Here is a 206571-nt window from a genome sequence, read left to right on the forward strand (position 1 = left end):
TACAGAGGGTTTTGGGTTACATGGTGGTGAAATACATGATGGTTTTAAAGCAAAAGACATTAAAGAACATTTCTGGATATATTAGAGATGGTGCAGTTACACGTGTTGATCTTTATGATATATTTTGTCAAAGAGATAAGTTTTCAGTAGTTTGCGGAAGTTGGTCAATTCATAGACCATTTTCAGGTTGCGTGGCAGCGCATTCCAGAGCTGTGTGCTTGTATAAGAAAAGGTTGATGCATGCATTGATTTGTATTTCAAGCCTTTGCACTTGGGAGGATGAAGATTAAGGAATGTGCGAGAAGATTTTTTTTTGCGTTTCTGGGTGGTAGTTCTATTAGGTCTGACATATATGCTGGGGCATCACCATGGATGATTTTATGGACTAGGGTACAAAGTTTGAATGTGATGTGTTCTTTGAGTGGGAACCAGTGCAGTTTTTCAAGTAGGGATTTTGCGCTTTCGTATTTTGGTTTGCCGAATATTAGTCTGGCTGCCGTGTTCTGGGCTGTCTGGAGTTTTTTAAGTATTTGCTCTTTGCAGCCGGCGTAAAGTGAGTTACAATAGTCCAGATGACTAAGTACCAATGATTGTACCAGGTTGCGGAAGACACTCCGTGGAAAAAAATGGTCTGATTCTTTTTAGTTTCCACATTGAATGAAACATCTTTTTAGTTATGTTTTTTGCGTGATTCTCAAGTGTTAGGTGTCGGTCGATGGTGACTCCAAGAATTTTTAGGGTATCCGAAACTGGTAGACTTAGTTTAGGTGTGTTGATGGTGGTGAATTCATTCTTGTTGTATTGCGAGGTGAGTACTAGGCATTGGGTTTTTTCTGCGTTGATTTTCATTTGAAATGCGTCTGCCCAGGAGTTCATAATATGTAGGCTTTGGTTGATTTCATTGGAGATTTCTCTTAGATCTTGTTTGAATGGGATATAAATCGTTACATCATCAGCGTATATATATGGGTTTAGATTCTGATTCGATAGTAGTTTAGCCAAGGGTGTCATCATTAGGTTGAATACGGTTGGTGAGAGGGGGGATCCCTGTGGAACTCCGCATTCAGGTGTCCATGTAGCTGATGTAGTCGAATTTGATGTCACTTGATATGAGCGATTGGTTAGGAACCCCTTAAACCAATTTAGAACGTTGCCTCCGAGTCCGAAGTATTTGAGGATGTGTAATAAGATTCCATGGTCGACCATGTCAAATGCGCTTGACATGTCGAATTGTAACAGTAGTATGTTGTTGCCATTTGCTATCAATTGTTTGAATTTGGTCAGGAGCGTAACTAGTACGGTTTCAGTACTGTGATTATTATAATCATTAGTGCCATCGAACTACACATACAGTGCATTTTTCATAAATTTAAACACACATTTAAAGACATGTACAGATTTTTATCATAAATCTCTGTCAAAACTTCTATAAAACTAGAGATGTTCCTCTAATTAAATTCTGCATCATCCCACACACATGCCCAAGCAATGCCCACTCAAAAAAAAAAACAACAAATCCAAAGCTCAGAGTATTGGGGCAAGCTGCGGACAGCACGGTTCCATGCAGGAAGCCCAGGACCGCTTCTGGAGCCACAGCACTGGCCACCAACAATCACTGGAAGACCGGACCCTCACCCAGACCCCGGGTAAACATAAAAATAAGAAAAAAATAAATAAATATAAACCACCAGGTTACATTTTGGTAACAGAGTGTCCCCTCATACTTCAAGTGAGTGTCTTCCTATCCAGGTTCATACCATTACCTCTTGCCCTTGAGCTTTGTTATATATGGAAAATATTTTGTTCCTATACTTGATCGAAGTGAACAAGAAAATGACAAACTTCCATCAAATATAAAATGCACATAATATGACATGAATAAATATGCTTTTATGAGTTTGGGATGAAAAGGTCAAATTGGAAGGGGAATTGAAGGGGATTTTTTCAAATGTAAAATACTTCCAGTTTACTATTCTAACTTTTGGTGGAAAAACTTTCAGGCATCTTTGACTATCAGTGAGAAACTGGAAGAAAAGATCCTAAAGTGTTCTGATCTTTATAAGAATAACCTTATGGCCTACGCAAAGGAGAACAGTTCAGCATTATCCACTTGACAACCCCAACTGACTCTGTACCATGTATCTTGTTCCCATCATATATCTGCTCTTGGTCCCTCAGCTATATGGAAAGCCGTATTGTAGAAAGTATTTAGCATCATTATCTATGATAGTTGAATGTTCTAATGCATGCTTATTAGGTGTATTATTAGTATTATGCTAACATTGTATTATATCTCTGGTATTTTAATTTCAGTGCTGTTAAATGTGTATATTTTTGATAGATGTATAGAGCTGTCTGGTTTTGTACATCAGTCAGCTTTGTATATATAACTTATTCCCTTATCTATGATCTAGTAGGGCAATTAGCTAGCTTGTGCCTTCTTGATCTTTTCACAGACCATAGACAGGCTTGCTTAGCCCAAGTAACGGGCCATAAACTTTAACAAGTGGCTGTTTGTTTGCTTCAAACAGGCTCTAAAACATAACACAGGGACATTTTCAGTGAAGGACAAGTATGAGTGATAAGTATTCAAGGGCAAATGATGAATATTTGAGAAAAATACCAAAGAAACAGGATTATGTGAAGGTGAACTTAGAGGTCAGAGTTGAAGAATACCAGATAAGTAAGAGAGAAAATATAAGGCATTAAGTGATTGGACAAAATTAAGCTTCAGTATTCTGCCTAAGGACATCTTGCACTAGGTCAGAATCTAATAGCTTCCAAAGGAAAAGAGAGAGAGAGAGAGAGAGATTGTATTTTCCTTATACTGAAATTTGGACTGATATAAATAAGAATTCAATTTTCTGTAATACTGGAATAAAAGAATTTTTTATTGTAACTATTTATTTACTCTAATAAATTTTAGTATTATTATAAAAAAGAAAAACTTAACTCTAAAGTGTTTTTCCTTTGCCAGAAGGGCTTGCTTTATTTTCAGTCTCTTCTGTTCAGCTCCCCCCTTAGAAGCAAGAAAGGAGTGCCCTATACATACTGTTTCGCGGTAGTTCTATTATTAGGTTTCAATTTACTGATTTCAAGTTTACCTCATTTATTGTATTTAGTTTATTCTTGGTTATTTTGCTATTGTTATGCTGTTTTATATTAAAACTATACCTGTCTGCCTCAGGATCCAAGATGGCTGCGCCCTGCTAGGACACCTTAGACCTCGCTCCCGTGATGATGCCTAAACATAGAGGGAAAACAGCGGGCAGAGCTTCCCCGCATCTATCCCCGTTACCTGGTCCTTTGGATCGCTTCATGAGGCCACGGGCACTTATACAAGAAGGTGGAATGCCTCCGATTGGGAACGCCGGCGAATGGGAGATATTGGCTTCCCCCGGACTAAAAACAACTTTAAGCCCTGCTGCACGCACTCCACCTCCTCAACCGCTTGGCGCCAGTTCCTTCCTCTCTGACCCGACGGGGTCTCCCTCTGAAGGAGTAGGGGACCCGGAAGAACTTTGGGGAGAAGCGTCTCTACCATTGGGGGAAGGAATGGAGGGCAGTTTGCCCATATTGCCGCCACGGACTGAAGAGAGAGAAACTGAGGGCCGAAGTGCAACAGATCTACAGTCTTCAGTAAGGTTTGAACTTCCTAAAGAGTTATTGGCCAAGCCAAAGAATGTGACTTTAGATGCCTTGTGGGATTTAATGTCCAATCTGGGACAATGTTTTCTTAAGCAGACGGAAGAGTTTTTACCAAGAATAAAGAATATTGAAATTGATTTGAAAAAAAAAAGGAGGAAGAGTTTAAAGTTTTAAATGAAAAAATGGAAAAAAATTGATCAAAGGGTTATGAAGTTGGAAACGTTACAAACTATGGTGGTAAAAGATGTAACTAATCTCAGGCGGAAAACGGAGGTTTTTGATAATTATACTAAAAATCACAACCTGAGATTCATTAACTTTCCTAGGATTCAAAATGTTCTTCCTCTTGAGATGTTGAAACGGTATCTCCGTGAAAATTTGAATGTTCAGGAAAAGGATTTTCCTCCCTTTTCCCAAGTTTATTATGATCCAGAAAAGAACTTGAATCAAGAGACTGAAAAACTTATTGATGTTTCTCTTCTGCTTGAGACTTCTGACTCCGAACTGGCGACAGCCGCTACTTTGGTAGCGACTGTCGCCTTACTACCTGATAAGAATTGGATTTTCCGTCTTTTTTTTTTTTTTGTAACAAGGAGAACCCCTTTTTGGGATTCAAAATACTGTTATTTCCTGATGTCTTCAAGGAGACACGTCGACGGAGGAAACAATTTTTACTCCTTAAGCCAGAAATTTTGCACTTGGAGGGGTGCCTTTTTTTTTAAGGTACCCCTGCAAGTGCATAGTAAGGCTGGGGGGGGGGGGGGGGAAAGAAATACGTATTTACTGAACCTGAACATTTGTCAGCACTATTAGCCTCAGTTAGAATGGAGAAGCTTTAAAGAATAATGTATAATTTCTTAGCAGAGAAGGATTTACCTTATAACTTTTTCCTTTAGTATAATTCTCCCCTTAGATTACCTGAAATCTTGGATCTCCAATTATGGACTTGAGTGTCTTATAATTTTGAAAGCGTATAGACTTACTTGCTTTTTCTAGTGTATTTTCCTTATGTAATAATTCCTAGTTATACGACACTTTCCTAAGCAAGATGTTTCTTGTAAATATTGTTTAAATGAATAAATAATAAATTTAAAAAAAACAAACAAAACAAAACTATACCTGTCTGGGTGAATCTCTTCATAAAGGCAGTTAATAAATCCCAATAAATAAATAAATAAATTGCCCACCTGTTCTTCACATGCTAAGGAGGAATAATGTCCTCACTTCAGTTTCTAGAGCAATGACCTTTATGGAAAATTCTTTCTATTTACACTTGGACTTTTTCCTGGCCTGAACTTGTAGCTAATGAATATCACAAAGCCCACAAATCTTTTTCGTTTTACCTTGTATGCCACAAACAGTGATTAGTTTTTTCAGTTCACAAACCTTATTCAAACCCTCAGCTCGGCAGCTTCTGATTCATTTTTTTCCAGAAGTTTCCTTTCCTCAATGGCAAGCTTGCTGAATTTGCTGGAGCTACATATATAGTGATATCATAATGCATAGGCGAGGAGAGTTGGAGAAGTGTAATTAGTTTTGTTGTATTAGGTGGTCATGTTAACTTTCATGGCAACTAACAGCTGGATAGTACATCCAGTGTTGAATGTAGTGAAGCTGCTGACTTTTTTCAAAAGGTCATTTTCATGTCCAGGGTGCAGCAGTAGTACTAATTTCTTTCTTTCTTTATTGGGATTTATTTACTGCTTTTATGAAGAGATTTACCCAAGGTGGTGTACAGTAGATATAGTTTAACATAACAATAGTAAAATAACCAAGAATAAACATAAATACAATAAATGAGGTAAACTTGAAAACAGTATTTTAAACCTAATCATAGAACTACCATGAAACAGTATAAAAATGTACACATTTAACAGCAATGGAATTCAAATACCAGAGATATAGTACAATGTTAGCATAATACTAATGATACACCTAATAAGCATGTATTAGAACATTCAGCTAACAGATATGATGCTAATGATTTTCTACAATACAGTTTATCATATAGCTGAGGGACCAAGAGCAGATATATGATGGGAATAAGATGCGTGGTATGAGTCTGTTGGGATAATTTGGTTAGTTAAAGTCAAGGCAAGTCCATTGTATAGCAAGAGATAAGGAACTGATCTAAGTTACAATGTGTGTAGTAAGCTAGTCTACGTGCAGAATAAGTGTATACTCAGTCACTCTACATATTAAAGGCTTGGGAGAAGAGCTAGGCTTTCACCTGCTTCCTGAAGTAGAGGTACATGCATACATGTACCTATAGCACTAGTATTGAAACTGGTTTGTCAGACCTTCCCTAGCTAGCTGGGTTTTCAGAATGGACCTCATGAATATGCTTGATACACTTGCACATGTGGTCTCCTATTGGGCATGTTAATTTGAGATTCCCTGAAAACTTGATTGGCTAGGTTAGGGGAGCCCAAGGTTCAGAATGAGTACAACCGACCTATAGAATGTGAACCGCTAATGTCCTGTGTTTTAGTGCTCTGAAAATGGTTGGTTTCTGCCTCCACTTTGAAACTTATGGCATGCATAAGCATGACTCATTGTCCAAGCTGTAGTAATGAAGCAGATGCTCTACAGTATGTGAATTATTCAGCCTTGTTAATGCCATAGCTGGCAAGTTACCCAGTTCAAGAAGGGGACTTTTCAGCCAGTTCTGGTTTTGAACTTACATCTTAATGCAATGTGGTATGTGTGGTCCCTGATTCCTCCCATTTAAATGAGTGCTGTGGGTCTCATAACGCATCAGGATGGTATTGTCAGAAATCAAGGACTGGCCTAAAATCTTGCTCCTGGAACTGGGTAATTTGGCAGCTCTGCAAAATATCTTGAGTATCACATGGCCTTCACATGAGCTGCTCTACAGATCAGTCTTTCACAAGGAAAGCATTGTGCTCCACCATAATAGGGTAAGCACTCTCTCTAAGACATACAATATCTGATTTATCTTTTTATGCACCAACTGTTTTTTTTAATCTGTTTATTAAGCAGCCTTGAAACCACAACAACAAACAGTAACAACAAACACAATGGTAAAATACAGTATACAAGGAACTCAAGTAACCCCTCTCCCCATGGTGGGCTCTGATCCAGAGGGGGAGGAGGCATTATATTCTAAGCTATGTATTTCTTTATTGCTTAAACCAGGTAATATAGGAAATGCCAGTCATACGTATGCTCGTACCAACATTCATCCCATCCCTCCCATCCATAAACCCTCCCTAGTGATCCAACCCATTCATGCATCACATAAAGTTGTACAGTGAAGCAGGTGAGATGTACATTTAACTTTCTACAATGGCATATTGCAGTCATAATGTTGTAGAAAATCTTTTCAATGCTTAACATAGCAAAGCAATCGTAAATTATTAGTCCCTTGAAGAGTCCAAAGCAGTGGCGTAGCCAGAAGTCAATTTTTGGGTGGGCCAACAGGTTGGATGGGTGGGCACTAGACAGTGGTGTGCTGGTAAATGTTTAACTTCAGGAACCTAACTTCTAGTGTGGGGAATATTTCAAAATAGCTGTAATCAGTCTCCCAAACACATCATTACTCACACCAACTTCTCAATCTTTATCACCACCAATGGACATGTAAACATAAACTTTTTACTATTCGGGGATCTTCAGATATTTCAAAAATTTCCACCATACGGGACTTTGCCACAAATTGTAAATGGTGTCATTTGCATCCTCATGGATCAACCCGTCAATTTTTTACTTTATCTTTTTATTACATTTTGCTCTTTATATCTTAAAAATTGTGTGTCTTCAATTATTTGTTCAAACTTATTACTTAAATTTAACTTATCTTATAGCAAATAGCAGCAACGATTTCCTCCAGCTCAAACCTCTGCCGACATGGCCAGGTTTCGTTACACTTCGTCAGGGAAGAGGCTTGCTGTAACAAAAAACATTTTCAGTAACCATGTCCATCAATGTTGTTGTATTAATATCATAAATTTTAAAGATCATATACCATTTCTATATTCGTTTCACTGTCTCAAGAAAAATGGCTGCGGCGTTCTCCACAGCCCTTTCAATTTAAATAGGACTCAGCTGATCATAAAACGCCAATTCTGATAGGGCCACCTGTATCCAGCGGCAACCAATCAGATCAGCGACCACCAATCTAGTTCTGATATAAAGAGCAAAATGTAATAAAAGATAAAGTAAAAAATTGACGGGTTGATCCATGAGGATGCAAATGACACCATTTACAATTTGTGGCAAAGTCCCGTATGGTGGAAATTTTTGAAATATCTGAAGATCCCCGAATAGTAAAAAGTTTATGTTTACATGTCCATTGGTGGTGATAAAGATTGAGAAGTTGAGGTAAATGTTTAACAACAGGCTCTCTCCCCGGTCCACCTCTGCGGGCCCCCCCCCCCCCCCCCCCCGTCCACCTGTGCACCTCCCCTCAAAATTGCAGAGCTGACTATAGCCGGGGAGAGAGCCTGGGGGGTGGGGGAGGCAATGCATTACTCTCTCCAGGAAAAAAAACATTATATGATCCCAGGTTCCAATCTAATTCATGTTTAATGTGGGATAAAATGCCATAAATAAGTAAATAAATATAAACTTTTAATGTTGAGCACCTGATTCTCAAAGTGGACATGTTCCAATCATTATAATGAAAATAAAATGATTTTTTTCTACCTTTGCTGTCTGGTGACTTTGTTTTTCTGATCATACTGGCCCAGTATCTGATTCTGCTGCTATCTGTCCTCTTTACTCCGTTTCCAGGGCTTCCTTTCCATTTATTTCTTTACTTTCCGCCTTTCTTCTTCATTTCTTGCTCTGGGTCCTCCGCAGACTTGACTGTCTAGTGGATCCAGTTTCTGCCTATTTTCTTCATCCATGAGCAATTTTCTCCTCTCTTCCTTTTCCCTCATCTCATCTCCTTCCTCACTCTTCCCACCCCTCCATCCATGTCCAGCATTTCTTCTCTCTCCCTTCCCTCTCCTCCATCCATATCCAGCAGCCTCCTCTCTCCTGCCCTTCCCTCTATCCATCCATGTCCAGCAACCCTCCATCCACCCACGTCCAGCAACCTTCCTCTCTCCTCTTCCCTCCCCTCCATCCACCCATGTCCAGCAACTCTCCTCTCCCCTCCATCCATCCATACCCAGCAATTCTCTTCTCTCCCCTGCCCCTATCCATCCATCCCCAGCAATTCTGTTCTTGCCCCTGTCCCCTCCATCCATCCATTCCCAACAATTCTCCTCTCCCCTGCCCCCCACCTCCATCCATCCATCCATCCATCATCCCCAGCAATTCTCCTCTCTCCCCTGACCCCCCACCTCCATCCATCCATCCCCAGTGACTCTCCTCTCTCCCCTCCCCTCCCGCTCCCATCCATGTCCAGCGATTCTCCTTCACCCCCATGCATCCTTCCCTCCCACTCCATTCCACCTGCCCTCCCTCTCTCTGACGGCAGCGCTTCCCAGACGCTGCCTACCGCCGCCACGATTGCACGATCTACCTCCTGCCTCTGTCTCACTCTCAACAGCAGCGGTAGCGATTCAAACACACTACCTCCTGCTTCTAACCCGGAAGCGTCTCCTCTGCAGAGTTAGAAGCAGGAGGCAGCGTGTTTGAATCGCGATGCTACCGCTGCTGTTGAGAGTGAGACAGAGGGAGGAGGTAGATTGTGCAATCGTGGCGGCGGTAGGCAGCGTCTGGGAAGCGCTGCCGCCAGAGAGGAGGAGGCAGATGCAGGATCAGCGCTGCCTGCTCCCTCCGCTCCACTGCTGGGTGGGCCTGAACCCAAACTGGGTGGGCTGTTCAAAAGCTGGAAAGCCATCATCTATTAACAGGAGGATATCACTCAGAACCCTACAGCCTGCCTCTTTTCAAAGGCCAAGACATGAATGTCCCAAACCTGGTGCAAATTCAGGATTCCCTGTCAAGGCAAAGAATGGAGAAATTTTGGGGGACAACCCCCAGAACCTCTGCCAATACACTGTCACACCTGGTCTCCCTTCCACCTGTGACATGGGTGGTTCCTGCTTAGCTTGCTTCCCTGGAGCATAGCCGGAGGGGTAAAAGGCTCTGTATTGCACTCTCTCTGGGACAGCAAAGGAAACCGGTGGAGTTTTGCAGTTAACAAAACCAGAAGGCAGCGATAAACTCTCCAAGCAAATTGTTCTTTAATCAATTTATTTTCAGTAAAACATTTGACACAATCCTGCTTCACATCAGCAGTGTTTTTAACCCCATCTCATTCCTTCTCTTCAGGTTTTAAGATAACAGTCTGTACTCAAGGTAACAGTCCGTGCTCAATATCGCTACACATAGAGCTTTCAGGCACCACAGTAATCCTAGCTTTCAAACCCTGGGTTGCCTGCCCTCTGGTTCACTTATTACAGTCCACTCCCCTAGTAATGCTTCTTGCAGTGTGCCTTAGGGAGTTTGTTAGTAAGGCTTTTCCACAGCTTCCTCCCAAACTTTATTATGCTTTTTTCCCCCTTCTTACAACGGCCTGGCCACAACCTGACCAGTGGCGTAGCCAGGTGGGGGGCAGGAGGAGCGGTCACTCCCCTAAACAGATTTTTAAACAAAATGGCGCCTATGCAATTTTGAACCAGTGGGGCCGGCACTTTTTTTTTTAAATTTGCAGTTTCTCCTCTCCCTTCCCTTCCCACTCCACCGTTCCACAATACGCTTCCCTCTCCAGAGTCTCCAAGCCCAACACCACTCTCAGTCGCTGCAGCAGCAACAAACTGCTTGATTGGGCCCGGCGACGGATCCTTTTGCTTTCGTCACGAGTCCCACCCTCGCGCAAACAGGAAGTGTCTGGGCTGGAGAGGCGAGTTGAGACGCGGTAGAGGGAAGGAATCTGACGCCGGCTCTGGGAGTGCTGTCGCTACAGGAGCTGTTGAACGATGCAGGTTTGACAGTCCCGGGGGGGGGGGGGGACGATGACACAGAAAGCGGCACTGGATTCGGGGGGAGGATGGAAGGAGAGAGGGGAAACAGCGGTGTTGGACTCGGGGAGGGGGAGAGAGGGGAATCGGAAAGCAGTGCTGGACTCAGGGAGGGGGGGGGGTTGAAGGCAACGAACTTAGATAAAGGAGGAGACGCTACCCACTTACTGAAAGTCTTATTATTGCAGTCCATCAAATTGTCAACAGATAACAGATGCCATTAGTATGTCATTCAGTGCATGACTGAATATGAATATCTGTCCAAAATAAAAATCAAAAAGGTTTTGAATTTGATATTCACCATAAGAGTTAGTAAGAATTCACCATCCCTCAGTCAAAATAAATTTTAGAGGACCTATAAAAACCAGTAGTTGATCCTAGTCTGTCTTAACAAGAGTTACAGGATTATTTCTAAACACTGGGAGCTTCATCTATGCACTATTAGACAGATAAAGAGAAATTCTTTAATAGGATCACTTGGCAGCTCTTTACACAGCTATTTGATAGTGGGAACATAAAACCCACGTTCAGTGCCAAACAGATGTAGAGAAGGAAAGGAAGAAGACAAGAGGAGAAGAAATGGAAAGGCCAACCTGGAAAAGAATTTGTAAGGCTGACTCATGGAACATGGAAAAAAAAGACTCGGACCAGCCAAATTCCCAGACAACAAAGGTAGAAAAAAAATATTTGTATTTAATACTTTGTAGGGACTGAGATGCTGCTTTGTAAAATGTACATTTTTTTCTACTTTTATTTTGCAAAAATGTACATTTTTAAAAATGTTTTATTTTGCATTTCTGTCTCTTTTTTTTTTTTTTACCAATTTTGCACTGTTGAGTCTGGCTTCCTTGGGCAGATTGGGGAGAGGGTCTCTATTTCAATTTTTATTGTTTTGTTTTGGTGGTTCCGTATTCTGTATTAGATTGGTAGCAAGGAATGTTGTCACAATTTGTGTTTCTGCCAGGTGCTTGTGACCTGGGTTGGCCACTGTTGGAAAAGGAATACTGGGCTAGATGGACTGTTGGTCTGACCCAGTATAGCTACTCTTATGTTATATAGATGAGGGTCTGCAATGTTCTGCATGTGTGACTGAGGTGAAGGATTCTGCTAGCATGTAGTGTCTGTGTAGGAATGTGTAACAGTGCAGTTTGTTCCAGTAGGTATATTGGTGCTCCAGAGCCTAGTGTAATATATATAGCACTGTCTTTTCATAGGTGGGTTCAGTCTGTTATGGTGTGGTAAGTTTGGTGTTCTAGGGCAGTGTTTTCCAAGTTGGTCCTGGAGTACCCCCTTGCCAGTCAGGTTTTCAGGATATCCACAATAAATACAGTGGGGGAAATAAGTATTTGATCCCTTGCTGATTTTGTAAGTTTGCCCACTGACAAAGACATGAGCAGCCCATAATTGAAGGGTAGGTTATTGGTAACAGTGAGAGATAGCACATCACAAATTAAATCCGGAAAATCACATTGTGGAAAGTATATGAATTTATTTGCATTCTGCAGAGGGAAATAAGTATTTGATCCCCCACCAACCAGTAAGAGATCTGGCCCCTACAGACCAGGTAGATGCTCCAAATCAACTCGTTACCTGCATGACAGACAGCTGTCGGCAATGGTCACCTGTATGAAAGACACCTGTCCACAGACTCAGTGAATCAGTCAGACTCTAACCTCTACAAAATGGCCAAGAGCAAGGAGCTGTCTAAGGATGTCAGGGACAAGATCATACACCTGCACAAGGCTGGAATGGGCTACAAAACCATCAGTAAGACGCTGGGCGAGAAGGAGACAACTGTTGGTGCCATAGTAAGAAAATGGAAGAAGTACAAAATGACTGTCAATCGACAAAGATCTGGGGCTCCACGCAAAATCTCACCTCGTGGGGTATCCTTGATCATGAGGAAGGTTAGAAATCAGCCTACAACTACAAGGGGGGAACTTGTCAATGATCTCAAGGCAGCTGGGACCACTGTCACCACGAAAACCATTGGTAACACATTACGACATAACGGATTGCAATCCTGCAGTGCCCGCAAGGTCCCCCTGCTCCGGAAGGCACATGTGACGGCCCGTCTGAAGTTTGCCAGTGAACACCTGGATGATGCCGAGAGTGATTGGGAGAAGGTGCTGTGGTCAGATGAGACAAAAATTGAGCTCTTTGGCATGAACTCAACTCGCCGTGTTTGGAGGAAGAGAAATGCTGCCTATGACCCAAAGAACACCGTCCCCACTGTCAAGCATGGAGGTGGAAATGTTATGTTTTGGGGGTGTTTCTCTGCTAAGGGCACAGGACTACTTCACCGCATCAATGGGAGAATGGATGGGGCCATGTACCGTACAATTCTGAGTGACAACCTCCTTCCCTCCGCCAGGGCCTTAAAAATGGGTCGTGGCTGGGTCTTCCAGCACGACAATGACCCAAAACATACAGCCAAGGCAACAAAGGAGTGGCTCAGGAAGAAGCACATTAGGGTCATGGAGTGGCCTAGCCAGTCACCAGACCTTAATCCCATTGAAAACTTATGGAGGGAGCTGAAGATGCGAGTTGCCAAGCGACAGCCCAGAACTCTTAATGATTTAGAGATGATCTGCAAAGAGGAGTGGACCAAAATTCCTCCTGACATGTGTGCAAACCTCATCATCAACTACAGAAGACGTCTGACCGCTGTGCTTGCCAACAAGGGTTTTGCCACCAAGTATTAGGTCTTGTTTGCCAGAGGGATCAAATACTTATTTCCCTCTGCAGAATGCAAATAAATTCATATACTTTCCACAATGTGATTTTCCGGATTTAATTTGTGATGTGCTATCTCTCACTGTTACCAATAACCTACCCTTCAATTATGGGCTGCTCATGTCTTTGTCAGTGGGCAAACTTACAAAATCAGCAAGGGATCAAATACTTATTTCCCCCACTGCCACAATAAATATGCATGACATTGATTTGTATATACTGCCTCCATTAAACGCAAATCTTTTTCATGCAGATTCATTGTGGATAGCCTGAAAACCTGAATGGCAAGGGGGTACTCCAGGACCACCTAGGGAAACACTTCTCTAGGTCCCACTGTAATATTTATATCACCGTCTTTCATAAGTGGGTTAGGGCTGTTATGATGTGGTAAGTTTTCAGTATAGGTTTTGGGTGTCTTTTTGCAGAGGTTTGTGTTATTTCACAATGGGACCTGTTTACTAAGGTGCGTTAGTGTTTTTAGAGCGCCTACACTTAGTGCACTCGCTAGCCATGTAGGTGCCTATAGGGATATTGTATTCACAAAATATAACCCAGCTCTCCATCTACTTCAATATAATTCAACCACACTTATATAAGAGGATATAATTCCACTTATTTAGGATCCTTCAGACTTCCTATCACCATCATACAGGCTAATAACGTGAGCCAGGCACTTTCATGATGGGTAGGTATTCCTCACTCGATCCATTTCAATTTTTAATAATTTTCTCTTATATTTTTCTTATATTTCATAAAATCAGTTCAAAATTAAATCAAATTGAATCAGAAAGAGCACTTAACTCAATGCTGAATATTCACTTCGTATTTCTTCTTCTTTCATTTCAAAACGCTTTACATTAAATATTCATCACGGAGATCTATACCGACATGAATTCACGTTTCGCAACTAGTGCTGTATCAAGGTAAATCTCCTCAAACAGGTCTGGAAACAGTTCACTGCTTTCTCCATCTTGTTCTCCGAGATGAATATTTAATGTAAAGCGTTTTGAAATGAAAGAAGAAGAAATACGAAGTGAATATTCAGCATTGAGTTAAGTGTTCTTTCTGATTCAATTTGATTTAATTTTGAACTGATTTTATTAAATATAAGAAAAATATAAGAGAAAATTATTAAAAATTGAAATTGATATCATATTTAATGTTTCCTTGAAAGTACATAATGAGTAAAGTGTTGTTATATTTAATGTTTCTTGAAAGTACATAATGACATAATGATATCATAGTTAATGCCCTCTTGGAAGTACATAATGGACTCTCAGGCAGTGGCGTTCCTAGGGGGGCTGACACCCGGGGCGGATTGCCGATGCGCCCCGCCCCCTGGGTGCAGCACCCCCCCCCCCCGGAACAGCGCGACGCCCCCCCCCCCCGGTGAAAAAACCCTGATCCCCCGGCAAAAGACCCCCCCTGGGTGCACGCCGCTGGGGGGGGGTGCTGCGCGCCTGCCGGCTCTTCGTTTTCATGCTCCCTCTGGCCCGGAACAGGAAGTAACCTGTTCCGGGGCAGAGGGAGCATGAAAACGAAGAGCCAACAGGTGCGCGGCACCCACCCAGCGGCGTGCACCCGGGGCGGACCGCCACCACCGCCCCCCCCCCCCCTTGGTATTCCACTGCTCTCAGGGCAAGAATTGATAGCATTATCATATAAGTGATTTAAGTAATTTGTACTAAATGGAATGACAACATGCTTAGGGCTAAGGATGATGTTTCACATGAATCTCTGGAAACCTGGCCAGTTCCTGGGGATGCATTAAGAAACTTTTACATCCTTAACTACACGTCAGCCTTATTCAATTGAATGAGATCATATTTATTGGTCACTAAAAAAGCTGGGAGTTAAAGGTGGACAAACAGAGGTTTCAGCCAGGAGCAGATGTGTTGCCTAGGCTCCTTGTGCCCGCTGAGACTCTCTCTGTTTGGCTGCATCGGAACCTCCCAGCCACTGACAGGAGATGTTGTCAACTCAAGCAGTAATGTACGATTTATGATTTACTTACTTGAATAAAGTTTATATAATAACCTTTGACCGCCTCTATATTCTATGTTTGACATACTCAAAAGAACCAAAAGCAGAACACAGAGTCAGCATGGATGCAGCCAAGGGAAGTCTTGTCTCACCAATTTGCTTCATTTCTTTGAAAGTGTGACTAAACATGTGGATAAAGGTGAGTCGGTTGATATAGAGGGGCATTTTCGAAGGGGACATCCAAGTTGCGATTTGGACGTCCTTGCAAAATGGCCTTTGCTACGCCTCTGACACGCCCTCTTGAACTTTGGCTGTCCTTGCGACGGAGTGCAGTAGGAGACATCCTAAATCGGGTTTCGATTATACCGATTTGGACGTCACTGGGAGAAGGACGTCCATCTCCCGAGTTATGTCGAAAGATGGACATCCTTCTCTTTCGAAAATGAGCCCAATAGTGTATCTAGAGTTTCAGAAAGCTTCTGATAAAGTTACATAACATAGTAACTTAGTAGATGACGGCAGAAAAAGACCTGCACAAGAAAGACTCTCCGTTCTTCATGTGTGACTGCAAGGCTAAGTGTCTGAATAGGGATCTGTTTGTTAGGTTCTGAGATCTTGATAACATATTGTGTTTCAGATTTGGAAAGACTGTTCTCCTAATTCCTGGTCTGTATACTAATTTGGCTTGTGTCATTTTGGGTATATTGAAGGTGTAACAGTTACTTACGTCAGACGAGGGCAGGCCAGGGAGGAAAGGAGGGAAATCCGGAGAGGCGATCAGCTGTTGTTGTTGGTGCAGCGCCTTCACATGGAGGTGAGAGGGGCTGTGAGGGCCCAGTGGCAGACAGAGGGGGGCGGGTGGAGGGGGGAGCAGTGGCAGCGAAGACCTCAGGGGGGAGGTGGGGGCGGGGAAGCTGTAATTTCAAGGAAGGAAGGGAGGGGGGCTGGGGCTGTGTAAAGTTCTGATTTCAATGCAGGGGGGAGGGGGGAGGGGGGAGCGGCGGTGGCGACCGGGCGGGGGGGGGGGGGCAAGGACGTCCATAAAGGATGCTCCTGACGAGCACTTGGTCGTCTTTGCCCCCTCCTGATTTTTTTAAACATTTTATAAGTTTTCCAAGCCAGCGCAGCCCTAATGAGAGGTACAGACCTCTCGTTAGATTCCCCAGCGTTTTCCAGCATTAGGGCAAGCGGAAAAGCTTAGTGCATCTCATTTCAATAGGGTTTCTACATAATTTGCTCATCTGCATTCTGTTTGTGTTAGCTGCTACCGTCGTCGGAAAAAAGTATTTAGTGCATGCCAGGGTTTACTTCTTGCTCGTTAATGGCTCATTATTGGCTCGTAAAGTGTAGTGCATCTGGCCCTTAATCTATAGTCCTTTATAAAAAAAAAAAACAGCACAAGGCGGTCAGGAAAAATGGTACCTTTTCCTGGCCCCCAGAAGGAATCTTTACTCTCCCATTGTTTCCTAGCTTGTTGAGAGCCTTGCAGACTTGTAACAGAAGTAAACATTCGACACAGCCTTTATTACTGTTTGAACTTTGGCATCAAATGAGAAAGAATCCTAGAGAGTTTACTGAATGGAGAGAGAGATCATTTATCCAGGGATATTTTTTTTAATCATAAGCAGTCTGTATCCATGTGTAAAGTATTGTGATTGTTATAGTTTTTATAATTGAGAATAAGAGAGAGAACTTTATTCTGTCCTCACCGTTTATTTTTTGTGCAGCTGATTAAAAAAAAAAGCCCTTTCTATTTCCTGCTTCTTGGCAGAGGTTGTCTGGATTTTAAGCAGACACTGCGTTCCTTTCCTATGTGTAGGCGTAGACTTTTTTTCCTTCAGATTGTTTAACTTGCCCTGTTTTATGTTCAGGGACTGTAACTTCACTTCTATTTCAGAGCACTCAACTTTTACCGTTATAAAACAATCAGAATCCTAAACTCTATTGCTAAGACTTTTTCTTTGAAATAGATATTATTTATGTCCTGCAGTGAACTTCCTTTGGGATAGCGCCCTTGTCCTAATTATGATTTTTTTCTCACACAATTCTCATGGGATTTCATTATATTTTAATTTTCAATTGCACTAATATTTTTTTCTTTTACAGCATGGGGCTTATCCTTTTCAAGAGGCACTTTAGTTGTCTTATACATTGTTATGTACTTATGTTCATAAGATTATTTGTACTGTGTTTCTGTATATCCTTGCATTTTATTGTGTTATTGGCAGCAGAGAAGAGTAAATATTTTAATGCCCTCTTGTATTGGATTTGCCTTGCTTACATTTACTGTATGTCCCTAATGTTATTGTTAACTGCAAGAGTCATTCTAAAGTGCATATTGCAGTATCTTAGGGAAATTCTTTTGCTTAGGGCTGCCTTTGGAATATATCTGACTCATTACCTCCTTTCTTACTTGTTATCCAATGGAAATGTAAAAATGGGAACTTAAATTTTGGAGATACATTAGGTGCTTTTTCCAATCCGAGTGCTTTCATGTATCAGGGCCCGATTCATGACAGCAGAGGAAGGTTGTGATTTATATTTAAGATACCATACAATCTCCAATTTCTAAATTTGCTTAGCAACATATTGAAGAGGATTACATATTATTTCTTGCCTGATCTATGTGAATCCTGTAAAGGTCAGCCAAGGATGCACCTTTTGTCTGCCTCATTACAATTTCTACTTTTTTTAAAGCTGAATTTTATTAAATTGGGCTCAAAGCTTGTCATTCACTTTTTAGACTATTAGCAGGTCTTATAGAAGAAAAACTTTTACATTAACTGTGAGATTTACTGTAAGGCTCCTGCCTGTGTTTTCCTGTTATGTCTATATGTTACATACTTTTACACTCTTGGATTTTTGCTGCAGTTCTAAAGTTTTTGTTTTGCTAATGTGATTTGTGCAAGGAAACATTTGTCTTCTGAAGTACTTAATGTGTTTAGTTCATTACTCTCATGATAAAGATATATATATCTGTGTTACTGTACCTCAGGTAACTGAGATTCCACAGAAATTGCCCCCCCCCCCCCCCAGGAAAAGTGAATCCAGATGAATGTTTAAAGAAGTTGTTAAGATTTTTTATGTACCTTCAATGAAAATGTTTTGTGCTGTTCCAGAACCTTTCTAGAAGATTGCCTAGTTTGCCCTAATTTGTTTAAATTGCCTTCTCTTTCATCACATAGGAGATACAGTGTTAACTTTCTTATTTGGGACCATTATTTGAGTGCAAACTTTCTCAATTTGTTTTATATTAACTGAATTTGAAAGCAGAGTATTTTGTTTTCTTTCCTGTTTCAGCAACAAGAGGGATGCTTCTAAATACACTCTCTATCTATCTATCTATCTGTCTATCTAAGATGCTCCTAGTAAACACTTGGCATATTAAGCTTTTGTCAGGTTCTCAGGTTCAGAGCCCGTGGGGCCGGGCTCTGGAGCAAACGTGAGCCCTTGGGCTGCTGCCGAGGAGCGACAGCAGCAGGCAAAACCCACCAACCAACACTGGGCAAGCACATCGGCAGGGACTGCAGGCACTGCCCAGCGAACCGGAACACATGGACTGGAATCCCCCGGACTGGAGGACACAGGACTGGAACACACACCGGACCGGAACACACTGGACTGGAGCACACCAGACTGGAACACACCGGACCGGAACACACTGGACTGGAGCACACTGGACTGGTCCGTACAGCTTCACCTGCACTTAGCTACTAAGCCCCCCAGAAGTTGAGCTCCTGGGTTCGAGTAGCCGGCAGGACTTACTGGATACCGGATGACACAGGGACCAGGACTGGAAACAGAAGTACTCTTAAACCTAAACTGATCTACGTGCTCCCAAGTCCTAAACCAGCAGGAGTGTTCCTAACAGTAAACTGACAAAAGGACTTCCTAAGCCCTATACTAAACAGGAGCTCCTAATCCCTGCTCAAGAAATGGACTTCCTAAGCCCTAAACTAACAGAGCAGGGAACTAAACACAAAGCTAACACAGGTGCTACTAAGCACCAAGCTACAAGCAGAGCTTTACACTAATAAGCTAAACACAGAACTAACCAGCTACCTAAGCACTGCTCTAGCAAGCTAGATACAACTAACAAGGTGCTTCCTAAGCACTACTCTGGCAAGCAACCAGAAGAGCTCCTAGCACTAAAAGGGAAGACAGGGGAGCCACAAGGAAAAAGCAGTGAAGCTAACACATAAGCCAAAAGTGCTTCTAAAGCACCAAACACCAACAGCAAAGACTGCAATGCTCCCAATAGCACAAACACCAGAAGTACTTCTAACAGCAAACTCTGCAGTGTTCCTAACAACACCAAACCCTGAAGTACTTCTATCAGCAACAGAGCTTCCAAAGCCCTACACACAGCAATGCTTCCAAAACCAAGAGGGAAAAGCAAGAAAGCTAAACACACAGTCACCAGTGCACACTGCACTCACACTAACCTGGACCTTTAGTAAAAGCAAGCAGGGAAACTAGACACAAAGTCAGAAGTGCACACTGCACCACCCTACCTAAAGCAAACACCACTGTTGCAAAAAGCTCTGAAGGAAACAAGACCACTTCCTTATCAAGGCCCACCCTGATGATGTCACACTCCCTAGCCCCAGGCAACAGCACACTGACCCAGAGAGGCCCAACCCACACCAATGCAAAACCGTGAAGCACTTGAAGCCAGTACCCCCAAAGAGAGGTAGAGGTAACTCAGTCCACCCACACAGGTGCAGTATAGTGAAACAATTAGAGCCATGCTGCTGGAAGCTGCCAGCACAGAGAGACAGAGCCAGCTCAGAAAGGTCAGACAAAAGAAACAGAAGCCAGCTAAGAAGCTGACCCCCAGGAAAGAGGTAAGTTTGAGAGGGGTTCTGACCCCAATCATAACAGCTTTTCTCCCACATCATGTGTCCTTTTTGACCCTTGTTTTGTATAAATGGGGAAACTGTGCTCCTAACTGATTACTTGGTGCCTTAACAACTTGAGCATTCGGCACACACTCAGACATACACACTTTTGATACCCAACACTACACAAGAAGCCATTTTTGATAAATTTTGGACAAGTATAGAACTTTCTTATCCTTACTCTGCATTGTTCACCCTAGGCTGATGTTATTTTTATTTCTAATTTATTTTTCCATAACTGAAATGTGCCTATCTAATGATTTTAAGCAAAGGCTTAAACCCGGTTACCCAAAGAAGAGAAAACTACCATGATAAAGATTTAAATTTATGTTTTGAATTGTAGGGAGTTAAACTGTGAAGCAGTTGGATGAAATCTCCAAGTAATTCTTGGGTAATTATGTGTGAAAGGGCCTCCTGCCTGGTGCCCACCTCTGGGAGATTCAGCCTACCTCCCTGACAGTGCCAGTAAGGGGTACAGTATGGGTGGGGGAGAGAACTTAGAAAAGAATCTAAGGGTAAAGGGTGGGAACTAGATAGGAAACTTATATTTTTCTTTGAGTAGGTAGTTTCATAGCCCTTGGCAAAAAAAAAAAAAACCACTGAATGAAGTTAGGGTACACTCACCACAGGTTTTCTCTTTTTGAGTTTTAAAAGTCAGGTTAGGTACTCTGGAGCTCCTGAACTGTACCCCAATGCCCAAGGACATTGAACTGCAAGACAGCTGCACCGCTAGCAAAGACTCAATATAGCAGTAGTAATATTTTGTGTGCAAAAGTTTATGCCAGAGGAGAAAAATATCAGATGAGTACACCGATTGTCTATGTATACCTTAGGACACTTACCTGGCTACATTTGAGTTATGTGAAGGTGAAAGAGATTTTTTTTTATATATGTACACTTATATGAGGCTGTTTTTTTTTTTTGTTAAACCCGGCTTGTTGCTGAGTTCCCGAGTCCCGTTGCAGAAGCAAGGAGGGAACCGAGTAACAACCCATTCAGTACTAACCTTCCAGATATGTTATCTTGGTTACAGAAGTTAAATTTGAGAGTGGTAATGTTAATTGTTGCTAAATTGGGCAGCTTATGCATTTTGTAAGTATTGAGCACCTTGTACCATTCTGCCACAGTACCATCACACATTAACAAATGGTACTCCACAAATGAAACATACTCGAATGCTTTAATTTTTTTTATTTATTGTTAATATTATTATTTAATAAAATACATACTTATTTTTCTTGTCAAAACCCCTTTGTTTGTGCATTTTTCTTTGGAAACCCCATAGACTGTGAATTTTCCGCTGAATTAGCTAAAGTGTAATTCCGCTCTCCTTCAGCAGGGGGGGTTGTTACATTAGATACAGAACTTTAGTCATGACTATGAATCCTGGAGGAATGGGATCCCTCCTTCCTTTGGAGAAAGATTGCTTCACTAAAAATAACGATCTGTTTTTAAGGTGGCACTCTGAGGAGCCAGGGCATCCTCAAACAATGCTTACTAATGTAGACAAGGCAAACTATGACAGTACCAGAACGCATAAGAGATGGTTCAACCAACAAGGCGTTCCTGGGGGGGGGGCGGACACCCGGGGCGGCGCCCCGCCCCCCCCGGGTGCACGCCGCTGGGGGGGGGGGGGGGGGTGCCGCAGCGCGTGCCTGCTCAGAGTTCCCTGACTTCGGGCGTTCGCTGCAGCTTCCTCTCTGACCCGGAACAGGAAGTAACCTGTTCCAGGTCAGAGCAGAGGGAGCTGGAGCGAACGCGCGAAATCAGCGATCTCAGAGCAGGCGCGCGCCGCGGCACCCCCCAGCGGCGTGCACCCGGGGCGGACCGCCCCCACCCCTTGGTACGCCACAAGTTCCAACAGAACCCAAGCAGAGAGGGAAAGATTTAGCTTTACTTTCTCGATAACGCTGCAGCACGGCTAAAGACTAACCAGCCTAACAGTAACAAAGACGGAGGGATTTTGGAATTTAGGGTACGCCTTTTCACTAGGCACATTACACCACCAAAAAAAAAAAAAGGCCGGAAAAGCAACTACTTTCCCGCCAACTGGACGTGTTTTAAAGTGTTTTAAAGACGGCTGAGGGGAGATATGATAGAGGTCTATAAAATAATGAGTGGAGTGAAAGGGTAGACATGAAGTGTCTGTTTACTGTTTCCAAAAATACTAGGACTAGGGGGCATTCAATGAAGCTACAAAGTAGTAAATTTAAAATGAATCAGCTTCCTAAAGGAAAAGTCCATAGACCATTATTAAAATGGACTTGGGGAAAATCCACTGCTTATTTCTGGGATAAGCAGCATAACATGTTTTGTACTTTTTTGGGATCTTCCCTTGTATTTGTGACCTGGATTGGCCACTGTTGGAAACAGGATGCTGGGCTTGATTGACCTTTGGTCTGTCCCAGTATGGCAATACTTATGTACTTATGTACTTATGTAGCAGGCGATTGTCAGAGTACTTGCTGGTTACAGATTTTTGGGCTACAAATTTAGCGTGTTTTCTGGTTTTGGGAGTGGAGTGAGTGGGTGGGTATTCAAACGAACGAGGATGTTTTTTTTTCCGGTTCCAGCCGCATTCCAAGCCTCATTCTGGGGCTCCAATAGCTTTTGTGACAGTGGCTTTCTTGGAGCGGCTCCATCCAATAGGAGAGAGCTATTCTCCCATATAGGCAAGCCCAGCAAAGTAGGAACCAGAATGTTTGACAGTCAGGTTTCTGTTTCGTAAAAGCGCGCGTTGGTTGTTGGTGGTGTGACTGGTTTGTCCTCTTGCAGCTGAGAGTGTGGGGCAGACGCTGTTCTGTGTGGACTACTGCTCTTTCACGGCGCGTGCAGACAGGGACTGCAGCGGTGCGACCCTCCCAACCGCTGTTTCCACTCACAGCCCCAATCTCCCGGGTGGGCAGCTCGCGCCGAGGATGGAGTCCGGCGCTGCGGTTCGGCGCTTCCGCACGGGGTCAGAGTGGGCATCGTCGGGGGCGAGGACTGAGCGGCGCGAGGAAGAGAAGGCAGAAAAACGTAGGTTGCCGCGCGGAGCGACCGGTTCCCCTGTGCCTCGCGTGCTGCTGCGGGAGGCGTTGGCTCTGCCGCTGTTGCTTCTCTTCTTGCTGGGGCTGCACGCGCTGGTGCATCTCTCCCTCCGTCAGTTGCTGTTTCCTGGAGCCCTGTCCGCCAGCACCTTCAACGCTGTCGCTGCCAGGTGGGTAAAGGCTCCTATGCTCCGGGCGCTTGTCGGCTTTTGCGTTTGTATTAGTTTAAGGAAAGTTTGCACCGTCTCCTTATTTAGGCCACGCAGCAAGTCCGCCGAGTGATAAAGCTTAGCTGCAAGTTTTTGCAGCGCTCTGTTACTGGTGTTGCTGTTCCCTTCTTACCTGCTACGATCCCACGGACATGTCACTTTTCCCAGTCAAGCGCCGATGACCGAAATGAACAACCGGCTCTCCTCCAGGTGTTCAGGAGTGAAGCACCCAACGTTGTGTTGACGCCTGGATAAAGGGTTTTGAAGGCTTCGTTTATGGGGGTCGATATCTTATTAGCCTAGGTCAATTTTCTTTATTATTATTATTATTTATTGCACTTGTATCCCACATTTTCCCACCTATTCGCAGGCTCAATGTGGCATCACCATTTCAGGGTACAAAAGATATAATTGGTGTTACAAAGCTATCAAGGCTAACAAGACGATCTAATCAAGCAGATATGGAAAGACAGTCAAAATAAGGGAGGACGTGGCGATGTATTGTAGTTAATTTATACTGCCTGAAAGCTACCGAAGCGGTGTACATTCAGGTACTGTAGGTATTTCTGTTTCTTGAGGGCTCACAATCGAAAATATCTGAAGCAAAGGAGTGTTAGGTGACTTGCCCAAGATCTCAAGGAGTCGCAGTGCGATTTGAACCATGCTTCCCTGATTCTCAGCCAGCTACTGTAACTGTTAGGCTAATTGGCCCCTCCTCTCCCCAGGCTGCCACGGCTTGAGCCTCTCCTTTTGCTGGTAGCTATTGGGTCCTGTTTACACACACTGCTGTTGCTAGGTTTCTTGTTTTGTGCTGCAGGGATTGGGGTCCCCATAGCACTAACTTTGATGCCCCTGCAGCACTTGATCATTTTTGGTGAAGCCTGTCTGCTCTACTGCTGTTGCTGTTTGCTTCCGCTCTCAGCGTTATGGTTTATGATGGGCTTATTTGCACTTGTTAAAACAAATACCTGTATATAGATACATAACTGGACGTAGCCTTCTTGATAGGTGCTATTACATGTATGCATACCAGGCTGGTTTATGATTATTATTTTGATGTTTGGGCTAGACACAGTGGAGAGGAGAACCGTTTTATTTAATGGGAGCAAACCATTGTGTGATATCTTCATGCATACTAGGGTTAAATATCATCTGTTTATGGATAATGTTCAGGTTTTAGTTCCATTAGCAAGGAATGGAGGATTACCATTCTGCAGTTCCGGTAGAGGCCAGCCCCATTTAAGCAGGTTGACACTACTGTGTCGCCTAACCTTTAAATTATGTGTGCATTGTGCTTGTAAAGGTCAGAGCTTTTCTACAGTTTAAAATGTAAGCTAACCTACTGTCCAGTCAAATTAGAATATAAAGCTTAGGATGTGAAGTGTGTAGTTGAAATTTCTGTTGTCACCACTATTTATATTGCTTGTCAGTATCCTGCTCTTTATGACATCAGTTGAAAAGTTTCATATTAGAAAGCTAATTGCAAAGTAATGATTCAAACTTTTATTTTAACAGTAAGTGAACTGGAAGTTGTAAATTGACCCTTAGTAGGTAACAGCATCACTGTTACATAATGATGGATTCCAGAATAATTCTCGTGGCAGGTGCACATCCCTGCACTGCAGGAAAGCCTTTCATTTCAGTGCAGATGTGTGTATAGTTGCTCTGAGATTTGTGAAATATTGTTTTGTTCTGTCATGGAAATGAGCACATACCTGAAGATAAGAGAACTTGCAAGACTAAATAAAGCAAAAGAAAAGCTATGTTAGTGTATTTAACACAAGTAGAGACTCCTTATTCTGTCAAACATCTGAAATAGCATAGCAGTAGACTTACTTTCAACTTGATACAAGGGCCAAAGTTATGCCATAAAAGACCCAATGATCAGCACCTTAACAGACCTCAGTCTTATCTTATCAGTGCATTCATTCTGCAGCTCCTCATTACCTCTCCACTCATATCTCCCTACACTCCGCGGTAACTTATTCATGGGCAAATCTCTCTTACCTTTATCTATCTGTATCCTTGTTCTCCACTGCCAACTCCAGACTCCATTCATTTTATCTTGCTGCACCATACCCCTAGAATAGACTTCCTGAGTCAGTACTTCAAGCTCCATCTCTGGCCATCTTCAAATCTATGCTAAAAGCCCACCTTTTTGAGGCTGCTTTTAACTCCTAACACTTATTGACGTGTTCAGTTCCTATGTCTGTCTCATTCTCACCTTGAGTAATTCCCTTATCCCCTATTTGACCTGTTTGTCCTGATTAGATTGTAAGCTGTCCCTGCTTAAGTGTATTTCACTGTTTAGTAGCACTATAGAAGTAAGTAGTAGTGAGACGCATGCAGATGCTGAGCAAGTAAGATGTGTGGAGAGTGAGCTCTGTTCCTGCGCTTCTATTTCCTTTATCATAGTCACCAAACCTGTCTAATTCGGCATTAATTATTTCTTGCTCCCTATGAATGCATGGCTTCCTCCAAACAGGAAAAACATGACTCTCGCTCAACAAATCAAGGAGTTTGAAAAATGAACCATTGTTGCTGTGCAAATCTAGACCAGGTCTGAAAGAAGATCCTTCTCTAAGTTCTCTTATGCAAGGACTTACACAAATACAAAGATCTCATTTAAAGATGACGCTGACCCCCTCATGGAGCTAAAATCAGAAATTATTTCCATTAAATGACTTACATAGCACTCTTCCAGGCTCGATGTACTGAAAATCGACTCGGAACGCGTGATCACCAATTGCAAGCCCTACCTAAAGTGATGAAACGGTTCCAAAATCTGGAAAGAGATCTTGAAGGTCTGAATAACTGATCTTGAAGGTCTGAATAACTGTTCACTTTGGAACAGCATTAAAATATTGGGCCTGCCTGAAAGATGTGAAGGGTCTGATGTTATACAATTTCTTCAGAACCGGCTCACCAAAACACTTCAGCTCTCCTTTGTGACCCCGATGGAATTTGAGCGAGCCCATTGATCACCATCTTTTCTTCTTCCAGGAGCCACAAGGCCTCGCCTGATCACGGCATGACTTTTTAGATAGCATCATGCAATTCAAATTATACAACATGCTAAGGCTAAAGCTCATTTAAAATTTGAAGGACACACAATTCTAAGAGTAGCGGATCTTCACAAGAACACCATTTCCAGAAGAAAACAGTTCTTGGCAATGTGCTCACAGTTAAAAGAAATTGGAGCTCGCTATGGCCTTTTCTTCCCTGCAACTATGAAAGTAACCATACATAACCAAACCAAATCCTTTGAGGATCCAGCCATGCTTAAGGAGTTTTCTAGAACAACAAGGATTTTCTTTCTTGGATGATTCTACTGCACCACCATGAAAAGGGTCTTAGATACTCAATCAGCGCTGTCTGACATATTGCAAGTATTGTCATATCACAGTTTAGTACATATGTGTTTATATGTATCTGTTATCAAGTCTTTTATCATGAGGTTCTTTATTAATGTGGGAATTCGCTCTCTTTAGACTCAGCTTGGTCTCGTGATGGCACTTTCAAAAATTGCTTGTTCGTTTGATTTTCATGTGGTTTAGAAATGGGGAAGTTTTTCTGGTTATTTGATACATTTAAGGTAAAGATTTCTTCATGCATATTGATTATAACTAATACTTTCTCACCAATTCAGTTCAGGGCTTTTCAGAATATTAGTTTTTCAGATGTCTAACTCTCTGAAAATCATTTCCCTTAACAGCAAAGGTATAAATAATCCTATTAAAAGACAGAAATGTTGGGCATATGTCTCTAGGGTTTTCCCCCGATATAATCTTGCAAGAAACACATCTCAGCTCTACACATTTGCATTTATTAAAACATCCCCAATATATTGAAGGTTCAACCTGTCCGGCCTTGGGAAAGAAAAATGGAACTGCTATATTCTTTAGATTGGCATTGTCACTATCTATACTCCCCTGCCCATGATGCAGAAGGAAGATAGTCATAGATAGAAACCAAATTGGGCTTGTCCACTATTGTAATGTGTTGTGTGTGTATATATGCTCCAAATTGTGACAACCCATCTTTTTTTACAGAATTAGCAGAAACCCTAACTCATTTTCTCATGTCTTCCTTCATAATTGAGGGAGATTTCAACGTAGTCTTAGATCCTATTATTGATAGACAATATACTTGTATGGCTCTGACTTCTAAAAGTAGATTGGCCCTGCATGGTATCATTCAATCCTTAGGCTTGTATGACATCTGGAGGCTTTTGAATCCTTGTAAAAAGGACTTTGCCTTCTATTCTATGCCACACAAATCTCGCTCCAGGATAGATTATTTTCTGGTATCTCAGAATATTGTGTCAGTTACTGTTGACTTGGATATACTTCCAATTACCATTTCAGATCATACTCCTATTAGTCTGAGTTTTTCTCCATCTGGATTGGAGATTTAATCTTAAATTAATTGTAGAACCAAGTTTTCAAGACACAGTGGTTAATGTGATTTCAGATTACTGTTTATTTAATAAACCATCTGACACATCGTTGGTGATATGGTGGGACTCCATGAAATCCAACATCCGAGGAATCAAGAGATTTACTTTTCAATGGTATAAAACTAATAGATCTAACAACTAGATTAGAATCTGAAATTAAGAAACTAGAATTACATTATGCATCTAGTCATAAGTATATAATATTTCAATCACTGTTACTTTGAGATTGGAGTATAATACTATATTCAGCAAATTGGCTTCATATGAGGCTGTCTCTGTGGGTGCCCTATATTATTCTGAAAACAAGAAGATTGGAAAACTATTGGCCTCATATTTTAAAAAGTGAAATTCAGAAATGTAAACCATTAAAAACTCCTCTACTCATACTACTAATCAAACTGATGAGATTCTGTAAAATTTTCAGGACTTTTATTCTTCATTATACGAATCTGAACTTTAATACTGCAACTTACTCCCTCTCAAGTCAGTCAGTTGGAAAGTCCCATTTCACTGTCTGAAATACAAAACCTCCTGTGCACTTTTCTTTAAATTAGTCACCTTATTTTCTAACTCCTTGCTCTCTTACCTATGTGTTAACCATCTCTCTGACCTCATGTGCAAGTTTTTTTTTTTTTTAATTGATCACCTTACTTTCTAACTCCTCTTACTCTTATCCTTGCTTATACCCTACACTGTCAGTTAAAATATTCTATTACATATTGTATTGACATTGTAAATAGTATACTGTACCATACTTTCTATTTGAATATTTTTATATTTCAACATTTTTATTGATGACAACCAAAAGCCAAATAAGACACATTCCACAGAGTAAATAGATACAGGCGGAAATATGAAAAGGATATTCTGTGAATTCAGTTTGCTACAATCTGTCATCAAACTTTTAACGTTTTAACCCCCCCCCCTCTTAATATTGTTTTAACATTTTATTAATGGGATTCAAACAGGCAAACTTCTATGTAACCCAATGAGACCATCTATTTTCCAACTATAAACATTCAAATCTGACCCCACCCCTCATTATTTATATCTGACCAACCACAATTTTGCGTGACAATCCTACAATGACAATTTACCCCAAACTCCATACTCGTCCTTACTAGATTATATCCTACACCAGCTCTGTGTATGGCCTGCATTTCTATTGTTTGAATATTTTTAATGCTGTAATTGTCTATTGCTTGTTTGATTTATTCTTATGTGTACACTGACTTGAGTGAATTCCTTCAAAAAGGCAGTAAATAAATCCAAACAAACAGTTACCAAACATCTACCATTAAATAAGGCTCCTGGGCCAGACGGTTATTCTGAAGAGTACTATAAAACCTTTTCAGCCCAATTATTCCCTTTGTTACTACAGATCTATACTGATATTGTAGAAACCAATACTACTAATGGCACCTTTTACAGAAACAATTTTATTATTACTGAAACCTAGATGAGATTCTACATTACTCATGCATTATAGGCCAATCCCATTAATAAATCTTGACAGCAAAATTTATGCTAAAATTCTAGCTAATAGATTATCCTCCATAATATCCTCCATCATTCATCCCATTCAATGTGACTCCATGACCAATAGAGCCACAAGTGATAATGTGTGTTTATTTTGCAGTATTGTCCCTCTGACCTACAAATATACGGATAAATATATTGCAATATCTCTGGATGCGGATAATGTTTGATAGAGTGGAATGGAGATATCTGTTCACTACTCTACAACATTTTGGATTTGGACATATCATACATATGATTTAATTATACCAGTGTCCTAAGGAATGTGTTTTAGTGAACAACAAACTGTTGGGCTATTTCTCTGTTTCCAGAGGTACAAGATAAGGATGTCCACTGTCTTTATTTAATTTAGCCATAGAAACTCTAGCAATAGCTTTGTCACAGTGCTAATATTGTATGATTGCAATGTTAAATTATCCTTGTATGCTGAAGATATATATATATATATATATATATATATATATATATATATATCAATCTCCGTACTCATTTTCTCACTAATCTCCCAGTTCTCCACAATCTCTGATTACAAGATCAATTGAGATAAAACTGAATGTCTTCCTCTTCATGACACTTGTAATCTTCAAGATTTGTCCCAATTTCAATTCAGGACTCAGTTGTCATATATCAAATATTTGGGTATTTATTTATGCAGAAACCTTCAAGACACTATACTGAAAAACACAGAATTATTACAAAATGTAAAGTCTGCTTTAGCCAAATGGTCTCCTTTTCACCTTAGCTGGTGCGGAAGATTTGGAATCTATTAAAATGCTACTGGCCCCTAGAATTAACTATTTACTCAGTATGTTTCCTATCCCTGTCCCTCATTTCTTTTTTAAAGCTATTGATAACTTACTCTGTAGGTTTCTTTAGAATTATAAACTACCTTGGATATCAGGTAAGACACTTAAATTGCCAAAATCCCAAGGAGGAGTTAACGTTGCCTTGTACCATAATTCTTACATCCTTTCTAAAGGGTATCACTGGTACTCCTGAAAACAATCTTTCACCACTCCCACATGGCTCAGGGTTAAAACTTGTTTGAATACATATTTACCATTACCAGTATTAGCCAATACCCCCCTCCTGACTTTAACATACACGCCTCATCAACTCCTGTCGTACTTGCATCTAAAAGAGCAGCTATAGCCTTTCCAATTATTTACCTAAAAAGGATTCTACTTTAGAAGATGAAGTTATCTGGTATAATATAATTACAATCCTATGAAAACCAATAAATTGGATCATATGGAAAAACAGTAATGGTATATTAGTCAACTCATATGTAATGGGAAAGTTGACTTTTGCCCAATTTCAAGAGACATATAAACTAACTCAGTTTTTATACTGGTAACAGCTGCAACATGCTATACAGCATGAATCATCTAAACCTGTTAGTTCTGTTTTTACACGAAGCATAGTTAGCTTGATACTAAATCAATGGCGATTTCTCAAAGGCCACTGTTTGTTTTTATTTATTTATTTTTTACAAAATCTTTCAGGAATCTCATGCTTATTCTTGCCTCCGCACTCAAGTGCGGGAAAAGGATGTGAATGACTCCTTATCAGATTCTCAATGAACTACTTTTTGGATGTATGGTCCAAGGGCCTCTTTATCTGCATACTTAATGTATTTTCTATATCATAGAATACTGTGGATTCCTAGAAAATGTAAAATGCCTGATCTCAGCAACTCAGATCTATGTTGGTTGTGTCATTGGGGTACTGCATCCTATCTTTGAGTGTCCTAATCTACAAATTATGTTTGGACCCAAATTCAGGACATTCTTCAATTCCAAGCACCACTTTGTCTGAAAACTGGAAATCTATATCCATTTCCTCTAACATATCTGAAGATGCCAAATCTCCACTGGATTTTCTCCTCACTGTGGCTCACAAATTGATTATCACTCATTGGAAGGATAAATCGGTACTCAGTGTGTACGTGTGGTGGAACTGGACCTTATTGCTCAAGAACTATGAACAACCTATAGTTTTTCATTCCTTAAGTGTACCATCTTGTCTACATAAATGGAAATTTATTAGATGATTACTTAGCATATAAGCCTGTTATGCTTTAAATGTGCTTAAACTGTCAGAACTTCCTTGTTACATTGTTTTTTGATGCTGCTTTTATATTATTCTATAAAAATCTATCGTATCTATCTACAAGACTTCAGCTAAACTGCTTTGATTGTACCAACATAAAGGCAGTATATCAAATCCATGACCCTTTAACCTTACGTGGTTCTCTTAATCAACAGACCAAAGCGAATAACCAGTGATCGTTGCCCCACCTCACAATCTCCCTACAAAATTTAGATGGGGGCATCAAGGAAATAAAAAAAAAAAAATCAAAAATCCTTAGGAAAATCTGATATTTCTATAAGTATTTTCTAAGTAAGGACCACATTCACCCCCTATTTGACACTGCACAAAGAGTAACAGATGTGTAGACAATTTCCACAGAGCAATAAGTGAATCATTAAGTACTAAACCGAAAATCAGTTTGAACAAAACAAATGTAGAATAGGTTGGTTTGATAAAGAATGTAAAATTTAAGAAAATCCTCCAATCTGAAACACACAAAGATCTCAGAAGATTTATACAGCACCAACCTAAAATTTTAGGAATCACAAGAGAACTCTAAAATGGGGAAAAATATGAATACATAAAGAATTTGGAGCCATAAATGTGGAAAAAGTTTTAACTTCACAGCAAAATCAGATTTAGCAATCCAAAATGCTATAACTTTTTGGATTGAGCACTTTTTAGCACCGTGTAAAGATATCAATCCCGAAGATGTCACATTAAAAGAAAAAAAAGTGACTTACTACTGCACATCATGAGCCCTACAAGTGAGTATGAGAAAGACACATGATTCCAGAAAAGACAAAAAAATCCAGCATAATTTCAAGTGCTTCTTAAATAAGAAATTGAGCACATTTTAGAATGTTCATGTTTTGGCCTCAAATTAAATGCATCTGGGAGTTTTGAATTGACTAAAAAGACACTACAAGAAAAAGGTTTAAGAGCCCTATACACAACAAAAGTCCAATCTTCAAGTAATGCTACAGTTTAAAATATATTTGATAGCATTCAACCAATCCTCTTATATGGGAGTGAGGTTTGGGGTCTCATTTAATTCACTGTAGAGAATGGCACAGAACCTCAGTAGAAAGTCTGTACCTTCCAGTTTTGCAGAGAGGTAATTTGTATCCACATAAATGCCCTCAATGGATGTAGAGCAGATTTGGGATGCTTTCTTAATGACAACTACTGCTAATCATTTCTATAGTGCTACTAGATGTAAGCAGCGCTGTACACATTATATGCAGGTACTTTCTCTGTCCCTAGAGGGCTCACAATGTAAGTTTGCGACCTAGGGCAATGGAGGGCTAAGTGACTTGCTCAGAGTTATAAGGCGCTGCAGTTGGAATCAAACCCAGTTTCCCAGGATCAAAGTCCACTGCACTAACCACTAGGCTACTCCTCCACTCCCCTGGCAAACTTCCTTCACTACCAGTGCTCTCTGAAGTAGTCTGACCAATCAAAAATGGGCAATGCAAACACTGCAGTATGTCTAGAACAGGCTTGTCTAACTCGACCCGCCAACCTCATTTTATTGGCCTTCTAAATCTCTGGGTAAAGTCCTCAAATAGGATCCTCTTCCCTTCCACGACTGGTTTCACCACGGGGTTTTGCTGTGCCACACCGGAAGTTGAGGCTGTTCCTGTGGTATCAAGTCTCAGGAGCTTCTGTAGGCCACTCACGGCAGGGGAAGTAAGTCTCCATCAGGTGAGGGGAATGAAACAAGTTGAAGGTGATGTCTGGCAGAGTGCTGAGTTATGTTTGTCTGAGAGATTTTTTTTCCTCCCATTTTTGAATGTTGCAAAAAAAAAAAAAAAAAATTATACTGGCTCTGCTCACTGGAACCGATAGGAGCCACATGAGATTAGGAGTGGGATATGGAGGGGAGTTAGTGGGGGTACTGTGGGAAGGGATTATAATGGCACGAGATGAGATGTTATAGGAAACAATACAATCATCTTCACAGTATGTATTGTTTTCCTATTTTTGGGAGGAAGAGAGAGGGGTATTCTTATTTGTGTTGGTGCACTTTGAAGATAACTGCATTGGGTTTAATTGAATGAGAAATGCTGTTATTTCACATGTTTGATGATTTTATGTTAATCCTCAAAAAAAATGTTTAAAGTTTAAATCTTCCAGAAACAGAAATTTTCAAAAATCACCAAAACATATTTGCTTACATTTTTGGTGCCCAGTGCTTGAAGATCTGCCGTGTGATTTTAAGCTCAGTAGCATTAAACAGCAGTTATGAAGTCGCCCTTAAGCTGCACTCAAAAGAAAAATTGAGTGTATGACTGTCTTCTGACACTTTCTTGCAGAGCCACCCAGTCTACATAACTGTGATTTTTAAGCTCCGTATCGTTAAACTAATTATGAAGGCAAATAATGAGACAGTGTGTGAGATTAAAGTTTGTTTTGGATAGATTCAGAACCAATTATTTATGATGTTGCAATTGGAATATGTCATTTTTTTTTGAAAATTATCTCTATATTTGTGCAGTATAGAGGGACGTGTCACTTTCTTGTTTTTCTGATGTATGCAGAGTGTGGCTTCTTGGGGGTTCAGGAAGATGCTGGACTAGGGAGCTAGGCTTGTCTGGGAGCCGAGTGTTAACATACTTGTACGTATATATTTCCTGAATACTGTTGCATTATTTAGATTTTTTTTTTTTTGCACTTATTCACGGAGTGTATTCAGTGGAGGCGGGGCGGGGAGGGGGTATTAACGACAAAGAGAATGGGTGAAGACAGGGTAGCATGGGAGAGAGAGTATGAGTATGCTCACATATGTACTTGTGTTTTGGCCCTCCGAATGTTGCAAAATATTAAACGTGGCCCCTGATTTTTTTTAACCCCCCCCCCCCCCCCCCTGGATAAGCCTAGTCTAGAACATTTGTTAGGAAGTACAGATTGGAAGACAGAACAAACTGGACTGCTATAGACTTCAGTCAGATATGCAAAGCATAGAACATAAGCATTGCCATACTGGGACAGGTCAAAGGTCTATCAAGCCCAGTATCCTGTTTCCAACAGTGGCCAATCCAGGTCACAAGTACCTGGCAAGATCCCAGAACACTAAAACAGATTTTATGCTGCTTATTCTAGAAATATATAACAAAATATTCAAATACACAAGAATGCAAGTGTGTTTTTCAATATCTAAAGTGGAGTGGTCTCATAATTATCACACGAAACAAAGAAGTATTTCTTCACCCAATAACTGGGTGTATCGTCCGTGTGTATATTCTAATCATTGACTCTACCTCCACCTACCTTAACTCTTCACTTATTGAAATTTTAAAGGTGTATAACCAAAATTAGTGTAGCACTTAGCTTGAGCGAGTGGGTGCTCTCTAAACCCCGACAGGTCCCCGTTTCGTAACAACTTTGTCAAGGGGGAGTCACCAATTCTAAGTGCAAAAGAAAAAAAACAGTAACTATTTTTCTCCGAGGACAAGCAGGCTGCTTGTTCTCACTGATGGGTGACGTCCACGGCAGCCCCTCCAATCGGAAACTTCACTAGCAAAGTCCTTTGCTAGCCCTCGCGCGCCCGCGCGCACCGCGCATGCGCGGCCGTCTTCCCGCCCGAAACCGGCTCGAGCCGGCCAGTCTTCTTTTGTCCGCACTCGGTACGGTCGTGTTTTCGCCGTGTCGAGCCCCGGAAAGTCGACCTCGCGCGTCCAATTGTTTGAACGTGTTTTTTTCCTTCGGGAAAGTTTTGTCATAGTCGGGAAGTGCTCCGGAAACCCCCCGCCGGGTTTCGTGTAAATCCTCCCCGTACTTCCAGCTTTTTTGCCCCGGTAAGTTTTCTTTCGTCGTCGGGGTAGGCCTTTTTTCGGCCTCGGTCGAGATTTTTTCTCCCTCTAAATTTGGTGCTTCGAATTTCGCCATTTCGGCTTTTGATTTCGCCGGCGTGATTTTTCCGCCCATGACATCGAAGCCTTCCAGCGGCTTCAAGAAGTGCACCCAGTGCGCCCGGGTTATCTCGCTCACTGATCGACACTCGTCGTGTCTTCAGTGTCTGGGGGCCGAGCACCGCCCTCAGAACTGCAGTCTGTGTTCCCTGCTTCAAAGGCGGACTCAGGTAGCGAGACTAGCCCAGTGGAACGTGTTGTTCTCGGGCTCTTCGTCGGCATCGGCACCGGGATCTTCGAGTGCATCGACGTCGTCAGCGTCCAGACCATCTTCCTCGGCCGCCCCTGCATCGAGTGCATCGAGGCATCGGGCCTCTGCATCGGCGCCGAGACATCGGATAGCTGCATCGACGTCGGTGGTACCAGGACCTCGTCTGCTGATGTCGTCGGACGGTGGTGCATCGGGTGGAGTGCAGGTGAGGGCTGTCCATTCCCCTGCTGGTGGCGGTGAGCCCTCGGGTGGGTCTCCGCCTACCCTGAGGGCTCCTGCGGTACAGCCCCCCCGAGATCGACCTTCTTCAGTCTCGGCCCCGAGGAAGCGACGGGTGGATTCGACGTCCTCCTCGTCGGTGCCGGGGAGCTCCGGTGACATGCTTCGGAAGAAATCGAAGAAGCATCGACACCGGTCTCCTCCCCGTGTCGGCACCGAGAGCTCTGGGTCGCCGAGGGATTCGGCACCCAGCAGGCATCGGCACCGAGAGGACCGCTCACCCTCTGTTCAGGAGGTGTCGATGCGCTCCGCTCTGGACAGCCCGGAACAGCCTCCACGCCCGGAACAGGTACTGACGTCGACGCCTGCATCGACCCCTCAGCCTTTCTCTGCAGCCGCTCTAAACGAGAGCCTCCGGGCCGTTCTCCCAGAGATTCTGGGAGAGCTGTTGCGCCCTACCCCTCCGGTACCGGCGGTGCTTGCGCCACCGGTACCGTCGAGCGTGGCGCCGGCTGGCCCATCGCCCAGGTTGAGGTCCCCGACGTCGGTACCGCGTGCGGTACCGACCGCGGCCACCTCCCAGGAAGGCTCCCCGACTACGTCGGCGGAGGGAGCTTCGCCGATGCGGGCGAGGGAGTCTACCTCTCGACGCCCCCATCGTGGACAGGGTTCCACGGAGTCGAGCAGGGCGAGGTTGCAGACACAGGTCCGTGAACTTGTGTCTGACACCGAGGGTGAGGCCTCGTGGGAGGAAGAGGAAGATCCCAGATATTTCTCTGACGAGGAGTCTGGGGGTCTTCCGTCTGATCCCACTCCCTCTCCTGAGAGACAGCTTTCTCCTCCCGAGAGTCTGTCTTTTGCCTCCTTTGTCCGGGAGATGTCTACGGCCATCCCCTTCCCGGTGGTTGTGGAGGACGAGCCCAGGGCTGAAATGTTTGAGCTCCTGGACTATCCTTCTCCACCTAAGGAAGCGTCCACTGTTCCCTTGCACCATGTCCTGAAGAAGACATTGCTTGCGAACTGGACCAAACCATTAACTAATCCCCACATTCCCAAGAAGATCGAGTCCCAGTACCGGATCCATGGGGACCCAGAGCTGATGCGCACTCAGTTGCCTCATGACTCTGGAGTTGTGGATTTGGCCCTAAAGAAGGCTAAGAGTTCTAGGGAACATGCTTCGGCGCCCCCGGGCAAGGACGCTAGAACCTTAGACTCCTTTGGGAGGAAGGCCTACCATTCCTCTATGCTCGTGTCCAAGATCCAGTCTTACCAGCTCTACACGAGCATACACATGCGGAATAATGTGCGGCAGTTGGCGGGCTTGGTTGATGCTCTTCCCCCTGAGCAAGCCAAGCCTTTTCAGGAGGTGGTCAGGCAGCTGAAGGCGTGCAGAAAATTCCTGGCCAGAGGAGTTTATGACACTTTTGATGTTGCGTCCAGGGCCGCTGCTCAAGGTGTGGTGATGCGCAGGCTCTCATGGCTGCGTGCCGCCGACCTGGAGAATAGAGTCCAGCAGCGGATTACGGACTTGCCTTGCCGTGCGGATAACATTTTTGGCGAAAAAGTCGAGCAGGTGGTAGAGTCTCTCCACCAGCGGGACACCGCATTCGACAAGTTCGCCCGCCGGCAGCCTTCAGCTTCTACCTCTACAGGTAGACGATTTTTCGGGGGAAGGAAGACTGTTCCCTATACTTCTGGCAAGCGTAGGTACAATCCTCCTTCCCGACAGCCTGCGGCCCAGGCTAAGCCCCAGCGCGCTCGCTCTCGTCAGCAGCGTGCGAATCAGCAAGGCCCCGCGGCTCCCCAGCAAAAGCAAGGGGCGAGCTTTTGACTGGCTCCAGCAGAGCATAGCCGACACCCAAGTGTCAGTGCCGGGCGACCTGCCTGTCGGAGGGAGGTTGAAAGCTTTTCACCAAAGGTGGCCTCTCATAACCTCCGATCAGTGGGTTCTCCAAATAGTCCGGCAAGGATACTCCCTCAATTTGGCCTCTCAACCTCCAAATTGTCCACCGGGAGCTCAGTCCTACAGCTTCCAGCACAAGCAGGTACTTGCAGAGGAACTCTCCGCCCTTCTCAGCGCCAATGCGGTCGAGCCCGTGCCATCCGGGCAAGAAGGGCTGGGGTTCTATTCCAGGTACTTCCTTGTGGAAAAGAAAACAGGGGGGATGCGTCCCATCCTAGACCTAAGGGCCCTGAACAAATATCTCGTAAAAGAAAAGTTCAGGATGCTTTCCCTGGGCACCCTTCTCCCCATGATTCAGCAAAACGATTGGCTATGCTCTCTGGACTTGAAGGATGCCTACACACACATCCCGATACTGCCAGCTCACAGACAGTATCTGCGATTTCAGCTGGGCGCACGCCACTTCCAGTACTGTGTGCTACCCTTTGGGCTCGCCTCTGCGCCCAGGGTGTTCACAAAGTGCCTAGCTGTGGTAGCAGCGGCGCTTCGCAGGCTGGGGGTGCACGTGTTCCCATATCTCGACGATTGGCTGGTGAAGAACACATCCGAGGCAGGAGCCCTGCAGTCCATGCAGATGACTATTCGCCTCCTGGAGCTACTGGGGTTTGTGATAAATTACCCAAAGTCCCATCTTCTCCCAGTGCAGAAACTCGAATTCATCGGAGCCCTGCTGGATTCTCGGACGGCTCGCGCCTATCTCCCAGAGGCGAGGGCCAACAACTTGTTGTCCCTCGTCTCGCGGGTACGAGCGTCCCAGCAGATCACAGCTCGGCAGATGTTGAGATTGCTGGGCCACATGGCCTCCACAGTTCATGTGACTCCCATGGCCCGCCTTCACATGAGATCTGCTCAATGGACCCTAGCCTCCCAGTGGTATCAGGCCGCCGGGGGTCTAGAGGACGTGATCCACCTGTCCACGAGTTTTCTCGAATCCCTGTATTGGTGGACGATTTGCTCCAATTTGACTCTGGGACGTCCCTTCCAAATTCCTCAGCCTCAAAAAGTGCTGACCACGGATGCGTCTCTCCTGGGATGGGGAGCTCATGTCGATGGGCTTCACACCCAAGGAAGGTGGTCCCTCCAAGAAAGCGATCTACAGATCAATCTTCTGGAGTTGCGAGCGATCTGGAACGCTCTGAAGGCTTTCAGAGATCGGCTGTCCCACCAAATTATCCAAATTCAGACAGACAATCAGGTTGCCATGTACTATGTCAACAAGCAGGGGGGCACCGGATCTCGCCCCCTGTGTCAGGAAGCCGTCAGCATGTGGCTCTGGGCTCGCCGTCAAGGCATGGTGCTCCAAGCCACATATCTGGCAGGCGTAAACAACAGTCTGGCCGACAGGTTGAGCAGGATTATGCAACCTCACGAGTGGTCGCTCAATTCCCGTGTGGTGCGACAGATCTTCCAGGCGTGGGGCACCCCCCTGGTGGATCTCTTCGCATCTCAAGTGAACCACAAGGTCCCTCAGTTCTGTTCCAGGCTTCAGGCCCACGGCAGACTGGCGTCGGATGCCTTCCTCCTGGATTGGGGGGAAGGTCTGCTGTATGCTTATCCTCCCATTCCTCTGGTGGGGAAGACTTTGTTGAAACTCAAGCAAGACCGAGGCACCATGATTCTGATTGCTCCCTTTTGGCCGCGTCAGATCTGGTTCCCTCTTCTTCTGGAGTTATCCTCCGAAGAACCGTGGAGATTGGAGTGTTTTCCGACCCTCATCACGCAGGACGAAGGGGCTCTTCTGCATCCCAACCTCCAGCCCCTGGCTCTCACGGCCTGGATGTTGAGGGCGTAGACTTTGCCTCTTTGGGTCTGCCAGAGGGTGTCTCCCGCATCTTGCTTGCTTCCAGGAAAGACTCCACTAAGAGAAGTTACTTCTTTCATTGGAGGAGGTTTGCCGTCTGGTGTGACAGCAAGGCCCTAGATCCTCGCTCTTGTCCTACACAGACCCTGCTTGAATACCTTCTCCACTTGTCTGAGTCTGGTCTGAAGACCAACTCCGTAAGGGTTCACCTTAGTGCAATCAGTGCATACCATTACCAAGTGGAAGGTAAGCCGATCTCAGGACAGCCTTTAGTTGTTCGCTTCATGAGAGGTTTGCTTTTGTCAAAGCCCCCTGTCAAGCCTCCTACAGTGTCATGGGATCTCAATGTCGTTCTCACCCAGCTGATGAAACCTCCTTTCGAGCCACTGAATTCCTGCCATCCGAAGTACTTGACCTGGAAGGTCATTTTCTTGGTGGCAGTTACCTCGGCTCGTAGAGTCAGTGAGCTTCAGGCCCTGGTAGCCCAGGCCCCTTACACCAAATTTCATCACAACAGAGTAGTCCTCCGCACTCACCCTAAGTTTCTGCCAAAGGTTGTGTCGGAGTTCCATCTGAACCAGTCAATTGTCTTGCCAACATTCTTTCCCCGTCCTCATTCCTGCCCTGCTGAACGTCAGCTGCACACATTGGACTGCAAGAGAGCATTGGCCTTCTATCTGGAGCGGACACAGCCCCACAGACAGTCCGCCCAATTGTTTGTTTCTTTTGATCCCAACAAGAGGGGAGTGGCTGTAGGGAAACGCACCATATCCAATTGGCTAGCAGATTGCATTTCCTTCACTTACGCCCAGGCTGGGCTGGCTCTTGAGGGTCATGTCACGGCTCATAATGTTAGAGCCATGGCAGCGTCGGTAGCCCACTTGAAGTCAGCCACCATGGAGGAAATTTGCAAAGCTGCGACGTGGTCATCTGTCCACACATTCACATCTCATTACTGCCTGCAGCAGGATACCCGACGCGACAGTCGGTTCGGGCAGTCAGTTCTTCAGAACCTGTTTGGGCTTTAGGATCCAACTCCACCCCCCGAGGGCCCTGTTTGTTCTGTTCCAGGCTACACTCTCAGTTAGTTGGTAAATTTTTTAGGTCAATCTCAGTTATGTCCTCGCCGTTGCGAGGCCCAATTGACCAATGTTGTTGTTTTGAGTGAGCCTGGGGGCTAGGGATACCCCATCAGTGAGAACAAGCAGCCTGCTTGTCCTCGGAGAAAGCGAATGCTACATACCTGTAGAAGGTATTCTCCGAGGACAGCAGGCTGATTGTTCTCACAAACCCGCCCGCCTCCCCTTTGGAGTTGTGTCTTCCCTTGAAGTGTATTGTCTTGCTACATACTGGACTGGCCGGCTCGAGCCGGTTTCGGGCGGGAAGACGGCCGCGCATGCGCGGTGCGCGCGGGCGCGCGAGGGCTAGCAAAGGACTTTGCTAGTGAAGTTTCCGATTGGAGGGGCTGCCGTGGACGTCACCCATCAGTGAGAACAATCAGCCTGCTGTCCTCGGAGAATACCTTCTACAGGTATGTAGCATTCGCTATATACTAACAGTACTTGCATTCATTTATTTAATTAACTAAAACGCTGTTGGCTTACCCGATGTTCGCCTCAATGCATGTGCAATGTCTCTCTGTCTGACTCAAAATGGCGACGGCGTCCTTTTATTAATGAATAGCCGCGCCAGCTGGTAAAATGACGTCATCCAACAAAGCTTCAAAAGAAAAGTCTACAGCAGAGACTTCTATCTATACTAAAAACTAGTACCAAAACTATAAAAGGCTTAAATATACACCCAATAGATTTTAGGGACACACCAAATTATGTTTTATACTTATATGCTACCTACATACATAGAGACCAGAATTATTGTTGCAACACCGAGAGATGTAGACAAAAAATGAAAAATAATTGCATTAAAAACGTTATTCTTTCTAGAGGAAGTTATTGCTTTAAAAGCAGTTATTGCTTTAAAAGAGGGAGATTATGTCATGAAAAAAATAAAAATTATGTCATGAAAAAATAAAAATTATATCATGAAAAAAATAGAATCTGACATCAGGCAAAGATGTATTGTTACATCAGAAAAAAACAACTCCACTGTGTGTAAGTATTCAGTCCCCTAGGTTCGATAGTGTCTAATGTGAAAATCCAAAAGGTCTCACGTTGTAAAATCTTCCTGTTTAGATCGCCTCCTCTGTCAGAGGGGATCACTTGTTCAATCACCATGCAATTTAAATCTTCAATGGTGTGTTTTTTGGTTGCCCAATGTTGAACCATGGGTGCTCCAAAATTTTGAGCTTGGATCCGTGAGCGGTGTTCAATGAGTCTGTCATGTACAGACCTAGTTGATTTACCAATGTAGAATTTACCACAAGGACATTTGATGTAATAAATAATGCCCACTGAACGACATGTGGTTCTCTGTTTTAATGTGTATATCTTATCGTTGCAAACAAAATCTAAGCCTTCGATGGTCGTTGGGCATGTTTTGCAACGAGGTTTCATGCACTTAGTGTCCTGGATTGGCTATGTTTTCAAACGGAGCAGTAGGCGGAACCGCAGGACTTAAAAGTTCTTTGAGATTTTTAGAGCGCGAAAATGCAGTCCTAATATTGACATTTGCAAATACTGGATGAGCTTTGATGATGTCCCAATGGCGTCGAATGATAGCTGCCGTCGCTTCACCACCAGGGGTATATCTTGTAACGAAAGTCATGATTTGTTCTTCATGTTGTATATGTGGTGTTGGTTGAAGTAACCACTCTCTGTTGTTATGCTTGGCCCTCGTGTATGCTCTCTTGATGATTTTATGTGGATAGTTTCTCTGTAATAGTTTAGCACCAAAATTCTCTGAATGTGCTTTATAATCAGCATCTGTGGTGCAAATACGTTTAAAATGAAGAAACTGAGAAAACGGAAGGCTTTGTCTTAAAGACTTAGGATGGCAGCTTCCATATTCTAAGAAAGTATTACGGTCAGTATTTTTCACGAAGACTTTCGTAGTAAATTGTCTGTCAAATAAACCTATCTCTACATCCAAAAAATGAATCTTGGATTCTGACCAGGTTAAGGTGAATTGAATTCTGGGATGTCGTTGATTCAACCAACTTTGAAAAGACAGTAATTGCTCTACAGTACCCTGCCAAATGACGAATATATCGTCAATGTATCTTCTCCATGTCCCTAACTCATCTTTATAAGGAAAAATGGACAACCATTTATCTTTGAACTGTGCCATAAATAGGTTGGCTAGCGTGGGAGCGAATGTCGCTCCCATAGCTACTCCAGATTTTTGTTTATATAAAACATCTTGGAAGCAAAAAAAGTTGTTGTATAATGCTATTTCTGCAAGTTTACATATAAAGTCAGTGGGGACCTGATGAGGACTGGGACGATTTTTCAAGGTCTCCCCAATGACTTCCAACAGTTCGTTTTGTGGTATCATCGTGTATAAAGATTTTATGTCAAAGGTTGCCATTATAATGGGGGTGTCAGGTAACTTGATGTTCTGTAGAATGTTCAAAAAATGTGTCGTATCTTTAATATATGTAGGAGTTTTTTTCACAAAGTCTTGCAAAAACGTGTCTACATATTCAGATAGTGGTTCAAGTAGAGAACCTCGGGAAGACATAATAGGTCTCCCCGGGGGATTATTCATGTCTTTATGGACTTTCGGCAATGTGTATAATACCGGAACAATGGGGAATCTTCTATTCAAGTGTTGGAACTCTTTTTTGGTCAAATAGCAGACACTACTTCTTATGTCAAATTAGATCATGATCCCACGAAACATCTTCAAGAGTATATAAGGGAGATCACTACGAGGGCAGAAGAAGCAGGGTATTTGACCAAAAAAGAGTTCCAACACTTGAATAGAAGATTCCCCATTGCCTTGGACGTTGGAGGCCAGACGGAACATGAGATGGTGGCTCTGCCCCCAGTCTCTGGCTTGGGGAATGTCCTTTCCCATTCTGTAGTGAGAGGTAGTGACAACGGATGCCAGCCTGTCGGACTGGGGGACCCATTTCAGGGGCCATTTAGCTCAGGGTACGTGGTCACTACAGGAGTCCCGCTGGACCATCAATTTTCTGGAGCTTCGGGCGATGCGGCTAGGTCTGAAGTCGTTTCTCCCGTTCCTGAAAGGGACGGTGGTCCGAGTCTTCTCCGACAATGCGACAACTGTAGCTTATATCAACAGACGGGGGGACCCGCAGCAGCTGTCTGGCCAGGGAATCCGGCCTCTTGATGGTCTGGGTGGAGCGGCACCTGTCTTACCTCTCAGCCGCCCACATTGCTGGGGTTCTCCACGTAGAAGCCGACTTTTTTATTCGGCATGTTTTGGATCCCGGCGAGTGGGAGCTGTCTGCCGCAGCGTTCCAACTAGTGATGCGGCGTTGGGGGCCTTCCTTGCATGGACCTGATGGCCACGAAGGACAATGCCAAGGTTCCACAGTTCTTCAGTCGTTGCAGGGAGCAGGATTCGTTAGGTCTGGATGCCCTACTTCAACTGTGGCCAGTAGAGGGAGTCCTGTATGTCTCTCCTTGGCCAATGTTGTGCCGTCTGCTGAGAAGAGTAGCGACTCATCATGGCAGAGTGATTTTGGTGTCTCCGGACTGGCCCAAGCATCCTTGGTATGCTGACCTCATCAGTCATCTGGACGGCCAGCTGCTGCAGCTTCTGCAGGAGAGGGGTCTTCTCCGGCAGGGACTGGTAGCCATTGAAGACCCCTCCCACTTTGGTCTTACGGCCTGGCCCTTGAGAGGAAGAAGGGCTATTCGGATTTGGTTATTATCCTGCTTCAGGCTCGCAAGCGGTCTACTTCGGCCTATGCCCGCGTCTGGCGTATATTTGAAGATTGGTGCGCGGAAAGGGGTTTGGATCCCTGTAGCGCTTCGGTGGGCAGCATCCTTGATTTTCTGCAGCAGGGGCTGCACAAGGGCTTAGTGCTGGGGTCCTTGAAGGTCCAGGTGGCAGCCTTGGCCTGCTTCTGAGGGTGCTTTCGCAGTTCTTCACTGGCTTTCCTGGATGTGGTCCGTTTTCTGAAAGGAGTGGGTCATCTTCGACTGACCTTCCGGGCTCCCTGCCCTGACAGGGATCTCAGTTTGGTGCTTGGAGCGCTTCAGCGTCCTCCCTTTGAGCCTCTTCGTCAGGCTTCCCTGAAGGATCTTACTCTGAAGGCGGTATTTTTGGTGGCTATCGCTTCGGCCCGTTGCGTTTCTGAGCTCCCAGGCGCTCTCTTGCAGGGACTCCTTTCTCTGTTTTTCAGAGGGGAGGTCTCTCTATGAACAGTGCCGTCTTTTCTGCCCAAGGTGGTCTCAGAATTTCATCTTAATCAGTCGGTAGAGCTGCCTTCCTTTCGTCGGCAGGACGTGGGCAGCAGTATGCATCCTTGTGGCTTCTGGATGTTCGAAGAGTTCTTATCTGGTATTTGGAGGCAACTAACGAGTTTCGTTGCTCGGATAGATTGTTTTGTTCGGTAAACAGAAGTTGGGCCTAATGGCCTCCAAAGCGTCCATTGCCCGCTGGTTGAAGGAGGCGGTGTCGTCCGCCTACCTCCTGGTAGGGACGGTTTCGCCTTTGGGTTTGAAGGTCCACTCGACTAGGCATGTGGCGACGTCGTGCGCAGAGGCATCTTTGTCTTCTCCGGTATACATTTGTAGGGTGGCGACGTGGTCGTCATTGCATTCTTTCAGCAAGCATTATAGGGTGGATGTTGCGCAGTCAGATGCGTCCTTTGGGGCGGCGGTCTTAAGAGCAGCAGGGCAGATATCCCACCCTTGCAGCTTTTGAACATCCCACTTGTCCTGCAATAATGGAATAGAACGTAATAGAAGGAGAAATTAGGTCTTACCTGATAATTTTCTTTCCATTAGTTCATACTATTCCAGGAGCCCTTCCGCTGTTTTCGTCCTATTTTGCTTCTGACTACCCTGTTCACTGTTCTGGATCCTGTCGTTGGTTTTTGGGTTTTTTTGCCTTGTTTGTTGGTTGCTTGCTGTTCATGCATTTAGGTTGGTTTTCTGCTGGCTTATGTACAATACTGAAGAACTGGGTGGCTAGGTAGTAGTGCTCAGTTCTGGATTTTCTATCTCCACCTGCTGGTCAATGGACATAACTACCACTTGTCCTGGAATAGTGTGAAGAACTAATGGAAAGAAAATGATCAGGTAAGACCTAATTTCTCTTTCTATGCTATTAAATATCTGTTTTGCTGATTTACCATTCTTACATTAATATGAACTGACCATTGCAATTAGACCACTTAGTTAAAGGCAGGAAATCTTTAGGATATGTTTGTTTAAAATGTGGAAGGAGTTATCTGTAGATGGTGTACCTTTTGAGTAATCCTAAAATCATATATTACAACTTTTTAAGTTGGATTATTGTAGGAGAGTTAAACAGATCTTTTACTTGTGGTACTTGCAGGTTGATTGATGCAAGGGCCATAACATATTTTTGGGTTCTGTGCTGGTGGATCATAGGAGCCCAGATATGGATGAGTTAGTAAGCCAATTTAAAGTGAAATTATGAAAAGCATTAGAAGCCCTGCAATCCCAGAAAAGTATTCAAAGGTCATTGATAATAGTGCCCTGTGGCCTGTGATGGGATTGGAGATTTTCAAACATGCCACAAGGCAAACAGTATGCACATGGTGCCTGTGAGGGAGTGTATAGGAAGCTACTGATTCTCCTTAACACCCCCTCAAGAGCCACCTTAAATCCTGCTGTACAGAGCAGAAATGGTGTGGCTTGGGCAATGCAGGGGGGTGCGAATCAGGTAGCCAGATACAGTGGCATAGCCAGAAGGCAATTTTTGGGTGGGCACTAGAGGAACACCTGCAACCTGATTTACCTATCCCCTGCCCCCACACCTAACCCACTCCCAATTACTTCAATGAGGGTAGCAGTGCTGGCTTCAGTGGCTGCAGACCACGAGAACTAGGGAAAGTACAAGAGGGTACACTCTTCATCTTTCATTGAGCCACGGTCCTCCAACACACGTATGCTTGCCCCAAATATTCTGCATCCACAGAACCCCCTGGCCCTCCCCTAACAGTGGGAGCAGAGCTAGGACATTTCCTTATAAAACTCACCATACAAATGTTTGTTTCTAGTGTTATCTCAATAGCAAGGCATATTGTACAGTACAAAATGTTTTTCAAACAAAAAGTCACTCAGAACCTAGAGCAAATTTGTCATGCCAGCACTAACATCCAAAACTCTACCTATGTCAAGAAAATGGAACAAGCTAAACTACTACAGAATACTACATAGAAAATTCATGCTAACAATACACACACAGAATAAATGACCACAAATTAAATCGAAATCCCAGGAGGCCAGACCTTGTATGGACAGTACCAGAGAAATAGAAAGAGATGCATTTTCTCCTATACTGTGCAAAATATTATGATAGCACATGCTACAGATGGTGTTAAGGGTTACAACTAGGGCAACTGCCATTGGTCTCCCGGCCAGAGAGAATCACAGGCCAGCTGGAAGCTGAAGAAGGTGTAGCCTAGTAGTAAGCTTTGGGGTCTCCTCCCAAATTTTTTCCTTGGCCATATCTAACGCCAGCGCTGGCAGGATGTACATCTTCCATATTCTAATCACAAAATGGAAAACTAAAATTATTTTTTCTACCTTTTGTTGTCTGGTTATTTTATTTTTCAAATCATGTTGGTCCCAGGCTCTGGTTTCTGCTTCCCTCTGTTGGTTTTTTTTTTTTTTTTAATGAATTTTAATTATTACAAAGATACAATAATCTTTGAAAGAAAACACCAAGTTCCAAGAAAATTACACTCTGGAACCCCCCCCCCCCCCCAGTAAACATTTCATTACTTGACTAGTTAGTCCACAATTGGGAGGAACTTTGAGTCCAAAGGAAGTTGGAATAAAGGAAATAATACCATGAAAAGATATAGGTAGTCTTTCCCCTTACACTCTTGAACAGCTAAACATTTGGTTCTCCCATGCTACCCTGAGAATTCAGAAAGCTGCGCAATTGAAGAGGTTCAAAAAACACATTTCTTATCTTTAAAGAAAAGAATACATTTACATGGAAACTGTAACTGGAAACGTGCATTCAGTAATACAGCCTCTTTGTCTCATTTCTAAGAATTTCTTTCACTTTTGTTGAGTCCATTTGGAAATATCAGGAAAAATTAACACTTTCCCACCTAAAAAATCAGGTAGGGCTTTTGTCTTGTAGAAATACGAAAGACCAAAAGTGTAGCTCTAGTTTTGACTTCTTTTTTAGACTCTTCCAAAAAAGTAGAAATATTTAATATATCCATAGATGTTTCCTGTTGCACTTGATCCTCCTGTCTCACTCAATTGTCCTGTAAATTCAGTATTGTAGTCAGATAATATAACTTCTGAACAGGTGGAAGAGAGTGGTCTGGATATTTAAAATTCTCTTTTAGAAAATGAAACATTTCTCTTAATGATATAAGTTTTGAGTATGGAAAATTAAGTATTCGGAGATTTAAATTCCTCGTTATGTTCTGTAAATTTTCAATTTTACGATGAATAAGTAATCTGCCCCCTGCAAACTGAGCTTGGTTCTCTTGTATTTTAACCATGTCCGTTTCCAGTTTAGATTCTTTAGTAGAAAAGATTTCAATGGTTTTCTTGACTTCTCTTACTTGCACAGAGTTATTTAAAGACACAGATACAAAAGAGGAACAGACCTTGTGCAGGGTTTCAAGGGCAGTCCAAATTAATTGCAGCAATATTTCTTGTCTTTTCAGTGGCTGTATCGCTGAGGCACATAGGGAAATCTCTTCTTCAGTATAGCTAGCTGAAGTAACTTGTACCGTAGCCTCCCCTGACGCCATGTTCAAAGACTGCTGGATCTCTTCCACTTCAGGCTGAGGGATCGTAACCTCAGTAGTATTCCCTTTAGCCACTTCCCCGATCAAAGCACGCCTCCCCTTCGAGGCTACATTTACATGTAGTCTCGACACAATTGCCTCTGGCTGTGGTAGTGGAGGGATAGCTGGTCCCGCTGGGCTGAGCAATAAATCGCCCTCTAAACCGGGACTCTTCCTAGCCCCGGAAGCAGAAGTGCCCGAATTTGGAGTTGATACCAAAAAGGCTGAGAGAGATGCTTGGCGAGATGAGGGGACTTCTAGCTTCGGGAGAGGAGGTCCCTTAAGCTTCCCCTTCCTCTTCGGCATGCTCGTTTCAAAGCAGGTAAAATTTCAGAGGAAATCTTTTAACTTTTAGTGGAAGAGCATTCTTTTAGCCTTCCTGTATTGCCGCCATCTTGGATCCTCTTAAGCCATATATTCCCTCTCTTTTCTTAACTCACCAAGGTCTCCACGTCCACTATCCATCTTCTTCCATCTCTGTGGCTTTATCTACCTGCGTGTTCAATATCTCTCTTTCTATGTGTCCGGATATTACCCTGACCAGCTTCTGCTTGATTGCCTGCCCACCCACCTTCTCTCCCGCTGAGGTCTGGCATCTCTTTTCCTTCTCTCCCCCCCTTGTGCTGTTCCAGGGGCGCTGTCCTTTTCTTCCCACATACAGCAGCTCTCTGCCTTCTCTCCAGTCCCTTCTCCTCCTTTTCCTCCCACATAAAGCAGCTCTCTCCCATATCCAGCAGCTCTCTCCAGTCCCCTCCTCTTCCTCCCACATCCAACTGCTCTCTCCCTTCCTTAGTCTCCTCTTCCTCCCAGACGTCCAGTAGCTCTCCCTTCAATCCAGCCCCCTCCTTCTTACTCCTCCTCCTCCTCCTCCTCCCACATCCAACAGCTCTCTCCCTTCCCTTCAGCCCCCTTCTCCTCTTCCTCCCATGTCCAGCAGCTCTCTCCCTTCAATCCAGCCCTCTCCTCCTCTTCCACATCCTGCAGCCATCTCCTTCCCTCCAGTCCCTTCCTTCTCCTCCTCTTCCTCCCACGTCCAGCAGCTCTCCCTTCCCTTCCTTGCCCTCCAGCCCCCTTCTCTTTCTCCCATGTCCAGCAGCTCTGTCCCTTCAATCTAGCCCTATCCTCCTTTTCTTCCCACATCCAGCAGTTCTTACCCTTCCCTCTAGCCCCTTCTTTCTCCTCCTCTTCCTCCCACATCGAGCAGCTCTCTCTCCTTTTCTTCCAACCCCTTGCTGCCTTTTCTCATGCAGATCCGGCTGTGCGGAGCAGCTGCCACGGTACCTGCTGTAGCTTTCGTGTTTGACTGTCGCAGCAAGTCAGCTTTCATGTTTGACTGTCGCAGCAAGTCACATAGGCACTTTAGGGCCTTACCTCTGCTATGTTTGGCCCTCTCTGATGCAACTCCCTGTTTACACGAGCGCTAGGTGCGGCAGAGAGAAGGCCCTAGAGTGCCTGTGTGAATTGCTGACAGCAACGGCCCGAAAAAGACAAGCTGCAGGTGTCAGAGGGAGCAGGAAGCGGCAACGATCCTGGACGGCTGGACCTGTGTGAGAGGGAAGGCAGCAAGGGATGTTAGATTTGGGATAGTTGGGGTGGGCTTCAGGCAAAAGTGGGTTGGGCTAAGCCCCTGACCAGGTAGCATAGTCAGGCCAGGGAGGCCCAGTGAAGACAAGCAGTCCCCCAGCATATGTTTTCATCACATGAGTAAGCAGCAGAAGCATAATTCAGGTGGCCCAAGTTTTACCTTGTAACCTAATCCTTTACCTTGGAAATTCTAATCCTTGAAGCCAGGCCACAACCAAGTCTGGTTTTGGTTAACCTCGAAGACAGACTAGTGCACACTGAGGCTGTGGGTCCCTGTCAGGGACAAAGCTGCAGGATGATTATAATTGAATTCCAAGAACTTTCATTCTTGGTTTATTCATATGTGTGAAGGGAAGCACTTCAGCCTTTTGGGTATAAAGTAAACGAAGTGTTTTTTGCTTTTATTTTTTGTCTTGGAGAAGCTCCATGTCCACATCATCATCCTCACTTATGTTGTGTCAAATGTAGGTGTGGGAAAAATAAACTTTTGTTGTAAACAGGTATGTGACAGCAATAAAGTTGGCTTAAAAAAAATGGAGAAAGCCATAGCTTAGCCTTGGAATTAAGTAGCATGGCATCTTGCTTCGTTTTGGGACTCTACTAGGTACTTGTGACCTGGTTACCACTGTTGGAAATAGGATATGGGGCTAGATTAACTCTTGGTCTGATCCAGTAACATAGTAGATGACGGCAGAAAAAGACCTGCACGGTCCATCCAGTCTGCCTAACAAGATAAACTCACATGAGCTACTTTTTGTGTATACCTTACCTTGATTTGTACCTGTCCTTTTCAGGGCACAGACCGTATAAGTCTGCCCAGCACTATCCCTGCCTCCAAACCACCAGTCCTGCCTCCCACCACTGGCTCTGGCACAGACCGTATAAGTCTGCCCAGCACCATCTCCCGCCACCGGCTTTGCCACCCAATCTCGTCTAAGCTCTTTAGGATCCATTCCTTCTGAGCAGGATTCCTTTATGTTTATCCCACGCATGTTTGAATTCCGTTACCGTTTGTTTCCACCACCTCCCGCGGGAGGGCATTCCAAGCATCCACTACTCTCTCCGTGAAAAAATACTTCCTGACATTTTTCTTGAGTCTGCCCCCCTTCAATCTCATTTCATGTCCTCTCGTTCTACTGCCTTCGCATCTCCGGAAAAGGTTAGTTTGCAGATTAATACCTTTCAAATATTTGAACGTCTGTATCATATCACCCCTGTTTCTCCTTTCCTCCAGAGTTTACATGTTCACGTCCGCAAGTCTCTCCTCATACGTCTTGTAACGCAAATCCCATACCATTCTCGTAGCTTTTCTTTGCATCGCTTCAATTCTTTTTACATCCTTAACAAGATACGGCCTCCAGAACTGAACACAATACTCCAGGTGGGGCCTCACCAACGACTTATACAGGGGCATCAACACCCCCTTTCTTCTGCTGGTCACACCTCTCTCTATACAGCCTAACAACCTTCTAGTTAGGGCCACCGCCTTGTCACACTGTTTCGTCGCCTTCAAATCCTCAGATACTATCACCCCAAGATCCCTCTCCCTATCCGTACCTATCAGACTCTCCCCGCCTAACACATGTCTCCCGTGGATTTCTACTCCCTAAGTACATCACTTTGCATTTCTTCGCATTGAATTTTAATTGCCAAACCTTAGACCATTCTTCTAGCTTCCGTAGGTCCTTTTTCATGTTTTCCACTCCCTCCGGGGTGTCCACTCTGTTACAGATCTTAGTATCATCTGCAAATAGGCAAACTTTACCTTCTAACTCTTCGGCAATGTCACTCACAAATATATTGAACAGAATCTGCCCCAGCACCGATCCTTGAGGCACTCCACTACTCACCTTTCGCTTCGAGCGAATTCCATTCATCACCACCCTCTGGCGTCTGTCCGTCAACCAGTTCACCACTTCGGGTCCCATCTTCAGCCCATCCAGTTTATTTAAGAGCCTCCTGTGGGGAACTGTGTCAAAAGCTTTGCTGAAATCTAAGTAGATTACGTCCATAGCTCGTCCCTGATTCAGTTCTCCTGTCACCCAATCAAAGAATTCAATGAGATTCGTTTGGCACGATTTCCCTTTGGTAAAACCATGTTGTCTCGGATCTTGCAACTTATTGGCTTCCAGGAAATTCACTATCCTTTCCTTCAGCATCGCTTCCATTACTTTTCTAATAACCGAAGTGAGGCTTACTGGCCTGTAGTTTCCAGCTTCTTCCCTATCACCACTTTTGTAAAGAGGGACCACCTCAGCCGTTCTCCAATCCCTCGGAACCTCTCCCGTCTGCAAGGATATATTAAACAAATCTTATGTTCATATGTTCACATGAGATGGAGTGATATTGGATCTGATGCATATAAATGGAGAGAATGTGTTTGATGTCATAGTGCCTTGGTCTTCATCTTACATAGTAACATAGTAGATGGCGGCAGAAAAAGACCTGCACGGTCCATCCAGTCTGCCCAACAAGATAAACTCATATGTGCTACTTTTTGTAGCACATACCTTGATTTGTATCTGTCATTTTCAGGGCACAGACCATATAAGTCTGCCCAGCACTATCCCTGCCTCCCAACCACCGGCTCTGGTACAGACCATATAAGTCTGCCCAGCAGTGTCCAGTCCTCAAGGGCTGGAAACAAGTCAGGTTTTCAGGATATTCTTAATTTCTCCGAGGACAAGCAGGCTGCTTGTTCTCACGACTGGGTGACGTCCGCGGCAGCCCCCACCAACCGGAAAGAAGCTTCGCGGGACGGTCGGCACGCAGGGCACGCCCACCGCGCATGCGCGGCCGTCTTCCCGCCCGTGCGCGACCGCTCCCGCCAGTTCCTTTTTTTCCGCGACTGGAGAGAGTTGTGCTTTTGCCACTCTCTCTGTTTTCAGCCGCCGGATTTTTCGACCGCGTTTACGCGGATCGTTGCTTCGCTCCGGATTACCGTCCGGTTTTTCCCTTTTCTTGTTTGTTAAAAAAAAAAAAAAAAAAAAAAACAAATCTGCGCGTGTGGAGCACGCGCTCCCCTTTTCCCTCGCTTCTAGCGGGGACGCCACGTTGCGGCCTAGTGGTCGCTCGGTCGTTTATTTTTTCGTGGTGTGATTTTAGCCACCATTGACGACTTTGACTTCGCCGACGCGATTTTTCCGTCGATGTCCTCGAAGGTCCCGAGTGGATTTAAAAAATGTGGTCGCTGCGGCCGGCCGATCTCGCAGACCGACACCCACGCTTGGTGCCTCCAGTGCCTCGGGCCGGAGCACAATCTCAAGTCGTGTGCTTTGTGTCTCGGTCTCCGGAAACGGACTCAGGTTGCGAGGCAAGTTCTGCGGGACCGTCTTTTTGGAACTTGCGCCGGCCCCTCGACGTCGACCTCGACGGCATCGGTATCGAAGGCCGGTTCTTCGGTACCGGTATCGATGCCCGAGACATCGGCACCGATGGCAGCGACCCCAGGAGAACAGGTCCCGTCGGCCCGCCGGTGAGAGCGGGGTTGAGAGGCCACGCGGGCAGTCGGCCCCGGTCACTCCCTCAGCTCGTGAGCCACGGGACCGAACCCTGTCTGACCCGGTACCTCGAGACCGAGGGGATCGACCTCCTCCTCCTCCATGCCCTCCGGCGCCGGTGACGTGCATCGAAAAAAGGACAAGAAGCGTCGTCACCGGGCGCCCTCGGTGCATCCCGATGAGGAGTCGACGCCGAAGCGTCATCGTCGAGAGGAGAGGTCCCCGTCGGTTGTGGAGGTACCGACGCGTCGGGGTTCCGGCACCTCGGTGCCGTCTCCTGGCTCCCAGCAGCTTCCGGCACCGACACCCTTACCGGCCCCACCGCCTTTCCCGGCAGCGGGCCTGGACGAGTGCCTCAGAGCCATCCTTCCGGGGATCCTGGAAGGGCTGATGCGCCAGGCTGTGCCGGCGCCGGGGGTGCTTGCGCCCTCGGCGCCGATGACTGTGGCGCCGGCGAGCTCTAGCCCGGCGCCGGGGCTGTCGACACCGCCGCCGCTTGCGGTGCCGGTCTCGACTGCCACGCAGGTGGAGTCCCCGTCGACGTCGATGGAGGGAGCTCCGTCCCCGCCGGCGCGGGAGTCCACCGCTCGACGACACCGAGACCTCGGGGCCTCGTCGTCGAGCCGGGCCTGGTACAGGACTCAGCTACATGAGCTAATGTCCGATACCGAGGATGAGGACTCGTGGGGGGAAGAGGAGGACCCGAGATATTTCTCCTCAGAGGAGTCTACGGGCCTTCCCTCGGACCCCACGCCTTCCCCGGAGAGGAAGCTCTCACCTCCTGAGAGTCTCTCCTTTGCCTCCTTTGTGCGGGATATGTCTATCAGCATTCCCTTCCCCGTGGTCTCTGTGGAAGAGCCGAGGGCCGAGATGCTCGAGGTCCTCGACTATCCATCACCACCTAGAGAGTCCTCCACGGTGCCGCTGCACAATGTCCTGAAGGAGACGCTGCTCCGGAACTGGGTGCGACCATTAACTAACCCCACCATTCCCAAGAAAGCAGAGTCCCAGTACAGGATCCACTCTGACCCAGAGCTCATGCGGCCCCAATTGCCCCATGACTCAGCGGTCGTGGATTCTGCTCTCAAGAGGGCACGGAGTTCGAGGGATACCGCCTCGGCGCCCCCGGGGCGGGAGTCTCGCACTCTGGACTCGTTTGGGAGGAAGGCCTACCAATCCTCCATGCTCGTGACCCGCATCCAGTCATACCTGCTCTATATGAGCATTCACATGCGGACCTATGTGCAACAACTGGCGGACCTGGTCGAGAAGCTCCCGCCGGAGCAGTCCAGGCCTTATCAGGAGGTGGTCAGGCAGCTGAAGGCGTGCAGAAAGTTCCTGTCCAGGGGTATTTTTGACACCTGTGACGTGGCATCTCGTGCTGCGGCCCAAGGTATAGTGATGCGCAGGCTCTCATGGCTGCGTGCCTCTGACCTGGACAACCGCACCCAGCAGAGACTGGCTGACGTCCCTTGCCGGGGGGATAACATTTTTGGTGAGAAGGTCGAGCAGATGGTGGACCAACTGCATCAGCGGGAAACCGCTCTCGACAAGCTCTCCCACCGGGCGCCTTCAGCATCCACCTCAGCAGGTGGACGTTTTTCCCGGGCCCGGCAGGCTGCACCCTATTCTTTTGCAAAGCGTAGGTACAACCAGCCGGCCCGAAGGCCTCGTCAGGCACAGGGACAGCCCCAGCGCGCTCGTTCCCGTCAACAGCGTGCGCCTAAGCAGCCCCCTGCGCCTCCACAGCAAAAGCCAGGGACGGGCTTTTGACTGGATCCACGGGAACATAGCCGCCCTCAAAGTGTCCGTACCGGACGATCTGCCGGTCGGGGGGAGGTTAAAATTTTTTCACCAAAGGTGGCCTCTCATAACCTCCGACCAGTGGGTTCTCCAAATAGTGCGGTGCGGATACGCCCTGAATTTGGCCTCCCTGCCTCCAAATTGTCCTCCGGGAGCTCAATCCTTCAGCTCCCATCACAAGCAAGTACTTGCAGAGGAACTCTCCGCCCTTCTCAGCGCCAATGCGGTCGAGCCCGTACCACCCGGGCAGGAAGGGCAGGGATTCTATTCCAGGTACTTCCTTGTGGAAAAGAAAACAGGGGGGATGCGTCCCATCCTAGACCTGAGAGGCCTGAACAAATTCCTGGTCAAAGAAAAGTTCAGGATGCTTTCCTTGGGCACCCTTCTGCCAATGATTCAGAAAAACGATTGGCTATGTTCCCTGGATTTAAAGGATGCATATACTCACATCCCGATACTGCCAGCTCACAGACAGTATCTCAGATTCCGCCTGGGCGCACGGCACTTTCAGTATTGTGTGCTGCCCTTTGGGCTCGCCTCCGCCCCACGAGTGTTTACGAAGTGCCTCGTGGTGGTGGCGGCGTACCTACGCAGGCTGGGAGTGCACGTGTTCCCATATCTCGACGATTGGCTGGTCAAGAACACCTCGGAGGCAGGAGCCCTCCGGTCCATGCAGTGCACTATTCAACTTCTGGAGCTGCTGGGGTTTGTGATAAATTACCCAAAGTCCCATCTCCAGCCATCCCAGTCTCTGGAATTCATAGGAGCGCTGCTGAATACCCAGACGGCTCAGGCCTACCTTCCCGAAGCGCGGGCCGCCAATCTCCTGGCCCTGGCTTCGCAGACCAGAGCGTCTCAGCAGGTCACAGCTCGGCAGATGTTGAGACTTCTGGGTCATATGGCCTCCACAGTTCATGTGACTCCCATGGCTCGTCTTCACATGAGATCTGCTCAATGGACCCTAGCTTCCCAGTGGTTCCAAGCCACCGGGAATCTAGAAGATGTCATCCGCCTCTCCACCAGTTGCCGCACTTCACTGCTCTGGTGGACCATCCGGACCCATTTGACCCTGGGACGTCCATTCCAAATTCCGCAGCCTTCGAAAGTGCTGACGACGGATGCATCTCGCCTGGGGTGGGGAGCTCACGTCGATGGGCTTCACACCCAGGGCCTGTGGTCCCTCCAGGAAAAGGATCTACAGATCAACCTCCTGGAGCTCCGAGCGATCTGGAACGCACTGAAGGCTTTCAGAGATCGGCTGTCCTACCAAATTATCCAAATTCGGACAGACAATCAGGTTGCAATGTATTACGTCAACAAGCAGGGGGGCACCGGATCTCGCCCCCTGTGTCAGGAAGCCGTTGGGATGTGGCGTTGGGCGTGCCGGTTCGGCATGCTCCTCCAAGCCACATACCTGGCAGGCGTAAACAACAGTCTGGCCGACAGACTGAGCAGAGTCATGCAACCGCACGAGTGGTCGCTCCATGCCAGAGTGGTACGCAAGATCTTCCGAGAGTGGGGCACCCCCTCGGTGGATCTTTTCGCCTCTCAGACCAACCACAAGCTGCCTCTGTTCTGTTCCAGACTTCAGACACACGGCAGGCTAGCGTCAGATGCCTTTCTCCTTCATTGGGGGACCGGCCTCATGTATGCTTATCCTCCCATACCTTTGGTGGGGAAGACCTTACTGAAGCTCAAGCAAGACCGCGGCACCATGATTCTGATAGCGCCCTTTTGGCCCCGTCAGATCTGGTTCCCTCTTCTTCTGGAGTTGTCCTCAGAAGAACCGTGGAGATTGGAGTGTTTTCCGACTCTCATTTCGCAGAACGACGGAGCGTTGCTGCACCCCAACCTTCAATCCCTGGCTCTCAGGGCCTGGATGTTGAGGGCGTAGACTTCGCTGCGTTGGGTCTGTCTGAGGGTGTCTCCCGGGTCTTGCTTGCCTCTAGGAAGGATTCCACTAAAAAGAGTTACTTTTTCAAGTGGAGGAGGTTTGTCGTTTGGTGTGAGAGCAAGGCCCTAGAACCTCGCTCTTGCCCTGCACAGAACCTGCTTGAATACCTTCTGCACTTATCAGAGTCTGGCCTCAAGACCAACTCAGTAAGGAATCACCTTAGTGCGATTAGTGCTTACCATTATCATGTGGAAGGTAAAGCCATCTCTGGAGAGCCTTTAGTCGTTCGATTCATGAGAGGCTTGCTTTTGTCAAAGCCCCCTATCAAGCCTCCTACTGTGTCATGTGATCTCAACGTCGTCCTCACCCAGCTGATGAAACCTCCTTTTGAGCCACTGAATACCTGCCATCTGAAGTACTTGACCTGGAAGGTCATTTTCTTGGTGGCAGTTACTTCAGCTCGTAGGGTCAGTGAGCTTCAAGCCCTAGTAGCTCATGCTCCATATACCAAATTTCATCACAACAGAGTAGTGCTCCGCACCCACCCAAAGTTCCTGCCGAAGGTGGTGTCGGAGTTCCATCTTAACCAGTCAATTGTCTTGCCAACATTCTTCCCCAGGCCGCATACCCGCCCTGCTGAACGTCAGTTGCACACATTGGATTTCAAGAGAGCATTGGCCTTCTATCTGGAGCGGACACAGCTCAACAGACAGTCCGCCCAATTGTTTATTTCTTTCGACCCTAACAGGCTAGGGGTCGCTGTCGGGAAACGCACCATCTCCAATTGGCTAGCAGATTGCATTTCCTTCACTTACGCCCAGGCTGGGCTGACTCTTGAGGGTCATGTCACGGCTCATAGTGTCAGAGCCATGGCAGCGTCGGTGGCCCACTTGAAGTCAGCCACTATTGAAGAGATTTGCAAGGCTGCGACGTGGTCATCTGTCCACACATTCACATCTCATTACTGCCTCCAGCAGGATACCCGACGCGACAGTCGGTTCGGGCAGTCGGTGCTGCAGAATCTGTTTGGGGTGTAAATCCAACTCCACCCTCCAGGACCCGAATTTATTCTGGTCAGGCTGCACTCTCAGTTAGTTGTTCTTCGTAGGTCAATTTCTGTTGTACCCTCGCCGTTGCGAGGTTCAATTGACCTGGGTTATTGTTTTGAGTGAGCCTGAGAGCTAGGGATACCCCAGTCGTGAGAACAAGCAGCCTGCTTGTCCTCGGAGAAAGGGTATGATACATACCTGTAGCAGTTGTTCTCCGAGGACAGCAGGCTGATTGTTCTCACCTACCCTCCCTCCTCCCCTTTGGAGTTGTGTGTTTCATCTTTTTGCTAGTCATTCAACTGGCGGGAGCGGTCGCACACGGGCGGGAAGACGGCCGCGCATGCGCGGTGGGCGTGCCCTGCGTGCCGACCGTCCCGCGAAGCTTCTTTCCGGTTGGTGGGGGCTGCCGCGGACGTCACCCAGTCGTGAGAACAATCAGCCTGCTGTCCTCGGAGAACAACTGCTACAGGTATGTATCATACCCTGAATATGCATATGAGAGATTTGCAGGCCTACCGACTCCATTGTATGCATCTTCATTAAGGAGATCAATTTTCAGGATACATTGTTAGCCCTTCATGACGGGAAGTGAAGTCTAAGATCATAATGGGAAATCATGCTATTTCTTAGCATCTCCAAAGGATTAGTCCATATTTGTGGGTTGTGCCCATCTACCAGCAGGTGGAGATAGAGAGCAAATTTAAAATTTGCCATATAAGGCTGTTTCCTACTAGGTTCCATTCAATAACTCCAGCAGGCAGTAGAACCTTACTGTGCAGCTCTATCTTGGGTTCCTGTGGTGGGCTCCTGTTTCTTTTCTGAGGTTTCAGTTGAGCTTCTGGGGCAAAGGCTTTATATATTGGCCTTTTGGGTATAAACCTGGTGGTTCAAGGTCCCTCCCACCATTACCTCTCCCCTTTCCCTTTGTTGGGCTCCTTGCCTTTTCTTGGGGCTTCATTTGAGATTTAGGGGCAAAGGCTTTCTCTTAGCCTTTGTGGGTGTAAACTTGGTGCTGTGCCAGGTTCCTTCCCTGCCTCCACCTCTCCCCTCTGTGGCTTCTCCTGCCTCTTAAGGAAAAAAAAATCTTGCCCTGAAAGTTTCCCTCACTTTATTTGTGGAAACTTCTTTTTATTACCAGAACTCTGTATTGGCAATACAAGTATTCTTTCTGTCAGCCTCTTTACAAAGCAGTTTAGTATAGAGCCAAGCTTAGTGCTATTGGCTCCATGTTTCTGTGAGAAGTTTTACATCTTGATTCCCCACCCCCCCACCCCGAGGCTAGTGCACTGTTCCTAATTCTCCTGGGCTCCATGGTAACCATAGAAGAGTGAGACCTTCAGTGCTGTCATGGTGGGATTTTCTCCAGGCATCCGCCGAGAGGGGGGGACAGGGGGGGACAAAATTCCCCGGGCCTGGCACCACAGTCCCACCGACCCTCCGTCGTTGACCGTCTGCCCCCTGCATTGAAATCACAGTCTCACCTCCGTGAAAGCAGCGCTGCAGGCAGCAGAACGCCTCTCTTCGGCCCTCTTTCCCTCCCTGTGTCCTGCCGTCATCTGATGTAACTTCCGCGAGGGCGGGACACAAGGAGGGAAGGAGGGCCGAAGGGAGGCATTCTGCCTGCAGCGCTGCTTTCACGGAGGTGAGACTGCGATTTCAATGCAGGGGGCCTGGCCTGGTGGCGGACAGAGGGGGGAGCAGCAGCGGCCTCGGGGGGGGGGGGGGGGGAGCGGCGACCTCGGGGCAGGGTGGCAGGGGTGTGGCCCCGGGCCCAGCCCAGTCTCTCGGCGGCCCTGTCTCCAGGTGCAGTGTTAGTGCTTTGAGAGGCAGAATAATTCTGGAAGGTAGCTAGCTTCCAACCTGAAGGTCACAGGTTCAAGACTGGTTTGTTCATAATATTAGAAGCTGTGGAACCTGGCTGTGTTTCAAATGGGGTATATTTTAATTCACTCTCCCATGTTGCTTGATTCACTTGTCAGGAGAAAAGATTTTCTCATACGCTGATGATATATTTCTGTTCATTTCTTGTGCAATTGAAATTAGATCATTTTATTATGCAGGTATTGGAGATTATAGAACAAGGGATTGCAGACTGAACCTCAACAAATGAAATTTTTGTGGTTTGGTTTGAAGAAGGATATCATTCCAGAATCTATTTGACTATGACTGTATTTGTTTTAAGATTGATAATGTCTCTAGAGTATTGGGTGACAAACTCATTAACTTTTGAACCACAGATAAATTTAGCTGTTCAGAAATCTCTCTTCAAGCTGAAACAATTATGGTTAGTTCATTCATACTTTCATCAAGAGCATTTTAAAATGCTGGTTCAATCAGTGATTTTGCCGTCGTTGGATTATTGTAATTCATTGATAGCCCAGTATAGATCATGTGACCCCTTTGCTGTTGGAGCTACATTTGCTGTCAGTTGAATTGTGTCAGATTTAAATTATGCTGTTTGATATTTAAGACGTGTGTTCCTGATAATTTTCCTTTACTGATCAGTTTGCCGGGTGGTCAGTCTGGAACATGTAGCTATGAGTGTTTTGATTTTTACCTTTTCTATCTGTTAAGGGTATTAGATATGAGGGTCCAGGGTCCATCAGGGGTCATATTCTGTGATTGAGCGCTGGAATTTATTATCTTTGTATGTTTGCCAAAGTTCATCATATAATAGTTTTAGGAAGAGATTGAAAACATGGATTTTTTAAATTGTTTTTTTTTTTTTATGATTAGAACGTGTTGTGTATTATGAATAGTGCTGTGCATGTTATATTCTGTGGCTACCAGCCTTCGGTTATTTCTTTGCTACCTCCATCTTTTTTCATAGAAATGGCAGGTGTCGATGCAGTGTGGAAAAACCTTCTTACATTTCAGTTGACCAGACCACACCCTGAGGCAGCAATTTGTGAAACATGCCACATCTAGGTGGAGGCGTCCGTGCACTGCACTTTAAGTAACATTGTATGGAAGATATGCAATGGATTTAAGCTGTGAAGTATTTTAAGATATGCTACAAAAGAGTATGAACATGGAGATAAATATTTTCCAAGAATAAAGTTTCAAGTTGGTTGGAATACAAAATAAGTTGGAGTCAAGTGATGTCATAAATTAATTGAAGTGACTAACAGCTGGGTGGATGATTGTTTAAATATAGAGATACCTTTGCTGATTTCTCAGACCAATCAAGGAGATCCAACTTTTTCCTGGCATTGATTCAGTAAAGCTTTGCATATAACTTCATGTGGTGCAGGGGAATGGGGAGGGAAAATCTCAGGTCTGTGATCCAACCCACTAAAGGAAAAAGTATAAAGAGAAAAAAACAATGGTAAGAATGAGCAGTAGAGACCAGGAGGGTAACAAGAAGCTGCAGTTAATAGGTGAATCCTTGCTCCACTGTACACCCAGATCACCATTTTTATAGTAGAAGTAATTTTTAATGGTGGGCTTACATACTTGGCATTGGTATGTATTGCTACCTGATTTATAATTTTTCATTGTATTATGTGAGGTTTTGTTATATTTTCTGAATTCTATATTTTATTGTTCTAAGCTGTTTGGATGAAATATAAAATTAACAAAAAAGAATTGTAATCAGCCCTGTACAGACATCAGAGACCAGTCTCCACTCCATGCAAATTAGTGCTTAGTCCAATCAAGAGGCATACTGATGAGGATGCTGGTTCTTTAAATCAAAATGTTGAATGTTGGTATGGCTGTGGGAAGGCATCCAAGATTAATTGGGTTTAGGATGCTCTAGGCTGGGTAAGCAAACTTCTCATCCCTGCCACCCTTTCTCCCCCCCCCCCCCCCATACTGGCCTGAATATAAAATGAGCGGTGTGGGTGTTTTTCTTAGGGTTTTTAGGACATGAGGGGGAAGAGAACAGGGCAGGCAACTTGGCGGTACTGGAGACTGGCGCTGGACAAAGCTTCACCTGGCAGGGGTTAGGGACCCCCACCAGCAAAACCAGGGACTCGGAGGAAATTTGGGAGAGCCCAGGCCCCCGTGGCCCCATGTAACTAGGCCAGCACATATATTGGTCTAAATATAAAGGAACTGTCATATTTGAGGTGACTTTTTTTAATTGGGAAAATATGAATGATGCATTTGTAACGAGCAACTGTTGCCCTTTTACAGAAAAATGACTAAGTGGGCATGGTGAGATGATATGGCAGTGCTGGCGTAGTGTAGGTAGGAAGGGTCCAGGTTAAGAATCTGCATGTTGTACCTCCTTGAAAGCAGAATGCTGCTCTCTAATGGAAGCCACAGTACATAACAGTGTACACCAAAGAAGAGGAGGCGTAAGGTGACATACCAGCATTATCCTCTGTAACATTCACCCCTCCTTGTTTCCTCCCCAGTAGAGCCTAACTGGAAGGAGGAAGTATTAGTGGCAGCAGTAGCCCATGCACCTGAAGAAGTGACAGGGGAGATTATATTATCCTGCCGTCAACCAGAGTTTTAGAGATGGTAATGTTGAAGCTGGTTGGGTTGGGTATGATGTAGGAATATGGGTAGAGTGCTTGGGGCCCTCCTGGTGACAGCAGGGCATAGGAGGAGCATGGTAGGGCCTGTTCTGGGTGGAGGAAGACTATACTAGGGTATGTCCAAGGAATGAGGATGGGAAGGCAGGGAGTGCTGGGGTTGGACCTGAAGGTGAGACAAAGAGTAGAAATGTGGGGTTCATTGAAGAGGGATGCCTTGTTTTCTCATGAGGAAGAGATGTGGAAAAGGAGAAAAATGCTAGTGGAGAGGGCAAGTGGAAATATGACCCCTTAGGTTGCTGTTTGTGGGTGTGGGAAAGAGTATGTGCACATCTCCTGCTAATATACAGAAGTTTTAGGGTGACCAAAAGGTATCCAGGTAAGCTGCTTGGGGTTTCCTGTTCAGTTTTTGAGTGAACATTTCTATTCCAGTCATGGTCCCCTTTTGTTTGCAGAGAGCCATTTCTTTGAAACAAAAATGTATTTAATTTTAAACATGAAGAAAATTACTATTTTTATTTTCAAATTGGAGAAGCAACTAGCTAAGCTCCCCTTTTTCCAACTAAAAAATAACTTGTATAATCAATATTAAAAAGAAAAAACAACCCCCCCTTCTTCCACTTTCTTCCTCAGACTTTTGCACACTCACTCTCCACACATATACCCTATATGCAGGTGACTTAAGGCCACTGCCATTTTGAAATATGAACCTGTTATGGTAAGTAGTGGGGGTGGGGGGAGGTGTCTGGATGGTGTTGAATGTGGCCTAGTGGTTAGAGCACCAGTCTTGAAATCCAGAGGTGGCCAGTTCAAATCCCACTGCTACTCCTTGTGATCTTGGGCAAGTCACTTAACCCTCTATTGCTTCAGGTACAAACTTAAATTGTGAGCCCTCTTGGGACAGAGAAATATCCAGTGTACCTGAATGTAACTCACCTTGAGCTACTAATGAAAAAGGTATGAGCAAAATCCAAATAAATAAAACCTCAGGTCAGGGAAGGCTTGTTGCTGTGATTGGGGACAGTTGTAGGCCAGAGCTACCATGCACTTTATTTTGCTTTTCGGGGGGGGGGGGGTTAAATAAAAATTTATGTTTAAAAAATATTCAGTGCACACGCCTGGAATTTAGTATTTTGGCTCTGTCTATATTCCATGTGTAACAGGTGCAGTTTTGCTAGCGTTAAGTGTTTTTAGCTTTTCACCTGTTCTGCTTTTCCAGTATGAAATGTGTTTGTGTTGGGGCCCAGTATAATATATTGCCTTTTCATAAGCAGCGCTGCTGCTGTTACAATCCTGGGATGATGCAGAAAGCTACTGCAGGCAGAAGTGCACGGTTAATGAGTGGTCTGTGCACTTGTTATGGGCTGCATGATGCAGAAAGGGGTTCAGCACTCATGCAATAGGCATCAGCACGCAGCACATTAAAATGTATGGTAAAGAAGCTATTAGCTAATCTGCAGCAATGCAGAGAAGCTTCAAACTTGTGTGCTGATCTCCACAGCATGAGAAATCTACTGCCAGGTTTGAGGTGGCGTAGAAAAAGGGGGTAGGGGGAGCCTCCTGCCAGAACCTTGTCATTAATTAGCTTTCTGCATCAGCCCCAACCTTTTCCTGGTAATATAGCGTGCCCCCCCCCCCCCCCACACACAACCAAAAAACACTGAAAGTCTAGTCTAGTGACCCCCTGCTTCTTCCCAACCCTGATCAGGTTAACCCAGTGGCATCGCGAGGGCAGCTAACACCCGGGGCGGGTCGCCGCTGCGCACCCCCCCCCCAGGTGCAGCGCGACGCACCCTCCCCCCTCCGTAGCACAACCCCCACCTGGAAGGCGGTGAGGGGCGTGAGGGAGGGCCAATCCGCCGAGTGCACGCTGCTGGGGGGTGTTGGCGCCTCGCTGGCTCCTTGCTCTCTCTGCCCCGGAACAGGAAGTAACCTGTTCCGGGGCAGAGAGAGCAAGGAACCAGCGAGGCTCCGACACCCCCCAGCGGCGTGCACCCGGGGCGGTCTGCCCCACTGCCCCCGCCTTCCTACGCCACTGGGTTAACCCCTTCCCTTTTCCACGCTGCATGACTTTAGTAATAATCCCAGTGGGCCACCTCCTGTCCTTGAGGCATACCTTGAGGCAGCAGTAATGCACACTTGCTCCTGCATACAACATCTTGAAAAATGGTGGCAGAGTGTGATCTGTCTGCAAACTAAAGGAAGGATATCATTTTGTAATAGTTGCTGCAGATGCTTTGAGAAAAGAAAGAAGCGGTGAAATGGCTGCTCCTTTTTATTGAGAGCTTGCAAATAAAATATCTGGTCCAGATAGCAGTTGATGTTTATGAAATAAATTCAGTTGTCATACATATAGCTGTGATCAGTATTGGTACTGCAAAACACACCTTCAGCTCTGAAATCCAAATATTTACTCCAATAGTAATGTCGATAAAAATAGAATAAAATAAAACATAGAAAAGAAAATAAGATGATACCTTTTTTATTGGACTAACTTAATACATTTTTTCATTAGCTTTCAAAGGTAGCCCTTCTTCGTCAGATCAGTTTCTGATCTGACGAAGAAGGGGCTACCTTTGAAAGCTAATCTGTGGTTTTCAGATCATGTCTTTTGAGCGCCACAAACTGGCCTGAGTCTCTTTAACTTCAGTCAGTATAGAGAATATCTTTCCACAGGTTTGGACTAAAAACTAGATTAATTTGGATGTTTTGGTTACCGTATAAAATCTGACCTAATTTTTGTTGGTGAGGAAGAGAAAAGGGTGGGAGGGAGGGCTAGGTTTGAAAACACTTTGGTTAGTACAAGTGATATCAATACAAAAAAAAACCAAACTTAAAATCCACAATTGTATTTTTCAGGGTGTACCTTGAACATGTTACTGGCATTGGCCCTAGGCTTGTTGGGAGTCCAGCAAATGAAGTCCTCACCGTCAACTATCTCCTTGAGCAGATCGAGCAGATTAAGGCAGCCAGCAGCAAGGTGCATAGGCTGTCTGTGGATGTGCAGAGACCCACTGGCACCTTTAGCCTGGACTTTTTGGGTGGTTTCGCCAGCTACTATGATAATATAACCAACATTGCAGTTAAGCTGGAACCCAGAGGTGGGGCCCAGCATGCTGTGTTAGCCAACTGCCATTTTGACTCTGTGGCAAACACTCCAGGTACACACCTGATTCTCCTATTATCTATTCTATTCTCAACATTTATATCAACAAGGAATCTAAGTGGGTTACAATAAGGTATAAAATACAAGGATCACTTAATATAATTATGAAACTGTATGTTAAAGTGCACACCAAAAAAATTCAAAGCGTTACAAAAAGATAAATGCTCTGGAATAGTACAAATCTGGGAATAAAATTCCAAATTTTACTGGACTTATACACAGGTGATCTATCTAAGACTCTTCTATATCAGACCTTCTTAATAGTTGGAATCCCTAGTTACAGTATGGAATGAAACCGAGAACTTGTCTGAAAAACCAGAAAAGTTATTGATTAGGTATGCAAACAAGGATAAATTTTAAACAGTAAACATGCAACCTTGAATTCTACCCGTGCATGAATCAGTTGATGTTGCATGACCAAATTTACAACATTCAAATATCAATTTAGCCGTGGTATTCTGCAAAAGCTGTAAGCTATCAAAACATTTGAAATGTAAATCCTCATTGCAGTAATCTAGGAAAAATAGTAGATGCCATCCTAGATCTAAGGGTCTATGTACATTGGAGAAACAAGTCAGATGCTATATGGTGTCTATATAAATTAAAGAGCTTTACGAAAAATGCTAGTACCATCCAGGATGTCACCTCTGTGGGGCAGCACTTTACAAAACCAGAACACTGCACCAGTGATTTTATGGTAAGAATATTGAAAGGGAACTTTAAAACAATACAGGAACGTAAGACCTTTGAAGTCAGAATGATTAAATATTTTGACACCCACCAGACAGGACTTAACAAAGATCTGGGTTTTCTAGCCCATTATAAAACATAAAATTGTACTGCTTTGTCACCCTCTTATCTCCATTCACATCTCCCTGTCCCTCATCCACCCGGCTTTCCCTGGCTCTCACCTAACCCACCTTCATCCTGTTAGACTGTCACTGAAATGCTTTGATGTTTCACTTATATATACTGTCATACCAACATTTGCTTATTTCCAATCTGACGAAAAAGGGCTACCTTTGAAAGCTAATCAAAAAATGTATTAAGTTATTTTATTTTGTTTTATTTCTATTGATTACTACCCCAAGGAATCCTAATCCACCCTGTTAAAATGTCCAGGGGTACAAAATACAACCCGTTCTGTATGCCCTAGAGGGAAGAAATATACCCTATGAAGCACTATGATTTTTTTTTTATCTGTGGATGAATAAGAAGTCATCAACAATCTTAGGAATCAGTCTAGCTCTCCTGTCTTCTATAGTCCTTCCTGCAATAGAAGATGTCTTCTTAGAAGATGTGCTGGTAGCAGGATATACAGGATCCCCCATGCAAATTTTGCTAGTTGTGGCCAGCATGTTTGCTTGTTTTTCCAAAAAATCAAAATATCATTGCATCATTCAAACATAAATAACAGTCCAGTTCACTAACAGGCTGCAATGACATAGAAGATAGTTTGTCCCCATCCCCATTCCCATGGTTACTGCGGGTTCCCGTGTATTTCTCTAGTCTGAACACCACTTACAGGCTAGATAAAGAACAGAAGTTACTGTCACTACCCCATCCATTCAGGAAATTGCAGGAGAAAGGAAATCTTATGATAGAAAAAGTCTCAGTAAACACAAAAACCCTTCTTTCACCTCCAGATATGTTTTCACCAAAGGGTGAGGTTTTTTTCCTTTCTTCCATCTCAGAAGTAAGGACCATGGAGGCAATTGCCCTTTTGTTTTTTAATTCTTTGTTTGGCAAGTCATTGGGATGCAAATCAAGGGAGGAGGGGTCTTTGGGTGAGTGCTGCAGTCTGGCTTGTATTTTTTCTTGTTTGAATATGTTGATTCCTTAGCCTTTTGTGCTTTACTTATCAATAGAAATCAAACAAAATAAAACATGGAAAAGAAAATAAGATGATACCTTTTTTATTGGACATAACTTAATACATTTCTTGATTAGCTTTCGAAGGTTGCCCTTCTTCGTCAGATCGGAAATAAGCAAATGTGCTATTTCCGATCTGACGAAGGGCAACCTTCGAAAGCTAATCAAGAAATGTATTAAGTTATGTCCAATAAAAAAGGTATCATCTTATTTTCTTTTCCATGTTTTATTTTGTTTGATTTCTATTGATAACCTTAAGAGTGGACTAACACGGCTACCACACTCCTGTGCTTTACTTATGTAAGCCTGATCTGTGTAATGGAGGTGCGAGGTTGAAACATTTGCCCTGCTTACTCCTGTCCAGGAACTCTACATACTTTAACTAACTGCAGTGGGTGTGTTTTGCTTCTCCCATCTTTTGTCCTGTAAGTAGGAAACATTTTCTATCAAAGGGTGGTTTTGTTTTTTTTTTTTAAATGAGCAGAACCCATGATTACTGGTTATGGTGTATGATTTCAGATAAGTGGAATAATTACATGCTTCTGGGTGGAGGCCCTTAGACCTTCACCAGAACATAAAGTTCTGAATCTGTTTCTGCCAGAGTCCTTGGCAACACTTCTCCCTGAAAGAGCATTCCAAACAGTCATTTTCTGAAAAACAGGTTTCCCTTGATAGTAATCATATATTTAAATCTGTAGTTTTTCATCTGCATTCCAAGGTGAAGTAATATACATAATAACATAGTAGATGACGGCAGAAAAAGACCTGCACGGTCCATCCAGTCTGCCCAACAAGATAACTCATATCGTGGAACATACTTAAAAACTGTAAAACAATTGCATCATAAAAGTGATCTGCAAGTTGTCTGTAAATGTTTTGATGCATGCAATGATCTAGAACAGATTTGCTCCTCCTAAGGGAGGAATATTCTTGTTCCTAAATTTTTATTAGATATCCCAAGTCAAGAAACTTGCATAGCAGAATTCATGGCCTATTATAAATAGCAACAACAAACAGTACTCCTGTTCTATATAAACTAGCCGTTGAGCCCGTAAAAACAGGCTAGTATAGGATATGGGGGGGGGGGGGGGTTGAAAGGCCCCTTCTCCTCGCCACTGCAAGGCCCCCCCGCCGCCGAGCTCGCCGCTGCCCCTCCGAGGTCACCGCTCCGCCCCCCCCCCCGGAGTCGCCGCCACCCGTCCACCTGGGCCGGGCCCTCGCTTCGCTATTGAAACAGCGTGGGAACGCAGCACACAGCTCAGATGAGCTGCCGTCCTTCTCTGCCTGTGTCGAGGGCGGGACACAGGCAGGGAAGGAAGGCTGACGGCAGCTCAGCTGAGCTGTGTGCTGTGTTGACACTGTTTGTATAGCAGAGCGAGGGCCCGGGTGGGTGGTGGCGGCGGCAACTCTGGTGGGGGGAGTGGTGGCGGCGACCTTGGGGGGGGGGGAAGCGGTAGCAATGGCGGTTTCGTCCCTCCCCTTGCGCAGTAGAGACCCTCTCTGTCCCGCCCCATCATCATGTATTGACGCAGGGGCGGGACAGAGAGGGTCTTTACTGCGCATTTGCGAGTGAGTTCGGTTACTCGTCGTTTATATGTTTGATTACAAAATCTTTATTAGTGAAAACAGGTCAGTGCATTAAAAGAATTACTAAATAATATCCCTGCAACTCACTCACACTGCCATCCACACCAAACTTATACCCTGATCACATATGTAAATCCCACAAAGAACATTAAACTGGCAGCTCCTTGTGACTCTGGGCAAGTCACTTAACCCTCCACTGCCCCAGGTACAAATAAGTACCTGTATATAATATGTAAGCTGCATTGAGCCTGCCATGAGTGGAAAGCGCAGGGTACAAATGTAATAACAACAAAAAAAAAAAAACCTAAACTGCAGTTTCTTCAGTCTCTGTGTATCATCGGAGCACAGTCTCAATAGAGATCAGTCAATGAGCCCTAAAAAAAACAAAGGCACACACTAAACCCAGTTCTTAATAATTGTAGCAATGTTGAACATTGCTGATCTTTGTATCCAACAAATTATCAAGTGAAGAAAGAAAAAAAAACTCCATTGTAATATAAAGCCACTGTTAACCCTGTGATAAAAAAAAACCACAGCGAAGCACTGGGAATTGCAAAGTCACACAAATCTTCTGTGATCCTCCTGCACATGATCAAACCTTTTAAATTAAAGGCAGCCAAAGAATGCTTCAGGTAAGTGGGAGGATCCAGGGATAAGTAAATTAAACCCACATAGTTGGTATACTCCAAAGTTCCCCTATAAATAGGCCAGAAAAAGATGATTATAAAAGTGTTTTGTCAAGCAGTATTGGTTGTGTGACTCAGACTGGTGCTGATGATTCAGAGATCTTATTGATCTGAAAACCTTGATTCTTCATTGACTTTTGGGATATGTTAGGTGGATCGCTTTATCATGTAACCAAGTAATGGTGACTACAAAGAAAGTAGTGCTTTTAGGTTCTGGTAGGATGTCCAATTCTCAATATCCTTAAGTTGTCTTGTTTTATTTCTAATGTGCTTTAGGTGTGTGGGCACAGATGTGAGCTATATAAACAGAAGATCAAAATTTGTATTTTTTTCCACTCTCTCTCCCTCCTTTTCAGGTGCCAGTGATGACGCTGTGAGCTGTGCAGTAATGTTGGAAGTTTTGAATGCATTATCCAGATCATCTGAAACCCTTCAGCATGCCATCATATTTCTATTTAATGGTGCTGAAGAAAATATTTTGCAGGTGGGAGGAAGCTTTGTAGCACTGGCATGGCATCTAAGCTGAAGGCATATATGGAAGTTTTGATTGTAAAGTCTGTACAGATTCACAGATTTAAGTCCAAGCAGGGTTGTTATCTCTCAGTTGGGTGAATAAACCCATATTTGGTTCTAATTGTTTATTTTTTGGAGGACAAGTTGGAGAGCAAGTCCTCACAGCATGGTGGTGTCACTGACATAGCTTAATAAGAACTGGAACCTTTTGAGCTACCTCATTGCACATGTGCATCATTTGCTGCATGAAGATGAATACTTTAGGTAGTTCATTGTAGCACTTGGAGCTCACATCGAGACTTATTTTTCACTTTAATTTTAATAATTATTTTGTACGTTTTTCTGTTTAAGGCCTGTTGCTTGCATTGCTAATTCCCAGTAGAGCCTTCGTGAGGTTATCAGTCTTTTTTTTTTTTTTTTTTTTTAATTTTCCTTTTATTTTTTTGCACACAGACTGCTGTAGGCCTTGATTAAGGATCTTGGGCACATGGCTGAGTTCTTTTAAAGGTTGAGTTGCTTGATTTTGCTATGGCTATTTTTTAGGACCATACAGTCCCAGAGAAAAAAAAAGCCCCAAGCAGCTTTTAAGGCATTCACCCAGTGCAGTGGGATTGTATCCATTATAGGTACTCATAACTGAGGCCTGCAGTGCCTAGGGCCTGTGGTTCCTTTTACTGTAAATTGTTCCCAGTTTTCCAAGAGTGGTCTTTGTGGCCATGAGAAGCAGCACAAATGTCTTTTATTTATGATATTTCAGAATTGCAATCGAGCAACAGAAAACTTGCACGGAAAAGCTATATGTGTAGAAAAATAAAGAACAATTACAGTCCCAAAATAAGATACACATGCCTAAAGTCCCATGACTTTAAGGATCCAAAAGGAGAATTGGGTAGAAACCTAAACAAAAATAATTTTTATAGGAAAACTACTAGAAGTCTCATATGCCGTTATAATTACTCAATGAATAGTTAAGCTGCTACTACTACTATTTAGCATTTTTATAGTGCTACAGAGCGAACGCAGCGCTGCACAAACATAGAAGAAAGACAGTCCCTGCTCAAAGAGCTTACAATCTAGTAGACAAAAAATAAAGCAAAGAAATCAATTTAATATGTAGAGGAAAGAGGAGGGTAGGTGGAGGCGAGTGGAACTCTGCTGGAGGATGTGGTAGCAGCTGTTAGCCTATCTGGGTTTAAAAAAGGTTCTACCACAATAATTTGTTCTCCGAATCCTCCCCAAAAATTCCTCCCTAAAGTGGTATCGTACTTCCACCTCAATCAATTCATTGTACTTCTACCTTTTTCCCTACGCCACTCTCTCATCCTGGAGAAGCAGCACTGCATACCTTAGACTGCAAGCGTGTTCTTTTGTATTTTTGGAGCATACTAAACCTCATAGGAAATCTTCCCAACTTTTTTTATTTTTATTTTCAACCCTATCAGATTGGGAATTCCCATCACCAAACATACTGTATCTCCAAGCACAGTAGGCATATATTTTCGCATCCCTCCCTCCTCGCCTGAAGTTGTCAGCTTTCATATTATACTGCTGGTCTTGCGCTCGAGCATTAGGCAGGAAGACACCCGCGCATGCACAGAAGGGTCACTGCCTAAAGATTTTAAATTGACAGTACACTATGGCAGTGTCCGTCCTGGGCTCCATGGATGATGTCATCCACATGTGAGAATATTTCTGCTGTCCTCAGAGACCACCTGTTTACAGGTAATAAACTTTGCTTTTCAGAAGGTTTTTAACAAAGTCCTTCATGAGAGACTCCTGAGAACATTTTTAGCCATGTGAGAAGAGGTAATGCTCTGTTGTGGATTGGGAACTGGTTAATAGAAGAGAAGAGGGTAAGGTTAAATGGCCATTTCTCTCAATTGAGGAAGAAGGAGTTCCCCAGGGATCTGTACTGGGACCAGTGTTTTCTTAACTTTTTTTTTTTATAAATGATCTGAAGACGGGAATGATGAATTTCCAGATGAGACAAAACTATTCAAAGTTGTTAAAAAATTGCAAGAAGACCTTAGGAAATTGGAAGAGTGGGCATGCAAAAGGCAGATGAAATGTATGTTTCAACAATTTTTATTAGTAAATTAACAAATCCAATACACTTGACTGTGAACATCATAACTAATACATCACAAGTAGTGGAGCACTTCTTTGACCCCAGTCTACAATGTTTTCTCTTTTTCTCCCTCCCTCCCCACCCGTCCGCTCCTTTATGTTCATCGTTTTCATTTTTTTATGAATGACATCACCAAGGACACAAATGAGTCATATATCAGCAATAACAATCAAACAAATGCAATTAACTTCAATTGAGATCTTCTGATACAGTCCAGCAGTAATCCTTTAACATATATCTCTACCCCTTCCCCCTGATATTACGGTGCCAACATTGTTATTATAAACTGTACCAATTTGGCATCTGCATTAGGCAGATGAAATTTAATGTGGACAAATGCAAAGTGGTGCACGTTGGGAAGGATAATCCAAATCATACTTGATTCTAGATGCCATTTTAGGAATCGCTACCCAAGAAAAACAGCTAGGTGTCATTGTGGCCAAAAAATGCAAACAAGGGCTAGGAATTATTAGGAATAGAAAATAAGACAAATATTATTATGTCTCTGTATTTCTCCAGGTGTGACCTCACCTTGAGTATTGTGCGCAATTCAGGTCATCATATCTCGAAAATATAGTGGAATTAGAAAAGGTACAAAGAAAGGCAACCAAAATGATTAAGGGGATGGAACTCCTCTCATATGAGGAAGAGTCTTAACCTCCTAAGCCTTTCAGCTTGGAAAAGATGGCCCAAGGGGTTATGATACAAGTCTATAAAATCCTGAGTGCAGTAGAAAAGGTAATGTGAATCAATTTGTTTTCTGTCTCAAAAAGTACAAAGACTAGGGCAGTGATTCCCAAGTCCGGTCCTGGAGTACCCCTTGCCAGTCAGGTTTTCAGGATATCCACAATGAATATGCATAAAAGATTTGCATATAATGGAGGCAGTGTATGCAAATCAAGTTCATGCATATTCATTGTGGATATCCTGAAAAACCTGACTGGCAAGGGGTACTCCAGGACTGGACTTAGGAAACAGTGAACTAGGGGACACTCAATAAAGTCATATGATATATTTTTTTTAATGAATAGGAGAAAATATTTTTTCACTCCACGAATAGTTAAGCTCAGAGGATGTGGTAACAGCACAGTATATCTGGGTTTTAAAAACGTTTGGGCAAGTTGTGGAGGAAAGACCATAATCTGCTATTAAGATAGACATGGGGTAAGCCACTACTTATCCCTGGGATTGGTTGCATTGAATTTTGCTACTATTTGGGATTCTACCAGGTTCTTGTGACCTCGATTGGCCACTGTTGGAATCAGGTTACTGGGTTAAATGGACCATCGGTTTTACCCAGTATGGCTATTATGCTCTTATATTATTTTTAAAAATGCACTATTATGGTTTTAAAAACTTCTGAAATTAAAAACCCAAGAAGCCAAACTTTGCATACAATGTGACACCAGAGAAAGAGAAAATGTGGCCTCCTGTATTTTGCAAAATATAAAGTTAGGTGTAAATTTAAAAAATTGATGTATTACAGTCACATTACAAATTTAACAAATTACAAAAAATGAGAAATAAGGCTATACCTTTTTATTGGACTATTGTGATATATTTTTCAGTTAGCTTTCAGAGTCCAAACCACCTTCCTCAGATAAGAATGCTGCTGTTCTAGTATGCTCTTCTGATCTGAGGAAGGTGGTTTGGGACTCAAGTTAATTTTAAAAAATGGGTATCGCCCCATTTTCCATTTTTTGTTTTTGAGTGGAATAACATGACTATTGCATTACTTGTACAAATTTAAAAATAATTTTTTTTCCAACTTTTCCTTGGCCATTTAATTTTCTAATCACGTTGGTCTCAATCTCAGCTTTCTGGTTTCCTCAGTCTTCTTTTAACTCTCATGCCAGGGTTTAGTATCCATTTGTCATTTTTCTCTCTCCTTTTGTCATCTTCTTCACATCCTTCACTACATCATCTCCAGCATTTTATCTTTTCCTCTTGGCTTTCTTCCATTTATTTTTCTCTCTCTTCACTGATTTTTTTTTTTTTTACCTTATACAGTTTTCAGTTTTTGTCTTTACTGCATCTATCTACAGCTTTCCATCTCTATTCCTTCACCCTGGCCTTCCCATTCCCCTTGTGTGGTTTTTTTTTTTTTTTGCGGCTGTTGCTGGTCTCTAGAAGCAGCATCAGCTGTGGAAGTGGTTGGGGGTGGGAAGGATCAACTTCCCCAAGCCTCTAAGGAGTCCAGTTCTGTGAGGATTTGCTTCCTGCTGGTCCCTGGAGAAAACAAGTTTGCTTATCTATAGAAGCATTCTCTGCGGACAGCAGGATACAATTTCTCACATACCCCCCCAACTCCCCAAGGAGTTCTGAGCTAGTTAAATAGACTGAGGTGGTCCCATGCAAAGGTGGCAGGTGGGAAATGAGAGGCGTGTGCAGTGAGGCTGCTCAGAAGCTTGTAGTTCTTATGCTGGAGTTGATTTCTTGCATGGGCTGTTAGTGGCATCATTCATGCTGATAAGGACTTGCATCCTGCTGTCCAAGGAGAACACCTGCTCAGGTTGTAACTTGTGGGCCCTTTTACTAAGGGGAATAGGCACCTACACGTGTCCAGTGTGTGTCAATTTGGAACTACCGCCCAGCTACCGCAAGCCCTGGGTGGTAATTCCATTTTTTACACGCGTCCGATAATATTTTTTATTTTCTACCGTGAGGCACTAACTGGCGGTAATCGACAGTGTACACGTGCTGACGATTACCGCCCGGTTAACGGGTGAGACCTTACCACTGTCAGTGGGTGGCGGTAAGGTCTCGGGCCCAAAATGGACACAAGCCAATTTTATTTTTGCCGCATGTCCATTTTGCCCCAAAAAAGGTCTTTTTTTTGTTGTTGTTGTTGCAGGCACGCTGTAAAATGGAACTGCGTGTGTCCAATACACACGTCTACAACAGCGCAGGCCATTTTTCAGCACACCTTAGTAAAAGGACCCCTTGGTTTTTCTTGCCTTACAACTGCATGCTTAAGTTGAATTATAATAGCCCAAAAGGCAATTTCTAAATATATCATAAAGTAGAACACTTGCCAATTCCCTACATGTATTGGTAAATTTCTGCCCCGAGAGCTTATGGTCTAAATGGATACCTGAGGCAGTGGGAGAAAAAGTGAATTATCCAAAGTCAGTGTGTTAGTAGTTGAAGCAAGATTTGTGCTTAAGATAATGTGCAACTCAGGAGATCTAATCTATCTCTTTCTAATGTCTTTGTGTGAGCAAGTGCACTGTCATGGTTTGGATTGATAGAGAAAATGGGGGGTGGGGAGGGGTTTGTTTTTAAAGCTAAAGGTTTAATCCTCTTGCTTTGGTCCTAGTAACATTGTGTTCCTAGTGCAGTTTGTAGCAGGGTCTTCCCTCCCACCCCCTTTATATTACTGTTCTCAGTCTCAGCCAAGGAACCATTCTTAGCTTATGGTGGCTCATCCTGTGCTTAGAGTTTAGCCCAATGGTGAAGAAGGTTTTCTGGAATTGCTAGACTGGCAGGTACCAAAGTCAGTGGGACATAACCTTTTTAGCTGGAAGTTGTACTTCTGACTACTTACCATGTTTGTTGAATCCTCTTCAATAAGTGTATGCAATGAAAGACATTTGATGTTTTTGTAGTCATAACTGAAGGATGAAAAAACCCCCCATAAAACTGTTAGTCAACTCTAGAAATTTGGGATTGTAGAAAAATTCAAGGCAACTTGTTCTCACCTATCCATGTTTTGATCTTTCTGATGCTTTATACCGTGCTCATCAGCCATTCTTTACCCTATCCCATCCCACTTTAGTCTGGTTTGACTTCCCATACCCCAGAATACAATCAGCCTCTTACTCCTTATCCTGGATGCAGTAGTACTGTGCTGAAATTTAAATCTACCTAAGAACAAAGAGCTGCCCCCTCAACTACTTTTAAAGCAGTCTTTGTGCTGGGTGGTAGAATATGACTTGCTTTTAGGCAAGTGTATGGTTCTGTAAATTGTGCTGAAAGTCCTTTTGTTCCCCCCCCCCCCAGAATACTGTGATTCCCCTTCCCTTTCTTTTTCTGTTTCCCTTTGCCCCCCCTTTTTTTTAAGTTTTTGTCTGTTTATACCTTTGCCTTTCCTATGGATATTGTATTTCTTTTCACACTTTGGGCTCTTTTGTTAAAGACTACTGTGAACCGCTGTGATGGCATGTGTCCTACTGCGATATATCAAATAAAGGAAAACTTGAGAATGTGTGACTGGAATAGAGGCAAGCTGAACGTTTTAAGATGGGGGTGCTGCTCTCAAATTGTAGATGTTCTCTGATTCACCCACCTTTTGATTATAATTTTCAAACAGATTTCCCAAATAGTGGTGGGCTTTGGGTCTGAAAGCAGTTTACAGGTGTTGACTTGTGCTACCATGAACTTTTTTTGTTCCCATTCAAGGCTAGCCATGGCTTCATCACACAGCACCCATGGGCCAAGCTGGTTCGAGCTTTTATTAACTTGGAGGCAGCAGGCGTAGGAGGGAAGGAGCTTGTGTTTCAGACGGGTATGATTATGTATTCCCCTTTAATATGCGGCAGTGTACCTGGGATTTCTTTGTTTATAAAATATGGAATTTTCCTCTTTAATCTCATGTGGCTGTTCCAATCTGGAATGCAGGCTCTGTAGAGTATGATTCATGATTACCATTTTTAAAAATTATTCTTGTCACCTTTTTTACTTATTGGGAGATTTGTATTGAGCTTATTTTTGGTATCTGGTTTACTTGCAACTTGTTCAGCTGTACCATTATTATTTATTTTTATTTTCTTAAATTTTTGTTAGGGATATGGTGGTGGTTAATGTTTTTACTAGTTTTATGTTTCATTTGGTTTTTTAAATCTAGATTTGAAAAGGATAAGAGGCACATAATAAAGGCAGATTTGTAATTTTTCTGTATATTCCAGCTAGTGCATGCTTACTGCAGCATAAAATGGCTTACCGGGGGACATGCTCAGGCATCCTGTGGTAATTTCCTGATATATGTGTGCAAACCGAGTGCTAAATATTTATTTCATCACAGAGGGGATGTGTCTGGGTGGATGTTTCTGCACTAATTGGCACACCTACATTACTGATTAGCATAGGTGGTAAGTTCTCATACTCTATAATGGTAACACAGCCATTAATGCAAGAAAGGGAAAATTGGTCATTTTACTTCTGTGGAAAAAAATGGCCTTAACACTCAGGAAAAACCCACATAAGGGTGCACTAAAGCCATTTAGTTAAAGGAACCCTTATTTATATCTGTATATAAAACTTTTTATATGATTTTTAGCTTAGATGTCCTAATTAGTAAATTTTTATTTTTAGTAGAGATTTTATTTTATTTGATATGAAATACTATCTGTTATCCTGTAACTTAAGATAATTTAACTGCTCTTTATGGCATGGCCAAAAGCTGTAATTATACATAAGCTGATTTAATAATTTGATTTTGTTTTAGATTGATGATCCCTGTTTTATGTGCTTATCTCATGCTTTCCTCAGTTCAGATGCAGTCCTGGTTACCACCACCTCCACTTCCACTGAAGCTGTTGAAGCAAGTGTATGACTTGCTTACATTTTTACGTGTGTGGTGCCCCCCCCCCCACCACATCCAGCTTCCAATGAACCCTTTTAACAGTCTTCTTGTAGCCTGGCTGTGCTGTGGAGGACTAAGCACCTCTAAAAGAGATGTGGATTAACTCTGAACACACACTAATGGGGTTATAAGGCAGATGAGGAAGGGTATGGGTCTTGAATACACACACAACATATTGTATGAATTGTGTGTGTGTGTTTTTTTTTTCTGTCTGTCCTTGCCTGGAGAATTTTGAGTGCAGTATGATCCCTGCCACAGAGGCCATGAGGGCCAGTTCAGGCCTCTGTAGCAGGAGCCTGAGCCAGGAGTTGAGCTCCAGCTGCTGTTTAAAGTTCAGTTTCTGTGCTCATGTCCTTGGCAATAAGTAAAGCAGAGATGCAGAAAAATGAAGTTTCTGCTGGGACTCGTCCAAATATTGCATTTACTAAAAAACATTTTCGCTGAGGACAAGCAGTATGTGGAATTCTCGCACATGTGAGGTTCGCTGATGGAGCCTTGTGCAGGAACGTTCCAGCTCTCCTTCCTGCCTACCGCTGTCACATGGGACTATGTTACGATTGGCTTTGCAGAAAGTAAATGACTGTGCTTTTGGTCATGGTCACCTCAGTGATTTGTTTTTCTTTTAAAATTTTGTATTAACATAGTAGATGACGGCAGAAAAAGACCTGCACGGTCCATCCAGTCTGCCCAACAAGATAAACTCATATGTGCTACTTTTGTGTATACCTTACCTTGATTTGTATCTGCCATTTTCAAGGCACAGACCGTAGAAGTCTGCTCAGCACTAGCCCCGCCTCCCCCCACCGGCTCTGCCACCCAATCTCGGCTAAGCTTCTGAGGATCCATTCCTTCTGAACAGGATTCCTTTATGTTTATCCCATGCATGTTTGAATTCCGTTACCGTTTTCATCTCCACCACCTCCCGCAGGAGGGCATTCCAAGTATCCACCACTTTCTCCGTGAAAAAATACTCAAGGCAGTATACAGTAAGAATAAAACAAACATAAGCAAAAGACAATTACAGCAACAAAAATATTCAAACAATAGGTTCTGTTGCTGTTGTGCCTTTCCTGGTAACGTCTTTAGTTAAGTCATTTAAAAAAAATCCTTTATTTATAGAACAGTAAGCAACAATATAGCAAATCCATAACAATTGTGCAATATATTATTCTTTACAGCTTACTGAGCTTTAAATGTTTTTACTCCCCCCCCCCTCCCCACCTCTACCCCCAAGCAATCAGTATAGTAGTTGGATAGGTCAGGTTTAGCAGGCCTTGCCAAATAAGATAACTAATAAGGCTCATCCAGTCAGGATAGCTTCTCTCCATGTAGTATAGATGTCCCATATCTTGTGATATGATATAGTTCTGCTAGGATCAGGGAATGTTGTTGCTTCCTAGTATTGAATTCTCTAACCCTCACAGTTTGGATGGTGACAGATTAAGATTGGGTTGTCAGGACTTGCCTGACAGTTTCTCAGCTTTTAGCTTCCAGAAGGGGTTCTACTAGGAGATCATATAGTTGGAGGAGGTTTGCTATCTGGTGTAACCAGTAAGATCCTTAGTGTTTTTATTTTTGTGTCCCACACAAAAACTACTTGAATACCTTCTACATCTCTTGGAGTCTGGTCTCAAGACCAAATCTATTACAGTGCACCTTAGTACAATTGGAGCTTATGTGAAGGTAGACTCATCTCCTCACAGCTCTGTTCTTTGGTTTATGCAGGGCTTGTGTGGAATGTGGTAAAGAAATAGTTAATTTGAGCCTAAAGAAATTAAAGGAATAACTCTCATTTGATGGTAGAGAAGGCTGAGACTGACTTTCTCTTATGTGACCCAGAAATACCTTAAACTATTTCTCATGGGGGTTTGAAACACCCCTGGTGCCACACATTTTTAAAAATTAAGCCTGGTTAATTAACAATGTTTCTTTTAGTCGTCTAAGTTCTAATTGACTTGTTTATAGTAAAGAAAATACAATGTTTTATAGTCTTGAAACAGTCCATCTGTACCTCACCTTTGCCTTCGTATTTTATTCTTAGGTATTCTTGCTAACCTATTGAACCCTGTGTTTAAGACTGATTATTAGCAGACCTTCTTAAGTAATTTGTTTTACTCTAAGGGCCAGATGCATCAACCAAACGTAAAAAAAATCTAAAACGTTAAAGTCCTTAACAAATTTGAAAAAAACGAAGAATGCACCATAAAAGTCGCACATGTTCGGAACGGTATTGAAAAGTACAGTGTATCAAAGATTCGTTAAACTGGTGGATTCCTCATCGGTAATCGGCCCCTAAAGCATGCGCAGAGCAGCCAAGCGTTATGCTGGCTGCTCTGCGCATGCCACAAACGTCAAAAAAACAACACAAACACGTGGCTCCCAAAATCAAAACAAAAATCGAAAAAGGATCGAGAGGGGGCAAAGGCGCTCGTCAGGAGCGTCCTGTATGGATGGCCTTGCCCCCCCCCGCCCGAGGTCCTCGCTGCTCCCCGCTTCCCCCTGCACGCAAACTCAAAATTTTAGCAGCCCCTGCCCCCCTCCCTTCCTCTCTTCCTTCCTCTGTATTCTCCCACAACTCTGCCTCTCGCCATCCTCGTGCCCCGCCCCCACCGCCCCCCCTCTGCATTACCGGGCCCGCGCAGCGCCTCTCACCTCTGTATGAAGGCGCTGCACGGGCAAGAAGACCATCTGATCGCTGCAGTCTTCAGGACGTCTCTCTCCTTTCTTGACCTGGGCCTGCCCCTGTCTGACGTAGGTTTTTATGTCAGATGGGGGCGGGCCCAGGTCAGGGAAGGAGCGAGACATCCTGAAGACTGCAGCGATCAGATGGTCTTCTTGCCCGTGCAGCGCCTTCATACAGAGGTGAGAGGCACTGCGCGGGCCCGGTAATGCGGAGGGGGGCCCGGTGGAGGGGGGGAGTGGTGGCGACGACCTCAGGGGGGGCAGCGGGGCACGGGGGCGGAGGATGGCTGGAGGCAGAGCTGTGGGAGAATACAGAGGAAGGAAGAGAGAAAGGGAGGGGGGCCAGGACTGCTAAAATGTTTGAGTTTTTGTGCAGGGGGTAGCGGGGAGCAGCGGGGGGGGCAAGGCAGTCCATACAGGATGCTCCTGTCGAGCGCCTTTGCCCCCTCCCGATCCTTTTTCGATTTTTGTTTTGCTTTTCTATTTCTTAATGCAGGGGGAAGCCTATGAAGTACTGCATCCACCTTGTCGTTCTTTATTGGTAGCGTTTTTATTTAAAAATGCCAGCTTGGATTTTTATGCTGCAGGGGGAAGCGGGGAGTAGCGGCGTGTCTGTGACAGCTCAGGCCTTAACGACAGCTCTGACCTCACGTTAAATATATCGCGGTAAATGATTTGGTGTAATCCTCGGTATGGTTAGTGCATCCCGAATCGTCCACATTACAATGGTAGTTACTCGTTTGTATTCCATTTTCGTTAGCTGCTAGCTTCGTCAGAAAAAGGCCTTTAATGCATGCTACGGTTAAAATTTTCTTCGTTAAAGGGTCGTTAAAGTTTAGTGCATCTGGCCCCAAGTTGCCTATATAAACTGTATGTTCATTCTGAAAGTCGAGACGTTCATGAAGGACAACTGACTCTAATTTGCCAGTGGTCGTTCTTTTGAATTTCTTCATTGCTAGCAATACCATTTGTTCTGAGATAAAGGAACTTAACGATCATCCTGCTGTGAAGTGTTAAATTCAGTCAGGATCAGCACTTGCTTCTGTTAAAGCATCCCATGAAGCTAGCCACAGTGTTGCCACAGTGTTATGGCACCTCATTTAGGTCTTACCCAGCTGATGAAAGCTCCTTTTGAGCCACTTGACATTTGTCAGCTGAAGTTTCTGACCAGGAACATCTAACTATCTCAGCAGTGGCATAGCCACAGGTGGACCTGGGTGGGCCACAGCCCACCCACTTAGGGCTCAGGCCCACCCAACAGTAGCACATGTTTAGCGGTAGCTTGTGGGGATCCCATGCTCCACCAGCTGAAGACTTCCCCCTGATCTCCACGATACTGGCACCTGTGCATGCTCAGTTTTCAGCACATGCCTGCTGTAGACTGCCAAGGTGGAAAGAAGGTTTTCCCACTAGATGGGATATTTTTTTGGTGGTAGTGTGGGAGGAGGGAGAACACTTGTTGCGCATCCACTTCTTGCCTAGGCCCATCCAAAACCTGTTGTCTGGCTACGCCCCTGTCTCACAGAGGTAGTGATCTTCAGGCTCTAGTAACCAATCACCTTACACACAGTTTTCAACAAGAGGGATTCAGGGTAGTGGTGGAATTCCATCTTAACTCATGCCCCCAAGGATGAAAGCACACTACACAAGAGAACTTTGGCCTTCTACCTGGAGCAGACTAAAGGTCATAGAAAGTCCATCCACCTTTTTTGTAACCATAACATGATGGAGGTTGATGTTGGCAAACGCACGCTTTTTAATTGACTGGCAGACTGCATTTTCTTGTGACATTGTTTGACTAGACAGTTCTCTGGAATCTCTGTGGGGATTAAAATACAACCCCATCCTCCAGCACCATTTCTTTGTTACAGGCTGTGTTACCAGGGAAAAAAGATAACATTCTTAAAATTTCTGGCTTCCAAAAATAGTTTAGGTAACTGCCTGTTGCAGCACTAATCATTGTATCTTTTTTTTTCTCATTTTAAGGCAGCCTGTAGCTACAGTCACTTGTGAGGATTCATATTCTGCTTGTCCTCAGAAAACTATTACTTACCCTGTAGCAGATTTTCTCAGAGGACAGCAGAATGTAAATCCTCACAAACCTCAGAAGCTTTTTCTTCAGTGCTGGGGAAAGTTCCTGTGCAGGACTCTGTTGGATGTCATTACCGGTGTGTGAGGATTTATGTCTTGCTGTCCTCAGAGAAGACCTGCTAACGATTAACTTTCCTCTACATAACCCATTCTTCTTGCTACTCATCACCTTGAGCTACAGCAATGAATGCCTGTAACAATGGTGTTGCATGCCAACATCTTGCATTTTCTTTTAAACAAATGGCCTCAGTGGTTCTCGGACTATTTTCCGTTTTGCTGGGGTTAAGGAATAACAGAATTTGACTGTTTCCAGGTATGGGTCTGGCTCATGGGGTGGCTGCCTCTTGCTTTAAAGTTTGCCGCTGTTTGTCTTGAGGTTGCTTGAGGAAATGGGTGTGAATGTGTGGAATCTGAGCTGCCATGTAGGCCATAAGCTGCTGTGTTCCTCTTTTCTCAAAATTCCTGACCTTTCTGTTCTTATATTGCCAAATGTATCCCAATGCCTGATATCACCTTATTAATACTTAATATGGAAACTTGACTGTCCCACTTACAATTTCACAAATCATTAACCAACCACAGTATGAACCATCAGTGGTGACTCTTTTCACATAGACTAACCTATGATTTGCCTAATCTCATCAGTTCATGATACATCTGTGGCTGTTGGTGCATTGTTTTGGAGCTTTTATTCTTAACTGAATCTTCTAACATTTAAATCTCCATGTATACGATATTTCCTCATATGTCAGAAGAACTTAGCTTATATCTTGCGGACCGAACACCAAGATGGGTCGTGTTTTGACCACTGCATCAGGGGATGGTCCTGCAGCTACATTTAAACCTATTTCTATTCCAGCTTGTTCCAATGAGCTGGAATAGAAATAAGTTTAATGCAGTTGCTGGACCATCCCCTGATGCAGTGTTCGAAACACAGCCCATGTTGGTGTTTGGTCTGCAAGATATAAGCTAAGTGCTTTATTTTATTGGATTATAAAATAGCAATATTTGATATTTCCTTATGTTGGAATTTTAATTTATATTGGATACATGGAGATTAAAATGTTAGAAGATTCAATTAAGAAAAAAAATTTAAAAAAATACAGAAACGGCCACAGATTTGTCATGAACTGATGACTAGAGTAGGTGAATCATAGGTTTTCAGCCTATATGAAAAGAGTTGCCACTGATGCTTCATACTGTGGTTGGTTAATGGTTTGTGAAATTGTAAATGGGACAGTCAAGTTTTCATATTAAGTATTAATACGGTGATATCAGACAGGTTATATTTGGCAGCTTATTATATACTCCCACTGTTGGAAAAATATTATCCACAACTAAGTTAATATTAATTTGTCCTGTTCTTACATGGTAGGTCCTGAGAACCCCTGGCTAGTGCAAGCCTACGTTTCGGCTGCTGTTCATCCCTTTGCCTCTGTGACTGCCCAGGAGGTTTTCCAAAGTGGCATTATTCCTTCAGAGACAGACTTCCGGATCTACAGAGACTTTGGCAACATTCCAGGTGAAACCTAAATTAGCAACATGATCCTTGTGGGGCATTGTAGAAGTGAGAGGGGTCATAGTTAATGTGTTCTAAGAACAGCATTGATAAAGAGCATGCAGTGATTGCAACAGGATGGAGGTTATAGGAGCCTAAACACTGTTAAGATCTTGTGCCTTATGTTTATGCTATCACTTTTCATAACACAAATGTGCCTCACTCCTTATTTAGAAATTGAAAAGATTTAAAATGTTAGGTAAAAGATTTTGAAAATAAATGGATTGATTTCAAGTGCACCAAATTGACCTAGTTGACCAAGAAATGTTATAAAATCATCCCCGTATTGCTAACGTATTTATTAGGATTTATTTACTACCTTTTTGAAAGAACTCACTCAAAGCAGTGTACAGTAAGTAAGATATTAGTACAAAGGCTCCCAATGAGTGTGTGTGTGTGAGGGGTGAGTTTTAGGTTTTTCTCTAAAATTTGCACCTCCTGAGAGAAGACAGTGAGAGAAACCACCACTTCTCCACCAAAGTTGTCTGTCACTCCCATCATCTGCTGTGCTATCCCTTCCATTCCTCCAATATGAGGAGTCACCTAAGCAGCACATCTTACCTGCTGCTGCCACCTCTTCTGCCAGCTTCTCTTTGAAGTTGGAACTGCACAGGGCCGAGTTTCATATGACTACGGGGCCACATGATTCTGATTTCAGAAGGAAGTGAAGAGGCAGTAGCAAGTAAGAAATGTTTGCTGCCCAGTCCCTCTTGCTGGCTGAAGGTTGTCCTGGAAAAGGGAAGGAGGAGATTGTGCAAAGATTGGGAAGGTGGTAATATTAGAATGGGCGGGTTGGGCAGCATAGGCACCCCAATATTTAATAAAGTATGAAATTTGGAGCACAGAGCTGTAGAACACCAAGGGAAGGTTCCCACTGCCTCCTACAGCCTGTTGTCTGACTGATGTGCTACCAGGGGATGAGGAAACTTCTGTAGCCTAGGATAGAGGCACTTCCTGCCTATAGTTTCTAGTGGGGAGGGGAAGAGCAGCAGACAGACACCGAGAAAAGGAAAGAGGACTGAATGACATAACTTCATTAGAATGGCAATACATGTAAAATTGTTAAAGTAATGCATTTAACAGTTAAGGTTAAAAAAGACAGAAAAATACTGAAGAGGAATAGAGGGGTTAGGAAGGGGGTGAAGAGAATTGAAAGGGATTACTGGATAGGAGAGAGTCTAGTGCTCTGAAAGGCGAGAAGTGGTAGAAAAGACCTGTAAGGGGAAGAGAGGCTGGGTGAGGGAAACAGGCTTAGAGTGAAGCTGTGGGAGAATAGAGGGGCAGGGAAGGGGTGAAGGGAATCAAAAGGGGTTACTGGCTGGAAAAGAGAGTGCTGCTGGAAAGGGCTGGAAGCAGCAGAAAGCTGTTCTAAAGGAAAGAGAGGCTGAGTGATAGGGACAGAGACTGAAAGTGAACCTGTGAAATAGAGGACCTCGAGGAGAGAACATGTGCTATGATTGTGAGGGGGAGGTATCTGGGAGGGAGGAAGAAAAGCGGGCAGAGAGGGGAAACAAGCTGCAGAGTTAAGGGAAGTTAGAGATTAGTATCTGTGTGGAATTGGAAAAGAGGTGTTGAGAGGAGAGGTCATGATGGAGAGAAGAGACATAGGTGAGGACAGAGTTGAGACTTAGAAGGAAGTGAGATGATGATAAGGTAGAGAGGTTATGGATAGACACATACATGGAGGAAAGAGAAGTGAAAGAAATGAGAGGAAGACTGGAAATTTATTTGTTTCTAAAAACAAGGAACATGAAAGCAGAGAGGAAACATAAGAAACGACCAAAAATAAGCAGAGACAGAGGATAGAAAGCTATAGACGAGGAGTGGGCAACCACAGTCCTTGAGGGCTACAACCTAGTTGGGTTTTCAAGATTGCCACAATAAATATGCATGAGATCTATGTGCATACAGTGGAAGCAGTACATAAAATTCAATCTTGAAAACCTAATTAGTTTATAGCCCTTGAGGACCATGGTTACCCACCCATGCTGTAGACACAAAGGTTGGGAAATTGATTTAAGGTTGCTTAAAAATTTGGTGCTAGCTGGGCTCATTCAAGGGTGGAGAGTAGCTGGTAATGCCCTTTTCCTAATAAATAAGCTATTCTAGTGAGGATAAACAAGCTATTTTACCGGAGGGTCATGAGGGAGCTGCAGGGAATTGTAGCTTATGTGATGACGTGGTCTGGAAAATCTCTCTAAAAATTGCTTCTATTTGGCAGCTCTGTAACGTAAAGGATATAAAGAGGGGCATAATCGAACGCGAACGCCCATCTCTGAGGATGGGTACACGAAGGGGCGGGACAGACCATATTTTCGAAAAAGATGGGCGTCCATCTTTTGTTTTGATAATACGGTTTGTGCCGGGCAAATGCATCGCATTTGGGCAGATTTGAGCTGGGTGGTTTCGGTTTTCAGTGATAATGGAAACCGAAGGCGCCCAGCTCAAAAACGAACAAATCCAAGGTATTTGGTCATGGGAGGGGCCAGGATTCGTAGTGCACTGGTCCCCCTGACATGCCAGGGCACCCTAGGGGGCACTTGTAAAAAGTAAAGAAAAAAAATATTAAAATACCTCCCAGGTGCATAGCTCCCTTTCCTTGGGTGCTGAGCCCCCCAAATCCCCCCCAAAACCCACTGCCCACAACTCTACACCATTACCATTGCACTTATGGCTGAATGGGGGCACCTAGATGTGGGCACAGTGGGTTTTGGGGGCGGTTTGGAGCGCTCCCATTTAGCAGCACAAGTGTAACAGGTAGGGGGGGATGGGCCTGGGTCCACCTGCCTGAAGTCCACTGCACCAGTGCCGTAGTGAGGGCGGCTGACACCCGGGGCGGGTCGCCGCTACGCACCTCCCCTCCGGCGCGCACCCTCCCCCCCCCCCCCCCCGGGAGCGCATTGTTACTTACTTTAGAAGCGAGGGGCGGCCGGGAGGGCCGATCCGCCCCGAGTCCACGTCGCTGGGAGCTGTGTTGGCTCCATTGGTTCCTTGCTCTCTCTGCCCCGGAACAGGAAGTAACCTGTTCCGGGGCAGAGGGAGCAAGGAACCAACGGAGACGACACCCCCCCCCCCCCAGCGGCGTGCACCCAGGGCGGACCGCCCCACCGCCCTCCCCTTCCTACGCCACTGCACTGCACCCACTAACAACTGCTCCAGGGACCTGCATACTGCTGTGATGGAGCTGGGTATGACATTTGAGGCTGGCATACAGGCTGGGAAAAAAAGTTTTTATGATTCATAATTTTTATTAATTTTATACATACTTTACAGAAATTATCATACTGCAAAAGTGTAATACAGCCATTACATACTCAAAAGAAAAGATAATAATACATCAAATTATCTAAATAAAATCAAATATTGGCTTCCTTAGACCTCAAAAATGGGGGGGCAGGAAATAGTGAAGATATACCAAATCATAACATTAAAATTAAAATTTTATGGTTCCGTCAGTCCCATTATAATTCTAACTCTATCGTTGTTTAGTGTCTAGAAAAGTCTGAAGCTGTTCAGGCATATAATATGTATATTTAACTTGATTCAACCTGATGACACATTTACATGGGTAAGCCAGGAGGAAAGAGCCTCCCAATTCCAATACCTTTGACCTCATAGATAGAAACTTTTTACGTTTTTCTTGTGTGGATTTAGTCACGTCCGGATAAAGCCAAATCTTTTGACCTGCAAATTCTCGATTAGTAGATTTAAAGTAAAGACGCATAACTGCGTTTAAATCCTGTTGAAATACAAAGGAAATTATCAATGTCCCCCTTTCTGGTGATTCCTCAATTGTTTGCTCCAAAATGGCTGTGACATTTTGTAAATCAATAGAATTTCCTGTCCCAACTTTTTTCATCGTACTTGGTATATAGTAAATTTTATCCAGAGGAGGAAATACTTCTTGGGGAAAGTTTAAATTTTCTTTTAGATATCTCTGGAACAAATCTTTTGGAGATTCTCCCAATATTTTAGGAAAGTTCAACATTCGAAGATTCAGTCTCCTATTGAAATTCTCTACCTGCTCCAGTTTTCTTCTAATTTCCATATTGTCTTTTACCACTGCCATTTTAAAATCTTCTGTTTGCTTCGTCTCTCTCTCTAAGGCCTCAATCTTTGAAGTAAAATCTTGTTTTGCCAAATCTAGGGAACCTTTCACTTCCTGGATATTGAAATTTAAAGTCTTTACCTCATCAGAAGATTGTCTCAAAGTTTGTTCAATTTCCAATAGTTTCAGCCAGATCTTGCCCAGGCTCACCTCCGTCTCCTCTGCAGCTGCAGTTCTCATTACAGAGCTAGGCTCCCCTCTGGGCTCCCCGGGATAGCCCTTTCCGGGCTCCAAGAGAAACCCCGACTCGCTCAGAGCAGTTGCAGGGCATGGAGGCGTCGTAGAAGGCGGGGAGAGAGAAACTTCTATTTCCTGCGGGGAGGTCGCTTCACCGTCCCCACCCGCTAAGGACTCCGCTCCGCTTCTTCAGGACAATGCAGGGAAGAAGCGTTCCAAACCTCCGCTTGCCGGTGTGGACGTCGCGGGGTGAAGGGGAATCCCCCGAGTCGTCCCTTTACGCTTGGTATGCGGCATTAGAGAGAAAACAGGTATATTATTATATATTCCACAAGCAAGCAAAGGCAGGAGCTCGCTTTCAACACGTCTGCTCACGGTGCCATCTTGACACGCCCCCTCGGAAAAAAAGTTTTTAAAATTCTTTTTTTCTTTTGATGGGAAGGGGGTTAGTGACCACTGGGGGAGTCAGGGGAGGTCATCCGTCATTCCCTCCGGTGGTCATCTGGGCAGTTGGGGCACTTTTTGGGGACTTGTTCGTGACAAAAAAGGGTCCAAAAAAGTGACCCAAATTCTCGCTTCTGGTGCCCTTTTTTTCCATTATCGGCCGAGCGCACCCATTTCTCCTCGGCTGATAAACACGCCCCAGTCCCGCCTCCGATACGCCCTCGTCAACTTTGTTCGTTCCCGCGACAGAGTGCAGTTGGAGGCGCCCAAAATCGGCTTTCGATTATACCGATTTGGTCGCCCACGAGAGAAAGGTGCCCATCTCCCGATTTAGGTCGAAATATGGGCTTCTTTCTCTTTCGAAAATAAGCTGGATAGTCAAGTCTCAAGTTGAAAGAGGAATGAACATACAATAATTTCTATACTGATAAAACCACCAGGTTCTTAGCGGTTTACAGTAAGTTTAAAAAACAAAACGAAGGCAATATCTTAGGAAGAATAATACAAGCCCGAATAACTGACATTGAACTAATTCTAAACAAATCTCTTAAGGTGGGTTTTCACATCTGTGTATATCCCTTTTTCACAAAAATAAAATGATCGTCCCATCATTACATCTCCTGGGAGACAGTGGAAGTGGACTAAGCGAGCTCATTTATGCTATATTGGCCGAAAGGAATAACACGGCTAAGACTAGGTGTTCCTTATAGAATGTATGCTGAGTTGAGCACCCCCAATCATTGTGAAAAGTTGGCTCTAATGCTGGGCAATATTGAGTGTGTCATAACATGAAAAAGGTTGGGTATTTGCTGCTTCAGTACATCGAGCCCTTAAGCAAATTTGGGCACCCAGATCATTTGACTGTATGAAATAGACTAATACCAGATGCATGCATACAGGATGGCCCATTCAGTCTGCTCAGGTTCTTCCTTTTGGAATTTCAGACATCAGTTGATCTTTCTTTCAATTCCTTGTAACAAAGGATCTTCTGTGCTTATACTTTGCCTGCTTCAGATTTGATATCTTGCTGTATTTAGATAAAAGCAGTTTTTGTATTATCTGCACAGTGGCAAGGCATCTTGTCAAGGTTGTAGTGAACATACTATTAATAAAAGTTAAGAAAACAGATTTTTGACAGAATGTTTAAGCAAGCTAAAAAAACCAACAATTTAGGCATGCTTGAAAGGCACAGCTAATGTAATTTTAGTTGATGCAGTGACTAGGGCTTACTAGGTATTGGGTTTGTGGTTTTTGACCTGTGGGCATTGAGAAATAGTGAGAGAGATGCTGTGTTTGCTTGTAAGTTTAGGCTAGTGTCTCTGATTGATTGTCACTGCCTTTCACATAGTTAGCATTTCTTTTGGTTACTCCTTGGCATGAGAATAGACCTCTTGTTTTTGTCTACAGCACTGTCATGCATATGTACTGTATTTTGTTATGTTTCAACATTTTTATTGATGACAACACAAATATTTCCAACAATACAGAAGAACAGCAAGTCAAATGTCAAAATGAACAAAGTAATCACAACATGATAGTCTGTCATCAAACATTTAACAGTTTTATCCCCACTACCCCTACCCAAACCCCACCCCTACTCTCTGTTAAACCTGTTTTATTGAAGAAATCCTTTTACAAACACAATGCAATACATTTTTTTCCCAAAAGTTACTTTTTTAAAAAGACAAATCCAACTTCTATTTACTCCCCCACCCTACTACCCCCACCTGTACTGTGTTTTGTTGTTGTTGTTGTTTTGTCTTGTTAAAGAAAAAAATGATACAAAAAGCAGTAGCTGTACAGGGTGAGCTTGGGTGCCTGTGAATCCTGATAGACCCAGTGTACCCTGAGGTTTTTGTGAGGAATGGGGCTGTAGTGGTCGGTAGACATAAAGCTTTCTTGTTAAACTCTCCTGTTTGTGTGTTTTCAGGGCTAGCCTCTCTGAAGCTAGGATAAGCTAGGATGTTTTACTCTCCCTATAACACCAGTTGTGACAGTCTTTGGGAAAAGGTGACTGAAGTCTCAGATATAAAATGTTAATGGCTAGTTTTTCATGTCATGGCTCTGTAAAGCAGCATGAAAGTTAAATGTTTGAACTTCTGTATATTTCACATACAAAGATGGGGTTTGGACTATTGTATTACAAATTGTTTGCTCTAACAGAAATCATTAACCTTTTTTTTGTTGGTTTTTTTTTGTTTTGTTTGTTTCTGGAAACTTTAGTCACCTTTTCCCAGAGATGGTCACATTTGTGTTTTTGCAGCCCTTTTACTACCTTCTCAGAAGTCTCTGCTTTCTCTCGCCTCCTTCCTACCCTCTCCTCTTGATATCTGGGACAATGTGCATGATAGACATGCTGAGTGACGTTTCTGCTGGACTTTTACTGTTAATAGTAAAGCAAAATTTAGAAATATTGCAGCAAATAGAATGTGGGCAGCAGCAATGAGCCGCCTGTGTGGGTCAGAAAGCTGCGATGTTGAGGGAAGCCACAGAAAATAGTGTATTCAGTGGATGAAGCCTAGGTAGGGGAAGGAAGAAAGCATTTTTAAAGCTGAAATTGTATTTTTTTTCCTGTTGTATGAAATTATGCAGCCAGAAGGGCTGGTGTGTGGGCTGCTTAGACAGAGAATGACAAACCTATAGCAGACTGATCATAGTGCTACATTAGTATTTGCACACCCTCAGTTACAGTAGCACTGCACCCTTTGGATATCACTGTTTAGCACTCCCCTTCCCTAATGCAGATCAGCTCTTCGGCAGTGAATGCTGCACAGGGCACAGCCAGTCTAGAATATTGATGAGTAAAGCATGGATGCACTGCGGCCCTTGAAGTTCTGCTGGTTGGTGTATTGCTTACCTCAGCATGTTTTAGATAATTTGGCTGGGCTTGTGTGCCGTTGAATCTCTGGAGTATTTCAGTGGAAGTTGCAAAGTCGTCTTAAGAGGAAAAAAAACCCCCCAAATCATATATTAACTCTTTTGTGCCCAGAATTAGGATTAACAGACAAGAAAAAGCATTAGAATTCATGGCAGGGATAACAAATTTGAATTGGTCTTTTCAGTATACCTTTCACATTATCTGCCCTCTCCATATTATTTGACTAATATATTTGAGTTGTTTGTTGGAATGTGTGAAAACATCCAGATGGAGTTCGACTAGAGACGTCCCTATTGATGGACTTTGTCTCAGCTGCTGGGAGAGAACATAGGGTAATGTGGACACGTTAAGTGTAGAAAAAACAAAAGAACGGAAGAACTCAAAAGAACCAGACTCAAAAAATATGAAAAGCCAAATTTATTGCACTAAATTTGGCTTTTCATATTTTTTGAGTCTGGTTCTTTTGAGTTCTTCCGTTCTTTTGTTTTTTCTGTTGTTTTTTACGGGAGAATTGGACTCTCTTTGTTGTTTCTCGACACGTTAAGTGTACCTGGATTACAAGATAGTCACCTATTGAATACACATGATTCATTATTGCTGTTTGGACATATGATTGGGCAGTATAAGTTGAACACGCTGTTGCGTTAAGATTACAAGATCATTTTTCAAGTGGACATACAGCGTTGGACATTATTGCAGCTGGTTTTGGGAACTTGTTAATGGAAAAGTCTTAGGTTGGACTTTATCGGTTGTGCATGAATGAATGAAATGTGTTAATGTTAAATACAACAGATGCATAGTAGATACCATTGAATGTATACGTGTGTTGTTAATACTTGAGCAAATATTAGTCAAATAATATGGAGAGTTGATATTGTGTGACTAAATAATGTATGTTTAACCCATTTATTAGCATTAAGAATTTCACATTATCTGTGAGACACCTTCTTCTTCAGTAAATAAGTTCAAGAAAAGATTAAGTACTTGCTAGAATTGCCTTTCTGAAATTTTTGTAAATGGGCAGTATGTTTTCTGTATGCTAAATATTAAAATCCCAGGAAGAGCAACACATTAGGAGGCTTGACCACTTTCCTAGATTTATTTATTTGTCATTTATACCCCACATTTTCTTGTACAATTTCTAGTTCAATGTGGCTAACAAGCTAAAAAGAAGTCATTACACCATAATCATGTTTGTTGAAAATCTTTTTTTATATTTAAAATGATAGCTGATGTTTTGCTGTGTTCATTATTCTCATTAACAGGAATAGACCTGGCTTTTATTGAAAATGGCTACATATATCACACCAAATATGATACACCAGATAGAATCCTGACCGATTCAATTCAGAGAGCAGGTTTGTATTGTGATATAACCAGAGACTTGCTGATGTTAGCATGCATGAATGCTCAGATTCCCCTTTCGAGCACTACCTTTACTGGAGTAACACACAACAGGGTGGGGATAGAAAAATGAGAGGAGGAGGACAGCAGGCAAAGAAATAATGCAGAATAGCAATAAGTATTTTGTACAAGAGACTCCAAGTGTTCTTCAAAAGGAATTGCAAGGCTACAAAGCCATTCTTAACCCCTTGCACAAAGCAGTTTTATGTCTTTTTGAAAAGATTATATCATTTTAACTCTAAGCAAAAGCTCATGAAGGTTTAAAGTTTCTCAAAGATGCTTGTATTCTTGATTATTGTATATATGCTCAGGAGAAGAGGTTTTTAATAAGCTTTGTAGTGGCTTATTTTCCACACTGTCCTTTCACCCCTTCTCCCCCCCCCCCCTCAATCTGTGGAGGTCACCAGTAGGCATCTCTAATTGTGGCATCTGGTCGAGGGTTTAGTATATATAATGCCTGTTCTGCTGGGACTGTAGTTGCCCTGCCAGTCGTTACCATTATTACAGTAATCTAAATTGATTGTGATACAGAATTGGGAGCCAATAAAAGACTCAAGGTAACGGTTCAGATCTCTTAATACCTCGGATTATAGAAACAGGGTACTGGACTTCATTGATCTACTAAGGCAGTTCTTATGTTCTTGTAATCAGCCTTACCATCTTATTCTGGGCTGTTTGTATTGCATTAGTTTGATGGCAGTTGATCCACATAAGTTTCAAGTTATTAGGAGTTTTCTATCCCGCCTATAAGACGAGCCATCTAGGTGGCTTACAATCTAAAAATAGGCAAGAAAAGCAACAGAATATAAATAGACAAAGCAGGACAGAGATATGATAAGGGGATGAACTACAATATAGATAGGATAGTGGGGGAGAGGGAAGGGGAACACAAAAAGTAATGTCTCTGTGCAAACTTGCTACTGAGGCAATAATCATATAATGTCTTGCAAGACAGTGTGAAAATCTGGAGCATGAAGAAAAGCTAGGACCAGCCCAGAAATCATTTTGATATTCACATAAATATTTGTAGGTTTCAAGAAAGTTCTGCAGCTGGTGGTATACCACCTGTGCAATCACTTTGTAATCAAATGGAAAATTCAACCTAGAGCGATAGTTACCCACATACCTATAGGACTGAGTGAGTATTTCTTCAAAAGCAGGTCTGACAAGCTTCATGAAACTAACAGAACAAGGGTCAAGTGCACAGATAGGAGGCAATACTGTATAGGCTGCCAAAATGTAGGTGCCAAAATAAGCATGAAATGGTGGGTACTAAGTGTTATTCTATAATGGTATCTGGGTGCCAGTATATAGGCGTGAGCACTTATTCCTGGCCTATGGCAGGTGTAAATGTGGACATCTAAATGTTGCATTTTGATGCATAAAATTGAGGCATATTTTCAAAGCACCTAGCCTTCCAAAGTTCCATAGGTTTCTATGGAACTTTGGAAGGCTAAGGGCTTTGAAAATGTGCAGGATAGTATTTTATAAGTTGCATGTATAAATGTGGGACCCGCCCATTCCCCACCCACATGTTTGGACAAGTTGCTGGTGGAAAAGTCGCAATACTTTTACTTCCAAGGTGCAGAATCTACCTAAGTACATAAGTATTGCTATACTGGGAAAGACCAAAGGGCCATCAAGCCCAGCATCCTGTTTCCAACAGTGGCCAATCCTGGTCACAAATACCTGGCAAGATCCCAAAAAAGTACAAAACCTTTTATACTGCTTATCCCAGAAATACTGGATTTTCCCCAAGTACATTTAATAACTATCTATGGACTTTTCCTTTAGGAAGCCGTCCAAACCTTTTTTACAGTCCACTAAGCTAACCGCCTTTACCACATTCTCTGGCAACAAATTCCAGAGTTTAATTACACGTTTAGTGAAGAAAAAGTTTCTCCAATTCGTTTTAAATTTACTACATTGTAGCTTCATCGCATGCCCCCTAGTCCTAGTATTTTTGGAAAGCATAAACAGACACTTCACATCTGGCCTAGGTTTGCAGGGAAGTCAGGCTGCTCCTTGAAGGCTGTGATTGTGAGCAGAGCCTAATACTGCCTCTTTCCGCTGCAGAAGACACATGAGGTTCACCCCAGGGTATGCTGACCTGGAGGTGGATGAGGACTTCCCTGTCTAGAGGCCCTTTTGTAGGAAAGAACTTCCATAGCTGAGAAGGTTTCTTCAGCTTCCCACATTTCTGCATCTACCTAGGAGGAGCCTACGGTTGGGGGTCCTATTATTGAAGATTTCTGCAAACTTAGGACCATTCGTTTCTTCGTTCCCTCTCCAAGATGGCATTTGCGGAGTGGGAGTTGCCTGATGAAGTTCTGAAAGGCACTAAACTTATGAGCGGGCTTTATCTCCTTTCACAGGAGGATCTTGACAGCTTTATCTGTCTCTGTAAAGTGGTGCTGGTGGACACCAAAATAAAATGCTACTATCCCGGTGGAGGACGACTGAGCCCTTAGGGATGGTCATGATTACAAGGTGGAGTTTCTCAAGCAAGCCTTTTAATGCTTCAGCTCTTGGCATCCAAGGTTCTGTTTATGGTGGTTATTTTCATTTTATTTTATTTTTGTTCATTTATTTTCAGTTTTTTAACTTTCAACAGTTTTTATTGATGACAGAACATGAGTAACATATCGTTCAATAAAATACACACATTGTCCAATGTCATGACATGTAGAGTTATGTCAACAAAATACTGTCTGTCAACCATATTTCCAATAAACTTGCCCTTCAACCCTTTTATTTTCAGTTTATAATCCTCCTTTTATCCAAGGCAGAGTACAAGGAGTACAAAGTAACATACATAATAAAACACGTTCATTACAACATCAAACCACAAACGGACATTAAAAAGAAGTCATTCAATAGTCCCACAGGCTATACTCTCATGATCCAAAATCTGCCTGTAACAGCAAGTGCTATCTCAATAGTATTTTAAAAAACATTCTTCTGCCTCCTAAGTGTCACTGGTAGCTTATTCCATTCTGTCAGACAGCAATGGAATAAATCCTCTTCCATTTATATTGCAATCGAGTTAGCTGAAAAGAAGCCACCTCCAACGTATATGAATCCTTAGAGCGAAGAGCTCGCCAAGGTATGTAACAATGGAGATGTTCAGTCAGGTATTGAGATGAATCCTGATAACAGACTTTGATGCACGAGCACTAATAGTTTAAATCTGATCAGTTCTGTTAATGGTAACCAATGTAGTTTCTTTAGAAAGGGAGTCACGTGATCATATTTGGACAGGCAATACAACAGCTAGACTGTGAAATTCTGTACCACTTGTAAGGAATGGATATATGTAACTGGCAATCCAACATTTACAATAATTGAGACCAGACAATATCAAGCTTTGCAACACTTTCTGGAAATGTGGTTGTGAGATCAGTGGATGTAACTTGGTAATCACAGCTTAAAAAATGAACTTTTTATAGAAGATTGTACATGCTGCTTAAGACATTTCAGAATCAAAAATTACCCCTAGATTTTCAGTCTGAGAAACAGTAATAGTATAAGACAATACAATTTCAGTAGGAAATTGAGTAACAGGATCTGATGTAACAGATCAATTTTTGATTACATTCAGTGTCAATCGGTTCTGTCATTCATCGTGCAAAGGTCTTTCTGTGGTGGATGCAGCAATTGCACACCACTGGAGGTGGCCAGGTTGGAGTCAGAGGCAGTCTTTTCTGGCGGATGCTCTTTACAACCTTGTGCATAGTCATTCTCAATTGGTGACAGTTGTGGTGGTGGCACATAGATGGCTGTTGCTGCATTATTGGTCAGCAGATGCAACCTTCAAGTCCCACTAGAGTAAGTTGGCCCTTTGAGGTCACTTGTTTGAGGATTTGGAAAATTATTGAGGACCTAGGCGAAGTGCGCCCACAACACCTTACCGAAGACAGGACCAAGTTTGGATTTTGGGGGCTGGGTTTTCAGATCTGTTCTGCCGATACCAAGACCAATCCTTAGAACAGGAAAGCTGCTTCTGCATTAGGAGGTTAGAAGGCATTGCATTTCCAAGGGGCACAGAGGGCAAGGGATGGACCATTCTACTTTGCAACCACTTCCAGTAGTCCCCATTGAAGATCTATCCTCTGGGGAGGTTCAGGTGGGAGGTCATCTTGTCTTGTTCATCACCTCAGAGCAGTGGGTTCTGGAGATAGTCTATCTGAGCTATGCTTTGGAATTTGCAGATCCACTTTACAACACCTTTTATGTTCTTTTTAAGGTTCTCAAGGCACAATCAGTTGACTCTGTTATAGCTGCTCTACTTAGCACTGGAGCCAGTTCCAAGTCAGGACATAGGCGGGGCTGTTCCGCTTATTTTGTCGTGCCCAAGAAGAGAGGTTCCATCTGGCTTATTCTGTATCTGAAGAAAGTCAATGTCTTGCTTTGGGTTTCCCACTTTTGCATGGAAACATTGCAATCTGGTTCTCATTGCAGTCTGACTAGGGGAGTTTCTCACATCTCTGGACCTCTTGGAGGCCTGCTTACACATTTGCCATCAGAGTTGAACACAAAACTAAGTTTTGGGTTTTTTTTGTTCTAGGTCATTCCTTCCAATTTCGGGCACAGCAGTTTGGGTTGACAGTGCCTCTGAGAACCTTTTCCAAGACCATGGTAGTTGTGGCAACCCATCTGCATAAGTAGGGTGTTTATGTCTATTTGTACTTGGATGATTGGTGGATATGAGTTGATTCTGTAGTGGTCCTGAGGTTAGCGACCTCTCAGGTGGTCTGCCTCCTCGAGCATCTGGACTGGATAGTGAACTATGCCAAGAGTCAGCTACTACCCTTTCAAAGGTTAGAGTACCTTGGAGTTTTTTTCAACGCCAAGGGTGGTATGGTGTTTTTAATCCAGAACTGCATGCTCAAGTTTCAGGCACAGCAGATGCCCCGGGTTTGAGACGATCTGCATACCCTGGATTTTATAGTGGTTGCACTTGAATTGGTTTCCTGGAAAAGAGCCCACATAAGACGCTTTATGTGAGGTGTTGTCGTACTGGTCTCCCAAGTCCCAACAATTTGAGGTTCAGTTCCTGGCCACCAGGAGTTTGAAGCTATGTCAAGGGGGGTTCCTCTAGACCCCCAGACTGATTGGTGCTTACCATGGACATGAGCCTGGTGGGCTGGGGTGCACATTGTCTGGATCACATGATACAGGGGCATTGGCCTTCACAGGACCATTTGACCAGGGCCATTTGCTTGGCACTTCATCATTTCTAGATACCCCTACAAGGAAAGACGATCATTGTGCTATCAGACAATGTGACGGTAGTGGTGTACCTCGACGATCAGGGTGGAGCTAGGAGTGCAGTGGTGGATCTGGAGATAAATTGAATTTGTTCCTGGGTAAAATGCCATCTGGCAGTGATTTTGGCAGATCATATCACAGGAGTACACAATGTTGAAGTAGATTTTCTCAACAGGCAGTCTCTGGCTCCAGGGGAGTGGGAGTTGAGTGAGTTCCTATGTCATTAGATCACTGAGGTATTCCTCACTTCGACCTCATGGTGTCAGAACATGTAATGTGTTTCTTCAGCCACAGTAAAGAGCAGGGTTCAGTGGGGATTGATTCTGCCTTCCAATATTGGCTGTAGGTGGAGCCTCTATGTATTTCATCTGCTGTCTTATAGGGTGGATCCTTTAGAAGGTGGTGAAGCATCTGGTGATGGTAGTGTCAGATTTTCTCCATCAGTAATGGTATCTTAACCTTGTTCATCTATTGGCGGGTTTTCAGATTTCTATTTCAAGGGGACCCAGACTCCTGCTGTAGGATTACCCGAATCTCTTTTCTCTTATGGCTTGGCCCTTGAGGGACAGTGCCTGAAGCACAAAGGCTGCCATCCCTATGTTGTAGTGACCTTTATGTGGACTTGTTCTTTCATGTCTGTCATATATCTGTTTGTGACAGTACTTTGAGGTTTGTGTGGAGCAGAAGTTCTCTCCCGGACATGCAGACCTGCCATCAATCCTGATCTTCTTTTTACAACAGGGTCTTGACCAGAGCCTAGTTATTAATTTTCTAATTCTAAGGCTCAGGTGGCAGCTTTTGTTTGAGATAGGATAGATTATTTTCTCTGGCTACGCAGATGGATATGAGCAGTTAAGCAAATTCAGCCACCATTGCAAAAGGTGGTGCCCCCTTGAACCTCAAGAATGGAAGTTGAGAACTAAAGGTCGATAAATCTGATCTCTGTGGTAAACAAGTTTAATGGAAATGCTTCTGGATCAGAGAATAGTGAGGTTTCTGGAAGCCAGTGGAGTGCAGGATCTGAGGCAGCATGGCTTTTCTTATAAGCAGGTCTTGTCAGACAAATTTGATTTGACTGGATGACCAGGGGATTGGATCAAGGGAGAACGCCAGATGTGGTATACTTAGAATTTAGTAAAGGTTTTTTTTTTTTTTTAATTTTAGAAGATTTAATTGAATAATGTGAGCAAACAATAAACAAGATGTATGTTTGAAAAAGCATGGTACAGTGCTAATAACACAAAGCAAGTAACATCTCAAGAAATCAAGTTATAAGCACAAAGTCAAACAGAGCTCTCAATGAAAATCACCAAAGTGGAACGCTTCCATTTTTACAAATTTGCCAAGTATGAAATACCCAAAAAGAAGACCTTCTACCACCCCAACCCAGTAAAAAAAAAAAAAAAAAAAAAAGAGGGGGGGGGGGGGGGGGGGGAGATAGAGGATGGGAAGGAAAGAAATGACAGAGCCACCCCGTATCAACTCTGTTTGTGCAGCGCTGCGTATGCCTTGTAGCGCTATAGAAATGCTAAATAGTAGTAGTAGTAGTAGAAAAGGATCCCAAATAGCTTCCCATTTAGCCAAACTTCGACCTCTTACTGCCCCTAGTCTTTCCATTTCACAAATGTACCATCATTTATTCAACCATTTGACCAGGGTTGGGACAATAGGCAACTTCCATTGAGCAGCCAAAGTCACTCTGGCCGCAGACATAGCATGTCTAGCCAGCAACGCCTGGGAGTGAGTAAGACCAGGAAATTTCTTAGGAAACAAAAAGTATTCAGGAGACCATTTCAGTAGCCTCGCGAATCAAAGCTGAAGTCTATGCTGAATAGCCTTCCAGTAAGCCCTGATCTTAAAACAGGACCACCAGATGTGTCCCATGGTTCCCCTCTGCCCACACCCACGCCAACACAAAGGAGAAACAGTGGAGAACATGTGGTGAAGCCTCATAGGAGTCAGGTACCATCGATACAGTACCTTAACTGCATTCTCTTTATATGGAACTGAGGTAGATACCTTCATTAAGGCATTTTCCAAAAACATCCAGTCACCCTCGTCCAAAACTACTACTACTACTACTATTTAGCATTTCTATAGCGCTACAAGGCGTACGCAGCGCTGCACAAACATAAAAGAAAGTCCCTGCTCAAAGAGCTTACAATCTAATAGACAAAAAATAAATAAAGTAAGCAAATCAAATCAATTAATGTGAACGGGAAGGAAGAGAGGAGGGTAGGTGGAGGCGAGTGGTTACAAGTGGTTACGAGTCAAAAGCAATGTTAAAGAGGTGGGCTTTCAGTCTAGATTTAAAGGTGGCCAAGGATGGGGCAAGACGTAGGGGCTCAGGAAGTTTATTCCAGGCGTAGGGTGCAGCGAGACAGAAGGCGCGAAGTCTGGAGCTCCCGATGCCAACACTTATGATGTTCCAAAGCAGGGTGCAATTGCTTTTGTTGATATGTGTAAAGACAAGTTAAGACCCCTGGTGCTTTTAGAGTCCTCACAAAGATCCTCAAGAAAAGAATCCTCTCAAAGTACCTTAGCCTTAATCATAGCAGAGGAAAGAAAATGTTTCACTTGAGTATATGCAAAAAACTCTTGAGGAAAAATAGGGTAATTCTCCGACACGGTCTCAAAGGCAATCAACACCTCTTCATCAAAGAATTGACCCCAAGTCGCAAGACCTAAGGATGTCCATCGGACAAACGGGCCAGGCACAAGCCCAGGGGGAAAAAGTGGATTATATGTTATGGGTGACAATTTAGACAAGATGAGGTCAGGCTTGGCAAACAAACTATCCCAGTAGTAAAAGGTAGTATGGACCGAAGGACACACATCCCCCTGCAGCACGCGGTACTTACATGGAAGCCACATCAAAAAACGAAGTGGGCAGGTCCCTACCAATGTTTGCTCCAAATGTATCCAAAGCTTATGTGGGTTGACCTGGAACCACTCGAGAGCAGCATGAACTTGAGCAGCCTTATAGTACCAGCAAACATTAGGCACTCCCAAACCCCCTTTCTTTGGGTCTCGATTAAAGTAAGGAATGCGGCAGTTGTGGTCATTTATTACACCATATAAAACGAATTAGACGATCCTGTAGGCCCGACAGAAAGTTCCTGGAAAGCCGTAAGGGGAGAACCTGAAAAAGATACATCAATCGAGGTACTATATTCATTTTCAATGTAGCAATTCGACCAAACCAAGACAAGTCAGATGTCCTCCACCGCTCCATATCCTTGTATAACTCCCGTAACAGAGGAAGATAGTTAGTGGTGAATAAATCAGATGTTAACTGAGTAAGTAACACCCCCAAATATTTAATAGCTGTTTTCTTCCTTTTTCTTCCACCTAAAGGAAAAGGAATGCTGTAAAGAACTCAACAACTGGGGAGAAATCCCAATAGCCATGGCCTCTAACTTAGACATGTTAAGCTTAAATCCAGACACAGAAAAATATGATGCTAACAATTTCATAAGATTAGGGAAGGAGGTTAGCGGTTTAGTCGGCGAAAAAAGGACATCTTCAGCGAACAGAGCTATTTTGTACTTCAGCCCGTTCACTGTAATACCTGAAATGTTCGGATCAGCACGTAAGGCTACCGCCAGAGGCTCCATAACCAGAGCAAATAACATCGGAGATAAAGGACATCCCTGTCGGGTACCTCGAAATAGTGGAAACATAGATGAATTACCCCCATTTATCCTAATACATGCAAGTGGAGAGGCGTATAGAGCGCTTATCTAACTTCGAAAACCCGGGCCAAAACTTAATTTTTCCAAAACCTGATGCATAAAAGGCCGATGAACACGGTCAAATGCCTTCTCAGCATCTAGACCAAGAAGACAAACTTGAAGCTTTTCCTGCTGAGTTACATGCATCAAATTAACCATACGTCGAACGTTATCCATAGCCTGTCTATGGGGAATAAAACCCACTTGATCCGGATGGACCAGATCCGGCAAAACTTTAGCAAGCCGATTGGCGAGTACTTTGGCCATAATTTTAACATCAGAATTAAGTATCAAGATGGGGCAGTAAGAAGCGCAATCACTTTTATCCTTACCCGGTTTTGGAATTACCGCAATCCAAGCCTCCATCATAGATGGGGGGGAAAAGCAGCTCCCCCACCTACTTCATTGAGAAGCTCAGTCAAAATAGGTGCCAATTCACCTTGAAATGTCTTATAAAATTCATTATGTAGCCCATCTAAACCCGGAGATTTTCTGACAGGAAGCTCCTTAATAACTTTCCGTACTTCCTCAATAGAAACAGGACTCTCTCTAAAGCGGTTTGTAGGTCTGCCGACAAAGAAGCAAGTGAGTGGAAAGACAAAAATTCCGTAATATCCTCTTGCTGAATGGAAGAGTCAAAGTTATATAACGATTGATAGAAATTTTTAAAACGCTGTCGAATGTGAGAGGATTTGGTAAGGAGATTTCCCCTACCATCTCCCACCCGAAGAATCGTATGATCAGTCAACTGATGTCGTAATTTAAGCGCTAAGAGAGCGACTAGGATTATTACTATACATGTCATGCTTTTGTTGTTGTTGATCCAAATAGATCTGATCTAACTGCAGACGAAGCGTTTGGATTTCATGCAAGGTAGACGTTTGACGAAAAGACTTGTGGCTTTCTTCCAAGTGACTCAGTTGAGAAAGACATTGAGCCACCTCAGCTCTCTGAAGTTGAGCCAGTGCACTAGATTTTTTCAAAAAGAAGCCCCTGGATACGGCCTTAAGGGCATCCCAAACCACACCTAATGAAGGTCCAGAGTGCAAGTTACATTTTAAATATTCCTGCAAAAGAGATCTATAACCTGCCTGTATCTCCTCCTCTTTCAACAAGCTACTGTTCAATGACCATCTCTTGTCTCTATCCTCGCGAAGCAAAGAAGTTTGACCCAAGCAGGCGCATGATCAGAAATAGTAATAACTCCATTACCCGAATCACACCCCGCAGGTGATAAGGCTATATCAACCAGTAAATAGTCGATTCGAGAATAGGTATCATGAGAATGAAAGAAAAAGGAATAGTCCTGGGCGGATGGATGACTCACCCGCCACAAGTCACAAACGCCCAAGTCCCTGGCAAACCTGATCAATGTATCCGATATCCGAGACTCTGCGTTTGTTGCCAAGCTAGACCTATCCAATGTAGGGTGAAAAGTAGCATTGAAATCTCCGCCAGCTATTGTTTTACCAGTGGGAAATGAAGAAAAGTGTCTACCAAGCCTGTTAAAAAAACTCCTCTTGGGCCTCATTAGGGGCATATACCTATACTAATGTAAAAGTACAATTGTCTAGCACCACACTTAAGAGTAAAAATCTTCCTTCCTGATCATATTTAACCTTCTCCACCTTTATCTGCAGTGAAGAATGAAGCAAAATTGCAACCCCCCTTTTCTTAGAAGCGTCTACAGCAGAGGCACAAAAGACATGGGGGTATTGAAGATGAGACAAAGATTTTTCATGTTCCCTTTTAAGATGTCTCCTGAAGGAACACCACATGTGGTTTATAATGCATTAGTTCTTTAAATAGTTTATGGCGTTTTTGAGGTGAATTTAGGCCTTTAACATTGAAGGTCAAAAACTGTAAATCAGTACTCATCACAAAAAAGGATTATATACTAATACAATAACCAGCCAGGCATATGGAAACCCATGATCGACAGAACAGGGCAATAAGGATCCTCGCCCCCCCCCCCTCCCCACTCTTGAGCAACTTTGCACCAGTCGAACCATCAAACACCAAACAGACAACCCCAGAGGAACTGAATGGGAAAGTAGAAGAAGTAACCCACAGTGCCCAACATACCCCCGATACGGCATCCCCCACCCCCCTCAAATCAATCCTACCCTTCCCAAGTTAACACATAAACACCTCACCATTCCACCCAACCTAAGCAACATACATACACCCCCAGAACACCCAGTAAACTGTAATTCAAAAATCTAAAGAACCAGTGAACAAGCAATAAGCTACATTCAAGTCAGACATCATATTCAAGCAGGTGCTGAGTGTTTCTTGGCCTTGTGAGAGACCCTGTTCCATTTTTGAAGCCTCTCCTTGGTTGAAGATGCTGTGGTTGACGATAATCCAGCAGAGTGCAATATCTTCCAGGCCTCAGTTATATGGCAGATTCTGTGTAATTTCCCAGCCATTGTAAAGCATAGGGCAAACAGGAACGCCCAGCGATAGGCAATCTTTTCCTTGGCCAACAACTCCAGGGCAGGCTTCATAGCCCGTCGCCAAGACAAAGTGAAAAGAGAGAGATCCTGATAAACTGAAACTCTTGCCCTGTTGTAATCCACCAACGATAATTGGCGTGCCCGTTGCAGTAGACGATCTCTAATTGCGAATGATGCAAACTTTACTGTAATGTCTCTAGGTCGGTTCTCTATAGGTTTCCCCAAGGCTCTGTGGGCTCTTTTGATTTCACAATGTTCTATTTCCAACTCGACCTTCAAAAATTTTGCACAAAGGAGGCACACAATGGCTGGGACATCCTCTGCATCCCCGTTCTCAGGGACACCTCGAAAACGGAGGTTACTCCACTCCACCCCCCCCCCCCCCCCCCCCCCCCCCCCCCCGATTTTCAAGATCGTCCACTTTGAATTGTAGTTCTTCGTTTTGGGCAAGCAGCTGGGAGACACAAGATTCTGCAGCAGCCGTATGCTCAGCCTGTTCCTCCACTTGGTCTTCCAGTTCATCAACCCAGCTCCTGAGTTCCCGCAGGTCGACACTGATAGCGTCCATGCGCTCTAAAATTTCCTCCTTGGAGGCTTTTATCTCGACCCGAATTTCCTCCAGACACTTAGCCAGGTCTTTCACAGGACCTTTTTTAACTGAAATCCGGGGCTGCTCATTGTGAGATGATGCTGAATCAGAATCCGATCGACAAGGGGGAGTCGGAGACACGCGGCGTGCTAGGCCCTTACCAGACTGGCGACTCGATTGATGTTCACCCTCCTTGTGCTGAGGCAACTGAGACTTGCTCATTTTTAAGAATCAGCCCTCGAACGTACTAGCAAATTGAAGTGAGAGACCCATTACAGGCTGGATGGCGGCGGATTATGCCTAGCAAGGTAGGATAGCGAGGGAGCTACAAACTCAGGCGTCCATTCCACACCATGACATCACTTCCTCTCTCGAATTTAGTAACCTTTTGACATGGTTCCTCATAGATGAGTTTATAAATAAATAGAGTGCCCTCAGTATGGACCCTAATGTGACTAACTGGGGTAGAAACCGGTTGAATGAAAAGTGACATAAAGGTTCTGATAAATGGAGCCACTCTGAGGAAAGGGATGTTACAAGTGGTGTGCCACAAGGATCTGTTCCTGGTCCAGTTTAACATTTTTGTAAGTGATATTGGAGAAGGCCTGTCTAGTAAGGTTTGCTTTTTTGCAGATTATTTCAAAATTTGCAGTAGGGTAAACACCTCAGATGGCGGGAATAACATGAGCTTGGAGAATGGCCCAGGATTTGGCAGCTAAGATTCAATGCTAAAAAATGCAGGGTTATTCATTTGGGCTTCAAAAACCCAAGGGGGCAGTACAGTTTAGAGAATGAAGTACTTCTGTATATGACAGAGAAGCAGGACTGGGGTGTGATCGTATGTGATGATCTTAAGATGGCCAAACTAGCAGAAAAGGCAGTGACAAAAGCTAGAAGGATGCCTGGGTGCATAGGGAGAGGAATGACTAGCAGGAAAAAGAAGGAGAATTGCTTCTTTTATAAGTCTGACACTTCATTTAGAGTACTGTGTACAATTCTGGAGACCACACCTTCAAAAAAATATAAACAGGATGGAGTTGATTTAGAGGGAACAACTAAAATGATCATTGTTCTTTGTCATAAAGTGAATGGGACCAATACTGGGTATCCTCTAATCTCTGGTAGTTAAATCTAAGATGACAAACTGCTATAACCAGGATATAATAAACCTATTGACTATAATTATATCGTTTCTTATGTTATTTTTTGAGGTTACCCTCAGATACTCCCACTATAGAAAGCACAACAAATTTCTGTTGTTTAGTGGTTTAGCACTTCTTTCATCGGGTTACTCATTTTTTCGTGGTGAATCACTGAATAAGTGCTAACAGACTGGTATAATTCTTCAATTGATGTAATAATAACAATATCCTACCAGCCTTTTGTGGAATTCAAAAAAAAGTGCAACTTGCCCCAATGTTCGTCAATATCAGTGATATCTTAAGGCAATTAATATTAAAATATTTAATGAACACTTATCCGAGTCATGCTGTGTCCGCATTATCTGAGTCATGCTGTGTCCATTATCTCCTTGTGTCTGAAAGTAAATCTCCAACTTTTCACCTTCCCCTGAACACGCCCGACACCGCGTGTTCTTTTACATAAGTACATAAGTACATAAGTAGTGCCATACTGGGAAAGACCAAAGGTCCATCTAGCCCAGCATCCTGTCACCGACAGTGGCCAATCCAGGTCAAGGGCACCTGGCACGCTCCCCAAACGTAAAAACATTCCAGACAAGTTATACCTAAAAATGAGGAATTTTTCCAGTCCATTTAATAGCGGTCTATGGACTTGTCCTTTAGGAATCTATCTAACCCCTTTTTAAACTCCGTCAAGCTAACCGCCCGTACCACGTTCTCCGGCAATGAATTCCAGAGTCTAATTACACGTTGGGTGAAGAAAAATTTTCTCCGATTCGTTTTAAATTTACCACACTGTAGCTTCAACTCATGCCCTCTAGTCCTAGTATTTTTGGATAGCGTGAACAGTCGCTTCACATCCACCCGATCCATTCCACTCATTATTTTATACACTTCTATCATATCTCCCCTCAGCCGTCTCTTCTCCAAGCTGAAAAGCCCTAGCCTTCTCAGCCTCTCTTCATAGGAAAGTCGTCCCATCCCCACTATCATTTTCGTCGCCCTTCGCTGTACCTTTTCCAATTCTACTATATCTTTTTTGAGATACGGAGACCAGTACTGAACACAATACTCCAGGGACTAGGGTTAAGGCGGCCTCCTGTTCATAATATTATCAAGACACCAGCTGCAGCGTTCTTTAAATGTTCCACCCCCAAAGTTTTAAAGGCGCCTGTTCAGTGGCTATGCCCCGGACAATCCTGAAGTGACATCACTACAAACTTAGAAAACCTTTATTAGACTTCATTAAATCTCTATTGAAAAGTTGTTGATACCATTACTCTGAATCTGAAAACCTCAAATCCCTTAAAAAAAGGAAATGATATATCAAGAATCTATATTATGGTGTTCCACGCCATAGTTTTTGTTATTACATCAATTGAAGAATTATACCAGTCTGTTAGCACTTATTCGGTGATTCACCACGAAAAAATGAGTAACCCGATGAAAGAAGTGGTACACCACTAAGCAACAGAAATTTGTTGTGCTTTCTATAGTGGGAATATCTGAGGGTCCTCTCAAAACAATTACATAAGAAACGATATAATTATAGTCAATAGGTTTATTATAAAGTGAATGGGGGCAGACTTAAAAATCTGTATACTCTGGAAGAAAGGCAGGAGAGGGGAGATATACGTTTAAATTACCTCCATAATAAGTCAGTGCAATACTCAACTCTTGGGCTAAATTTCAATGGTTTAAACTAGAACCAGACCAAAATATCATCCAAAAACTTCTTGGTATCTAGTCAGGATTCAGTAATAGTCTTCCAGCAAAATATGTATCAAACTCTTTATACTTAATTTTCCATTGACTTCTCAATATATGTTTTAAAACTGATTAGTGACCTCAGTGATGTTCACCGCCAACCACCCAATGGGTAGAGCCCCTGGGTCCGACTGAATAAAAGCTTGAAAAGATAAGTTAAATTAATAATTAATCGATTAAAAAAGTGATCAATACCATAATAGTGAGCCTATGAAGAGGTTCTCAGCCCTTCTAAAGGTCCATTCGGTCAAACTCACTCCACCCTGTTCCACCAGGGGAAAAAGGTTCTATTCGAGGTATTTCCTTTTGTAAAAGACAGGAGGATGCGTCCCATCCTAGACTTGAGGGCCCTGAACAAATTCCTGGACAAGTTCAGGATGGTTTCCCTGGGCACCCTTCTTCCCATGATTCAGGAAAACGATTGGCTGTGCTGTCTGAACTTAAAGGATGCTTACACTCTCATTCTGATACTTCAGGTCACAGGACATATCTTCAGTTTTGGCTGGGGACACATCACTTTGAATACTACATGTTGCCTGTTGGCCTCTCGTTGGCTCCCAGGATCTTCACCAAGTGTCTTGAAGTAGTCAGTGTTGCTATGCAGGCAGGGAGTCCATGTGTTCCCCGATCTGGACAATTGTTTAGTGAGCACATCAAGGGATGGTGCCCAAGAGTCCATTCAGAAAACTATTCAGTTGATGGAGCTACTAGGGTTTGTTTTAAAACTACTGCAAGTTCCATGTGCTCCCTGTCCAGTGATTCGAGTTCATTGGAGCCCTGCTAGATACACAGCATTTGCAAGCTTTTCTCCCTGTGCTGAGGGTGGACATTCTTGTTGCTCTTGCCACTTGAGTTTGGGCCCGTCGGCAGGTCACAGCTTGGCAGACGTTGAGGCTGTTGGGTTAGGCCACATGGCCTCCACCTTCCACGTGACACCTGTGGTACATTTTCATATGAGAACTACCCAGTGGACCCTAGCTTCCCAGTGGTGTCAGGCCATGGAGAACCTAGCGGATGTCATCAGAGTGTCACTACAGCTGGTTCAATCTCTGCTCTGGTGGACTACTTGATCCAATTTGACTCTGGGACTCCCATTCCAAATTTCTCCGCCATGCCCCGGAAGGTGCTGATGACGAATGCATCCCACCTGGCTGGGAAGCTCATCTGGATGGGTTTCACACTCAAGGTGCCTGGTCAGCTCAGGAGACAGATCTTCACATCAACCTTCTGAAGCTTTGAGCAATCTGGATCATTCTAAAGGCTTTCGGAGATTGGCTGATTAATCAAATTGTACTCATTCAAATGGACAATCAGGTTGCAATATATTACACCAACAAGCAGGGGGGCATTGGAATATGCCCTCTGTGTCAGGAGGCTGTTCAGATGTGGCAGTGGGCAGTCCAGCATGGGATGATTTTCAAGGCCTCTTACCTGGTAGGTAAATCCAACAGCTTGGTTGACAGACTGAGCAGGGTTATGCAATCTCACAAGTGGTCTCTCAGCATGGGCGTTGCCCGCGAGATCTTCCAAGTGTGGGGCACCCTCTCAGTGGATTTCTTTACCACTCAGTTCAATCACAAAGTCCCCCAGTACTGTTCCAGGCTCCAGACCCACGACAGACTAGCATTGGATGCCTTCCTCCTTCATTGGGGGGTCTGTCTCCTGTATACGTATCCTCCCATACCTCTTGTGGGGAAGACTTTGCTGAAACTCAAATCTGCAGAACCATGTTCCTGATTGTGCCATATTGGCCCCGGCAGATCTGATTCCCTCTTCTTCTGGAGTTATCCTCTGAGGAACCTTGGAGATGGGAGTGTTTTCAACCCTCATTACGCAGATTGAGGAATCTCTTCTGCATTCCCAAACTCCAATCTCTGGCCTTTACGGCCTGGATGTTGAGGGCGTAGAAATTGCTTTCTTGCATCTTCCTAAGGGTGTCTCCAGAGTCTTTCTGACTTCCAGGAAAGATTCCACTACGAGATGTTACTCATTCAAATGGAGGAGATTTGCTGTCTGGTGTGAGGTCAAGGCCCTAGATTCCATTTCTGTCCTACACAAACCCTGCATGAATACCTTCTACACCTCTGAGTCTGGTCTCAAGACCAACTGTGTAAGGGTTCACCTCAGTGTAATTAGTGCTTATAATGTAGAAAGTTAAGCCCATCTCTGGACAGCCTCCAGTTGATTCATGAGAGGTTTGCTGTAGAAAGAGCCCCCTGTCAAACCTCAACTGGTGTCATGGACATCAATGTTGTCCTCATCCTGCTGATGAAAGCTCCTTTCAAGCTGCTTGATTCTTGTCATCTGAAGTGCTTGACCTGAAAGATCTTGTTTTTGGTGGCTGTTACTTCAGCTCTCAGGGTCAATGAGCTTCAGGCCCTAGTAGCAGATCCACCTTTATACTAAGTCTCTTGAGTTCTCCACATGCACTCTTGTTCCTGCCTAAGGTTGTGTCGGAGGTCCACCTGAAGCAGTCGGTTGTCTTGCCAGTATTCTTTCCCAAGCATCATGCCCATTCTAGCGAAAGCACACTGCACACCTTGGACTGCAAGCGAGCATTGGCTTTTTACTTGGAGCAGACTAGGCCCTACAGACAGTCCACCAAGCGTTTTGTTTCTTTTGATCCTAGGAGGATGGGGTGGGGAGGTCGCCATCGTGAAATGCACCATATCCAATTGGCTGGTAGATTGCATTTCTTTCACTTGTGGCCAGGCTGGGCTGACTCTTGAGGGTAATTTCAAGGCTCATAATGTCAGAGCCCTGGCTGCATTGGTAACCCACTTGCGGTCAGCCTCCATTGAAGAAATTTGAAGGCTGCAACGTGGTCTTCAATCCACACATTCACATCTCACTACTGCCTTGAGCATAAGAACATAAGCGTTGCCATACTGAGACAGACCGAAAGTCCATCAAGCCCAGTATCCTGACCAATCAATGTCACAAGTACCTGCAAGATCCCACAACAGTAAAACAGATTTTATGCTGCTTATCCTAGAAATAAGCAATGGATTTACTGAAGTCCATTTTAATAATAGCTTATGGACTTTTCTTTTAGGAAATTATCCCAACCTTCTTTAAACCCTGTCTATGGTAACAACTTGGGCAGGGAAGTAACTTGCCCACTTGAATGTGACTGGCTTTAAGATTGGATATAGAAAAGGCGACTAAGAAAGGAGGATACACTTTACTAGAAGAAGCTAATGTGTGTGTGTGTGTGTGTGCAGAGCTCTTCCATGCTCAGACTCCCAGCAACCAGGAGGTTAGGAAGCAGTGCAGAGTGCAAGCCAGGAAAAGAAACGGGCCATGGGCATGCGCTCGCCTCTCCGTTCCCGGCATTCAAATTTCTCCAGGGCCTGCTTGCCCCCTTCCACACGTCTCATCACCACCCCAAGTCCTTGGCCTCTGCCAGTCCTGGGCTCACCAGTTCTTGTTCCTCGCTAGAAGGGGGCCACGTTCCCCACACACTCACCCTTCCTGCTGCTTCAGTGCCTCGAGCAGGATATCCGACTCAACAGTTGATTTGGACAGACAGTGCTGCAGAATTTGTTTGGGGTCTAGAATCATTTTGTTCTGTTCCAGTCTGCACACTCTCACAGTTTGTATATAGTTTTTTAGGTTAATCTGTGTTTGACCTTTCCGTTGCGAGGTTCAGTTGACCACTACTACTGTTTTTGGTGAGCCTGGTAGTTAGGGATTCCCACATGGGAGAATTATTGGCCTGGTTGTCCTCGGAGAAAGCAAAGATACTTACCCTTTAACAGGTATTCTCTGAGGACAGCAGGCCATATGTTCTCACATTCCCTCCCACCTCCCTTTGGAGTTGACTTTATGCTATTTTATTGTACTGGAGGTCCTGTGCTCTTGCGGCAGGCAGGAAAGCACTTGTGCATGCACAGTGAGAGCAGTGCACAAAGCTTTTCAAGCTCTGAACCAGGCGACGCAGGACACGTCGCCCACATGTGAAAATATATGGCCTGCTGTCCTCGGAGAATATCTGCTACAGGTAAGTACCTTTTCTATCAGGTAAGACCAAATTTCACCTTGGCTGAGCTAGATATATTTCTTGTAGACTAAAATGTGTTTTCTCTCCTTATTGCTCATCCCTGCTATTGAATTGAGTCCATTACTTGATGTTTCCTTATATATTTTGTGTGTTTAACAGGTGACAACATTCTATGTGTCCTAAAATACCTGGCAACTTCTGATAAATTGGCAAATCCTTCTGAATATCGCCATGGAAATACGGTCTTCTTTGATATCTTTGGCCTGTTTGTGATTGCATATCCAGCTCATGTTGGCACCGTAATGAATTATATTGTAGCAACAGTTACCATACTTTATCTTGGCAAGAAAGCTGCACAATCCAAATATGGTGGTAAGCCCATTGCAAGGGAGTGTTTTTGAAAAAGTAGAAATGTTTTTTTTTTTAATCATGAAAAATGGATATATATGATTAAATGGGAATCCCAAGATAAAATCTATTTTCACATTCCAGTAGCGTGCTGCTAAAAGGGTTTCAAATAGGTGAAAATTTCATCCCAGATCACCAACTCTCTGCCTGCTCATTCTTCCGTTTGTACATCTAATTTCTTATAAAAGGTTTGGTGACTCTATTGCTGTGAGCTATATACTATTTTCCAATCACTTATCAAAAACAAAAGCTTTCTGTAAATGTACAGTACAGACGTTGCAGGTTAAAATAAGGGCTTGCAAGATATTCAGTACTACAAAACCTAGAATCAGTTATGAGAAATTGTGAAGCCAATATTATGGTAGGTTTGATTGTGCTGATTTTGTGCATGCATTTTATATCTTCATCTCTCTTTGGTAGGTTCCCCCATTAATACTGGTTCAAGATCTAAATAGCTTGAAACCCCATCTCAGTTTCTTGCTCTAGTATAGCTAGTCTGACTGAGGAGAAGGGCAGATTAATGTCTGTGCTTCTGTGAGCAGTAAACATATTGCTCTGGATAACATTCACAAGTCATTTGAAACTTTATGATCATTGACCAAAAAAGGCAGTGACAATACTTTGGTCTTGGTGACATCATTGAGAGCATGATTACAATTCCCACTTCAGGCACAGGCAGCTCCTTGTGACTCTGGGCAAGTCACTGAACCCTCCATTGCCCCAGGTACAAATAAGTACCTGTATACAATATGTAAGCCGCATTGAGCCTGCCATGAGTGGGAAAGCGCGGGGTACAAATGTAACAAAAAAAAAAAAAAAAAAGCAAGAGTAGTGGTGGACCAAATGACCTCCAGCAGCCAATAAGTAGGAAATATATGAAATTTTATTTAAAAAAAAAAAAAAAAAAAAAAGCCCCACATATGGGGATGGTTGAGAGCACCACACACTTTCTTTTATGCTGCCTGTTTTGGAATATAGTGGTGGATTTCAGTGAAGAAGTCACATTAGGATAAAGCATCTGTTTGCTCTGGTAATCACTGGTCTCCATAATGTAGTGAATCTCATTATAAGCACAAACTCTGCCATGGCACAAGATTGACCAGTGCTACCTAACATAAGTAATTTTACCTTCTTGGCAGTGTGTAACAGAAACAAAGCATCTGATGGCTGTAACTGATTTTCTTAATTGATTCCAATCCATTAAGAGTAAATTCATCATTTCAGCATCAGAGCTGTGTGTGTCCTGTGAACACCACATCTCTTGAAATGCCAGATGGTGTTGCAGATCAGCCATGTGCACATTTTGTGGAAGAAAGCAATAGAATTAACTAATAGGTTCCAGATGGTCCTGGCAGCACCCTCTCCACTCCCAAAAATGGTTAAGGTGAACCCCTACTCTTAGACTTGATGTGAGGAAAGGTTTTAAAAGATCAGCCACAAGCCACCCGAAGGGATGAAAATTACTTTTTTTATTTTTGATCTTTGTCTTACGTAGTTTGCTCTGCAAACAATCTATGTAGCTTCGTTTTGAATATACTAAACCTTACCAACTGGGATGAACTGTAAAAGTTAAATCAGTTTATTTTATTGCTTTTTGCAGTTATCAGGGGAATTGGAACAGTTTTTTTTTTATAGTGGTAGTGCTGAAGAATTTTGTGACCCATGAATAAGGTGAACCTGCATACTGAGTGTTGCAGCCTTCTTCACCTAGCATGCATTCCAACACCTGTGAGTGTGGCCAGTAAAAATACAGCTCAGTTGGAGAGTGAAGCCAGTTAATACTGGCACAGACTGGAGGGGATGAAAACAGAGGTTAATTTCTGAGTTCATTTTGTTTTGGCCTTGAATTCAGGCCAAACGTATGATTTGAGAGGGAAAAAACTGCCCACTCAGAACTATTGCTGAGAAGATAAAAGCACAGAATGATGAGTGAAAAATAGAATTGTATCTCTTAATAATGTAGAATAGGTTACGTTAATAGCATATTCTGGTTTCACCATAGGTTTAGATATTTCATAGTATCTTTCCCCACCTGCACACTAGAAATTCCAAACACTGGATTTAGTTACAGTGGGGTTTTTCACAGTCCTGTAAAACTTCACTGCAGTTTAGCATACCACAATACAAAGTCAATCTTAGTTTTATCACCTTCCTGTAAATTTTTAAATTAAAAATAAAATTTTTTTTTCTGCTTTCTCCCTCTCCTCCCACAATTTAGGCATCAGCTATATGAAGGATCTTCTGTTTGGAATTGGCATCGTACTGCTAAGCTGGTTTACCACCTTGTGTATGGTTCTCATCATTGCAGTGTTTGTTTCATTAACGGGGTATTCCCTCTCTTGGTATACCCACTTCTATGTCTCCATCTGCCTTTATGGAGCTGCAGCTGTGACCAAAATAATCCTTGTGCACACACTAGCGAAGAGGTGGTTCTTTATGGTAAGTGCAGTGTCTGCTACTTAGCTTTCACTGACATAAGGAGGAAGTTAGATCCATATTAATTGCTGATTTACTGCTGACAAAGCGATGGAAGTAGTAGTTTATAATGTAGTGATTCACTATCTGGAAGCATGCCAGTATAGCTGCAGCTAGTGGCAGGATGCCCACTTGTTTTGCTTTCACGGAAATATGTTAATCATGTAGTCATCTGTTTAATGCTGTTCTAGGAGCAGTTACCCAGGAAAGGTATGTTAATCATATAGTCATCTGTTTAATGCTGTTCTAGGAGCAGTTACCCAGGAAAGGAGCAGTACTCTTGTAAGCTGTGAGTGATGAGTTATTTGAGAGAGAATATAATAATTTCAAGAACTCTATCTTTGTAGTGCACAAATTACATTGAATATTCATCCTGTGATGTATTTCATGTGAGCATGTACACTCATCATGGTAATGCACCATTGATCATGAAAAGAGCCATTCTCCGAAACACAACCCACTGGCAGCAACAGATGTGTACATTTTGTTTACGGTGGATTTTGTCTTCAAAGTATCCACTGGTAGGCACCCACATACCCAGATATTTGTGGAATAAGAGAGATGATGCATCAATGTAGATTCCTTCTTGTCTGGGGCCGTACCCATAGGCACCCGTTATAAAAGGCTGGGGAAGGCTAAGCCTTTCCAGCCACAACCATGACTTTCCCCTACCTCCCTCCCGCTGCCATCTCCACTGCCTCTGCTGCTGCTTTTCAAAACCAGCAGCCGCAGTAAAACAGGTGTGGGGCCACAGTCTCTATGCACGTGGCTTTCGGGTCATCTGGGTCACATAATTCTAGGGAAGTAAATGAAAAACAATAGGCATTCCTAAACTTACAGAATGCTTTGGTTCCTGACAATACAAAGAAGTGTGTTTTCAAAGAGGTTTAGTACAAATAAAGCACCAAGGGTAAATTCGGTCAAACTGTTCTTCTCTATCCAGAAGAGGTGCCGTGAGGATTTCAGAGCAAGACAGAACTTCATTGATAAGTTATTTACTGAGAAATTGCTTTTAAGCTTGAGAAAGGTAGACCTAGAGTTAAATAGGTTATCTCAGTGTCTTTATTTCTACGTTACTCTACTTATTTAGCAAAGGCAGTTTAAGGAATAGGTTTTTTTTTTAAGCATTTAAAGTCTTTATTACAATTCCATAGGCTAGCAGTTAAGGGGCTATTCTAGAGTTTACCATAGCATCAGTGTAGAGCAGAGCTGATAGTCGCAGGAAACACAGCTTCGTTTCCACAGTATAAAACCCTTTTCACTATGGTTTTAAAACGTTAACATTCTGCCACAGCCTACAGCATTAACAGATAGCCGCTAGAAGGCGCACAGTATGGCCTAGTTTAGTCTTCATTCCTGCCCACCTCCCGCCCACCCCTAGCATAACTCTTCATTTATAGTCAGTTATTTTAATTAGGATGATAAGAGAGGAGTTCTCTTACAGAATTTAACTACATTTCATTATTTTCTGAGAAGCAAACACTAAATATATCATACAATATACCATATAATATAAAGGCTCTTTTATGTTACTCTAATATCTGTAGTACAGTAAAAAGTTTTAAATTCTTAAACAACTCAATAATACTAAGATGCAGACATCAGTCCAGCAGCAAGTGTCATTGAGTGTCACATGTATGACTATTTCCCAGTTGGTGAGAGGTTATGTGTGTGTGCAGACTTGGAGGAGCTGAGGGCGGTAGAGGTACATAGTGGAGACCTACAGGGACGTTGTAGAGAAGTCCCACCTCCAGTCTGGCAGTCCCTGTACTGCTTTGGGGAAGGAGGTCCCCTAAAAGGAGAGCATCACCCTGGTGAGTTAGGAAGTACTCCTGTAGCCAGGACCTACCCACAAGGTGATGCAATATCCCCTTGCACTGAGGATACGTCTCCAAGAACTTCTGCCCAGGCGGGAAGGGTTAGGACAGCTGTTGTAGTTGGTGATTCAATCATTAGGCATGTAGATAGCTGGGTGGCTGCTGGGCATGAGGATTGCCTGTTCACTTGCCTTCCTGGTGCAAAGATGGCAGACATCGTGCCTCACCTAGGTAGGATTTGAGGTAGTGCTGAGGAGAAGCTGGCTGTCTTGGTATATGTGGTACCAGTGACATGGAATAATGTAGGAGAGAGGTTCTGGAAGCTAAATTTAGGCTCTTAGATAGAAAGCTGAAGTAGAGATGCTCCAGGGTAACATTTTTTGAAATGCTCCCCGTTCCACACGCAGGACCCAAGAGGCAAGCAGCGCTCTAAAGTCTCAATGCATGGTTGAGTTGATGGTGCAGGGATGAGAGATTTAGATTTATTATGAACTGGGTAACATTCTGGGAAAGTGGAGCCTATTCCAGAAGCATGGACTCCACCTTAACCGGGATGGAATCAGGCTGCTGGTGCTAAAAGGAGAGAAAAAGCAGCTTTTAAACTAAAATGGGAGGAAAAGCCAACAGTCCGAAACTAAAATGGGAGGAAAAGCCGGCAGTCGCCCAGAAACACGTGGTTCGGTGTGGTGTATCCTTGTAGAGATACTATTGAAACAAGAAATTTAGGGAATCCCAATAAAGAGGTTTCAACAATGGTGAAAGAAAGCCAGGAGTGTTTAAGGAGAGAGCAGGGTAAAGGATGAACATTATTACTGTCAACTTCAAAGCAGCTTTTAGATGCAAGGAAAAAAGCACAATTTGAAGTGCTTGTATACAAATGCTAGAAACCTAAAAAAAAAAAAAAAGAGAGATTATATAGCACTAAATAATGAGGTAGATATAATAGGCATCTCAGAGACTTGATGGAAGAAGGACAATCAATGGGGCACTGTGTTAACAGCATACATATTATATCACAATGATAGAGGGATCAAATTGGACGGGGTTGCGTTATATGTTAAAGAGGGAATCAATTCAAACAAAATAAACATTTTATATGAAACAGCATGGAATCATTATGGATAGAAATTCCATGTGTGAAGGGAAGGAGTATTCTTGTAGGGCTGTACTATCTGTCAGGACAGAACTAACAGACAGATGAAGAAATGTTTACAGAAATTAGGAAAGCTGACAAATTAGGCAACAGTATAATAATGGGTGATTTCGGAGTTCAAGATGGCTGCCGAGTAGATAGGACGTGATTTTTGAGCTCCTGGCGAATTTACCTTTTTATATAGTAAACACTCCTCAGAATGCCCAAGAGAAGGGGGAAAGCCGCTGCCGCAGCCTCCCAACGACTTGAAACCCCGACTCAAAGAGGACCGATTGATGTGTTTCTCCAGCGGGTTTTGGACACTAGTACACCGGTGAGCGGCTCGCTGTTGACTCCTGCGCATGTTGAAGGTGCACGGGAATCCTTAGAGCTGGAAATCTCTCTTAGCCCCGATGCTCGAACACCACCTCCTCCTCCTGTGCCTCGTGAGCTCGGTGCTCTATCGGTAATGTCTTCGACTCCAGTCCCGGAAGTGGATGAGGAATCAGGCAGAAGGGGGGGCAAGTAAAGTCCAAAGAGCAGAGCTTACAACGATGGCCGAGACAACCAAGGAGGATCAAAGTGTTCCCAGTATGGCAGGAATTTTTCCGCTGCAACAACAGACGGAGGTAGGAGCTTTTTCCTTTGCACAATTACAGATTAAACCTCCTGAAGTCACGTTAGACTGCCTTTGGACTCTAATAGTAGATTTAGGTAAGGCACTAATTCCCCAAGTACAAAAAGTAAAACAAGAAGTTGAAAGGGTGGAAGAACAAGTAAAACAAACGAACATTCAAGTGGAAAAACAAGAGAAAGAAATAAAACAATTACAAGAAGTACAGAAGACTATGTTAAAGGATTTAATAAACTCTAGAAGGAAAATAGAGATTTTGGAAAACTTTACTAGAAGTAATAATTTACGCTTTATAAATTTTCCTTATTTGAAAGAGATATCCCCTAGGGAGATGTTAAAATTATATTTCCAGGAAATTTTCCAAACAAAAGAAGAGAATATTCCCCTGTTTGCACAAGCATTTTATCTCCCTCCCAGGAACCAACAAGTTTTGGAAAATCAATCCCTTGATGTAACAGATTTATTGGAATCTTCTATAACAAACCAAGCAACAGCTGCTACTTTGGTAGCAACAGTTACTTTTTCCTCGGATAAATTTTGGATATTAAAATTATTTTATAAAAATCGTGATAAGACTTTCAAGGGACTTAAGATTAATGTTTATCCTGATGTGTCGAGAGAAACACAAGTGCGCAGGAAAAAATTTCTTCAGAAGAAGCAGGAAACGTTACAAATGGGAGCAACCTTCATTTTAAAATTTCCGTGCAAATGTTTGGTTACCTACCGGTCTGAAAAATTTGTGTTTTATGATCCCTCCCAACTGGAAACATTTATAACATCTAGAAGGACAGTTGGAACAGTTTCACCAACTATAAACAGTGTTTGAAAACAAAAGAATGTCCTAATCACGCCTATCTACCATTTGTGTTTTATTTTCTTTATTTCCTTAAGTTCTTCAACTATTACTTATATTTTGAACTCCTAAATGTGGACTTATATTGGATTTGAGGAAGTAGATGGGTAATAGATTTTGCTTGATATTGTAACCTCACTTACTGATTTTTCTTATCAATTTTGTGTATTTGCGAAATTGAAATATAATAAATAAAATAATTATAATAATGGGTGATTTCAATTACCGGTATCAATATTGGAATAAGTAGAATGTAAATCAACTATTATCAAAAAAAATTCTACCCTATAAACCCCAGTATTGGAGGTGTAAAGTCACAATTCTACATGAATATAATTGTGGAGAAAAAAAAGACTTCAGAAACCATGGAGTTGTCTCTTTAAAGGCAAACCTTTCAAAATCCAGAGAGCTCCTCTTCAATCACTAGTCTTCAGAAAAAAAAAAAAACGCCACGCTTCTGATTCATGAATTACGTGTAAATACACCTTTCACAGTACCTTATGGTAGAGGCTCATTTAAACTGCCTTTCTTCCGGTGAAGTAAACATTAAATCGTTACTTAGCTTGGATAGTAGTGGTGCAGCAAATGCGAATTATTCTCAACAGCATACGTTAATCATAACGCCCAACAGGAGAACCCTGTTTCGCCACTATCGGGCTGTTTCAAGGGCTAAACATTGCATCCATAATTTCTATCCAAAGCTACACACAATCACCCCGATAGCTCAGATTTCTGAGTTCTCCCAATATCTCTCTGACATTGAGGGAATTCTAATTCTAATTAGGTCTTGTATACCACTAAACTCCCCTTTCCAGGGATCAGTGTGGCACTGTCCAAAATACACCCCGGGAGGTGGTTTTATAAAATACAAAATGAACTCTCTAAAATCCACTCACTGAAAAATAACTTATAAAGAGCAATTCAAAAAAGGAAGAAAAAGCCTCAAAGAGCTCAAGATCTAAACAGATTTAAAGAGCTATAAGGATCCAATCGATCTCTTATTTGTTCATCATTGGCAAAAATCTTCTTAAAATTGTTTTAATAGCTTTTCTTAATATTGTTCTCTGTTTATTTTCATCCATATATAGATTATTAATTATCCAACTTTGGTGATGCACAAACAAAAAAGCACGTATCTTAAAAAAGCTTATATGAAGTGCAGGATCAGAGCCAAGCCAACACTCAACAGGCTGGCCATATGCCCCTGGGCCAACAATGGCCAGCGTTTTGCTTAGCTGCTTCAGGGTCCCAGACGGCGGGGTGTCTTAGTCATAGTTATCGTTCGGAGTCTTCCACGACGATCATCATTAGGAAGGTTTTTGCCAATGATGAACAAATAAGAGATCGGATCCTTATAGCTCTTTAAATCTGTTCAGATCTTGAGTTCTTTGAGGCTTTTCCTTCCTTTTTTTGAATTGCTCTTTATAAGTTATTTTTCAGTGAGTGGATTTTAGAGTGAGTTTATTTTGTATTTTATAAAGCCACCTCCCGGGGTGTATTTTGGACAGTGCTCTACAAATCCTTACCTGCTTTACAGGTACAAAGCAATATGCTAAACGTATACCCCTATGTGGGACACCTATGCATGGCTTCCATAAAACTAGGTACTATCTTTTGACATGCCCGTTTCTGCACACATACCCCTGCAAAATTTCCGAAGTTATTTTTCAGTGAATGGATTTTAGAGTGAGTTTATTTTGTGTTATTTAGTCATGATATTTTTTCCTTCCCCTCCCCCAAACCCATCCTCACTCGTAAGCATTATCTGAGAAAATTTGCCTTTTGTTGATTATTGATGTGTACATTTGCTCTGCCTCTTTTAATTTTCAGAATATGAATGCTCACTACCTGGGGGAGCTGTTCTTCGATGTCTCTCTGATTGTTTGGTGTTTTGGTTTGATCATATTTATACAGAAGGGTCTTTGCTCAGCATATTTCATGTCCATATGGGTACTATTTTCTTTACTCACAAAACTGGGCACCCATAGAGAATTTACACAAAAAGGTAAGACTTTTTGATTATAAAAAATAAATTGGTCTTTTCCTTTCTAGTTCAACATTATTTGCTGTGCTACTCCCAAGAGGATGCTGCTACATAAAATGATACATATTCTGCAGTTCTCTTGTCGTAATGAGTGTTCATACACAGTCGAGAACAACTCTAGTCTAAATCTAGGACCAGCTTGAAAAATTTAGTTATTGGGAAGGAATGGTCCCTGTGACAAAACAGTGGGTTTTTAAACCTGTAAACTGTTATTTCTTGAAGTGCTTTTCTCTAGTTTGGCCAGCAGGTGGTGCATGTTTGTTTAAAGCTGTTAGAGTACATAAGTATTGCCATACTGGGACAGACTGAAGGCCATCAAACCCAGAATCCTGTTTCCAACAGTGACCAATCCAGGTCACAAGTACCTGGCAAGATCCCAAAAAAGTACAATACATTTTATGCTGCTTATCCCAGAAAAATGACTGTTCCTTTAGTTTAACACAGAGAAAGTAACCTGCAATGATGTGGCCAGCTACTTTTAAAATTTGCTGTTCTGGGCTCTGATTGGCTCAGGAGCTCAAATTCAGCCAGGATATACTACCTTTTCCCCAGTCTCAGATTGGGAAGGAAGAGAGAAAGATCTCTTCACTGAGACCCTGTGAACAGTTACATTCTATAACTTGTGAGCAGCTATATTTCCTGTACTCCTCAGGTACTATTCAGGTAGTGAACAAATGTTTAGATAGTTTTATAATTGATCCATATTTAGTTATCTGTTATGTGCTGTTTTTGTTCCATCTGTTTTTATGGTTCACTGGTCAATATTTTTATCATGATAAAACATTTTTAGTTTATTGCCTCTGCTTGTCTGGTCTGACTAAGAATCCTGGTGGTTTGTGTTTTGGGTCCGAGTACTTTCTAGGAATTGTGGGGCCACTGGGAGTGTGGTCCCAGTAACCCAGAAATCACTGGGGAATACCTTGAGAGACTCACCTAGAGGTAGTTGGGACCCAGTCGGTGGTAGGAGAGTGCTAATGCAGAGCACATGCTTAGGTGCAGGCAGACCTGATCTGTGCTGGGGATAGACCCTCAGGGTTAGCCCCAGGCAGGTGGCTAGGTTTTTTGTGATGTCCTCCTTCCTCCTCTCCTTCTTGACTGGCCTAAGGTGACTAGCACAACATATTTCCCTCATACTGGCTGCTATTACCATTCAGTGGCGTAGCTAGGTGGGATGCCAGGGGAGCAACCTGTCCCCCAAACAGATTTCAGACAGCGGCACCAGTACCTATTTTTCAGGCAGTCTGTCGCACCTTCGCAGTTCGCTTGCGCCTCTCCAATCCCCCTGGCATCGCAACCGGGTGACGTTTCTGCTACCACTGCATTTCAAAGCTATGTGGTTTTCAAAAGCTGCAGTAGTAGATTGTAGCCAGTTGTACTGCTCTTCTGATAGTCATCCTCCTTAGCCCCTGATCTTGATTAGAACACCATTCTTGACATCCAGAGGTGACCGGTTCAAATCCCCCTGCTGCTCCTTGTGATCTTGGGCAAGTCACTTAACCCTCCATTGCCTCAGGTACAAAATTAGATTGTGAGCCCTTCAGGAACAGAAAAATACCCAGTGTACCTGAATAACTCACCTTGAGCTACTACTGAAAAAGGTGTGAGCAAAATAGTGCTGCCAAATAGTGCATCCAAAAAGGCAGCAGGTCTAGATCCATAGATACTTGCTAGATACCGCCCTGTGGCTAGCATACTGATCTTCATTAAACTAATCGAAACACATTGTTAGCAAGCAACTCTTGGAATATCTTGGCGACCACCCTTGCTTACTTCCCTATTCAGTTGGCTTCAGGAGTGCCCACAGCACAGAAACTCTTCTGTTGATTTTGACCTCCCATGTGAGATCAGTTATTGGTAGGTAAGCAAACTGTACTACTGCAGTTTGACATATCCTCTACCTTTGATGCAGTAGACCATGACTTTCTATTAGATAAACTGAGCTAGATCGGTCTGTCGGGGTCCAGTACTTTACTGATTCCATGATTTTTTTTGGTTGACAGAAGCTACTGCATCTTCAAAAACGAACTTGCCACAATTTTGGAAACCACCTTGCAGTGTGCCACAAAGCACCCCACTCTCTCCAATCCTTTTCAGTGTATTCATGTCATCTCTCAAACAGCCTGCTGAAGGATGAACTTTTACTATTGTATGTAGATGACATCTTCTTTATGTTAATACTAGTTCTCTTTGACCTGACGGAAACCATCACTAGACTATCCCCACTGTATAGACTGAATTCAAAACTGGGCCAACGAGAACATGCTAAACCTGAATATAAATAAGACCAAACTCTTATGGTTCTATAGTCCACATGATTCTACTCCTAACATGGTAACCGTATCCCCTGGAGAAACAATCTAGGGTACTAGGAGTGATCCTAGACTCCTCCCTGACCTTGAACCACAAATCAACCAACTGTGGTAAAAAACATTTTACAAACTTAAACAGTTACAACTGATCTGATCATACTTTAATCAGTCATTCTTTACATTACTTGTCCAAATGTTAGTCTTATCTCACACTGACTATTGTAATACACTATATACAGGACTCTCAAGTAAATTGATGTCCAAGCTCCAACTCATCCAAAACATATTTGCCCACCCGATTTTTGACTGAAAAAATGTTAATCACCCTGCTTGAAATTTCTACAGTGGCTTCCCACTCCGAAGAGAATCAAATTTAAAGCTATCTGCCTACTATTCCAAGTTGTATATGAACTTACCTTGGAGACACTAACTATCACCTTCAAAGATTTGTTATTTGGACACTGCATGATTGCAACAATCCCTGATAACTCTGCGCACCAAGTACCAAGAATATTTTGACACCCTATTTTCTTTTATAATTATCCCATTCTGGAATTCCCTACCCACCACAAGCCTCAGATCTAATTATCTTACTTTTAGAAAGAAACTGAAAACTTTCCTGAATGAAGTCCCTATGTAAAACTGTTAATATCTCCATGATGGATAATGACAGAAAGTGCTCGTAAACTAGTCTTAATTCAATGGATAATGAATCTCTGACATGTATGAAAATGTTTGTAAAATTCTCATAACCCATGAATCTATACTGACTTTTTGTAATTCTAAGCAAATTGCTCACTAAACTGTGGCGAACCCTTTCAGGGGATACAGTGTTCTCCGAGGACAAGCAGGCTGCTTGTTCTCACGACTGGGTGACGTCCGCGGCAGCCCCCACCAACCGGAAAGAAGCTTCGCGGGACGGTCGGCACGCAGGGCACGCCCACCGCGCATGCGCGGCCGTCTTCCCGCCCGTGCGCGACCGCTCCCGCCAGTTCCTTTTTTTTCCGCGCCTGGAGAGAGTCGTGCCTTGCCGCTCTCTCTGTTCAGCCGCCGGATTGTTCGATCGCGTGTACGCTGATCGTGCTTTTTTCTACTTTTTACTAACGGTTTTCGTTACCGCCCGGTTTCTTTTTACCAAAAAAAAAAAAAAGAAAAAAAGAAACCCTGCACGTGTGGGGCACGCGCTCCCTTTTTTCCCTCGCTTCCAGCGGGGCCGCCGCGTTGCGGCCTAGTGGCCGCACGGTCGTTTTGCTTTTTCGTGGTGTGATTTCAGCCACCATTGACGACTTTGACTTCGCCGACGCGATTTTTCCGTTGATGTCCTCGAAGGTCCCGAGTGTATTTAAAAAGTGTGGTCGCTGCGGCCGGCCGATCTCGCAGACCGACACCCACGCTTGGTGCCTCCAGTGCCTCGGGCCAGAGCACAATCTCAAGTCGTGTGCTTTGTGTCTCGGTCTCCGGAAACGGACTCAGGTTGCGAGGCAAGTTCTACGGGACCGTCTTTTTGGAACTTGCGCCGGCCCCTCGACGTCGACCTCGAAGGCATCGGTATCGACGCCCGGTCCTTCGGTACCGGTATCGATGCCCGAGACATCGGCACCGATGGCAGCGACCCCAGGAGAACAGGTCCCGTCGGCCCGCCGGTCCTCCGGTGAGAGTGGGGGTGAGAGGCCGCGTGGGCAGTCGGCCCCGGTCACTCCCTCAGCTCGTGGGCCACGGGACCGAACCCTGTCTGACCCGGTACCTCGAGACCGAGGGGGATCGACCTCCTCCTCCTCCATGCCCTCCGGCGCCGGTGACGGGCATCGGAAAAAAGACAAGAAGCGTCGTCACCGGTCGCCCTCGGTGCAGCCCGATGTCGCAGAGGAGGCGACGCCGAAGCGTCACCGTCGAGAGGAGCGGTCTCCGTCGGTTGTGGAGGTACCGACGCGTCGGGGTTCCGGCACCTCGGTGCCGTCTCCTGGCTCCCAGCAGCTTCTGGCACCGACACCCCTACCGGCCCCACCGCCTTTCCCGGCAGCGGGCCTGGACGAGTGCCTCAGAGCCATCCTTCCGGGGATCCTGGAAGGGCTGATGCGCCAGGCACCCTCGGCGCCGATGACTGTGGCGCCGGCGAGCTCTAGCCCGGCGCCGGGGCCGTCGACACCGCCGCCGCTTGCGGTGCCGGTCTCGACCGCCACGCAGGTGGAGTCCCCGTCGACGTCGATGGAGGGAGCTCCGTCCCCGCCGGCGCGGGAGTCCACCGCTCGACGACACCGAGACCCTGGTGCCTCGACGTCGAGCCGGGCCCGGTTCAGGACTCAGCTACATGAGCTTATGTCCGACACCGAGGATGAGGACTCGTGGGGGGAAGAGGAGGACCCTAGATATTTCTCCTCAGAGGAGTCTACGGGCCTTCCCTCGGACCCCACGCCTTCACCGGAGAGGAAACTCTCACCTCCCGAGAGTCTCTCTTTTGCCTCCTTTGTGCGGGATATGTCTATCAGCATTCCCTTCCCCGTGGTCTCTGTGGAAGAGCCGAGGGCCGAGATGCTCGAGGTCCTCGACTATCCATCACCACCTAGAGAGTCCTCCACGGTGCCGCTGCACAATGTCCTAAAGGAGACGCTGCTTCGGAACTGGGTGCGACCATTAACTAACCCCACCATTCCCAAGAAAGCAGAGTCCCAGTACAGGATCCACTCTGACCCAGAGCTAATGCGGCCACAATTGCCCCATGACTCGGCGGTCGTGGATTCTGCTCTCAAGAGGGCACGGAGTTCGAGGGATACCGCCTCGGCGCCCCCGGGGCGGGAGTCTCGCACTCTGGACTCGTTTGGGAGGAAGGCCTACCAATCCTCCATGCTCGTGACCCGCATCCAATCATACCTGCTCTATATGAGCATTCACATGCGGACCTATGTGCAACAACTGGCGGACCTGGTCGAGAAGCTCCCGCCGGAGCAGTCCAGGCCTTATCAGGAGGTGGTCAGGCAGCTGAAGGCGTGCAGAAAGTTCCTGTCCAGGGGTATTTATGACACCTGTGACGTGGCATCTCGTGCTGCGGCCCAAGGTATAGTGATGCGCAGGCTCTCATGGCTGCGCGCCTCTGACCTGGACAACCGCACCCAGCAGAGACTGGCCGACGTCCCTTGCCGGGGGGATAACATTTTTGGTAAGAAGGTCGAGCAGATGGTGGACCAACTGCATCAGCGGGAAACCGCTCTCGACAAGCTCTCCCACCGGGCGCCTTCAGCATCCACCTCCACAGGTGGACGTTTTTCCCGGGCCCGGCAGGCTGCACCCTATTCTTTTGCGAAGCGTAGGTACAACCAGCCGGCCCGAAGGCCTCGTCAGGCACAGGGACAGCCCCAGCGCGCTCGTTCTCGTCAACAGCGTGCGCCTAAGCAGCCCCCGGCGCCTCCACAGCAAAAGCCGGGGACGGGCTTTTGACTGGATCCATGGGAACATAGCCGCCCTACAAGTGTCCGTACCGGACGATCTGCCGGTCGGAGGGAGGTTAAAATTTTTTCACCAAAGGTGGCCTCTCATAACCTCCGACCAGTGGGTTCTCCAAATAGTGCGGTGCGGATACGCCCTGAATTTGGCCTCCCTGCCTCCAAATTGCCCTCCGGGAGCTCAGTCTTTCAGCTCCCGCCACAAGCAGGTACTTGCAGAGGAACTCTCCGCCCTTCTCAGCGCCAATGCGGTCGAGCCCGTACCACCCGGGCAGGAAGGGCAGGGATTCTATTCCAGGTACTTCCTTGTGGAAAAGAAAACAGGGGGGATGCGTCCCATCCTAGACCTGAGAGGCCTGAACAAATTCCTGGTCAAAGAAAAGTTCAGGATACTTTCCTTGGGCACCCTTCTGCCAATGATTCAGGAAAACGATTGGCTATGTTCCCTGGATTTAAAAGACGCCTATACTCACATACCGATACTGCCAGCTCACAGACAGTATCTCAGATTCCGCCTGGGCGCACGGCACTTTCAGTATTGTGTGCTGCCCTTTGGGCTCGCCTCTGCCCCACGAGTGTTTACCAAGTGCCTCGTGGTGGTAGCGGCCTACCTACGCAAGCTGGGAGTGCACGTGTTCCCATATCTCGACGATTGGCTGGTCAAGAACACCTCGGAGGCAGGAGCCCTCCGGTCCATGCAGTGCACTATTCAACTTCTGGAGCTGCTGGGGTTTGTGATAAATTACCCAAAGTCCCATCTCCAGCCAACCCAGTCTCTGGAATTCATAGGAGCTCTGCTGAATACCCAGACGGCTCAGGCCTACCTTCCCGAAGCGAGGGCCACCAATCTCCTGGCCCTGGCTTCGCAGACCAGAGCGTCTCAGCGGATCACAGCTCGGCAGATGTTGAGACTTCTGGGTCATATGGCCTCCACAGTTCATGTGACTCCCATGGCTCGTCTTCACATGAGATCTGCTCAATGGACCCTAGCTTCCCAGTGGTTCCAAGCCACCGGGAATCTAGAAGATGTCATCCGCCTCTCCACCAGTTGCCGCACTTCACTGCTCTGGTGGACCATCCGGACCAATTTGACCCTGGGACGTCCATTCCAAATTCCACAGCCCACGAAAGTGCTGACGACGGATGCATCTCGCCTGGGGTGGGGAGCTCATGTCGATGGGCTTCACACCCAGGGTCTGTGGTCCCTCCAGGAAAAGGATCTGCAGATCAACCTCCTGGAGCTCCGAGCGATCTGGAACGCACTGAAGGCTTTCAGAGATCGGCTGTCCTGCCAAATTATCCAAATTCGGACAGACAATCAGGTTGCAATGTATTACGTCAACAAGCAGGGGGGCACCGGATCTCGCCCCCTGTGTCAGGAAGCCGTCGGGCTGTGGCGTTGGGCGTGCCGGTTTGGCATGCTCCTCCAAGCCACGTACCTGGCAGGCGTAAACAACAGTCTGGCCGACAGACTGAGCAGAGTCATGCAACCGCACGAGTGGTCGCTCCATGCCAGAGTGGTACGCAAGATCTTCCGAGAGTGGGGCACTCCCTCGGTGGACCTTTTCGCCTCTCAGACCAATCACAAGCTGCCTCTGTTTTGTTCCAGACTTCAGGCACACGGCAGACTAGCGTCGGATGCCTTTCTCCTCCATTGGGGGACCGGCCTCCTGTATGCTTATCCTCCCATACCTTTGGTGGGGAAGACCTTACTGAAGCTCAAGCAAGACCGCGGCACCATGATTCTGATAGCGCCCTTTTGGCCCCATCAGATCTGGTTCCCTCTTCTTCTGGAGTTATCCTCCGAAGAACCGTGGAGATTGGAGTGTTTTCCGACTCTCATCTCGCAGAACGACGGAGCGTTGCTGCACCCCAACCTTCCATCCCTGGCTCTCACGGCCTGGATGTTGAGGGCGTAGACTTCGCTGCGTTGGGCCTGCCTGAGGGTGTCTCCCGGGTCTTGCTTGCCTCTAGGAAGGATTCCACTAAAAAGAGTTACTTTTTCAAGTGGAGGAGGTTTGTCGTGTGGTGTGAGAGCAAGGCCCTAGAACCTCGTTCTTGCCCTGCACAGAACCTGCTTGAATACCTTCTGCACTTATCAGAGTCTGGCCTCAAGACCAACTCAGTAAGGAATCACCTTAGTGCGATTAGTGCTTACCATTATCGTGTGGAAGGTAAAGCCATCTCTGGACAGCCTTTAGTCGTTCGATTCATGAGAGGCTTGCTTTTGTCAAAGCCCCCTATCAAGCCTCCTACTGTGTCATGGGATCTCAACGTCGTCCTCACCCAGCTGATGAAACCTCCTTTTGAGCCACTGAATACCTGCCATCTGAAGTACTTGACCTGGAAGGTCATTTTCTTGGTGGCAGTTACTTCCGCTCGTAGGGTCAGTGAGCTTCAAGCCCTAGTAGCTCATGCTCCATATACCAAATTTCATCACAACAGAGTAGTGCTCCGCACCCACCCAAAGTTCCTGCCGAAGGTGGTGTCGGAGTTCCATCTTAACCAGTCAATTGTCTTGCCAACATTCTTCCCCAGGCCGCATACCCGCCCTGCTGAACGTCAGTTGCACACATTGGACTGCAAGAGAGCATTGGCCTTCTACTTGGAGCGGACACAGCCCAACAGACAGTCCGCCCAATTGTTTATTTCTTTCGACCCTAACAGGCTAGGGGTCGCTGTCGGGAAACGCACCATCTCCAATTGGCTAGCAGATTGCATTTCCTTCACTTACGCCCAGGCTGGGCTGGCTCTTGAGGGTCATGTCACGGCTCATAGTGTTAGAGCCATGGCAGCGTCAGTGGCCCACCTGAAGTCAGCCACTATTGAAGAAATTTGCAAAGCTGCGACGTGGTCATCTGTCCACACATTCACATCTCATTACTGCCTCCAGCAGGATACCCGACGCGACAGTCGGTTCGGGCAGTCGGTGCTGCAGAATCTGTTTGGGGTGTAAATCCAACTCCACCCTCCAGGACCCGAATTTATTCTGGTCAGGCTGCACTCTCAGTTAGTTGTTCTTCGTAGGTCAATTTCTGTTGTACCCTCGCCGTTGCGAGGTTCAATTGACCTGGGTTATTGTTTTGAGTGAGCCTGAGAGCTAGGGATACCCCAGTCGTGAGAACAAGCAGCCTGCTTGTCCTCGGAGAAAGTGAATGATACATACCTGTAGCAGGTGTTCTCCGAGGACAGCAGGCTGATTGTTCTCACCTACCCTCCCTCCTCCCCTTTGGAGTTGTGTGTTTCATCTTTTGCTAGTCATTCAACTGGCGGGAGCGGTCGCGCACGGGCGGGAAGACGGCCGCGCATGCGCGGTGGGCGTGCCCTGCGTGCCGACCGTCCCGCGAAGCTTCTTTCCGGTTGGTGGGGGCTGCCGCGGACGTCACCCAGTCGTGAGAACAATCAGCCTGCTGTCCTCGGAGAACACCTGCTACAGGTATGTATCATTCACTGTATATAAACACTAAATTGATATTGATCTCTTCAACCTAAAGGAGTCAACTGTATTTTAAGTGAAAATAATCAGCTGTATTTCAAAGATGCAGAAATCACCTGTATTGAGTGGTAGAAGTTAGCTGTGTTTCAGAATTGCAGGATTCACCGCTATTTTAGAGCTGAATAAGGGAGCTTCGTCTGTGGCCTGAAGAAATCAGATATACTTCAATCTCTTCAATTCAGTTGTTTCTTTAAACTGAATGATTAAGATGTATTTCAGGCTGAGCAAATGATCAGCTGTGTTAAAAAAAAAAGCTAGCTTAAACTTTAAAATACAAGTGAAGTTAGCTATTTCAGTGTGCTGAGGGAGTCACCTATATTTCAAAGAGGAAGAAGCCAGCTGTATTTTATAATTGAAGAAGTTATCTCCTTTTCCATCCTGATAGGCAATATTTCAGGTTAAAGATTACAGCTGTGTTTGTTTTATGAAGTATGCTATATTGTAACTCTGAAGAGCTCAGCTGTATTTTGAAGCTGCAGAGCGCAGATCTTGGGCAAGGAACGAGCCCTCTATTTTCCAATAAAAATGGGTTCAATGCTGTTGTGAAGTTGGAAAAAGTCAGCTGTATGGCATATAACCATAGAAGTCTGCTGCATTTTGTAAGTCTGATGTGCTCTCAGATTGAGAGCTCAGCTTTATAATATAGTCAATTTAAGTTATTTCAGCTGGACAAAATAGCTATATTTCAAGATTTAGGAAGCCTGCTGTATTACAAGTCTGGGGATCTCAGCCCTCTTATACAGACAGTGGCATTGCCTGCCCCTCTTTTTTTTTTTTTTTTTTTTTTTCACCACAGCTGACTGAATGCCACACCTATACCAGTAATGAGCTAAGATTAAAGGTGTAGTGCCTGTCCTATGCTTTAAACTCTGTGACCTGCATAGGTGTAGCTTGCCTGCTTACTTAGGAAGGGCAAAGGTAAAGAAATCATATTTATTTATTTATTTATTTGTTGCATTTGTATCCCACATTTTTCCACCTGTTTGCAGGCTCAATGTGGCTTACATTATGCTGTAATGGCGAACGCCATTTCCGGAGGTGAAATGCAAAATAGTATTACATTGAAAGTTCATGAATGTTGAAATAAATTATAAAGTAAGTTAGATAAACAGTTCATTTCAGTCGTGAGAGATAAGGGGGTAGTGCATTAACGTTCATTAGTGACAAATTGATTGAAGCAAACAGGTATAGAGAGTTCGATTTTGTCTGGTTCTAGTAGAGTTTTGATGTCAGGTCATTTATGAAGGATCATTATGGTAAGTCTTTTTGAACAGGTTGGTCTTTAGTAATTTCAGGAAGGCTGCTAGGTCGTGCGTTTTTTTATGGCATTTGGTAGTGCATTCCATAGTTGCATGCTGATGTAGGAGAAGCTAGATGCATATATTGATTTATATTTAAGTCCTTTGCAACTGGGGTAGTGGAGGTTCAAGAATGTGCGTGATGATCTTTTTGTGTTCCTGGTTGGTAAATCTATGAGGTCTGACATATATACCAGGGCCTCGCCATGAATGATTTTATGAACCAGAGTACAGATTTTGAGTGTAATTCATTCTTTTAGTGGGAGCCAGTGTAGTTTTTCTCTTAGGGGTTTGGCGCTTTCGTATTTCGCTTTTCCAAATATGAGTCTGGCTGCAGTGTTTTGGGCAGTTTGGAGTTTCTTAATGATTTGTTCTTTGCATCGGCGTAAATGGCATTACAGTAATCCAATCCATTACATTAATCCAATATTAGTAGTGGGAGCATGGAAATCAATTCAGCATTAACACCTATAACATTGTAGGGGGGGAGGGGGAGAAGGGAGAGTGTGCTTTCCCTCTATGCTCACTGCAATCTATGCCTGTGCTGGTCTGACACATGCTAATTTCATATAAAACTTTGTATTGGAGTTCACAAACCCTAAGGATGTTTTTATATATTTTTTCCTTTTAGGTGCCACAGTGAGATTTGTCCTGATAAACCTACTGGGAATGTTTGTACCGTACCTCCACACATTATACCTAGAGTGGGCAGTTTTTGAGATGTTCCCTCCTATTCTGGGCCGCAGTGGTTCTGAGATCCCCCCTGATGTAGTGCTGGCCTCCATAATCGTAGGCTGTACCATGGTCCTCTCAACCTCTTTTGTAAGTCGGGATTTATTTTCATTACTATGCATATTAACATGCTGATACTGTATTTGATATGGTACAGTGCATTCTCTGAGGGCACTCAGGATGTCCAGTCATAAATACAGGTGATGCTTTTTCACAACACTGAGAGCATATCTCCTAAAGTCTTCTGGAAAAGGTTCTCACAAACCTGCAGTTTCTTTTGTAATCGCAGTCCTAGTTAGGCCCCCTCCATTACCCAGTCTATATTTTTGCCTGGAGCAGCATATGGACACAACTCTGTATTGGTATCCCTTTTTCCACTGTTGACTTTTTTTTTTTTGAGAGATGGACCATCTTCAGTCATTTTTTGACTCTCCTGTCCACTGAGTTCGATTCCCACTTGAGGCACAGGCAGCTCCTTGTGACTCTGGGCAAGTCACAACCCTCCATTGCCCAATGTAAGCCGCATTGAGCCTGCCATGAGTGGGAAATCGCAGGGTACAAATGTAACAAAAAAAAAAAAACTAGTCTCTTAAACAGCATGCAAAAGTTTGTATTTTTTTTTTTTTAGGTGCAGCTGCTGATCCCCAAGAGTTGTTTTAATGGAACCAGCTTCACTGGCCTTAAGATCATTTTTCTGAGAAAAATTTGGTTGATTTTTCTGGAAAGATTTGCTCACTCTGGCTATGAAGTCCAGCAGCTCAATATTGCCCTTGTTTAAACCACAAGATGCCCACAGATATCACAAAGTTTGCTTATGCCAGTGATTCCCATCTCTTTCTCAAGGAACCCTTATTCGGTCGGGATTTCAGGATAGCCCCAATGGATATACATGAGAGATCTGTATGCACGAAAATATGTCCTGAACACCTGACTGGCTGGAGGTCTCCCAGGACGGAGTTGGGAACCTCTGGCCTATGCTATTTAAGGCTAGAACTTGTCATCTCCTAGATGTGACATTGACAGAAAAAAATGCCACCCAAGCATATCAAGCACCGGAGATTTAAAATGATGCCATTCAAAGGCTGAAACATAGGCCCAGCAGTCAGGAACCTTCCTGCCAATCCCACTTGGCATCTGAAGAGAATGTCTGCTGAGCTCTTATGTTCCACTATATCCTCTACAGTTCAAATGGATTACAAAACAAGAAGCTGGAATATTACTGGGAAGCTAAACAAAGATGATCTAGTCTAATTCTGAAAGCGCATCTTTTTAAGATTCATGTATTTTTTGGAATGTAAGAAACTGTAATAGTTTGAATTTGTTGGGCAAGATATTTCATATTTGAGAGGCTTGACAGTCAAATCTATAAGAAAAGATAACTCTTAATATCAAACCTTTAGGATTAGGGAACTGTAAAGTAGGCAAATTACATAATGCCGTAGATCTTACTTTGGAAGGAGAACCAATTAAAGTAGTCGTTTAAAAGAGGGCAACCATAAAGAATTTTAAATTTCAACGTTCACAATTTAATCTGAATCCTAGCTTCTACCGGTAACCAGCATAAACTTTACAATGGCATAACTGTGTCTTATGAGCAGAGAAAATCAATCTTGTAGCAATGTTCTGAATAGTTTGTAGCTTTTTTAATAAGACAGGGGCAACCAATACATATATATCATGTTGCAATAATCCAACTGAGCATAAATGAAACTTTGGACAGCTATTCTGAAGGTTGATAATTCTAGATAGCCTCTTTTTCTTAATTGTCTCGATATCGTAAGACTTTTTTAACCACAGTTTTTATATGTTCTGGTGACGAGTATTAGAATTCCTTTGATCTGAGCTCTCACCTGAAGAAAGTTGCACTGAAAGGTTCTGTGCCGTTTAGTGCTCAGCTCTCTGCAGACAAATTTTTGAACTTGCTTGCACCCTCCCAAGCATAGGCGGTCGGTGGCCCAACTGTTTGGGGAGGCTAAAGGGGGTGGGTTAGGGGTGGGGCCAGGGGCGGAGCTTACATCCATAATTGTCTAACACAGAAAAAGTAAAAATAAAAGTTACAATTAATACCTTTTATTAAATGTAGATATTAGATATGTATCATATGTCAAAGAATAAAGTGGTTGCTCAAAGCATATACTAACCACAATCGCTCAACTGCAAAACATCAAGGTCAGGTATACATATAAAGTAGCGCATATGAGTTTATCTTGTTGGGCAGACTCGATGAAACGTACAGGTCTTTTTCTGCCATCACCTACTATGTATGTTATGTTACTGTGCACAAATTTGTGCAAAAACACACTCAACCTTACTGTAACATAAATATTACACTGGGCAGACCCTAATACACCAATATACCACCCATACGGAAAATGCAGACCATCAACATGTATGTTTACCTGCAAATATATGCAAGAGAAATGAAGGGTTGTAAGGCATTTTTTTGTGGATATCATGAAACCCTCTGTCTAGGGCATATTCCAAGACCTGCTTGAGAACCACTGCTATAGAAATAAAGTTGGTATTTCCTCTGTAATTTTAAATAATTACTTTGACTTCCGTGAACTTGGGAATGCTTTCAAACATATATATTTGGACATCCTGAACTTAATATTTGACTTGGACATGGCTAAGAGGCTAAGACTGCAACAAGGTCTGGAAAAAGAACAAATCCTTTACAAAGAGCAATGTCTATGCTGAATCATTATTTGTATGAACCTAAAGCAGGGTTCAGGGACACATTGTGAAATGCTCACAAGTCCATTCCCAGAGAAGGCAATCCAAGGAAGAGAGAATAACTGAGTAGCTAACATTTTCTCAACACGTTTCACTCAGTTCTTTCATGCAGTGACCTCGTTGCATAAAATCCAGACCAAACCTCTGCAGGAACCCCACAAAGTGTGAAAAAAAAAAAAAACCAGAACAAAAAAGAGAAATTCATTGTGTGTGCCATCACCCAGGCCATTATCTGCTGCTGCCCACCCCCCAAATGCAGGGCTGCCTGGCACTGCAGCCAAGCAGCTCTGGGAAGTTTCCTCGCTCCGATCCTTCCCGCCCTCAGCTGAGCTTCCCTATGACAGCCCTCCTCTCTCCCCCCCCCCTTCCCCGGCACGTGTTTACCTGTTTTACTTTTAGTGGCAGCGAGTGGCGACGGCAGTGATGAAAAGAAAGCACTGTGGGCTCCTCCAGCTTCTCCTTTTCCTTCCCTCAAACGTGTCCCGCCTTCTGCGATGATGTATTCCTGTTTCTGCGAGGGCTGGACTTGAAGTAATCAGTCATTGTCCTCTGTACACTCTTGTGTCTGTGCGTTCCATAGACTATGTCTGCCAGACTGTAAAAACTGTCATAGCACTGACATCCAGGGGCCTCCAGATAGGCCCGCACGGTGTTGAGACTCTCCAGCGCTCTTGCAAAAGTGACAGGAGGTTGTTGAATTTCGTCAGCATGTGCCTCGCTGCTCATTTCATCATCAGCCGTTGCCTGCGTGTAGGCGCATATCTCGACATCAGTGCTGTCGTCATTTGTTTGTAGATCGTAATCAACAGCTACGTAGTGATGAAACTCCTCTTCAGTAACACCAGCTGGAATGTCAATAGGCTGTTTGTTGTACGCGTTTGCAACAGCTGCATCTGTTTCTTCCCTCTCCACATCCCTAACAAATCTTGCCCGCTTGTAGCAGTTCACAATGGTTGCCTGTGTAACATGATTCCGGGTATATGTAGGGAATCCAACAGTGATAGATTACGAGCCAGTTCAACAGTATGTTTATCCTTCCCAGTCTTGTCATCCATAACGCTCATCAGACGACGTAGCACAAGAGCCCGATAATGTTGTTTGAAATTGGCTATTCTCCGAGGACAAGCCAGGCTGCTTGTTCTCACTGATGGGTGACGTCCACGGCAGCCCCTCCAATCGGAATCTTCACTAGCAAAGTCCTTTGCTAGCTCTCGCGCGCCCGCGCGCACCGCGCATGCGTGGCCGTCTTCCCGCCCGAAACCGGCTCGAGCCGGCCAGCCTTCTTTCGTCCGCACTCGGTACGGCTGTGTTTTTCGCCGTGTCAAGCGCCGGAGAGTCGACCTCGCGCGTCCTTTGTCTAATCGACGTGTTTTTTCTTCGGAAAATATTTGATTTTGTTCGGGAAGTGCTCCGCAAAACCCCTTGGGTTTCGTTTGCCCCTACCCGTATTTCCAGTCTTTGCCCCGGTAAGTTTTCTTTCGTCGTCGGGGTAGGCCTCTTTTCGGCCTCGGTCGAGATTTTTCTCCCTCAAAGTTTTTGGTGCTCATTTTCGTCATTTCGGATTTTGATTTCGCCGGCGTGATTTTTCCGCCCATGACATCGAAGCCTTCCAGCGGCTTCAAGAAGTGCACCCAGTGCGCCCGGGTTATCTCGCTCACTGACAGGCACGCGTCGTGTCTTCAGTGTCTGGGGGCCGAGCACCGCCCTCAGGCCTGTAGTCTGTGTTCCCTTTTGCAAAGGCGGACTCAGGTAGCGAGATTGGCCCAGTGGAACGTTTTGTTCTCGGGCTCTTCGTCGGCATCGGCACCGGGGGTATCGTGTGCATCGACGTCTTCAGCGTCCAGAGCTTCATCCTCGGCTGCCAGTGCATCGAGGCATCGGCCCTCTGCATCGGCGCCGAGACATCGGATAGCTGCATCGACGTCGGTGGTACCGGTACCTCGTCTGCTGATGTCGTCGGACGGTGGTGCATCGTCAGGAGTGCAGGTGAGGGCTGTCCATTCCCCTGCTGGTGGCGGTGAGCCTTCGGGTGGGTCTCCCCCTACCCTGAGGGCTCCTGCGGTACAGCCCCCCCGAGACCGACCTCCTTCGGCCTCGGCCCCGAGGAAGTGACGGCTGGATTCTACGTCCTCCTCGTCGGTACCGGGAAGCTCCGGTGACATGCTTCGTTCCAAGAAATCGAAGAAGCATCGTCACCGGTCCCCTTCCCGTGTCGGTACCGAGAGCTCTGGGTCGCCGAGGGAGTCGGCACCCAGCAGGCATCGGCACCGAGAGGACCGCTCACCCTCTGTTCAGGAGGTGTCGATGCTCTCCACTCTGGACAGCCCGGAACAGCCTCCTCGCCCGGAACAGGTTCTGACGTCGACGCCTGCATCGACCTCCATGCCTTTCTCTGCAGCCGCTCTGAACGAGAGCCTCCGGGCCGTTCTCCCAGAGATTCTGGGGGAGCTGTTGTGCCCTACCCCTCCGGTACCGGCGGTGCTTGCGCCTCCGGTACCGTCGAGCGTGGCGCCGGCTGGCCCATCGCCCGAGGTGAGGTCTCCGGCGCCGGTACCGCGTGCGGTGCCGGCTGCCGTCGCTTCCCAGGAAGGCTCCCCGACTACGTCGGCGGAGGGAGCTTCGCTGATGCGGGCGAGGGAGTCTACCTCTCGACGCCCCCATCGTGGACGTGGCTCCACGGAGTCGAGTCGGGCACGGTTGCAGACACAGGTCTGTGAACTTGTGTCTGACACCGAGGGTGAGGCCTCGTGGGAGGAGGAAGAAGACCCCAGATATTTCTCTGACGAGGAGTCTGAGGGTCTTCCTTCCGATCCTACTCCCTCTCCCGAAAGGCAGCTTTCTCCTCCTGAGAGTCTGTCTTTCGCTTCCTTTGTCCGGGAGATGTCTACGGCCATCCCCTTCCCGGTGGTTGTGGAGGACGAGCCCAGGGCTGAAATGTTTGAGCTCCTGGACTATCCTTCTCCACCTAAGGAAGCGTCCACTGTTCCCTTGCACCATGTCCTGAAAAAGACATTGCTTGCGAACTGGACAAAACCATTAACTAATCCCCACATCCCCAAGAAGATCGAGTCCTAGTACCGGATCCATGGGGACCCAGATCTGATGCGCACTCAGTTGCCTCATGATTCTGGAGTTGTGGATCTGGCCCTAAAGAAGGCTAAGAGTTCTAGGGAGCATGCTTCGGCGCCCCCGGGCAAGGACTCTAGAACCTTAGACTCCTTTGGGAGGAAGGCCTACCATTCTTCTATGCTCGTGGCCAAAATCCAGTCTTACCAGCTCTACACGAGCATACACATGCGGAACAATGTGCGGCAGTTGGCGGGCTTGGTTGATGCTCTCCCCCCTGAGCAAGCCAAGCCTTTTCAGGAGGTGGTCAGGCAGCTGAAGGCGTGCAGAAAATTCCTGGCCAGAGGGGTGTATGACACCTTTGATGTTGCGTCCAGGGCCGCTGCTCAAGGTGTGGTGATGCGCAGGCTCTCATGGCTGCGTGCCTCCGACCTGGAGAATAGAATCCAGCAGCGGATTGCGGACTCGCCTTGCCGTGCGGATAACATTTTTGGAGAAAAAGTCGAACAGGTGGTAGAGCAGCTCCACCAGCGGGACACCGCATTCGACAAGTTCTCCCGCCGGCAGCCTTCAGCTTCTACCTCTACAGGTAGACGATTTTTCGGGGGAAGGAAGACTGTTCCCTACTCTTCTGGCAAGCGTAGGTACAATCCTCCTTCTCGACAGCCTGCGGCCCAGGCTAAGCCCCAGCGCGCTCGCTCTCGTCAGCAGCGTGCGACTCAGCAAGGCCCCTCGGCTCCCCAGCAAAAGCAAGGGACGAGCTTTTGACTGGCTCCAGCAGAGCATAGCCGACATCCAAGTGTCAGTGCCGGGCGACCTGCCAGTCGGAGGGAGGTTGAAAGCTTTTCACCAAAGGTGGCCTCTCATAACCTCCGATCAGTGGGTTCTCCAAATAGTCCGGCAAGGATACACCCTCAATTTGGCCTCAAAACCTCCAAATTGTACTTGCAGAGGAACTCTCCGCCCTTCTCAGCGCCAATGCGGTCGAGCCCGTGCCATCCGGGCAAGAAGGGCTGGGATTCTATTCCAGGTACTTCCTTGTGGAAAAGAAAACAGGGGGGATGCGTCCCATCCTAGACCTAAGGGCCCTGAACAAATATCTGGTCAAAGAAAAGTTCAGGATGCTTTCCCTGGGCACCCTTCTACCCATGATTCAGCAAAACGATTGGCTATGCTCTCTGGACTTGAAGGACGCCTACACACACATCCCGATACTGCCAGCTCACAGACAGTATCTGCGATTTCAGCTGGGCACACGTCACTTCCAGTACTGTGTGCTACCCTTTGGGCTCGCCTCTGCGCCCAGGGTGTTCACAAAGTGCTTGGCTGTAGTAGCAGCAGCACTTCGCAGGCTGGGGGTGCACGTGTTCCCATATCTCGACGATTGGCTGGTGAAGAACACATCAGAGGCAGGAGCCCTGCAGTCCATGCAGATGACTATTCGCCTCCTGGAGCTACTGGGGTTTGTGATAAATTACCCAAAGTCCCACCTTCTCCCGGCGCAGAGACTCGAATTCATAGGAGCTCTGCTGGATTCTCAGACGGCTCGCGCCTATCTCCCAGAGGCGAGAGCCAACAACTTGTTGTCCCTCGTCTCGCGGGTGCGAGCGTCCCAGCAGATCACAGCTCGGCAGATGTTGAGATTGCTGGGCCACATGGCCTCCACAGTTCATGTGACTCCCATGGCCCGCCTTCACATGAGATCTGCTCAATGGACCCTAGCTTCCCAGTGGTTTCAGGCTGCTGGGGATCTAGAAGACGTGATCCACCTGTCCACGAGTTTTCTCAAATCCCTGTATTGGTGGACGATTTGCTCCAATTTGACTCTGGGACGTCCTTTCCAAATTCCTCAGCCACAAAAAGTGCTGACCACGGATGCATCTCTCCTGGGATGGGGAGCTCATGTCGATGGGCTTCACACCCAAGGAAGCTGGTCCCTCCAGGAACGCGATCTACAGATCAATCTTCTGGAGTTGCGAGCGATCTGGAACGCTCTGAAGGCTTTCAGAGATCGGCTGTCCCACCAAATTATCCAAATTCAGACAGACAACCAGGTTGCCATGTACTATGTCAACAAGCAGGGGGGCACCGGATCTCGCCCCCTGTGTCAGGAAGCCGTCAGCATGTGGCTCTGGGCTCGCCGTCAAGGCATGGTGCTCCAAGCCACATATCTGGCAGGCGTAAACAACAGTCTGGCCGACAGGTTGAGCAGGATTATGCAACCTCACGAGTGGTCGCTCAACTCCCGAGTGGTGCGCCAGATCTTCCAAGCGTGGGGCACCCCCTTGGTGGATCTCTTCGCATCTCGAGCAAACCACAAAGTCCCTCAGTTCTGTTCCAGGCTTCAGGCCCCCGGCAGACTGGCATCGGATGCCTTCCTCCTGAATTGGGGGGAGGGCCTGCTGTATGCTTATCCTCCCATTCCTCTGGTGGGGAAGACTTTGTTGAAACTCAAGCAAGACCGAGGCACCATGATTCTGATTGCTCCTTTTTGGCCGCGTCAGATCTGGTTCCCTCTTCTTCTGGAGTTATCCTCCGAAGAACCGTGGAGATTGGAGTGTTTTCCGACCCTCATCACGCAGGACGAAGGGGCTCTTCTGCATCCCAGCCTCCGGTCCCTGGCTCTCACGGCCTGGATGTTGAGAGCGTAGACTTTGCCTCTTTGGGTCTGTCAGAGGGTGTCTCCCGCATCTTGCTTGCTTCCAGGAAAGATTCCACTAAGAGGAGTTACTTCTTTCTATGGAGGAGGTTTGCCGTCTGGTGTGACAGCAAGGCCCTAGATCCTCGCTCTTGTCCTACACAGACCCTGCTTGAATACCTTCTGCACTTGTCTGAGTCTGGTCTCAAGACCAACTCTGTAAGGGTTCACCTTAGTGCAATCAGTGCATACCATTACCATGTGGAAGGTAAGCCGATCTCAGGACAGCCTTTAGTTGTTCGCTTCATGAGAGGTTTGCTTTTGTCAAAGCCCCCTGTCAAGCCTCCTACAGTGTCATGGGATCTCAATGTCGTTCTCACCCAGCTGATGAAACCTCCTTTTGAGCCACTGAACTCCTGCCATCTGAAGTACTTGACCTGGAAGGTCATTTTCTTGGTGGCAGTTACTTCAGCTCGTAGAGTCAGTGAGCTTCAGGCCCTGGTAGCCCAGGCCCCTTACACCAAATTTCATCATAACAGAGTAGTCCTCCGCACTCACCCTAAGTTCTTGCCAAAGGTCGTGTCGGAGTTTCATCTGAACCAGTCAATTGTCTTGCCAACATTCTTTCCCCGTCCTCATTCCTGCCCTGCTGAACGTCAGCTGCACACATTGGACTGCAAGAGAGCATTGGCCTTCTACCTGGAGCGGACACAGCCCAACAGACAGTCCGCCCAATTGTTTGTTTCTTTTGATCCCAATAGGAGGGGAGTGGCTGTGGGGGAACGCACCATATCCAATTGGCTAGCAGATTGCATTTCCTTCACTTACGCCCAGGCGGGGCTGGCTCTTGAGGGTCATGTCACGGCTCATAATGTTAGAGCCATGGCTGCGTCGGTAGCCCACTTGAAGTCAGCCTCCATTGAAGAAATTTGCAAAGCTGCGACGTGGTCATCTGTCCACACATTCACATCTCATTACTGCCTGCAGCAGGATACCCGACGCGACAGTCGGTTCGGGCAGTCAGTTCTTCAGAACCTGTTTGGGCTTTAGGATCCAACTCCACCCCCCGAGGGCCCTGTTTGTTCTGTTCCAGGCTGCACTCTCAGTTAGTTGGTAAATTTTTTAGGTCAATCTCAGTTATGTCCTCGCCGTTGCGAGGCCCAATTGACCATGGTTGTTGTTTTGAGTGAGCCTGGGGGCTAGGGATACCCCATCAGTGAGAACAAGCAGCCTGCTTGTCCTCGGAGAAAGCGAATGCTACATACCTGTAGAAGGTATTCTCCGAGGACAGCAGGCTGATTGTTCTCACAAACCCGCCCGCCTCCCCTTTGGAGTTGAGTCTTCCCTTGTATCTCTTTTGCTACATACGAGACTGGCCGGCTCGAGCCGGTTTCGGGCGGGAAGACGGCCGCGCATGCGCGGTGCGCGCGAGAGCTAGCAAAGGACTTTGCTAGTGAAGATTCCGATTGGAGGGGCTGCCGTGGACGTCACCCATCAGTGAGAACAATTAGCCTGCTGTCCTCGGAGAATACCTTCTACAGGTATGTAGCATTCGCTTTATGCCGTGATCCATAGGTTGGATCAGAGAGGTAGTGTTTGGTGGCAGGAAGACCACCTTGACGTTAGACAGCCTGACATCATCACTGTGTGCAGCACAATTACCACAAAGCAACAAAATCTGATGCTTTTGTGCCCGCATTCTAGTGTCTAACTTCTTTTTAGCCACTGCTTCCAAATTTCCCCAGTCATCCATGAATTTGCATTAGCCTCGTATACACAGGAAGATGCTTAACATACTTGAAGTAACAGGGCTGTTTGCTCTTTCCAGTGACGAGTGGTTCCAACTTCACTCCCATCCATATTGCAGCAAAGGAGGATCATCATTGGCTCTCCCATAGATAAATATTAAGCCCTCACAATAGGAAGCATATTGTCGGTTGGGGCAGACAATATCTCAACAAAGTACTTCCGTATCATCTCTATCGGGAAGACAGGAGGAGGTTCATGGAAATTCAGTAGTCTCAAGTTGTTTCTCCTCATTTGATTTTTCCATATGCTCAAACTTACATTGCAGTACTTCTCTTTCTTTAAAACACCTTCCAATTGTTTTCCTTCCTCTAACTTCTCCTGTTTCCCCCAGTCACTCTTCATGTTTTGCCAGAACTGTTCGTGTGCATCAACCTTTTGAATCCACAGATGCAATCTCAGTTTTAGTACCTGAGACCAAAATTTTAAGAGAAGAGTTCACCGTGTTTGCCTCCCACAGGGCATCCATATCTACTACTGCTGGTTTCTTCAACTTCCCGCTAACACATATATTCTCACTGGTAGCATATTGTGCAGTTTGAGTCAGGTTATCATCAGCAACTGGTATTTCTCTAACCAAAGAGTCCTGATCATCATCCCTCCATTCTCGGAGGGAGAGCTGCACGCTTGACTCTGTGTAGCTGCACCCTCCTTCAAATCTTGCTTCTGGGTCTTGGGGGTTCCAGCCGCTGATCTGGGCTCAATGGCACCTGGTCTGCCAACAAAATCAGGCTTCCCTTCCAAAGCAGAAGCAGTAGTTTCAGCTTCAGCAGCCTTAATGTCTGTAATTGTCATCTGGACCAAGAGTCTCAAAACATTTGTGGATAGAGGGTAAGTATGAGTCACTCCTTTTTGTTTCCCGAGAAATCTCTGGCATTTCCCATACAGCTTGTGCTAAATGTCAGATGAGAGAAGAGAGCCACCTTGCCAAGTCCCTCTTTAAATGCCAGAGTTTCGAGGAGAATGGAATTTACTATACTTGTATTATGCACGTTTTTCACGTGGTATGGCTTTATATCTGACGGACAAACACAGTTGTGATTCTCATTGATAAAATATGAAACTTACACTTAGAAAGGGGAGGTGGGGATAAAACAGTTAAATGTTTGATGATGATATGAGATGTGAGCGCTTCACTGGATATAATGTACATCTGACTTATATGTCTTGAATGGTGAATGTGCTAAATTTGAACTGTTTGTAATAAAAATGTTGAAACATAAATGGCAGAGTTTTGTGGTGATTTATTGTTGACCAACACCTGTATCTGTGGCCATAGGTACAAGAACTGCTTGTACTGTATCAATTCTGTGGACACGCAATCCATTTTTGTAGGTAGAGCAAATAAGTCTAGTTCTACTGAATGCCTTGTGAGCACTGAGGGCAAAATCTAATCTAGACTTTTACTTCTTGCCTGCCCACAAGATCAAATTTAAACAATGTACTTGTGTTGCTAATGTAACTCACCTTGAGCTACTATTGAAAAAGGTATGAGCAAAATCTAAATAAATAAATATTTTGCTTTTAGAAAAGCCTTAAAAACATTTTTGTTTGCGTTATAATTATACTTGTTTGATGTAAATTATAGCTAACAAAATGTAACTCCCTTTTATGTGAGGGCTTATTCTGTTTAACTGCTTAGGATCCTTTGGGAGAGTTGGCAGTATATAAAACATGAGTAGAAACAAAAGGCTCCTGCCAAAGATAAAGGGAAATGCAGTTCGATAATATGGGAACTAAGAAGGTTGCAAAACAAGTACAGTCATGCATACAGTGTGGAAGGAACAGAAAGTACAGAGACTTGACAAGATCACACAGATTGAGAGGGAACATAAAAGTCCAGATGATTGGATAAATAGGACAGCATTTTGCCAGACCAGAGCATTGCATGAATGACTTTATGATGAAAATACTAAAAGGAAATGTCAAAGCCATCCAGGAACGTAAGACCTTTGAAATTAAAAGGATGAAATATTTGACATCCATCTGACAGCAATGTGCCCTCTAAGGACCAAGTTGATGTGAGCAAAACTTTTTTCTTCACAAGAAAAGGACTGAATTAACATGAGCAAAAGTCTTCTGTTACACTGTGAGTACTTCTTCTTACATATGCAAACACAGACATGCACAAACACACATATACATAATCTCTCGCAGGGAGGTTGGAAAAAATTCCATTAGCCATGCGCCTTTTGCTTTCCCTGTTTGTTCACATGTAATTTAACTATATGTTTTATATAACAATAAATTTTACTCAGCTACTGGACATTTAACAGAGCTTAGAGGGAATATTGCTTCCCTTGTAAGAACAAAAAAAAAAAAAGGGGGGGACTGTAGGGGCACTTTTGAACACAATAGGGAATGACCCCTTCTACCAGCTGCCTCCCCCAGTAGCTGTGTTACTGATATTATGCACACTGTATACATGCCAGAAAATTATGTCCCAGAAAAAAAATCAAAATAATGCACACCAAAATAATGTAAAGCATCATATTAAAGCAGTATTCTGGAAATATGTGCAGGTATTTTAACACTTGGTTCTTAGTCAGTATTAGCTCCCCAGTCCCGCATCTTCCTGTTGGCCATGTGAACAGTGACAGAAGTTTTGAGGTTACTAGCAAATATAAAATGATTTACCTATCAATATTTTTAGTGGATTGCCACATAGCCACCGGGCATCAGGTCTGCTAGCCTTTACTGCAGAGTAACCAGACATTAGGTACAGTTAATACAGATAATGAAGCTCATTTCCAAAGCACATAAACTTAGTTTTGTAAGTCTGTATGCTTTGAAAATTCTCCCCCTCTCCCCATTCTATCCGATGTCTCCCCTTTCCATCAGTATTTCCCTCCTCTGTATTTCTCCCCTTCCATACAGTCTCTGCCACCTCACCTTTCCATCTGTCTCCCCTTTCACTTCCCCCCTTTCATTATCTCCCTCCTTTCTGTCTCTCCCCCACACCATCTGTCCTCTTTCTCTTCCCTCTTCCATCCAGAATCTGTCATCTATTTCCTCCCTACTTCTATACAGTGTTTCTGCCCCCTCCCCCCATTTCACCTGCTATCAGTATCTCCTTGTGTCTACCCTTCCATACAGTAGCAATCCCCTCTCTCTCCCCCTTTCTTTTCCATCCAGCATCTTCCTTTCGTCGTCCTCCCCCCTTTCATCACAATCTGCCTCCTGTCTCTTCGCCCTACTGATGCCCTCGCCGCTACTATTCTCCAAATAAGCAGCAGTGGAAAAACAGCATACCTTACTCTGACAGAGCCACAGCCTCTGTTCACGTGGCTGCCAGCTTTGCCCTGGAACAGGAAGAGGATGTTGGAGGCATGTGACCAGCAACTGTGCGTACAGAGGTTGCAGCCCCGCAAGAGTGAGTTAGGAAGTTTTGCTTCTGCTCTTTTGGAGGAGAAGCAGCAGCAGTGGCCTAGGCAGCGGCAAGAGGAAGATAGGACGTGCTACTGTTGCTGCGTGACAGTCCAGAACTGCTGTGTGAGATTATGAAAAGAGGTGCACGACCACGCACATTAGAGGGAACAGTGCCAGATAGGACTTAACAAAGATCTGAGTTTCCTATCACATAAACCATAAAATTATACTGTTTTGTCATCCTCTGATCACCCATCCATCTCTCCCTATGAAATGTTACAAGGTCCAATAAAGGGCAAAACGAAAATCTGTCTAACCGTAAAGAAGCAAGATGAAACTGCCCACAAGATATGAATATAAAAGAAAAGATCTTTGTCAGAAGTGACCTCCTGGACCTTTATGGTATACTTACATGGGAGAGGGGTTCCTACGGTGTTAAGTACATGTAAGGTGTCAAGAGGGCGTGAGAAGAGAAAAGCATAGCTTCAGTCTTTGAGAAGTTTAATGTTCATTCTTCAGAAAACAGTCAACTACAGTGTGGTTTTTTTTAATTGAAATTTCAAATCTAATCCAAGCAGAATATACTTGTAATAGAAAATCGATCATCAATAATGCAATATAAACAATATATTAAAGAAATATAATCATGTGATAACCAATCCAGTCCAGTACGAAGAGGAGATGAGAGATCATCGTTAAGAAGAAATTTAAATACACTAATTCAAAATAAATATTCCTTAGGGAAAAGAAAATACATACACTTTACGATGGTAGCTGTACAATAACAGTTAAGGTTCCTGGGAAAAGATTCGTCCTCCTCTGTATTTGAAACAGTTTGTGCACTAGCATCGATTGATAAACTTCCTGGTTTCCTCAAACCATTGTGCTCCTCGCAGTGGCTCCCACAGGATCCTCAGCTGCTGGTTGGCAAATCGATGGAGAGATCCCACAATGGTCCTCTCCCTCAGACCAGCTGGATCCATCTGTGAGAAACCCTCGAGGGTAGTTTGAACAAATCTGGGTAAAGAAGTAGAAACCACGGAAGCCGCAGGGTAAACTCTCCCACAACGCTTATTAGGCATTGTAAACGCAATACGAGGGAAGCGGCTAAGCATTCTTCTCTTTAGGGTGCCATCTTGTTTACACCCGGCTACAGTGTTTAACTTAGAAGAAAGTAAGGTATTAGGAAAAGGAAGATGGGGATCCAGGGGATAAAGGAGTTATGTCATCTGCATGTATGAAAAATACGAAGTCAAGGGTCTGCAGCAGTGGGACTAAAGGCACGATGAAAACATCGGGAAGTATTGGGCCTAATACAGAGCCCTGGGGAGCACCTGATAGCAGGCATCTAGGTGTGGCTGTCTGGTTTGAAGAATAAATGACAAACAATTGATCAGTAAGATAAGAATTAAACCATGCCAATGTGTTTCCAGAAATATTTAGGTCTGCAAGGTGCTGAAGAAGTTTTGTTTGACTGACCAAGTTGAAGGCAGTTGACATATTGAGTGAGGAAAAACATCTCTCCCTCATTAGTTGGAGGTCAGAGGGAGTGTTTTAGCTGGCCAGATTTAGGCTTGTTTTGTAGTGCTTAGATTTGGCTGCTAGGTTAGGTGACTAGCGCTGAAAATCAATACTAGCCACTTAACCATTTCCCCTGCCCTCGGTCTCATTCCACACTCAGGTTTGCCCAGCAGGTTTTTTTGTGGGTAAACTTAGATGGCTAGCCCAATCAGTTTTTGTATGTTTTGATCAAACTGGCTAGGTCCCTTTAAATATTGACTCAAATAGGAATAAGGGCAAGCTAATAGTGTATTTGGATTTTCAGAAAGCATTTGATAAAATCTCACATGGGATCTCTGAGGAAATTAGGAAGAAATGGTATGGGAGTCAGTGCACTCTTATGGGTGGATAAATTGGTTGAAAAATAGGAAATAAACATATTAGTCATTTTTACTAATAAAAAGAAGGGAATAGTGCAGTGGCTCCCAAACCTAGTCCTGGTGGCACCCCAGCTGGTCTGATTTTCAGGATATCCACAATGAATATTCATGAGAGAGATTTGCATGTAGTGGGGGGCAGTGCGTTCAGATTTCTCTCATGAATATTCATTGTGGATATCCTGAAAACCTGACTGGCTAGTGTTCCTCTAGGACCAGAGGGCCAATGATCAAATTTCCTGTGCTGTTCAGAACAGTGCTGAAAAATTGGTACTGGAACAATGCAGGGAATTAAAGCCCTGATGATCAAAACTAATAGCTTGCAAATTTTGCATACTAGTAGTTTTGATCGTGGGGGGACTAATGCAGGAGGATTGTACCTGGGCATGCACTCAAGTCACAATCCTCCTGCAGAAGTTGTTTGACAGGTACCTTTAGAAGGGAAGAGGGAGTAGCACTCCCTCCTCCTGGGGGTTGCTGCATTCAAAATGGAGACGCCCTGCAAGGTGCTTCCTGGGATGCACTGAGTGGGACTTCAATACCATATAAGGTAGTTTTTCCCTTATATGGTATTGAAGCCCTGCCCAGTGCAGCCCAGTAGGCACCTGGCAGGTGTCAGAGTGGGGGATAAGGGGGGGGCTAGAGGTCCACTGGATCTTCAACCCCTTTTGTTGGGGGGGGGGGAGAAAGCCACTGGGCCACTTGGGAAACTTGTCAAGAGGGGGGTTAGGGGGACTGGAGGTCCACTGGATATCCAGCCCCTGTGTCCAGGTGGGATAGGGGGGCCTGTAAGCATGCAAATGTATGCTGGACAGGGCTTCCCATTCCCCTCCAATGCTCTGCAATCCTTAACACCAGCTCCGAGCTAGCATAGGGTTTGCCACAGGAGCAGCACCAATGTTTGGCGCACTGCCCACTGAGCATTGGGAGGAATAGGTAATGCCCTGTTTTGCATGCTATTTGCGGTCAGAGCCGGCGAGCTTGTTTCACGTGCTTGCTGGCTCCAATCATTGGACAGGAGCAAAGTCGGGCACTAGTATGGCACTAATAGCCTCTAGTGCCCGCGTTTGCTTTTGGTCATCGGGGCACAGATTTGGGAATCACTGGAATAGCAGATCTTTGCCAAAACCAATGTTTTAACACATTAACTGACCTGTAAAAGGCAGTATAGAGATCCAGTTTGCAGATGACTTATTCAAAGTAGTGACGACATAACTAATTGTGGACTATGAATTCTTTTCCCCTTTTAAATCTTCCAGGTCCATTTTGTTTACCTAACAAAAAGCATGAAGAAGACCTTGCTAATGCTGACATCATTGTCTGCAGTAACATTGATTCTGGTATGCAGCGGGGCGTTTTTCCCCTACAGTTCAGATTCTGCCAACCCAAAACCCAAGCGGATCTTTCTCCAGGTAAAAAGCTAACTGTATAAAATGAATAGTCCAGCTCTGACAGGTCCATTTATCACCTGAAAAAAGTTTGAGAAGGAATTTGACATTTTCTTCTTAGTTTGATTCTCCTAAAGAGGGTCACACGGCATCTGGGTTTTACATATTTCTTACTGCAAAGATACATTTACCTTTTAAAACAGGTAGTACCACAATGTTCTAAATCAATATTTAAAATTGATTTTACTCTGCCCATGATTTTGGTATAGGTAGCATGAGAAATATTCAGTACCAAATCCCATTGGACATTTGAAATTGCTTGGAGTTAACCCATATGGGGTATTTTTGGTCTCATGTGCAGCAGTGAGTTTCGTTGTGTCCCCTTGATGGACAATTTGTAGCTAGCAAGTAATATGTTAAGAAGTTATTGTCTCTGGTAAGTCTGCAGTAGCATTTTTGTTTTAGAGAGGTATGGTAGCTGTGTTAGTCCACTTTTTAAGGTAATCAACCGAAATAAAATAAAACGTGGAAAAATAAGATGATACCTTTTTTAGTGGACATAACTTAATACATTTCTTGAAAGGTTGCCCTTCTTCGTCAGATCGGAAATAAGCAAATGTTGGTAGGTGACAGTATATATAAGTGAAACATCAAAGCATTTCAGTGACAGTCTAACAGGATGAGGGTGGATAGGTGAGAGACAGGAAGAGTTGGGTGGATGAGGAACAGGGAGATATGCATGGAGATAGGAGGGTGACAAAGCAGTACTATTTTATGGTTTATAATGGCCTAGAAAACCCAGATCTTTAAGTTCTGTCTGGTGGGTGACAAAATATTTAATGGAAACAAAGAAGAAAAAGGGGGTCCACTCCTTCCATAGTAACGCAAGCAAACCAAACAAAGGGTGGAAGAAAACCAAGTCCAAGTGACCAGCCAAAACACAGGCGTAAGAGCTCCAAAAAGAGTTTTTTTTGGGACCCTACACGGTCCATGTTTCGGCGGAAATGGCTTCTTCAGGGGTCGATAGATGAATCCTCTGCTGAACGTCAAACCAACTTAGAGTGCTGTGAAAGCACGGGTACGAGGATGCTGGATCCACGAACAGGGACGCAGCCAAACCAAATAGGTAAAAAAGCCAAGCCACAAGATACCACTGAATCTGCTCTGACCCAGGGGACAGAGACAGACACCTTGAAATCCTGACTGCATCCTTCGAACAGAAAGGCTACAACCCCAAAATAATCTCCAAGAATATTGCCTCCTCCCTCAAAACACCCAGGGAAAATCTGCTACAGTACGAAGAAAAAAAAAGCCACAGACAGAATCCCTCTTATAGTGACATACAACCCAGAGGTGGAAAAATTAAGAAAACTCATAAAAGATCTACAGCCTCTACTCCAGGAGGATGAATTACTGAAAGAGATATTCCCATCCCCACCAGTGCTGGCCTTCCGACAGCCACCCAACTTAAAACACTAGCTAATTAGAAGTAAGCTCCCAACACAGACTCAAAAAGAAGAGAATGGCACACATCCTTACAATATATCCAGCTGCAAACTATGCCAAAACATTTCACAGGACCCCACAGTCATTCACAAAGGAAAAATATTCAACATTAACGATTCTTTCACGTGCTCATCTTCCAATGTGGTATATATCATTGTGTAAAAAATGCAACGAAGGCTGCTACATTGGAGAATCAAGTCAGATGCTAAAGAAGAGATTTAATTTACATAGACACCATATGAAAAATGCTAGTACCAATCAGGATGTCACCTCTATGGGGCAGCACTTTACAAAACCAGAACACTGTACCAGTGATTTCATGGTAAGAATCCTGAAAGGGAACTTTAAAACAATACAGGAACGTAAGATCTTTGAAGTCAGAATGGTTAAATAGTTTGACACCCACCAGACAGGACTTAACAAAGATCTGGGTTTTCTAGGCCATTATAAACCATAAAATTGTACTGCTTTGTCACCCTCCTATCTCCATGCATATCTCCCTGTCCCTCATCTACCTGACTCTTCCTGTGTCTCACCTATCCACCCTCATCCTGTTAGACTGTCACTGAAATGCTTTGATGTTTCACTTGTATATACTGTTATCTACCAACATTTGCTTATTTCCGATCTGACGAAGAAGGGCTACCTTCAAAACCTAATGAAGAAATGTATTAAGTCATGTCCACTAAAAAAGGTATCATCTTATTTTCTTTTCCATTTTATTTTGTTTATATTGATTATATTTGTTTTAGAAATATTACAGCTCTTTGTGAATTACATATCTGGAAGTAAGCTTAAATTAAAAATTTGAGCATAAGTAATTTTTTTTAAGGGTTGCCTCTGTGGATTCTTGAGCAGAGTGCTGTCATCATTACCACTTAAACAGAACTTTTTTTTTTATTATTATTTTGTGAAGTAACAGGCCTTATGTATTCAGAAAGCTCTTTTTATAGTTGAGTCTATCAACTTTAAAACCTAGATTAAACCAGGTAGAACTGAAACTTACTAATAAAATAAATGTTGAATCCAGGTACTTCGTTCAGTCACTCTAATTCAGGAAATACTCTTCATCTTATGGTTGGGAAATGAGGTGAGAATTGGGAAGCATTAAACCTCTCGTTCTGTTATGTTTTTTAATGACTTGCTTTTTCTTCCTCCCGTCACCAATCCTGTCCCGATATTATCTTCCATTTATTTTTACACATCAGCACACAACTAGGACATTTCATGACTTGGATGGAAACGTAGTCAAACGGGATTCTGGAATATGGATTAATAGCTTTGATTACACGGGGATATCACATATCACGCCTCATGTACCAGAAATCAATGACACTGTCCAGGCTGAATGTGAGGATGTTCCATTCTGTGGCTTCCCTTGGTTTCTGCCAGCTCAGTTTTTCATCAGGTTGGTGGTGCTTTCTGCATTAGCTTTCTAGTGTCTCTTCGTGCAAGTGAGTGCTTGGGACCAGATAGATGAACTGTGCACACTTGGTTAAGAGGTTTAAATGTGAAGTAGGCTTTTGTTTTAGAAGACATAAAAGGTATTGGTACTGTAGCATGCATGGCAAGAGTTTTCTGCCACAATCAAGTAGGTATTGGTTTAGTTCTTTTCTGGGCTTCTGCCCTCTGACTTCCAGTATGAAGAAAAAGCTGTTGAAGAGGTGAGGATTGCCAACTCTCTGGATTTCTTTCTTCTTTTTTAAAGGTTTCTAGAAATATGTAAATTACCTGTTTTTTTAACCATCTTTCTTACTGTCTGGATATTTTTGAGTTTAGCCCTCTACAACTCTGCAATCTCCTCCCCCCCTTCTAGGACAGAGACTGTGGTAGGATCCAGCCAATGGGAAGAGTTCTAGTTACAGGAAGGAGGGGCTGAGCTATAAGTGCTGGGGTAGGGGGGGTAGGCTTAACTCTGCATAGTGCCTTGGAGACCACACTGAAATTGAATGTCATTGTGGGGGAAGAAGATTGTTGAAAAGGAGTCGGAATTAAAAGCATGGGGGAAAGTGTTAAGGGTCTGCTGTAGGTTGAGGAAAAGAATTGGCAGCAACTGTGAGAACTTTACATGATGATGGGCAGACCTGGTGGGGAGATCAGGGCACTGCCTGAATAAGCAGCAGGACAGTACTAGATGAGAGCTAGACAGTGCTTGTGTATGTTTCTAGATCTCTGGTGGGGATAGTTTCATATAAATAAAAAATGTAGGCTGGAATGGAGAAGTCCACTGGTTCAAAGGGATGTTTTTAGCCCAGGGAATTTATTCTGCTAACTATTGGGAAAGGAGAGGAAAGGGAATGGGATTTGATATACAACCTTTCTGTGATTACAATCAAAGCTGTTTACATATTATATACAGGTATTTATTTTGTATCTGGGACAATGGAGAGTTAAGTGACTTGCCCAGAATCACAAGGAACTGCAGCGGGAATCCCCAGTTCACCAGGATCAAACGCTGCTGCACTAACCACTAGGCCAGTGGTTCCCAAACTCTTTCAGTTCATGGCACACCTCCCCCCCCCCCCCCCCCCTCGGCCACAGAGGTCTCCTCCCCCTCCCCCCCACAGGTCTCCCATATTCTTTAGATTGTAAGCTCTTTGAGCAGGGACTGTCCTTTATGTTAAATTGTACAGCGCTGCGTAACCCTAGTAGCGCTTTAGAAATGTTAAATAGTAGTAGTAGTTTTCCTCTGCACAAATATAACAGTGCTAGGGTGTCCATATAACCAGCCCCTCCAAATGACACACTGATTACGATTTATAACAAATTACTACTCTACCTATGAAAAGTTATTCCATTATTATACTTCCTCTTTGTACATCTGTATGCTGTTTAAAAATATAAGTGAGGTTAAATAAAAATGCTACAAACAATAAAGAATAACAACTTGGAAGCAGCAGTTCATAGGTTTTCTTGCTTTGTTTCAAATGGGAAGAGAAACAGAGACTGACCTATTGACTTCAACTTTTTGACCTCATCCCATCTCCTGTTTTCATCCAACTTCCTTGGCAGTAGCCTTTGTGAGTCCCAAAGGCCGTCTGCTCACTGTCTCCAGTGGCTGCGACAAAAAAAAAAAAGCACTGGGCCACCCTTCAGGCATGCACTGTCGACTATTTTGGTCCTCTGCCCCCGCTTATGTCCACTTCCAGTTCTGGGACAGAAGACCGACAGAACTGACAGCACATGCTTGAAGGCTGCTACAGCCCTGTGCTTGCTTTTTTGTTTTTGTTTTTCTGCCACTGCTGTCTGCAGTAGTGGTTCAGACTGGAGGGAGGTTGGGATTTGCCATGGCACACCAGGGTGCTGTGGTGCACAGTTTGGGAAATGCTGCACTAGGCTACTTCTCCACAAATATTTTGATCATTGCCCTAATACTGCCACCACTCCATCTATATATCCTTTCAGAAGTGTCAAAGAAAGCTAAATATTTTTTCTATTTCCAGTTGGGAGGCTTTCTTCACACACAAAACTTTGTATGATTTATCTCCAACACATTCCCTATAAACCTCTTTTAGCACAGTCTACCTTAGCATCTCTGGTTTGCACCAGAGGGTAATGGAGGGTGAAATGACTTTACCAGTTTCACTGGTTCTTAGTTCATTGTTGCAGCTGCCAAATTACCCAGTTAGGAGGAGACTTTTTGGTCAGTTCTGTTTTTGAAATTGCATCCCAATTTAGTGTTCTGTTTTTAATCTCCAATGACTACCAGTTGAAATCAGTGGTTCAGGTCCCATAATATTATCAGGCCTAGGGTTATCAGAAATCCAGGACTGACTCAGAATTTCCCTTTTGCAACTGGGTAACTTGGCATCTCTCTAGTAGAGGCTAACCGAAACGGCTTTGTTCAATTTTGGATGAAACTGAAACTGCCACCGAAACTGAAAGCTTTTGGCCAAAACCAAAACTACATCTGAAGCTTATCACCTGGTCTCAGCCAAAGTTGAAACCAAGAAGTCAAGTTTTCATTATGTACCTTACCACTATTCCAGAATCTGTGGGGATAGTTGTGTCCATCCAGCGGGTGAAAACTTGAGCTCGGGACAAGAGTAAATGAATCTGAGAATACTGAACTTTCCGGTTGTTTCAGGAATTTCTGTCCTTGAACTTTTTAAGAAATACCTCATAGAAATACTTAATTATTCATCTTCCTTGTTGCCTCCAATTAATAAGATTTATTATTTACCAAATTCGATAAAATCTGTGGAAGATAAGAAAAATGTAGTTCCTCAAGAACAAGAGAGAGAATCCTTGGCTATTTCAGCAATCCTAGAACAGTCACTATCGGATATAAAGACCCGAAGTTCAGTCTTAGTCTCATTTGTCTTTGAACAAGACTTGAATTCTCTGATGAAATTGTACTTTAAAAATGCTTTGACTTTTTTCTGTGGGGCCAGGATATGGATATATCCTGATGTGACTAAGACGACTCAGGATAGACGAAAATTATTTCTGGCTTTAAGGGAAGAGACTAAAGGTATAGGAGCAAAGTTTATGTTGATATATCCCTGCAAATGTATTGTTTACTACATGAATAACAAATATGTCTTTCTTGAGCCTGATCAGCTCAAATTTTTTTGGGATCAGAAAAGTTTAACCAAATAAATTCTATCGCAAGTTGATCTAAGAGAAATAATGTGCTAATCGACCAGGCCATATTTCCTGTAATAAATGCTTCTTTTTGTTCTCCTATTATTTTCTAGCCCTCTATTCTAATTGTGGTCTGAGGCTGAGCTATATTTACTTTATGTAATACTTGTAGTATTGTTGAAATTTCTTTATATTTTATTTCTTTACTTGGTTAAATATTTTGTTTGGAAAACATTAGCTCGATATTGCTTGATTCAAGTGTATGGCTTGCAAATGTTTAAATTCAATAAAAAAAAAAAGAAAACTTGAGCTCGGACATATCTCTCTTGGTATCCAGTCTAGCTCCTCAGTATTTTCTATCTCCAGTAGGTGGATGGACACACTTTTCAGCCTCTGCTCCTGTTGGTCAGCTGGTCCCCAGTTGAGGTTTGTAGGTGGCTTGAGTCTGCAGAATCATATCTGGAGGTCTTTAGATAACTGTCTCTGGTGCCCTGCAAATTTACTTCTTCCCTCCCTTCACCTGTTTCCTGTGGAGCTCTCCTTTTTCAGCACAACAACCTTTTAAAAAAACAAAAAAAGGAAAGAGGTTTGCTGGAGACCGTGGGACAGAATATCGGTCCTGAGCCTTTCTCATCTGTGTGAGCTTGGAGGGAGCAGCTGGCAGTGGTAAGCCTAATCAAAGTTTGACTCAGAACCACTTGAAGGGCTGCAAGTTCTATTTGGTGCAGGGAGAGATCCTGACTCATTGTTTATGACAGTTGGGGTGAATGGTGACTCCTGCAGAGGCAGTTAAGCAGTGTTCCCACTGTAGGACCTGCCGGCCTGCGTCAGGGCGTTGCAGTACATGCAAGCCCGGAATCCTTCAGGATGCTGAGGAAACGGTCAGCTGCAGCACATCTTCGGATCTGGCATAGCATCTGAATATACTGGGGGTTTCAGTCTTTCTGGCAGTTTGACACAGGAGAGCGCAGGAACGGGTGCCATTTTGTCAGGGCCTACTGGCAGTGAGGAGCAGCCTCTGTCTGTGCGCAGAGCCCGCCATTTTACAGCCTTGGGGCCCAACAGAGCATTCAACTGCATCCAGGATCTTTGTTTTCTCCAGAGTTTATATTGCTGTTAACCAGGCCTGTTTACTGAAGTAGGGACAGTCTTAGCTTCTGCAAAGTGCTTCAGTTTCTTGTCTCTCTGCCCCTCTGACTCCTAAGAGAGCTCATTTAGACCTCCAGGAGTGGCCATATGAGGCTATCTGTGCTTCTCACTCCTTATCTGATGTGGCCTCTGTCTATTCAGAGGAGCCAAGGTTGAAGGAGTCATCAAAGGAGAGCTCCCTTCTGAAGAGGGAGATGATCCAAAAGTACTGAGGTTGTTTCATAAAGAGTAGCTCAGCCTGCAAATAGGTTGGAAAATGTGGGATACAAATGTAACAAATAAAGTACTCTTATTTCTGAGGCACTGGCAGTGCTTTCCATGGAGAAGCCTTCTACGTCAGAAGGAGGATTCTTATCTTTGTCGATCACAGGGGATTCTTAGAGGTCCTTTTAAGGCCTTCCCAATGCATCCAGATATTCAGAATGGGTCTCACTGAATGTGGGGCTGGGAGTGGGAAGGGCCATGACTTTCCTCTTCCCATTAGTTACAGAGGAGAAAAATAAATTGTAGCTTCCCAGAGGTGGACTCCCTGGTTACAGCGGTGACTAAGAAGACCACCTTGCCAGTGGAAGGGGTCATTGCTCTAATAGACCTACAGGATAGTCATCTAGAAGACTCGCTGAAACAGGCCTTTGAAGTGGCCTCTTTGGGCCTTCAAGTGACAATGTGCAGCTCATTTGTGGCAAAAGCATGCCTGAAGTAGCATCAACAATCAGCAATACAAGGTGAGCGCCATATCGCCCAGCTGAAAGTGGGGTTGGCCTACTTTAGCGGATTCTATTTGACATGTCACAGGTTACAGCCCAAAGTATGACTGGCTGTCATAGTATGTTGTCAACTCTGTTTGTGGAATTGGGCAGTGGATGCAGCATTAAAGTCAAGTCTAGTTAAAATGCACTTTCTGAGCAAGCATTTATTTTGAGAAGATCTCAGTAACTTGGTGAAAGAACTGAGGGAAACTAAGCCACAAAGGTTGCCAGAGAATTAGTCAAAGGCCTCTGGTTGTCTCTTTAGGGAATTCTTGATTTGGAGACAGCAGTCGGTACTAGCCTGGTTATCAGCAATATGGTCAGAAGACCTGCTTTCAGGTGTGCCAGTCTTCCTTTCATTTCATGCCCAATGCCTCAATGATGCAAGGCTGGTCCCTGTCTTTCTTCTTCTGGTGGGAGGATGTCTTCAGGAGTTTCAGGAAGAGTGGGCCAAAATAATTTCAGACCAGTGGATTCTGGATATTCTTACAGAAGGTTACAAGTTGGAGTTCTTCCGCCGGGTCGCTCCTCCTCTTGCAGGCACTTTGTAGAAAAGGAACAGAGGTGGTTGAGGTTCATAGCCTCAGTTCAAGCAGGAGAATTTCTCACCACCCTTGATCTCAAGGAGGTGTACTTGTCTATACCTGTATGGCCGCCACATCATAGATTTCTATGTTTTGCGATGCTGGGCCATCATTTCCAGTTGAAGGCTTTGCCCTTTAGTCTTGTCACAGCTCCAACCATGTTAGCCAAAGTTATGATGGTATAGCGTCTTTCTTTTGGTGCCAGGTAATCAAGTTCACCCATATCTCAACAACTGGCTTATTTGTGCGTCCTATTTGGACAGCTTGGCAAGCCAGTCTTCTACAGTCGTTGGGTTGGGGGATTAATTTTGAGAAGGGCAGACTATCTTCATCGTAAACACAGGAGTATGTGGGCATTCTGTTCAACATAGCACAGGAGAGGATCTTCCTCATGGAGATTAGGAGGTCGAAGCTGGTTCAACAGATTTTCCTTCTCAGTCAAGGCAGGTCTAGGGTCTGGAACTTCGTCTAGGTTCTGGGGTCAATGACAGCAGCGATGAAAGGGGGTGTCATGGGCAAGAGCTTATATGCGGCCATTACAGAAGTCTTTTATTTTCAACTGCTGGTCTCTGGTGTGACAGAAATATGACCTTCATCTTCCTTGGATGCTGTTTGCTAGGCGGAGTATGCAATGGTGATTGTCGACCGTTGGAGCTCCCTTTCCAATAGCACAGTGGGAGGTAGTGACAATGGACACAAGCAAGTCGGGTTGGGGAGTTCATTACAAGCTCCATCTGGCACAGGGCACCTGGACGGAACAGGAGTCTCGGTCGATAAATCGCTTGGAGCTCGGGGCAGTGAAGAATAGATTATGCAACTTTGCTTCCTTTTTGGTGGAGGCTCTGGTCACAGTTTTCTCACAATGTGATGACGGTGGCTTATATCAACATGCAAGGTGAGGCCCACAGTCATCTGATGGTGGCCTCCCTCATGAGTAAAGTGGAGGAAAATCTCTGCTTGTCAGCAGTTCATGTTGCGGGGTCCTTGAATGTGGAGGTTGACTATTTCAGCAGGCACTCCTTGGACCCAGGAAAATGGATCAATTACATCAACTAAAGAGAGGGTTCTTAAATCTTTAAATGATATTGGCTTGGCAATCCCTCCCACTCGGTATGTTGTTTGGAAAAGACATTTAACACAGCTATACTTGGAAGAGGAACAGAACTTTGGAATTCTGTACCTCTGCGAACTAGATTGACAGTGGACTATGACGTTTCTACGCTTAGTGAAAACTTGGCATTTTCTGTCCTTGAGAATTGAATTTTGTCTGGATTCTATATTGCTATATGTTCAATTGATTATACTTGGATTATGCAGAGGGACCATCTTATTTGATTGTAATTTTTTTAGACTGATTGTTCTCCACCTAGAACTTGTTGGTGAATGCTAAAGTTAAGTTGAATGTGAAGAGAAACTAGGGAGTCATGAAGAACAGAAATGAAACAATTAGAATTGACTTTGGTGAAAGAGATTTTGTAAATCGCAAGTTGGAATATACAGAAAATCAAATAAGAGGGAACAACTTAACTCTTGAATTTTCCAAAATCTCTTATTTTCCCAGTTGAGATAGTACAGAAATATTTTCATGTTATATTGTTAATACCAGCTGAGAATATGCCTCTCATTGTATGACCGTATAAGTCTGTCCAGCAGTATTTCCCGCCTCCCAACCACCAGTCCCGCCTCCCATCACCGGCTCTGGCACAGACCCCGTATAAGTCTGCCCTCCCCTATCCTAGCCTCTCAACCACCAACCCCTCTTCCCCCCGCCACCCAATTTCAGCTAAGCTTCTGTGGATCAAATTGGGTGGCGGGGGGAAGAGGGGTTGGTGGTTGAGAGGCTAGGATAGGGGAGGGCAGACTTATACGGGGTCTGTGCCAGAGCCGGTGATGGGAGGCGGGACTGGTGGTTGGAGGCGGGAAATACTGCTGGACAGACTTATACGGTCTGTGCCCTGAAAAAGACAGGTACAAATCAAGGTAAGGTATACACATATGAGTTTATCGTGGGCAGACTAGATGGACCGTGCAGGTCTTTTTCTGCCGTCATCTACTATGTTACTATGTATGAGCTTTATGTTTGAATTTGGGAAGATCTTTTTGCTAGTTCAACCCCGATAGGGAATATGAAAACAGATTCAGACTCTATGAACCTAACAGCATTTTTTGAAAAGCTCTCGAAGTTATTACAGACAACAACTCATCTGGTGAATTTCACTTTGGAACATAAGAATTATATTCTGTGATGATATTTCTGCTATATTCATGATCAGTTTATTGGCTCAAATATTCATATATTTCCTGATCTTGTTTAAGTGACACAGAAGCGCAGAAAGGACTTCTGGGCTTTGAGCTAAGCATTAGGGCTTTTGCTAGGTGCCATATATTGAAATTTCCTGCTAAATATTGGGAAAACATTTTGCAAAAAATTACATTTTCTTTGAGTGTAAGCAACTATTAGATTTTATAGTGGCGAGGAAAATGCCAGGAGTAGTTATAAGCCTTTCATAAATTAAGCACGTTCTGGCTGCAGGGATTAAGGGCTTCTTTTATAAAGCCACGCTAGCGATTTCTGTGCAGTAAATGAGAGGAAGCCCATTCAATTCCTATGGATGTCAAATATATAATTACTAGTAAAAAAAAGCCCGTTTCTCACACAAATGAAACGGGCGCTAGCAAGGTTATTCTCCGAGTTCCAGCTTGGCCCCCTCCCTCCCTCTCATCCGAGTTCCAGGCCTCCCTCCCTCTCCTCCGAGTTCCAGGCCTCCCTCCCTCCCTCTCCTCCGAGTTCCAGGCCTGCCTCCTTCCCTCCCTTTCCTCCAAGTGCTAGCCCAACCTGCGCTGCCTGACTTCTTCTCCTAGTCCTCCGCCTGTCCGTCACCTTCCTGCGTGCCACTCAGATTTTAAAAGTTCTTACCTTGGGGTCCGGCGACAGCAGTGAAAGGCGAGCAGGCTCGATGCTTCAGCCTGCCTTCCCTTCCCGCCCTCATTTCCTGTTTCCGCAAGGGCGGGACCAGAGGCAGAGCTGAGAGAGAAGGGAAGGCAGGCTGAAGCACCGTGCCTGCCCGCCTTTCACTGCTGCTGCCGGACCCCGAGGTAAGAACTTTTAAATTCTGGGCAGCACGCAGTAAGGCGAGGAGCAGGCAAAGGACTGGGAGAAGAGGGCGGGCAGCGCAGGTCGGCCTGGAACTTGGAGGAGAGGGAGGGAGGGGGGCCTGGAACTCGGAGGAGAGGGAGGGAGAGAGTGGGGGCCTGGAACTCGGAGGGGAGGAGGGAGGGAGGGAGGGGGCGATTCTCCCACGATTCTTTCCTCCCCTCGATTTGTACCTGAACGTTCTCTGGCTGGCTGGTGCTGGCTTCCCTTCCCTCTCACTGTTCTGCCCTCTGACGTCATTACGTTTTGACATGAGAGTGGGGCAATGAGTTGTTATGGATGTTACAAACCCAGGCATCCAGACGTAGAATGTTGGAGGTACACATTATTATATAGGATATGTATATTTTTGACAGTCAAGCAAAATAAAATAAAAATACAATGGATTTTGCCTTTTTTAAACCCATTGTTAAATGCTGAGATGTTATCTTTATATCTTCCTTTCCAGCCAGTGCACGTACATTTCCAAATAAACTAGTCAGCCCATTCCCTGGTTCCACAAGGTGCCTTGGTACCAAATCTAATATACGGAGGGGGGGGGGGGGGTAATTCTGTAAGATGGTGCCTAGAGATAGGTGGGTCACCGAAACTAAATGTGTACAGACTGATAACCTGCATGTTCACCTCAGAACTCCCCAAACTCCTCTACCTTCTTTTCCCTACCCATACAACCCTAGTCACCTCTCCCCAATTCACCATATTTCCCCTATATATCCCAAATAAAAGGGAAAAAAAAACCAAAAGTTGAATCTGATAATTTGTTCATTCCCAATCCCTGTCATTCAATCCTAACTCCAATAAATCCCAATGCTTGAAATGCCCAACAAATTGAGACACAGAAGATTGTGCACAAAAGGCTAGCCCCTTTGCTGTGCCCCTTCTCTGGCTGGCTAAAATCTTTCAAGTTTCTTGCTGTTCTGCCCTGTCTATTGTTTTTGTCCCTTGCTGCATTCATATTATTTCATTAGTCATGGAAATAAAAGATTATCCTTGGGATTTTATATATTGCACCTTAATTTCTGTGTGGAAATTGTTATAGAATATGCTTCAATGTGTGTAACTTAATTGTTCAACCAGCTAATCAGCACTGTTGGATGTTAACAAGTATCAGCACTAATTGGCATTAAGATTTATAAGCACAACTCGTTAAGCATATTCTGTAATGTGCATGTAAATTCTAAGTCACATAGTTGAAATGGGGATGTGGCCATGAGAGGGGCTTTGGCATTCTAAATCTGTGTGCATTGTTATGGAATGCACCCTGACTACAGATGTCAGTCTGGCATCTGTAGTCAGAATTATCCAAGTTGGTGAAAACAAGCTCACTCCTTGAAGGTTGATAGATGGAAGCCACCACTCCATGCTGGTTTTTGCTTTCACTGTTCAAGATAAGTGGAGATTTTAACTGAGTCATTGCTGACCAGTAGGAAAGGAGAAATTGTTTCAGTGGCCTTGTGAGCACAAGCCTATGGAAATAAACCTATGACAGTTGCCATCAATCCCAGAACTTGCATGTAGTCTCATGCCTGAGGCATCCTGATGCTTAGAAGCCTCCAAACTTGAGATTGAAATTTGTGTAGTCTCTGCTCAGGTAGGAAAAAAACATCTGACTTGGTATCAAAACTTGCTGCCAAGTACTCTGTATCCTGAGAAAGTATCACATCTCCTGGTCTGATGGCCGCATTGAAGTGAAGAACCTTCAAAGCTCCTTTTTTGGGACAACAAAGTAAATTGAATACCATCTTACTCTCCACTTGGTCCTTTGAATAGCGTCACTGCTCCTAAGCCTAGAAGATGTTGCTGCATGGCCCACACTGCCACCTTTGGTGTGCAACAGGGAGACACCAGAAAGAAATCAGTAAGAACAGAAAAATTCTAGCTTTTATCGCATCTAAAACCTACTGATTGGACTTGATTGGGTCCATTTCTCTGGAGACAGCCACAGGTGGCCACTTATCTGAAGATGAGGGGAATGAATCTTAAGGGCATCATTGGGAGGTTTGGGGATACCTGTCCCTCAAGGCTCCTGGATTCCAGCTTTCCTGTTGGCATGAAAGGAAGATTGAGTCTGTCCCTAAGACTGTCGAGATCTGTATTGTTTCAAATCTTCAAATCTGGACCTGTAAACCCAAGACGTCAACTTGAGTTTGTCTTCAGGCAGTCTCTGTGGCTTAGTCTCTCAAGTCCTGAACAGATTTTTCTAATTCCTCCTCAAAATTTAGAGTAGACAGATGCATAGGGACAGAAATTTCACCTCTTCCGCTGAAATCTAACTTGTCCCCACTGGAATCTCCTCTGTTAGCACCTGTCCCCTGTACTAAAATAACTTGGCTTGTGGTAAAATAACCCAACTTAACAGTAGCCTTTGTTGATAACTTCCCCTCTCTGTGCTTGTGGAGGTTTCAATGCTAACAACCATATCCATTAATTTCATTTAGTGCTATTATTACTAAACTAGCTTAGAAACAAATTAATACTAACTACTACTCATTACCTACATAGTAAGAATTCAAATACCTTTTAAGAAATATCCAAAGCAGAAATAAATATATACATGAGACAATTTACAATCACATGCAGTTACCCAGAGCAAGATTTATGATTTATCCAGATGTAAGTAGTAAAAATAAAATAAAAAGGCATCTGACATCAGACAGAAAACAAAACTGGTAATTTCATCAGCACGTGGAAGCAATAAGCATGAAATATGACTATATATTACTTACAAAAAGGTAAAAGCTTGAGCCCCAGTGCAAGAAATGCAGTCACTTTTTGACTTCCAACTGAATCAATTAAGAATCAAAATTCCTTCTGCTGGTGCTAAAAAAAACAGGAAAACAAACTGTTCACAGTGGCCTCTCCACACAACCCACAGAAGGGAGAGCTGACCATTAGGCCACCTGAGGTGGGAATCTCGGACGGCACTCTTCAAGAGCAGCACCTCGGAGGGGTGGCATCTCCCCCTTCATGGTGACGTTCCAAACCCAGCAGCGATTCCGATACGCTGCCTTGCTGCCTTCGGCACCCGCCGCTTCTCTGCAGCATGTTAGCTCCTGGTCCGGCCCTGACCCACAGCATTCTGCTATACTAATCAACCTAAACGGGAATGGGGTTATTTCCAGAGAGGAAAGAAGAAGAGATGAAAATATGCAGCATCATTTCTTGCCTGCTTACATGAATGTTGATGCCTCCTTTTTTTGGCAAGTCCAACGGCAGTAGTGGTGCTGCTGTGCTGAGTCTGACCAGTACTGTGTGTGCACATGGAGAGACACTGCTGGAGCAAAAGAAACTGAAGAGGATGCTTCATCAGGGAGTGGGGCTGGGAGGTCACACTCACAAATTGCCAGTCACTACACACACGCACCTGGCGATTTGTGACCTCCCAGTCTCTGATCAGCGAGGAGACAGCGGCCACGGCACAAGGAAAGGATAGGTAGGCTGGCCTGGCACTACACTTCCTTGGGAACACTGCAGACCCTGCAGACCTGGAGGGGCTCCCTGTGGAAGTCCCATGGACCTGGAAGGGATCTCCACAGGATTCCCATTAACCCTGTTACCGTGCAGCTCTCTAATTTGGAGGCTGAATCTGCAGACCAATTTCTGAACCATTGAAGTCTTCTAGTTGAAACTGCTAACATCATGCCTCTTGCTCTCTTTGACCTTGTTCATACTTTAGCATCAGCTACATAAGCTAAGCCAGGTGCCAAGAACGCTGGAATTTCTGGAGTATCCAGCTCCTCTGATCATTCCTTTGTAATTGCTGAATAGAGAGAAGAGAAGCTCTAGAGACATAGGCATGACATACAGCTGCTTGAAGAGCTAAAGCTGAAACTTCATTTAAGCAGTGACTCTAGCTTTTGATTCTGAGTATCCTTAAGTGTGGTGCCTCCTACTGGTATTGTAGTTCTTCTTGTAATAGCTGTTAAGGCATCTACCTTAGGATGTTTGTTTCTCTTTTCTGATATCCAAGAATAGAGATTAGCCATAGCTCTTACTACTCTGTCTGTCTTCTGGGATATCCCACTAAGCTGACATTGGTGACTGAATAGCCTGATGCAAGGGAAAGGGTTTTTATTTCCTCTTTTCTCCCAAAATGGGGGCACCCACAGAGACAGGCTGCTGAGGATAAATAACAGGAATTTCTAAAATGTTCAATGTTTTAGCAATAATAGAAGAAAGGTGGTCTTTCTAAAAATGTGGACCCTGCAGGGTCATCATCCTCTGGTACTGGTAATTCTCTTTCTTTCAATTGCTTCAAGAGCCCTGGAACCACGAGAAACCTCATTATGAAAAATAAGAGCAGGAAAAATATGAGTATCAAATTCTTCTAACATGTCCAAGCATTATATCCTTAAACCTTTTCCTGAAAACCCACCAGAAGAGGTAGAAATCAAAGATTTTGTATGCTGATCCCTCTGAGACCATCTTGGCAGAAAAGCCTTATCCTAAAAAGAGCACAAATTCAGGAGAAAAGGGAATCCCCAGCTACTGTATTGTCCTGTGGAAAATTAAAATAGGTGATGTTTGTAATGTCATCTCACTAGGCAGGCTGCTCTGCTGTCCTGGAGGCTGTGCCAAAGTAGAAGCCATGTCAACTGAAGGAATAGCCAGAGAACCTGCTTCTGCTGCTGCTGCTCTTTCCCTTGCAGTGCAGTGCTGCAATGGTTGCAATAAAAAGTTTTCTGTGTTAAGTACTTGTGTTCAGTTCTTTTACATTGGGTCATTGCGGGGAAGAAACAACACACATTGACACTGTTTTGTTGTATGTTGTACTTTGTATTATAATGACCAATAAACAGGCTATAAAAAAACAATTGGGGGGAAAAATGACCTGCCTTAAATTTGTCTGCCCACCTCTAGCTCAATTGCTTGCTTGGTCCCCCGACTGCCGAAAACGTGCCCAGCAAGAGACAGTGACTTAGAGGAACGATGGCTGCCATAGCGAGAGCACCTAATGCTCTTCGGTGGAGCCTCCTTACTCAGTCTGAAGTTTACTACAAGTGTGCCGACCAGAAACAAAATTGAGCTTGGTGCTTGGGCCTCTTTGTGCCGGGGGGGAAGTGTGCAAAAGTAAGCACGCCTGAAGCAGAACCATAACCTAAGCTCCCGTGGACTGGTATTCAGTTTTGTGTGTGTGTGTGTGTGTTTTTTTTTCTTTCTTTTTATCATCTTCACAGAAAGGAAGAACCAGGTGCTGTTGGGGGGGGGGGGGGGAGGAGAAGTAAACCTCGTATTCCTCCTGAGAAACTCCTCCAAAATTTCCTCATTTAGATATTTAGATAAGGACAGAAAGAAAATGGCAGGAAGGAAAAAAAAAAAAGAAAACTAGTTCCAACCGTTTCAGGAGCATACAACAGTGTGCTTTATGAATAGACTGTCACCATCTGCTGGTCGACGGGCAAAAGCTACAGGTTCTGTACTGTTATAGATGCTAAGGAAAGAATATTCAGTCCTATTCCACGACTATAAAGCTAGACAGTTTCCCATTCAGTGTTTTTAAAAGACTGATCTAGGAATCGAGCAAGGAAGGTGTTGACATATAACAACCTAGGCGGAATCTTCATCTTAGATTAATCCTCCCTCCCTAGGAAATATGTTGATCATTTGCAGTTGTAGATCTTTCTGGTTCTTGTTCTGAAGTGAAGTATGATTAACTTTATAAAGATCTTGAGTGTGCTACCAATATTTATACCCAAATAATTAAACTCGGAAACCCTTGGAAGTTGTTGAAGAGCAGAGGTAATCACTCTCCAGTGTCCTAATTTATATGTTTTAGATTTATCCAAATGAAATTTATATCCAGCCACAGCATCAGATTTGTTAAGCATTTGCATACGAGCCAGGTTTGAAGTGTCAAATTGATGAAGAAAGACCAAAATGAGAATTGTTTCACTCCCTTAGTCTTGAATCATGCCTTGTTTGTCACATTCATAAATGGTCTAGAGATGGGAGTGACAACTGAGGTGATCAAACTTGTGGCTAACACAAAATTAGATCATGACAGAGAATTTACAGAAAGATCTTGTGAGACAAGGAGACAGGGCATTTAATAGCAGATTAAATTTAATGTGGTCAAGTAGCTAGAAAACTGGACTGACAACCAGGGAAGCCAGGGTTCAAATCCTACTAACATTCATTGTGATTCTGGGCAAATCACTTAACCCTCTATTACAGCCCTATTACCTCAGGTACAACTTAGATTGTGAGCCCTCAGGGAAATACCTGCTGTATCTGACTATAACTCGCCCTACTGAAAAGGCATGAACTAAATTCAAATTCCTGTAGGTACAAAATACAGGGTTTTGATTTAGGAGTTGCCACCCAAGAAAAAGATCCTGGAGTCACCATGTTCATATTTTTCTCCCAGTGTACCATGACAGCAGATAAAATATTAAGAATTTTTTCAGAAAAGAATTGAGAAAAAAACAGAGAATATCATTACACCACTGTATTAGATTCCTGGTATGATGACACAGAGTATTTGTGTTTAGTTCTAGATACTTCATCTTAAGGAGGATATAGCAGAGCTAGAAAATGTTCAGAAAAAAGGATGACAAAATGATAAATAGGATAGAATACCTTCCTTATGAAGAAAGATTGAACATGCTAAGGCTCCTCAGCTGGGAGAAAAGACAACTAAGAAGGGGATATAATAGACATTTATAAAATCATGAGTAGGGAATGTTTTTTTTTTTACCATTCAAAACAACACAAAAACAAGAAGACTCTCCATGAAACCTGTCACAAGCAGATTGAAAACACAGGTTTATATTGCTTTTTGCACATTTAGCAGAGCATAAATTTAAGCTGTGAAACCTTGCTGGATGATGTGTCCAAGGCAGCTAACATAGTGGTATTCAGAAAGGTCTGGACAAGTTCATGGTGGAAAAGATCATAAATTATTAGCCAGGTATACTTAGGGAGAGCCATTGCTCATTCCTGAAAATGTTATGAGAAATAGACCAACCTTTGTGAGATTTGGGTACTTGTGACCCAGACCAGCCACTTTTGGAGACAAGGTTCCTGGGTTCATTAGACCTTGGTCAGATCTGGTTTGACTTTTCCTATGTTCTTAGAATTCTCTAGTTACTATAATCTGTATTGTAAAAAGATGATTTAAGTTTTAGTTCCAAATTATTACATACGAAGCTGGCTAAAATCTTTCTAGGTTGGTTACTTTTGCCCTTTCCATTTTTTTGCTCCATGATACAATCATGTCTGTCCACAGGCATGAAAGAGGCATGGGAGCTAGATAGGAAATGCTGATATTCTCCTGCACCGGGTGAGCATGTGTGTGAGAAACAGTATCACCTGTCTTGTAATTAACTTGTAGTACCTTACGCTGTCTATTAAAATGTTCTATTACATATTGTGTTGACATATACTATGCCATATTTTGTATTATTTGAATATTTTTACTGCTGTAATTGTCTATTGCTTATGTTTGATTTATTTTTACTGAACACCACCTTGAGTGAATTCTTTCAAAAAGGTAAATAAATCCAAATAAATAAATAAAAATAATTTGTCACGTGTAGGTCTTGTCTGGTCACCCAGAAAACTGTAAAATTGAATTCTCAGATCTAAATTGTTATCCCTTTTGCCTTTTTGATAATGTTTTTCAGATGTTCCACATAAAATGGTCTGTCTAGTCCAGTATCCTGCTTCCAACAGTGACCAATCCATGTCACAAGTACCTGACAGAAACCCAATTAGTAGCAACATTCCATGCTACCAATCCCAGGGCAAGCAGTGGCTTCATCCATGTCTATCTCAGTTACATATTATGGATTTTTCTTCCAAGAACTTGTCCAAACCCTTTTTTAAACCCAGATATGCTAACCACTCTTACCACATTCTCTTGCAGCAAGTTTCAGAGCTTAACTATTCTTTGAAAATATATTTCCAACTATTTGTTTTAAAAGTATTTTCATATAATTTCATTGAATACCCACTGGTGTTTGTACTTTTTGAAAGAGTGAAAAATTGATTCACTTCTACCTGTTCTATACCACTCAGGATTTTATAGACCTCAATCATATCCCTCCTCATCTGTCTCTTTTCCAAGCTGAAGAGCCCTAACCTCTTTAGCCTTTCCTCATACGAGAAGAGTTTCATCCCCTTTATCATTTTGGTTGCTCTTCTTTGAGCCTTTTCTAATTCTGCTATATATTTTTTGAGATACAGTGATCAGAACTGAACACAATACCATGGAGTGATACAGAAGCATTATAATATTTTGAATCTTGTTTTGCATTCCTTTCCTAATAATTCTTAGCATCCTGTTTGCTTTTTTGGTTACTGCCACACACTGGGCAGAAGATTTCAGCGAATTGGCATATACTACTACTACTACTACTACTTGACATTTCTAAAGCGCTACTAGGGTTACGCAGCGCTGTACAGTTTAACATAGAAGGACAGTCCCTGCTCAAAGGAGCTTACAATCTAAAGGACAAATGTACAGTCAGTCAAATTGGGGCAGTCTAGATTTCCTGAAAGGTATAAAGGTTAGGTGCCGAAAGCAACATTGAAGAGGTGGGCTTTGAGCAAGCATTTGAAGATGGGTGGGGGGGGAGCTTGGCGCAAGGGCTCAGGAAGTTGATTCCAAGCATAGGGTGAGGCGAGGCAGAATGAGCGGAGCCTGGAGTTGGCGGTTGTGGAGAAGGGTACTGAGAGGAGGGATTTGTCCTGTGAGCAGAGGTTACGGGCGGGAACGTAAGGGGAAATGAGGGTAGAGAGGTAATGAGGGGCTGCAGACTGAGTGCATTTGTAGGTAAGAAGGAGAAGCTTGAACTGTATGCGGTATCTGATTGGAAGCCAGTGAAGAGGGGTGATATGAGTATATCGGTTCAGGCGGAATATAAGACGTGCAGCATGTGTGTGGCTGTTAACGCCCAATATTCAGATGAGCAGTATCTTGTCTAAGAAGCATCTGCTTCAGATTAGATTTGACTAGATGGATAAACAAACTGTCATTAATAATTGATCATATTTCAGAGTGCAGAAGCTTTTTTATATCAAAGGCTGGAAATACGAATGTAAATCTGGAAATATGAATGTAAATCTAAATAAACTCAAAACAGATCTTCTGTTTATTTTCTTCTAGAAAGAACTGGTATCTTCCTGCCCCTGAAGCTTTGCCCTCCAAGCCTACACATTTCAGACTTATATCAAAAGAGCAGATGCCCTGGGATTCCACAAGGTTAACATTTGAAATTACAGGTAGAGGACTTATCTGCTTGTATATATTCTGCATTGTCATCTCAAGTTCTAATGGAAGTGATGTTTTTGGTATAAATGTAATTCACCAATGCTCTGCTTTCCTGGCAGACACAGATCATAGCTTTATACTCTTTAGTGTGACTGGAAAAGACTCAATTGTATTCTTGTTTGGTAAAATGGGGTTTGTCCTTCTCCCTGCTTAGTATAAACAATGTGGTGTGGAATCTCCCAGCTTGTGGATGGGATCTGGGCTTGGGCATTCTCCCTGAGTCCCTTTAGGAGAGCAAATGTTTTCTTTTTAATTTAAACATGTAGCCTTCTCACCATGTATTCATCACATGCAAAATTGCAATAACAGAAATAACTGCAGGAGGTGTGTCTTGCTCTCACAGATGTTCCCTAATCGGTTCCTGTGTCACCACAGCCACTTAACCTTTTTAGGCTATCCACAGTGAACATGCATGAGATAAGTTGACATAAATTGAAGAATCCAATATATGCAAATTCGTCCACATATACTCATTGAGGATATCTTGAAAACCAACTAGTGTGTGTGTGTTGGGGGGGGGGGGGTGTCACAGGTTTGAGCAGCCCTGCTAAAATAGCTTCACTGCAAAGATTTTCAAGTCCCATTAGAGGACAGAGGTTGGCCTGTGACAAGTTGCAGTAGTGCTACATGATAGCTTTGAGTGAATTACCATCTTTGCTTGTCTAATGGTCAAGTAAGATTTCAGAATACTTTGTGCACATTGAGGGTAATTCTATGACAGAGCACCTACTGAAGATGTTGGTTGCAATTGCTGTAGACCAGCTGGAAAAGACGTTTTAATGGCTGATTTCCATATGGAAAGAGAATTCTGTGTGGAGAGAAAGGACTGCATTCTAGTATAAAGGAGCGGCATAATAAGCGTTCTGACAGAATCTAGTTGTGTACGTGGACAGAAAGCACGTAGAGATGACCAATGTGTAGTGAAATGTTTGTAAGATAATCAGAGAAGAAAGATAAGGAGTACCACTATAAAGGATGTGAACAAGTTGAATTCTGTATTGGATAGGAAGCCAGTGCTGCATTAAAAGCGGATTGACTTGGTCTTAGGTTTGTGTCATGTCAAAAACTTTACTGCTCAAAATTGCTGTAATGCAAAGAAACATCTTAACTGTGGCTGAAATTTGGGTTTGAGCATAAGTATTGATCAATATAGAACCCTAAGTATTTGAAGTGAGTAACCAAAACACTGACAAAGCAAATATATACCAATACAAACTCCTGAGGCGCATAGACTTGTTTTCTATGCAACACCAGCAGTGCAGTGTTAATACTCTTCTGTTGCAAAAGACATGTTCTGTATAGATGAACCTACCTCTGCAGAGTCCTTTGTGCAAAAGCCTACACCACCTATGCCAGTGTTGGTTACAGTGATTAATGACTTTTCATCTTTGGTGTCCCTCCAGCTTTCAGAGCATTTCTATTTTTTTTTTTCTACAAATAATGTTTGCTGATTTTGTGAAAGGTTTTACCCAAGTTCCTTTGCCACTAGAGGCTAAGGTGCCCTCTCTCTTTTCCTGCATTATATCAGCACAGAGACATGCTCATTCAGATCCCATTGTCTTGCTGTTGCCTTCTTTAGTTGACACTGAACAAAATAGCGCCACTTAAAATGAAAATAACACGCAAGAAACAACCACACCACCCATAGTTCAATGATGAGCTGTGAGAAATGAAAAAACTAATGTAGGAAACTAGAAAGAAACTGGGCCAAAAACAAATCAGACTTTAAACTAAACTGAATGGAGGAAAGCAATACGAATGTTAAAACATAAGATAAAAAGAGCAAAAGCCGAATACTATAGCACATACATGAGCCAAGATCAGATTAGCACAAAAAAGTATACAAACTCATGAATAACTTACTAAACACCAAAAGCTACTAGCATCAAATGAAACATCGCCAGCTGTGAATGAACTCGCTAAACACTTTGAACAAAAAATAACTAACCTATACTCAAATCTAGATAAAACACACACATCCATTATGGACTTTCTACACAATGTGAGTATGAAACCAGAAACGAACATATCGAAGCAGACAATGTGCATGTAATTCATGATACCGACAACCAAATCAGTTAAAACAATGCTAACAAAATATGCACATTCTAACTACCTACTGGACAAGTGTCCCACTACTTGTCTGGTTCATTGACTGCCTCATAGAACACATCGAATACATGTTTCTAAGTGGTCAATTCCCTACAGACAAGGGCAACATCATACTGACCCCCAGTCCCCAAAAACACAATGAATAAGATCAACAAACTCACAAATTATAGACCTGTGGCTTCAATACCACTACTGACCAAAACAATGGACGGCTTAGTAGATCAACAACTAATGGAATATCTAACAAACTTCTTAATCCTTCACAAATCACAATCTGACTTCGGACCACTACACAGCACTGAAACGGTCTTCACCACACTGAAAACAAAATTCAGAAGGCTGAGAGTCAAGGCCAGAGAATCCTACTACTACAATTTGACATGTCGAGTGCCTTCGATATGGTAGACCACGCAACACTAATGACCCTACTTGACAGCATGGGAATGAACGGGGTAGTTGCAACCTGGTCCAATGGATTAATAAGAACTAGGTCATGCTTAGTAAAGATGGCCAGCCAACTCTCAGCCTCCTGGATCTCGGATTGCGGAGTGCCACAAGGCTTCCCAATATCACCGATACTGTTTAACATAATGATGGTCCCACTCAGCAGGAAACTGGAAAAAATGGGATTCAATCCATTCATATACACTGATGCAGAGTTTGTCGATACTGCCGTACCACTTCCTCATCCTTATGCAGACTAGTGTTGAGGGTCTAGACTCTCTCCACTGGCTCTTCCCTAATATCAACAAGCAGTGTGATCTCATATTGTTCTGTTCCCGATGGTTACCCTCCCTACTGAGCGATGGAGAAAAGTATCCAAAAAGATATAATCTGAGTGTACAAATTGTGGGGAGAGGAATAAAAGGTGTAATCCCTGTGGTGCTCATGAAAGTTCCTCCAGACACCAATAAGGTTTCAGTCTGGCAACAGGGATTTAAAGCAAGGCTAGCTCTAGTGTCTCCTCCATGTCCCAAAGAGGAGGAATCTAGACTAGGATTATTAAGACATACATTACAATCCCTGCCTACTTTAGGGGTGTTTCCCTGTCTCTCACCATTGGTAAGCCTGAGGCCTACTTACAGCCTGAACCATCTTTTCTGCAAGTAAAACAACATGGACTCTGCATTTCTTTCCTAGCACAGGGGGTGGGGAAGCGGGCTGCGAAGTCTCATCACCTGTCATCTGTTGAAATTGTTGCAATGATTCCTTATTGTCTCCAGATTTCACCCTTTGGGACATGGCAAGGGTTTAAACTGCCCCCAAAATAAATGTCAATGGCGTGAGAATGACACATTCAAAAGTGAGAGCGGGAGCGGTTCAGGTTTCCATCTTGGTGGCTAACGTCACTTCCTCTGACTAGGGCTTTTAATGGCCACCAGGGGACCTGGCCTGGGGCCCATTCAGTCAGATTGGGTTAGGGGTGGACCAGCAATGATGCTCTTAGGGGATCGGGAGGGGGTCCACTGGAATACCAGGAATTTTTTTATTAACATGGGGGGAAAATTGAGAGGAGTATGCTGGACCACCAGGGTGGCTCGGGCTCGCAGAAAACTGGAGTGCTGCTGACTTTGGCTCAGGTACGGACAGGAATCAGGCTCAGGCACTGACAGGAAAATTTAGCACGGGACCCCAGCGACAGCTGCAGAGCTGTCATTTAATTTTTAGCTGTATTCCATGGATTTGTTAATTAGCTCATTAGCATTGGAAGGAATAGCTAATGAACTCATAATGCTAGCAAGCTCATTAGCATAGGACTTTTGGACACTGCTTTCCTGCACAGTAATGCAGTGGCCAAAAGCCTTTGTGCATTGCACGGAAAAAAAAAGTTTCATTTAGACTGGCTAAAATCAGTCTACATGAAACATTGCAAACTTGGGAAGCTTTGTGCATTTTTTTTTACAAAGGCTTGTGATTCATTTGTTAAATAGGTTTTTTTTTCTTCCCTGTGTTTCTGCTTTGATTCTGTATATTTGTTTGTTTTAAGGTATTTTTTTGTGCTACTCATCCCCTTTCTTATGTCTGTGTTGTGGTGTACTGTTCAATCAGTTTTTATCAATTTTAGTTTTGTAAACCTCCATGATGTCCTTCGGTATAACAAATGCAGAAATAAAAAAAAAAATAGTAAAATAAACACCTTGTTCAAAGGACTTTGCATGAGAGAGACTTGGTATTTACAGCTGATGCAAAATATTGCTGTCAAAATGATCACTGGTGCAAAAACAATTGACCACATCACTCCACTCCTAAAAGCAGAGCACTGGTCGCCCATTAAATTTTATGTAATATACAAGGAACTGATACTAGTATGTAGTATCCCTCCCACAGGTCTACCATTTTCTATTCCACTTCACACACACTGTTCATCCCAAGAGAACCTCTTAGTTATTCTATCATTTTGTCTTGTTTTCTTGGATACATTCTGGGAATCTGTATAGTGTTGTAGGCCCTTTATTGAGGAACAAGCTTCTAATATCCTGTCTTGAAATATCACATCAGAAATTTAAAACGTCTCTTAAAAACACCTTTTGAAAAAGCACTTGAATGCTGATTTTTTTACCCTTCTCATGGCTGGTACTGGGGAGCATGGACTCAGAGGTTCAGAGCCCTGTGGGAGTAGCCTCAAAGAGATTTTCTTCTCTTCTCTATCTTCCCTTTCCTATATGCAAACTATATTTCACTTCTCTCTAATCCTATTTTCTAAATATGTTTGCTACTTAATTTATGTTGTAAAACTGGAAGGCTTGTCTATAGGGTGGTATATCAAAGAGGAACTTGAAAGAAAAGCACATTCCATGGGGAGACAATATAGTGTGCTAATAGCAGCTATCTTCAGTCGGCGTAAGATGTATGAGAACTCTTCATATCAACCACTTTACAACTCAAAAGCAATCTTCTGTACCTTGTGAGATTTTCTTCTCCAGCTTCATGATTCCTTTGTACTTCAGATAGACAACCAAGTGGCAATGTTTTATGTGAATAAATGAAGGGTACAGGCTCTCTACACCTTTGCCAAGAAGCAGCCAGAATCTGACTAGGACTTTCCTATGGCCAGTTGTACCTAGATTCAGACTACCTACATCCCCTGTCTATAGAATCAGTTAACTGAGTGGAGGAATAGCCTAATGGTTAGAGCATGGGCTGAGAATTAGAGGGGAGCCTGGTTCAAATCCCACTGTAGCACCTTGCATCCTTGAGCAAGACACTTAACCCTTCATTGCTTCAGGTATAAACTTCCCTGTTTACTAAGCCACATGATAATGCTGACACAGCCCATTCAAAGTGTCTGTATTAGCACATGGCAGCCGCTCGCACGGCTTAGTAAACAGGGAAGGTTACACTGTGAGCCCATTAGAGATAGGAAAAATACCTACTGTACCTGAATATGCAGAATCAACTATTGTAATTTTCTTTGTCAGCAGGAATCCTACATTATTAAATGGAAAGATTGCAATTAAGATTACTTTATGGTGTTAAAACACATGAACATGGAACTAATCTTCTACATGAACAATAGTGGTTACCGGTTTCAGTATGTATCCTTTACCCCACACTATGATTGGAGGAATAGCTTATTGGTTAGTGCAGTAGCCTGAGAACCAGGAGAATCAGGATCAATTCCCACTGCAGCTCCTTGTAACTCTAGGCAAGTCACTTATCCCTCCATTGCCCCAGGTACAAAATAAGTACCTACATATAATATGTAAACCACATTGATTGTAACCATAGAGAGGCAGGATATCTGATCCCATCCCCTATCTTGTGTGACTCATTTAGTTGTGCTGCTCCATCACTGTTGAATTAACTCACTTTGGAAAAAGACATGAGCTAAATGTTTGAGATTTGTTTCAATTGCATGATAAACCCAACAGAGCGGTCCTTGGAGAACTCTTCTCCATTCCCTCTTTTAAGAGTGGCGAACACGACAGATTGACCGTCAGCAGAAAAAATAGAAGTGCTTCTTTACTATTTGATTCTACCTTCTCTTCCCCCCCCCCCCCCCCCCCCCCCAACTAGTTCAGATGCCTTAGCGGTTCCATGAATTTGGTTGATACTCTATCTTATTCTTCACTTCCTCTCATCCAAGAGTACTGTGATTCTCAACAGAATTGACTCCTTTTTGAAAAAGCTAGCTTTTTCAATCTCCTCACAAATTAATCCAGTTCCTAGCGCTAATAACTCAATGGGAAGACTGTACGCCTTCAGAGCCTGGGAATTGTCAGTGTCTAGTTTCTTGTGTTCTGCTGCCTATCCAACACTTTCTTATAGCTGCCCAAAAACCTTTCTCTAGACAAACAATGCTTTTAAGTGTAAGAAATTTTCAATCTGTTATGTTTCTAATGGCCAAGACCCTATCATACAGTGGTGGAAATAAGTATTTGATCCCTTGCTGATTTTGTAAGTTTGCCCACTGACAAAGACATGAGCAGCCCATAATTGAAGGGTAGGTTATTGGTAACAGTGAGAGATAGCACATCACAAATTAAATCCGGAAAATCACATTGTGGAAAGTATATGAATTTATTTGCATTCTGCAGAGGGAAATAAGTATTTGATCCCCCACCAACCAGTAAGAGATCTGGCCCCTACAGACCAGGTAGATGCTCCAAATCAACTCATTACCTGCATGACAGACAGCTGTCGGCAATGGTCACCTGTATGAAAGACACCTGTCCACAGACTCAGTGAATCAGTCAGACTCTAACCTCTACAAAATGGCCAAGAGCAAGGAGCTGTCTAAGGATGTCAGGGACAAGATCATACACCTGCACAAGGCTGGAATGGGCTACAAACCATCAGTAAGACGCTGGGCGAGAAGGAGACAACTGTTGGTGCCATAGTAAGAAAATGGAAGAAGTACAAAATGACTGTCAATCGACAAAGATCTGGGGCTCCACGCAAAATCTCACCTCGTGGGGTATCCTTGATCATGAGGAAGGTTAGAAATCAGCCTACAACTACAAGGGGGGAACTTGTCAATGATCTCAAGGCAGCTGGGACCACTGTCACCACGAAAACCATTGGTAACACATTACGACATAACGGATTGCAATCCTGCAGTGCCCGCAAGGTCCCCCTGCTCCGGAAGGCACATGTGACGGCCCGTCTGAAGTTTGCCAGTGAGCACCTGGATGATGCCGAGAGTGATTGGGAGAAGGTGCTGTGGTCAGATGAGACAAAAATTGAGCTCTTTGGCATGAACTCAACTCGCCGTGTTTGGAGGAAGAGAAATGCTGCCTATGACCCAAAGAACACCGTCCACACTGTCAAGCATGGAGGTGGAAATGTTATGTTTTGGGGGTGTTTGTCTGCTAAGGGCACAGGACTACTTCACCGCATCAATGGGAGAATGGATGGGGCCATGTACCGTACAATTCTGAGTGACAACCTCCTTCCCTCCGCCAGGGCCTTAAAAATGGGTCGTGGCTGGGTCTTCCAGCACGACAATGACCCAAAACATACAGCCAAGGCAACAAAGGAGTGGCTCAGGAAGAAGCACATTAGGGTCATGGAGTGGCCTAGCCAGTCACCAGACCTTAATCCCATTGAAAACTTATGGAGGGAGCTGAAGCTGCGAGTTGCCAAGCGACAGCCCAGAACTCTTAATGATTTAGAGATGATCTGCAAAGAGGAGTGGACCAAAATTCCTCCTGACATGTGTGCAAACCTCATCATCAACTACAGAAGACGTCTGACCGCTGTGCTTGCCAACAAGGGTTTTGCCACCAAGTATTAGGTCTTGTTTGCCAGAGGGATTAAATACTTATTTCCCTCTGCAGAATGCAAATAAATTCATATACTTTCCACAATGTGATTTTCCGGATTTAATTTGTGATGTGCTATCTCTCACTGTTACCAATAACCTACCCTTCAATTATGGGCTGCTCATGTCTTTGTCAGTGGGCAAACTTACAAAATCAGCAAGGGATCAAATACTTATTTCCACCACTGTATGTCCTGTTAGCTCCATTGCAGCATCTATGTCACTTACATCATCTTGGCCTTCAAACCTCATCTATTAGAGTACATCTCAGTGTGCAGCCTGCTTATCATGCTCTGCTGGATAACCACCTGGCATCACAGTCTTGTATTGTTACTTGTTTCATGAAAGGTTTGCTCCATTACAAAAGCCCCCTGTTGTAGGATCTAAATGTGGTACTTACTTTGTTTATGAAGTCTCTTTTTGAGCCTTTAGAAATTGCTTCTAGTTTCTAAATGGGAAAGTTCTCTTCCTTGTAGCAATTATTTCAGCTAGAAGAGTAAGTGAACTTCATACACCGGTAACAATATGAACCCTACACACAGTTCCATCATCACAAGGTTGTTCTTCAGACAAATCCCAAGTTCTTGTCTAAAGTGGTTTCACCTTTTCTCTGAAATGGAAAAATGTTGCTTCCCCCCTTCAGTCTAAAGCGCCATTCAGATTGTCTAAAAAGTCCATATTCTGGACTGTAGAGAGCCTGTTGCCTACTACTAGAGAAAAGACCTGAGCCATTTTGAAAATTTGACTTTGTCTCCTTTCATCCTCATAGACCTGGTATACCAATTGTAAAAAGGACTGTAGCAGACTAGCTTGCTTCATGTATACTATACTTCTCCAAAGTTGTGTGTCATCAGATTAGAGCTACTGCAGCAACAGGCACTCCTAGTCTGCCTTATTAGATTCCATCTGCAAAACAGCTATGTGATCTCTAATCATACTTTTACTGCACATTATTGTGCAGCAAAAGCTTAAGTAAAAGACCAGTTTCTATGGGCAAGCAGTGATGCTTAGTCTGTCCCTATGAGCTAACAACCTTTGTAATAGTATGAAACTTGAGCTTCGGAGTTGCCCATTTGTGTGCCTACCTCAATTCTGCTTGTTTTCAGAAAAAAAGTGGATTGTCTTACGGACAATTAGGCTAACCCATTTTTCACACCTGAGGTGTTTGGCCTAGTTGTCCATGTGGCCAATGAGGATAGCCTGTTCAATCACGTGCAAAAATGTGCTAAATTCATTGACTTTTTAACTTAGTCTACAGGTAAATATTAATGTCTTGGTGCACTAGATCCAAAAAGCCACAAATTGGCAAAAATTGAGGGTTAACCCACTTGCTTTTAAGAACATTCAAATGCTCTTGACCTGTAGCAGGTTTTTTCCATAGACAGTAGGACTGATAATGCATGCAATTCCTCCCAATCCTGACAATAGCCTAACAACTTAAGCTTTGCAACTGACTGAAAAGTGAGGAGACAGCCGCACACGAGAAGTGCCACATATACTCAAATCTCTGTCCTGAAGTTCTGGATTTGGGAGAGCAGTTTGTCATCAGATGATCCACTTGCATGCCTTATCAATCCTGCTGTCTGTGGAAACATCTGTTACAGGTAAGCAACATTGGTAACTACATGTTCAGATAAAACTGTTCGATGAGTGCAAGAGTTGATGATGCTTTGTGTTTTGTCTCTAATTGCCTTCATGGCTAATAGCATAAAGCTGCTGCCCTGTTGGTGTGCTTTGAAGCAGTGTCTGTCCCCTTTCTTCAAGGTGAGGGCAGGGCAGAATAAAGAACAGTGCAATGATGTCTCAAAGCCCAAGGATAAGTGTTACATGTTTTCAATAATGTTACTTCTATGTCAAAAATACTCAAAGTAATCCTCTCAGCAGCATAACTTTGTAAAAGTAATGAAAAACTGGTTTCACTTGGTTTGCTTGTAAATACAGCACTATTTTTCAAACCGTTCGATGGGGCCACCGTTTCACCCCGGTAACAGGCTTCCTTAGGAACTCAGTGCTGAATAGCAAAATGCTGAGGGTCTAAAAGACACAAACATTGAGCTAGACATTCTGAAGTAAAAGAATTCACACATCACAATACACAAACCCAAAGGTACACTTACTTAGGGGGAGAACGTTTTGATTCTTACAAAATGGCGTCTCGGAATGCAAAGAACCTATTGTAGAGCATTTTATAAAGTATAACCATAAATTTGAAGACCTTAAGTGCTTTGCAATCGATAAAATTGGCAAATTAAATAGAGGTGGCAACCGTAAATTATTGCTACAGAGAAGGGAAGCACAGTGGATTTTCAACCTTAACACAATTGAGCCTCATGGGTTGAACAGCTCAATTGATTGGTATGTCTTTTACTGACAGATTGGAAAACTTCTATACAAAGGTCAGTTTGTTTAATTGGACTTTAAACCATTTGATTGATGAGCACATATAAATCAGGTGCTCCCAGTATGATGCTGAGACGCCATTTTGTAAGAATCAAAACGCTCTCCCCCTAAGTAAGTGTACCTTCGGGTTTGTGTGTTGTGATGTGTGAATTCTTTTACTTCAGAATGTCTAGCTCAATGTTTGTGTCTTTTAGACCCTCAGCATTTTGCTATTCAGCACTGAGTTCCTGAGGAAGTCTGTTACCGGGGTGAAACGGTGGCCCCCGTCGAACGGTTGAAAAATAGTGCTGTATTTACAAGCAAACCAAGTGAAACCAGTCACAAGCTAAGTTTTTCATTACTTTTACAAAGTTATGCTGCTGAGAGGATTACTTTGAGTATTTTTGACATAGAAGTAACATTATTGAAAACATAAGAGATATAACATATCAGCAATTCTCTTTGGAGTTTTTTGCCCAATGATAGAAATCTAGCACTTATTACGTTTAAAGTCTTCATCACGCAATAGTGCTTAAAACCGTCGGCAAGTCTGCTGACGGTTTCTGAGGGCTTTTTCTCTAAAAGAAAGTTCTTTATCACACAGTGAAGACTTAATTTGCTAGAAGCTGTTTTTTGAGTATCAGTTTACTGCATTATTTTCTAGTACATACTGTAGTTGCTCTGTTTTATATTCCATAAGTGTTACATACCTGAGAAATGCAGTGACAGGAGACCTTGTCATTTTTCATTGTGCCACAGGTTGTGTATATCTCTTGCATGAAGATGTTTTTCCTTGTTCAGGTCCCAGTCACATGTCTCTGTATATGCGAGCTCATGAAGGAGTGCTGCTTTCCAGCTGGTCCCTGGGGGATGGAGTCCCTGTTGCTGGCTTCAGAGAAGATTACTTTGTATTTTATTCCCATGGGCTGCAGGCTCCACCATGGCAATTCTGGATAGAACTGAAGGTATGGGGAAAGATCTAATTTTTTTTCTTTCAGGAACATTATTTATGGAATATTGAGGCATGTGCTCTTTGTACATAATACTGGTTTATCACTTGCATGAGTTGCCAAAATCTGTATTTATTTGTTTGATAAGTGTTCACAATCCTTTGTTGTGGATTTTAGTTGGGGAGAATTGGGGGATATTTTTATTTATTATTTTTTTTTTTACACAGAGGTTTCCAGATCCACTCCTTGGGACTTGAAAATAGATTTGGTTCTCAGCATAATCAAAATATTTAAAATACCCCTATTTCTTGGACTAAATGCATTCAAGTAACCTCTGAATATTCATTTCAAATGTGTTTTAAAGCAGACTTGCTTGGTGTTTGTAAACTAGATATCATGTATCCATAGATGAGGAAAATGACTTCGGTTACCTGTTGTGAAGTTCCTGTATGCAAACTAAAGATAATAGTATTTTGTAGTTCTTTTTTTTTTTTTTTTTTTTGACTGTCAGGAGTAGCCTAGTGATTGAAGCAGTAAGGTGAGAACCAGGGAAGCTAGGGGTCAGATCCAGCTTTTTCTAGTGGGAACTGTCATTTTTGCCCTGCAGGGACTCAGGTAGGGTGTAAGCCCTGTGGGGCAAGGAGCTGTCTACTGTATGTGAAATAGTGCGCATCGAGATAAAATTTGGAAAGGTGAGAAATTTAAATCCAAATCCATGGAACCTGTTTTTTCAGTGGTAAGAGACGCAGGAGGATAGACACAATAAACATGCATGAGAGATAGCACTATACATTTTTTGCAAGATCTGTGTTTAACATGTTTTGATTACCCTGAAATCCAGACCTTTTTGGGATGGAGAGAAGGGGACCAGAGTTGGGAACTGTCAGATGAATGTGGCACACTGTATTTAAATGAATTATAAAAGGGTGTTGAGTGGAGGAGTAGCCTAGTGGTTAGTGCAGTGGACTTTGATCCTGGGGAACTGAGTTTGATTCCCACTGCAGCTCCTTGTGACTCTGGGCAAGTCACTTAACCCTCCATTGCCCCTGGTACAAAATAAGTACCTGAATATATGTAAACCGCATTGAATGTAGTTGCAAAAACCTCAGAAAGGAAGTATATCAAGTCCCCTTTCCCACCACCACTGATATTTCTCCTTTTTTATCTTTATGCTTTTTCCTTGGTGTAAATCTACCACCATAGAAAGTAATCTGAAAGTAAGGCATGTGGGCAGTTGTGCATTCTGGGGGGGGGGGGGGGGGGGGGGGGTCCCAATCTGCCAGAGATCTGCCAACTTTGTAAATTCCCAGAAAAGAAAGATTGGCCATCATCATCCACATGATAGTCAATAGTTGCTTAGCATGCTGCAACATACAGTATCAGAAATTGCAGGCATCTATCTTTTCAACTTTATCGTCCTACCAGAAAATTCCAGACATGGGATTATGCCTTGTTTTCAGCAGATGCAGACTTTTGCTGCACTTACTTCCTATAAGAGCCCTGACAGCAGCTGAAGCCTGCCAGTATTCTCTGTCTCCAGCAGATAGAGAGACCCATGGTCTAGTGTGGAACAGCATGACTCCTTGGGTGATGGCCTGGCTGATATTGTTTCTCTTCCAACTGAGTTCAGGGATTGAATGTTAGTAGCCAGCTCTAGGTCTGAGCAATGTAGGAAGATTTGTGCACCCTTTCAGCCAGAGTGAAGCATGCCTGGAAGCATCAACCAGACTTCTGCTCCTTTTCCCTTGCCAGATTAGTTCAGTGTTCTTGGTGAGCCCTCTGCAGCAGATGGCAGGAACCATAGAAAAGGTAAAACACTGTTCTGGCTCCCAAGGCCTGCAGCAACTCGGAATGGTGGATGCTGTGTTACTGCTAAGCTAGATAGGCTGTGTAGGCAAGAGCGACCTCTCTCCCCTAGTCCTTATCCTTATGGTGGGGGCAGAGGATCTGCACTGGGGACTGTGCTAGAGATTGTCTTTGGGAGAAACAACAACTATTGTAGGCAATTTTTATAGCTGGCACAGAGGCTGAGAAGCTTGGATTATTATTATTTATTTGTTGCATTTGTATCCCACATTTTCCCACCTATTTGCAGGCTCAATGTGGCTTACATTATGCCGTAATGGCGATCACCATTTCCAGATCTGAGAAATACACAGTGGTAATGCATTAAAGTTCATAAATTATAGAGTAGATTACAAAGTGGTATTGCATTAAAATTCATAAGTGATAGAGTAAATTGGACAGTCAAGTTTAGAAAGTTCATTTCCGGCATGGGAAATAAGTGGTAGTGCGTAACGCATAACATTCATTATTGACTGAGTACATGAAGCAGTCAAGTGTAGGGAGTTCGGTTTTGTTTGGTTCTGGTAGAGTTTCTTTGTCTAGTATTTAGGATGGGTCATTGTGGCCTTTTTGAACAGGTTAGTTTTCAGTAATTTTCGGAAGATTAAGTCGTGCATTGTTTTTATGATATTTGGTAGTGCGTTCCATAGTTGCATGCTTATGTACAGTGGAGGAAATAAGTATTTGATCCCTTGCTGATTTTGTAAGTTTGCCCACTGACAAAGACATGAGCAGCCCATAATTGAAGGGTAGGTTATTGGTAACAGTGAGAGATAGCACATCACAAATTAAATCCGGAAAATCACATTGTGGAAAGTATATGAATTTATTTGCATTCTGCAGAGGGAAATAAGTATTTAATCCCTCTGGCAAACAAGACCTAATACTTGGTGGCAAAACCCTTGTTGGCAAGCACAGCGGTCAGACGTCTTCTGTAGTTGATGATGAGGTTTGCACACATGTCAGGAGGAATTTTGGTCCACTCCTCTTTGCAGATCATCTCTAAATCATTAAGAGTTCTGGGCTGTCGCTTGGCAACTCGCAGCTTCAGCTCCCTCCATAAGTTTTCAATGGGATTAAGGTCTGGTGACTGGCTAGGCCACTCCATGACCCTAATGTGCTTCTTCCTGAGCCACTCCTTTGTTGCCTTGGCTGTATGTTTTGGGTCATTGTCGTGCTGGAAGACCCAGCCACGACCCATTTTTAAGGCCCTGGCGGAGGGAAGGAGGTTGTCACTCAGAATTGTACGGTACATGGCCCCATCCATTCTCCCATTGATGCGGTGAAATAGTCCTGTGCCCTTAGCAGACAAACACCCCCAAAACATAACATTTCCACCTCCATGCTTGACAGTGGGGACGGTGTTCTTTGGGTCATAGGCAGCATTTCTCTTCCTCCAAACACGGCGAGTTGAGTTCATGCCAAAGAGCTCAATTTTTGTCTCATCTGACCACAGCACCTTCTCCCAATCACTCTCGGCATCATCCAGGTGCTCACTGGCAAACTTCAGACGGGCCGTCACATGTGCCTTCCGGAGCAGGGGGACCTTGCGGGCACTGCAGGATTGCAATCCGTTATGTCGTAATGTGTTACCAATGGTTTTCGTGGTGACAGTGGTCCCAGCTGCCTTGAGATCATTGACAAGTTCCCCCCTTGTAGTTGTAGGCTGATTTCTAACCTTCCTCATGATCAAGGATACCCCACGAGGTGAGATTTTGCGTGGAGCCCCAGATCTTTGTCGATTGACAGTCATTTGTACTTCTTCCATTTTCTTACTATGGCACCAACAGTTGTCTCCTTCTCGCCCAGCGTCTTACTGATGGTTTTGTAGCCCATTCCAGCCTTGTGCAGGTGTATGATCTTGTCCCTGACATCCTTAGACAGCTCCTTGCTCTTGGCCATTTTGTAGAGGTTAGAGTCTGACTGATTCACTGAGTCTGTGGACAGGTGTCTTTCATACAGGTGACCATTGCCGACAGCTGTCTGTCATGCAGGTAACGAGTTGATTTGGAGCATCTACCTGGTCTGTAGGGGCCAGATCTCTTACTGGTTGGTGGGGGATCAAATACTTATTTCCCTCTGCAGAATGCAAATAAATTCATATACTTTCCACAATGTGATTTTCCGGATTTAATTTGTGATGTGCTATCTCTCACTGTTACCAATAACCTACCCTTCAATTATGGGCTGCTCATGTCTTTGTCAGTGGGCAAACTTACAAAATCAGCAAGGGATCAAATACTTATTTCCTCCACTGTAGGAGAAGCTGGATGCATAAGTTGATTTATATTTGAGTCCTTTGCAACTGGGGTAGTGGAGATTCAAGAATGTGCGTGCTGACCTTTTTGTGTTCCTGGTTGGAAGGTCTATGAGGTCTGACATATAGGCCGGGGCTTCTCCGTGTACGATTTTATGGATCAGGGTGCAGACTTTGAACGCAATTTGTTCTTTTAGTGGGAGCCAGTGTAGTTTTTCTCTTAGGGGTTTGGTGCTTTCGTATTTCATTTTTCCAAATATGAGTCTGGCTGCTGTGTTTTGGGCAGTTTGGAGTTTCTTAATGATTTGTTCTTTGCATCCAGCGTAGATGGCATTGCAATAATCTAGGTGGCATAGCACCATTGATTGTACTAGGTTGCGGAATATTTCCCTTTGGAAGAAAGGTTTCACTCTTTTGAGTTTCCACATTGAATGGAACATTTTCTTTGTTGTATTTTTTGCATGACTTTCTAGTGTGAGATTTCGGTCAATTGTAACTCCGAGAATTTTCAGGCTGTCCGAAACAGGAAGGGTATAGTCTGGGGTGTTTATAGTGGTGGGTTTGTTCATATTATATTGTGAAGAGAGGATGAGACGTGTTTTTTCTGCGTTAAGCTTTAGTTGTAATGCATCCACCCATGATTTCATTATTTGAAGACTGTGGTTGTTTTCAGTTGTGATTTCTGTTATATCATGTTGGAACGGGATGTAGATCGTGACATCGTCTGCATAGATGTAAGGATTGAGGCCTTGGTTGGATAGCGATTTGGCTAGGGGTGTCATCATTAGGTTAAAAAGGGTTGGTGAGAGCGGTGATCCTTGGGGTACTCCGCATTCAGGTTTCCATGGCAATGATGTATTCAAATTTGATATCACTTGGTATGTTCTTGCGGTTAGGAAGCCATTGATCCATCTGAGTACGTTTCCTCCAATACCAAAGTATTCTAGGATGTTCATTAGTATTTTGTGGCTAACCATGTCAAACGCGCTGGACATGCCGAACTGTAAGAGAAGTACATTATTACCAGTTGCAATTGTTTGTTTGAATTTGGTAGGAGGGTGATTAGTACTGTTTTGGTGCTGTGATTGGATCGAAATCCTGATTGTGATTCATGTAGTATTGAGAATTTGTTTAAATAGTCGTTAAGTTGCTTGGTTACCATACTTTCCATTAGTTTGACTGCCAGAGGGGTGGATGCTACCGGGCGGTAGTTGGTTATGTCATTTGATTTTTTCTTTGAACCTTTAGGTATTGGGGTGAGTAGTATATTTCCTTTATCCTTAGTGAAAAGTCCATGTTGTAGCATGTAGTTTAGATGTGACGTGAGGTCTGTTGTGAAGCATTGAGAGGCGGATTTTATTAGGTTGTTGGGGTATATGTCCAGTTTGCAGTGGGATTTGGCAAATCTGTTGATTGCTTGGGTGACGGTTTCGTCGGTCAGTAGATCGAAGTTTGTCCAGATTTGGTCTGCTGGGTATTCATCGGGGATTTCGTAGTCGGTGGTATTAAGTGGTAATGTGAGTCGTAGTTTTACGATTTTCTCATTGAAGTATTTCGCAAGGTTGTCTGCTGGTGGGGTGTCTGTGTTGGTTGGACATTATGGCAGGATGTCAGTTGTCCCCATCTTGAGGGGGAAACCCATCTCTCCTAGATTTGCCCCTGAATTTGTGGTAAAATCCTTCAAGCATTCTGCTTCTGGAAGAAAGGCTCTGGGAAGGATTGTCATTCCCTGTGAAGTTCAGAGCTTCATTATTGTCTCAGGAACCACCTAGGGCCCCTTCCATGAAGAGATCCAAGTGGAATTTAGCCCCTGATGGGGGATAAGAGGGGATTATTAGCGTCTGGTAAAACCATGCGGAGGAGTAGTTTAATGGTTAGTGCAGTGGTCTGAAAACCAGGGAAACCTAATTCAAATCCCACTGCAGCTGCTTGTGATGTCGGACAAGTCACTTAACCCTACTGTGAGCAAGGGTTAAGGCTAGGCCTGCAAATAACACAGCCGGCCAAGGTTGTGAAAATAAGGGTAAATATTTTATTCAGTAAACCTGAGACCTATTCACGGGGTCAGGAACAAAATGGTAATGTCTCTTTAATTCAGAGGAAAAAGTCTTGACATGGGCTTGTGGCTGACAAGGCCCAAACACAGTTCATGGCCTATGACTACCACGCCCCAAACACAGTTTGTAAATTCTCTCTCTCTCTCCTATACGGTCCATCCAGTCTGCCCAACAAGATAAACTCATTTTACATGGTATGTGATACTTTATACCTGAGTTTGATTTGTCCTTGCCATTCTCAGGACACAGACCATAGAAGTCTGCCCAGCACTGTTCTTGTACTAAGTTCTGAAGCTAACGTCGAAACCCCTTAAAATTTACACTCCAGCCCATCGATATATATTCAGTCATGATCAGGGCGTAGACCATAGAAGTCTGCCCAGAACTTGTTTTGCTTCCCAATTACCGGCGTCACCACCTAATTTCCGCTAAGATTCCGTGGATCCATTCCTTCTAAACAGGATTCCTTTGTGTTTATCCCACGCATGTTTGAATTCCATTACCGTTTTCATCTCCACCACCTCCCACGGGAGGGCATTCCACATATCCATCACCCGCTTAGTGAAAAAATACTTCCTGACATTACTCCTGAGTCTGCCCCCCTTCAACCTCAATTCATGTCCTCTAGTTCTACCGCCTTCCCGTCTCCGGAAAAGGCTCGTTTGCGGATTAGTACATAAGTACATAAGTAGTGCCATACTGGGAAAGACCAAAGGTCCATCTAGCCCAGCATCCTGTCACCGACAGTGGCCAATCCAGGTCAAGGGCACCTGGCACGCTCCCCAAACGTAAAAACATTCCAGACAAGTTATACCTAAAAATGCGGAATTTTTCCAAGTCCATTTAATAGCGGTCTATGGACTTGTCCTTTAGGAATCTATCTAACCCCTTTTTAAACTCCGTCAAGCTAACCACCCGTACCACGTTCTCCGGCAACGAATTCCAGAGTCTAATTACACGTTGGGTGAAGAAAAGTTTTCTCCGATTCGTTTTAAATTTACCACACTGTAGCTTCAACTCATGCCCTCTAGTCCTAGTATTTTTGGATAGCGTGAACAGTCGCTTCACATCCACCCGATCCATTCCACTCATTATTTTATACACTTCTATCATATCTCCCCTCAGCCGTCTCTTCTCCAAGCTGAAAAGCCCTAGCCTTCTCAGCCTCTCTTCATAGGAAAGTCGTCCCATCCCCACTATCATTTTCGTCGCCCTTCGCTGTACCTTTTCCAATTCTACTATATCTTTTTTGAGATACGGAGACCAGTACTGAACACAATACTCCAGGTGCGGTCACACCATGGAGCGATACAACGGCATTATAACATCCGCACACCTGGACTCCATACCCTTCCTAATAACACCCAACATTCTATTCGCTTTCCTAGCCGCAGCAGCACACTGAGCAGAAGGTTTCAGCGTATCATCGACGACGACACCCAGATCCCTTTCTTGATCCATAACTCCTAACGCGGAACCTTGCAAGACGTAGCTATAATTCGGGTTCCTCTTACCCACATGCATCACTTTGCACTTGTCAACATTGAACTTCATCTGCCACTTGCACGCCCATTCTCCCAGTCTCGCAAGGTCCTCCTGTAATCGTTCACATTCCTCCTGCGACTTGACGACCCTGAATAATTTTGTGTCATCGGCGAATTTAATTACCTCACTAGTTATTCCCATCTCTAGGTCATTTATAAATACATTAAAAAGCAACGGACCCAGCACAGACCCCTGCGGGACCCCACTAACTACCCTCCTCCACTGAGAATACTGGCCACGCAATCCTACTCTCTGCTTCCTATCTTTCAACCAGTTCTTAATCCATAATAATACCCTACCTCCGATTCCATGACTCTGCAATTTCTTCAGGAGTCTTTCGTGCGGCACTTTGTCAAACGCCTTCTGAAAATCCAGATATACAATATCAACCGGCTCCCCATTGTCCACATGTTTGCTTACCCCCTCAAAAAAATGCATTAGATTGGTGAGGCAAGACTTCCCTTCACTAAATCCGTGCTGACTTTGTCTCATCAGTCCATGTTTTTGTATATGCTCTGCAATTTTATTCTTAATAATAGCCTCCACCATCTTGCCCGGCACCGACGTCAGACTCACCGGTCTATAATTTCCCGGATCTCCTCTGGAACCCTTCTTAAAAATCGGAGTAACATTGGCTACCCTCCAGTCTTCCGGTACTACACTCGATTTTAGGGACAGATTGCATATTTCTAACAGTAGCTCCGCAAGTTCATTTTTTAGTTCTATTAATACTCTATTAATACATTAGCACCTTTCAAATATTTAAATGTCTGTATCATGTCACACCTGTTTCTCCTTTCCTCCAAGGTTTAAATGTTCAGGTTGGCAAGTCTCTCCTCGTACGGTTTGCAACATAAATCCCATACCATTTTTGTAGCTTTTCTTTGCACTGTTTCCAGTCTTTTTATATCTTTAGCAAGATATGGCCTCCAAAACTGAACACAATACTCCAAGTGGGGCCTCACCAACCACTTGTAGAGAGGCATCAACACCTTCTGCTGGTTATACCCTTCTCTATGTAGCCTAGCATCCTTCTGGCTATGGCCGTCACCTTGTTGCATTTTCTTCACCTTTAGATCCTCAGACACCAACACCCCAAGGTCTCTGTCCTGAGTCAAGCTTACTAATCTCTCCCCTCCTATCCGGTTTCTCTCTTTTGGGTTTCTGCACCCCAAGTGCACCACTCTACACTTCTTGGCATTAAATTTTAACTAGCTAAACAACCGGAAGAACAAACAAATATTCTTTTTGAGTCTAAATAATCACTACTAAATCTCAAAATAAATTTGCAAAAATCATCACTATCATCTCTATACAGAGATCCAAAAAGTAAAATTTTATATTGTGTATTAATGTGCTCAGTCCATACCCGTTCCAACCATTATATCCCAAAAGGAATATGTGGTAGTGTCACAAGGGAACCATCATAGCACATTAAATGTTCCACCTCCTTATGTAGTGTATGTACATACATCTAAGTCAACCTGGACTTTTTCAATATTGACAGGCTTATTAAACCATTTCAAATAAGTAATTCAACCATATATTCATACATAAATAGGCCCCGGCACCGACCCCTGAGGAACTCCACTGCTCACCTTCCTTTCCTCTGAGCCGATTCCATTTACCACCACTCTCTGCCACCTGTTGGTCAACCAGTTTCCTATCCAGTTCACCACTTTTGGTCGTACGTTCAACCCCTTCTGCTTATTCACGAGTCTTCTGTGGGGGACCGTATCAAAGGCTTTGCTGAAATCCAAGTAGATTACATGTAGTGCACGTCCTTCATCCAGTTCTTTGGTCACCCAAAGAAGTCAATAAGATTCGTTTGACAGGATTTTCCTTTGATAAAGCCATGTTGCCTCGGCTCCTGTAACCCATTGGCTTCTAGAAAGTTAACTATCCTTTCTTTCAGCAAAGACTCCATTATTTTTTCTACCACTGACGTGAGACTTACCAGTCTGTAGTTTCCCACTTCTTCCCTGCCTCCACTTTTGTGGAGAGGGACCACATCCGCTCATCTCCAATCTCACGGTACCTCTCCCGTCTCTAAAGATCTATTAAATAAATCTTTTAAGAGGTTCCACAAGGACCTCTCTGAGTTCCCTCACTGTTCTGGGATGTATCCCATCCGGCCCCATAGCTTTGTCCACCTTCAGATTCTCAAGCTGTTTATAAACTCTCTTCATGCTACAGATTTGCTTGTGCAAGTAGCATAGAGCTTGAACCTCGGACTGTGGACCTCTTCAGCTAGTGGGGCTTAGGCATCCCCACCAGCAAAGATAGGACTCGATGCTGGTGGGGCCGGGGCGAGACTTGAGAAGAAATGTGTAGCCTAGGGATGCCGTGACCTGAGAAAGTTTGGGAACCACTGGTTTAGAGGAATCCAGCATCCAACCTCTGTAACCAAAGGATAGGCCTCAGGGTATATCTAGATCTCTGGGATGCAACAAGCTAAAAGGTATAGACCAGGCCATTCTGCAGGCAATCAACTCCTGGATTACGTTGATGACCACTTCAGTATCCAAAAAGAGAAAACTGTGCAATCACTGGTTATACTTGGGGAAAAATTGTAGTAGTTAATTATGTAACCTAGGTCTCTGTACACTGGCCTATCATGGTGTTAATTGTAAACATATATTCTGCATGCACAAGCATTTCCCCTCAGTCAACAATAGATGCAGAGCAGAACTACAGTGGGGGAAATAAGTATTTGATCCCTTGCTGATTTTGTAAGTTTGCCCACTGACAAAGACATGAGCAGCCCATAATTGAAGGGTAGGTTATTGGTAACAGTGAGAGATAGCACATTACTTGACTTTGGTTTCTGGCTCTCAATAGCAGCAACATGAACCCTCTCAGTACTAGGTATATTATAAAGTAATACAAAACTGTACAAAGGTCAGTCGAGACCAGAACTCTGCAACACGCTCTAGAAAATGAATATACCTACTTCAAAAACTGAACAAGCCAGATTGCTACAGATCCCTATAAACTTCATACTGTTGAAGTGCAGCAAACTGGCAGTTATTAGGACAGTACACAGTTACAGTATAACTGTGTACTGTAATTTTAGTGACATGTTAGCTATCAGCAGTTATTAGTGGACGGGTGGTTTAAGAGGGTGCAAGGGCTTCATTGATTAGTTGGAGACTTAGAGCAATGTCAGGAAATACTTTTCCACACAAAGGGTGGTGCATGCCTGGAATGCCTTCCTGCGGGAGGTTGTGAAGATGAAAACAGTAACAGAATTTAAGAATGCGTGGGATAAACACAGAGGAACACTATATAGAAAAAGAGTGGAATCTAATTAAAGCTAAACTCATAACTGGAGTGAGCTTTGACAGCAGCTTCAGAGGTTGGGAAGTATGACCAATGCCAGGTAGAATTCTTCGGTCTGGGTACTGTAAGTGGCTTAAACAGAGCAGGTTCAAGGCTGGAATGGTCTTCGGCAATGCCAGTAGTTGGGAAGTAGGACGGGCCAGGCAGACTTCTATAGTCTGTGTCCAAAATTGGCAAGGAGAGATGGAGACTAAGTATACCAGTTAATATATTTTGAACATGTTCATGCTTTTCTAATTGTAGTGGAGGAGTGGCCTAGTGGTTAGTGCAGTGGACTTTGATCCTGTGAACTGAGTTCGATTCCCACTGCAGCTCCTTGTGACTCTGGGCAAGTCACTTAACCCTCCGTTGCCCCTGGTACAGAATAAGTACCTGAATATATGTAAACCGCTTTGAATGTAGTTGCAAAAAACCTCAGGCGGTATATCAAGTCTCATTTCCCTTTCTGTAAGCCACATAGCACCTGAGTTCTACTTGGACTAATGCGGGATATAAATAAAATATCAAATAATAACATATGGATTCTAATGTTTATTTTAGAGCCTTGTGAAGGCTCTTCTGTAGATATACTAGGTGTAGTAGAAATCATTTGTACTGGTTCAGGAGTTGGTGCTACAGGAGAGAGTCAGTTTTGTGGACTGCTCTTTGGAGTCTGGCCTCAAAGTCTTGGGGAGATTATCAGTTCCTACTTCTGAGGGAATTTTTACAACCTCAGAGTTAGTAGAAATAGGCTGAGGGGCTGGAGTTCTCCCACCCAGAGACAAGGAGACTTCTGGAGAGGTTGTAACGAGTTTCAGAGGATGTAGGGGCAGATAATACTTGCAAATATTGATACATTGTACATAAGTACATAAGTAATGCCACACTGGGAAAAGACCAAGGGTCCATCGAGCCCAGCATCCTGTCCACGACAGCGGCCAATCCAGGCCCAGGGCACCTGGCAATCTTCCCAAACGTAGAAACATACAAACATTCTATACATGTTATTCCTGGTCCATTTAGTGGCAGCTACTGTTTTTTATTCCACCTTTCTGCTTCCCTATCTGGATACTGTAGGTGATAATTTCCTGCTCTTGGCTCCTGTGTGGCTCCCAAAGGGGTGTGGCATGCCCCTTTGGGCACGTATATGGGACAGTTTTACTGCAAAATAGATACTGTTTTATATAACTTACTAATATTCTCTTGCTGTTGTCACTTTACTATTTAAAGAAATTGGCCCATGGCTAATAACTGACCAAGGAGGCTTGACGAGAGGCAGCATCACGTGACAAGGCTGAAACAGTCTACACCCAAGGAGGTTTAATTGCTTTCCTACGCAGCAGCTGTCATCTTGATACACTCAAAATACATTACTTTGTATGGCAGCAAGTTCCGCCTACTGGCTTTAGGCCAGATAATGGGGCAAGCATGCTTCTGCCATCTCCTGTCCGTTAAACCTCCTTCTTACACCCCCTGTTTACAGCTCTCTTACTGCTGCTGCTTTTGGTGCAGATATGCCAAGGTTTTCTTTTCAATAAATTCCTTTGCTAGATGTTGAAATCTGTTATAGCCAAGATCTTTCATATTGCTGCTACTTTTTCAAGAATGTTTCTCTTACAGTTTTTATAACATGTATTGTACATTACTACTACTACTATTTAGCATTTCTACAGCGCTACAAGGCGTAGGCAGCGCTGCACAAACATAGAAGAAAGACAGTCCCTGCTCAAAGAGCTTACAATCTAATAGACAAAAAATAAATAAAGTAAGCAAATCAAATCAATTAATGTGAACGGGAAGGAAGAGAGGAGGGTAGGTGGAGGCGAGTGGTTACAAGTGGTTACGAGTCAAAAGCAATGTTAAAGAGGTGGGCTTTCAGTCTAGATTTAAAGGTGGCCAAGGATGGGGCAAGACGTAGGGGCTCAGGAAGTTTATTCCAGGCGTAGGGTGCAGTGAGACAGAAGGCGCGAAGTCTGGAGTTGGCAGTAGTGGAGAAGGGAACAGATAAGAAGGATTTATCCATGGAGCGGAGTGCACGGGAAGGGGTGTAGGGAAGGACGAGTATGGAGAGATACTGGGGAGCAGCAGAGTGAGTACATATATAGGTTAGTAGAAGAAGTTTGAACAGGATGCGAAAACAGATAGGGAGCCAGTGAAGGGTCTTGAGGAGAGGGGTAGTATGAGTAAAGCGACCCTGGCGGAAGACGAGACGGGCAGCAGAGTTTTGAACCGACTGGAGAGGGGAGAGGTGACTAAGTGGGAGGCCAGCAAGAAGCAGATTGCAGTGGTCTAAACGAGAGGTGACAAGGGTGTGGATGAGGGTTTTGGTAGAGTGCTCGGAAAGAAAGGGGCGGATTTTACGGATGTTGTAAAGAAAGAAACGGCAGGTCTTGGCAATCTGCTGGATATGAGCAGAGAAGGAGAGAGAAGAGTCAAAGATGACCCCAAGGTTTCGAGCTGAGGAGACAGGGAGAATGAGAGAGCCAACAACAGAAAACGGGGGGAGCGGGGAGGTGGGTTTGGGGGGAAAAATGAGAAGCTCGGTTTTGGTCATATTTAATTTCAGGTGGCGTTGAGACATCCAGACAGCAATGTCAGACAAGCACCCTGAAACTTTGGTTTGGATGCAAGGTGAGATATCAGGGGTAGAAAGGTAGATTTGGGGGGAGTCAGCAATAGAGATGGTAGGAAAAGCCATGGGATGAGGTTAATGAACCAAGGGAAGAAGTGTAGATAGAAAAGAGGAGGGGACCAAGAACAGAATCCTGAGGTACGCCGACAGGCAGAGGGATAGAAGTAGAAGAGGATCCACCAGAGTGAACACTAAAGGTGCGGAGGGAAAGGTAGGAAGAGAACCAGGAAAGGACAGAGCCCTGGAATCCAAGTGAGGACAGGGTATCGAGAAGTATGCTGTGATCGACAGTGTCAAAAGCAGCGGAAAGATCAAGAAGAATGAGGATGGAATATTGACCTCTGGATTTAGCCAGTAATAAGTCATTGGAGACTTTAGTAAGCGCAGTTTCGGTTGAGTGGAGAGGGCGAAAACCAGATTGTAGTGGGTCAAGAATAGCATGTGAGGAGAGAAATCAAGGCAGCGGCGGTGAACAGCACGCTCAAGTAATTTGGAGAGAAAAGGAAGGAGGGAAATGGGTCGGTAATTAGAGGGACAAGTAGGGTCGAGTGAAGGCTTCTTAAGGAGAGGTGTGACCACAGCATGTTTAAAGGCAGCAGGGACAGTCGCAGTGGAAAGTGAGAGGTTGAGAATGTGACAGATAAAGGAATAAGAGCAGGAGAGATGGCATTAAGAAGGTGGGTGGGAATGGGATCAGAGGAACAGGTGGTACATTTTGAGGAAGAAAGGAGAAGTGTATTTTCCTCAATAGTAACTTCAGGAAAGGAGGAAAGGGAATGAGGGGAAGGAGAGAGGGGAACGGACTAGTGGAGGGAGAGGTGGTGAGGTAGAGAAAGCAAGGTTTATCTTTTGAACCTTGTTGTGAAAGAATTCAGCAAGGGTCTGAGGAGATAATGAAGGGGGAGTTGGGGGAGGGGGCACCTTGAGGAGAGAGTTCAATGTGGTGAAGAGAAGTCGAGGATTAGAGCCAAGAGAGTTGGTCAGTTGGATATAATAGTCCTGTTTGGCACGTAAAAGAGCAGATTGGAAGGAGGTCAGCATGAACTTAAAGTGTAAGAAATCAGCAAGGGCCCGAGATTTCCGCCAGAGGGGTTCGGCAGAGCGGGTACAGGAACGTAGGTAGCGGATATTAGAAGTCAGCCAAGGTTGGGGTTTTGTACGCCTTACAGGGCGGGTCATCAAAGGTGCAAGAGTGTCTAAGGCAGAGGATAGAGTATTGTTGTAAGAAGAAACAGCCTCGTTGATAGATGTGGATGGTGCCACAGTAGAGAGGAGGTTTGAAACATGGGAGGATAGAGATGAAGGGTCAATATTGTGAAGATTCCTAGATAAATTAGATAAGATAGGACGGGACTGGGAGGGAGGAGATTTAAGTGTGAAAGTTATAAGATGGTGATCAGAGGAGGGAAGATCAGAGGCAAGGAAACTAGAGGCTGAACAGTTGGAGGAGAAGATGAGATCAAGACAGTGACCATTTTGATGAGTGGGGGAGGTGGAGCATAGTTGGAGATTAAAGGAGGACGTTAAAGCGAGAAACTTGGAAATATAAGAGTTGGAAGGATCATTAGCAGGAATATTAAAGTCACCAAGGATGAGAGAGGGGGAGGAAGGATCATGGAAGAAGGCAAGCCAGGCGTCAAAGTCACTGAGAAAGGATGAAAGGGACTTATCAGGGGGATGATAAATGACCGCTATTCGAAGAGGCAGAGGAGAGAAAAGGCGGATAGAGTGGACTTTAAAGGAGGAAAAACAGTGAGATTGAGGTGGAAGAAGGGGTTGAAATCTGGAGGAGGGAGAGAGAAGTAGTCCAACACCGCCCCCTCGGCCAGCAGGGCGAGGAGTATGTGAAAATAGATAACCGCCATGGCACAGGGCTGCGACTGAAGCAGAGTCATCAGGGCAGAGCCAGGTTTCTGTTATGGCGAGCAGATGGAGGTGACGTGAGATAAAGAGGTCCTGGATATAGGCGAGTTTGTTACAGATAGAGCGGGCATTCCATAGGGCGCAAGAGAAGGGCAGAGAAGAGGAGGGGAGTAGAGAAATAGAGATGAGATTAGAGAGGTCGCGGTGAGATTTGTAGAGTTGGGATAATAGTTGGTGAGGGGGGCCAGGATTGGGATTGATGTCACCGGCTGAGAGTAAGAGAAGGAGTAAAAGAGAGCGGAGGAGAGTTGGAGAGGTGTGGCCATGAAGGCGTCAAAGGCGAGAGGTATTTAGGTGGAATGGGGAAGGCAAAATGGACGGAAGAAAGAGGCGGAGATTAGAAGCGAAGAGGGTAGGAGAGAAGGTGAGGTGATGAAGTCGATGGATGGGCAGTGAGTTCCTGTAGCGGAGAGAGGTAGGGAGTGAGGGAAAAGATTAGGAAGGGAAAGGGCTAGGAAGAGAATGTGAATAGGGGCCATAAATGACTGAGGTACTTTAGCAACTGGGAAGAAGATTAGATGTAAGAGAAAATGCCAGCATTCGGCCTAACCCATTTTACTGTTTATTACTTATGTAAGCCACATAGAGCTGAATAAATGTATTTGTATTTGGATAATGTGGGATACAAGTAGCAATTCCTATATAATAATTCTCACCTCCAACGTTCGAATGTGCCTGGGACCGTGCCTCCCTCAGAGGTGGTCTGCTAGGCAGGCACGCACTGACGTCAGTGACAGCTGATACCAAAGCAAGGGGAGGAGTAGGGAAACACTCCTCCCCCTGCCTGGAAATCAGCTGTCATTGCGCCGCTCCCTGCCACTGTGTCGGAGCAAGTGGCAGGAGCAGGGCAACACAGACCCCCCCCTCGCCCCCGAGTTCCACACTCCACCCTCCCTCCATACAACAAACCCCCCCCCCCTCGTGTTACAGCCCACTGGACCCCCCTTCCGCGACCCTGTCGACCCCCATTCTCGGCGAAAACCGTCCCCCACCGCAGTCCAGTACCTGTGCTGACGGGGGACCCCAACCCCCATCAGCCGAAGTCCTGTGCTGGCCTTCGCAGCGTTGCTTCTTCAGTGCTCTTCGGTTCAAGTTCCTCTGCGTGCGTCTGACGTCAGACACACGCAGAGGAACTTGAACACAAAATCATTGAAGAAGCAATGCCGCGAAGGGCAGCACAGGACTTCGGCTGACGGGGGTTGGGGTCCCCCGTCAGCACAGGCACTGGACGGCGGCGGGGGACGGTTTTTGCCGAGAAGGGGGGTCGACAGGGTCGTGGAAGGGGGGGGTGAAAACGGAGGGAGGGCAGAGTCTGGAACAGCGAGGAGAGGGTGGGGGATGGCCTTGCTAGCGCCCGTTTCCTTCCCTTTTGAAACTGGCATGTTTACTATAAATAAATAAATATGCACTGGCATTATACAGCACTGAGTAACAGCTGCTGGAACCCTCTGGCAGTCAGTGAAGTGTTGCATTCCAGCTTTTATAAAATCTGCTTTTGTATACCTTTTTGTTGATTGGAAAAGCCAGATTAATGTTACTTCTTTGTTTTCAGCACTTGTTCGCTAATTCTGCTGTTCTAAGTATTGTGTTGCACTTCCCCTTGCTACAACAGATAGCCCTCTTCTGCTTTTTCTTCCCTTGCTACCAGTTCTCTCTCTGCCACTGCTGCATAACTGTTACTCTGTTTTCTGTCTCAGCCATGTGCTCCCAAGAGTATGTCCAGAAACATCAGAATTGCTAGGCCATGCCATTCAGACTTAAAGTCACATCAATTACTGGGCCCCCTTCCCCAATGGAATGCAGAAATGCAGCAGATTTTCAGCACCAGGCTTACATATATTTATGTTCAAAGAGTAACATTCAAAAACTGAAACAGTGTAACACAGTAATGAGTTGATGCAGAAGTTTATGGTATATCTTGAATATGCAGTAAAGAGAGTATCTATGAAATATGAAATTTGTATGGGTTTTTTGTAATAATACAAAGTCCACTTGAAATCATTTTACAGTTATGTAACCTTTAATATATTGAAAGATTTTGTAAATATTTTCTCTGGCATTTTAGTTTTGTGTGTCTTTTCAGTACTACCATTGTGTCATTGTATCAGCAGATTGTTGACACTGGTTGAAAAGTGGTAGCTAGGAGAATTCCTCTGGGGAAAGTGTTTGACTGGACCCCAGTTCCAGTGATCATACATAAAGATTGAAGGGTACCATAATGCCAACACTCATAGTTGATTTGGTCACTTCACTGGCTCCCGATCAGATACTGCATACAGTTCAAGCTTCTCCTACTAACCTACAGATGCACTCAATCTGCAGCCCCTCATTACTCTCATCTCCCCTTACGCTCCTACCCGTAATCTCCGCTCACAGGACAAATCCCTCCTCTCAGTACCCTTCTCCACCACCGCCAACTCCAGGCTCCGCCCTTTCTGCCTCGCCTCACCCTATGCTTGGAATAAACTTCCCGAGCCCATACGCCAAGCCCCCTCCTTGCCCATCTTCAAATCCTTGCTCAAAGCCCACCTCTTCAATGTAGCTTTCGGCACATAACCATTTACCTGTATTCAGGAAACCTAGACTGCCCAATTTGATTGTCTGCATACTTTGTCCTTTAGATTGTAAGCTCCTTTGAGCAGGGACTGTCCTTCTTGTTAAATTGTACAGCGCTGCGTGACCCTGGTAGCGCTTTAGAAATGTTAAGTAGTAGTAGTACTTTACATCTATTTTCACATTCTTTCACACTTCACTTACTTAGCTGTTGCTTCAGTGTCGTGGTACTAGACCTCCTTGTCCACTTTTTCACATCCTGTCTGTTCTAGCATGCTGCATTTTGTATATAAAGATGAGAAAAAAAAATGAGTGATATTAACCTGTATGTGTAATCCTCTCTTTCAGGTCAACAAGGAGGACTTGACTGGGATAATAGCAGTTGCTGTAGCCTCCCATTATCTTTTTGGCAAAGACCAGTATTCACCTCAGTTGGAGGCCCTGGAGCAAAAACTTCCTGAGTGGATCTTTCCTTCCTCTTGGGTTTGCACCTATGATCTTTTTGTCTTTTAATGGCTGGGTGGACATTACAAAGAACAACATACCAATGTGATCTGAATTTTGTCACAGAAAATACACTATACTCCTATGGATGACGGAAAAATGCTGCTTTTAACCTGTGAAAAAAATAACTTGAAAGGGGCCATAAATAATTGCATTATTGGGACAAGTGAGGGGAAGGGCTCTATTATTTATTCCTCTCATAGATGTTTATTCTTGTAGTGGTTCATTCAGGCTCTGGGGCTATATTATCTGTATTCTTGAATGAGTAGCCACTATTACTCTCCTGGAAAGAAGTATACATTCATTAAGTAGAGAAACACCCTTTTTCCACACAGCAATATTGTAAGTTTTAACCTCTCTGCTTCCCAGACCTACAGGGAGGGAAAAGTGTCTTACCTTAGAACCAATTAATTTTGATGAAAAAATACAGAAACAAAAGTTGCTCAGTGGTTGATAATGAAATGTAATCAATGGTTTGATTTCCCTCCTGTGTTTTCATTGGTTTTTTTTTCCTGTTTTTAAATATAAAGCAGTCATTGCAGTGCCACTCCTTGACTAGTAGCCTCAGAGACTAGAGATTGTTCTAGAATCGAGTGGGCATGTGTGGTCACTATATATCACTGATAGTTAACTCTTGACCATTTTGGGCTTTCACTACTACCTCTGCATTTGTTCCCAGTTCAGGCTACCATTTGATTTTTATATGCAATACTTTTAACAGGAAAGGGATGCAGTACCACCTAAAAAGAGATTTATGCTTTATATTTTCTAGATTTATTAAAATAGCCACATTTGAACCTTTTCGGTCTGTATCTCGCATCTGGTTTCAGTTTTACTTTTCATATTATCCCCCTGCTACTTAATATTGATTGTACGTCATGACCTGCTGTAGCTCAGGGAGCAGAGTACACTTTCACCTGCTGTGTTTTCTTTCTTTGCCTTCCCAGTAGGTCTTAAATATACAAGCACAATTTGGCTTACCTGTTGCTTCAGGGTCTGAGGGCTATTTTTGAGTAATAACCTCTGAATTTGCCTCTTGGTACTGCACAATATGCAAATCATTAGCTGAAATTCTGGCCTTAACTTGCTGGCTCTTGAACTTACTTTTTGTGAATTTTGCTATACGGGGCTAATCTGTTACATTTTGAAGACACCAATATGAGTTGGAGTCATTTAACTAAACACTAGTAACTTCTGGTCTGCTCCCTACTTAATTGTCAAATCTTGATCCATACCAAGTACTGCTCTGGTGAAGAATAGGAATGTGGGTAACATGAAAGGCTGCTGCCCACTAATTCACAAAGCACTGAGCAGTTGGGCTTTTCTGTTTTATAGTCTTGTGTTGTAGCTATTTTGATTAGATGTTTTTAGCGTGCTTAGCTTTTGGATAAGGGTATGGAATTTTCTTAATCTGTATTAAACCTCAAACATTGCACTGTCTTTCTCATAACCTCATTGTGCACTTATGCTGCAGATCTGCAGTTAGTTGTGAAATGCTGAAAGACTGGATGTAAGTGGTTACTGTTTGGTAATGAACTCAGAACCTGAATTGATTTTTGCTCAGAGAACTTGCCTGTTAGCTGTGGTTCAGGATGCCATATTTAGTTTTTTAAGCCCTAGCTCCACTACTTCTGCCTTTAGCAAGTGTTTTCTCACAAAATTTCGTCTTGAATGTAAAAGCTAGGTAGGTAAGCTGGCAGGCAGTGTTGTATGAGGCTGTGTAGAAGATTCCAGGTTAAAGTCCTGGGCCTTATCAGATCCAGAGCTGCTATGAAGATAGCATTTATAGCATAGCCCCTAGCCGTGTGTCTGCTATTACTTATCAGTAACACCTACTGGGTCACATTAAAGTGTAGGAGTGAGTGAATCTGTGTTTCTTAGCCAAGAACCAACTCTGCAATGTCTGGCAGGTTTTAAATGAAAGCTCATGATGCTGCAGCCCAACAGAGGTGGGCTTCAGTTGAACTGGAAATCCAAAGGAACAGGTGCTGTATGTTGTGCTAAAAAAAAAAATGCATAATGTTTTGAGGATGAAATTTGTAATTAGAACTGAAATCAGTGTGCACCATAATCAAATGAAGAAATGAGTGTTGCATTTATATACAGTTTGGAGACTGCTTGCCTCGGTGCTGTTGCATACATGTAAGACTTGTTTTTATCCTTTGTGTCATTGTGCATTCTTTCTAAAATCTGTTACTGTGTGTGCAAGAATAAAATGAAGGAGTGCCAGAAGCAATTACTTTAAGAAAAATGCATGTGGATTGTTATACCAAGAAACTCCTTTATTCTAACAGACACCCATTGCCTGGTTCTTTATTCAGTTGGGACATTTTCCTCACTGATGTGAACAAAAGAAGTGTACCTCTAAAACAGTAAACTACTTAGAGTACTGAGGGTGATTTACTGGGCATTCTATTGTATAAATAAATTCTACTGCACTGTTGCTACAGAAAAATCTGTACAATATGGAGGTGATTTTAGAATATTTGCATGTGTAAAAACATAATGCCATACACAAATAAGTAGCAGTTTTGGAATATGACCACAGCATGCACAGATTTATAGGGGGACACAGTAATTTGCAAAGGCAATGCATCAGTACTCTAAAATAAATTTTTCAGCATTTATATATGCTTTGAGTCAGGTGGAAGTGTGGGCTGACTTCTCATTTGGATTTGGGCTTGGGAGGAGAGTTTGTGAGAAAATACCCCAACAAGTTTAGGGTTAGAGCTCTGTTTCTTAATTGGCTCACCAGGTATGTGATATTTTGTAAAATTTCTGTTCCACTATCTGTGCTTCCATACTACACATACTTCTCTCCACTTAGTGCATGTCTCGGTTCTAGCCTGCCTGTTAACTAGGTGGGTTACAATAAAACATGCATAAAAGGAACAGAACATTATATTACTAAACAATCTTTCACATTCTTATAAGATATGCCATTTCAAGCACCAGTTATAAAGGCTTATGAAAATAAATATGTTGTTACACCTGGAAGGCATAATTTTTCTGGCAGCTTATTTCACAACAGGACATAGAAAATGCTACTTCCCTGATTTCAGAATAATGCAGTCTAACCAGAGCTGGCAAACCAGGTTGTCATGTTTCTGCTGAGACAGTTGATAGAACACCTCAGTCATATAAAAAGATCTGAAGAAGCTGGAAGAATGGTCTAACGTTTGGCAATTAAAATTCAATGCGAAGAAATGCAAAGTGATGCACTTAGGGAGTAGAAATCCAAGGGAGGCGTATGTGTTAGGTGGGGAGAGCCTGATAGACACGGACGGGGAGAGGGATCTTGGGGGTGATAGTATCTGAGGACCTGAAGGCGATGAAACATTGCGACAAGGTGGTGGCCGTAGCGAGAAGGTTGCTAGGCTGTATAGAGAGAGGTGTGACTGGCAGAAGAAAGGAGGTTTTAATGCCCCTGTATAAGATGTTGGTGAGGCCCCACCTGGAGTATTGTGTTCAGTTTTGGAGGCCGTACCTTGCGAAGGATGTTAAAAAAATGGAAGCGGTACAAAGAAAAGCTACGAGGATGGTATGGGAGTTGTGTTCCAAGACGTATAAAGAGAGACTTGCTGACCTGAACATGTATACTCTGGAGGAACAGGGGTGATGTGATACAGACGTTCAAATATTTGAAAAGTATTAATCCGCAAACGAATCTTTTCCGGAGATGGGAAGGCGGTAGAACAAGAGGACATGAAATGAGATTGAAGGGGGGCAGACTCAGGAAAGATGTCAGGAAGTATTTCTTCACGGAGAGGGTGGTGAACGCTTGGAATGCCCTCCCGAGGGAGGTGGTGGACATGAAAATGGTAACGGAATTCAAACATGCGTGGGATAGGCATAAAGGAATCCTGTGCAGAAGAAATGGATCCACAGAAGCTTAGCTGAAATTGGGTGGCGGGGGGAAGAGGGGTTGGTGGTTGAGAGGCTAGAATAGGGGAGGGCAGACTTATACGGGGTCTGTGCCAGAGCCGGTGATGGGAGGCGGGACTGGTGGTTGGGAGGCGGGAAATACTGCTGGACAGACTTATACGGTCTGTGCCCTGAAAAAGACAGGTACAAATCAAGGTAAGGTATACACATATGAGTTTATCGTGGGCAGACTAGATGGACCGTGCAGGTCTTTTTCTGCCGTCATCTACTATGTTACTATCAGGCTCATTTTCAAAGCACTTAGCCTCCCAAAGTTCCATAGAAACCTATGGAACTTAGCCTCCCAAAGTGCTTTGAAAATATGCCTCAATGTAAGCTCTATGAATAAGCATCAGAAGTTTGAACCTAACTCTATAGTACCTGCAATATAGTGCTTTTATAAATAAATATTTTTATTATTTGGATTTCACTCATACCTTTTTCAGTAGTAGCTCAGGGTCAGTTAGATCTTGCACCAAGAATTTCCCTGTCCCTGGAGAGCTCACAATCTAAATTAGTATCTGAGGCAATGGAGTAGCAGTGGGATTTGAACTGGGCTCCTTTGGATGCAAGCCCAGAGCTCTAAACACTAAGCTATTCCTCTACTCCATGCATAATGTGTCAGCCATCAACTGTACTGCTGCTTCTGTACATATTGTGAACATTCCAACATGAATGTCCTTTTCTAGACCTAGGTGTCTTTTATAGGGAAAAAATATTGTGCTTTGTGTGTGCTACATTAAAAGGGCTGCTTTTTTTTTTAAATTAAATATTGTGCTGTAGTGGTGTATTTAGGTGGTGCAGGAAACCACACACAAGAAAGAGTAGTGCATTAATTAGATGTTGCAGTGGAATAGAGATTAATAAGCTTGACTCAGGTGAGAGACCTTGGGGTGATGGTGTCCGAGGTGAAGAAACAATGCGATAAGGCGATGGCCTTGGCCAGAAGGCTGCATAGAGAGGGATATACCCAGCAGAAGAAAGGAGGTGGTGTGACCCCACTTAAGTATTGTGTTCAGTTTTGGAGGCTGTATCTTGCTAAAGATGTAAAAAGACTGGAAGCAGTGCAAAGAACAGCTACAAAAATGGTATGGGATTTGCATTGCAAACTGTATGAGGAGAGACTTGCTGACCTGACCATGCATACTTTGGAGGAAAGGAGAAACGAGGGTGACATGATACAGACGTTCAAATATTTGAAAGGTATTAATCTGCAAACAAACCTTTTCCGGAGACGGAAAGGCAGTAGAACTATGGGTGGGCTAGTGTGTAAATTTTAAGGGGCTTTGAAGTTAACTTCAGAAATTTTAGTTCAACAACAGTGCCCTGAAAATGGCAAGGACAAATCAAACTTGGGTATACATAGATAAAGTATCGCATACCATGTATAATGAATTTATCTTGTTGGGCAGACTCGGTAGATCCTAAGGACTGGATAAATGAATTAAAACAAAGTTTAAAGCAAATGCCCTTAATATGTAATACTTGATGCAATATTCACATATCAAGCAGCCAGAGGCAACAGCTTTTTTTTCTGTT

The 206571-nt window shown here is 44.0% G+C and overlaps 1 protein-coding gene across 3 annotated transcripts; it reads left to right on the forward strand.

Moving 5' to 3' along the window:
- The first annotated feature begins 21973 nt into the window (after nucleotides 1-21973).
- Nucleotides 21974-204199, forward strand: ERMP1 (endoplasmic reticulum metallopeptidase 1). 3 transcript variants are annotated; one of them, XM_030193789.1, is made up of 15 exons: nucleotides 22804-23405; nucleotides 65705-66006; nucleotides 70513-70640; nucleotides 77199-77304; nucleotides 84530-84676; nucleotides 93585-93677; nucleotides 112848-113060; nucleotides 115315-115535; nucleotides 121838-122012; nucleotides 133223-133413; nucleotides 150135-150287; nucleotides 152978-153177; nucleotides 171102-171217; nucleotides 182323-182486; nucleotides 200953-204199. In XM_030193789.1, the coding sequence occupies exons 1-15, from the start codon at nucleotides 23125-23127 to the stop codon at nucleotides 201115-201117; spliced, it is 2655 nt and encodes an 884-aa protein (XP_030049649.1). In that variant the 5' UTR covers nucleotides 22804-23124; the 3' UTR covers nucleotides 201118-204199. The 3 variants fall into 3 exon arrangements, with proteins under 3 accessions (XP_030049651.1, XP_030049649.1, XP_030049650.1); XM_030193791.1 differs by lacking the exons at nucleotides 22804-23405; nucleotides 65705-66006 and adding an exon at nucleotides 21974-22181 and having other exon boundaries at nucleotides 200953-204196; XM_030193790.1 differs by lacking the exons at nucleotides 70513-70640; nucleotides 77199-77304 and having other exon boundaries at nucleotides 200953-204198.
- The last annotated feature ends 2372 nt before the right edge of the window (nucleotides 204200-206571 follow it).

Source organism: Microcaecilia unicolor, chromosome 2, assembly GCF_901765095.1.
Source record: "Microcaecilia unicolor chromosome 2, aMicUni1.1, whole genome shotgun sequence".
Classification (NCBI taxonomy): Eukaryota; Metazoa; Chordata; class Amphibia; order Gymnophiona; family Siphonopidae; genus Microcaecilia; species Microcaecilia unicolor.

Coding starts and splice junctions, on each gene's coding strand:
- ERMP1 (XM_030193789.1), top strand. CDS start 23,125: ATGGAGTCCGGCGCTGCGGTTCGGCGCTTCCGCACGGGGTCAGAGTGG. Junction 133,414..150,134: donor TGGTCCTCTCAACCTCTTTT/GTAAGTCGGGAT, acceptor TAAATCTTCCAG/GTCCATTTTGTTTACCTAAC. Junction 150,288..152,977: donor CCAAGCGGATCTTTCTCCAG/GTAAAAAGCTAA, acceptor TTTACACATCAG/CACACAACTAGGACATTTCA.